Here is a 288,358-nt window from a genome sequence, read left to right as displayed (position 1 = left end):
TACCGGGGCAGCGCCGCTCCCGCCATCCCCGCTCTGCGGCACCGGCGGGCCGGAGCAGGGGCCCGGTTGGGCCCCGGCGGCTGAGGCGCGGGAGCTTCCCCTTGCACGGGGAGCGGCGGTGGCTTGTGGTAAAGCGGCTCTTCTTCGTCTGGAGGAGAAATGGGCTGATCCGCCCCGTTGTGGTGACCTGCTCTAGGGAGCAAACTGAGGCCTTGAAGCCCTTGTCAGTCCCGCTGCTGCCTTTTGAAGAGAAGGTTCTGCTTTAAATTAAACGTAGTCTTGAACTTGGCCTTTCAAACGCGTTAAAAATATGAATGTTGGATCATGCGTGGCAACGGATCTGCGACTCCTCGGTGTGTCCGAGGGGAGGAATTTTCAGAGCAAGTTTCTGTCTTTTAGGAACGTTTAAAATGCTGACCCTAAGGAGATAAAGGTTCGCTTTGCCAGTAATTTTACTGGAGTTACAACTGAAGGCAGGGTGGACCAGCTGGGTCTTTTTTTACCCTGATAGGTGTGTTTATATTTGTTTCTGAAACTGCAAAATTAAATAGGCATAAGCATTTTTTCCCTTTTCTGTTTGATACATGGTGATAATAATGGCTGATAACTGAGCGTCAAGGAGTGTCACATGTTCAAGCAAGTGTGTTTTGCCTGTAGGTATGGTCAAAGCTGGTCTTGCAAATGTCCAGTCACAGGGAACTTACCTTTTTAGACTTGACTTTAAGCTATTACACATATATTGCAAGGTGTGGAATGAATTTTTTTTTCCCCTCATTTGGCCTTTGATTTTAGTGTAGAGACTTATTTTACAAGGCTGAAGAATGCGAAACTCTTCACTGCAAGTATAGTTATAAAGAAATTACAAAGAAAATAAAGTTGTTGCTAGCAAGTTGAAATCTCTGTACACTAATGCTTCCTTTTCTGTTTTTCTTCAATGCATGCAGCTTTTTCAGGTGTTCTCTGAAGGCAGTGGGATTATTTCTGCTGACCTTGATGGACTCTGGTTGTTTCAGGTCACAGCTTCCAAACAGCTGGGAGCCAGTACAAGTTCTTGTACATATGTGTTTTCTCTAGCCAGGTTCTTGTTTTGGGGTTTAGAGGTTCTTCTTATAGGCTTTAAATTTAAGTTCTGAGAAACAAATAATAGAACATGGTTCAAGAAGGTGTTAAAACTGCAATGTGTCTTGTCCATGACTGTTCATTTTCTTCCCCAGGATGCAATGATTGCAATTAAGTCAATGTGCACATGACAAATAGTCTTTGCAAGTAGTATGATTTCCTGTTCAAAATGAGAAGTGTCTCTGCATTTTCATGTTCAGTTACTTATTTCATCTTGTGCTAGCACTTGCTAGGTTACTTTGAAGTCTTGTGTTTGGAAATGACAATCAACCTGTTGATTTAAATAAAATTCAGTCTCAGTGGAAGGACATTTCATAGTCTTGCTTTTGTATTTTATTTTATTAATATTTTTCAATTTAGGTTTAAAGAGTGTGGTGTTAAGTATTCAACAGGGAGATTCTCGGTGTTTGACCAAACAGTAGGCAAATACTTGTACTTCTGTATGTTTACATTGCTGAAATCCGTAATAAAAAATAATTATTTTAATATTACACAAATTTGCTATTTAGTGTGCTCATGTATGGTTATTACCTACTTTCAAACTATTTCAGAGTGGTGATGGAACTGAGCTGACAGCCAAGCCAAAGAGAAGCTTCTACGCAGCAAGAGATTTATACAAGTATCGACACCAATATCCAGTAAGAATATTTTATCATTTAAAATTGCCTTTTTAGAAGAAGACAGCACACAACCCAAACATTCCTAAACCTTTGTGGTGCCTAAAAAATATGAGAAGTTAGAAGAATCAAAAAACTGATGCAGAGGCCCAACGTGCCAATGTGAGAGGAGTGAAGCTAGTGCAACATCCTTTTCATCCCAGGTGTACATGCAAACATGTAAGATGTGTAAGCTTTTGAACAGCTGCAGGAGCCCAGAAAAAGGCTTGTGCCTTGCACATTGAGGAGGGTAGATGATGGAGTTTGGATTTATTATTTTTTGCATCTTGGAAGTTCCTTGAGACCAAAGTCAAGGTGCTGTTATGCTTGCTTCTCTAATCTGTGCCTCAGTAGGAGAAGGTGTCAGCCAGAAGGAACTTTCATATCCTTAAACTGGATCTTTAAGTGCATGTGTAATTCTAAGTGATTTCCAGTTTTCATGAAACTCCAAAATTTTTGTCCTTAAATTATTCAGAGAGCACAGCATCAATTTCAGGATATTCTTGATAGGTTTTGGTAGGCTGATAATGTTTTATTTCCTTTCTTTCAGCAGAACTTTAAAGATCTTCGATATCAAAATGATTTGTGCAATCTCCGATTTTACAAAAATAAAATTCCTTTTAAGCCTGATGGTGAGTAATCTGTGGCAATAATAGTGATAATGAAAGAAAGCTCACTAATAATAGTAACAAAGTGAAACTGTAGTGGTAATTGTGGTGCTGGCAAATTAAAGGTGTATAGTTATGTATCATACAACTTGAACCTCCCATGTTGGAGTAACATGTTGATAACGTGGGAGCAGGTTATGCTTAAAACAGAGTTAGCTTTCGCTCTAGGGAGAGTGAAAATGCATGCTTTTCTCATGCACTTTCAGCATGATGTAGTACAGGGCGTTGTTTGTGTTGCTACTTTACAGTAGTGGCACTGCCTTTTATTAAACAAAGATAAAGTTGCTCCACTGTGCTGCACAAACTCTTGCTGCATGGAGTGACAGGGATATGGGTGTTATCCCTAGTATGTGTAAGGGAAAAAGAATGTGTTGGAACTACCTCATGTGTGACTATTAAAATAACAATAATAAAATAATTTCTCAAAGTCCCTAGTGGTTCTGGTAGTGGGGAGGAACCTCCTATGCAAGGTTCTGCGTAAACACAGGATGAGCTGAAAGATAACAAACTCCACTCTAGAGAGTTTGCAGGCCAAGTATGAGAGACAAGAGGGTAGCAGACAGATGGGGAAGCAGGAGGAGGCAATAAAATAATCTTGGTTAGAATGGTAAACAGGAGCCTTGGCACGTGAGAGCTTAGCCGTTGGCAAAAAAAATGCAGGCCAAAAAATAAGATTTTGAGAGTTTGAAAAGAATGATGAGAAGGTTACATTGAAGGTGTTTGCAGAAAGACCCTCTCAGCATGAGAGCAGCTTGGGAGGAAATAACCGAAGCGCACATTAGAGTACAGAGGAAGTGAGACATGGAGACTGCCATTGAGGCAGGGTCCTGTTGGGGCAGGATCAGTCTCATAGCAACAAATGCATTCTGATAAGGTATGAAAGGACAGGTTGCAAAAGGCTTTGGAAGTGAAGGCTTATAGTTTTTGTCTGATGTTACAGAAAAGGGCTTCGCTATGGAAGAATACAAAGCAAAAAAAAAGAGGCAATGTAAAAAAGCCACAGTCTAGAAATATGGTCTTACCTGCAGCATTCAGGTTAAATATAAGCGTGAGAAGAGGGCTCTTTTCAAGGTCTGGAAAGAGGATGTCGAGATGCAAAACGTCAACGTTCTGAAAGGAAGCTGGATGGGAAGGAATGTTATATAGAAGGATGTAAAATATACATGTAGGAACTTTGAAAATGAGAGCTGTTTCTGGGCAAGATAGTGATAATATCCTAAGCAACAAGAAGAGAAAACAAGTCAGGTTATGTGAAAGAAAGATAAGGCGTTTGTTTTAATCATCTTGAGCCTTATCTCAATATCCACAGGCAGATGCTGAAGACTGTGTTTTTAGCTTGACTGGAAGAAGAGTTAGATCTGTGAATTACCACTACAGAGGTAGCAAATTCAGGAGGCATTACACAGAGAACAGATACAGAAAGAAAGAGAAGGGTACCGTGAACCTGACAAGCATGTGAACCTGAAACTGAAAGCCAGAAAAGGTTGGGAGAGGAGGGGGAAATCCTTTAAAGTGCAAAATGAAGAAGCAATTCAAGAGGATTAGCCAGGAGAAGAGATACTCATGAAAGCTAGAGAAGGGCTTACGTCCTAAAATTTGTAAAGAATAAAATTTCTCTTAATATTTTAGGAGAAAACCACAGTTGGTATTGTCAAAGGTAGGTGATGGGCCATGGAGGCTGAACTGTTGATGGCTGTGAGCTCTGGTTACGTAGGAGTTTTTACTGAGAACGAGAGAGAGTAGCCACCACCTTGACCTAGGTCTATGGATCTGTGAGAGTGTTCAGGGGGAATCTAAGCTACCATGTTAGGGACTGAACTACTGGAGAATGTTGTAAAAAAGACATTTCTAGTGCAGTACTAGATCTGAAGTTTAATTCCATGACCTACAGATTTTGCTTGTGGTTCTGACTCAGAGCTGGACTATATGTCTCTCCATCCTGTAATTAAGCAGCAAGTTTTCCAGTACTTGAAATGTAGGTTGTATACAGTGTGGTGATGGAGGGAGGACCTCTTTGCAAGGTTGTTTTCCAGCTTTGCCTGCACTGGAAACCCCATGTTCTTAGCAGCCCCTTTTGCTGTCTGCTTTCTCAATTTCTTGAAGAAAAGTATCTGATAAGTTCTCCTTTGTCATTGAGACCCAAGTGGAAATTTTCACTGAAGGGGGAAAGACATCTCAAATGTATACAGGGAGACTATGTGGGGCTTTGGGCTTTTGAGGCCACTCGTATGCTATCTGACTTAGGGAGAGGCCATGTGGTAGAACTAGTAAAACTGTTGGTTTCAGAGTAGAAAGAGGCTAACACTGTCATGGAAAGACACTGTGCAGATTTTGGAACAAGGAACATCCTTTTATGTACTTTATGTATTTGTGCAGTGCCTGGAAAAGCACCCTGGCCCATGACCGAATTCCATGAGTGCAGTCTCGGTGCGAAGAATGATTAATTTCCTTTTACATGGACTTCGTCCCCTTTTTCTATCACTGTCATTCCAAGAGGAACTGACTGAACTCTGCAACTGTTTTGAGACAACTAAAAGCTGAAATTTTTTGAGCATGACCTGAGAACCCAAGGTCAAACTGGTAGCAATGGCAGCAAGACTCCTGGCCACAGCTAATTGAGAAAGATTTCCCAATCATCGTGTTACTTGCAGCTGGAGGGATTCCTGGAATGGGAGATGTCTTAAAGGGTCGAGGCTTTGTTCTATTAAGATGAGGTAGAGATATATATATAGTTTGGTCATGTTAAAGCAATGACAGGTGATTCACGATGCAATATTTTATGTTAAGTGGTTTTTTAATTATAGTCAGTGTGGTAAAGGGGTCTAGAACATGAGAACTTTTGGAGAAGTATATTTTACAGAAGTTATTGTCACATACCCTCTGCTGGTAAGTAACTCAGTATAAGTCAGTTGGTTTTGTTTATACTGAAATTTAATAAATCTCTTATTTTTAATTAAGTTTCAGTAACTAAATTAATTTTAAATTAAAATTTGTTTATGGCTGTAATAGACCTTATTTCACATAGTATATGAAAGAGAATTATATGTTCTAGTATTAAAGTATGTATTCTATCATTATGTGAACATGGCATATACTTTATGTGGCTGAAAGCTGTTTTTCATGGCTACCTAACAGTTTTCAAATTATTTTTATGCAGGGGTTTATATCGAAGAAGTCCTAAATAAATGGAAAGGAGACTATGAAAAGCTGGAACATAACCACACTTACATACAGTGGTGGGTCACTTATTACCTATTTCTGTTTCAAAGCATTAATTTGATTAAGTGTTCATATACTGTGAGCTGTAATGCACCTTTTCTTTTAACAGGCTTTTCCCACTGAGGGAGCAAGGTCTGAACTTCTATGCTAAAGAATTAACTACATATGAAATTGAGGTAATACAAATTGAGCTCAATACAAACCATCACATTAATTTTGATACATAACTGCTTTTTATTACATAGAGTTGGTTTATACAATGCAGAGGTACTTGCTTTAGTGCAACTTAGAATTTTGGACGTATTCTTTGTTTATTAGGAATTCAAGAAAACAAAAGAAGCAATTAGAAGATTCCTTTTGGCTTACAAAATGATGTTGGAGTTTTTTGGAATAAAACTAATTGATAAAACTGGAAACGTAGCACGAGCTGCTAACTGGCAAGAAAGATTTCAACATTTGAATGAGTAAGTAATGACATGCACTCCACTCTAGAATTACCATAAAATCTCTTTAGTCTTTTGTTTTCTAGAGAAAGAGAAGATACATTTTCCAAAGATTGCCAGGAAAAAGAGAAAAAGAAATAGTCAATGCCTGGTTTGTGTCTGTATGTGTACGTTCCTCCTTCCCCTTTTTTAGATTGTGCTTCTCATCCATTACCAGTCTAACTGGCATCACTGAATTCCCTGAAAATACAGCTTCAGATGGTGCTGAAGAAGATCACAGTTCCAAATTAATTTGTTTGTCATGCTACTGAACGCATTTTCACCTGATCCCAAAGCGCTGCTTCTCAGTTGGAAAGAATGAGTGGCTTATCTTTGTATTCACATTTCTGTTTGAGAAGAATCAAATTCTCCACACCTGTATGGAAGCTAAATAACAAGATTTCCCACCCTCCTCAAAACATGAAATACTATGTATTTAATACTTTTTAATTGCAATACTTAACTGAAGGGGTTTAGACACACATTAAGTCAAACTTTAGCCCAACTTTTAGCAAATTACATCTGTTGCTTTTCATCAGCATTGTGTGGAGCATAAGTTTGCACTGAATTTTTCCCATGTGGATTAATTGTATCAAAATCTCTTCAGATCTTGTGATCGCTTTCCTAACACCTCTGACGTTAGACCTTAAGATAGTTTTCTTGCAATATTCTGTTCTCCTGTCTAATTGAAAGCTTGTAGGTAGAATTTCTGGTGGGTAATTTTGGGTGAGTAATGGGAATAATTTTTAAATTTTGTTTAAATATTGTATAAGCCAATGTGGGTGTGGAGTCAGGCCATAGATAAAACATGGTTTCAGGAAGCCCAAATGTTACTCACTGCACGTTTTTACCCTGTAATTCCTATATTCTCACCAGTGAGTGGCCGCACCATTTTAAGTCAGGAACTGGGACTCTTTTAACCTAATTTTAGCCATCTAAAATTTATGCATTTAAGTTTTACTGTTTACTTAGGTGTACTTTATGAGGGAAGGAGCTCTTCACAAGGACTTCCAGAAGACCATTTGTTCCATTTATCTTAGACACTTCTTACAACAGTGGGACTTGCTCTCAAGAGGTGCCTGTTTTTCTCCCAGCACTGACTGTATCAGAAGTGCAGGAAGCTAGTCTAGGCTGGAGACCCAGCTTTTAAATAGCTTAAGTGAAGTACAGTGAATCCTGTTCTGTAGCTGCATTACTGCAATACGCTACAGACCCCATAAAGTGACTGGGTTTTCTGCTCAGAAGGAGCACATACAGCAGAAGGAATCAAAATCAGTACACGCTTTGATTTTATTTTTTTCAGCCTGTTGCCTCAGTGCATTTTACAGACACTAATTTTCACTCACAACATCTAGCAAAGGAGGTGCTAGCAAGCTTCAGCAGCTGTGAGAAATTAAAGTACAGGAAGCCTAAAGTACAGGAAGCCTGAAGTACACACCTGGAGTGATAAAAAGGAGTGAGGAATTGCAGTTCCAGTTCTATATCTGTAAGGTGGGTTTTCTTCTGACTCAATGGAATTTTCACCCTTTTCTTCCAAAGGTCTCAACACAACTACTTGAGAATCACTCGAATTCTGAAAAGTCTTGGCGAGCTAGGATATGAGAGTTTCAAATCTCCTCTGGTAAAATTTATTCTCCATGAAGCTCTTGTGGAAGACACCATTCCCAACATTAAGCAAAGTGCTTTAGAATATTTTGTGTATACTATTAGAGACCGAAGAGAAAGGAGGAAACTCCTGAGATTTGCCCAGCAACATTATACACCCTCAGAGCATTTTATCTGGGGACCCACAAGAAAACAGAAGTCAGAAGGAAGCAAAACAAATAAAAAGCCAGCATCTCCAATTTCTGTTCACAATAGTGTTATTTCTAAGCATAAGAAGCCAAAAGAGCCTAAGAATACATCAGCAAGTGGAAGCTCAGCTGGTAAAACAACTGAAGAAAGGAAGGTAGAACTCACAAAAAAGGTGGAAGAAAATGACCAGGATGAACAAGAAATGAACTGTGATGCTGTTAGGCAGAACAACAGTGAAAAGACCGGTGGTACTGATGCTGGTCAGCTTCCAAAATCAGAAGAAATTCATGATACTTCAGACAGAAAGGAGGACGCTTCTTATTCAAAAAAAGGTGATGAAAATCTGAACAGTGACTGTGGAAATCACCCAGGCACTATAGAGAAAGATTTATGTGACACTGAGAATTCTTCAAATAACATGTCAGCAGATCTACAGGATAACCTTGATAAGGATATGCTTTCGGGAGGGACCACCACAAAAAACAAGGATGAACTCAAGTCATGAATCTGAGGTTAACAATCATTATGTTTCATATTGAATAAAGCAGATCATTCATTGCTCCTTCATTTTGGGTGAAGTTTCCATCTAGTGTAGTGTAAAATGTTCATGAGGCTATGCTTGTTGCGAATGCATCAGATTAGGCTTCTGTTAGGTTAATGAATTTTATTTTTTTTCAATCTCAGTTTATCAGCAGTCAGCCAGGTGTGGCTCTTTAAAACAATCATGTATATTCAAAGCTAAGGAATACATTATCTTTTCCAGACAGATTGCATAGAAAAGCTTATCTATTTTTTCCATTAAATTAATCCAGTATATTTTTTTTAAAGAAAAAAAAATACTAGAAAGCCTTGAAACATCGGAATTTTTAAGTTTCTTTTACTATGCTTTAAGTGTTGGTTTCCTTTTATGAAATAACTAGAAACTATTTTGAGAGCATAGTTTTTTTTTCCCTAGTGGATGCTGGTTTTAATAGCTATGTTCATGTTTAACGGCAGTATTTGCACAGCATGGTTTACCCTAGATTAGCATCCTTTTCGGAGACGCTTAGTAACAGATATCAAAATGTCCTATGCAGCTGGCTATCATTGTACATTGAATAAAAGTTTAACTTAAAATTAAACTGTATCCACAGCTTTTGGGTACAAGGGAAGTTGGACTTCAGACTTATTTTAGTCCCCATTCTCTCTTCTCTCAACTCATTTGTTACTGCTACTAATTTGAGGGGAGGGATCTCTTTGATCACTTAGATTTGGTCTCAGTGTACAAGCTCTCTGTTGATCAGCTGTAACAAAACAACTTCCCCAGCTGGGTTCAGCACCTGGAAGACCCCTGGACAACTGAAAAACAGTGTCTTCACCACAAAGCACTGCTTAATCATCAAAGCTGCCAGAGAAGATGTCACTAGGCCTGTCCAGCTGGATCTTAATTGGATTTTTCTTGGCCAGTTTTGGGTAAATTCTGCACAACGCTGAACCCGTGTTGCTGGTCTGGGAGAGGAAGGCAGTCCTGATGCTTCCTTCCAGCTGTCTGTTTCCTCTCTTTGCTCTCTGTCACAGTTCTTTTACAGTTTAATGTTATTTTGATCGTCGGCTGAAACCTGAGGCAGGCCAGTCTGCTGGCCCGGTTGGAACCCAGCAGGTAGGGGCTCCCAGTTGAGATCCTCCCCAGCTTTCCTCACTGAAGGACTGTCTGCTTTCTCTGAGTAGCCTCTTCTGACTTCATGCCATTCGGTCAAACAAGGTAGTAGTACGCAGCAAGTTAATTGTGTAGAATATGAATTTTAAAAATAATGCAGGTAGAACTCATGCTTTCTACGGTCCTAAAATAGTCTAAAACTTCTGTATGTATTTTCTATTTAAAAGTGTATATATTACCCACTGCCTTTAATGTATTTTTGATGAAATGTTATGAGGCAAGTGGCTGACTACAGTTTGAGTGTCAGAGTGTTATAGGATGTTATTCAAGTCTTAAAATGACAGTCTTCAGGGGTTTCAGAACACAGGCAAAATATCTTGTATTTTTCTGTTTCGGTAATTCCCATCATGGTAGTGTGTTATCTGTTGCTTTCCCCAGGTAGCACTGTTCCTTGGGATCAAATAGAGTGGCAGTTAGAGATCTTGGCACCCATGGGCAAAGATTAGGCTCTTTCCATCCTAAAGAGGCAGGGGAGGAGGAAGATCCCTCCTTCTCCTGTGCTGAGTTGTAAGGAAAGGAATGTATATACGTGGATTTCTTTATTTTTTTAAGAGTAACCCAGATGGCTCAAGGAGCTCAAGTCTGAGCAGAAATGCCCCAGAGAATTCCGCCCACTGCCTCTTTAAAGCTGGAAAGGTCCTGAGAAGCCTTTCATAATACCCTGGAGTTGAACTAGGATCCCCTTGCTCATGTTTGCCTCTGACCGTCAGAGTAGAACGGGATGGGAAATGCTGAGGCAAAATTGATCTGTGCAGTTAAGGACTCTGACTCCACGCGTACGTACAGGGAGGACAACTTTATGTTCTGCCTCTGAATTTTTAAATCTTGAGTGCCTAATCATGCCCACTGAATAGCATTGTTCTTACGTAGTTATTTCTTGAGTTGCATAGGGAAAATTTACACCCTGTGTATGAGGAACATAACTATAAGGTAGGTAGTTATAGAGTCTTCAATTTGTGGACTTTATATTAAGGTTAAATACTTAAAAAAATGCATAGTGTTCAGGTGAAATAAGGGTTGCTAGGGGTGTTATTTATACTGTAATTTGGTTGAACATCGATGACCTCAGGAGATCTTTTGTCTACTGAACAGAAGAAAAAGGGAAATCTTGCTCCAATTTTAAACCAGAAAGCTCTTGGGATGTGCACCAAAAGATTTCTCTGCAGTACAGTATTCTGTTGTTGTGGCATGGCTTTCACCTATATGTGCTTGCTGGTTCTCCACTCATAATTAAGTACTTAATATACATTTAATCTGGCAGGGCTGTCTGCATTAAGGGCGCAGCGTATCTGAAAATACAGGCAAGAACCTTGGAACTCGTATCCTTATTAACTCTGCAGTTGTGTTTTGTTGTTTGCTTGCTTGTTTGTTTTTTTTTAAATCTGCAACTCAGTATATTTTTATCAGTTTTCATAGAAGTGAGAAGTGTAGTGGCATACCAATTGCCTACAAAGAGCTATGGGGATTAGGTAAGTGAGGTTTTTTTTTGTCAGGTGGGCTCCTGCACTCTGTAATCTTTGTCTTACGGCTTCATCAACAGAACTACTCCCATGGGACGCTTCAGCTTTAACTAATAAATTCTGCTCTACGTGAAATGTGATGGTTTATCATTCTTTTCATGGAGGAGCTGTTTCTTCTGTTTTTGAAAGTGCTTAAAAGAAGGATTCGTTGCAGGGCAATCATACAGTGTAGCATCCCATAGAAATCTGTGAGGATCAAGTGGGTGCACTGTATGCGTTTCATTACAGAATTGTGGCCTTAGCAACCAGAAGCGCCCCATGCTTGAAGTTTGAGTGTTGGCTTTCAGGTTAACAGTACAATATATGTTGACATGATTGTGTTCTCATAAATGCCAGTACTTAGTTATTTAATCATTACTTCAGAAACTGAGGATGTGCAAAGGAAGTCAGGACGTTTGCTCAGTGTTAAGTTTCTTTTTGTCTCGTTATATATTTAAGTGTTCAGGGATTTCTGTGTACTTACTATAATAATGTAATTTGGCCCAGTGTTTTACTAGGAGTTATTAATTTATTAATTGAACAGAGCCTCCCATACCGAGGTTCTTTTCTAATAAGTACATCTAAGTAGCCTCTGGTACTGTTAAGTGGGAGTAGTGTATATGCACACAGGTGCAAATTTGATTTTAAGTGTCCTATGGTGAGGGGGTACGAATGCGCAACTTGACGAAACGTTACTGAGTAGATGCATGCAAGTGAAGGCAATCATACAAATCATGCAAAAATGCCGCACTTTAAGATTAGTTACAGCTCTGCACCCTACTGTCCTGGACATAACTGTGCCTCGGTACCTGGTATTGTGTTGACATAGAGACCAAAAGCTTGAGTACCTGAGGTGGGTACCACAGACCATTCAGATAAGAAGAGCAGTTACGTGTGTGCACGTATCTAGGAGCAGAACGGAACTCTTGGTGTCCATATTGCTCATATTTAAAGGCGTGATCCTGAAGAATGCTAAAAATATTTGCAGTAAGCCTTCGGGAACTGTTGCTTGGTTTGATCAGCTCCTCAGTTTCCTGCTCTGAGACTGCACCATTCTAATGTATTAGGTGTTTGTACAATCATAGTGAGTATTTCTTGTAACCTACTATAAGCCTCCTTGAATTATTCCAGGATCATTCTGCTAATCCGCAGTTGTATATACCTGTACTATAACTAGAAAGTTTACAGACCTTAGAAGCTTTGTATAATTTTGATGGATGATCCCATAAGGTAAGTCAAGGGAGATTTACTAGTTTTAAATGGGAAACAGCTCTTGTTTGTTTTTAAATAAAATTTATTTATATCTGTTCAATTATTTTTTGCACCTTTCTTTTCCTGACAGTTGTAATGGTACTGATCACAAATTATAGGAAGATATATAGGTTTAAGTGAAAACGTAACTCTTATGCCATACCTGTTTACAGGTAGCATATCATATTGAATTTCCTTGACAAAAGCTGTATTTCTGAATAAAATGCAAGTATGTGAAGTCAGTTTTGCCATTAATAAAAGTGTGACAATATCATGCTAATGATGTACATTGTCCTAAGAGTTACTGGTGTGGATCAGAAGCAAAGGTGTTTCTAGCCTTGTATCCTGCCTCCATCAGTGGCCACCAACAGATGATGTGAAAGAAAGAACAGATAAAGTGACCCCCTTTTTCTCCAGGAATTTTTCCATTTTTGAACTCCTGGTTTCTTTCAGCTTCCACAATCCCTGCGGCTGCAAGTTCCATGTTTTCATTATGTTTTGTGTGGGGAAAAAAGTAATCTCGTGTTTGTCTCAGACCTGTTTATACAAGAATTGCTGGTGCATTAGAACACAGTTACTGAAGTAATGTAAGATGAAGAGTAATCCACTTCAAGTCAGTTTTTAAAAGCCATGGGAGACTCTAATGATAAAATACCTGCTTAGGCAGAAAATGTCCTGTTTCTGTCCTTAGGCAGAAGTTGTCTGCTTAGGCAGAAAACTTGTCCTGTGTTGATGATGGTATTATCTTATTTGTCCCTTCTGAAAAAATTTTTACACATAAATGCTTTTGTATGAAGTATTAAAACCAGATTCCAACTGCAGAACAGAGTTTTTTTTTCCCATTGATGTAAAAGCAAGATCAGTCAAAGGCAAAACCTATTCCTAGGCCACATCTCAGTGAGGTACCTCTGGATTTGGAGACACCAGCATCAATGAGTGTAATGTGATCATGTGGAACATGGAAGTAGTATCTGGGGTTTGCTGAGAACCATGCTCCTCATTCCACATTTTGGTAACTTATTTTAATACATGTCCCCAGTTCCACTTGCCATTTGAGTAACTGCTCTAAAGGTGGTTTTGATGGCTGTCGGAGCCTGAAAATGAAGGATGGGTCAAAAAGGCCTAAGCGTGAGCAACCTGCCCTCTATTCATGTCACGGTCAACACATAGATCTACTACTAACAAGTATTTAGATGCAGTTCTCCAAGGGGAATGAAATTGTATCTCTGTAATATTTCTGTGCTCTGTGTTGCCTATGAACTATTTCTTTTCTTGAAAGCTGTGTTCCTTTTACAGCCCACGTTCTTGAGTGTACTTACTTAAGACCATTGGGGAAAGCAAGGCTTTATTTTAAAGAATATACTTAATACATGCTATACCTAATTGACTCCTAAAATATAGTTCAAAAGCTATAGAGATCAATTAAATAGAGACCTCCAGTGGCTTTACACTTGTAATCACCTTTATATTTATTTTCAAAAGCATTAAGCTGGTTGCTATAAAATAACAAATGTGCAAATTGGCAAATTGTTCTGAAAGAAGTCTCTTACTTTTTAGAAACTCAGCGCTTTAACTCACCACGCTTACTCGTCTAGTGGTGTATTCATCAACTAAAGTTTATTGTGAAATATACTGAATGTATTTACTACTGTGGCTAACTATGTGAAAATTATTGTTTTGCAGTAAAAAAGGTTATGGCACTTATATTTTTTGGGATCTGCTGAAGCATGTTTGCTAATCCTTAGTTGCTCTTTTTTCTGTTTTAACCTATTCCATGGTTGTTTGCCCTGTATGCAGTTTGAGTTCAGCGACAGATGATTAGATGCAGTTTTGCACTGACAAAATCTGGAAATATCACAGACATTTGTTAAAATGTAGTCTAAGAAAAAAAGTGCAGTAAAAAGGAAAAAAACAAAACCCAACAGTTTTTACTTGCAAAATGAAACAGCTACATGTCAGTTTTTACAAATGGTCCTGCTCTCTTCTCTGTATTCCTTTGCAGTGTTTAATTACAGAATGCTGTGCATGTTTGGTAGTACCAATACCATATGTATGTGGTAGGAGTCGTAACCAGTTTCTGGATTTGTAATGCACTATAAAGATATATTTTATAATTCTGTAACTGTATGGCAGTGTTATGCCAAAAAATTGTATAAACATTAAAAGCAATAGTTTATGTTGCTTACTGCTATATTTTAAATTGTTTGTAAAATGAAATACTTGGATTTCCTTTCAGGTAAATATATTTTTAATAACAGCAGCCAAAAACTCTAAACTAATAAAGCTTCTTCATTTAGCAGCATTGTTTTAGCAACATGTACAAATATTGTGTAGCTCTAATGATGTGTAATTGCTATTCGGCGCTTGTTTGTATAGTCTTCTGTAAATGTAATAACACTTAAAAGTAGGGCATTAAAAGGCTCTGGTCCTCCTTTTTTGTTGTCAGTAGCAAAACCACCATGGATAGCAGAGGGATAAGGGAAGGCCCAAAGTGAGCTTTACTTAAAGATGGTGGTTTTTTTTAATTTAAGAAAAACAAATACTATGAGAACACTGTTAACATTAAAGGGTAAAATATCCATTTTGATCATACAGGCACCAACCCTCCAGAGCAGTGCCAGCAGCTGGCTACTCCGGTTTGAACTTAGCAGGGAAACTTTTAACCTGCTGGTTGTATTCGTCCTGTGCTGAAGCTGTAGAATTGGATGGCTTCAGCTCCTCTCCCCGCCCCAGGTTTGTAGTAAGCTGTTATTCGCAGAGTGGGTCTGCAGATTTATGTAGCTCTATAAAGGGCCCAGAAATCTGGAGAGGGTTTCCTATTCTCACACGTTTCTTCTCAAAGTGAGGAGAAGCGGGTTCTCCTTAACACAGAAGGAGGGCTTCATGTGTGGTCCGTGTCTCTGATGAAGCTTGGTGTTACCATGGCTATATTAACTTACTTTCATATTGTCAGGTCACCCAGGGTTGGGGTAGAACTGGTAGGCAATAACATGATGTGTTGGTTTCCCCAGAAAATTCAGTTACAGCTCCGTGAGGCAACTGCCATGGTTCATCTGCTCATTGGCAAAGGCTGGCTGCAAGGCAGTTACCCTCTTCTACCCTTGGAGCATACACTTCACCCCTAAAGGGCCACGGCCTGTATGGAGACACTTAGATATGTTGCTGGCTGTTGTACCAGTGACTCCAGACTTGGAGCATCCTTCCTGTGTGAGCATGGTCCCTCACGGGTGCCAGAGCCACTTCTGAAAAGTTTTCTTGGGGCTCATTACAAGGATAAGAATGTAAACTGGTATCCCAAAGGTAGCTGGGCCCAGTTAAATGGAGACAAAGCAGCTTCTGAAGGGGGTGGAACAAAGGGGTGATGGGCCCAGCACCCCGTGCCTTTTCTGCTGCTTTCCTGGGCCCAAGGTGCAGGCACCTACCTAGGAACGCAGTGACACACTGTCTGTGGGTGCCCTTGGGTCAGTAAAGGAGCTCGCTGCTCTGTCCCCACATCCATGAAAATAGGTTGTTGGATGGAAATCCGTGCCTATCTCACCTGCTTTGCTTTCTTTGCGGGGCTGAAATCTAGGAAATTTTCAGCTGCCCGGGTGACGGGGTGCAGGCAGAGCACGCTCCTGTGCCGGTGGGAAGAGCACACTGCAAGGAAGGGCCAGGATGACAGTGCTCACAGTTTGTGCGAGGAGAGTTGGGAAGTGCTTTTTATTCATAGGGCATGGTGGAGACGGCTGAAATAAATCTAAACTACCTCTCTTCAGGGAGTTAGACTGCAAGGTTTTGTTTTGATTTTGTTGTTTCACTGAAATGTTCTTCTAACAGAGCTGTGCCATAAAATTGGGTTGGGAATATTTTATTTTGATATACACGGATGATCTTGAACAAGGCCTGAAGTGTTTAAAATGATCACGTTAATTGCAAAAATGTGATTCAGCTAACAAAACCTGGGAACACTTTTCTTAAAATTACATTTTAATGGATTTATTTTGCTTTGTTTGTCTGGGCTGGGTAATAAACTGAAAGAGAAAATATTAAATATCTTCACTCCCTGGGGTCAAAAAGGCCAAGTATCATCACTTCAAAGTTAAATCAGTAAGTGTGACTGGAGAGTATCTGCAGTTTAAAAATAATCCTCCAAAGAAGCAGCAGAATTATCTACCAAAGTATTTTGCGACTAAATAAAGACATATAATGACACCGCTTTTTAAATGTTAACTTCACATACCTTCTGAGGTGGATTATATTGTAGTCAAAACTCTAGTGTTTGATTGCCTCATTTGTAGCCAATATGAAAGTCGCACTTCAGTTCCATGAAGCCTGTCTTTGAAGGTGGCGCTCTCCAGCGGGGGCAGGAAGAATAGATGTTTAGAAACACCAGAGTCCCCGGTTTTGTCCCCGTTTTGGAAGGCTGACACTCCTGGCTGGCACAGAGAGCCAGTCCGGTGGAGTCTGGGGTCAGGGTTGTAACGCGGGCCTGCTCCCACCTCTCCAAAGATGCTGTAATCAAACACACTTCATTTCCACAAAAGGAGATGAGCTGAAGATTTGGCCTTCTCGGAGCTGGCCTGGGATCTGCCACTTGTGGCTGGGGTCTGGGGCTGGACAGGGGGTTGCTCTGCCTCACTGCTGGGGTCTCAATTCCTGCAGGCTAAGTTATGCACCTGGTGTGGTTATTGACCTGCCCAAGTGCAATTACTTGCAGCTCAGACCTTTCCTTATGGTTAATCTTGGTCTGCACGTTATGGGGTGAGCTTAAAATTTTTTTTTCCAATAATTCTCCCTATGAAAAGCCAATTTATGAAGGTTTAATTATGCCAAAGTATTTGCCTTATCTGATAAACTCTTGGAATGCTTTTAAAATATTTTTATGCAGTATATGCAATGCATTATACATTTTTTCCAGGCAGTATTCTATAGGCATCGTAATTTCAAGGCTTTCTGAATGTAGGAAGGACATTTAAAATTCAACTGGCTCTTTCTATTTTTATTTAATGTATAAATCTGACATAATTCATGCATAGTTCCTTCCAGGTTTAGACATTTATTAAGCACTATGTATGATTATAAACATTTTGTGGCAGCTGTTTCAAATTTCAGAATAGAAATAGAAAAAAAAAGAAACCTCACATTTTCACTTCTCCAATTTCCTTTGAAAGCTTAAACGAGGAAGCTTCTAATTTTCTGCCTCCAAACTGGCAGCTGAAATTAGGGCCCTGAATTACTTCTGAGAACTAGGAGTTGGAACCTTCAGCCCTACATGGGACCCTCAGTCACTTGGAGGCAAATCCATGGTAATTTGTTAAGTAAAAATGCAGAAATGTAGTAGAATTTTCCAAAACTACAAGGCACTTAATGCTCAAGTAACGAGTGCTCTCAGGAAGTCTATGAAGGGTTTCTCTGCATCTAGAAGAAGCTCAGGAGCAGTCTAGTTCTTCAGTCAGTTTTGAAAAGGTTATCATGAAACCCCACATTTTCACTCTCCACTTCTATGAGTTCTTTCTTTTTCTTTTTCCCCTATTTTTTTCTTTTATGGTAAGGACACAGTGATAATGGCACCTTTTTTACAGTTTAAACTGTAAAACAAACTTTTGCTCTGCTGACATGCATCAACAACACCCCCCATGCTGGTGGTTGCTTCTCACTCATCCTCAGTCACCACCATCGCACGCTCAAAGCCATCTCTGTTTGCAATCGTGCCCAGCACCACGGAGCTGACCCGTGTAACCAGCACTCGTGGCCACAGTCCTTCATGGCCTCAGTCATGTCAGTGGAGGTGATCACACCCAGAAGCTCTTCCATGAGGAATGCTGGATCTGAAGTGGGCATCTGCTTTCTCCTTCCCAACCCAAAATTCAGTCCCTTTAAAAGGTGGTTGAGTTTCAAGGCAATTCCCAGCCCTAGGCCTCCACCCAGGGCTACACGCTGCCCGATCCTGGCAGGGATGTTACTTTTCAGGCTGCAGCACATGCCTCAGCCTGCTGCTGTTTCCTTTGTTGCTCAGCTGCTGCTCCCTTTCCTAAAGCAGAAGCAGTCTTTTCCCAGGTCTCTTCCTTGCACCTTTTCAGTGATGGGTAATGACCAAGCTGTGCATTGCCAGTTGTTCTGGGGACTTTCTTCAACAGGTGCCCATCTTTTCAAGGCCTTCGCTGTTATCCCACCCTTAAACTGTGCAGACTCTTTGTGCCACACTCCGTTCACCCAGTGAGACGATAACAAACCTGTGACCCCCGGTGCCAAGGCAGCGCAGCCTCGCTGACAGTGGGGAGCTGCCAGGAAAGGCCACCATCCCTTGGGAAACAGAGCCCACCTCAGGTCCAGCCTGTGTGGGGAGAACCATTGTGTTTAAGGAAGGACACACGCATAAGTGATCACAATGAGCCTTCCTGCGGCTTTATATGAAATTCCCCAGAAGACTACACTCAGGTATCAGAGTTTGTTTATGGTAATGAAGGCCCATGGCCATAAAGCTAGCAAGAATATGTCCCAATAGTGCTTTTTAGAAGCTTTTCACCACTTTAGATAAAATGCTGCTGACAAAATTTCAATCTTGAAATCTCTTGCAACCATCAGATAATTAAGAAATGTTGCTGAGTCACACCCATGTAGGGTAAATGCCTCCCTGGGGCATGGCTGGGAACACCGATGCCTATTTCAGATGTGTCCCCAAATGCAGCAGATGCGAATGATTAAGTAACGTACCCGGTGGCACATTCTCTGCTGACTCATTTGCTGCACTGCTACTGAGATAATAGGAGTTCTACCAGGTAAATTCAAGGCAGACTATTGCCAGGACTTCACAACGATCTTTTCATAGAGACTCAGGATGATAAATTTATATAATAAGAGTCACATTGCGGTTCAAGGATCTTTGCTGGAGAGAATCCGACTCCTCTGGGACCTATTTGTTGAAATTAGAAGTGGGGCAAAAGCTGTCCCAGAGGCTCTTCCTCCATCGACTCCTGAGTAAATCCCAGCAAGCCTCGCCCATTTTGTCAGGAGAAATTTGGGAGAGTATATAAATTGCAGTCGTTTGGTGTGAGCAGTCTAAGAGCAAAGGTAAAGGTAGGGCTTTCGTGACTGAATCCTTTGGTATGAAATAAAAATATCAAATTAAAAAATCACATACCACATGTGAAGTCTGTCATCCAGATAACTCCAGTGTCTGCCTAACCCTAAATTGTCTTACCTATTAAGTCGTGTTTCCTAGATGCCTAATATCCCACTTCTGGGCAGTTTCTGATGCATCCACTGAAAATCCTGGTGTCAGGAGGCAGATGAGAATTAATGAAATGTTGTGGGAATCTGCAAGGAGGGATGCTCAGAGAAAAGGCACAGAAAGACGTCTGTTGGATCTGAGGGTTTCTGACCCAAGGATACTGTTGAAGCCATGACTTTGAGATGAAAAGAGGAGCTTTCATGCCGTTGTGAGATGGGCTGTGTATAGACTGGGTGTGGATGCTCCCCTCTTTGCCTACTCGCTTCCTCAGTTGGATCTGACTGGATGTCACTGACTTGGAGATAAGTAGAAATGTTTCAGAAGAGGCTTATGTTGCATTCAGAATCCTGATGCATTTATGGATCTGCAAATCTAATTTCATTTTCCTGTAATGTGAGCAAAAAGCTTTGTTAAAAAGTCCTGAGCCTACCCTGAGCAGGATTTCCTCAAGGGCCAGCAACCACTCTTGTAGATCCTCATGGAGCAACTGTCTGTGCTCGAAAATCTTGATTTTTTTTTTTTGTCCAAGTGCAAACCTGTCATCAGAGTCCTGGGTATACCAACAGGCTCTGCGATATCCCACGAGGGGTTTGGCTGCCTGTGTTCAAGGGCAGCCCTGATCCAGTGCAGCCCTGTAACCTAGGATCAGAATGCGGTGAAAAGAGCTGTGGGAGAAAAAAAGCTGTGAGATGCCTCATTGGAGGCTCCTGCTGCTTTGTGGGGGAGCTGGGCTTAAGCTTAGCCCCTGATCCCTGGGCTTTGCCTGAGCTATGTTGCAGCCATGCCGGCACACAACCATGCTCCTCACTGATCCCAACCAGATTACTTCACTAATGGCTTGACTGGACCTGCCTTGTCATTATTGTTATTTTTCAGTGTTGTAATTAGATGAGGGAAATAGTAGATTAAACAAAGTAATTGAATACTCTTTGCTGCAAATGTAATGAGATAGACTCATGGTAAGATACTTCAGTGCCTCCGACTCTTGCCTGGAGGGCCCCTGAGGATCTTCCCTCCTCAAATACCCTCATCCCACCACCACAGCCGTAAACCATGACACGAGCCAGAGCAGCAGCTGTGAGCATCTGCACTGCTGCCGATGCCTACTTGCTTTTGGCACCACAGCCCTAGACCCTGCTGGCTTACAATGTTTCCCCACAGCTGGTGGCTTTTCTTGCCCTTCTGGGTTCAGGCTTTCCCTGCCCCCACTCTTGCTGTCCTGGCTGCAGGCTGGTCCCATCTCCCCTGCCTCCTGCTCATTCTTGTCTGTGTCCCTTTCCATCAAAAAACCTCAGAAGACAGCCAATAGGAGGACCAAACCTAATGGCAGTCACACAATTGTTAATCATATCAACGTTCATGTCTACGTTAATGACAATGCTGCTAGCTATAGCTATGTTGCAGCCTTTCTCCTAACCCTGGTGGTCATTTGGATGGTAACTTCACTGGACTGGAGACTGCCTCCAGCCTGCAGATACCACCCCAGGCTCAAAGAGGCAAAACTCAGAGCAGACACTCAAAGCTAAAACCAGGTAATCATAAGAATGTTTCAGATTTGCACAGCACTATTCTCACAGGTCATGACAGTGTTTCGGTTTCTCCGTTCATTTGGCACTGGCTTCCTCCTGATTTTGCAATGATAGCTACTGGCAAGATTAGAGATCCTTTGCTTCTCTTTTAGCTATAGGTCTCCTATGAAAGAGAATTAGTAAAAATCAGCTGAACCCCTGAAGTGGCCTCTTTTCACAGGTGAAAACTGGGATGCTGTTGAGAGGTTGAGGTTGCTGTTTGAAAAATAATCCTCAGTTTCTGAGGTGAAAGATTCTTTGATTCTCTGCCTCAAATTTGCTTTGCCTCTATATTTCTTATATATCTGCAGTGAAAGTTGAAAATATCTCAGGACGAGTGGGTGATGGGTGGCTTGTAAAGAAATGCAATGAGACCATAGGAAACTGATGAGATGCTTTCTGTGGAAGCCAAGCTGCAGGACAAGAGAGACAATTCACAAGTGGTAGAACAGCTGGCAACTCCAACCCACACCATCTGGATTTGTGTGATTTTATAATATTTATTGTCACTAACTCTGCGAGGAATATGAATAGAGCTGGCTACAAGTGGAAATGAGCTGGCTTTTCAATAGAGCGAATTGTGTTCGGAGCCTTGGCAGGGACACATAGTAGGGTGAGCATCTGATACCAGCCGGCCAGCCATGAATTACCACTTCGTTGGGTCAGGTTGGCTACATGAAACAACAACAGATGATGTTTCAGTCGGGCAAGGGAAGCCCTGCTGAAAAAAATGGCATTTCAAATCTATCATTCAGAGAGGGGAGATAGAAGGCTGCCAGCTCTCCATCTTCAGTCTGAAGCTTGTGAGAGCCACATAATATTTTCCTCAAAACCTTAGCATCAATAGATGTGGGGTTAGTCAAGAATCTTACACTTTTTTTTAAAAAAAAAACTTTTCGGATCTTATGGTTAAGAAAAAACTGAGACCCACCTCTACCTGAAAGCTGCAGAAAATGGAACAACCCCGAGTGCATTTTCTTAAATCTTCTGTTTTGAACCAGTTTGTGGTTTTTGGATTCTGATGTGTGCTTGTGAACACACTGAGTTGTCAGTGTTGAGCCTATGCACTTAGGTAGCATGATTGCTGCCTTATGAAACTGTTCCTTGGAGATGCCTGTTTTGCTCCATGAGCACTGAAGGGAACACTGTTGCTCCTTGCACAGCTGTCCCAGTCAGAAGCTCAAAGTGTGACAGGAAGAGTTTAAGCTTTTATGTTTTTGTTCCTTATCTGTGAAATGGGATAACCTGTTTTCTTTTCCTTCCTGCAGATCAGCCAAATGTTAAATTCCTCTTCTTCTGATACCATGATCTGGTAATTACATGAAAGCTCAACCTGTCTTGCTTTTATTTTAAAATGTTTTTACTTCTCGTGGGACATTAGGAAAGCTTAAAACTTTTAGTCTGAGTTTAGCCAAACCAGACTTACAAAGGAAGACAAATAATGGTATCTACCTTCCCTTCTTCCTTGATCTTACACATTTCAGTCTTATGTGGCTTGGGAACTGACCTGCTTTTGGTCATTGACTGTAGTATTGAAACAACAGAGAAATGCATGCCATAAAATATGAAATAAAAATTAGCATTTTATTCCAGTAGATTACTATATTTTCTAAATTTTTCTTCATCTTTGAAAGTCAGGTGTATGGTTGGTTTTTTTTTGTTGTTTTTTTTTTTTCATGGAAAAATGCTTATTCTCTATTCTGGGATTTATTCCAGAGCTGAAAACACTAGTATTTGTAGTACATCAATTTACAAAACCTGTTAGATAAGCTGAAGAGAAACGTAGCAAAACATTGAATGACAAAGAAGATGAAGTGCCTGGCTAAGAAGTACACAAAAATGCATCTTATGTCCGGCTCACACTGAGTGCAATGCCTCAAAAGAGAGCAACGCTGGCTCTTCTGTCCTTAGCGGGCAGAAATGGGTAATAAAAGCAACAGCAGAGAGGAATGCAAAGATCCAGCACTGGTGTTAGGAAGATAACCCTCTGGAAAAGCCTGCAACGATGACAGAAATATCTTCAACACTGAAGACTACTCTGTAACTAGCATGTCAAGAGAACACTGAGAAAGAGACTAACTTATGTGTATCTATCTCATGTATTGTGGCAAAGATAAATCAGAAGTAAAGAAGGAAGCTCTGCTGTTTCTGTCAGCAGCGTGGTGTGAGCTGGCTGTGCATCTATTGAAAAGTAAGGATGCAGATAGAGAAATGAGAGGGACTATGTGAAACATGCTGATACTCCAAATAGCCCCAGAGCAAAGCAGGCGTGTGCCTGGGATGGCCCCATTCTGCAGTGACCTGTCCCACTCTCCACAAACAAGGTTTGCCTCTGAAAAGCTTCTGTGCAGCTGGGAAGGCAAATGGAGAGAAGTGGATCCTGAGCAAGGTTCAGGCAGGTTCAGCCACTCAAATCAACTGCATGCATGTTAGAAGTTTTGAAAACCATTGTGAGAGTGAAAAGCTCTGTTGAAATGAGTGCTTCATGTAGGTATGTATTCTGTATCTCTTTCTCAAGGTGATGGAAGGGCCCTGACAGAGGAGTGCTGGGAAGGAAACCTTGTAGAGGCAATGAGCTTTTCAAATCTCTCTTCTTCCCTTATCAAATGATATTGCTCTTCTACTTCAAGAGAAAGGGCTGGGAATTTTTCAGCCTGTCATTGACTTAATCCATTTCACTAGTCTTTATGTCCCTGCCTGGTGAGACCTCACTGTAGCCGAAAATAATAGGAGACCTTAAGCACAACCTAAAAAAGTAAATCCCAGCTGCGCTTGCTGGGCTCTGAATGCTCCATGTGTGGCACCAGGATCTGCTCTCCCAGAGGTTTTTCCTGAATAAGGCAGTATAAACTAAAGAAGTTCCCTTATGATGAGTTTTCCAAGGGCATTTTGTACAATTCTCCATCACAAAGCTGTAAATTCATTCACTTTGTATTGCATTTGGTGGCATTAAGATTTGAAGCATTCAGAGGAAAATTCCTATTTTGGAAATGCCAGCATGTGCAGACAGGGGTGAACATAAAGGGGGCACCCAGAGCACCGACTGCCACAGCAGCTCAGACTTCCCCAGGCCCAATTCCTGACTGGTGACAGGCTTCAGAGGATGAACTGGGCAGGCTGGTGGTGGCAGCTGGGTGTGCTGGGCTTCCCAAAGGTCTCCCACTCTTCTGCCTCCGTACTCTGGGCTTAGGGCATACATGCCACGAGCCGCAATGCCACAGGAGACTGTGGTAACAAGACTCAAGTTTAAGTGAGTGGTCTTTATGCATCCTCAGCTCTAAGACAGAGGGTCAGTATGGTCTTGAAACAAAATTCTTCAATTGAAAGTCATTGTTAGAAAACATTCATTCAGGTCCCTAACACTGAAATTCCTATAAACAGACATTTCACAGCCAGATAGTACGTTCTTTATTCCTGAAAGAATAGGAGAGTTGTATCTTTTTTTTTGAAGTGCAACTGTTGAGCAGACAAATGGAAATGGGACCATTATATAGGAGTGTAGTAAAGAGAACAAATTCTTCAGCTCCTTGGCAGCAAAATTGTCTTTAATCATATTCAGCTCTTTTCTCCTTGTCCAGGCATGTCCAGAAAAAATCAATCTTATGATCAACATGCCACAGGAATCTAATTTTTTAATTTAGCTCTCTGAGGGATTATCTTTTGATCCTTCTGATCAGACAAGAACAATTACTGTGCCTCTAAGATCTCCCCTGCCTCCAGTCTCCAATTAGTCCCATCTGATAACATTTTTTCAATGTAAAAATAAGGTCATCTCTTCAACTGCTTATTTCTAAATCAGGAAACACTGTGACAACTCATTCACAAAATAACACCTCATTCTTCCCAGCCAGCCCAGGGCCTTCTGCATCCAGGTTTTCAAAATCATCACCTTTTAAAAACCTTTGTCTGGGCTTTAAGAATGCCACTGATTAAATTTTTGTTTGCTTGAGATACCTCCTGGTGTTTTGAGAAGTACACAGGCTAAGTCAAGCACTTGAGTGCATGTGTTTCAGTTCACTAAACAGACCTTCTGAGATCAGTGGGATACTGACACATCCAAAATTGAGCCTGTGCTTAAGTGCTGCAAGTCTAGAACTTTCTCCTCCACTCTTTTCCAGTTTTCTTCTTTTCAGAACTTTGAACTATGTTGTGGGTTTTTTCTTCAACTGTCCTTTCAATTCTTTCATGGAGAAAGGTCACAGTCTTCACAGTTTGTTGGCTTTCTTGCCTGATTTCAGTCAGGCCTTGAAGGCAGCAGCTTCTCACCTACATTTGTTCAAGATGAAAAGCCATGTTGGGCATGATGGCACTTGAGCGTTTGAAGTATTCCCCCTCCCCATTGGTGTGTCTTTTTCCTTCAGGCAAGTACCAGCAAAACATGCCAACCATTCAAAACAAAATGTTAGTGGGGAAAAAAACCCTCCTTTATATTCAGAAAAGGTCATGAAAAATGAAAGAGGAGGTTAGCAAAAAAAACCCCAACACTTCTCCTCTCATATGGGGCCTGGGTCTTCTTCTGGTGTGGGGCAGGGATGGGGCCAGCCTGGCTGGGGAGCCAAGCCTGAGGCATGTTGCGAGGACATATGCTGCTGGGCTCAGCTTTGAGATCTGGGAACTTCTTCTGGGATCTTAGCGGGACTCCTGGGAGGTCTTTGGAAGTAAAGCTGCAAACAAGTTCATTAGAGGAGGTTTGCTGGGGAAGTTTGTGGGGAGGTTTGCTGCTGCTAGGGGCTTTTAGCTGGGGTGTTGTGGATGGGCTACCAAGGCCTGTCAGCTCTGGGACTGTTCTTCCATGGGGATACCAGTGATGTCGGTGACCTGGAGCATATCAAACATGGCTGCATGGATCCAGGGGTGGTGGCCAAGGGCACGGGGGCCAAAGCGGTGTCTCCTCAGTACTGCCAGTGAGGGGAAGGTCTTGAGGCAGAGTGGATGGATCCTACAGGTCAACAAGGGATTGCACAGCTGGTGTCAGCAACAAAGATTCGTCTTCAAGACCTTGGAAGCCTTTTTGATGATTGAGACCTTCTTAGAAAAGATGTAATCCCTGTGACCCAGCAGGGCAAAAATGTCTTTCCAACATGCTGGCCAACCTGCCGAGAAGTTTTAAACTAGAATAGACGGGGGAGAGAGATGATGACCTATAATCAAGTGAGGAAGTGGTTGGCAAGCAAAAGGTGTGGGGTGATGTGGACAAGAGACCTTATAATCGACACGAGGCAGAAAGGAGAAGAAAGGGGCCTGTCTTAAAGGTACGCACACAAATAAAGGTAAGCCTAAATGATAACATGATGGGGAAGTTCTCATACCTTTTCTGTAAAATCAGCACAACTGGGACGTGACTTTCTATGAGACAGCAGTGTGTATGTATACCTAAAACCAGAAAGGTTTTATATACATAAACCCAAGACAGTGGTGAAGCACCAGGGGACATGGTCTCCTGCGTGGCAGGAAGCATGGACCCCAACATGTCAGAGTCCTCAAACCAGACAGAGTTCTGGGGGAGGATGGCACCATCCCAGCCTCAGGCAGCAGGCAGTGCCCAGTTGCTGCCCCAGGGCTGGAGCAGGGGACAGTGGCGGTGTCCTTGTGGCAGGATATGCGTACTGTGTGACGAGATGTTGGCAGGCGAAGGAGCTGCGGAGGAGCTGAGCAGCTGCACACTGTCAGGGAGGATGAACAAGAGATCAAGAGGCTCTTTGCAGAGGCTGAACAGCACTGAGGTCCCTTCCAAATGGAATTATTCCATGATTTTGTGATATAAGGACAAACAAATGTAAGCAGATCTTCCTTAATAAAAGCATGAAGGAAACTGAGCACAGGCAATTTAGTGATAGCTAGCATGAATAGATTTGTAGATCTTAATAATGCTGAATAGTGCTGAAGCAGTACCATAGAGGTCTTGATAACAGAGGTTTTGTACCTCCTACTTTGAGGAAGGTGTAGAGCTATGAGAATGTTCAAATATGTGCTGGCTTTGGCTGGGATAGAGTTAATTTTCTCCATAGTAGCTGTTGTGGGCTATATTTTGGGTTTGTGCTAGAAACAGTGTTGATAATACAGGGACGTTTTTGCTATTGCTGAGCAGCGCTTACACAGAGTCAAGGCCTTTTGTGCTTCTCACCCCACCCCACCAGTGAGGAGGCTGGGGGTGCACAAGGAGTTGGGAGGGGACACAGGCAGGACAGCTGAGCCCAAATGACCAAAGAGACATCCCATATTATATGACATCATGCTTAGTATATAAAGCTGGGGGAAAAAGAAGGAAGGGGGGGACATTCGGAGTGATGGCGTTTGTCTTCCCAAGTAACTGTTACGTGTGATGGAGCCCTGCTTTCCTGGAGATGGCTGAGCACCTCCCTGCCCATGGGAAGCAGTGAATGAATTCCTTGTTTTGTTTGCTTGTGTGCGCGGCTTTTGCTTTACCTGTTAAACTGTCTCAGCCCATGAGTTTTCTCACTTTTACCCTTCTGACTCTCTCCCCCCTCCCACTCCAGGGGGAGTGAGCAAGCAGCTGTGTGGGGCTTAGTTGCCAGTTGGGGTTAAACCACAACAAGCTGGCTAAAAAAATAAGACCTGCGAAGTAAAATTGAACAGACTCAGCCTGTTCAACCTAAAGAAGAGAAATTGAATGAGAACCATCATAGGAATCTGCAAATGCTTCATAACTATCCTTGGGCAGTTCCTAAGAGAAAAGAAATCACCTAGTCAATGCTTGTGCTGCATATGACAAAAAGACAGTATCCTAAATCGTCCCAGAGTCCTAAAGCACTGGCCTATTGCCTAAAGCCATGTGGATGGCCTATCACATGGAAAACCCCTAAAACCAAGAAAAGAGCTTTTGTTAAGGGTTTTGGCCCACTGAAGCAAAATGAATGAAAATACCATAATCTGCTAAATTTACCTGAGTTCTAGCCCTGGAAAATTGCCTTTTGCTTGTGACAAGAGTCCCCCCGGTTTGCTTGTTTCAACAGATATCTGGAAAACTCTCTCTGTCTTCAGGTTCCCCACCACTTCGATTGCTCCGCCTCAGTACTTTCCAGCTGGGCAGGTGGTTGAGAATCAGAGCACTGCCAGGCTCTGAGTCTCCATCAACAAAATGGTAGGCATGGATAATGTCAGAGAGGGAGGAAATTAATATCTATATATCGACTGCTTCTCTAAACAAGCATGTAGGGAAAGTGAGGCAAAGGATTAATAGATTTAGACAGAACAAAATGCTGTGGGGTTTCTCCCCCTGGGATAAATATCTAGCTGTGTGAAAGATGCTCGATTTTCTTTATATTCCCCTGTGGTGGCTGACCTTGGCCAGCTGCTAGATACCCACCCAGACACCCTCTCATTCCACCTCCTTAGCAGGACAGGGAGAGAAAATAAGATGAAAAACCTTATGGGTTGAGGTAGGGACAGGGAGTTCACTCACCAATTACTGTCACAAGCAAACCAGACTGAACTTGGGGAAGACTAATTTGATTTGTTGCCAGCTAAAATAGAGTTGGATGGTGAGAAACACAGACAAAAATTAAGACATCTCTCCTTTCCCCACTTCCTGACAGGCTCAACTTCACTCCTCCATTCCCAACTCCTCTGCCTCCCCCCCTAAAAGCAGAACAGGGGGATGGGGAAAGGGTGTTGTGGTTAGTCCATAACAGCTCCTCTCTGTCGCTCCTTCCTCCTCACACTCCAGTGCCACCACCGTGGCTGCGGGGCGCAGCCGTGCCCTGGGGTGGGTGGGTTGGAGCCGGCTGGAATTGGCTGTCCCTGACATGGGGCAACCCTGGCTGCTCCTCACAGAGGCCGCCCTGCAGCCCCTGGGATATTTGGCCAGACCCCTGCACGCTGTACATCCCCATATCCTCATATTCTCTTCTCTCAGTAAAATATGTTTGTGTTCTTATGTTATTTAAAAAGCATTATTTGTTTGTTAACTTTGAAAAAAAAAAGTAAGACTTGAACGAGAAGCTTTTTGCTTATGGCGATGCGTGGCTTCTGCTGACGGCTGGCAGAGGGGTTACACAGACACTGAGGTCTTTCACAGCTGGCGTTAAGTGCCTGTGTGCGTGCAAAAGGGCTGTGTCTCAGGGTGCAAGTCACTGATCACCAGTCTCCTCCTTCGGAGCTGAGCCAGGATTCCCGTCCCTTGCTGGGAACGATGGAAGAGTGAGTCAGGGACATAAACCTCAGCCAATGCATTATGTACCCTGCCTCCTTAGCCCAACTCCTTAGACATATTTCCTCCAAAAAAGTGTATTTTAGGAGTCCAGGTTGCAAGTTTTTTGTCTGGTCTGAGCCAACCATTTACCATAACACAGACTTCCATAAAATAACTTATATAGAATCAAAAGAAAAAAGTGTTTTACTGCCATAGGTCAGGAATAACTTTATTATTCAGAAGGTGTGAGGAAAACTGGTGGTTTTGGCTTTCAGAAACATGAGAGTAGTTCAAAGCTGTTGTTGAAGAAGGTTTCCATTCCTCTGCAGTAGCTCCAAGAAGCTGATGATATATATATGCAATCGGCTATAATACGTATAGTATCTAGAATAGAAAACTTTGTAACAGTGGAACACCTAAGTTCCTGTTTCCTTTCTTTTTGCTAGTAAAGAAGTCTATTCCTGTAAAGATTAGGAAGTAGGGTTATTTTTATGACCTGTATCTGTGTTTCTCATTTGTCTTCTGAAATTTCCTTTTAACATACTGGGCAGTTTCATTCATCACTGCACAAAAGCAGCCAGTGACCAACAAACAAAGAACTGGCTAAGCGATAAACTGCACAGACTAATTGTAAATTGGGGATGGGATTCCTGATAGTGCTCAGCATTTTCCCTGGCTGGGCACTATGTGACGTGAAAGTGAATATCGATGCTTCCTGCATTCTTAACTCAAATATTTCCTTGACTATGCCTACAGTATGTAAAAGTGATGTTGTCAAGGTTCTGCACAGGATTTACCTTTCCAATCAGAACATTTTGTATGGGTGGGAAAAGAAGCCTCCAGACAGTAGTCCTGGATTTCCAGAGCTCCAACAGTCACTTAAGTACAGGAGCCTCTCCAATCCTCCACAAATTCCTGATAAACGTCCCTTATGCCTACACAGCTCAGCTCTTAAGTGGGCACACTTGTTGGACAGATGGTCAGTGCTTCCTCAGCAAGCCCATCACTTGGAGGAGGCCTCAGGCTTACTCTGCAAATACTTGTCATTTGAGCAATAGATGATGGCAGGCTGAATACACCCTGGCTGCTGCAGACTCCATGGGCATGTTCATCAACTTCTGGGCCAGGAATATGGCCCAGCTGTAATATAGGTATACACAGTATAAACAGAATTTTCAAAAGCAACTAAATGACAGCACAAGGCCCATATTCAAGAATCACTTACACATTCAAGAGTCTGTTTCATCTAAAATAGGATTTAGACTACATTTTCCTCAAGTGCTTATATTTTTTTGTTTTGTTTCCAGTTTTACAGTGTTTATGGCTGCAGGCTCCCTGAGGTTTGCTACTGGTTTGGCAGGCAGAGAAATATTACTTAATGCCTTTACAAAGTATGTACAAGGTCACATCAAGGTATCATTTTTTAAGTAGCAACCCTACAGAAGACAGCTGAACAATAACTGTACTAATGGCCCTGAATGTGATTGTATCAATATGTTATTTCACTGCATAAAGAAATCAATGTTATTAAAAAAAAAATCATAGCAATCATAAGGACACAGCAAATTTAAGAGTGCTATTTACTGAATAGCTAGTGACCAATTTTCCAGTCTTCCTGTTTAAATTAATGAATATTTAAAGAGGAGACTAATTTGATTTCCCTAAAACCTGCCCAGTTTCATTAACACAGCAGGAGAAAATACAAAATATGTATTTGAATGCTTTGTTCTTCAGGAAAAGCTATTCTACCTCTGAAGTGTGGAAGATTAAAAGAAACCACTGATTAAAATAATATTAACACAGTTTGTATCACTCCTATTATTTCCCAGTCTTCAATGCTGGCAAGTGAAAGATGGTTAAATTCCTATTTTTTAATGAGGCTGTTCAGGAATAATATACATGCTTCATGGGAAAGCTGAAAAATGACTTTTTTTTTTTTTTTTCCACAAAGCAGCAACAACCATTTGGAGGGGAGAGCGACTCCAACATGACAAAAGCTTGGTGCGGTCTAGGATGTCTCCCAAGTACAGTGACACTGTATTAAAGCCATTCTGAATGTAAACAAGCTTCACTGTGCACAAAGATGGTAAATGATACAGTCCCTTATCTGGGTAGAACAAAGACTGTCAGAAAAATCTTTCTAGTTTTTTTTCCTAGATGAATTTCATTTACCTCTCCAACAGATTTTAAATCTTTTGTAAAATACTCCAAGGGGGCATAGCACAGTGTGAGGCTTATAATCAGCCTGAAAAGAGTGACAGAAAGCTGGCTCATTTGGTCTCTCTCAATGCTTTCCTTTATTTTAACCGATCTGTTCACAGCTTAAATCACAGGAACTTTGAGTGTTTAACCCTTACAGTAGGTAGCAGAAAAAAGCACAAAGGAACCTAAGCAAAATATTTGAAGTAAAATCTAGATTCAGAAGCAAATCAGGGGCATGACTTACCTACCTAAACCAATTATTGTACATGCATAACCTTTTTTGTTGTTGATCTACCTGACAAATGAATGCATAACTTTAACAGGAAAAAAATATAATCGTTAGCTTTTCATGCAGGAAGCAAGTAATTGAACAAAAACAAATTTGGAGAAAAATAGAGTGTATATTAGCTGGCTAACAGCAGAAAAAAAAGAATGATCTTGGTGTGGAGCTCTAACAAGAGGTGCTGCAGCGTCTATGGCTATCAGCCTGTTTCTAACAGCGTATACTGGTCAGAGGTGTGCCTCAGCCAGCTTTGGGTCCCTAAGGATGTGTTTGCAAGGAAAAGTAGATACCTCTGGTTTGCATCCTTACATCCTGCCTAAATAAATAGGTACATATATTTTAGGTCTTATCCTCAGCCTCTTGGGATGAGCACCATCGTTATGTGCTGGTACAATAGTTGCTCTGCTCCATGCCTGGGGTTTCTAGGAGAATTAAACTGTATAGGGGAATAGAGAACACCTGAAAAACGTGAAGTCTGGAAATATCTGCAAAGATGAGAATATCTGCCCATATCAGGGCCCTTTGTCTGAGACTGGGACAGCTGCGTTTTGCCTCTCTCGGTTCCACTGGAATTTCAAGCAGATACTTCCCCAGGGATATTTTCTCTGTCACTGCTATTTCTCTGTTGTTTCTTTAAAATAGAAACAGAATTTAATTTTCAAGAAACACATGCTGAAGCCACTGAAAACAGTCATTTTCATACCACTTTATCAATATTAAATATAAATCTTGTGCTCCACAGCTAGAGTACAGAACAAGGGGGGTAAGATATTGTCTCATAACATTATTCAGCATCCCCAAAGATCCACTTATGTAACCTGAAAGTCTCTGTACTCTAAAGTTTCAATATATGACTTGTACTGTATATCACTGTTAGTTGTGAACAGGCTAAGAAAGTACTTACAAACAACTAAGAACTTCAAAATCACTGACATTAATAACTGGCCTAATGAAAGACTAGTCCTCTGTAGGTCTGAACAGGTGTTAATGGAAGTAGAATTAGAACCCAAATTTGACTGGGGAGCAGATGTCCAGCCATGTTACAAACACAGGTTATGCATCTGGTCTTTCATCCAGTTTTGCTCAGCAGGGAAAAATTTTGCTTCTCAGGTCCTCTGGGCTACACCTGCACTGCCAGACACAACCGAACACAAGGGATTGGACACCCTCCGGGGACCATCTCTGTCGTTTAGTTATTAGCATGCTTCATCCAACAGCTTGGGCCCATGTCAAGCAGCACATTCCCAGGCTGATTCCCAATGGGCACCCTGGGTGTATTGGGTTTGTGTGGCAAGGTTTGCTAGAGGGGGGGCTACAGAGGTGATTTCTGTAAAAAGCTGTTAGAAGCTTCCCCCATGTCTGACAGAGCCAGTGCCAGCCGGCTCCAGGATGGACCTGCCGCTGGCCAAGGCAGAGCCCATCAGCGACAGTGTCAGTGCCTCTGGGATAACTTATTTAAGAAGGGGGCGGGGGGAGGGGGAAGAAACCTGTGCAATACCAGCAATTGCAGCCGAAGAGAGGAGTGAGACTATGTGAGAGAAACAACCCTGCAGACACCAAGGTCAGTGAAGAAGGAGGGGGAGGAGGTACTCGAGGTGCCAGAGCAGAGATTCCCCTGCAGCTGTGGTGAAGACCATGGTGAGGCAGGCTGTGCCCCTGCAGCCCATGAAGGTCCATGGTGGAGCAGATATCCACCTGCAGCCCATGGAGGACCCTGTGCCAGAGCAGGTGGATGTGCCTGAAGGAGGCTGTGACCCTGTGGGAAGCCCATGCTGGAGCAGGTTCCCAGCAGGAACTTGTGGCCCCATAGGGAGAGGATCCTATGCTGGAGCAGGTTTTCTGGCAGGACTTGGGATCCCATGGGGGATTCACGCTGAAGCAGTTCATGAAGAACTGCAGCCTGTGGGAAGGACCCATGTTGGAGAAGTTCATGGAGGACTGTCTCCTGTGGGAACGACCCCACGCTGGAGCAGGAAAAGAACGTGAGGAGTCCTCCCTCTGAGGTGGAAGGAGCAGCAGAGACAACGTGTGATGAACTGACCACAACCCCTATTCCTTGTCCCCTTGCACTGCTCGGGTGGAGGAAGTAGAGAAAATTGGGAGTGAAGCTGAGCCCAGGAAGAAGGGAGGGGTGGGAGGAAGGTGTTTTTACAATTTGGTTTTACTTCTCATTATCTTATGCTGATTTTGATCAGCAGTGAATGAAACTAATTTCCCGAAGTCAAGTCTTTTGCTTGTGACGGTAATTGCTGAGTGATCTCCCTGTCCTTATCTTGACCCACAAGATTTTTGTTATATTTTCTCTCCCCTGTCCGGTTGAAGAGGGGAGTGATAGAGCGGCTTTGGTGGGCACCTGGTGTCTGGCCAGGGCCAACCCACCACACTGGGCAAGGTCACCCTACTTTGGGAGGAAAGAGCACTTTTTAGAGAACAGTCCTTTGCTTGTGTAATTTGCTAGCACTGGCATAGCCATGAAGACCAACATCAAACTAGAGCAATTGGTGTCCTGCACAGACATGGACGCGGAATTGCTGGGTAGGTTAAATGGTAGTCAGAAGGGCTGTTTCCACTTATGGCACTCAAAGACTTGGGTGAAAGTAGTGATTTTTTTTACCTACATATCACACCAAAGGTTGTGATTGCTTCCTTCGGCCATTACACTTTTCCCAGGGCACACTGAGCCACTTAGAATCTGTAAGAAATTATGTGTACAAAGAAACTGATCTTTCCCAGCCTAATTAACTTTAAAATAAAATCAGCTAGATTATCCCAAACCAGATTGGTCTGATGTGTGACTAAAAATTGAGGATTTGCACAGGAATGGGTGAGGACTGCTCATAGCCTCCTTCAGCCATCTCTAATGTGGAGGTGGAAGCAGGGAACCGAGGCAGCAGTGGTAGTGCTTGTGGTACTAGGACCTGAAATAATGTCAGCTATTTCCAGGGTCATTTCATGTCTATCCCATTAGACATTTCCACAAAACGCAGCATCTCTTATATTCCCTAAAACTGAACTCAGTGTTAAACTGTGGATTAAACCCTTATAGCTCAGACATCTAGGTATTCATGTCCTCAATTTGGCAGTTTATGTAAACAGTAGTATTTCTGACCCCATTAAAACAGACACAGGGACTACAGACACAGACTCATTTAACTTTTCAGTTAAATTCATTTTCAGTTCAATTCTACAGCAGTAGCTTTCTAATCAACAGCAACACACTCCCCCAGTGGCAAATCTGATTTCAAAACACAAGCTGTTTTCTTAAAAGTGATTCTGTAACATGCTGAAAGGAGCTACTGTCAAGAAGTTATACTACAAAACTGTCCTCTCTCTGGTAAATAAAAATCAGATACATATTGACCTTTCTGTTGCTCTAGCAGAGATGGTTTATCTGAATATTATTAATCTTTCCAGTGAGGAGCAAACTGCTTTTGAAAATCACGTAAAATGCTTCAAGAGTGTTCTTTCAAGCTTTGACAATGTCACCACTGAGCATGGTGATGTTCAGCAAAGATGCCTGAGAATGCTGACTTAAAAATTGGCGTTCCTGCATATTTTTGTTACATTTCTTCCATCAAAGTGAGTTTGGTGTGGTAATGCAGGAGCTTTTTCAGTATTGTCTGTGAAGAGCTACAGTCAGATTAATATTGGTCCTCCACATAATTTAAAGGGAGCCACAGTTCTGCAGGTGAGCTTATTTGTACACAGAGTGTATTTTTAACAGCAGCAGCTTCTAGTGTTTTCTGCTTAAACTGCTGGGATTATGTGAAAGAAGCTGGAGTGATCTTAGCAGCTGCTTAGTCTGGGCAAGACTGTAACATCTGCAATCTTGCTGTACAAAACTTCAGATTAAGAAAAGCCATACTACCATGGTCATCATTCAAAGTGGTCTGAGACTACTGTGTCCCCTTCTCCATCAAATCCTCTTTCAGATTTGTGATAGTGGTCCTCTTTCAAAGTGCTGCGGTTGTATAACACAAGCTTGAAACTCATTTGCGGTATGCTTCTTTCATTCTTCCTCCTCAGCACAAACGCAATACGGGACTTTACACTATTTGCAATGAATGATGAACAGATGTGCTGTTTTATTTTGTAATCTCTGCAAAGCAGGGACATCACTGTGAATTTTATTGACTGCACCCTGGATCCTAGTGTATCATGCATTTCTGAAGCCCATGAAGTGTTGCTAAACATATATGACAATATGAAGGACACAGTGGTAAGAGAGTCTTGATGGAGTTGTCCGATAAACCGATCTTCTTCACGCAGCATGCATTTTAGTAACAACTGAATAAAAATCCCAACACATCCAGAAGCTGGGAGTGCATGGGCCTATTTACAGAATGTGTAAACGTGTGCTGTAAACGTGCCTCTAAAAATTGATTTAGTGCTCATAGCAGAGGAGCAATTGAATATAAGTTCAAGTCGAAAAAGCTACTTCTGTTGATGGGTGTATTACTAGTAGAAGTAAGGAATGAGTGGGAGGCGATAACTTCTCTGATTGATACGTGCATTTGTACAGTTCTGTGGTGCTACACATCTCGCCCAGCATTCACCATTTAAAAGACAGGCATATAGTCTAAACTAGCCGTTCAGACATCCGTGCATTCAAATAGACATCTTCACAGGGCATCCAGCCCTTCCTAGGTGCCTGAGAGGAGAGGGGTGGGATAAATTGCCTCCTGGCGCTGTCTGTCTCTCTTCATTGACTGGACCAAGGGCCACAACTATTATTTTAGACTAGACACCTGTGTTTTAGACAACTAAATTTAGATTATTTGAATTCTAATGTCAAAGTCCATGATTTTTCAAGGATGTTGAAGTGCTGGAGACTATATTAAAAATATTTTGAAGCTACAGGAAAAGCCTACAGGATACTCCTACAGAGCTCAATGAATTTAGTTTATCCAACAGACACTCAAGAGAAGACTTGATTATAGAGTAATTATCTGAGAGAAAAGATGAAGTACTGAAAGATCCTTTGCTGGTGAGAAAGAGAAGACACAAAGAATCAGTAACTGGAACCTAGAGCCAGTCACATTCAGTGACTGAAGGCAGTCAGGGTGAATAATTTGAGAACAACTTTCAGGGAAAGGGTGGCTTCTCCATTTCTTGGTGGTTTTGGGTTGGAACTCAATAATGTCCTGAACTACATCCCACAGCGAAATCTAAGCTACTGGGCTCAAACCAAGGTAAAGTGGATAGGAGCCACCCTGGCAGTCTGAGAACAAAAATGGTAGCATAAAGGCACAAACAGGACCAAGGGAAACAGTTCATTTCCCCAGATTGGGTTAGTGTATTCTCCTGCGATTTAAACAGGTGATGGATCTACCCAGTCTTCTTTTTGGTATCTGCTTATCTGTCCTACTGCCTGATTAAATGTTTACAAGTTGGGAAAATCTTACCACCTCTTTTGATGCTAGAAACAAAACAACGCCTCACATCACAGTATGACCAAGTGATGCTTAGCAACGGGAAATTCAGTGCTATGTGGACTGCTTTGATTTCAGGTTTCACTGATTAGTTTTATTTTAACATCCAAGATATGGAGAAATAGAATTCCAGATGGTACAATGTTGCTCACAATCTCTCTGTAGTATGCTGTAAGACTTCATTCTATAGAGCAATGTATTATTCCAGTTCACTCACTCCTTAAAAGACATAGACGTGATTATTTCTGCTACTTCATAGAAATAATCAGTTTTCTATGTGATATATGAAAGCATAGTACGTACACATGCTCCATAGCTTGTTTACATCATTTCCATTTATCACCTGTCTTCACACTACATCAATTCCCCCCCCCACTCATTGTGCTGTGCTCTTATTTAGATACCCCAAAACATAATTCCTCACATGCACAGAGTGTCTTTTCCTCCTGAATATTCTGTCAGATAAACACAGGTTCTCCTGCAACGTGTGGTGGCACTCAGAAACACCACTCTAAATAGCAAAATAACGTGTCACAGCGTCTTTCCTTCAGTGTCATTAATAAAAGATCAATTGCCCTTGATTCAAAACAGGACAAGCCCTAAGTTACAGACATACCTGTAACAATTCTGGTAGTTGCACCCCCTGTTTAAGGTGCAGGGTTTCTATCATTTGATAATCCCAGTTTGCACACGTCCAGTTCATGAATGACTATTACACTCTTTGCCGTGGCTTTCCTGATAGTAAAGTTATAGAAAAATACTTTGGCTTATCACATGGCCTCTTGCGCATCTTTTGATTGAAGCTACACGCATCACCCTATACTGTCGCCCCTGGTTGAAGGTCATATGTGTATTTCCTTAACAATGACCTTAGGCCACTTCAGTGTTATAGAAGGGTGACAAATGCTGATGATCCTCTTAAAGACTGGAGGAGAGGGTTGTCATGCTGTGCGAGAGGTGCTCTCGACAGGTCATCCCAAAAGACATCTTAATTAACTGGGAAGGGGTAAGATGATCCTGCTTAATTTAGCGTGCTTTCTGCCAGGTACCTAATCCATCATCTTCTCCCAGAACATACTGAAACTGTAGTTTGTCATAGCCTGAGGTGAATTGGGTACATTATTGGAATAATATGAGAAAAAACATTGACCAAAAAATCTTGGAAGTGAAAAAAGAAGCTTGATTTGGGTTCAAGAGCTGAATATGTCTCCTCGATTCACACAATAGGGATTCCTTTAGAGAAGCTGAGTGGCAGCTTTCACAGCATCCGTCAGGAGATACCTAATGAATATTATGAGAAATTCAATAGTTGGGTTAGAAAATTACTGTGGGGACAGGAGGAAAAACAATCTTGCATTAGCCTTGCCAGTTTTTACTCTCTTTGCTAACATCCTCATCTAAACCCCTTTTATCAAGATTTTTCAACAGCCATTTCCAATTATATTGGATTGAAATTTGTCCATCAGGATGAGAATGTTTGAGTGAAATTCTATTTAAGTGACTTTAACCTCTTTCAGTAAGCAGAGGAGGAATGAACAGTTCATTGTACTATGCTTTCAAATTTTTACTTCTTCCACTGTTGTAAGCTCTTCAGAGAGTAATGTGGTACAGTGGCTGGGGGTAGGTCTGGTGAACTCCTGTAGTTTATAGTCCCAATTCTGGCACTTTTTCTTCTTGGGCAAGTCCTTTGACTTTTTTCTATCACCCCCTTCACTCACACAGAATAGTAACTGGAGGACCCAAAGAGGACTTAATGACCTATAGCCACCCCAAAGCATTTCTCTCATGCCATTACACTGCTGTGAACTATTTCTTCCATGCTACACTTTAACCACCCATTTGTTGTCATCACTTCCTATGTTTAGTCTCATTGAATTAATCTCTTAAGTCAGGACCTGTCACCTCTATTTCTCTGTGAAGTTGCATGAATATTTCTGGCATTCTGCAGGTAAAATTAAAATAATAAATAATATTAATGCTGACTATTTTGAGGCAGTTTAAGATTCTGAAAACAAGGCACTCTATCAGCAAAAATACATTCCTTTCTGCTTTTTATTATTATTGTTATCCATTCTGAAGTGGCAGTTTAGTACTTCAAGTGGACTAACAGCATCTTTCAAAATCACAGCTTAATCACAGCATACATCTTTTTCTTTTTTGTTTCCCTTATGAAATCATAACTTTGAATTTGACTAAGGCATGCAAAACTAAAAAATTTTCTGGCCATCTAAATGTCATTTGAGATGGGATTCATCAGTCTGAATTCAGGTGCTTGCAATGTAGGTATCTGCATATAAACAACGCATGTAAGGTCCAATTTACCTGAGACAAATCCTTCTAGATGGTCCTGTTTCTTTCCCTGAACTATGCAGGACTTCTGGACAAGTAGCTCATCTCTATGCTAAAGATACTTAAAGTTGTGAGATTATTATAGTGCTAGTGCTCCCTTCTTCATAATTTTTATGCTCTAACTCCAGTCTCAAGATAACTTTATAGAATCACAGAATCATTAAGATTGGAAAAGACCTCTAAGATCATCAGGTCCAACCATCAGCCCTACACCACCGTGCCTCCTAAACCATGTCCTGAAGTGCCACGTCTACATGTTTTTTGAATACCTCCAGGGATGGTGACTCCACCACCTCTCTGGGCAGCCTGTTCCAATGCCTGACAACCCTTTCAGTAAAGAAATTTTTCCTAACATCCAATCTAAACCTTCCCTAACACAACTTGAGGCCATTTCCTCTTGTCCTGTCACTAGTAACTTGAGAGAAGAGACCAACACCCACTTCACTACAACCTTCTTTCAGATGGTTGTAGAGAGCGATAAGGTCTCCCCTCAGCCTCTTTTTCTCCAGACTAAACAACCCCAGTTCCCTCAGCTGCTCCTCATAAGACTTGTTCTCTAGACCCTTCACCAGCTTTGTTACCCTTCTCTGGACACGGTCCAGCACCTCAATGTCTTTCTTGTAGTGAGGGGCCCAAAACTGAACACAGTATTCGAGGTGAGGCCTCACCAGTGCTGAGTACAGGGGGACAATCACTTCCTCACTTCTGCTGGGCACATTATTCCTGATACAAGCCAGGATGCTGTTGGCCTCCTTAGCCACCTGGGCACACTGGTGGCTCATGTTCCTCCAGCTGTCAACCAGCACCCCCAGCTACTTCTCCACTGGGCAGCTTTCCAGCCACTCTTCCCCAAGCCTGTAAGGTTGCATGGGGTTGTTGTAACCCAAGTGCAGGACCCAGCACTTGGCCTTGTTAAACATCATACATCCTGTCCAGGTCCTTCTGCAGAGCCTTCCTACCCTCAAGCAGATCAACTCTCCCATGCAACTTGGTGCTGTCTGCAAACTTACCGAGGCTGCACTCAATCCCCTTGTCCAGACCATTGATAAAAATGTTAAACAAGACTGGCCCCAACACTGAGCCCTGGGGAACCCGGCTTGTGACCAGCCACCAACTGGATTTGTCTCCATTCACCACAACTCTCTGGGCTCGGCCATCCAGCCAGTTTTTTACCCAGCAAAGAATGCACCCATCGAAGCCATGAGCTGCCAGCTTCTCTAGGAGGATGCTGTGGGAGACAGTGTCAAAGGCTTTGCTAAAGTCCAGGTAGACAATGTCCACAGCCTTTCCCTCATCCACTAGGCAGGTCACCTGGTCATAGAAGGAGATCAGGTTGGTCAGGCAGGACCTGCCTTTCATGAAGCCATGGTGTCTGGACCTGATGCCCTACACATGCCTGGTGAGGTCACTCAAGATGTATCACTCCATAACCTTCCTCAGTACCAAGGTCAGGCTGACAGACCTTAGTTCCCTGGATCCTCCTTCCACCTGTTCCTGTAGATGGGCAGCACAATGGCAAGCCTCCAGTCACGTGGGACCTCCCCTGTTAACCAGGACTGCTGATAAATGATGGATAGTGGCTTGGCAAGCTCCTGTGCCAGCTCCCTCATTACCCTTAGATGGATCCCATCTGGCCCCATAGACTTGTGAGTGTGCAGGTGGCATGTCATAAACTAGTTCCTCCTGGATTATGGGGGGTTTGTTCTGTGTTCTGTCCCTGCCTTCCAGCTCAGAGGGCTGAAGATCCTGGGATGACTGGTCTGGCTGTTAAAGACTGAGGCAAAGAAGGCATTAAGTACCTCAGCCTTCTCCTCATCATTGGTGGTGGTGTTCCCCTCTGAATCCAATAGAGGATGGAGATTCTCCTTGTCTCTCTTTCTGTTTTTAATGTGTTTGTAAAAACATGTTTTGTTATTCCTTGCAACAGTGGCCAGGTTGAATTCTAGCTGGGCTTTTGCTTGTCTAATTTTCTCTCTGCATGACCTAACGAGATCGCTGTACTCTTCTAGAGTTGCATAACCCTCGTCCAAAAGTGTTAAACCCCTTTTTTTCCTGAGTCCCAGAAAAATCTTCCTGTTCAGCCAGGCTAGTCATCTCCCCCACCAGTTCATCTTACAGCACATGGGGACAACCTGCTCCTGCACCTGCAAGACTTCCTTCTTGAAGAAAGCCCACCGTTCCTGGACTCCATTGCCCTTCAGGACTGCCTCCCAAGGGACTCTCCCAACCAGTGCCCTGAACAGGCCAAAGTCAGCCCTCCAAAGTCCATGGTAGTGGTTTTGCTGACCACCCTTCTTACTTTGCCTAGAATCAAGAACTCAGTCATATCATGGTCACTAAACCCAAGAGGCCTCTGACTGCCACATCTCCCACCAGTCCTTCTCTGTTTGTGAACAGGAGGTCAAGTGAGGCACCTCTCCTAGTAGAATCACTTACCACCTGTGTCAGGAAGTTATCTTCCACACACTTCAGGCACCTCCTAGTCTGTTTTCTCTCTGCTGTGTTTTATTTCCAGCAGATGTCCGGTAAGTTGAAGTCCCCCACGAGAACAAGTGGGAGACTTCTGACAGCCGCTTGTAGAACACTTCATCTACCCCTTCATCCTGGTTGGGTGGTCTGTAACAGACCCCCAGCAGAATATCTGTCTGGGGTTGTTGGCATTCCCCCTCATCCTTACCCATAAGCACTTGACCTTATAATCACATTTGCTAAGCTCTGTACAATCAAAATCCTCCTTAACATACAAAGCCACCCCTCTGCCTCTTCTTCCTTGCCTATCCCTTCTAAAGAGCTTATAGCCATCCATTGCAGCACTCCAGTCATAAGAGTCATCCCACTATGTCTCTGTGATGGCATGTAAGTCATAGCTATGTTGCTTAGCAAACAGTAACCAAACCTGCTGCTTACTTTAGAATAACAATTAACACCCTTTACAAACCAATTATAAATTGAATGGGATCTGCAGTGAGTGAACTGTTCTCCTGTCAAGCATCTCCTTCCTCATAAGCATTTGCTTGGACAGTGTGGCAAGAAGGATGGCTGGAGTGCTGCTATTTGAAGTACCCTTGTTATGCGGATAAGATCTGCAGTCTATAGAGCTGTCAATCTGGTGTTTTTTTACCAACAGAAAACTCATTTTAAAGTGAGAGTGGAGGAAAGGGCATCACAAAGAAGTAAATAGTATCCTTCTATATTAGTAGCTTATGCTTATCTAGGGAGTGTTTTTGATCCCAAGGTACTTCAGACAGTGTGTCTGAAACGTTAAGTGAATTAAGATATCACAAGGAACAAACTATTGCTTTATGTCAGCGAGGACTGAAGGTTGCAGAAGCTTACAGGTTGAGTCCTCTCACTGAAAATGTCAACAGCAGCTGAGTCTCAGACTAATTCAATTATTTTCCTTTTACAGTATGATGTCCAAAGGAAGCATTCACAGTGCTTGAATGCCTTCAGCTCCCCTGCACATTTCGGTCTGTCTCTGAGCATGATGCCATTGGATTCAACCCCCAGTCAGCTCCACTGAGCACAGACAGCAGCGCAGCTGCCACAGGAACTGACAGGTGTCACAATTTCCTTTGGTCTTTCTATCTCTCTGGTTTTGAATGAACTTTCAATTTGCCAGTGTCTAGGGTATATGTATTGAGGGCTCCAACTTGTAGGGATTAGAGAGATACAAAATTCCCTATGTTAAGGTTATTAAATTAATCTGCTTCATTGAAGGATGGAGCAGACTGGAGAAAGCAGTGGTTATTGCACAGGCCTTGGGGGCTTAGGGCATCGCGAGAGGAAATGGAATGATTTATTACAGTGTATTTAAGAATACTTTCAAAGTTTGAATCATCTTTGTAATTTGAAATCACTTAGGATCTATCAGAGTTTATCCAAAGATTGACAGAAATTAAAAACAAGTAGATTTTTTAATCTGAAAGTGTTTGAGCATGGTTAGCAGAGATGAGTGAACATGAACTGCTGCATTTGACACACGGACATTACAGAGAAGTAGAGTAAAGATTAGGTTTTGGACCAAAATGTTGGTGCTGTGACTCATCTTACCCTCTTGCTGCTTCCTTGAACATAGCAGGTTTTTGGCCTAATGGTCAAAATGGGTAATGGAAATACCAAAACATTCTCTGGTAGAGCAACAAAGTACCTCAGAAGCCAGGGCACTTTTCTTGAATAGCAAACACACACTCATTCACCACTGCCTTGAGATCTGTCATCACTTAGATCTGCATATAAATATGATATGTGTTTATATTCATTATATAATAAATATAATGTGTCTTCACCAGGAGGGTAATGTTAAGCATCCTTTTTACAAATAAACAAATCCCTGTGTTTGGGTCCATTAATTAAGCTCTCTTCACCATTTTGCTGCCAAGCCTTTAAGCATTTCTTAGCTGCCTTAACAGCATAGGTACATCCACTGCTGCCATCCAGCATGTCATCCTTTCCTTTGTTCCTGTAGTCAGCAAGGGTCCTCCTTCATACTCACTGGACAGACAAGACTTCTTTTTACAAGGCTGATGCTTTATTTCTGCCAGAATAGATCCTGCTCCAGATTGCCAAAGCTCTATGATTACACCTGGTGGAAGAGTTACAACTATGAGACTGCACTGGAGGCACCCTGCCTTGCTGGGTCACTATCTGAAGGAAATCCCATTCACTTGGCTTTCTCAAAAGCAGTTTTCCAGAGTAGCTTTTCAAAATTAATTCCCTAACATGGTCCGGACTTTATCCTAGCACCTAGAGCTATAGCTCTCCTGTTCTCAGAGCAGATTTCCTGTGGTCTATCCCCTCAGTCCTGCCCCAGACCCAGAGTGAGATCCATGTGAAATCTGTATGAGATTTATGGTTGGGAGTCATCCATACAAATCCACAGAGCTTTTGGGAAATTTCCATCCTCAGTTCTCTAAAAATCATGCCTTAATAGATGAATATGATTCACCTGGTTTATTTTCAGGCTATTAGGTATGTGCTACACACCTCAAACAAACATGTAAGGACAGAGATCCTGCCAAGAAGAGCTCAAATCCACATTTGGCATGACACAGTAAGTGATGGTGATTATGAGATAAACGGGTGGAGGAGACAGGAAGGACAAGAGCTGCTGCTAAGACAGTTATTTGGCAGCATGTGGAAAGGGATTTTCCAAAGCAATTTAGAAGACTTGAAAGCACTGACAGGATGGTTTTGGGCAGGAGGACAGACAGTCCTACATAAGTAGAAAGGGAAGACAATAGGAGGCAGTGAGGCTGGCTGATGCTAGTGGAAAGATGAAAAGAGCAGAGGAAACGGTTTTGGAAAACCAGTACTGACATCCAGGTCTGGTCTGTGAATTGAGCCCTACAACTGGTACCTATCTGAGGCAGTAGCAGAAACCACAACATTTTTGCACAGCTGAATGTACAGCTTCAAACTGCTCCCCTGTGCTCCCATTTCTAGCACTTGTACAGACTATTGTCTTCTTTGTTTCTCTTTTTACTAACCACATTTCAAAAGGTGGAGTAGGAATCGAAACAAAAATAGCAGAATTCATAAAACTTTACTGCTTTATTATAAATTACAAATCTTATTCTAAAATTAAATACAAAGAAAGAATCATGAGCAGCCTTCTGCTTTACTTTTAGTATTTAATATCTGCCATTTTTTACTCCTACTATGTGAAAAAAAGCTATTTGTCTCCTTATGGTGTGTATTAAAAGTACAATATCTCTAGGGATGGCTAAAAGGAGATAGAGCCCCATACAAAGAGAGGCACTGCACAAACACAAGGTTAGAAACATTCTCAGTCCCAAAGAAGTCATAAAAAAGAAATTGGGAGGCACATGGCTAAGAGATTTACCCACTGTCATGGTTGGGATGCAGAAGGAAAAGCTTGCTGCCTCCACCATGACCTGGCCACCCAACACAGATTTGGGCAGGGTACATGCAGCAGCTCTGCAGCTGGGCAGCCCCATGCTGCTGTTTAGCAACCCTGGCAGCTCCACTGGCTTGTTTTCTACCCTTTTTCTTCCCATTATACATGGATCATGCAAAGAGATCCAGAACCACATGTGTTTTTTCAACAGCTTCTGCTACTTTCTCTAAGGGGAGCGTGTGGGGTAAGCAAAAAGTCTCGACCAAGCCAGGCATCCTGTTTATTCCTCTCAGAGTAACTCCATGCATTTTGCAGGTTAATCTGCACCATTCAGCTACAAGAAAATGTAGCTGAGGTAAATGCTGGGCAAGCTGATTTGGTATTGTCTACCAGGGACAGAGATGAGAAAGCACCATCTTTCTTCCTTGTTCAGCCAGGGCTTGGCTGAGGCAACAGCAGCAGGATTGACAGCATGCAGCTAAATAATCAATGTTGGAGCAAAGGTATCTCTGGAGAGAAATTTTTTGATCTGAATTATATCTACAGCTTTACAGGAGTAAAACATGGAGTTTCCTTTGGTACAGCCACCTGGGGAAACATACAGGAGGCCTGTGGGCAAGTCCTACAATCCCTTGATGTTGGCCACCAGTCCTGCAATATAGCAAGGACAGGGAGCTCTTTAAATAGTTTGGATTTTTGGGAGACGTTTTTGTACCCCTCTCCCTTGCTGAGCCTGTAATCCTTCCATGGCTGAGATGAAATAGCCTCTGACACAGGAGCAAAGGGATTTCTTTGGGGAAATGTAAATGTGTCCTGTTTTGCTAGTTAGGCTGTGAGAGTCTCAGGCTAGGGAAGGCAAGCGTGTTTGCTAGTTTTGCACAATAAAGCTTGGTTTTAGCTGGGGGGGGTCTCTTACTGTGTCTATCATATAACAACCAGCAATAAACAGCATGATCTTCCCTGGCAGCTGTGTGTTGAGAACTGTAGGAACTTTCTTGGAAGAAAAGAGAAAATGTGTATGAATAGCCCTCAACAGAGGAGGGTATGAAATGCTGGGCAAATCTTGTGCATGGGAACAGGTGCCTCCATACATGTTGGTATGGAGGGAGGAGGTGGGCCGCTCTGCCTCTGCCAGGGCCCGACTTTCTCACTGGGTTCCATGCTTCTCTTCACTCACTGCATCCAAACTGGGATGCAACTACTGCATCCCAGCTGAGGTACCACAGTTGCCAGCATTTAAAGGTGAATTCTAGCCCACACATCTATATAAAAGGGGGTACTGACATCACTACTACTTTTTCTGATGATGCCAAAAAAGCTCCTTGACATGGACACCAATGATCTATTTCCTTCTTGAAATTTATCTTTTATTACAAATACATGGGATACATTTATGGGAGACAATGCAATGTCAGCAAATGTTGAGTAAGGGGGATTTTAAAGGTAATACTATAAAATAGTTGCTCCCTACCTCCCATTACTATTGAGCAATATATTTCCACTCAGTATGCACAGTATTGTAAAGAGAATTGTCCCTAGGAAGTTATGATAGGCTAATAATTTTGCTGCCTTTTTACAGTTATCACTTACATTAAATATCTCACTGGATAACAAGTGATGAGACATGGCTAAACAAATTACATATTCCTGAACAGAACCCACCAAGACACTTTTTTTTTTTTTTCATAAAGAAGCCTCCACTAAGACTATACACTGGACTGCCTTCAAGACATAATTTTAGTTGTCCTAAATAATTGTGTTCTGTTGACATTTGGTTAGTTAGGATGTTATTTTCTGGTGTATGCTGTAACACTAAAGTAAATTGCCCTAGGATCTTAAAATTACATTGGCTACAGCTTTCATCTACAAGAAAAGGTCAAACCTTACTAAGTTGAGCAACTACAAGCAGAAATTGTTACCAAGCTATCGTTGAAACAGAAAGCTCACAAAGCAGCATCTGCACTCTAGAGAGATTAGGGAGGTTTAGGAGCTCATTATGTGGATGGGAAGAACAAACATCAGCTCCTTTCCGTAACACCTCTAGGGTCTTCTCCTCTCATTAAACCCTCTCCAAAGCTGTTTGCTAGGCAAGTTCTCCTTTCAGGGCTCCCTGAATCCTCTAATCCCTAATCTTTTCTTCAACTTTTCTTCAACTATGTCAGTTTCCCTACTAAAAGAGACCTTTCCCTATAAATTGTGCTTTGCTTAGTCACAGGCAGTGGTTGGAAATCCCCGTTTACTTTGCCATTTACATGCAAAGTCATTGGAAGAAAAAGCACAGGGATTAGTTTTAAGAATAAGGCATAATGTGCCTGGGGTATTGTTCACAACTGTTCATCCAGTGACCAGAGCAGCTCTGTAAAAAGGCAAAATTAAAGAACTTAAAATTACTTGAAATAAATCAATTGTACATGAGCTTTGTCAAAATTCTTGTTTTGGTATTTATTGACGTGTTTGATAATGCATGGTTGTATTTTGATATAACTTGATTGGTGCTAGGCCTTCAACAAGGTTAGGAAAGCAACCTGCCATTTGGCCCTAGTGGTAAAAAGTCCTCTTGGACATCTCTCACTGTTAACTGCTTGTCCTGTTTCCACCGTTTTATGTTGCCACCACAAAAAGAGCTGCTACCTATTAAAAATAAAGTATGATATTGTGCTGGTTTTGGCTGAGAAGGGGTTAATTCTCCTCACTGTGGGGGTCGGCTACCTTTCCAGCTTCCCGCGCTCTGCCGCGTGGCGTGGCGGGGGGGCTGGGAGGGGCAGGGCCATGGTGGGGGCGGCTGACCCCGACTGGCCAATGGCAGGTTCATTCCATACCACGTGACACCATGGCCAATATATTGAGGGGGGGCAGTGGCAGCGCGGGGGCGGCACGGCCTCGGGTCGGCGGGCGGTGAGCGGCTGCGGCGCGTGCGGTTTGTTTCGGTGGTTCGTTCCCCCCTCCCCTCCCTTCCCCCCTCCCCCGGGGCTTTGCACCTCTCGTTGTTCTCCTTTACATTGCATTTCTACTGTTGTTTCTTTTAATTTTAATTATTAAACTGTTCTTATCCCAACCCACGAGCGTTACCCTTCTGATTCTCTCCCCCATCTACCGGCGGGGGAGTGAGCGAGCGGCTGCGTGGGGCTGAGCTGCCGCTAAACCACAACAGATATTTTTACCTAAAGAAGGTAGTGAGCGTTGATGCCTCCAAGATTATTCATATGTATAGGCATTAATAAGTGGTTAGAGATCATTGCTTTAAAACTAATGTCAGGAAGAGTAAGCAGTGTGAATTGTCAATTATTTCAATGGCGCATCAATTCAAACTCTTATTATCACAGATAACAAGATGATTAGACTAACAAAGGGGAAAAAGTCTGTATTGGCCCAGATGATGATCCTCTCGTATGGATGATTATCAGCTTGCTTCCCTGCGGAATGGCACAGCAGAAGACAGGTCACCTTGTGAAAATAAATCAGTGGTAAGAGCATACAGTCTCTTATGAAGGTGTGCCAGACCTGCTTTATTTCCCACTCCAGGAGCAGAGATGGGATGCTGCAGCCTCCCAGTGTGACTCCTTTGCTGCCCCTCCAGGATCTATTTTGATTCTTACACCACAACATTTTAGAGCACATTTCTCCTCCCTGCAGCCTTTGGCACATGTAACAGGCTCATCCCAGCTAATCACGTAGTCTCTAAATCCTAATCTTGGTGGTCATTCAAAGACAGTCCCACTTACCAAAAGTCCACCTGATACCTTTTGTTTCCTTTTATAACATCATGAAAAGTGTGATTTAATTACCATTCTCAGCTGTAACTTCAATACTTCCACTTAAGGACAGACAAGCTCTCAATTTGGGGGACCATATGTGAAGACGTATATGATTTCTACCCCAGCTTCTAGCAGCAACCCATGTACTGCACCTTCAGAAACTAAAACCATCAGACATCACTACCTCTCCTGAAAGAAAAGCAGACTGGTATCTCACATTCAGTGACACATCCGATTATCTGCTGCTCTTTATGGTAGTCATTGGCATCTGACTGTTGAGGCAGCATGGGCTTTCTTGTTTCACCAAGTGTCTGTCCATCTGGTTATGGTGGCATGACTCTAGGCTACCCTTCCAGCCTTTTACAGCTGTGCTACAGCCTAGGCCAAAGTGATAGTTTTAGATCCCACTGTGCTTTTTGGGAACTACTCTAATCCCTGAAATATCCATCAGGCAAAGCTGCAAGAGATGCTCTTTTCCTAAGGTCGTGCTCCCTCAGTGTGTGCTGCAGGACAGCCCACAGTCTCACGTGTCCCCCTCTCAGGAGATGCCAGGCTCCACACTGGGCTGTGCATTTCTCTCCTCTATGAAAGTTGTCTACTGGTGTGAACATCTCTACACAGAACGTAGTCAGAGAAATTTTGTTTTTTAAAAGCACATAAAAATGCTAGCCCTTTAAACATAATATAGTGTAGCTTCGGTATCTTTCGGTCTCCTAAAGGTCAGCTGCCTAACATTATTTGAAGTACCTTGACAAGTACGAAAGGATGGCCATACTTGGAACAATTCAGCTTGAAATGCACTAGCAAAATATGCTTACCCTTAGGACCACTGTACAGCCATTTGCCTGTCTCTCTGCCCCAGGTACTGCTTTTCCCACCAGTAAGAATGTGGCTGTGGGATGTCACTTATGCTGGAATCTTTTTATTAAGGATTGGTAAGAAAACTAGGAATCAGCTTTAGTTCTGTTTGTGCAGAAACACACTTCAGTACTGTTTGCTACCATTAATTTTGCTTTCTTTTGTTACTCTGGAACATAATCACTGTTACTGTTGTTCTTTAATATAATTTGAGATGTGATGGTACCCAAAGACTGCAACTGAGAACAATGTTCCATGGAATTGGAAAGACTATGGATACATAGGAAGACATCATCTGTGCCCAAATAGTTTAAAATAGAATTTTAAAAAAGTTGTAAGAATAAAGAACCAGATGGAAGATGAGCACAGTGGTGATGAGATCAAAACCCACAATGCTGTATTACATAAAAGACAGATTTCTGCTTCCAAAGAGTCACTAAGTCTGATTCTCTAAATCTTTAAGTATAATATAAGAAAACCCCAAGAATATCAGCTTCAGTGTTCAGTGTTTCTTGCCTATTAATGGATGACTGATTTCTTGGAGGCTACAGACATAGGCTGCAGAGGCAGTCATGTCTTGAGGAGGGTTTTAAACAGGATCATGGTGTCACTGCAGGGCAAGTGCAGCATGTACAAGGAGCAATATGTGAAGAAGATTAGAGTCTTTTGTGAGCGAGGCAGAGAAGGGAACCTTCAAAGCTGGAGGTATGATAATGAAAGGCAGAAGGGAGCCATATTCTGAGACAAAATCAGAAAAGTAGGACAAGGTGAAACTGTGCAAAGCCTCTGCTATGAGATATAACATCTCAGGTTCAGCAGTGGCAAGGGTGAACTTGTGAAGACTTTCAGCAGGGTGGGAAAGCTGGGCTGCTGGATCAGGAACACATTGGCTTTTCTCTCCTCTTTTGATAGCTTGCAAAGAGTAATACAGGAAAAAAGAGCCAAAAGTGTTACAGTAGGCTTCGCTGCTATGGGAGGTGTGGAGGGTCTGAATGGCAGTATGCAAAGTATCAATGATAATATACTTTAGAAGGCATTTCTGCTGGGTTTAAATGTAGTCTGGGTGTTTGGATAAAGGAGAAGAATAAATGCCATGTAGTGTCCAGGGTGACACAGGGGCAGTGGCAGCAGCAGCAGAGGCTGAGAGACTTTGTGAGAATTTGACAGGGAAGACGAGGAGTTTTGTTTTGCCTCGGTGAAGCCCATGATGAGGTACCCAAGGGGAGATGTCAAAGACTGGCCAAGTTTCAGAGCTCAACAAAAGTTGAAAAGTGAAGAGGCAGTTTTAAGTTGCAGTGAGCTGCAGAGAGGAAAGGCTAAGCTGACTGGCTGGAAAGTCAAAGTTCTGGTTAATCATGGAAAGCTTAAAGGAGCACAGTATTTTAGAAAGAAAATTTAGTTAATTTGCATAGAAAGCATCTACTATAACAGTGATCAAAGTGGAGAGCAAAGATATGAGGATACCAACTTTCCAGGTAGACTAATGGTTTAATAGGTCTTACTAATGCTTAATTACAGCTAGATCTTTATTAAGGAACTCAAGGAGAGTGCTCTGAGATTCTTTACAATGGAACAATATAATTATTGTGAATTGACTCAGCATCTTCATCTTCCTCTCATGTTACAAAGGGACTCGAAAGTTACATAGTTGAAAGGATAAGCTATTGTTCCAGAAAGTGAAGCTAGATAAAATCCAGGACAAGTTTAATGTAAGGCTACAATTAAATGAATAAAAACCTTGTGATATAAAAAGCTTTGATGATGGGAATGAAGGAACCAGAGGTTTGCAAGATTGTAACATGTAATTATTGCTAATAACCTAGTTTTAATGTAGCACTTTTCAATTTAAAGGCTCCCAAAATGTCTGAGAGACTATATTGTAAAGGTATGCTTTTAAGATTTTCATTTTGAGCTTTTTACAGTTGGACAAAGTAGTAACAGTACTTGCAAAATTGCCACCGTGGGCAGAAGGGAAATCAATGGCCATTCAGAGAACAAAGTGCAATTTTGCTCAGCCTTTAATGCAACCCCTCCATCTCATGTCTCTGAATTGCTTCAACTTCACTGCTTTACCTTACACTGTCTGGCTCCCGAGTTGCCACTTACTTCCTTATCCTTCATCGTCGCTCTTTCACTATTTCCCATGTGATTTTTCATGGTCCTTTCCTGTTGTCGTGGTTCAGCCTCAGCTGGCAACTGAACACCACGCAGCCGCTCGCTCACCCCCCCCACCCCTGTGGGATGGGGAAGAGAATCAGACGAGCAAAAGAACTTGTGGGTTGAGATAAGCACAGTTTAATGATTACAATAAAATGATAATGATAAATGATTATGATAATAATGACAACAATGTTAATATAATAAAAGGGAAAAGGAAGGGAAAGGGAAAACGGGAAAAAAAACTTGCAGAAACACGAACGATACAACCGCTTACCACCCGCCGACCGATGCTGCCCGTCCCCGAGCCGCGATTGCCACCTCCCCCCCCCGGCCAGCCCCTCCCAGGTAGCATACTGGGCATGACGTTACATGATATGGAATATCCCTTTGGTCAGTTTGAATCAGCTCTCTTGGCTGTGCCCCCTCCCCTCCCAGCTTCTTGTGCACCCGGCAGAGCATGGGAGGCTGGACTTGTCCTTGACTAGTATAAGCGCTACCCAGCAACAGCCTAAACATCTGTGTGTTATCTCAACAGGTTTTTTTTTTTTCCCATGCTAATTTCAAAGCACAGCACTATACCAGCTAGAGTGAAGAAAATTAACTCTATCCCAGCTGAAACCATGACAGTATCCACCCCTTATTCCATATTATTGACATCATGCTCAGGTCCCATACTATTCAGTACAAATTCAATAATCCCTATCCATCTTCTCATCCTTTAACAATATATATGTATCTATACAGATTTTTCATTTATCATTCCCCTAGTCTATGGACCACCCCTGTAAAATGCCTGTGAAATGTCCATTGAGTTCATTTAGTCCATGACTTCGGATTTCATCTCTTGTAAGGGTCCTTCAGAGAGGCGGTGTGCGTGGGGTCAGGTTGTTGCATGTCAGTCCTTGTTCCATCACCGCTGCACTGGTAGTTCTTGTTCTCTCACTGCTGCACTTTGCCTGGTTCCATTGAAAGTTCATTTGTTATTATTATTAACTGGGAGATTCCCACCATGATAACATTCCATTGATGCAACCATAGTAGTGATGACATACAACATCATATAGCAATTAGCAGCATATTATTCAGTTCATTGGCTGTTTTCACCCAAAATTAAATCCCCCTGAGGTACACACCGGACTCCTCCATCCTCCCGCATCACCCACCAAGTGCACCCAGGTCCTCGAGCAAACGCAATCCCACGAGTGGGTTTGCCTGTGCTGGAAGCAGGAATAACCCAGACTGTCTTGCCCAGCATATTTTTTATGTGCACTACAGGGACCCTATCCCCTTCCACAGTATGTAAGGATTCTGATTGGGCAGGGCCAGCTCGCCTGGCAAATCCCCTCGTGTTGACTAACCACGTGGCTTTTGCTAAATGTGTATCCCAGTGCTTGAATGTCCCACCCCCCATTGCTCTTAGTGTCATCTTTAATAGTCCATTGTATCTTTCGATTTTCCCAGAGGCTGGTGCGTGATAGGGGATGTGATACACCCACTCAATGCCGTGCTCTTTGGCCCAGGTGTCTATGAGGTTATTTCGGAAATGAGTCCCATTGTCTGACTCAATTCTCTCTGGGGTGCCATGTCGCCACAGGACTTGTTTCTCAAGACCCAGGATAGTGTTCCGGGCAGTGGCGTGGGGGACAGGATATGTTTCCAGTCAGCCGGTGGTTGCTTCTACCATGGTGAGAACACGGCGCTTGCCTTGGCGGGTCTGTGGGAGTGTGATATAGTCAATTTGCCAGGCCTCCCCATATTTATATTTCAGCCATCGTCCCCCATACCACAGAGGCTTTACCCGCTTCGCTTGCTTGATTGCAGCGCATGTGTCACATTCGTGGATAACCTGCGCAATAACGTCCGTGGTCAAGTCCACCCCTGGATCACAAGCCCACCTGTATGTTGCATCTCTCCCTTGATGGCCTGAGGTGTCATGGGCCCACCGAGCTAGAAATAGTTCACCCTTATGCTGCCAGTCCAGATCCACCTCAGCCACTTCAATCTTGGCAGCCTGATCTACCTGCTGGTTGTTCCGATGTTCTTCAGTGGCCCGACTCTTGGGGACGTGAGCATCCACATGCCGTACCTTTACAACCAGTTTCTCTACCCGGGCAGCAATATCTTGCCACAATGTGGCAGCCCAGATGGGTTTGTCTCTGCACTGCCAGTTGCTTTGCTTCCACTGCCGTAGCCAGCCCCACAGGGCATTTGCCACCATCCAGGAATCAGTATAGAGATAGAGCACTGGCCACTTTTCCCGTTCAGCGATGTCTAAGGCCAGCTGGATGGCCTTTACCTCTGCAAACTGGCTCGATTCACCTTCTCCTTCAGCAGTTTCTGCTACTTGTCGTGTAGGACTTCATACAGCAGCCTTCCATCTCTGGCACTTTCCCGCAAGGCGACAGGACCCATCAGTGAACAGGGCATACTGCTTCTCCTTTTCTGGCAGTGTGTTATACAGTGGGGCTTCCTCAGCACGTGTCACCTCCTCCTCTGGTGATATCCCAAAGTCTTTGCCTTCTGGCCAGTCCATAATCAATTCCAAGATTCCTGGGCGACTGGGGTTTCCTACTCGAGCCCGCTGGGTGATCAGTGCAACCCATTTACTCCACGTAGCATCAGTTGCATGGTGTGTGGAGGGGACGTTCCCTCTGAACATCCAGCCCAGCACCAGCAGTCGGGGTGCCAGGAGCAACTGTGCTTCAGTACCAACCACTTCTGAAGCAGCTCGGATCCCTTCATATGCTGCCAATATCTCTTTTTCAGTTGGAGTATAGCGGGCTTCGGACCCTCTGTATCCCCGACTCCAAAACCCTAGAGGTCGACCTCGGGTCTCCCCTGGTGCTTTCTGCCAGAGGCTCCAGGTAGGGCCATTCTCCCCGGCTGCAGTGTAGAGCACATTTTTTACATCTTGTCCTGCCCGGACTGGCCCAAGAGCTACTGCATGAACTATTTCTTGTTTAATCTGTTCAAAGGCTTGTCGTTGTTCAGGGCCCCATTTGAAATCATTCTTTTTCCAGGTCACTTGATAGAGAGAGCTCACGATTAGACTGTAATTTGGAATATGCATTCTCCAAAAACCCACCACGCCCAAGAAAGCTTGTGTTTCTTTTTTGCTGGTTGGTGGAGACATGGCTGTTATTTTGTCGATCACATCCATGGGGATCTGACGACGACCATCTTGCCATTTTATTCCCAAGAACTGGATTTCTCGTGCAGGTCCCTTCACCTTACTTTGTTTTATGGCAAAACCAGCTTTCAGGAGGATTTGGACTATTTCCTTTCCTTTCTCGAAGACTTCTTCGGCTGTGTTGCCCCACACAATGATGTCATCAATGTATTGTAGGTGTTCGGGAGCTCCACCTTGTTCCAAAGCATTATGGATCAGTCCATGGCAAATGGTAGGGCTGTGTTTCCACCCCTGGGGCAGTCGATTCCAGGTGTACTGGACGCCCCTCCAAGTAAAAGCAAACTGTGGCCTGCAGTCTGCTGCCAGAGGGATTGAGAAGAATGCATTAGCGATATCAATTGTGGCATACCACTTGGCTGCCTTGGACTCCAGTTCATATTGAAGTTCTAGCACGTCTGGCACAGCAGCACTCAACGGTGGAGTGACTTTGTTCAGGCCACGGTAGTCTACTGTTAGTCTCCACTCTCCATTAGACTTCCGGACTGGCCATATGGGACTGTTAAAGGGTGAGTGGGTTTTACTGATGACTCCTTGGCTCTCCAGTCAACGAATGAGCCCATGGATGGGGATCAGAGAGTCTCTGTTGGTGCGATATTGCCGCCGGTGCACTGTTGTGGTGGCGATCGGCACCTGTTGTTCTTTGACCTTCAGCAACCCCACAACAGAAGGGTCCTTCGAGAGACCGGGCAAGGTAGACAGCTGTTTAATTTCCACCGTCTTCAAGGCGGCTACACCAAAAGCCCACTTGTAACCTTTTGGGTCCTTGAAATACCCTCTCCTGAGATAGTCTATGCCAAGGATGCACGGAGCCTCTGGGCCAGTCACAATAGGGTGCTTTTGCCACTCATTGCCAGTTAGGCTCACTTCGGCCTCCAATACAGTTAGCTCTTGGGATCCCCCTGTCACTCCAGCAATGCTGATGGGTTCTGCCCCTATATAGTTTGATGGCATTAAGGTACACTGTGCACCGGTGTCCACTAAAGCTCTATATTTTGTGGGTCAGATGTGCCAGGCCATCAGATCCACACAGTCCAGTAAACCCGGTTATCCCTTTCCTCCACCTGGCTGGAGGCAGGGCCCCCTCGTCCTGATCATAGTATTCATCACTCACTTCCGGTAAATATGAATCACGGGTGTCTCTGTTAAGATCAGTCAGGCCATCAGCACTTCTGCTCCTCTGTCTGGAGAATTGCTTACGGGAAACTGGAGCAGCAGCTCTCCTAGAGAAACTCCCCTGAGTAATTGTTCTCCCTTGCAGCTCACGTACCCGTGCCTCTAAGGCTGAGGTAGGTTTTCCATCCCACTTCTTCATGTCCTCTCCGTGATCACGCAGGTAAAACCATAGGGTGCCCCGTCATGTGTATCCCTTCTCTTGAGCCAAGGGACGATTACTCCTAATGGCTGAGATACTGGTCCGTACTGGTGGGGAGTAGGACATATCTTCTTTGAGTTGCTGGAACTCTCGGGACAGTTTCTCAACAGCAGAGACGAGCAAGGAAGAGAGATTCGCTTCATATTCCCGGAGTTTGTCAATCAACTCAGCCACCGTTGGTGTCTCGTCATCTTTCCAGGACATCACTGCCAATGAGTTTGCATGCGAAGATGGTGCGCTCCATACAAACTTCCGCCACATGGGTCGTGTGCACTCAGCTTCATCTGGATCTTTGGAGGACCGTTGATCGTCCAGGTCACCATAAACCACCTCAAGCACGGCTAATTCCCTTAGATGCTGAATGCCTTTCTCCATGGTCATCCATCTTCCTAGGCGAAATACAATATCTTCTTTGAAGGGATACCTCTCTCTCACCGCGGACAGGAGCCACCTCCAGAGGCTGAGGGCTTGTGTTCCTTTTCCAATTGCTTTATCAATGCCCCCTTCCCTAGAGAGGGATCCCAGTTGTTTGGCTTCCTTCCCCTCTAATTCCAAACTACTGGCCCCATTATCCCAGCATTGGAGCAGCCAGGTGATAACGTGCTCACCTGAATGACGCCCGAAATCTTTCCGTGTATCCCGCAACTCACTCAAGGATAGAGATCGGGTAGTTTCCATTTCTTGTACACATGCTTCCTCCTCCTCCTCTTCTCGTGATGGCCCTGGTTCCTCGTAATCTCTTCCTAAACGAGTTGACCTTCTCTTCCATGATTTCTTCTTGCGTATAGGGGCGACTGATACTGGCACAGGTTGGTCCTCTGGTTTAGCTGCAATGCTTGGCACTGGGGTTTGAGTAGCTGCAGTGCCTGTCGTGGGGATTTGAGTGGCCGCCGTGCTCGTCACCGGGGTTGGAGTAGCTGCGGTATCTGTCGTGGCGTGTTGGGTGGCCGCAGTGCTTGTCTCTGGGGTTGGAGTAGCTGCAGTATCTGTCGTAGGGGGTTGGGTGGCCACAGTGCTTGTCGCTGGGCTTGGAGTAGCTGCAGTGTCTGTCGTGGGGGTTTGAGTGGCCGCAGTGCTTGTCACGGGGGTTGGAGTAGCTCCCTTCTCTTTCCCTTGGGGGTACTGAATAGTGTTAAATGGGGCTTAATAGGCATAAGCCAGACCCCAGCACATGGCAGTGATTTGTCTCTCTCTGGAATTGCCAGGGTGACAACATACTTCCTCCAGATGTTCTACTAATTTTTCAGGATTCTGCACTTGTTCAGGGGTGAAGTCCCACACCACGGGGGGTGCCCACTGTCTTAGGCATTTGCCCATACTTTCCCACATACCCTGCCACGCATAGCTATCGAGCCTTGGGACAGACCTCTGGATTATATTCTTAACTTGCTTACTAACCTTAGACAGATCTGATACCACCTGCCAAAGCAATATCAACAGATGTATCTTAACTACACAAGGATGTTCAAGATACTGAAAAGTTGTTGTAATGAAAGAGGAGACATTACATAAGATGGTAGCTACGGTGCCATTCTGTATTTCCTCCATAAAAAACTCCTCAGAGGAGGAGGTATAATTGCTAATTGCCTCCATGAGGTGGTAGCTGTAGTACAGTAACGGCTTCCATGCAAAACCTAAATAACCGATAACAGTCAAGGCCAGTGTTTTAATAACAAGTCTCCTAGGCAAAATATCTCTCATCACTGCAGAGCACAGCAAACTGACAAAACCAACAGCAAGTTTTAACATGTACTTTACAATCAGCATGGTAAAGACTGGACAAACTAATACTGCGAGCAGATGAATCAATGCTGTGACCAGCAAGTGTTATTATCTCAAACCCTTCGTGCCCCACGTTGGGCGCCAAAAATAAACTGTCGTGGTTCAGCCTCAGCTGGCAACTGAACACCACGCAGCCGCTCGCTCACCCCCCCCACCCCTGTGGGATGGGGAAGAGAATCGGACGAGCAAAAGAACTTGTGGGTTGAGATAAGCACAGTTTAATGATTACAATAAAATGATAATGATAAATGATTATGATAATAATGACAATAATGTTAATATAATAAAAGGGAAAAGGAAGGGAAAGGGAAAACGGGAAAAAAAACTTGCAGAAACACGAACGATACAACCGCTCACCACCCGCCGACCGATGCTGCCCGTCCCCGAGCCGCGATTGCCACCTCCCCCCCCCGGCCAGCCCCTCCCAGGTAGCATACTGGGCATGACGTTACATGATATGGAATATCCCTTTGGTCAGTTTGAATCAGCTCTCTTGGCTGTGCCCCCTCCCTTCCCAGCTTCTTGTGCACCCAGCAGAGCATGGGAGGCTGGACATGTCCTTGACTAGTATAAGCGCTACCCAGCAACAGCCTAAACATCTGTGTGTTATCTCAACAGGTTTTTTTTTTTTTCCCATGCTAATTTCAAAGCACAGCACTATACCAGCTAGAGTGAAGAAAATTAACTCTATCCCAGCTGAAACCATGACACCTGTCAAAACCCAGGCCTCATACGGATCTAATATGACAATTTCTTCATCATAGAGTTTGTTGCCTTTGTTCATTCCTACATTCAGTGCCACCTTTGCCCAGCAGGTGTGCAAATGCAGGGGGACAAGGCAGCCCGCTGCTCTGTGCTGAGCAAAACCTTGAGATGAGGCAGGCACATCGCTGATTGATACAGAACACACCACAGCACTTGTGATTAACATAGCCTGGCTGCCATAGCAGTAACAAACTCAAAGGAAAATGGAAAATGCATTAAATTAAGAACTGTCTTTATACAAGGGACCTGCTGGAAAGTAATCTCATCCTAATGGAATACAGTCCAGCTCCACACCAACAATTTGTAAAGGTAACATTATTTCAGGACAGAAAGTGAAGAAGAGTAACTTTATTTCCTGATGGCATTACTAAATGCAGAGAAATTGCCCAAGAAGGAATTTGCCCTGGTTTTCTGGCTAACACCTCTCCCTTTAACTTCTCTGCCAGGTCCTGTATACAGCTAATCAGGTCTCACATATCTCATCTGAAAGACAATATTTACAAAAGTGCCGTGTCCCCATCACATTCACAGAGCACTGGTAAGTGGTGGGTTTATGGGAAAACCATAAGAAAAAGCTGTTTTTCTAGTTTTTCCTTGCAAGCACTATACTCTCCTTATGACAAGCACTGCTCAGGAGCCATTTATTATTTATTTCGTACACTAAAAGTGTTCAGGATAATGTTGCATTTCTGTTATGGAGGCTAATGGGGATATATGTTTACAATAATTAAATTTTCCTTTCCTGCTGAGCTACAGGACAGACATATTCTGGTGGATTTTGAGGCATACAGTGCTCTTCAAAAATATCATTATTTGTCAGTGGTATGATGGATCCAAGGCCCAAAGATCAAATTTCTTTTTTCCAGAATGGAAATTGATGTTCCAAGGAAAATCAGCTCAGCATGACACTGCCACCTGAGAAGGTTCTGGACAGGAAAATGCTGCCACATTTGGCAATTTGTGGTCCTGATAAAGCACTATGTATTTTTTTAGTCCAGTTATTAATTCCAGCACTGTAACTTCAATTATCAGGCCTGTTAAATATCCTCTGCAGTTCGTATTTCTACACCACTTTAATAAGATGAGATTCAAGCAAAAAAGCAAGTTCAGAACAAATGAAACAAAACAGATTGTGTATTAATAAAATTATAACAAAACCCCCTCCTTATAGCCTTTTTACAAACCTTTATTTATGTCAGAAAGTTCTAATCTATGAACCTTCACTTCTTGCTAGCATATCCATTTTTATAGCAGCCCATCAAACCCTGTGTCACCTCAGGCTGGCGTCAAAATCAAAATCAAAATGAAAAGAAGATGACAACAAAAATGGAGAAGGACACACTGATGCTGAAGTTCATATAAATTTAAAAATAAATCTTCTCACCAGCTGAGCTCTGTGCAATACTTGAGTGGGGAAGTAAGAACAGAAAAAGGTGTATGGTAGACTGATCTTTTTGGGAATCCGGAGTTTGGGATTACCTGACTGAACCTGGCGTGGACACAATGCGTGACCATGAGTAAATATTTTTAATTTTCCTTCCAATAAAAATCAGCACAATGTCAGGCAGATGGGAAGGTTGGGTGATACTAGCAGTGCATTCCCACATCCTTCAGTAACTGGGAGAAAGTGCAGAAATTACATATGAAAATACAGAGACAGCTATTTGAGGAAAGTGCTCCACAAGTTCAATGCATTTTGACCTTATGCAACCTATGAAGTCGTACTCTAGAATAAATGGATTGAACACATTAATACCTTGGTGGTAAAGCTGCAGAGCTGAGAAAGTTCCCTTTAACCAGTAACAGATTTCCAGAGGTGCAGATGAAGAGGAATAGCACAGTAAGGGTTGTAATGTCTCTATTAGCACTTTCTGGTTTGTTGTAAAATCTTCTGAGTCATCTGATGTGCTTGTATTCGCAGAGCTCCTCCCATTGATTTGGGGGCTGCATCTGGCTCTTCTTTTAATGACACAGGCAAGTGAAGACAGATGATCAGAGCTCTGTGGATGGTGTGAATGGCTGCGGCTGGGGAGGTGTGGAAGAATGACTGTTTGCATAGCTGGAAGATAATGTACTGCTTCACACCATTTATCAGAGAAATCTGAGACCAATGTCGTGGGGAGGAAGAATAAATATGGAGCTCTTGTGCTAGATATGATTTCAACAATATCACTTCAATTATAAAAGCCACGTAAACATCAGGAGAATCACAAGGGCAGCAATAAAAGCAAATGCGTTCACATGAGTCCTGATTTAGCAATTCTGGCATTTTTATAGAGGATGCTTCATCTTTGTCATTGCTATGGGAATAAAGAGAAGGGGAAATAATATGTGCCTCCTGAATTTCCTCTGATTAATCCCCTATATCTTTTCTTGTCTATTAGCAAGAGTTCAAAAATAACTGCTAGACATAACAGTCTGACAACACAAGGGAACGATTGGGGGAATTTTATATCCTCATTAGCCAGTCGCGGAAAATACAATTTCTCTGATACTGCATCCAGATCACTCCTTTTCCCAGGTAGCTTAGACCAGTGACAGTACTGTATATAATTTGAGGCCAGAGAGCATTACATTGTTAGAGGGTGGCCTCCTGTATAACTAGGCTGAACATTTTCTCCCCGATGCCCTTTACAGTAAGCCCAATAGCTCATTTTGAATATAGAGACTTTCCTAAATGCCTTCAGACCTGATGTGAATACAATGAGAGAGACAAAAACCACCACTGCAGATTTTTAGCAATGCCAAGCACAATCATCATTAAGAATCTGTGTCTTGCTTCCCATTTAAATTTGTCTGCCTTGGTTCCTGGCATGGCTTTACCAGAATGGCTGAAGACATAGTCCCCAGTACTTTTTCCTATTAAGGGATGTACACTTTGCAGTTAATTTGCCTCGCAAGCTCCCTTTTGATACACTACACAGACCGACCTTTTGAAGAATTAGGTCAAGCAATGGGAACAGTGACACAAAGCTCAGCGCAGTAACTAGAGTGTAAAAACTCTGAAAATCTCTTCACCAAGAAGCATTTGCTCCCACTCTCAGATAATTTCTGTGAATCTCTTATGCACATTCTCTAATATTTCAGGATTGTTCCAAAACATATTGCTGTTAAAAATATGTGGAACAGTTCTGTACCAGGCTCATCTGTTTCTGGGGTAAAAACAAGCCTTTGCCCCTGCTTGGTGTCCTCTCTTACTACTGACAAGACTTGCATTTTTCTTCACAGTGGCCTCCATTCATCTTTTCACTCTTTCTAATCCCAAATAGTTTTCAGGAGTCAGTGACTTGCCAGTAAATACCCATTCCCTTGGTATGGACTAAAGTTTCTGTTCCTGTATATTAGGATATACTGGCTGTATGAAAATATTTTTCTGAATGAATGGGCTAGCATATTGAATTATTCAGATGTCTCAGAAGACTGTCTAGTCTTCATCAATATTTACCACTTTACCAGTATCATCCAAAGTTTCTGTCAGGAATGATTTTAGGATTATTACCAGACCTTCGCACAACTTTTGGTAGGATTCAAGTCTGCTGGCAACACTGCAGAATGTTTGTCAGTGACTCCCCACAGAAAATTAGTGTTTAAAATTTGACTGCTAGACAACACTGAATCCATTCTAATGTGTAGTTTACTGGTAGGGCACTCCATATATTTTTTATCATAATGGTGTCTCTTACTAAGGGGTCTGGACGCATTACAGTTAGGTGGTTATCTTTATTAACTAAATTTGTAAACTATTCAAAAAAGGAAACTATCTGTGTTTGACTGGATCTATGTTCCATGCTTTGCTGATATTAATTATGCTGCCAACTTTTGCTTCATTAACAAATGAATCTTGTACATCTTTCAGATTGATGTCAGACACAGCCTACATATAATTACCTGGGTCATTCTGCTCACAGTATGAATATTAGCACAATATTAGTGTTCTTCCAATCTGGAGGAATTTTCATGGCGTATCAAGGCAAACACAAGGCAATGGGCCACAAACCTCTGTCGCTAGCTTTCGCTCATTGCAAACCCACAGCTGATTCCAAGTTTGCAGTTTTTGTGGATGTCATTGCTACTCTCTGGGTCACTGAAGGTAGCTATGATTAAATTGCTATAAAATCTTTTCTTTCCAAGCAAGGTGCACTCTGTTTCTGGGTATTAAAGAGTACAATTATCCTATGGCTGACCTGTCATTCTAAAGCCAGGTTACTTTCCTGCAGTGTAACACAGAGAACATCTTCTCTGTCTTCTCTGGGACAAAGAAAGTCTTGCACTGCTATACGAATTTTTTCCCCTCTTTGTAATGGCTGTTTCCTGGAACCAGTTTTGTGGTTTCATTAAATCCCTTAATGCTTTCAGCAAAGTTCCAGGTCAAGGCTTATCAGATGAGCAAGTGGTAGACATACCTGATAATGACTCACATTCAATATGAAAAAAAAAAAAAAAACCAAACAAAAAACCCAACAAAAACCCAACAGAAACCACAGTTAAAATATGTTCCAATTTAATTAGAGACTTTTTTTTTTTTACATGATTTGTGGTATCAGTATTAACTCACCTCCCTTCTTCTCCCTGAAACAGTCTATTGGATATTAGAATAAGAGGGAAGAAGAAATGGAAAAATAAGGGAGCAATCATCAAGATTCTGGTTTTTTTACGAAGAATTAGTGACTGAGACATTTTGGGGATTCTGATGGAAATGCTGTAAAAATAAAATGCCCCCTTCTTTGAGACTTTTAGAAGGTAGTGATCAAATTTGGAAATGTAGCATTTTCACATTTTGATAAACAATGTGCAATATATTTATTTTATGAATTCAAAACTGTCTTGCTGATTTTCAAAAGCCATCAGAGATTATTGTGACCCTCTAGTCTGACTTTCTACAATATATAGAGGACTTCCAAGGATATGTTACTGTTTCTTGTTTCTCTCCATCTGGTATCAGTTGGTAAAGATCAAACTTTTTAGGAAGAATATCCAGTGCTGATCTAAATTCTCTGCGTGGTATTCCAGTTTTAATTATCTTCCCTGATAAAGCTTCCATTTTATTTCTAGTGTGAATTCTTTTTACCTCAACTTTTAGCTGTGTTTTTCTATACTACTCTGAAGAGCCTCCATTAGTAATATTTTCTTCCCTTTGTAGATACTTCTGAACTGAAAACAGACTTTCCCTTAACCTTCTTTTCAATAATCCAAATATATTGACATTTTGAGTGCCTTGCTACAAGGCATATCTTTCTTTAATCATTCTCAAGCCTTTCTTCTATGACTTATGTCCAATTTCTCAGTGTTTCTCTTGAAGTATAGATGCCTAGCAGAAATTGCACTACTGTCAGATACAATTTTTCTCGTTCGGCTTGGTATTCCTTTTTTCTACACCCAAAGTGTGTATTGGTACCACACGTATGCACATGGCCTGCACTCAATTTGCTATCAACCACAATGCATTTTTCAGAACCTATGTGGCTTTCCCATATAAATCTCCCAATCTTACAACTCTTTTATGCTGAAATATCGTTTCTTCTTGCCCATATCAAAACACATATAGGTTACTTTTACTCTCCTTTCTAAGCAATCAAGATCTCTAACTATCATCCTTTTTTATTTTTGTCATGTATCACGACTATATATTGTTGTCATCTGAATGCTTTATAATTAATAAGGGTATATTTCCTTCTAGATCATTGATAAAAAGGTTAAGCTGAACAGGACCAAGACCTGAGTCCTACTAGGTGCTCAGTGAAAAGATACTTTTTTGATGCTAGTTTACTACTTTTAAAAATGAACAAAGATCATTGTTCATTTTGTTCCTGCTGTGTTTAAAAAAATGTCTCTTTTGTGCCCTTCCTTCAACGGGCTACTGATTGACCCACGTTCGGTTTTCCTTTTCTTACCAAATTTTGAGAATTCTTATTTTTTATTTATATCACCTCCTACCTGGTCACCCGCTCTCTGAGCGTGTGCATGTCTGTGTGTCCACAATAATTGTTTGCACCTATGTCTAGGTTAATTTTCTAATACTATACCTTTCTGGTTTTGATGTAGCTTTTTCTGGGACTCAAAAACAATCACAAATACCATTACACATTCTGCTCACAGTCTTTCTTCTAGATAATGATGTGCCTCACAATCACATTGCACAGTCCAACTACAAAGGCAATAAACCCAAAAGGAAAAAAAATAATATCATAGTGGAGGGGAAGGACAGGCTTGAGAAAGGAAAGGAACAGTTCTTCTAAATTGAGGAACAAGACCTGCCATTTACAGTAAAGTGAGCAGCTTGCCACTGAAAAGAGAAAGAGAAGCAGGGAGAGCAGGAGCCAAGAACAGTTGTCACAATGCAGATGACTTGGCAAGGAAAGCTCTAGTCATACCTGGAAATAAACAATAATTTTTTTAAAATCCTATGAACATACCACCCCTTAAAAAGGGAAAAAGGGCTTAGTACCTAAAATGAGACTTAATCAGCTATATGTGTCCAGGACCCCTGAGGCATAGCTGTATGCTCTTCAGACTCTGAGTAACATCAGAATATGGATGTCAACTCACGTTCTAATGGAGGCTCAGTTAGTTGGCAAAATTGGTCTGAAGTAGTTTTAGCCCATCTTATATCATCATAAAGGGCCATAGAAAATTATATATGCAAAAATATACAAGCTAGGGGTTTTTTTTTTTACCAGTACAGAGCTGTGCCTGCCTCAGGAGCATTTGCTGGCATGTATGGCAGCACACCTGCACCAGAAAGGCACTCTGAGCACAGGGCTGGTCAAAATGTCAGCTGGTAGATGCCTTTTCCCTGACATACGGATTTAAGTCAGATGCCTGAAATATGGATTTAGATACCCTGCTTGAGACTGTGCTGGCCGTAAAGCCTGAGATAGACACTTTGCATTCAAAACACATACATTAATATATATCAGTAAATGCTTGAGACAAATTATGAAGAGGTGTAATAAGGATACCAATGAGTGTTGCAAATAGCCAGGAGCCGTGACATGGCTCTGCTTTATTATACTGAAAGAGCTTTCTAATGAGGATGAAGTGGGCATCATTTAATCAGCTCAATTTTTCTTACCAAGCAGATTAGCCCATTGGGACAAACCTGCTTGCACAGTTTAATAAAGCGCATTATAGACAAGAATTATATTCGATGATGTTGCAACCTACAAACTCAAATGGAAAATGAGGTTAAAGTTTGGAGAGAAGATTTGGTAAAACTTCATCATTTACTCCATCTACCATTAAAACCTTAGATATGCTGTTTTAATTAAGCATCATAACTATACCCCAATCCAGCAATCGTAGCTATCATCCAATCCAGCAAGCCATCCTTTGTCTATCTTAAGGTCATGACAGCATCATCAGTGCACAGGGAAAGATACTAAAATAATGTATTATTGTCTTTCTTGCTTATTACAGGGTTAGCAAAATGTCATTAAGAAGAAAAACAACACCCCACACACTCCTGCAAAAAATCCCACAGTGTAAAAAGATAAGGGGAAGGGAACAAAACTTTTCCCATACATAAAGAAAAACTACTCAGAGAATGCATCAGACTCAGAAAACTCTCAGATGAAAATAGTTGGGGACCAAGAGATTACAAAGCCTTCTCTCCTGTCCTCACTCTCCTCTGGCATTCACTTTTAGCTGGAGAAAGGGCACTGGACAAGCAGAGCCCTTGATCTCCGCCATGAACAGCAAATTCTGATTTTCACTAAAGTGCATAAACTCACTGTTTTAAAATTGGAAGACGACTTCTGAAAAAAAAACCCACCTATAAAGTGGTCATTCATTTCCCCTCATTAAGTACTTGATTAGGGATCTTCATATCTGTTTTCCTTTTCCAAGATAGCCAGTCCTTCTTTGATCGTCTATGTCATAATGAACCATTGCACCTGGAGAAAAAAAGAGTCTCTGAAGGAAAAGAAATTTTAAAAATCTTTTTGCAAAGCTTTAGCACAGTTGAGCCCTGGTTTTGACTGGGCGGTGCTTTTACACAAACTGTCATAATCAGCAGGGAAAAAAATAAAGAAAAGAAGCCTCATTTCCTAATCTATTGTGGCTTGGTTGAATTTCAGAGAAAAGTAAAGGATCTGTGCACAAATTGTCACCTGAATCAGCCTTAATACACTACTATCCTTTAATGCACCAGCCAAAGAGATATTTAGCAAAAGGCAGTAGTTCCCAAAGGGTTATTCAATAATAACCAGCACTTCTTTATTCTCTCTTGTCATCTTCAGCAATATAGCACATTTTACCAATCTCCTTTCATTGCCTCAGAGGACTGTAACTTGGGATTTTAGGAGTCCTCTTCAGCGCTCCCTGCCGATGGCCAGCTGTCTACCGTGTAGAAGGCAGCTGCTTCCTAGAGCTTCATTCTGTGCCTAACAGAGTAATGGACAGGTAATTATTATTTTTTGCCTACTTTGGTTAGGAAAATCTGGATTCCAATTACTGCAACAACTTAGAATTAGACAAAATGCACATACTGAAAAAATGCTTTGTCCCTAGAGCTGCGAGACTCAGCTGGGTTTTTCTGAGACCAGAGGTATGAAGTAAAGCACAGAATATATTTCATAAGCTGTTATCCGGAGGTTTGGTGGGATGCAGGTCTCCTTTCCTTGTCCCCACCACACCATTCATGTCCCCTGGCCTACTGGGGAGCATCGGGAGCTGCTGTCAGTGGGATCCAGCCCGTGGCAGCCTCAGGCAGGAGCGATGTGCCAGACAGGAGGAGCAGGAACCGCCTGGGAGCTCAGGGTGCTACTTTTTCACTTGCCTTCAACCTCCCTCTTGCACTGTCCCCCCCCGGCTGTCCGCCAGCCCTGCAGGCAGCAGGGACAGCCAGAGGACAGCAGCAGACTCCCAAATGTACACCTGGGGGGAAAGAAAGATTCTCTTCTTTCCTGTAATGAAACAGCCCCTAATACCTAACAGCTCAGCTGCAACCCACTGAATGCCATACTTGGCTGTGGAAACCTTTGGTTCAACCTCTTAAAATGCACTTATGTGGTTTCAGTCAAAAAGTCCACAATGCAGCAAAACTGGGGACATGATGAAGTAAAAAGAACTTAATATCAAAAATCTGCTTGGCCCCCCGTGTGGCACAAGGAAAGGTGAGAGCTTCTGCCACGCTTTCACACAGCCAGGAAAGGTGCCCTGGCATTGCTATGGGGCTGAGGGGAGCGGGGAGGAAACACAGCCATTGCTACACGCACACACATACGCACGTGTGTGTAGACAGAACATGGCTCTGACCACCTTGTTCTGGGAAGAGTTTTACATTTTCTTGCTCCAAATGTTTATAAATAAAATCCAACTGTCTCGATAGAAACCATACGCCCACTTTGTTTTAAGCAGGTGAGAAAATGTGGCTCATCTTTGCAGGACCTTGTTAAAATGAAGATGCCAGAAACTGGAGGACCATTTGGTGAAGAGCAGGTGCAAGCTGCTATTTTAAGACTCCACTGAGTGCTTGGAAGGACAGCAAGGGTAATTGAGGCCCAGATATTACCTAGCGCTTGGGCAGGGGGAGGTGGTGAATATCCCTGCAATATCCTAGGTGTAAGTGGGAAAAGATAAGACTGAATGGGGACACCACAAGTCACAGCAAAAGAGTACCTTCCACTTTCAGCATCTGTAGAAAATCTCACAGTGTCAGTCAGGATGAGCAAATGGATGACAAGATGGAAACACTGTTTTGAGTCTTACCAAAAACAGGCAGGAAAAGAAGGGAAGCTTGGACAATATTAAAGACTATATTTAAATCTCCCAGGATATCAGAACTGCACAGTCAATATTAATCTATTGAATTGGCCAAAGGAGTAACATTAGTTGATAGAAGCTCTGTCACAGTCTCAACTTCTAAAGAAAATCTTTAGTAAAACATGTAGTAAAAGAGATTTAGTGGTATAATATAGTCTCTGATAAAGTTGCTGTAACTTGGCTCTCCAGTATGTATTACCCTGCTGTAATTATACTTGCTGCAATAGTATTTCCTCAGGGCAAATCCTCCTGCGAATACCATGAGGGGGTTCTGTGTCAATGGCAGAAATTATATTATTTTTACCTCACTGTGGGATTTTCTGAATGTTTCCACCTGTTAAATAGAAATTAATTCTCCTAGGGAGAAAAGTAATACTTGAAGAGAACAGGAAAACTTTTCTGAATCTTTCTATCCTGTTGTTGTTGGGATCATATTGGAGAAGAAAGGCACAGACCTGAGTCACAACCTATAAATTTTGACAATTTGATGATGAAAACTTTTCTATTTTCATGATAAACAAAAACTTAGTTCCTGGAGTTCACCACCAACAATCAATACTTACTACAGAGTGGTAGATCACTGCACAATCACTGCAAATGACAAAAATGATGCCACTTAGGCACTAGTTTGAGAAGACTTCAGTGCATAGCTGCATGTACAGTGTGGGACAACATCGAGATTATTCTGCTCACAGGGTGGTGTTTTTGCAATATATAATGAAAGATTGGAGCCCTCTTCCCTCAGTGAAATACCTCTGTTTTGCAGTTCTGTGCTAATATATTTCGCCCTGAAGGCGCTGAGCACAACCGGGTACACGCATCCTCCAGCACTATCACCTCACTTCTCCACCAGTAACAACATGGCACAGCTGGGACAGACAAGTTTACCGCTCAGCCATACTGACCTATAGGTGCTGTGCGAGCTTCTGAGGACTGTTAACGTCCACTATGGGTTAGAACATCTTCAAGGTCCCTGGTTTCTTGGTGAGGCTGTGACAGAGAAGAGAGCTAAGTTCTGTGCCTGGCCTACGCTGTGCACACAGGTGTAGCTGAGGAATTAGGCTGGCAGTTCAGAGTAGGCAAAGAGAACCCAGAAAAAGCAGAATGTAGGTTGCCTGCAGCTGTCTGAGCCTATGGTTTGATATTTGGAGCTAAAAATGTATATGGGATATGTCAGAGAGAAAACATTACCCCTGGACATGGAAGACACTCTTTTTCTGTATCCTTGAGTAATTCCCCTATCTGTATAGCAGGGATAATACTACTTAATAAACATGGAGCCTGTGAAGGTGAATTCATTAAAAAATGTGAGGTAGCCAGATAGCAATATAATGACCTGCTCTTGAGGTATTTGAGGTGGATAAAGGAAGGTCACAAGTATATTGATGCAGAACCTGGTAAAAATTTGCATAACCTGTTGCTCACTGACACTGAAATGTTTTGAGGTAATAGATCAATTTTTTCAACAATTTTGAAGGAAATCGTAATATTTCAGTTAGCCTTTAGGATATGTTAAATCACAAATAATGATATCAGTATATCCAGTATATTTTGTTCTACCAAAAATAATGAGAGAGTTCAACTGTTTGTCCCAGTGTAAGATGAAAACAAACTTCAGAAATCTCCATGTGTTTCTTAAGGAAGACAGAGGCTATTTATTTTTAGCTTTACCTGGCAGATACAGTGGAGGTTCTGGCTGAGGAAGAACGGTGACTTCTTTGAGATCTAGCCATGCTCAGCTGCAATGAAAGTCATGGCAAAAGCTAAATGTATTATGTTCATGTACCATCCCAAGGGCAGACTCCTTGGGGAATTGGATAATATCTTATGCTCTGTGTGTAGGTATATACAAAAGTCTGTTAATGAAAAGCTCATGAAGAAAAACATCTGCAGCCAAAGCTGTCAAGTGCATGTACCCTTCGTGGAAGCAACACTTCCCCGCACCTATGACTCTGGGTTGCCAGCTTCCAAATATCTAGTGCAAAGCTAGAGGAAAAATGGAGCTATGCGCTTTGCATCACTATGCTGATCATTTCTCAGCATGAAAACAGAAATGCAGAGGAAAAACACTTGGCATTAAACCTTGAAAATGCAATGCCTACTATGGAGCCAAATATGGAAAGTTGTTGATTTGGCTTTATCCAACACCACATGTGAGGAAAGTACACATCTTTTCAGTTTCCTCTCCTACTCGTTCCCTCTTCCTTCTGATGGGTGTCACAGACTCAGTCTCACAGTGAGCACTGTGCTCTTCTCTCTGCCAAGCCAGCACCCGCTTCTGAAACGGAGTGCTGCCTGGCTGGCAGGCTGCAAAAGCACATATTTGTCAGCTGTTGACTGCAGGAGGAACGCTACATCAGGATTTCAGAACAGAAAAAACCCTGCAAGATTATGTTTATGGCTGAGAATGAAGTTGCTTAGCTGAAGTTAAAGGTTTATGTAAATGAGTAGGACATAATTAATCAAATTCTGATTTTATCAGTACATTCCTTCTTCTGCTTAAATATTACAGACTGGAAGGGAGAGAAGAAATCACATTAGATCATAATCTTCTTTTTGTCAACATAGCTTCCTATAGCACACCTATTATGTTTTTCCTACTAACGTTGCAATTGTCCCAAGAAACCCTATCAGCTCTTCCAGGAAAATAATCTCCATCTGAAAGGATTACCCTTTGAAAGAGTAAGCAATAAAAAAGTTTGGATTTTGTTCTCTTTTGGTTTTTAATTTCGAATTCATTAAAAGGCAGATGGAGGTGAAAGAAAGGCCATACTTAACAGAAGGAGGGCACATAACAAATGACACAGTGAAGGCTGATATGTTGATGCCTTTTTATTTCCTTTTTTGGCTCTGGTTCTCACAAATGCAGTTGTTTCCAGAAGCTTATCAACATTAATATTAACATAAAAAGAATTTCAAAACTGACCAAAGGAAACAAGTCTTTTGAATAACAATTCGTCAAATTCAAGCTTTTACATCATGTTGAAATACTCTCCAGACTACCATACTAGGCTGAATATATAGTAAGACTTTATCCAAGAAGCCTTACTAAGAGCTTCTATCTCAGAATTTAAGGCCTGTAATCATTCACTTGCTTAATATTGAATTACTTACTTGGAGTGGATTTACTGAACACCCTCTCTAAGAGACTCAGTAATACTCCCTGACAGACAGTGCGGGGCTGTGCAGTGGCCACTCTCCGCAGAGCTGCAGAGCATGGCATGGGTAGAGCTTGCGGGGGGAGCCCCCAGGGTGTGGGAAAGGAAGAGCTCAGGGTAGAGGAAAGCCAGGCACGCCTCCCTCATCTGCAAGAGCTAAGGCAGTTGCATAGCATCAGAAGCTGTGGTGAGGAAGACAACGGGCAGCCTGGGAGGGTGGGGGCCAATTGCAGAGCCACAGAGAGGGCTGTGTGTCAGGGTGAAATTGGGCCAGAGGAAACCAGCAGAGGCAATCCAAAAAGTATACCTTTGAGAATTCATGAAGTGTAGAAGAAATTTCAGAGGACAAAGAATGACAGACATGGTTTCTATCTTCAGAAAGGAAATAAAGGAAGTCCTTGAGAATTTTTGAGAAGTCAGCACAATTTCAGTACCTGAGAGGATCCTGGAACAAATTTTTGCATGATTGATTTATAAGCACCTACAGAATAATAAGGTGGTAAGAAACAACCGGCATGGATTAGTGAAAAACAAATAATATAAAACCTGTCTGATTTCCTCTCCTGCTGGATAAGAGGAGAACAATCGCTGTGACTTCTGCAGTAGGGCTTTTGACACAGTCCTGTGTAATGTTCTCCAACATTTCATAGCACAGTGGGAGATGGCCTGATTTAAATTACTGTACAATGGATATGTTGCTTGAAAAAACATAGTCAGAATGATTCACATTCTTATCAACACTCTCTATCAAACCTGACAAGCATTTTATATGGGCTCCCACAGGGACTAGGTCTGTTCAATAATTTCTTTAGCAGTTTAAATGTTGGAATCACATATATACTAATTTGCTGATGACACCAAGCTGGGAGGGGTTGCAAGCTCTGTGGAGGTCAAATTTAGAACTTGAAATGATCTTGACAAATCGGAGAAACAGCCTGAAATCAATAAGACGAAATGAAATAAAGACAAGTACAAAGTACTGCACTTAGGAAGGACAAAATCAAATGCACAAATATAAGCCTGGGGATATCGAGAGAGAAGTATCTGGGATTACTCTGCAGAAAAGGATCTGGGCTTACAGTGAACGACCATCTTAACGTGAGTCAAAAGCAGGAAGCTGCTGCTCAAAAAGAAAAATGTCAGGAGGGGCGTTGGCAGGAGGGTCAGGTAAGATATGGGAGTTAATAATTTGACTGTTCTCAGTGCTGCTGGAATACTGTGTCCAGCTTTAGTTCCCTCTTTTGAGAAAGAGAGTTGACAGAAAAAGTCCAAGAGCGCAAAAATTCAGGTACCCTGACTTCTAAGGAAAGGCTCAAATATAGGGTTTGTTTTCTTTAGAAAATGGAAGATACAGGGGATACAAAATGGTCTTAAAATGAAAAAAAAAAAAAAAAGAGGACTTTTAATTGGGCAGTGATTAACTATATTTCTAGTCTATTGAAGACAATAGTTAAATTTACAGTAATGCAAAATTATGTTATATATTAGGAAGCATTTTCCAGTTCTCAGGCTAGTAAGACACTGGAAAAATACTTCTAAGGAAAGGTTTTACATAACCTTCACTGGAGGTGTAAGAAGAGGTTAGACATGTCTCTTAGGCGTGGTGTGAAAACGCTTGGTTCTGCTGGAAGCAGGGGTTTGGCTTAAAAGTTGTCTTGGAGTTTCTTTCATTCTTGCAATTGTATGATTTGGGGTAAGCTTTTCCTGATAGTCTGCCTACATTTTTAAATGTGTACTCTATTGTCTTTCATCCTGAATAATTCTTTTCCAAACAGACACATCATCACCATGTCTCCAACAAAAGATGCCTTGATTTAGGGATCTCACTGAAGTCAGTGTTGGAAATCCTGCTGACTCTAACTGCTGCCCCAAAATGGTTTTTTTCAGGAGACAAGTTCAAAATGTCTTGACTTTAGTAACTGCAAAAAGCTGTGATTTAAGCTCTCTTCAGAATATATATGATGTGATCCCTGCTACCTGGCTCCCACCAGAGAGCTGATGTTGGTATTTGTGTCAAAGCTAGCTCCTGTTAGAACTGCTAACGGTCCAATATATTATTTAGAAAGTGTTACACACTGTTTATCTGGTGCTGTTAACTGCTTATACTTCATTTCCTAATCACATCTAGTAAAAAAAAAAAAGTCTTTTTTTTTTTTCATTACACTAACTCCCTAGGTTAGTTGCTTGCTCTAGGCTAATCCTGTTAGAGCTGCATCTTGGCAGAGGCAAGGTCCAGAGACAGGACAAAACTGTGTTTGCCCTGCCAAGCATGGTCTTGGCTGAGATTACAAGGTTATTAAAAACTGTAGAAGCAGCCAGCAAAGTGCAAATGTCCATTGCACAGTTTTGTAGATAATTGGCTTGCTAGTAATGCCGTTCCTGGCATGGAGAGGACCTGTATTGCGCGCAATATCCAAAACAACAGTAGGATACCCCACAGGAGTCCCACACTGTGACAGAGCATCAAACCTTGTCTAAGGTCATACCTAAAATTCAGAAGATAATGTGGGTGATTCCAGCAAGAAATCCAGGCAGGCTCAGTAATTCACCGGGTACCAACAAACCAGCTTGTAACATATCAGGTAAAACTTAGCTGCAAGGTATGCAAATTCTTCATCTGTATGCATTCAGAAGAATGCAACTTGCCCGCCCTCAAATGCATTTGGGCACAGTGATCTGTGATTTTCTCTGCTGGAAGCTGGCTTGCAGTGACCACCTCTCCTGACACCTCGCTGCCCTCCGGAGATGAGTGCCAACTTTCAGTTGCCCCATCACCGAGCACACCTCGGTGCCAGGCACACAAGGATGTGTGCCTGGGAATTTCCTGGGAGTTGGTAGACTTCTGCCTGCAATTTGCCATAACTGTGTTAATATATTAAGTCCTAAAAGGCTTGCAAACGTTTTTTCATCACTTTCCTTAGGCCACATTGCCCTGGAAGAGCTCTGCACAAACAGCCACTACTTTGCTCTGTTTCAGAGAGGCCTCCAGGCAACCTGAAATCCCATTTCAGTCAAAGGACTTTCGGCTGCGGAACATGCCCCCTCCTTCTCTGCTTTACCAGAAGAGACATGTGATAGTCCTCTGGGCATGTGGCTTAGCCTGTCTTTTCTTGAGGCTGAAGCTGATAACTGAAGGTTTGGGTTTAGTTTTTGTCAACTCACTATATATACGTATGTATATCTCTGTGTGCATCTTGTTTAGAAGATCTTACCCCTTCCCCTGTTTATTTTAACTTGTGAAATAAATAACTCTAGAATTTTTATAAATAAACATTGTAGATCTAAGGTAGTGGTTTGGACAGTGAGGCTGCAGCCAGTTTGAAAGGAGATGGCCGCGCTGTGGTGCCCTGTAGCTCTCAAGACTCTGGGCTCAGGGGTGCCCTGAAAACATGCTTGCATGACCAGCACAAGCATGTTACTGGTTGGGTGTGCTGAAGTCAGGGCTTCAGAAAATCCGAGCTGCCTGTGTTTGTCAATTCAACAGGAATACAATGTTGTACACCCCTTTTTCTTTACATTCATATGTCAGCAATCAGGAAAGCCCACAGCAGCTTTGTGGGTTTGTTGGTTTGTGGGCAGCCCCATGAGGTTCATTGGTGGCGTGACTACACAGGCAGCATGAGACATGAGCCATGAAGAAGTGTGCTTGTGTGTCCAGCTGTTTCTCAAAACGTCAAAGGCCTGCTGTAAAATGTTCAGGAGGACGGATGCATGGTATGAAAGTAGCCTTCCTGCTCATACAGACCTAGCTAAATCCTTGCTCAGAACCCTTTACTTCATTAGCTTTTGAAGATTTATTGACCTTATCAAGTTCTTGTAAATGAATGACTTGCTTTATTTTTTTTAGCAGATGGCTGAGACTATTAGTGAACTGGTTTATGGTGTGTGTTTGACATGTAGGATTAACTTCTCTCTGGGGGCTGAAGCTGTTAAGAAAAATCTTTTTTTTTCCCCTTGATCTAATATTTACTTCTCCTGATGCACAGGCATTCTTACTAATCACTCTAATTATATAATTTAGAGTATCTAAATCCTGCTTTGTTAGCCGCCTACCTGACAGCACATTGTAGGTATTGCCTGGCAAAGAAGCCATCCCTGTGTTACTCTGAGCTCTGCAAGTAGAAAAGAACCATGATTCTTATGGATGACTTAACTATTTTGATTATTTATGATTATCATATGACAGTATATCAGTTTTACAGATTCCAGTATTTGTTTCACAACATTAAATGCGACCTAGTCCAACTCCATGTTTATTTTTATTCTTCCTTTAAAATACAATAAAAGTATAATAATAGCATTTCTTCACCCAGATTTTCTGAATATTTCTCCAGTCATGCCTGGAGTTAAAACCAGATGTGGAGGAACTATTCTGTTCTGGTTTTATAAGAAGCTGAAAAGTTATAAGCACAGAGAATGACTATGTAACCAATCTTCAATTTAAAAAAAAAAAGGTTATAAGCAGAAAAATGTCCATGGGTATGAGTTATATTACCCTGAAAATAGTCTGAATGGGAGTGAATAAGGTGACATCATTTCAGGATGACACAAGATCACAATAGAAAAAACAAAGGCCATGTAGAATTCCCAAAGAATCTAACAGCATTGCCTAAAAGATCACATAATGAAAGATGAAACTGAATGTAAGGCAGATAGTTGCTGTTAAATTAAGTGATAGAAATGCAAGGCAGAAGGCGGCTGCATCTACCTCAGTACTACAGTACTCCAAATCAAATAAATCATAAGAGAGAACACGACGATCACCATGGATATCTCATTGAAAAAGTTTCAAGAGGAAATAAGAAAGCAGATCAAATAAATGTTAAGCTGTATTAATATGACAAAGAATAGTACCAAATCAAAAGACCAAATTCCTCTGCTGCACGTCACTGAAACCCCATTAACTAGCCTGGAAGGAGGCCTCTAGGATGCATAGTTTTAAATATTACAGCCAAAAACATTACAGCTGAAACCAGAAAAAAGGATCTTACCAAAAATAGTCATAGGATGTATTATCTCATATGAGGAGATCTTGTAAAAGTTAGGACAGACAAATGAGCAAGCATATAATGCAGAAAATAGGGTAGCAACTGAAGTCTACCACTGACACCTTCAAAATCAAGGAAAGCAACCACATTTGTAGAAAACCAAAAATCCTTGAAGGCAATACTTTTCCATGCATTACACAACTAACATGTGGAATTCACTGCCATGAACCACTATGGAAACCTTAGCAAGAGTTAGCTACTTCTGTGAGGAATAGAGCAAGTGACCTTTATCGCTCTCTGATGCACTGCCACAGGATGGGGAGAGGCTCTGCTGTTGTACCACAGTCCCTTACACATCACAGCTGCCAGCAGCCTTAATGAGATTAACTTCTGTTGTATTAGCCAGGATGAAAAATGCATGAGGCATATACGCCTTCCTGCTTTCCATGGATTGCCTTGCAATGAAGAACAGAATTCCTGTACACATGCAGCAGTGCCTAACCTCCTTTTTCCAGATACAAAGCTTAAACCAAACATGCTGTACCAAACCAGTTTGCTGCTGGCCATCACTGGAGGCAAACACTGGATACAATTGGTCTGATTGGGTATGGTGCACCTCCTCAGGTTTCTCCAAGCATAGTTGACATTTACTCTTCTGGGAGGAGATGGGGATATATAATCACTCAGTCATTGCATATTCTCTTTGAAATTTTTTTTTTCTAATATTCAGATTGCTGAAGCCTGGTGTGAATTTTAAATTAAGGAACTAGTGGGGAGAATGCATTTCTTTTTGTTAATGGCTTTTCCTTTCAAGCCACATTATTATTCAGTTGCCATGGTTTATCTGATTTTGTAAAGTACCCAGGGAGATATGACAATGATTGGGCACTTAGAAATACACTGATAGATAGACATAGTATACCTGTGAAGGATAGAATATTAACATTTTTCCATGTTGGTGACCACCCACTGCCTTGGTCAGCTAAAATCCAGACCCTTCTTCCCTTATGTGTTGAGTGTATTAGATAATTGACTGCCAAGAAATTTTACTTTCTACAATAAAACTATTCACTGTTAAAATGCCTACTTAACCAGAAGAAAACAGATACCCAGCAGAACTATGTATTTTCTAGAAGCAAACGTGTATTTTTAAAGTAAAGGACAAATTTTGGGTTCAAATGTAAGCTTCCCCGTGCTTGCTCATTTGTGGTGTTCTTGCTTTAAAAGCTGCTCTGTGTTAACTCTCCTGCACTCATTAGGAAAGCATATACGTGGTAAAGCTCTGTGTACTTCATTTCCCACAACTGTCTCCAGAGCCCACTGATCTGCTGCAATCTCAACATCTTATTTACAAGTCCTCTGCTGTGGGGAAAAAAAACCCAAAAGATGATGTTTGTATTTCAACCTGGATATGTCCGTAGTGCCCCAAATCTAGCATGCTTCACCCCGAACAGAGCTTTTGTGGGCTCTGACAAGGGTGCCATGTGCAGAATACAGGTCTTCCTGCACCAAGTTGCAGGCGGGATGCTTTTGGCAACCTTGTCTGCCAGTGTCTTGCATTGGTCTTAGAGGCACCAAGATTTTCAAGACTATCATCAAATGTTATTAAATGCACTACAATAATTCAAACTAGTGCAAATTCAGGCATGTGCCTGGAAGATGTTGTACCAGGCTCTGGCTGGCTGTGCAAGCTGAAAAGCAGCTCATTTAACAAGCTCAGTTCTCCATCTGGCCTTTTGCCTACATATTTTGAAGAATTTTTACCTTCCCAAAACGCTCCTTATGTCAAGTTCTTGACACGTACATTTGTGTCTTTTGCAGCCAACCTGTTCTTTTGCTGGGTGGACTCTTGTCATGACGAATAACATGAGCAATTGTCAAGCAAAAATAGCATCCATCCCTGCACATATCTACTGCCACGTGTGGGAGTGTCACTGCAGAGGGAGCTTGCTCCTTCAAGGGGGTGGGCACCACGTTTCTGGCCTCGCTGCGTACTTGGTCTAGCTTGAAGAACTTAAATTGTGCTTCTGGCTCAAAGGAATAACATGCGTGGTTAAGCCATAAGCTTGTATTTTAGAGCGTTATTGCTCATGGCAGATTGCTCATTGTCTTGCAGGATCAGTTCCACACGGGTGCAGGCTGCGCAGGTGAGCAGAAATGAGTGTAGCAGTGAGGTTATGCTGTGCCCTGGGATTTTGAATGAAAGCATTACTTCAGCCTGCACACAAAGTGGAAAGACTTTTGTTTTGTAAATTATAAAAATCACATCATTCCAAAATATTTATATTAAGTACAAACACTATATACTCGGGTAACCACTATCACACTATCCAATACTGACCTGCTGTGACTTTATAGGAGGCGATGTGTGCCTATAGGTGCATCCGCATGTGTTTATATGAGGATTTTATACCTATTTTCATCCATCCACCCCCATCTGAATAAAAGATTTATAGTAACCAACTGTGGGTGTGGCTTTCATGTTATTCTGTAAAACTATTTCGGATGATCTGGTATTTCTTACTACAATTTTCTTCCTAGAAATTGTAACTGCATTAATGCACTTTTTATATCTTTCAGCTTTAATCACCAAAATTAAACTAAAAGCAAAGGCAAGTAATTATAAATGTAGAAATAAGATGCATTACAATCCAAAGGAGAAAAATGGTTTACAAAACTCTTCAATAATAATATATTTTCTACTTCAAATCTAATTTATTAAAATTCACACTTCTGAATGTAATGTGTTTCTTCCTAGACTCTAATTACTTTTAAGCTCAGTGAGGTATCCAGTTGAGACAAAAACTCTCTCTCAATCCATCTTCTATCAGCAGAAATACAGCCTATAATGCTATACAGGCACAGAGCCCTTGGCTTCAAGGCCCTTGCAGAAGCCCACATTCATCCTTGCAGAAGGAATTACAGAGCTCTTGGCCTCCTTCACTTTCCAAATGGTTCAAGAGAGATTATGAAAGACACAGGCAGTGCTCTTGGTTAGACTTGGAAGGTGATCCAAGCTTTTGCCAATAGAGCAAAAATCTACCTTGTTCTTGATCAGGAAAAACTTTAAAACATAATGTTCTTGTAATCTGTGGTGTATTTCAGGCTCACATCTTTACTCTGCCAAGTCAATTAAAAGTAGGTACTGCTACATTGGAAAGAACTCAAAGAAAGGCAACAAAGACTTAGAATTACAAGGTAGACCCATGGCCTCCAGGGTAAAATAAAATAAACTTAATGCAGGACATACAAAGCCAGCACAGAAAAGCAGCTCCTAAGAGGTATATGATATACCATACAGTACCCAGAAGGTAACATCAAAAAAAAAAAAAAAAAGAGCAGGAATTGTTTTGGGTAGCCAGAGTCAAGCATTTTTAAAAGAACCTGGTTTGTTAAACCCTGGGATTGTTAGGGATGGAGTTATTTAAACAGCTAACAGAGAGGGTGATTTTCTAAGGAACCTTGGTGAAGCACTGGAATAAGGTGCTCCAAGCCCAGTCAGGTAAAACACAAAAGGTAGTACAACATTATAGTAATAGAGGGACACAACATCCTGTAGTACTGGAAGGAGGTTGATCACATGGCTGAAGTTAACAGAGGGTCAGAATGCTTCCCTTAGAAATGGAAGTTAAAAAAGCTAAATAATGGATACTGTAGGGAAGCAAAAAAAGAGCATCTCAGCTGGTTACTGGTTTCTAGGGACATAAACTACCATACAGAGTTTAATTAAGGATATAGGATGGAGTGATGTGCTGAGGCATCAGCTTGAGTTTTTTGCTTCTGCAGGCAACTGCAACAAAACCTCATTAACGGTTGTATCAACATACATCCTTTAAGTACCTAGTTCCCATGTCCCCCCTACATTCTTTGGCGTGATCCAAAAGGACTACACAGAAAGATGATGGCTTGAAAATGCTGATGGGCACATTTGGGCCATGTGCAGGACCAGCAGCACTGTGAGGCTGAAGAGAAGCCTCATAAGGGGCACCTCCACCCATGCACAGCTCCTCAAATGGCAGCTATGGAGCATCACCGAGGTGTGAGGGGAGCTTCTGGGCACCTTATCCAGGGCAGTGAAGCTGCAAGGGCCAGAAAGCTGACAAGAGAGTTGGCCAAAGGGGAAATGGCTGAAGAGAGGAGTGTGTGTGTCTTCGGCTTTGTCACTCTGAGACTTAAGAGTAGTCTCCAGTCTCTATTCACAGCTCAGACTCCTGTGCTGGTTGCCTGAACCAGGCTTTCCAAGCAAGAGGAGCTGAAAGGGGGAGGGAAAATGGCTGTATGAAAGGAGTACCAAGGTGGGAAAAGGCTGAGAGAATGGGAAAGAGGAAATAGGGGAGAAAGAGAGGACATGGGAATCAACACTAATCTGTAGGTTAAGGCGTAGGAAACTTACCTGGAAATACCAGGTTACTGTCCTCACCTAAAAGAGTATTTAGCAGAAAATACATTGCAGCAGGGGCTGGCATTCAGGCAAGTATCCTTGCCACTCCGGTGATACAGAGTTATTGCTGCTCTCAGGAAGTACCTCCTTTTCCTACAAGCATTTCTATGAACACCCAGGAACAGACAACAAGACTCTCCAGGGACTTTGCAGAAGAACATTTACTGCTCACTTCAGTTGCTTAAGCATAAACATCCAGTGGCAGGAGAGTACCTTAAGCTTTTCCTCGCCTGCTCCTTTGGAGGAGTACAGACCTCCCATAAGTCCTGTGGTGCATCTGCTGCCTCTGTATTGATGTCTTGAAGACACCTGTGGGGTCTCAGGCCACCAAATCATGTATTCCACCTCCAGGGACTGCTGGGAGATGACACCAGCCCTCGTGTAGACACCTGCACGCAGGGGCCTCTGTGTAAGTGTATGCAGGTGTCTCTGAAGCTGAATCCCACCCATCACCAGTAAAAAGCATTGGCTACCACTGGCTTTGGGTAGCAGCTGCATGGACAATTTTGGGACATACATTTGACTGGCTACAGGGATAGTTTGTTCTGGCACATCTCTTCCTCTCTGCTGCTATAGACCTAAAGCACTAGACTGTACACATCCCAGGAGAATGCACTATATAGTCCTGGATGGGAGGTAATAGGCAACATTGCCCCAGGGGATGGAACAGGAGTATCTCCTGGTACCACTCTGAGGGTCCTAAAGATGCACTAAAGCTTGTGTTAGACAGGAAAATGGCACATAAGGCTTCCCCCACCTGAAAGGCAAGATTCTCTATAGGGTCGTCTTTATAATAGGGGCAGCCTTTTGTACTGTGAGATGGGAGTGGGAAATCAGTGTTGCACCTAACAACTAATAAGAATCTTTAATATAACCAGGGCAGATAGAAAAAGAAGAAAGCATTTGTAGCAGGTTTCCATATGTGTGAAAGAAAGAAAGTTGTTCCTCAAGCTGACAAACAAACAAACAAAAAAACCCCCTAAAAATGGTGATTGAACTGGGAGTTTAAGCTTCAGTTTCAAGTTTGAAGAGCCAGAGGGACTGTCCTGTCCCCAAAGGCAGGCATCAGTGCCCAACAGTCCCTGTGCTTGTCCATGCAAAAAGGGTGGGCACGGGCACCCAGGAAAAAGCTAAGACTGTGGGATATCTATAAAGGACAACCTTGCACCTCTCAAAAAGCAGACCTTGTAGAGAGGCTTTGCTGTCCCTTACCTTCCCCAGATCCCTGCTAGCCCTGGCTACAGTAATGCCAGAAGAAGGACACGGGAGGAAAGCTGTCTGGTGAGGCTGTTCATGTATTGATGATTGCAGAAGTGTTCATGTAGAGTATGGAAAGCAACAACCCACAGGGTAATGGAAACATAAGGTATAGAAATATAGTAGGGCAGTTGGGCATATACACATGGTATGGAGTATATCCATCAGGGTCCCTTGAGATAGGTTTGCCCACATCTGGCTCTGTGGTTCTCAGCTCAAGAGAGCTCAGGGGCAAATTAATGGGCTGCCCAAACAAGGGTGGCACTTTCTTCTGTAAGCTTCTCCTAAGAAGTGGAAAACAACACAAATTTTTGTTCCTATGACAAAGTTATCCACTAAAAACCACCCCACTGTCAAGACCATCACATTTAATTGAACAGCACTTGGGTTTTTTAATGGTGGTCTTGTCTCTTGGCTGTACCCTGGGGAAGATTCCTGCTACTGTTCACTCTCCAATCCTGAGACTGATCAGAGCAATCACGTAACCCTCCCATTGCCTACATGTTAACTCTCTAACAAATGCTGTATATTATTAAAGTACCATTAGTTACTTTCAAAAATTAGGTCATTGCCAGATCAATGCAGCTATGTTTACTTCATTTCAGGGATTGATTTTGGTGCTTTAGGAGGATAAACTGATCATAGTTGACTCTCTTTGGCATTGCAGCATTGAACAGTTTGCCTATAGCCTGAACTAGTAAATCTCTGCATCTTTTAAATTTCATTTCTAATCAGTCTTAGGGCAAAAATTTTACTCCCAATGTGCAAATGACATTTTGATTCTAGTACTGTTCTTTTATACGCCGAGAACTCCCATTGATACACAGTAAAGACAATATTAGAGTCAGGAACCACGCTGTAGATCTGAGAAATGGTATTGCTCTTATGATGCCCTTACATGCTGTGAAATGTCTCTGTAAGGAAGTGGCACACAGCATTCGGGTTTACCATCATTCAGCAGCTTCAACAAGAGATGTGCTCTGGTGACAAGCAAAAGATGTTGCAACCTGTGAGATCAGGCTGGGCTCTGCGGTTCAAGCTGCCATCTTTCCTTCTCACATGCCACCACTAGTGATAAAGCGCCGTAAGTCATTTCAGTCCTCAGAGTCACTTGTCTACATCTGTTTTCCTGTGGCCCAGATGCAAAAATGTTAGGATTCAGTAAATGACTCCATTGATGATCTTTTACAATGAAAAGCATCCGGCTAATATCCCATCATGGTGCTGGCTGTTCTGGGATAACAGGACCAAAACTGCTTTAAAAAAACCCAAACAAACTAGTTTTACCACTCCAGGAATCACTGATGACCCTAATATACAGGCTGTGTATATGGGAAAGTGTGGTATTATATGCAGTTGATTTTTCAGAGCCGTATAAGGCTAGTGGCCGCCAAGTTGTTATAGCATCTTCCTTGGTTATGGCATGTGCCTGTTATGGATAGTTGCCTTCATCCTGTAGGTCAGCTGTAGGTGAAGCCCCCTGCTGCTGTGTGGAAAGTCTCTGCTGCCCGCAGGGAGCCAGGAAGGCACTGTGGGCTTTGTGTCTGCAGGCCACATCCAGAGCACCCACACACAGAGGCATCCTGCTGCCTTCCTGGTCCAACACGCAGTGCTGAGGCCTCTCCTGCAGACATTTATCCAACAGAAATGAGGCTTTTCATCTGACCTGTCTTTATTATTATTATTGTTTATTTTGCCACACAATACCTGGAGGTGCAAAAGATATTTAGTTGGAAAAAAAATAAGGGTTTATGGCATTCTGAATAGCTTCCCATAAAAAAAAAAAATTTCATTTCCCAGAAGACATAAAAGTCCTGAATCTCTCATAAATCACCCCAAGACACTTTTGTTACAAAGTAATTGAGAATCCAGAGCCTCTTAACCTTCTTTTAGCCCTATTTTTCATCACATCTCCTACAGCTGAAGAAAGTCCTGCTTGTGGTAGGATATCATATTTAATACATTACCCTATATGCCCTTGCTGGACCTCAATGCTCGCTTTCCAGTACTTTCCAAGGTAGTACAATTTATGGTTTCTTTAAATCTCTTCCAGTGCTAGAGGTTTTTTAATAAACCACAGACAGCTTTAGGAAGTCCAACTTTAACAGAAGTGATTCAATAGCTACTCGATTGCCTTGGGCTTCTTCAAACAGTGCTTGAAAGGGAAGATGTGGAGAGACTGATAATGGGATACGATGTCTTTTACTTCCAAGCTGCCAGATTGCAACCACTTGAGGCCACTCTAATTGGAAAAACTATCTGAAATGTGCTTGTAGCCACCTTTGTTTTCTTATGGCCCATTACTTAATGCAAAAAATGCCTGCTACAGCAATGGGTAGAGTTATGCTGCAGCCTGAGCAAGGGGCAGCAGGTGAAGATGAGAAGGGCAATGCTTGCAACCTGTTGTAGGACTTGTGACAGTGTATATGAAAGTACCCTCTGTTTCATGCTCTTTATTATCACAAAATGTGTTGAAAAGCAAACTGAAGACATGGTCCCAGAAAGGAGGAATAGTAAAGAGCTTTTCAAATGTATTGTATTTTCAAAATTTTAATGGTTTGCAAGGCAGTCTTACTATTTTAGGAGACTGTCATTGTTTCTGAAAATTTAAACTTAATATGAGAGGCAAAATGTCTTAAGACCCTTTTCTTTTAAGGATGGTTCCTCTAGCTCAGATGAATGCTGAAAGACATTGGCAAAGCAGCCATAGGTGCTCTGTGAGAACAACATTCATGCTGCTCCCAAAATCCCGAACAAATCAGATGGAATATCTGATACTCTGGGTGTCCTGGGATACCCAACAGGACCTGCACTGTGCCTGCCCGTGAAATGACAAACTACTCCTGTAGCACAAAAAGGATGCAGAGACTTCTTGGATGTTCATAGGTCCAGGTCTATAGGTCCCACCTTTGTGACAAGGCAGAGATTATTTTCCAGCCCTGCCAATTTAACACCTTTGCTGAGCCAATTCGGTGCCACAGATATGAGCCTTCCTAGAGCTGATGTGGAATTTAAGGGAGGCAAGGGGCAAACTGCAACCTCAAGGTATCTACAGGTTAGAAATTTGTCTCATTTAATGCTTTCAATAGAAGAATCATACTTCAACCCACTCTCCTCACCTGGTAATGCTCTTCCCACCTAGCAGCACTACAGATTATTTCCAGGATGGCAGGAATACATGGCAGGAAAATTCTGCACAGCCAAGGAAACTGTGTTGTGTTAGTCCAAAGGGTTTAGCATCAAGTGAACCGACATTAACAGCAATATTCTGCTGCCCCCCAGGGGAAGGAAAGAACATGTATGGATGGGATCTGAGTGACCTGTACCAATTCACCCCCATCTCCGGAGCTGAACTTCTGCTCCTGGACCTGCTTTGTCAGGCCTCTGTGCCTCTGGGAAATGGTGTTTAAAAACTGCACTGTTTAAAGGACCGAACCAGAGGCTGTAAAAGCAGTGGGTGCTGCAAGACTCTTTATTGCCATTTCACACAATGAAATACTGAATGATGATTGCCTACCTGGGTGTGTGGCGAGAAAGGCGAGGTAATGCATATGTATGAGAAATCTAACTGCAGAAACAGCAATACTAATGTCAATAGGCACAGGAATAACTTTCCATTGCCAAATAACACACATTATTTAGCAATAATACATGTACATAAATAAGAAAGTGCATCAGGTATATTTGTGCCTGCTTTCTTTTGCTTCTGAAAAATATTTGTTAGCGGTACAAAATAATGTTGTTCATGAAAATACACAAGGCTAATCTACTACACAATTGCCTATACATTCACATAAAAATATCGTGTTCAAAATAATAGAACCACCCCTCTTAGGATCATGATAAATGGCTTCTGAAGGCCACAGTAGATGTCATGGAAATTGAGGCTTCCATGGCTTTCCAAAAGAAAACTGTTGTCCCACAAATTCCTTCTGTCTCCCCACCTGGGCTTCTCCCGTGTATTTAGGCACATCACATGTTGTCCAGTCCAGTGTTAAATGATTCTGGAAAATAACTTACGTCGGTTTGAGTTACTCCTCAACAATCAGTTTCTTTGCCGTAAGTAGATGCCACCATTTGCATGTACTGTTTGCATTCGTCTGTGTGGATTTATATTGGATCATGTTGTTATTCTGCTGCCAAAGGACTGAGAGCTCAGTTATGAGAATACATGAAGAGTGAGAACACAGTATTGAACCCCTCATGTTCTTTGGTCCTTCCAAGTTAAGAGCTGAAGCAATTGGTAAAGCAAGTCAGGAAAAAAGTACCACCTGACCCTCAGAAGCAATCACAAGAACAAGCACCCATGTTTCATGTGATTACTTTTCCTCCACAGAGAAATAACCACATTAACCCACGTTAGACAGGCTATTTCTCCAGGTTTCCTACTTGAAAAAAGCACCCATAAAAAGTAACAGTAACACAAAACAAACCTGAGTAAATCAGTGCTCACTAAACAATTCCTATGGAAATGTAAGCGATGGAAACTGCATTGTTTTTATTGCAGGTAAGAAATTACACTCAGTATTAAGATTTCAAAGCTAAGCCCTCAAGGTTAGGGAATATATATCCATCAGGGGCTGAATTAAGGCTGCTGGACTATTTTCCAGACTGCAAGTCTCTGCCTGAAAGCATGGAAGAACTTGTCAAGGAACTAGTTAGGATCATTTATTTGCTTTTCTTAGCTTTTACATGAGCTTACTCTTGGAAATTGTTGAAGTATATCAGCTTTTTTAAAAAAGATAAAGTAGAATGGGGCAGACAGCTGGCATGCAAAATATCAAATCCAGCTGATTGCAGGCAGGTAAGATCAGATCCTTTAGTGATCAGAGATGGCCTGGGGTTCCCCTTACTGCAGGATATGCCTTCACTAATTGCCTTTGTGTGTTGACACACAACCGTCTCCTCTGCTCGGATCTGTTTCTGGGGCTGAAGTGAGGTGGCCCCAGGCTGTGGAACTGCCATACAAAGGGCTCCCCACCTCGGCACTGCCTTTGCAGACTCCTGCTGCTAACAGAAGACCCCAAGAACCTCCTCTTGGTACATGAGTTTGCTGAACCTATCAAGTCAATCTAGTCTTTTAAGTCTTTTGTAAACATGTCGTTCGAAAGACCCCATCTGCATAAAAGAGTAGCTGTCTGTCCTACCTCAGCTTGGGAAACACTGTCTTTCTGGTGCCTCAAAATCACTTGTCACTCCCATTAAGACAATCTGTGTCTAGCCTGTCTTTTCCAATGTAGTGTTCTTCAGATCAGAAGGACTTATATTATGTATGCATTGAATTAGAGGTTAAAGCCATGTCTAAGGTGTTGATTATTCATCCTTACCATCTACTTCCAGGAGATGTGCAGGACTGCACAGTCTCAACGCACTTCGATAAGGTTTATTAAAAGCTCTCCTTTATGCTAAGATTTGAAAACTCTGCAGCCTAAGCAAGTAGGCTTCCTGACAAGCTTATTTCATATTATGTATACTTGATTTTATCCTAAACTGGCTGTAATTTGTTAGGATACAGTACACAAAGAAATTAAACCATAAATGTTAAAGCATCCATCAATTTCAATTTGATTTGTTTAAAAAAGCTAAATTATGGGTTAACTCAGAAGGTAATAGAATTCAGAAAGAGAGTACTTGTGATACAAGGAGTCCCTTCATACATTAATTTTCATTTCTGGTGAGATGAAGTTTGAAATTAGGTTCAGATTGCAAATTATAGCTTTGTATGGGCTCCCTATTGCTAGCTCGTGAAATACTTAGATTCCTGAGGATGAAGCAATTTTGCTTCCCATAATAGACTGCAAAAGCCTTATTTCCCACTGGTAGAATAATAGGCCTGCAGCTTGAAGTGAGAGCGAGCCATGCCTTTGCTCCTTGACTTGGTCACCAGCAGGGATACATTAAACTAAAACATATAACTGAAGAAGAAATAGTGTCATAAGGTGGGTTGAATTTTAACACAAAGCTTATATCTGTCCTATCCTTTTCACTTCTCCACTGCAACACTACAGCCTGAATCCTGTGAAGGAGGCTACCCATCACTTAATGCCATACACGTACCTTATTTACCTTTCCCCATACATACATACACTGACTTCTTGCTTTGTACCAGTTTTCAGGCTACACAATGCTCACAGATATAGGGGGAGAAAAGCATTTGTCTCCTTGCATAAACTGATGGACTCATTTAGCAGAAAAGATCCATTACATTTAGGGAAGGCAGAAGGAGTAATGTTTATGGCAACAAAGCAGATGTGTGATGCCCTGTAGCCCTGGAGGTAACATATTAAGTTTGTAAATTTTCTGCCTGCTGTCTCTTAAGCATCCATGGTTGTATTCATCCATTATTATTGCCTTTCTTGGAGCGGCAGGGAGGAAGGCTGTGTGGAACCACACCTCAGCAGGTGCTGGCAAGTGCTAGTCAAGACCAGGTCTTTTGCTGGGCAGAGGTTCATGAGCTGAAATCATGATCTGCCAAAGTTTAAATACCAAATGAAACTGCTCTGCTGTCTCCTGCAGCTTAAAGCAAAATGAATGCTGTGTGGGTACAGAAATTAAATGACACAATCACAGAATCACAGGTTGGAAGGGACCTCAGGGATCATCTAGTCCAACCTTTCTAGGAAGAGCACAGTCTAGACAAGATGGCCCAGCACCCTGGCCAGCTAAATCTTAAAAGTGTCCAACGTGGCCGAGTCAACCACTTCCCTGGGGAGATTATTCCAATGGTTGACTGTCCTCACTGTGAAAAATTTCCCTCTGGTGTCCAATCGGAATCTCCCCAAGACCAACTTGTGTCCATTCCCCCTTGTCCTCTCCATGTGACTCCTTGTGAAAAGGGAGTCTCCATCTTCTTTGTAGCTACCCCTTAAGTACTGGGAAATGGTGATGAGATCCCCTCTGAGCCTCCTTTTCTCAAGGCTGAACAAACCCAGTTCTCCCAGCCTATCCTCATATGGAAGGCTTCCCACTCCTTTGGTCATCTTGGTGGCCCTTCTCTGGACCCCTTCCAGCCTGTCCACATCCTTTTTGTATAGCGGGGACCAGAACTGTACACAGTACTCCAGGTGTGGCCTGACAAGCGCTGAGGAGAGTGGGATGATGACTTCTTTCTCTCTGCTGGCAATGCCCTTTTTGACGCAGCCCAGCATCCTGTTGGACTTCTTGGCCGCAGCACCACTCTGTTCCCTCATTTTGAGCTTTCTGTCCACCAGGACCCCCAGGTCCCTTTCCACAGAGCTGCTCTCCAGCCAGGTGGATCCCAGTCTGTGCTGCACTCCTGGATTATGTTTTCCCAGGTGCAAGACCTTACACTTGTCCTTGTTGAACTTCATAAGGTTCTTGTTAGCCCAATCTTCCAGCCTATCCAGATCTTCCTGCAGAGCAGCTCTCCCTTCTGGAGTGTCTACTTCCCCACTCAACTTGGTGTCATCCACAAACTTCATCAGGCTACACTTGATCCCATTATCCAGATTGCTTGTGAAGATGTTGAAATGAACTAAGAAAATTCCCCAGAAGAGTGGAGCAGATTAAATAAATAAATAAATAAGATAGTGAAATTCTCCAGAAATGTGGAAAATGACTGGAGAAGGTTTGAGTTTGGTGTCTGGTGTAGAAGAATACAGCATTTGGGCTGTAGTTCTGACTTTTGCTGGTTCTGAAATATTTTCTGTTTTTAATAACTTGCAATTAAGTCAGACTGATAATGAAATTGTGTTACTGCATAAAAAATGAATAGTGGTAAAATGAAGCAAGTGTCGGATGTGGTTCCAGAGTACAAAGCAGACTTTACAACTGATCACGTCTTACAATTTTAACAATTCATGTTTCTGAGAAAAGACCATATTGGGACTGGGAACTGGGACAGAAGATTTAGAAGGAAGCTCCAGCAAGACCCAGGATTAATCCTCAACAAATCAGACTTAGATATTTCTAAGTAAAATTGAAATCCAGTCTGGTATGAAGCTTCCAGAATATGACTAGATCTTTGACAGTCAAGAATCAGACATGTTAATAAAAAGGATGTAAAACTTGAAGCTGGATCCTTCAAAAAACAGTATCAGAAACTACATGTCCTTTGGCAAACATCACAAGCTATAAGTAAGTCTGACCTTTGGGAACTAAGGCAAGAATTACAGTGGAGTATATTGCTCAGTGAGAGTTTACAGAGAGCTTCTATAAGGGTAGACAAACTACATGGACAAAAACACACCAGCAATTTCACTGAAAAGCTCTGTATAATAGACAACGTGCAGAGAGATGGAGCCTGAAAGCAAACGGAGGGGGCTTTTGTTTTTAACTGAGCAGAGGTGAATAAACCAACATGGTACTAAAAGCAGTGACGCTAACTCTAAAAGAAGAAATAAGAAGGAACTGAAGGCAAATGACTAAAGTTTAGGATGGAGGGAGAGAAATCTAGCATTTCTGAAGTGGGATGGGAACTGCAGGGGAAAACCCAGTTGGAAAAGGCTTAAAGACATGGGAAATATCTGCATATCTCTGCTGAAACTATGTCCGTCCTTTGGTCTGATTAAAAGCATGCACTCACTTGAGAAGCTGGGAACCAGAGACACAAACAGGTTGTGTGGGAATGTATTCCAGGGGAGAAGAGAGCTGCTAGCAAAGTACAGGATGGAGCTGGAAGGAACATCTGCTCCATGATTCCTATCTTTAAGAATGTTCTTCTCATGTGAGGCCAAAGTAAGAAAAGAGGATGGTTTCATTACTCTGGAGATCTTAGAGCAGAAGAATCAGAAATGTAACACTGAATATAGGTAAAAAGACACAATTCTTCATTGATGCATGGTTTCAGAAGGATTTAAATCAATATGTAAACAAAACATTTCCTCCAGCTATAACACTTAAACAGCTGGAAGAAATGGCTCCTATTTGTCTATGCTTCATGCATCGGGACAGTGGTATTGTCTCACTAGGCATCCTCACTGGACTGGTAGTCAAAACCAATGTGTCTTCAGCATCACTTGGTGCCTATCTGTGGACAAACTGAGCCAAGCGACTAGTAAAAGTGGTCAGTAGAGCCCAGAAAGCAATTTAGCTGACAAAGGGCTAAAACACAAACACTGAGTGAAACCTGAGATGCCTTAGGGCACCTGAACCATCTGCATGAGGCTAGTCAAAATAACACAGGCTTTATGATGACACCTCACCCCAGTGAATTAGCTGCTGCACACCAGGTGGGCTATGCCAGTGGATCCCAAATAACATTTAACACTCTTGTGCAGGCGACTGCACCAAGCCCTTAAATGTCCCACTGAGTACTTAAACATTTACTGTGTCTGTGAAGACATTCACGCAGGCATCTGCCCTTAGATGTTGTAACCTTGAGTTAAATTCTGCCCTTGGCTTCCTACATGTAATTTATATGGGAGAAAAGGAAACACAGTAAGGTGTATGGGTAGCTCATAGGAAGTTTGAGATCCTGTCTAGCAGAACACCTTTACAGGCCAGAGACGGTGCCATGTTTCCTCCGAGTGGTGAAGCAGGTATGGACACCCAGCCTAATTCAGCACCTGGTGATTGCCAGTGTGCAAAGACATGTGCTAGCTCTAATGTGCAGCTTCTAATGAAAAGTGCAAGAAGCTGATGGAAGTGTTCAGAGTTGGAAAGCACAAAAAAGTTGTCCATGGATGCCTCCATGCAGAATATTTGCATGCTCTCTTGCACTTGTGGGGTCAAAACTGAAGGCTCATAGTTTATGTGCTGTGGGTTCTAGCAAAAATAGGATGTTAGCACACTCAAGAAGAGGAGGAGGCCTTGGCTTTGCTCTGTGACTGTAAATTTTCATGTCTTTATTTATGGGAGCCATGCACTCGCTGAAACTGATCATAAACAGTTAGTGCCAGTGCCAAAAAGATCAACACCCGCTCATGTTCTGAGCAAACAGAGATTCGGTTTTTCAGGGCTAAGATATTGGTATCTGTATGTCACCCCATCTCAGAAAGGAAAAATAGAAATTACACAAATATGGGCAGCAATGTACTAAGTGGCTTCTGCAGGAGGAGCAGTTAAATATGCAAGAAGCCTTGGATTCATGAACAGGATTGAGAACTTAAATAGAAAATTATCATTCATAGAATCAGAATAATTTAGGTTGGAAGGGATCTCTGAAGGTCACCTAGTCCAACCCCCTGCTCAAAGCAGGTCCAAAGAGACAAAGTTGCTCAGGGACTTTCCCAGGTAAGTGCTGAAATCTCCAAGGATGGAGATTCCACAACCCCTCTGGGCAACATGCTCCAGTTTGACCACCTTCATGATAAACATCCCATGTTCCAGCTTGTGTCCGTTACCACCTGACTTATTCCCATGAACCCTCAATAAAACTCTGTTTTCTCTACCCTTCCATCAGGCATTTATTCACACTGATACAGCCTCCCTTGAGCCTCCTTTTCTCCAGGCTCAGGAGTCCCAGCTCTCACAGCCTTTCCTCATGTCACAGATGCTCCAATCCCCTAATCATCTTAGCAGCCCTTCGTTGGACTGTCTCCAGTTTTTCCATGGCTCTACTGTACTGGGGAGCCCAGAACCGGACCCAACACTCCAGATTTGGCCTCATCAGTCCTAAGGAGAGGGGAAGGATCACATCCCTTGACCTACTGGCTAACTCTTAGAGCAAGCAAGTTTGCTGCATCCATCATTGCACTCAGCAGAAGAACTAGAGGGTACCATTGAAATGGTCTTGCAGCAGACCATTTAAAACAAGCAGAAGGAAGTTCTTTTTCACAAAGCATACAGCATAGCTGTGGAACTAATCTGTGGGACAGTCTATTTTAGAAGCCAAAAGTGTAAATTCATTTAAGTATAAATTATATAATATAGCTAATATAAAAGTATAAATTCTTTTAAAAAAGGATTAGATAGATTTGTTAACACAGGACTATTGTTGCCTATTAAACATGACAATTCAGACACAAGCTCCAGGTCAGGATGCCGCTAAGCTGCCAGCTGCTGGAAGCTGGGAGGGCATACTAAGGGGAAGCAGCACATCTCCCTTCTTCCTCTTTTGTCTGTAATTGCTATATTTCATTGTCCTCACTGAATTGCTGTGGAAGGATGAGTTAATGTCTAGCCTGAAACCAATAAGATCTCGTTGCATTGGAGAATAATAAACCCCAGGTGTATCAGCAAGGGTCAGAGGTTCAGTGGGAAGTGACAGGAGAGAGCATTGAATGGAGCATGTCTGACAGCACCGCCACCCCTTGGAGGTGCTCAGTGATGCTTTCCTAAAGTCATGAAAATACAGGGGCACAAAAATAGCTCCAGGGTTGACAGGTACAGGTTGTATCTTTTTGCTTCTCTGTATGGCTGACTGCATAGGGCTTTAAAAAGGTGTGAACGCAGATGGGGTGAGGGGAAGGGTGCAGCTTGGTTCTGAAGGCAATGCACTTCAGTACATTGATCTATGTTAAGATGTTCTTCATGTGACTGAAATACATACAGTGAGGGGCCCTCCAAACCACACTGAAAAAATACGCAACCTCCTCGCACACTTTTGCAAATTGTGCTGGCTGGTGGCTGCTCTGGCTTCCTGGGGTAAGCAAATTCATACCCAAATAGAATACAAATTAGCGAGGATTTGGGGGAGGTAAGCACACTTGTAAAGCACTTGACAAGAATGCAATGGAGCAAAGACCCGAGCAAAATTATGTTTACGTCAATCTGATTTAAAAAAAAAAAAAACAACAACCAAAAACCAAAACCTGTCTGGTCCCAGCCAAAACATGGACCACTGATCGCCAGAGCTGTTCCAGGATGAGACTGGAGAGGGTAATTAAGGATCTTAGCAGGTGACTGGGTTGGCATATTCCCAGGCTTTTTATCAATGTAAAGGGAAGCCTTCAAAAGGAGATGGACTTTGGTTTGAAGGCAACAGAAAAGTAAATTTTAAGGTATAATAAAATAATTTTTAAAGGAAAATATGAAAATCTTTATTGCCATGTTTTTTATTGGCCTCAAATGAACAGCAATACAGATGGAGTTGCTTAAGTTTGTTTCATGTGCCAAAGAGAGGAGGTAAGACAAGTATAAAATCTGGACAAGAGACACAGGAAAAAAATCAAGTCCTTTATGCAAAGTACATTTACTTGTGCTTCTGGAAAAAGACAACCTGGTTGTCTGAGAACCGCTTGCCTCTTTTTCTGCTAGGGCTGAGCTAGCTGACAAAGTACTAGCTGCTTGGGCCACTGGTTAGGGACAAAAAGCCCCAATTAATGGCAACTTTTATGTCAATATTAAGAAATCCATGTTATCCCCACTCAAGGGAAAGCAAGAAACAAAACTGGCACTCACTCAGGCTGGGTGCAGGGCCTTTCCCACGGGGTAGCCTCAGGGAAGAAAGCATAGCCAGAACCCAGTGCCTGCTTACAGCTACACTTCAGAGCAGCACCAGGGAAGTGCGAGTCATCCTCTCCTGGTGTTTCAGTCAACAGAAAACTGAAAACATGAATGCCTGCTCATTGGAAACCAATGCCAGATCTGCAAAGAACAGGAAGAAATACAATGCAAAAGGAAAATGTGGGTATGCTGAAAAAGTCTATCCCTTCATCAAATTGAAGCAGTGCAAAGCTGCTGTGGAAATTAGAGATCACAGGCAGCAGCAGCCTCACCGTCACCTATGAGGCTCCTGCCTGAACTGATGCATATTGTAGAGAAATAGCTGATACCTTCTTCAGGCCCCAAAGCGAAATGAATAAGAGTATGAAATTAGACAGTTTGTTACAAATAACTCACAAAACCCCTTCTGGCTAGTACAGACAACAAATATATAATTCAACCCAAGAAAATAACAATACCAATTGCTGCCCTGCTACCACACAGAGGCAAAGTAGAATTTTTAAGCAGGGTTCAGGGAAGATAATAAGATAATTTTGCAGTCCCTCCAAAAGCATGGGAGAAAGCATAATATCGTGTGTTAAAAAATGGAAAAGAGCAAGCCCTAATGAAAGGTGCTCTTGAGGTGTTGTTGGATGTTCTTCCTCCTACTGAAGGGAAACCATGAATATGCAAGCCCTCTTGCTTATTACAGTCTGTTTCACATGGCCTTTTTTTGTTGTTGTTGTTTTGACTGTTCATAAATTACCTCTCTCTGTGTTAATAAGTTTGTCCTGCTTTATTTAGGTATACTATACTTTGCCCCCTCTCATTTCAATATGCTGGTGCTCCTCAGCCTGAAAGGAGGAAGGCACAATTAACCGAGCCGAACTTAAACACACAACCATCTCTCCCTGAGTCTCAGGACTTGTGCTGAGGCATCATGTCTTTGCTCCCAAGCAGGAGCACAATGCAGGTAACCTCCCAGGAGAGAAGATGCCAGGGACACAGAGTCAGAGTTTTCTTCAAGAATAAGAACGGAGATGCTACCCTGAGTCCTGGAAGCATTCCCTCTTGCCCCACTTTAATCTGCATTTCGGCTCCAGGCCAGCTCTTCTTGGTGCCCACAGCAGATATCTATAGAGCTGAAAACCAGATTAAACTGCAGCAGACAGCTTTCAGGAGCCAAGCCTGGTTTTTTTAAGGCTTACTGAAGTATCTCTACATTACAGTGCAAACTGCATTGTAGATACAGTTTAAGTATAACTCGCTTTATTTACACATATCCCTGATCTCTAGAAGAAAAAAGCCAGAAGGCATGCAAGGCAATTCTTCTTGCAGGAATTTTACCAAAGAGCAAATCCCTATTTCCCAAGGGACAATTTTGCTTCAGGGACTGATGCAAATCAGCACCTCCAACAGAAAGCAAACTATTTTGCTGCTCATGCAATTCCCTCTCTCTCTAAGCTGATTCTGCATAAAACCATCACGTAACTTGAAACTCATGGTCTTAACAACAATAACTTGAAGACTGTGTTTAACATAGCAAGTGTGTGATGCCTAAAATAATAATATATTTATTCATGAGCTATCTAATAATTGAGAAAGCATATTTTACCATAATGCTCAGATACAGAAAAACAAACACTCTCTGTAGTTTTGCACTGTTTTGCATGCTTGAGTATATCAGTAGTGCTAATGACCACAGTTGGTGCCTATTTTTGCTTATCACAGAAAATGCCTTCTTTGATAATATTGTGCTGTGACAGAATGATAAGAATTAGGACCATGCACTAGAGAGCTGTCTTCCTCCACAGAGTGACTTTGAACTACCAAGCCAGAGCAGCAGAGAAATGCAGTGTCACTGCCGCCAGCTGTAGCCCCAGAGAGCAGGCAATTGGGCTGTGCAAGTGAAACCAGGAGTAGCTAAAACTGGGGAGAAAGTGACAGCAGATGGTCATAACCAAAACCCACAGGTGACATCGGTTTGGAGTACCTGTGTGCGCGCATGCTGCTCAGGGCAAGAGGAAAACATGATCTGATTGCAGCAATTATGCTAAAAGAAAACCCACCAGTTCTCTTTCTATCACTGTGTGATAACTTGCCCCTTTTGGAATAAGACTCTTACATGCACTGATACCTGTCTGTAAAATTTCGGGGAGGACAACGGACCATTTTTGTTCATTGAAACCCATGTAATGGGCCAGATGTAGTGTGTCATCACCCACAAAATTATCACTAGAGGAAGCTCTACAGTTTATTATGCTTTTAATTTCTACATTGGCAACTTCTTTGCCAGAAATGTTGAGTTTTACCTTAACTTCCCAGGGATCAAAGGCCATTTTGCCAGTACCCTCAATGGGAGCAAGTCCAAAACATTTCAAAATGTCCTAACCTGCTGGAGCAAGCATTCCCCTCATATCAATGTGCATGGCGCACAGAACCTTGCTTTCAGAGCTGCAGGAGAAAAAAATCTGCATGACCTCTTAATACAAGTTGCACTGCAGGAGCAGAGAGACAAGAACGGATTAGACTGGTTTATACAAACACTTTCCCAAAGAGTAAGATAAGTTTTCCTCCATGCTGGCAGTGAATGAGCAGAATTCTCCATTTGCTTTCCCAACAGACAGGAGCACCTGAGGTAAAGGTATATTACCAATATGCCCCCTGGGACAATGATGCTGTGTTTTCTGATGGCCTGTCAGCTTGATACTTTCCCTTGATTTATTTGAGCAGTGGTGTATGTTTATCTACAGGGCACATATTTAGAGAAAGTGAGAGCCTCTACTCAGTTACTACTGATAGACATCCAGGAGCAAGATTTGGCTGCTTGGAGGTACCCTCTCTTTTTACTCCTGAGCATCAGTTTGGATAACAACCTCTCAAAGTCATGGCCCAAAAGAAGTCACAGATGATTCATGAGATTTGAACCTTATCCTTGGTTTCAAGTGCCTGTATGTCTTATTCCATATCTAATTAGCTTTGCAAAATCCGAGTTCGTAAACACTAATTAGAAGCATGCAAGGGTAGGTGTTCATGTAAATCCTCCTCTGCATCTTTGGATGGATCATGTGCTACAGGCAAACAAATCTGACACTGGAAAAATGCCTGGGCAGTTTTGCCCATACACCTTGAAAATTTGAGCCTGTACGTGAAAAGAAAAAGGGTGTTGTGTTAAATCTGGTTTAGAATAGGAGCCAGGAACCGTTACAGACAGGCAGAAAATTGTAGATAGCAAAGGGAGTAAACTGATAGTAAAAACACAATTTGTAGACCTTATAATTAGCAGTGGTAGCATAATACAGAGATAAATTAAATAAAAATTGTTAGTGGAGTGTCTGGCTCAGGGGACTGATAATAAGACTGTATTTTGCGATTAGCGTCTCTTGCCAGTGAGTCACTGATTCTGAAAATGCCAGACTGAAAACCAGCAAAGATCACTACTGCCTGTTGCAAAACTGGTTTGCTGGTTCAGTCTAGTGTTTCGCATCCAACATAGGAACATAGGCCCTGTTGTTTGCTGACTCCAACTGTTTGAAGAGTCCAACAGCTCAATAGGTGGAAAACAAAAACTGCACCTTCCCAGAGAAACACTTTCCTGAACAGGTATGAAATAGACTGCTGAGAATTAGGAGGCAAACTTTCGTGTTTTCTACATATATTAAATGTGATTTTAAATATATGGTTGGCATTCCTAGTGCTGTCAGTCAGAGCTTTTGGACAATTGCTAGCAAAACTAGGGACATAGCAAGAACTTATCACTGGGAAGTAGAAGACACAAAATTTAACCTCATCATAGTTTTAAACATCAGGTTGATGAATTCTAGCACAAAATACCAGGAAAATAACTTGATTCTCCAGTTCTTGATATAGAGGCATAGAGAAGATACCTTCTGAAGGAAATGTTCATCCAAGTTACTGGCTTTATGTTATCAGCTTTCTGCGGGGGTATTTAAGTAATATTACACTGTATTAAAAGGACATCTGCCTATTGGCATAGGCAGACTGTCCTTTAACTGTGAAAAATGCATGATAGTAAGGAAACTTCAGTTCCTAAAGCACCATCTAAGTCAGGAGAGAAAGGGAACATCCTTCAGTTACTACTCATTATGTAGAAATTATTATGCAGAAAATAACCGAAGAACTACCCATGGCAGTGACTTGTTAAAAGCTTGGGGAGGTGAGATAATTTCACATTAGTTTCTGTTAAGAACCAGTCAAAACCCAATTTAATGTGGCCCTCTTTCTTATCACAACTTCAGTCAGGTTCTTCTGTGGCAGATAAAGCCCTAATATCAGACATAAAATTATTCTTTGGTGTTAGTGCCATGCTACCTTCCACGTCACCTGGACTACCCTTTCTGTAAGTTCTGCTCCTCAGTGTTTCTAAGCCCATCATTTTCTTGGCTGTGCTAAGTTTTGGCAATATCAATGATACAGTACCCCTCCTGCAACAGATATGCCTCCAATTCAGCAGTTTTGTTATATATGCTTCCAGCAACATTTATTGTAATAGATACTTCATTTTTCTTTCTCTTACCATTCTCCTCTCTCTATCATTGCCCCTTGCAACCTTTGCCTACAGTCCAGGTCTTTATGGGCCTAATTCTGATACCAGTTTACAGTGGGCAATTTTTCACTAGAAAAGTGACTCCTGATTTACAGTGGGGTAAATAAAACATGGCCTCAGGCCTCTTGTCTCGAGATTTCTATCTTTCTCATTGTTAACACTTAAAAATTCTATTGGGTGGTTTCTGCTGATACATTCAGCGCAGATGCAACACTCCCTTCTCCTACCAGGCCTCCCACATTAAAAAAAAAAAAAAAGAGAAAAATAAAAAAGATTCATTGCCTTATCTTTCTATGATAATACAAGAAGCAGAAGGAGGGGTTTGAGATGCCTTGAGAGCATTAAAAAAGGTGTTTGTCATCTCAAGTGATAGAAAGGACTTAGTCACCATAAAATCTACTAACCATAAACTGCACAAACTTCACACACATTTTGTGTTATTAGTATTACAAAGCATTTATATAGTGCCATACATTTCCACAGCCATTTCTTCTGAGCAGATAAAGCACATTCCCTTCCTCAGAGAGCCTGCAATCCAAATAAGTCAAGACAAATATTGTACGTGATAAAAATAGAGGACAAAAGTTCAGGGGGAATTGATGTGTGGAGACAGCTGATAAGGAGAAGAGTGGAAAGGGAAATGATTAAAGATTGCTGTTTGGGATCCTTTCAAAACTATGGAGAGGCTCAGCACACTACAAAGTCTATGGCAATAAACGCAGTATTGGTAAGACCTCAGTTGCATTTATATTTTGAAATGTATTTTATACAGAAGAAGTGCTGCCCAGCCAAAAAGGTTCCTTCTGGTCTGTCCAGATGAATTATACATAAAGTGAGTCTAGATGAATTATACATCAAGCGGGCATTGGTTTGAATGCAATGTTTGTATATGTGACCAATTTAGGATTTCATAAATGGGCCTGATTTTCAAGAGGGATGTACTATTGCATACAATAGTACTCTCAAGCTGGACACCCAAGACAGAGGTATCTGGTACCAAGGAGAAGGTCATAGTTTACAAGCAGGGTCTCATCGGCTGATGAGAGCTGCTGGCTGCACACATCCAGGAAAGCTGCTGATCCAGGGAAAAGCAGGAAGTTTTTTAAAAAATGTTATTTCAACATCCATGCCCAGCAGATGGGCAGTGGCTGTGGGGCTTCCCACCTCCAGCTCGAGCTAGGGGGTGTATGCGGCCATAGCGTTTGTGGTGTACCCGGTGCCTGTGGGGCACCCAGCTGGGGCACCTGCCTGGAGGTGGTCTGAGCGCTGGCATTCGTGGGAGACTGCTGCTGGGTCCCCCAGGGAAGGCATGCAGCTGAACCCCTTTCTGCCTGCCCTACCAGGCAGCCTGAGCCAGGGCAGGAAGCCACTAATTCACCTTATGGTCTTCCTCTGGAAAGAGATGTGCTGCATGTAACAAACCACCAAGAGGGTAGAGGCAGCTGGGGTAGAGCCAGAGCCCAAACGGCACAGCAGAGCACTGGCCCCAGCACACAGGAGTTGCTGTCTGGGTCACCCCATGCCTCTGCTGTCAAGCAGCCACCAATTTAGTGGCCCATCCAGCTGGCCACTGGCGCTGCCACACTTGCCCCGCCATTGCAGAGAGGACTGCTTGCTCTCAAGAAATTCATCACAGGGCTTCACTGCACAAGCAGGGTCTCACTGAGGTCTGACACTGTGATTTCAAGCTTTGGTTTATTATTAATATTAAGCTGTTTTCTGTGACTTGCTTCAGGCGGCATAAGCAAAAGAACAGCTATTTGGATATGCAACCTCAGGGCATTTACCTAAAGTCATATGGGTTATTCAGAGATTCAGAATAATTACTTAAATGTCTCAGATGAAGAAAAACTGATGAATATCTTTAAAGTTTGTAGGTATAGGCTCATCTGTAAGTCTGTGATCCTTATATCAGTGCATACTTTTAAAAAAGGTTTTGTGGGGCACATAATTTACAATATGGATTGGGAAGCAAAACCAACATAAACACAGGAGAAAAAGGAAACTCGCATTAAGCTGAATTACAGAAACAAACAGGAGAGGAGGATGTAAACAACATCAATACATCCATAATTCAGGAAACATTGTCTGAAGGAGTACATTGCACTTCAAAAAAAGACTTCTAATTATGAAAGTCACTGGGAGGATAATAGGAAAGAGAAGATGTCAAATACTATCATCTGATTAGGCCTGCCTAAGATAAGTGAGGGCTAATATTTAAGTCCAGATCCTCTAAGTGTGTATTTTTTTGCATGTTCTTATTATACACATAGTAAGAATTATGCATAAAATACACAACAGTAACTAACCAGATACTCCAAAATATATCACCTGCCTCCCTCCATAAGCATAGAGGGTTGGGACTTCCAGATTCTTGATGAGCCAAACCAGTCTCTAATTATATGAAGTGCTGATCTTTTCCTAGAAAATGCTGATTACTCTCAGCATGCCACTAGAGAAAGGGTGTTAGTGGAAACTCCAGCTAAAGAAACAAAATGGTCTCCCCTTAAATTGGACAGCATGTTTTCAAAACCACTGGGAAATAACATTCCTCAAAACAGCAGGCATGACAAATGGGAACAAGAGCTGACTTTAATCCATTCACCTCCTTTTAAATAACATGAACAGAACTTGAAAAGAATGAGTCCAGAATGGATTTTTTTCAAAACCGGAGAAACAAATAAATCCCACATTTCTTAAATATGTTGTTTCTTTTGGGAGACAAAGTGGTGGTTTAGTGTGGAAATGTAATAATAACATTTGACAGAGTTGCAGTTCATCACTGTTTTCTACTTTAAAGAAAGACCTCCCTTCAACTCTGGTTGCATGCCAGAAGTAGATATTAGGGGCCCTTCCATTTTCTAAAGCTTTTTGAAATTATTTTCAACAACAAAATGTATTCAATTTTTAATGTGACCTTCTGGTCCATGCTTGCTTCTTTACCTGTCTAACCATACCTGAGAGACAAAATCATGTACATGATGACTGAACCCACTGCAAAAACAGCCAATCATAGTGAGGGAAATGTTTTGAGATGGTATTTACCCAATGCAAATGAACATTACCCACCAAGATGCTGAGCTGCTTCCTGGGTTTCTAACTCATTAGCATGGGGGCATTTCAGGGCAGGGACTGTCTCTTTCTTTGTGTTTCTGGAAGAAATATCTCAAGGGTGTTCTAGTCCTAAAGAGGGACTTTTGGTGCTACTACATGCAAAATTACTGAACAGCAGTCATACCTGAGCTAGTAGGGATTCTTCTCCATGAATAAGACTGGCCTCAGGACTAATCTGAGTCTCAGGACTCAGATGCTGCAGAGCAGGAAAGGAGGTGAGGGACCCATTAGCTGTTCCCTCCTCTTGCAGCCTGAGGTGTTGCCAAAGGGATGCTTGCAATGTTCAGTGAGGGACTGTGTCAGGCATAACCTCTCCCACAAGAAGCTGGGCACTCCTATCCCTTACACACCTACCACCAACCGTGGAACAGCACAAAATGAAGTCACTTATGGTGCAGGCACTATTAGCAGCTCCAGCAGGTCCCACCCCACTGTGCTCATCTTGGAAACTTGTGTATTAGGGGTGTTTTGCTCCTGCATGCTCCCCAGATAAGCTGGATCAGGCTGTTAGTGGGATAGAGCCAAATGGAAATTTGCAGATCCTCTATTTGGGGAACTGGGGATGGATACAGGGAAGGTGTCTACGTGTGAACTAGTCACCCTAGGATCAGTTGATATTACAGTTAAATAGGTGGGGCAGGACAGGTAAAATTTGTTTAGACATATGTTTTAGAATTGGAAGAATCATGTTTCCAGAAGGGCATTTGTGGGATGGCTGGCAGTGTCCCATCTCCCTGCAATGGGCATAGTGGAAGAGTCATCAAAGACCTTACCCCATGGGAACAAGTACAAGACCAAGGACATGCATGAATGGCCCTTATGTGGCATTTGCATGGTTTCAGAGGCAACAGTAAATCACAAAACAGTAACTCACCTGCAATATCCTGGTAGGGGAGGGCTGCCAGTGGCCTCAGTGCTCTTTGGTCCCAACAGTGCGCAGCTGGGACACGATGCCAGGCATGCTCTGACCTGTGGGGCTGCTGTGGCCTTGCTTCGGCACACTGCTATGGAGGCAGCCACCAGAGAGGAATCCCCAAGGAGCACCTGAGCCTCCACAGCTGGGAGAAGTTCCTCAAGGGAAGGTGGGACATAAGAGGGGACAGGAGCTGGGCAGTGGATGGGCTGCAAAAAGCATCAGCAGCCCTATGAGTTCACAGTGTCAGAAGAAAAGACATTTCCAAGGAACTCAGAAGGGACCGTGTGGAGTTTGTTGCAAAGCAGGAAGATCACAAAGTTTTTGGACTGAGAGCAAGCCTTGATGAAGCACAAGGAGGTAGGAGATAATTGCTTGTGTGTCCTTCACTGTAATCCACCTTACTCTGAGTTTCTTGATTTAGGACATTCAGGGTTTTTCGTTTCTGATATGATCTGCCCTGAGACATGTAAAACTCAGCGGTATCACTCCAAAGACACCATGCAGGTAAATTTACCTCCTCGTTCTGGCCAAACGGGGATCCTGTCTCAAGCATGCCCTCAGAAATGGGAAACACAGGTTCAGACTTCTCTTCACTTTGTGAGGCTGCAGACCTGTTTTTCTTACGTCCCCGGTGAGCACTGTCACCATTACACTATCAAGTTGGGAACATTATTTACTTTTCTTATTTGAACTTCTCCAAGTTGCAGAAGATTAATTCAATAACCACAGGCCAAATGATATAACTAATTGAGGGTTGCTGAACAAGAAAATCTGGTTTCAATTCTGTACTAAGAGGTACTTAGACACTTCATTTATACCAGCCACTGGATACAATGCAGAAACTTTTTGTCCTAACAGAGACTGTCCCTGCACTATCTCCTGCTTTCAGCTGAGTGTTGCAACCAGTAGATTGTAGAGTTACGACTTTTTTTCTGGCCTAAATCTTGAACTGTGTTTTGGGAAAATGCAGCAACCTAAACAGTGAGAGATTTTTTGAGCGCACACCATATTTTCAAGGCCTAAGTTCAGACGTGCCTTTGCCTATGCACCTCATTTTAAGTATATGAGTAGTCTCGTGTAGCTGACCCTAGATGAAATGTAATTTGATCACCTGTACATAACTTTTCCTTTATTTTCCCTTCCTATTTGCTTATTCTGGAATTACTTTGGGAAGAAAGCAAGAGATGCCTCAACACCAGGAATGTGGACTATGAAACTATCTGATATAATTTTGTCAAGAAGGATGTTTTCAGCTGCTACATTTCATACAGCTCACTAACGCACCCACTGAATATTCAATAAACTTAAATAAACAGACAAATAAAGGATTAATTATAAATATATATAAAAAAGCAGACATGATGCTGCACTTACTTTGGTCGTGTGCATATCCCATCTTTATTTAGCACAGAAATTATTTAATTGATTTTGCAATATGCCTACACCTATTGAAGGTCCAAATGAGCATTTCCTATCATGCTGTAAAGGCCTAAGAGAAGCAATATAAAAACTGTTCTCACAGACATATTTCTTTTGTCTACTGGAGCAGGGTTCCGCTTCTCTCCCTGCCATACCTTTGGCACTTGCCCAGATGAGAGGTCTCACCTCCACCCCACACCCGACGACTGCAGTGAATGCAGCCAACCAGACCGTTCCAGGTGTTTAGACACCTCAATTCCCTTTGAAATGTGAAAACTCAAGATGTCTTTTCAGAGCACACTACTTTGCAGTCCTTCTTCATGAGAAGCAGCAAGCATTATGATCAGGTCACGGACCAAACAGGCCCTGTGTCCTGAATGAAATGTGACATAGACTTTCACAAAGATGTGAAGAACAGGGCAGTGAAAAGCAATCTATGGCATTGTATACAAAACTCAAGGAGGCATAATACCTAGGGGAATAACACACGGGAAAGAGGAGGTTACTGAGCATCTGGTATTAGCAGTGACCCCTGCGGTTCAGTCTCACCAGTCTTCAGCCAGAGCCACCTTCCACCTACAAACTGCCCAGTAGTGCAATACTCACTGTTTCATTTTCTGCCTTGGCAGGAGATGAAGGCTTCACAAGACGCTCACATCACCTTTCCAGGAGAGGACAGTGAGGAGGCCTCCTGTCTATCTTCTCTCCATCAAATCACTCAGGTTGCCTCCATCCCTAAATGCTGTCCTTGTACTCCTTAGCAGGAGATACCTGAAGCAGTATTTCTTCCACTGGGGTTGCCACAGGCAAAATATTTTTGCAGCAGAATCCTGTATTTTCCCAACAATTACTTCAACTTTGTTTGAGCTTAATCACATGTGAGCCCAGTAATGTTAGAAATCTAGCCAGGCTATTTCTCTCTACTTACAGTGCAGTCTAGTAACCCAAATGTTTTGTTTACAGTTACTTCTAGACAAAATGTAGTATCTTGGTAGCCTTCTGTCAGTTTTGCTGCTGTGGTTCACTTTCTTAATTAACCCCTTATATAGCAATGGGTTTTAGCACTCTTGCTAATCTCAGCTGTGTTAGCCTGGCTCTAACTCACACTCTTCTTATTTAAGCATGCTCCAGCAGTGATTGAGCAGTGTGCAAGTGCTGCCTGCAGGCTAGCAGGGGGGGTGGGGGGTGCTTTGGGATGAAAGGGAGCTTTAAAGTCAGTCCTGCACCACTGCAGTCAGTGGCAAGCCCTCAGTGCCTGCCGTGGTCTGGAGCTTCACCTGCTGCTCCCTGCTTCTCTCCCTTGTGCCTCTGAAGGAGTTAGCCTGGGGTCTCTTAGAGTAAATGTAGAGAGCGAAAAGGCTGCACAGCTATGGCTGTATATTGGTTGTCCACCCTAACACTAAGCCTTGGCTTATTTTGTGTCTGTACCTTCTCTCTCTACCTGCCTTCTTTTTCACACATCTCCATCAGATTCATACTCCTTTTAGCTAACGCTAGATATTTTTGAAGGTGCTGTCACCTATGTTTTTCTGTTGAGGTGAAAGAGAAAAGAGAGGCAATACAGAGCTGAAGGAAGTCATTGGCCCTGCCAAATGACAACGTGACCTTGTAGGCAACTGAAACAAACAGCACATCTTTTACATATGGCAGAAGATTCAAATCGCCTTCCTGTCGATTTATATATAGCCAAATGGATGGATTTATTTCAGAAGTCAGAAGCAGAAAACATTTATAGATGTATAGAAATGACTGATGATGCTGCAAGCACTCTCTCCTGGCGTTGCTCCACTTTTTGGCTAAGAGAATTCTTTTGACAAAGCAGAACTATAGTCTGCGAGTAACTTTCTTCATGGGTGATCAACTTAAGCGAGACATATGTGGACCAGATTATGAAATACAGGGTCATTGCAAAGCTGCCTCCTTGTCCTTTAGAGAAAAGCTTTATTTTGGTAATCAGGTTCTACTCAGGTCATTAATGGTTTATAAGCTGGCTGTGCTATGTACAAGTTGTAAAGTCCCTGTTTATACTGCACCATGCTACTAAGAAAAAAAAACCACAAATATCTAACGTAAACTTCCCTTTCCTGTAAACATAACCAGATCAGATCAAATGCTTTGAAGAAGTATTAAGGAAGGGAAAGCTGTCCAGTTCTCTCTCCTGTTTGCCATTCTGCAGATCACTGCTGTAAGTTGGTAGAAGGTCCCTGGGAACAAACAGTGACAAATCAAAGCTGCCAGCACCCGGTCGCAGAAGTTTGTGCAATTATGATACACCCTTTACAAGACAGGTGGGCCCCTCCTTACGGCTCTTCTGTGTGCAGGTTGCTCTCTGCATCTTTACATCTCCATGAACCGGACTTCACAGAAACACAGTCATGGTTTCTATGTCATTTGAAAGATCTATATGCTGTGAAGTCTCTTAAGATACATGAGGATTCAGTTTTTACATCAGGGATCTTGACTTCCACATACTCATTCCTTACCACAAAACTTTTAAATATCAGAAAAACAGTTGTATTATAATAAGCATATGCTCTTTCATTATCCATATGTTATTGCATATGTTAGTATTTCCCCTTTCCTCTCTCAGCTTTCGTGTGTCCCAATCCAATTAGTCCATGCTTAGTTTGTCTATGTTTTGGAATATCAGAAATATCTTATTAGGAGCCAATATTACAGTATCATATGTTAAAATGTTATTTCTTGTTGCTTAAAAAGTCCAAATAAAAATAGATTTTATAGTTCACTTTGGAGTCTCCATTCCTGGCTGTATCATGTAAGTGATAAATTATTCACCTTTATTTTATGGAACTTCTTGTAACATAATTACATTAAAATCTAAAATTGCATTTATAAGTGATAGGGTGATTAAGATTTTAAATATCTCATTTACATGCTGGTGGTAATCTTTTCATGAATATAAGATAAGAAGTTACTGGTTTATGAATTCTGTCTGAAAGAAGAGTATTCACAAGATTTAAAAAATAGCTATATAGCTACTTTTTCTCCCGTGACTTTTTATCTCCAGATGCACAGAAACAGTTTTGATTCCAGAGCATGCTCTGCATTTAGATAATAATGGAGCGTAAGATAATAATAGAGCACAAGCTCTGGCTGAAGTGTAATTCCAGCTCTTCTCCAGTTCTGGCAGGCACCTGATTTCCATATACGAAACTAATGACTGTAGGAGACATAAAAGAAATTCTTACTGGTACACACTGTTACACTGCTATGACACACAACTCTCCAACTTTAATTCATTTTTCAGACAGGTTAAATTTAGGTCCCTACCTTGCAGTATAGTAGGTGGCAGCCTGTCCACATGTTAGCCCATTCTGCAGTGTTAGTTTCTACATGCAGTACGTGGCCATCACTATCATAGTCTTAGCCATCCAGCGGTGTCTTTGCCAGGTTTTAGAATAAAGTCAGCTTTGCAGAAAAGGACCTGGGGTGCCTGGTGGACACTGAGTTGAACAGCAACGTGTCCTTGCTGCAAAGAAGGCTAATGGCATCCTGGGCTGCTTTAGGAGGAGTATTGCCAGCAGGTTGAGGGAGGTGATCCTTCCCCTCTGCTCAGCACTGGTGAGGGCAACATCTGGAGTGCTGGGTCCAGTTCTGGGGTCCCAGTAGAAGAGAGACATGGGCATGCTGGAGAGAGTCCAACAAAGGGCCACTAAGATGATTAACAGACTGGAGCACCTCTCTTATGGGGAAGGGGTGAGAGAGCTGGGACTACTCAGCCTGGAGAAAAGAAGGCTCAGGGGGGATCTCATCAATGTGTGTAAATACCTGAAGGGAGGGTGAAAAGAGGTCAGAGGCAGGCTCTTTTCAGTAGTCTTCAGTGAGGCAATGGGCACAAACTGAATCACAGGAGATGCTGCCTGAACATCAGGGAACAGTTTTTCGCTGTGAGGGTGACCAATCACTGGCACAGGTTACCCAGGGAGGTTGTGGAGTACCTGTGGAGATACTCCAAATCCATCTGGACACATTCATGGGCAATCAGTTCTAGGTGGCCCTGCTTGAGCAGGGGGCTGGACCAGATGACCTCCAGAGGTCCTTTCCAACTTCAGCGATTCTGTGCTTCTGTGAGTCCAGCAGTGCTTTGAGGCATCCATGAAACATGATATTCTGGAGGCTGGTAATGGTGTGGATCCAGGATACCTGATGCTCATTATTTGTTCACTTTGCACTCTGTTTGTACTTTCATCTTTAGAGCTCTTACTAGTTTTTCAACCAACCTGTTGGCCAGACGTCAGACTGCAGTCTAACTTCATAGACAAAATATTGCCATAGTGTGAGATGGCTTTAATGCAACTTTGTTTCCTCACCAAGACTAAGATAAATTCTGTTTCTCTGAGCTCTAAAGTAATGCAAGGAATGCCCTGTCAATTGATGATCACCCCTGGATGTTTTCTCTTATTTTCCCCAAGATTATTGTGTCAGAGCTTCCCTTGCCAGACCAATACTGTTGTCTTCTCTCTAAACGCCTCTGCTCTTCCTACAGCTTCTTTCAAAGAAACAGAGACAAAATGTACTCAGATAAACACCTCCACCACCGTTTGCTCTGCATACACCTTTAATTTGGATGGCAACATAGATCTGTCTTTAAAGAAGACATTGGTGTTATTTTAGCTACCTTGTCCTTGTTGACATGTCAAACTTCTCTGAAGTGTGGCAGAGTGGTTACATCCCTGCAACTTGATCCAGAGATGTATAAGAGATCTAACCAATCGTGTAGCAAAGTCTGGCATACTGCACATACTAGATCGGTTTGTGTTCTGCAGTGTTGAATTTTTCTATTACCGTGGAAATATAATACTGAATTAAAGTCTTTCCTCGTCCCCTATTTTCTGCTTTGCTTGATTTATGGATTAGAAAAACAGAGCAGAGATATGTCCTGACAGATACCCCTTCTCACGGATTTTATAATTCAGAGTGCTGTCATGCGAGCAATGGGTTTCCTACAGGAAGATTTTATGATGAAATATGGAGGCCATTCTGTTAGGAAAGAGGGGTGCATTTCTCCTCTAGTGATAGTGATGCCAATCAGGACTGCACACCTCCTTTGAAGCTGATAGAATAAAAATGGCTAAAACCAGTGAAAGAGTGAAAACCTGGGAATTATCCCAGATTAATTTTAGGGTGAAAATTTCCCCCTGCTGTACTGAATCTTGCAACCAATACAGGAAAACCCAGCACTTTCTTACCATTGCATATCTCCAACAGTTGATCAGATAAGAGATAAGAGACAATAAACAACAGGTGGTAGGGTTGCAGTAGCCTTTTGGATGAGACTCAGAGGTGGTTTTAATTCCCTCCCAAGCTCAGATACTGTCATGCACCAATAGGCTGAACTGCCCCATGGCACCATGGCTGGGCTGTCCCTGGGCACAGGGCTGGCTGGCCCCATGGCTTGGTCCCCACTAAGGGCTTGACCCTGACCTCACTGGTTCCTCAGCCCTAGATCCCTGCAGCACCACCCATGTCACCAGCAACCCATCAATGGGTGCATTCAGTACCCTGACAGATTATCCCATTTTTAGGATCTTTAGCTCCACCTCTGTTAAAAAATGAGTAACAAAGTCAGTTTTACAACCAGCACTTCTTTTATTTGTCAGGACCCCAAAAGGCTGATGTTATTCACGCACAGAGAAATCTTTGCTGGGATGATTACAGCAGAGTCAGTGACTTGTTTTGGGGTACTATCAAAAAAATAATAAAATGCTCATCCTCTTTTCTCTTTAAGCAACCTTAAGGTCAGGTGAATCTCCCAGCAGTACTGCCCCGGGCCATCAGGTACCAGCTCTCGTTTCCACACAGTCCTTCCTTTTATTTCCCCATCCTCACATTTCCATCACAAGTGGAGCTGAATTCACCCCTGAAAAATGAATTTACCATTTGTCACACAAGAAGCTTACAACGATTACATAAATCAGCACTGCCACAAAGCGACCTGGACAGTTGCATGCAGGAAAGGAAAATTCAATATTATTGTTAATGGCAAATGGTTCATTATCTCATTATTTTAAATGGAATTCAAAGTACAGAAAGTTGGTCTTTCATTTCATCAGTGTTTCTGAGCAAGCATTTCCTAGTGCTTTCTTACCCAAGACATTTAGCCTGTTTTCTGCTTGCAAATAATTCATCAACAAGCTTCATTCTTAAAATATAGTGATTTTGTTGTTCCAGAACAGTTTTACAAATAGATTTCAGTCTCTTGAGTTCTTAATTTAGGATATTTGCTATTCACTTTTCATCCAGAGCCCACCATAATTTCAGTTCCCTGACCAGAGTAGAAATTCAGCCTGTCATCCAATTTCCTATAAAATAAACATATATACTGCTTATTTTTTCATCTTCTTCTGCTTCCCTTTCATATTTTCTTTTCTCATTTCAATTTCAGTGGCTTTTCCCCTACCTTTCTTTTCAAGTGCCTCTTTCACTTTTATCTTTCTCCTTGCCCCTTTTTCATGTCATCCTTGCCCAGTCTCCCAGCCAGCATTTTCTTGAGTCTCACACAAGTTTAGAAAAATGTGTTTTCTACAAGTTTTCCAACAAGTTTTCCAAACTTGCATGAGACTGTTTTCAGAGGAGAGAGGGTTTCCCAAGTCAAGCGCCTTTTCTGCAGAGACTGCCACAAAAGCAGAGACACTAAGAAAATCTAGAAAGCACCAGTTTATAGTTTCAGACCCAGCAGTGTTGCATACAAATGTGCCTTAAAGAATAAAATAAACCTTTATCAGCAGCTGAAATCTGAGGACATATATTTATGTGTTGCCTATGGCGAAATAGATGTGTTTAGTACAAGAAAATTCTTCTAGTTGGAAGAGCTCACTTGAACACACTACTAAGAAAAATACCTTGGCAGTTTTCTGAAAACCAACAGGTCATTGAAGGGAGTTTGTCAGAGAGCAGAGGTCCTGCTGAGAACCTCAGAAAACTCCAGTATGATTTTAATGGTTCTGCTGAACAGTCCTTTCCATCCAGCCAGCTAATGTATCTGAAGTCAATAATGAGTAACATTGCATGGGTTGCAAGCAATAATTTATTAAAACATATATGTCATGGGAAAAGCAAGCAGTGATCAGCTTTACCTTCTGATCAATTAACAACACTCAGACAAGCAGAACCCAAATTATTTTGAAACCCCAGATGAACCAATCTAGTCATTAGGAAGTCTGTGGTGCTACTTCATGGAAGCAGCTGTTCATTTTATCATATTTACTTTTACAAATGACTGTTATCATCCTGCAACCTTAGCTTTATGGCTGTTTGGAAACTACCCAAGGTTTGATTTTTAAGGACTCTATATGCAGCTTAATGTACTTCAAGAGAGAATACTGAAAATTTTGAATGAATTGGAATTCCAGTAGGAAACAACAGCTATTTGCAAGTAATAAAAATACAGTGTAAGCTCCCACAGACAGTCCTTTCCCAGCCATGGATTTTCTAATCAGGGAGTTCAGTCCAACATGGCAGGCAAACGTGTGTGATGAAGAAAGGTCTGACAGCTGCTCCTATTTAAACAGCCTGAGATCCATACCTCAAAATGGCCTGCAGAAACCAGTCCCCAAGGCCAAACAACCTTTCATTGTACTCATTTCCCTTGCCTTCATGCTATCATCATTTGTTTAACCCGCAGTGCCTCTGCTCCCCCCCTTGCTTTCCCAGGAGCCTGAGTTACCCTGCGGCTTCCATTCACCATCAGATGACAATCATCATGAGTGGCAGGAGACAACATGGGATTCGACTTCCCAGAAGAATGGGAGCAGAGCCTTTGGGATGGGATGTGGTGGAAGTGGGAAGGAGGTAATGTATAAAAAACAACCTCCATACTTATTTCAGCAGTGCCTAAAAGCCTGGAAAATGGATCGCGCTGTGCAGCTGGCCAGTGCCATCAGTGTCTTGCCTCAGTGAGTATCCAGCTGGAGAAGCCCAGACCAGTGCTGAACGTGCCAGTGAGCTACAGGATGAGGCAAATGCTACTATCCTTCTAGGATTACTTCTGTTCCTCTTGTTCTCACTTTTATCGTTACTGTGGTTGTTATTTTAAGAACACTAATTGGAAGGGAAGAAGGAAAATGAAAGGAAAGGGCAGGTGGAAAGGGATATAAAAGGCAATTCAAGCAAAGAGGGAAAGAAGAGAACCAGGGCAGAGGGAAGAGCCTGCTAAAACTCTACATGTTGCCTTCCCCTTTGGTAAAATTTAACTTTCAGACACTCCTGGCTCCTTTCTTTCCTTTCCTATGTGCAGGTGGCTTTTCAAGACGGATTTCTTGTCATTCACTGTTTTTTTTTTTTCCCCATACTCTTCATTTGGCAGCACATGCTGCAGCTACTAATGCGTGTAGTCCAGGAAAAACAATTCAGCTGCAGAAAAGTAGCTTGTAACTCTATTATATTGTAGAGAGACCCAAACTTTGGGGGAAAAAAACCTGTACTGCCTGGTGGGTGTTCTGTCATCCCTCAGTGAAGGGGGATCTCAAGTTAAGCTAGAGGCAGTAGTAGTGGCAGGAGGGACTTCACCTGGGCTGCCATGTAACAGCAGTGCACAAGACAGTGCACTTATTTAACTAGATACCTTTTCATCCTGAAAAAAAACCAACATTATTTTTCTCTAGCTAGGCAGCTAAAGCACTCCTGCTCACACATGCTCTACTACGGATGAGGTTAATTCAATATTATCTTTATTTTGTATATGTGAAGCATTGGCTGCTGAAAAAGCAAAAAGCTCTGCGGGTCTGGTGTTACCTTTTGCTGAAATTCTGGATGGAGCTGCACTTTGTTAAAAGAGAGGAATTATCTACCCAAGGGAAGAAGTCCCTGTGTCTGAGCCTGGGAGAGAAATTCAGTCTTTAATATGGATCTTCCCTAAATTATTTATTCTCATTTGGTTAGTATAAGGTTGCCATAGTCACTGGCTGGCTGTGATTTCTAAAGTGCTGCTCGCTTCAGGGATCCTCATTCACTACCTTATTTCCAGTTTTCTTGCTTTTGCTTTGTACGAGGGGATTTAATTGCAGAGAGCTGTTGAGCAAACCTGAGTTTCCATCCTCCCCATGCCCTGCTACAAGGTGCTGCAGCTCTTCCAAACAACTCTGCTCCTGCACATCACCTCCCCAGCCTCCACCCACACAGGACCACACAGTAACTTTGCCTTGCACTCCTATGGATGATCGATTGGTTTAATTTCCCTTAACATTTTTAATACAATATGAAGTTATGCCAAGATTAAAACACACATAGCAGCCCGTTCCTGTTGCTTCTATGCCTCATAGAGATACATATCTCTAACAGAGACCCAAGCTGCAGGCCACTTATAAAAAGCAGGGCAGCACATGTCTAAGACATATATGTAAAAATTTATTTTAATTTTTCTTTTCTCCAGTTATGCAATTAAGACCAGAAAGTTTATTGACAAGAGGACCATTCTTGCTGCCAGGATAAAAGGTTTTAAATTCTGAGTGATGTTTGTATTGCTCCAGATACAGCCCCTGTACACTGTAGCATTACTGCTTCTATGTCTTTATTTACTTCCTCAGCTATTTATGGTCAGTGGTGAATTTGTAGACAGTTAGTAATTATTACTTTGGTAGTTAAATACCAGCAATATGCTTAGTGCTATGCTGGACACCTGAGCTGCTGCCTTCCAAGGCAAAAATCCTCCTCCAAGAAGCACAGCGGCCACCACTCAAGGCTCTGCACTGCAGAGCTCACCCGGGGCTGGGCTCCCCTGAGCACAAACCCTCACACCCAGCAGCTTCTCACTCCCCCTGCAACTGGCTTGGGCTGAAGTTCAAGCCATGTTGGTTGCAAAGTTCTTCCGAAGTAAAGGATTGAGGAGAGGGGCAGGTTGCTTGGGTAGCCAGCAGGAAGAGGAGGGCTGGAGAGGACCCCGCACTGCTCTTCCCTGTCCCCAGGTAAGGGACAGGATGCTCCAGCTCCCTGACACCCACAGCCTATGCCAAACCTCATCAGAAACCTCAGTTTTACACCAAGATAAGTAAAAGGAGGAGAGAGCACTACGGACAACCAAGTAGTGACTCCAAAACGCTTTGTTTTGTTTGTGTACAACCCTTAGGCAGCTTTGGCAAGCCTGTTCATAGGGTTAGGCCAAAAAGTGCCTGGATTAAAAACCTGGCTCCTAGTGCAACAGCTAGCAGAAGACTTCCTGACCTAGGTGGCAAAATGCTGGCACAAATACAACCATACTGGCAACAAACACTGTGACAGAGCCCCTGCTTGGCATCAGTTTTGAGACCTACACTTTGTTCTTATCAAGCCAAAGCCACAAAAAAAGCCGTCGTTCATTAGAAATGAATTTAAAAGACTGCATTTTCAACAGAGAAAAACTCAAAGGTTCTTATATAATCTTGCAAAACTAAAAGGTTTGGGGCAGGACAGTGTGACAAATAAAATTCTGTCTGGATAAAACAGCCTTGCAGATGTGTGTTTTTTCTGTTGGCCATGCAAGAAGAGCCAGTCTCACAGGGCCCACACCTTACTACCTTCTTCATCTCTAAATAGGCTAAAGACCATTTTAAAGGTTGCATCACCTGCATCTCTAATAAAAGGGAATTATTTTCCCAAGGCCACAGGTTCTCCAGACAAGCAATAATACATCTTCCTCGGAAACAAGGGCCTTCACACCACAGTGTTGCTGAAATGGCATTTTCCAGCCACACAAAAAGACCCATGTGGGAGAGACTTGGCCCCTAAAGCTATAATCTAGAAAATGTATTGTCCTTCCAGGGTTTGATAAAAGAGGTGCAAGGACAGATTTGCCTGGACAAATGCTAAGCAATGCGCTGGGCGGGGGGAAGTTCAGACATACATGTGCCTACAATTTTGTAGAACCACCACCATTTCCATTTCCACTTTCAGCTCATGCATCATTCACACAGCACTCACTCTGCTACATTCACATGATGCTCTACTGTAATATCACACAATTGGAAAAGTTTTGAGCCTTGCCAGGAGAAAGTAATAAAAAAAAGTATTATTTTTCAGCTGTTTACCTGGGTTAGCTGATCATTTTTACTCACAAATTCTGCTGGGTCTGGACCTCCTGTGCGATCATGTATAACCATGGCTAGAGAGTGGGCTGAAGAAGGAAAAAGTCATAGAAATTATCTGCTTCCCTGATCAGTCTCTGATTTGTACCAAAGAAGACATTTGCTGTTTCCAGTAATTCATTAACTCTCTATTGTTTCACAGTGCATACAGCCAAATCTTTGTAAAATGTGTTACCGTTAAATCCCTTGCTGCTATTTGTGGCTGTGCTGTTATTCAAAGGGGTTTTTTTCAAGGCTCTGGCTCACATCGTCATGTACTGCTTCTTATAATGGCCGGCACTATGGGAATCAAAGATTCCATTATATCAATAGATGGCACCTGTCACTTTGTAACATGCTTTTTATGGCAGAATATTTATTTTTCAAAGATGTATTCCTCCTGCTGTAATCCTACATGTTCCTCCTTTACGCTTGCAACATGCCAGGCTTTAAAGGAAAGGACAAAGCAGCTGAAAATAGGAGTCTTTCCACCCACCCAGCCCATTTCTTTTCAGATAGTGAGAAATTAAAACACAGGGCTTTGTGGATGAATTGCTGTCAGAGTCATTTGATAACTAGGATCCCAGTAGAAGCTTTTATAACAACATTAATAAAGATGCGCTAGCACTAAGATTCCCACGTGCCGCATACCAATAACAGCAGTTAGAATTATTGCCTTCAGATAATAAATCACACTTTTTTTAGGAGACAAAAAATTATTAAATCTGTCTCCCCTCCACACCTCCCCAGGATTCAATAATGGGAGCGTTTTTTAAAAAAAGCTGCTCAGAAGCACAATCCTGCTGCATGTCTGCCTGCCTGACAGCTGCACCAACCATGTCCTGCAGTGCAGTTATTCATTTAGAAGAGGCTAAAAAACACCCCTTCATGCTTTGACACCTGCTTTCTGCTTCATTAAATAGTGGGGCAGGTTTTGTTAGCCACCAGCAGTGATGCAGGCCGGGGCTGGAGGAAGGAGTGCCTCCCAGCCTGGCTCAGGGGAGCCAGAGCCAGAAGGTGCAGCATCCTTTCTCCTGAACCTATAAGACAGGCAGAAGAAGGGGTGCCTGGAGCACAATGCAACATCACTATTGCTGCACCCGCAAGACATGAGAAGCCAAACATGAATTATGGCAGTCCTGAGGTGGCCCTACCTTGCAGAGGCAAAGTCAAGTATGTTCAGTGCGCGGCAGTCTCTGATTGACCCTTCCTCCTCTGCAGCAGCTCAGAGCTGCTGCAGTTGAGTATTGGGTTAACCAACATTTGAGGTTGCCAGAGGAGCTGACTCTGGGTTGGGTAGGTCCAGCAGTGAGGAGAAGGAGTTTCCAGGTCTGAATCTCACACCTAGCTTCAGAATAATTTTATTGGGCTTGTTCTGGGATGTCTGCTACACCAGGATGCTTCGCACAGCACATGCTCCACAGAAAGCACGCTCGCTGCCTGCAGCATGGGGACAGAGGTGCCAGTCTAACGCAGCACAGGAGGCGGAGTGCTGGGCACTTATCTCAGAGGGATAAACAGCAGCTGGGCTGCGAATAAACGAGATGAAACCAATTTTGCTTCTCCTCCAATTCCCACAGCAAACACAGCTCTAATGAAAGAAGACCAGGATGGCTGTGTTTTAAGCAATTATAACAGCCTGGACCTGGTGTTACAGACCAGCAGCATCAACTCTTCTGGGATATGAGACTATCTATTCCTAGCTTTAAGCAGTGAGAGGAATATAAGACTGGAAAGGAGCTCCTGAGCCTTTAATACCAGTCACTTGCCAAATACCGGTCATACTATTTCGTGAGCTGACAAACTTCATTTTAACAATGACCAAGTTTTACAACTCCACTGTTCTATTCCAGATCTTCAGTACACTGATAATGGAAAACATTTTACGAAATCCTGCCTAAATATATTCCCACTTGTTTCTATATGAATTATATTCTTTGGCTTAAATAGCTTTTCTTCTCCAGTTTCTCCAGAATTTAGTGTCATAATGTGCTTGCAGGGAGCAATTACATCTCTTTTCAGCTTTGGAAAGACTAAATGAGCCAAGCCCCTGCCTTTCCTTCCCACATCCATCCCACAGGCTGTCCTCTGCAGCTCCTCTATCCTTCAGGCATGGGGGTACCACCACAGCGCACAATACTCTAGATAAGGTCTCAGCATGGTCTTCTACAAAACCCACTGAATGCTACTTTCACTCCACTGGAAACATGTCATCAGGGATATCCTCAGCCTGGATTTGCCTTTCTTGGTTGGATCACACTAATGACAATATTTATCCTGACTGACTGAGTGACCCAGTGCTTTCTCCCCATTTCCATTTCCAGCTGATAAGTTCCCAGTTTTTAGTGCAAATTCTCCACATTAGTCTTTAAATGGTCTTGCCCTTTATTCTGCTGAAGTTTATTGCACTGTCTTTTTAGGATAGTAGTTTTTTTCTGCCTGATATCTTAATCTTCTGCCTTATTGGCAACGCCTCCCATCTTCATGCCACCAGCAAATTTCAAAAGCACCCTCTTACTATTAGCTTTAAGGTTCATTAACAAAACTCTATCCCAACTTAATATCTCTATAGTATACTGTGTTTTTCCACGTTAGTTAATAATTTACACAATTAAACAGCACCTATTTTTTAAGAAGAGTGTAGGTACTTCATTGTGTTTTTTGAAGAGTGAGGATTGCTTTATATCTGAGGCTAATTTATTTTTACATCAATATGGCCATTGTTTAGCCTCCCTGTTCTCATCAGTATTAGCACTTTCCTTCTCTGTACTGGCATCCTCTCATTTTCTGTACTTCCATTACAGATTATTATATTGCTGTTTATTTTATTTTTCCCTTTTTTTTACATTAGATCTGCAGGCATGGGGGTTAAAGTCTCTTCTATCCTTCTCCCTTTGTTTCCAAGTTAAAATACTTACCATTGTTTACATCAGCTTCAAGCCAAGAGTAATAGTGCCCCCGCAGACAGACAGCTTTCTATTTTTGCAGTGATACACAAAATCAATCACTCACCATATTTGTGTGAGTGAAAGACATGAAAATGCACCCACATGGTGCACTTTTTTTTTTTAATTCAGGGCACATATCCTAGGAAGACTCTGAAATCTGTACCATTTCCCTGTGTACCACAGTAAACATGACCACAATACAGTGTTTCATTTGCCTACGGATTCAAGCAACTCTCAGTCCTGGAGAGGCTTTTATGTGATAGCATAAAAGGGAGTTTGTGGGGATGCAACAAGAGAGGAGCAGTACGTATAACACCTGTACAATCAAAAGAAGGCTTTGGATTTTCAAGGGAGAGGAGCAAGACCCCTGTGAATCTCTGGGGTTGCCCATCTTCCAGTTGTGGGGCTGGTACAGGCTGCCAGCACCAGCTGAAATGGGGGAGAGCACGGGTGGCAAAGAGAAGGGAGCCAGTCTTGGGTGACAGCATCGAGCCCTGTACACCTGCACGTGCCCAGAACCAAGAAGTCCTGGCCAAACCTGGGAGGTGGGAGCAAACTAGCACCTTTGAATCTGTTATTTGTTGTGAGTAGCTGTCACGCTATCCCATTACTGTGGCTATTAAGAAAAAGAATATGTGAAAAGATCCATAAGCCCCTCATGCTGTGTTACAGACACAACTGCTGTTTGTTTGTATATACAGCCGCTATTACTCCTCAGCTGACAAATTTGATTTGTGGCCCTTAATATCTTCAAAGTAATGCTCTTGCTAATTGTAATCATGCTATTGATTTTCATAGAGATGTTCTACTCTATGTGAATCCATTGCTTTTAAGCCAATTAATCATGCATCGCTAACTTAACTGCAATGGTGGTTTTAATGTGAATATTCAAGTAGTGCACCACTTCAGGGTTTGTCAACAGCTACCATCTGAAGACAATTTCAAAGCCTTAAGAAACTGCTTAATATAGTTATTGGATGCTCACCAGTTCATAAGACCCTGCCCCAGCTGCCTCATATATTTTATGCAGAACAAAATCTTCTAATTAAGTAGATGAAAGAAAAGAATTAACATACCACCTAGGGGACTGAACATACATGATTATTAAGCATTATAAAAAAACGAGAAAGGCATGCCCAGCTCAAAATAGGGATTAAAACCAAGCTAACTGGGGGAGAAAACCTTCATTATACTGCAGCTGGGAAATGAGAAAGAGTTTAGGCAGACCTATTGCTGCGATTGACACTGTGTGTGCTCTTTAAGTTCCTCAGCCTGTTTTTGTTTCCCTTTTTGAGACACCGTTGGGGAGCATTTCTCAAAGAGGTGCTGCACAGCTTGCCATGGAGGCAGTGATCCTCCCCACCCAGCAGACACCACGACCCTGCATCCCACCCCTGCTTCTGGCTGCTGCTGTCCCCATTAGACATGAAGGCCTTGATTTTCCGTCCAGGTTCAATAGGGACACAGGTCAAAGATGTGTTCCCGTCACCTCCCAAAAAGAGTCTCAGCCGCTCTCCTCTCCTGCTCTGTGTCTAAGGACTACTACAGCTTCAGCAGCAATGTTTCCTACTGCATTGAAGGTAGGCAAGTCAACTGCACATTCACACCAACCACATACTCTCCCAGGCCATATGCATAGGCTATATATCTGGGGAGCAGAGAGATGATGGGCACAGCCAGAGAATTGGTAGCATCCAACCACCCCAAACATAGGCACAATTATAAAAGTGCTAGCTGGCAACTGCTTCGGGATGAGGAGCATGGGAAAGAGGTATTTTCATTCCAGGTTTAAGGTGATGAACTTTATGACAGAAATGACAGAGCTACTGTGGTTGGTCCATCCCACCTTCCCTTACCTCAAGCTTTCCTTGCCTGCCTGCAGAAACAGTAAATTTCACCAGGACTTTTTCCAGCTTCCTCTGAAGCAGATGCAAGTCTTTGACTGAATGAAGAGAGGTGTTTGTTCTGTAATTGGCAACAGTCATGTTAGGGATATGCTCTTGCATACAGTAACTCAAACTGAAACACGAGGGAAGCAGCCATTGCCTCAGTATCAGCAGCATGGCCAGAACCAGAGAAACTGGACCATGCTAGACTGGGCTCATACAGTCACAAGTCTGAGAGTGGAGATCTTAAACAAAATTAAGGAAAAGAGTAGAAGACTCGGGTGTGCAGTTCAGAGCATATGGGACCGACTTGATTCATATATGCAGCCTTGGAGTCATTTTTGAAGAAAAACTAATTAAACGTGAAGATGGATGGAAGATTAATGCAACATACCTGTCAGATGGGCCTAGCATATTCCTTGCACACTATAATTGAGATTTTTAACTATTCCTATTATGCATTACTAGGACCAAAATCTCATTTATCTAGGCATCTGTGAAACATCTGCTATATAGCCACACAGGAAATTATTCTGTTTTGAAAAGAGTGAGTACAGGCCATGTAGCATGAGTAAGGATGCCTGAAGGGAAAAAAATCAACTGGGTGGGCTGGAAGGGATGCTATGAGGCTGGAAGAGGATGATGAGCACGGTTTTTCAAGGACTGGCTCTGGTTTAGTATTAGCAATATTAATAGTGCAAAAAGTGGACAAGTGGTAAAAAAATTTGCCAAGTACACCATCCTCAGTGTGGGGGAGACTGGCTGTCACACAGGGAAAGATGGTCCTGAGGACAGAAGCAATCCCAAAGGAGTACCATAGCACACAAGGCCACGCATTTCAGCAATAATAATACTAAATGTGTGCACTGTAACCTGGGAGTTCCTCAGCTGGCAACGAACACTAAAAATAATATGTGGATATATGTGTATGCACGTGTGTACTTATGTAAACTGCTTCAAGCTGCAACAGGGGAGGTTTAGATTGGATATTAAGAAAAATTTTTTCACTGGAAGAGTGGTCAGGCATTGGAACAGGCTGCCCAGAGAGGTGGTGGAGTCACCATCCCTGGAGGTGTTCAAAAGATGTGTAGATGTGGCACTTCAGGACATGGTTTAGGAGGGATTGTGGTGCTGGGTTGATGGTTGGACTTGATGATCCTAGTGGTCTTTTCCAACCTTAATGATTCTGTGATTCTATGATGCTGTGAAATATATATTCTTGTACATATAAACAAGCACTTTTGCGTACTTGCAGATGTCTCCAAGCCTTGCAGCCATGACAAAGGCAAGTGAAACGCTGTGGTGACTCTGACAAAACACAGACTGTCATTGGGGTCTCATACAGTTGTAGTCACTTATGTACAAGAAAGTTGAATTTTAACTGGCCTGGGCATAGGATAGAACTTTTAGGCTGAGCAGAGCTGTTTGTTATATTTAGTAAAGATGAGTAGGACAGCTTGGTTTGCTTAGCTGAGCAAGACCCTCAGGAAGGATGAGGCTCTTCTACATCAGAGAGGTAAACTCGAGGAAGGGAAAAGCTATTTCAGATAAAATACTATAATGGCTCAAGAAAAAAAAGGTATAAACCAGCCAGGAAAAAAATCAGATTGGAAATCAGGAGGTGGTTTCTGACCACTGGAGCCAGCAAAAGCCACAAAGTGAGGCGAAAGCAGTCTCAGATAGGATTTGTGACACAATATGCTGTGGGACCAGAAGATGCAAAAATCCTTTCTGGACTTATACACATAGGAAAGCCAGAGGATGAGCAGCCCAGCGCAGATGATTTAGTGCTGAGACAGCTATAGCTTGTGATGTTTGGGTAAAGGGTGTTTCATTCTGTAATGACGACAAGACCAACTCCAGGTGACCCCCATTCCATTGCAAGCATTTCATGCACCTTCATTATCCATAAATCAGTTATCATATTAAAATACATTACCAGAATAAATCCTTTGCCTAGGGCCTTTAATAAAGCTTTTAAATACACTCTCTTAAGTTTTGTTTCTTCCTATTTGAAATATATAAATACTCAGTACATCAATTGTTCCTATCTAATTTGTAGTCAAAATGCAAAATGTCTCTGTCAAGTACCCTTTTTTATTAATTTCTGGTTTATGTCTAAAAGAGAATTAGATAATTAATAAAAATTATACTTATTATTTAATAATTATATTGAAGAAAAATCTTGAGGCCTCGACAACAAACATTACACAAAAAATCGGAAGAGGTAAAGGAAGCACTCTGCTGCAAGGGACATTAGTCTTCCTCAGCATAAATGGTAAGAAATAAATATGGTAACTTACCCAATTCTCTATCTATGTGGATAACAAGACAACATCCCTGTTGTATTTGAGGCACATTGTGTACATAAACTTGTGGCTATGAGACATAAAAGTTGTGCGCTTACATCCAGTATTGTTCATAGCATTTATCCTGAAACTGAAAGCTCTTCTTTCATACCACCTTTCTTGCACAAAAGGAGGTAAGACACAAGATTTGCATGGAACAGCTAAGAACCATCCATCAACATTGATTGTGTCTAACATTCTTCTTCTTCTGCAGTGAACATGACTGACCTAATTCTGTTAGCAATTATTATTTATTAAAATTTATTGTAAACCTGGAACTATTTCAGCAGGACTGATGAAGATACTCCAGGTTTACATCCAAGAATGAGAACAGAACCAGAATCACTATTTACAATAGAAAATAATTAAATGAAGCCTATTTCCTTCGTATCAGTTATCCATGAATGGATTTAAATGCCATTGTTCTACCTTTATTCAAAATTTTCTAGTGATTTCAGTAGACCTGTTTCAGCCCAAGGAATTCTGACAGACAACAGATGACCATTCACTAGTTACAAAACAAAGACAGTATTATTCTGCAGCCACAGGAGAAGATGGCACCTTTTAAGTGCAGAAGGAGGGTCTTTGAAATCTTTATGCCAATAGAAGCCTAAGCATGCCCTCTCACAACTATTTAACTCTTCTTGGATGTACAAACATTTTTAATGTAGATATTCACAGAAAGCTTATTGAAAGGTTTTTACAAGAGGACATTCTTTTCACTTGAATCAGTAACCACACTTTGTGTGTATTTATATACTCATATAGTCATATTTTTAATCAGTATTTTCTCAGCGTAAGTAGAGATGCTGACTCAATGGAGTCAATTTTTACTGAGAGTAGCTTCTGGCTCCTTTACAGCCAGTAACAATGTTATGCTCTGAAGTGTTATTACAATTACAGCACGGAAGACATGTCATGATAACAAAAGTTAAGATTTTTTGTATGTATTTATGAAATTTTACTTATCTCTGTGGGTAGTAACATATCCTCAGGTACAGAAGAAAATTTCTTCAATGCATTAATATTGATAGTATTATTTGTGTCTTAGCATTATGAATGCAGGATGTAAAAATATCTTAAGTACTAAGAAGTGATATGTTGCTTCAAAGATAATCCTCCAGGGATAAATCCCAAATGTCAGCTTTAAAAAGCTTCATGTAGTGCATAAGCATAAGAACAGGAGGGCTGCAAAGAGAGAGGTAAAGATGTTTCATTGTATCTTTGCAAATGTGACTCTCATCTAAACTTCTGTTGATTTATTTGGACTTTGCATTTTGCATCTTTCAAAGGGTGGAAGAAGTTGACACGAGGATCAGTTCTGCCTGGTTTGGTCTAGGAAATGGGAGACATGAGTGCATGGGAAATATAAGAAGGGACTCAAAAGAGATTGTTTTCCATTTTCACTTTGTCCTTTTTTTTCCTATTTTCCTATTCAGCGCTCTCAGAGCTGGAGAACGCTAAAACCCTATAGCCATAAGGACCTTCTGACATCTGAAAATATCACTATTGCTATTTATTTTTCTCTACACTTCCCTCTTGTACTGTGGGTCAAGCTTTACTGCAAAGCCACCAGAGAGAAGCACCAGAACTGTCTCATTTTGGATCACTTAAAGTTTTTCAGGACAAAAAAAAAAAAAGAGAGACAAACATGCCCTCAAATTCTTGTTTCTTTTTCCATGTCCTGGTCAAACACAAACAGCTGCAAACTGAGAGTCACAGCGCTACCACGCACTATCATACGCTAACTGTAGATGCTGAGATCAGCTCCGGTGTAGCCCCACGGATGCTCACTCAACAGCATCCACTGCACAAGATGCACTGTCACCCTGGCGCCACCGGGAACACTCTGGGTTGCTTTTGGACAGTGACTGAGACCAAAGGGATGAAACCTCTATGAAAGGAGGTAAAAAAAAAGAGTAACATCAAGCTGGAGAGGGTCCAACACAGATGGGAAGGTGGCAGAGGAAGAAAGCATTTCAGGAAAACTGCATGGAAAAAGAAGGAGTCATAAAGGGAGAATGCTGTCTTGAAAACATGGTTAAGTTAAAAAAAAGAAAAATATAAAAAGAGGAAGAGGTGCAGAAATATTAGGTTGAAAATAAAATAAGCATATCTAGAAACATAAAATACTATGATCTAGATAGGAAGTACATCAGTACAAGGGAGCAAGAGAAACTATTGTAACAAATGGCCAGTTTTCTAGGAAGCTACAGGGAGGATCTTAAACTTACATAGTTTTACAGGCCCAGGCCTATATAACCAACCACCAGTAAACTCAGATCTTTGCAGCTGTTTTGCAAGCTCTTCTAACAGAACAAAGCAAAGGTTCATGTCTGTAAAGGTCTTGCTCTGGGGAAGTCACCTGGGATGACCCCAGACCTGGCCAGGAGTGGGCAGGCAGAGCTGCTGCTCAGCTCCCCTTGCCAGCAGCGAGGGGCCTTCCCCAGCGAGGCAGCACGCCAGGGAAATGAGCGTCAGCTAAAGAACCTTCAGCGCTCAGAAACAAGGGCAGTGCTGGCTATGCGCTTGCTCAGCTCCTACAGGGGCAGGGAGCAATGGAAACACAGGAACACCTCCCTAGCTGGGGCGCCCCATGGTCCCATCAGCTAAGTGGCTTTTTGGGACACCCAAAACTGCCTGAGACAGTGATTGCCCAAACAAGGTAGCGTTAATGAGGAAGATGACCAGCCTGATTAAACAATAACCAGGGAATGACAGAGACCGGTAGGAGATGCCTTGGAGCAGGAGGAGGAGCAGTGACCTTGTTGGGGCACTGCCAGGCATCACCCCGCAGCATCCCCAGCAGCCTCCCAGGACAGCGCAGGAGCCGCTGGCACACAGCCAAGGACCCACAGCATGGGGGTGGCATGGGGGGACACCTCTCCTCAGGGTGCACGTGGGACCATGTGACTGACGTGCCCACAGTGGTGCCTTAGCAGGGTGCAGGCAGCTGCAGGGGTGCGTGCACTGCTGGAGCACCGACATCTCCACAGGAGGGTCTGCGCGCGGGGCACCTGCACCCACACACAGAGCATGGGGTATGTAATCCACACTGCCTGGGAGGTGGACTCTTAAATGTTGGGACTATAAAAACATGCTTAGAAATCTGCAGGCATTTATTAACATTTTGCAAGTGTCTAGTACTGTGGTTTATCTGATGTGTTGCTGATTTCAGTCCTGAACATACAGTTCACTGATTGCAGGTTAAATGTGCACTGCTAATAAACCAAAAAATTGCTGTTATCCGAGTTTGATGTAAATCATGTGAGCTGACCAGCTTTTCCTTGCAGTAGGGCTGCATGTGCCAGAGATGCTGTATGAAGCCAGGACTGTGTTCTCCATAGCGGCAGCAACAATTGTGACACTGGGGACACTATCCTCCACAAGCATTTTTAGCATCTAAACCTACCTTCCAGTGTTCTCCTGCTGGTGATCACCAGAGTAAAGCTATGCACTATGCTCTTCGTATTGACGCCCAGGGTAATTCTTTTATAGCTCCAGTTTCAAAGAAACATTTTTATCCCTCTTTCCAGTTGTCTGTAATGGTTGTGCAGTATTGGGTTATTTCAGATAAAAGTTTCAGTAATGAGTAAATGAACTTGTGATTCTTAATGACAGCTGTGAGAGCTCTTGTCTTTGCTACTGTCATTGTGTTCCTAGACCATGACTGAAGAAAAAAACACAATTTGATCAGTTAGAGAAATGCCATGAAATGCAGGGTAACACCAACTATGTGCATATTGAAAAGGTAGCTAAAATAGACCCAAGCCAACCTTCACTCTCTGCTGACTGCTGGACAGTTAAAATTCAGAACCAAATCAGGGCATCTTCTAGATCATAAAATTGTAGTTTTCATACTAAAAAGTATGAATGAACACTGGCCTGTTCCCATTATGCAGCATTATACACTGCTGATGCTGAAGTGCTCCTGGGTAAATGTCAGCATAAGCTCTGCACTGTGGATATATTTCAATGATGTGCTTGAGTATATTACTCAGGGATTTTAGGACAAAGACTACAAAAGAATTTCAGGTCTCAGAATGTTCCATTTCCAGGCAAGTTTCATAAAAAGGACCCAAATCCCAGGAGGTGGTGATAAAAATCTCCATTACAGACCTAGCTAAAATAAATAGGCAAGTACATATGGTCCAGATCAGCAGACGTCTGCCTGGTGGACCATCACAAGTGATCTATATGTAGAAGAAAAATGGTCAGAAGTTTGTATCTCGCTGAAGACCTTATGAATATTTCCACTGCATTAAGAACGAAAGAAAGGAGAAGCTTGCTTTGCTGACTGAATTCTGACAGAGGAAGAGTGATGTATTTCTCAGGTCCACCATGAACTGACTGGAAGCAGTCTACATCCATCAAAAATACGTTTTTACATGGAGTTGAACAGTATGCCACATCTTCTGTTCTACTTCCCAATGTAACAGCGAATTTGCCCTAATTTGTTAATTCTAAACGTAAAACGCACCCTCACATGTTCCACAAACTGGGAGCTGCTCTCTATGAGCAGTGACCCCAGAATATGCCGTATCTCCCGCCGCGGATCGACTCCCTCCTTTGGCCCAGAGGTGCTCCTGGTGGCGCTTTACAGCTCGCCGACCGCAACGGCTGACTTGCTGCTCTACTGAAATAGCGGTTGGGAAATCAATCGTTCTTTGCTGATTAATAACTGATTTTCCACTGACCAAAACCGCAGCCGGCAGCGCACGCCACAGCTCCATTTTTAACCTGCCAGCCCCGAAGACTCCCTTTTTTTTTTTTTCCCCCCCCCCCTTCCTTCTGCAAACTCCTTCCAGCGGCAGCACGGCGGCGGGAAGCGCGCGCAGCCCCCCCCCGCACCCCCCTCCGCCGCTGGCCGCCAGGGGGCGCTGCAGCCCGCCCGTTGGACCCCACCCCACCCCACCCCCCCCCCCCGCACCCCCGCGCATCCGCCGCGCACCCCCCGCACCCCCGGCACATCCCCCTTCTGCTGCGGGCACGGGAGCGAGCTGCGAGTTTCCCCAGGGCCCCGTAGCGCGGGTCTAGTTAAGCCCTTCCTAACGGCCCTGCCGAGCGGCGGGGGCAGCCGTGGCCTCAGTTAGCGCCAGTTAAACTTCTGCTCGAAGAAAACTATTTTAATACATGCGGTTCACGTCCTTGTAACGGGCCCCATAGTTTACTTGCAGGTAAGTTTTTATTCTGGACCATTTTATCTGCGTTCCCACCTGTTTGGTCTCACTGTAGAGGTGAGGAAGGGGCTCCCTGTAACTCTGGGAACGTTTCCCCATCAGGCATCATGGGGAAGTCAAAGACAGAGGATGGTGTGGCAGAAAACACTGAAGACCTCAGATCAGGTGATATGGGCTCTGGTGCCTCACTGCACCGTCTGCAAGGTGGGGACTGATATTTCTTCACAGGAGCACCATGGGTCCTGCAAGGATGCTGGCAAAGTGCTCCGGCATCCCCCGGCTCTGTGAAACCACAGCAGGCCGCTCCTGTGCCAAAAGACTGGAGAGCTCTTCGGTCGGGTAACCCAAAGGAGCTCCCGCATTTTGCAAATCTCTGCGGCAGGATTGTATTAGCATCGCTTTTGGAAGAGCCTACCCCTGCTAGCACAGCCAGGCGCACGCACGCTGAAGGCTGCGTGCACAGCTGCTCCTCTCCCGGCCAGCCTCTGCCTGCATCTTGCCTTCGCCCCCCGTCCCCGCTCCAGGGCAGCTGGCCAAGAGCACGGCCACGATGGACAGCCAGAGCAAATGGTTGACAGGGGTTAAAGCCAAGACTGTCAGACCATCTAATCAAATCTTTATTTAATACAAGCCCTTAAATTTACTCAGGATCTCTCCTCCTGAACCCTTTATATGTACCTTGGTAAAGTATGTCTTTTTGCAGGGTATCCAGCCTGGATAACCAGAAATGGAGAGTTCACCACCCACTTACGCTGTATCAACAGACTATTTGGCTTTGCCATTTCAGACGTTTCGTTTCCCATTTGATTTTGTTCCATTTTTTCCACCTGCCTGTGGTTCTTGTACCTTTCTCCAGTAGTTTAAAGAGCTCTTTAGCACCCAGATTTTTCTTCTCATGAAGGTATTTATAACCGTAACCAAGGCAGCTAGGGGTCTTTCTCATAACCCCATCAGCATGAAGCATTGTCCTCTGCTACAAGGGTATCCCTCTGAGCCTTGCTTCAGCTTTGTGAGGCTTTCTGCACTGCTTACAATTTTGCAGCAAATGACTGTGACCGCCCTTACTTCTTACAGGCAAACAGCGTTTGTGTAACACGTCAAATGGAAACATGCACCACGATGTAAAATCAAAGGTCCTGATTCTCATTGACATTAGAGACCTTATCTAACTCCAGCAAATTACATTTCATTTAGATCCAATGTACGGCTCCCCTAAAATGTTGGTGTTGGAGAGGGGCCAGACTGTAAATAAGGAGTTGACTCTCAATTATTTTTATTGACTTAATACTAAACCACTGACCATACCATTAGGGTTACTGCACTTTTGCTTCTTTTGCGTTATTAGAAGCACACATTGACTAGCACTCACATACCCTGAGTTGGCTGTGCACGTGTCCTAATGTTTTATAGCGGAGTACAAAGATTTAATTCCATCTTTTTTTATTTAGTGAGAGCAGAGGTGCACTTCTTAAGGGGGCTGCTGCTTCGTGAGAGTAGAGATGGGAGACCTGACCAGCTTCTCTCCAACCCTACCTTGGCATAACTTCATTCACTCCTTCAATGGATACACATGCCTGATTTATGTCAGCATTAATAAAATAAGAATCAGGCCTGCTGCTTGTGCCCTAAATTTCCATTACTTTGGACCACCTTGATAAGACGTGCCTGCTTCTGCATTCAGAAATTCCCTGTGTTGCCTTTCAATAACACTGTTAGCAACAGCTAAATAGGGGGGCTGAAAGGCGATAAATACATCTGCATTTCTAAGCATGGCTGATGCTTTATTTCCTTAAAATTACTTACATGTGGCAAATACTTGCCTGAGTCATTAATTCCCCTTTTACAGAGACTGCCTCCATTATTTTCATGCTTTGTCCTTGATGTTTGCTTACATTGTCCCCGTTTTCCATGTCAGAGCGCACAAGGTGCTGTACCCCATTAAGGATGACTAATACATGGACAGAGAGGAAAAAAGAGAGAGATTAAACCAGAAATAAATGCATACTAAAAACATCGCGGAGTACTTAACAGAAAAACCCTGCTGCTCACATGAAAGCAATCTGGGAAAGAAGACTATTAGAAAGCAAATGCACATGACTGAGGTGAAAATACAATTAAACCACCAGAGTAAAATAACAGAAAATGTAGTAGTGAGGTTAATAATAAACTCCAGTCATGAAAGCACAAAGTGTAGAAGGGAAATTACACTGCCAGTCATCATCTCTTTATTAGAGGACTCGTTAAAACCAGAGCAATACACTTCTTCCGATGGAAAATGTGGATGGGCACTAGCGGAACCCAACTGGAAAGAGGCAGCCACGTCCAAGAGAGCTCCGTGTGGGTGCGGAGGACGGACGATCCCGCTGCAGATGCTAATGCAATATTTTCATTAATTGGTTCATGCGTTTACTGTGCATGTACATCACAAACACAGCTTATTGCTTACTACTACTCCCTTGGCTTCCTTTTATCTCATTCTGCCTCGCCTACCTTGCAATTTAAAGCCCTGGATTTCAATTTCATGACAGGACAATCTGTAGCAAAATCTTCGCTCCTCTCTGCTTCAGTCATCCTGCCTCATCTTATTCTTGCTTCGCCAGTACTCAGCTCTCTTCATACTGCCTGTCCTTCCAGCTTCATGCTTTGCACTCCCAAATCCCCTCCTTAAACTCCTTTTTCCCCTTCTCTCCTCCTGCCTCTGCCTTTACTTAGAAGCAAACCCATGGCCCTTGGCTCGTGTGCAGCTGGGACAGGAGGTGGGGATGTAAAAAGACTGGAGAAATCAGGAACCTTGTGGTGGAAAAGAAGGGGACTAGAGATGGGGATGTGCATAAGCATGGCTGCCTGCATAATTTTTGCCCAGGAAAAAAGGACAATAACAGTGAAAGAAAAGCCTTGATGAAAACAACACATTTACAAAAACATTTCAGGTTTAGTTTTTATTGAAAGTGAAAGCTCTGTCAATACAATTTGCTGAGACTCAGAGACCTTTAAATAATTAGAATAACTTTTCTGCATCCAATTTGAAAAGTGCGAGTGTTGCCAAAATAGATGTTGTTTCCTTGTACTCCTTCATGGGTGTATTATAAGCACACACCCAAACTTGCATTTGTATTGGGAGCTTGTAATCCTTAGCTGTAATTTTCCAGCTAGAAAATCTCAAGGTAAGGATACCAGTGCAGAATTTCACAATGAATTTTTTTCTTTTTTTTTTTCTGTTATGAAAATATTTTAAAACAATATAGTTACAGTGCCAAATTACAAGTCATCTTGAAATTGCTTTAAACACAAATGTTAAGCACTCAGGGGGGCTTGAAAAGACAGAGTTGGGGCTGAGTGCACCATTCCCACTGACCTTCAAATCCCTTTTAAAGCCTTGTTCAGTGCTGTGAACTGTGCCCATGTTTTGAGCAAGAGTCTAACTTTCTATGAATTTTCTAGATGTAGAAACCTACAGCCTCCACGTTTATTTACTATACCATTCTGTACTTTTAGATGATAAATACTTCAGAAGAGGTGTCCTATTTATGTAAATATATATATTTCTGTATGAATGGAACACTGCACTCAACATAGAAATGGGTAACTTCAACACATGGGCAGTGGGATTGAGTGCACCCTCAGCAAGCCTGCACATGACACCAAGCTGAGTGGTGCGTTTGATTCACTGCAAGGAAGGGATGCCATCCAGAGACACATGGACAAGCTTGAGAAGTAGGCCCATGTGAACCTTGTGAGCTTCAACTAGGCCAAGTGCAGGGTCCTGCACCTGGGTCGGGGCAATCCCCAGTATCAATATAGAGGCTGGGGGATGAATGGATTGAGAGCAGCCCTGAAAAGAAGGACTTGGGGACACTGGTGGATGAAAAACTGGACATGAGCCAAAAATGTGAGCTCACAGCCCAGAAAGCCAATTGTATCCTGGCCAGCGGGTCAAGGGAGGTGATTCTGCACCTCTACTCTGCTCTCACAAGACCCCACCCGGAGTACTGTGTCCAGCTCTGGAGTCCTCAGTACAGGAAAGACATGGACCTGTTACAGCGGGTCCAGGGCCACAAAAATGATCCAAGGGATGGACTCCTCTCCCCTGAAGAAAGTCTGAGAGAGTTGGGGTTGTTCAGCCTGGAGAAAAGGCAGCTCTGGGGAGACCTTACTGCAGCCTTTCAGTAGTTAAAGGGGGCTTATAAGAAAGATGGAGAGAGACTTTTTACCAAGGACTGCAGTGACAGGACAAGGGCTGATGGTTTTAAACTGAAAGAGGTTATATTTAGATTGGATATAAGGAAGAAATTTTGTACAGTGAGGGTGGTGGGACACTGGAGCAGGTTTCCCAGAGAAGTTGTGGGATGGTTTATCATTAGAATGTTCAAAGTCAATCTGGATGGTGCTTTGAGCAACCTGATCTAGCAGAAGATGTCCGTGCCCATGGCAGGGTGGGTAGGACTAAAGGATCTTTGAAGATCTCTTCCATCCCAAATTGTTCTATGAACACCAGATGTGTTCTCTCCAGTTGCCTCTCCTGCCTTTAAAAGGAAAAGAAAAGCTGAGTATAAGGATGTGGGAAGTCAGCTGAAGCTGTGGACTCCCTCCAGCGCCTGCAGGCCCATCCCTCACCAGGGTGCCCAGGGAGCATGGCCCTGAACACCCCGCTGGCACCCCAGCCCCAGTGCAGCAGGCCTGGGGGGAGGCCACTGAGGGTAAAAGAAACAGGCGGAAGCAAGGGAAAAGTCAGGGAGAGATATTTATGAGAGCAGAACTGGCTAATGTTTCATGGTGTCTTGTCTTCTGTATGGGCAATAGTTCTGAAGGAGGGGTGAGAGTGAGCAGCAGCTTTGTTTCCAAGCACCGCCTTTTGCTCCAGCTGTTTGTTGGACTTGCCACTGGCAGGATTTAGGCTTGCATGCTGTTTTCTCTTTTGATTTTTGCTAGCTCACCACATCCTGGGGGTGCCTTGGAGAGATGCTTCCTTTTCCCCTGCCCTTATTGCTGCTGCTCTCTATTTTCCTGCAGATTTTTTTCTCTGTTGCTGCCATGTGTTTTCACACTTTGAGTTTCTTTCTAAGGTTTCAAGACTGTGATGGCCCCCAGTATGAGGTCCCTGGAAGCAAATGAGTTTGTATCAACCAAACCTAGACAAGAGGAAGTGTAATCAGCACTTAAAGTCATCAACATCCAGCTCATAGCAGTGTGGTGGTAAAGCCAGAATTACAGTCCTGAGATCATCATAGGGTTCTGCTGTGGGGCTGACCTAACTGAGCCCCTTCATAGAGTACATGGATGCCAGCAAGACCGTGGTGGCCCTGGTGCTGGCAGTGGGCCCTGTGGCTGGTGGTGTAGTCACCCCCCTCTTCCGGTGGGCTCATGGCCAGGCTGGCCCCTCAAAAGCCTGGTCAGAGAGGAATGGGCAGGGACACGAAAGGCCATGGTGCAAGAGGATGCCTCCTTCTAGACAGGTTGTGGGCACGTGGGCCGTCTCCCAAGAGAAGCACTAGAACTACTGGTTCATAAACTGAGGGAAAAAATTAAAATGCCTGGAGAAAGCAGGCCCCATATTTAATTTAATATCCTTACAATTAGTGAAAACCTCACTTTTAGAAAGACAGAAACGCAGGGCCAGCACTTCCACAGCCTGGGGGGGCTCTGAGCAATACCTGCTGCCATCCCAGGTGGGAGCACCAGGTGACTTGAAATCCCTTTTTTCTCCCTCTCTGTCCTCCGTCCCTGTGACTCTGCCCTCGCTGCTGTGCATCTGTTGGCATTGCTTCAGTCAGTGTATAGAAATCACAATTTCTTTCTTCCCCTTGTCTCTGGTTTGACTAGTGTATGTCCTCACGGAGAGGACACACTTTTTGAAGGTAACAAATGTGGCTTTATAGAGTCATAGAATCATAGAATTCTTTAGGTTGGAAAATACCTTTAAGATCATAAAGTCCAACCATTAACCTAGCCAAGTCCACCACTAAGTCATACAATACACACAGAATCGTATAGTTGGGAAAAACCTTTAAGATCATCGTGTCCAGCCGTAAACCTAACACTGCCAGTTCACCACCAAACCATGCCCCTAAGCACCACATCTAAACATCTTTTCAACATCTTCAGGGATGGTGACTCAACCACTTCCATGGGCAGCCTGTTCCAATCCCTGACCACCCTTTCAGTGAAGTAATAGTTCCTAATAGCCAGTCTAAGCCTCCCCTGGCACAGCCTGAAGCCATTTCCTCTCATCCTATCACTCACTACTTGGGAGAAGAGACTGACCCCCATCTCACTACAACCTCCTTTCAGGTAGTTGTAGAGACCAATAAGGTCTCCCCTCAGCCTCCTCTTCTCCAGGCTCAACAACCCCAGTTCCCTCAGCTGCCCCTCATAAGACTTGTTCTCCAGACCGTTCACCAGCTTCGTTGCTCTTTTTTGTACACGCTCCAGCAGCTCAGTGCCTTTCTTGTAGTGTGGGACCCAAAACTGATCACAATGTTTGAGGTGCAGCCTCACCAGTGCTGAGTACAGGGGGACAATCACTTCCCTGCTCCTGGTGGCCACACTATTCCTGATACAAGCCAGGATGCTGTTGGCCTTCTTGGCCACCTGGGCACACTGGTGGCTCATGTTCAGCTGACTGTAGACCAACACACCCAGGTCCTTTTCTGCCAGGCAGCTTTCCAGCCACTCTTCCCCAAGTCTATAGCATTGCATGGGTTGTTGTGGCCGAAGTGCTGGACCCAGCACTTGGCCTTGTTAAACCTCATACAACTGGCCTCAGCCCATCAATCCAGTCGTTCCAGTTCCCTCTGCAGAGCCTTCCTACCCTCGAGCACATCAACTCTCCCGTGCAACTTGGTGCTGGCTGTGAACTTACTGAGGGTGCACTTGATCCCCTTGTCTAGAGCATTGATAAAGATATTAAACAGAACCAGCCCCAATACTGAGCCCTGGGGAACACCACTTGTGACCGGCCACCAACTGGATTTAAATCCATTCACCACAACTCTCTGGGTTTGGCCATCCAGCCAGTTTTTTAGCCAGCGAAGAATACACCCCTCCAAGCTGTAAGCAGCCAGTCTTTCCAGGAGAATGCTGTGGGAAATGTTGTCAAAGGCTTTACTAAAGTCTTGGTAGATAACATCTACAGCCTTTCCCTCATCTACTAAGCAGGTCACCTTGTCATAGAAGGAAATCAGGTTAGTTCAGCAGGACCTGCCTTTCCTAAACACATGCTGACTGGGGCTGATCACTTGGTTATCCTGTACGTGCCAGTTGGTGGCACCCAGGATGTCCAGCTCCATAACTTTCCCCATCACTGAGGTCAGGCTGACAGGCCTGTAGTTCCCCAGATCCTCCTTCCAGCCCTCCTTGTAGATGGGCATCAAATTTGCTAATCTCCAGTCAACTGGGACCTCCCCAGTTAGCCGGGGCTGCTGATAAATGATGGAAAGTAGCTTGGTGAGCACTTCTGCCAGTTCCCTCAGTACTCTTGGGTGGATCTCATCCAGCCCCATAGACTTGTGTGTGTCTAAGTGGTAGCAGGTTGCTAATCATTTCCACTTGGATTATGGGGGCTCCATTCTGCTCCCTGTCCCTGTCTTCCAGCTCAGGGGGCTGGGTACCAAAAGAACAATCGGTCTTACTATTAAAGACTGAGGCAAAGAAGGCATTAAGTACCTCAGTCTTTTCCTCATCCTTTGTCACTATGTTTCCTCCCACAACTAATAAAGGCTGGATATTCTCCTTAGCCATCCTTTTGCTGCTAATGTATTTATAGAAGCATTTTTTATTGTCTTTTACAGCAGTAGTCAGGTAAAGCTCTAGCTGGGCTTTGGCCCTTCTAATTTTCTCCCTGCGTAACCTCGCTACTCGTTTGTAGTCCTCCTGACTTGCCTGCCCCTTCTTCCAAAGGTCATAAACTATCCTTTTTTGCCCTGAGTTCCAGCCAAAGCACACTGTTCAGCCAGGTCCATCTTGTTTGCCACTGGCCTGTCTTTCAGCACATGGGGACAGCCTGGTCTTGTTCCTTTAAGGCTTCCTTCTTGAAGAATGCCCAGCCTTCCTGGACTCCTTTGCCCTTCAGGGATGCCTACCAGGGGACTCCAGTCTCCTAAACAAGCTAAAGTCTGCCCTCCGGAAGTCCAAGGGAGCAGTTCTGCTGACCCCCTTCCTTACTTCTCCAAGAACCAAAAACTCTATCATTTTGTGACTGCAATGCCCAAGACAGCCTCCAACCATCACATCACCCACAGGTCCTTCTCTGTTTGCAAACAGCAGGTCCAGCGGGGCACCTTCCCTAGTTGGCTTCCTCGCCAGCTGTGTCAGGAATTTATCTTCCACACTCTCCGGGAACCTCCTAGACTGTTTCCTCTCCACTGTACTGTATTTCCAGCATACATCCAGTAGACTGAAGTCCCCCACGAGGACAAGGGCTAGTGATCATGAGACTTCACCCAGCTGCTTATAGTATAATTCATCTGGTTTAAGCCATCCCAGCTGGATTTGGGCTGAAGGTAATTGCTGAGCTACTCAGTCAAGGAGAGGCCAAGGTAAAACGAGACTGGTGAACACTGGAGTTGACACACAGTGATGCATCCCCAGTTTAGGTGTCTGCAGGATGAAAAGAAAGGTTTGGGGGTGGCATTGGGTCATAAAATTGGGCTTAAGAGAATCAGACCTTTCATAAGCTCTATTCTTAATAGTGGATGGTAAAAGGGGAGGAATCCCTGGTGTGCTTTTCAACTGACTGTATGGTGGTATAGCCTCTACATTTAACTCTCGTTCAGTTAAGCTTAAGCTTGAGAAGAAACACTTGAAAACATATAAACAAGAAGTGACAGAATCCAGACCTTAAACACCTACCCCAATAGCCTAAAAGAAAGCTTTTAACAAAGGGGAAAATAATCCTCTGACAGAAAATAAAACTTAGGAAAAAAACCATAGGCAAAACCTGAATATATGCTGAGATTCAGGGGAGGCAGAAGAAGGTGTTCCTTTGGGATCAGAAGGGGATCCAGAAATCATACTTGAAAAAAAACAACCCTCAAACCTTCTCCCGAAATTGAGCAAGCATTCCGCATCCCTGAATGCCTCCAGCTTCCCCCTCCTGCAGTGGATGAGGTTCTCACGATATGGCCTTCTTCACTATGAAATTTAAATTACTTAACTATAAATTGCTTTCCAAACAGTGGCTGGCACCTTGTATTTTAGTCAAAGTCACTGGTGATGTGACTGGTGAGGATTCCTGGAAATGCATTCAGAAAGACTTCTATCGATTTAGACCTTCACGCGGATCTATTATTCCCAGCAAAATTCTCCAGGGGGTGAAGTTTGTTTTTTCAGACCATGCTCATGCCAAACAATCCTACAGCACCAATCAGACAGGGCGCTTGACAAAAGCAGTTTGGGAAAGATAGAGATATTTCATTTGATAGAGAAAATAATGTAAGAAAATTCTATTATTCTGGATGTTTAATTTGATTTTCTTCCTCCTGGTTTCAACTCACCCCTAGGCCTTATTCTGATGGGAGGCTGGGATGAGTAACTGAGCCTGACTATAGCATACAGTAGAGCTGTGAATTATTTTGACCCCAGCCTTGCAATGAACCTTGTGCAGGTGTAGGAGTCTATCTGCATTGCTGGATTAATGAATCCATGTAATGTTAACCCCTGTGCCAGCTGATGCAGGGAGCCTGTCAGTTACCTCTGAGGATCCTTAGTCACTGGAGGAAAGAGCAGATCTATGAGGAGCTGCAGGGGACAGAAGTCCTACAGAGGAGGGAGCTCTTGGCCAGCCTCTGCTGGAGTTGGAGGAAAAGAAATTGGGCTTACCCAGGACCCATTTCCCTTTTATTTGTAAGACTGGTAGGACTGGTCCTGGTAAGGTACAGATACCTTTTAAATCTGGGGTTAATAAAATCCTATTGTCCCCTTATGCTATGCATTAAACAAGAGCACTGAGCACGATTCTGTTTTGAATAGGTTTGATAATGAGATCTCAGGCAAAGATGGGAAACTGCAAAGGAAAAACCTTCTTGGGAAGGTGTCTCCTAAGCAGGTCTGCATGTCTGAGTGCTCTGCACTCGGACATCACCTCTGGGTCACCACCAGTGACAAACCAAGAGGTAATACAGCAGAACCCAATGCTGCAGCCATGTCTGAAGAGCCCATGTTTGGCCTGGGCTCATTGAAGAAGGCAAGAGACGAGATGCAGGCACAGACCTGCAAAGCTTTGGTTTTTGTCTTTGAATATGTTTTTTTCTGCGACTGGGGAATTGTTGCTTATCAAGGGGACACAGATAAAGCAACTGGGTCTCCTGGGTTTCTGGGCTGGACCTTGAGCCAGTGCTGTTAAGATTATTCAGGGGGCACTAGTTAGGCAATTTAATTCCATGCAAACTTCTGCAAACAGCTATTGTCAGAAAAGTAACATCTCTCCCCACCGTGCTTACTCTACCTAATCTTTATTTTTTTAAATCATTTTTTTAATCATAGAAAAGTTTGGGTTGGAAGGGACCTTTAAAAGGTCATCTAGTCCAACCCCCCTGCAATGAGCAGGACCATCTTCAACTAGACCAGGTTGCTCAGAGCCCTGTCCAACCTGACCTTGAATGTTTCCAGGGATGGGGCATCTACCACCTCTTGGGCAACATGTGCCAATGTTTCACCACCCTCATTGTAAAAAATTTCTTCCTTCTATCTACTCCAAATCTACCCTCTTTTAGTTTAAAACCATTACCCCTTGTCCTATTGCAAGAGGCCCTGCTAAAATGTTTGTCCCCATCTTTTTATAAGCTCCCTTTAACTACTGAAAGGCTGCAGTAAGGTCTCCCCAGAGCCACCTTTTCTCCAGGCTGAACAACCCCAACGCTCTCAGACTTTCTTCAGGGGAGAGGAGTCCATCCCTTGGATCATTTTTGTGGCCCTGGACCCACTGTAACAGGTCCATGTCTTTTCTGTACTGAGGACTCCAGAGCTGGACGCAGTACCCCAGGTGGGGTCTTGTGAGAGCAGAGTAGAGGCGCAGAATCACCTCCCTCAGCCTGCTGGCCACACTTCTTTTGATGCAGCCAAGGATACAGTTGACCTTCTGGGCTATGAGCACACATTGTCAGCTCATGTCCAGTTTGTCATCCACCAGTGTCTCCAAGTCCTTCTTTTCAGGGCTGCTCTCAATCCATTCATCCCCCAGCCTGTATTGATATCAGGGGTTGCCCCAATTCATGTGCAGGACCCTGTACTTGGCCTAGCTGAACCTCATGAGGTTCATATGGGCCTACTTCTCAAGCTTGTCCATGTGTCTCTGGATGACATCCCTTCCTTCAGGTGTGCCAACCACACTACTCAGCTTGGTATTGTCTGCAAACTTGCTGAGGGTGCACTCAATCTTACTGTCTATGCCATTGATTAAGATATTAAAAAGTATTGGTCCCAATATGAACCCCTGACGGATACCACTTGTCACCGATCTCCATCTGGACATTGAACTATTGATGACTACCCTCTGGATGCGGCCAGCCAACCAATTCCTCATCCACTAATCAGTCCATCTATCAAATCCATATCTCTTCAATTTGGAGAGAAGGGTGTCGTGGGGGATTGTGTCAAAGGCCTCACAGAAGTCCAGATAGATGATATCCATACCTCTTCCCTTGTCCACTGATGTAGTCACTCCATTATAAAAGGCCACTAGGTTGTTCAGGCAGGACTTGCCCCTAGTGAAACCATTCTGGCTGTCTCACATCACCTTCCTGTCCTCCATGTGGCTTAGCATAGCTTCTCAGAGGATCTGTTCTATGATCTCACCAGGCACAGAGGTGAGGCTGATAGGTCAGTAGTTTCCCGGGTCCTTCTTTCTAATGTTTTTCAAAATAGGTGCAATGTTTCCCTTTTCCAGTCACCAGGCACTTCACCTGAGTGCCATGACTTTTCAAATATCATGGAGAGTGGCTTGGCAACTACATCAGCCAGTTGTCTCTGGGGAACCCTGGGTATCCCAGGACTCTGTGCTGCATCTTGTCAGGTCCTATAGACTTATATATGTTCAGGTTCCTCAGGTGGTCACAAACCTGATCTTCTCTTACAGTGGGATGGATTTTGCCCCAGTCCCTGTCTTGCAGTCCATCCACTCGGGAGGTGTGGGAAGAGAGATTGCCAGTGAAGACTGAGGCAAAAATGTTGTTGAGTACCTCAGCCTTCTCCTCATCTGTTGTTTCCAGTTTGCCAGTCATGTTCATCAGGGGGGTATGCTTTCTTTGACCTTTCTTTTCTGGCTGACATACCTGTACAAACCCTTATTATTGTTTGCATCCCTTGCCAAGTTCAGCTCCAGCTGCGCCTTGGCCTTCCTGACCCCATCACAGGTAGCCAGGCAGCATCCCTATACTCTTCTCAGGACACCTGTCCCTGCTTCCACTGCCTGTGCAGTTTCCTCTTGCCCTTTAGTTTGACCACGAGGCCTCAACTCAGCCATGCTAGTCTCTTGCCTTCCTTTCCTGATTTCTTACACCTTGGGATTGAGAGCTCTTGCACTCTAAGGAAAGTGTCCTTAAAGATCTGCCAGCTCTGTTCTGTTCCCTTGTCCCTGGGGGCAGTTTCCATGGGGGTCCTATTGACTAACTGCTTGAACAGCTGGAATTTTGCTTTCCTAAAATTCAGGGTCTTGACTTCTACTCTTTCCCTGACCCATATCCCTCAGGAGTGTAAACTCCACAAATGCGTGATCACTGCAGCCCAGGCTGCCTGTGATATTGATGTCACCAATTAGCTGGCTTGCACTGGTGACCATCAAGTCCAGTATTGCATCCCCTCAGGTAGGGCTGTCTGCTACCTGGTTTAAGAAGTTATCCGTAATGCATTCCAGGAGTCTTCTGGATTGCCTACAGCTCGCCATGCTACTTTTCTGGCAGATGTTGGGTGGTTGAAGTCCCCCAACAGGACAAGAACCTGCGAGCATGATGCCTCCTGTAGACGGACTAAGAAGACTTCATCAAGAGGCTCCCCTTGACTGGGCATCCTGCAGTAGACACCAACCACAAAGTTTACTTTGTTGCCTCAGCCTCTAATTCTTACCCATAAGCTTTCAGCCTACTTATGGCTATTCTTCAGAGACAGCTCTTCACATTCTATCCATTTCTTGTTGTAGAGGGCAACACCTCCACCCCTCCTTCCTTGCCTGTCCCCTCTTAACAGCCTGTAGCCATCAACAGCCGCACTCCAGTCACAGGATTCATCCCACCAAGTTTCAGTAATGGCAACTAGGTCATATCTTTCCAGCAGCACGGTGGCTTCCAACTCCTGTTTGTTGCCCATGCTGTGTGCATTGGTGTAGAGGCACCTCAGCGGGGCTGTCGGCCACGTCACCTTCTTAGATGAACATCCCTTAATTCCTTTGAGGTATTTCACTGGTGTTTCCATGTTGGCCTCTATTACCTCAGGAGCCCCTGGCTCATCTCCGTAAGATTTTGGGTGTGCTGCAGTGTAGACAACACATCTCAAAGCAACAGGCTGAGGGCCCTCACTAGCACCCCATCCCTCTGACGTTGGAGTGTCATCCCACAGTTTGTCACGGGCAAGCCTGATATTATCTCTCTCCCCCTTCAAGTCTAGTTTGAAGGTCTGTCAGTGAGCCCCACTAGCTCGGGAGCAAAGACCCTCTTATCCCTTTGAGAAAGGTGAATCCCCATCTGATGCCAGCAAGCCTGTGTTGGGTAAATCTAGGAGACTGAACAACCTTTATTTGTTTGTTCTTATTTAATATTTTACATGTTCCTTACACCACTTCAGTCTCTGCTGCTTTTTTTTCTTATTTTTTTTTCCCAGTTGCAACGTTAAGAAATGAGGCAAGCAAGTTTTATTTTCAGAAAACTATAAGCAGTTGAAGAAAAGGTTTTAACAATGAAAATGCCTGTTTTATTGCATTGCTGGCTAAAGCAGCAATATCTAGAAGGCATAAAAATCACGTAGCTCCCTATTGAGGAGAAAAGGTCTGTTTACCACAAAAAAAACCCTATTTAGCATTGGAGGAAGTATCTTTCTGTAAGACCTTAAAAACTTCTCATGCTTCCTTTCATTTCCTACCTCTGTGCTATAGTCACTTATTGTCTCTGAAATTAGATTATGAATTATTTGTGACTGGAGTTTCTTTATGTGTAACCAGTGCTGTGAGACCTTAATCCTGGTGCATTCTGTGTGATTATCCATTCCCTGCGAAGAGGTAGTATGCAAATGAGGATGAATGCTTTTATTTACCCTGTAGTCGTATCAATTACACAATAGGAACGCTCTACTGAAAGCTTAGGACAGTGGCTGATGGTCCGACCTTGTTAAAGTCAGTGGCAAAGCTACCACCAAGCTACCAAACAGCAAAAATTTTGTTCAGAAATTCTAACCACCCTGAACACCTGACATTATAAATAGGTGAATCTGCATCAGTACAGAGAGCCTGTGTGCAAGTATAAGGAGCACACCCAGGATTTCATGTGATGTTTTGCCTCTATCACAGAAAAACACTCTGGCATGAGAAGGAGGAACCGTGTAAAAAAAAATCTGCATAAAAGAAATGTAGAGGTGTGAATTTGACATCAATCACAGAAAGCTGGAAGAACAAGAGGAATCTGAAAAATTAAGAATGATCATTGATATGTGATGCATCCAAGTACAGATATTAACTAGCTTTCAAAAGTATTTTTATCTTACATTCTGCCTGGGCAAATTTCATTCATGCACACTATAAATACAGGTAGAGGTGAAGGCAATGAATTATGAGGAGAGAAAGAACTAGCAAACCCAGCTCCTAAAATGATGTATAATTTAACACTTAATCCTTTAAAGGATTCAGAGAAAGAGAAATTATTTAGACTTTACAATAAATAGTGATCTATAAAGGACCAATCTTCTCATGGAATGGCTTTGGTGACTGTGACTCCATCTCTATGTTTTAATCTAGCCTGCAACTGTTCTGATAGTGAAGTTAATATTTGCCATATGGAGCTCGGGGTGGAATTAGAAAGCACTGTCCATGGGGGTTTATATATTGCATTGTAGGTGAGGTTTTTTGAAAAGTCTACGCAAATACGCATAGCATTTTAAAAGCAATATGCATGACTGATCTTCCATGAAGTTCCCTTTTTTCCTTCATAAATCAGAAAAAAAATATTTTTTAACCAGATATTTCATGCAATTAACTTCAATGAGAGCACAGGGGCAGAGGATGGACCATCTAGACAGGCTGCCTGTATTCATGTCAGCATGAATGTGAACACGAGGAAGTTTCTCCAAGAGTATTTTAGGACTTACCTGAGCAACCTCTGAACTGCTGTTGATCATTTCTGAGAATTGCATGTGGATGGAGAGTGCTAGAGGACTGGAAAAATGAAAAAAAGAAATCCAAAACCAAAATCTATCTTAAGAGCAAGACTAGGAAGAAATCTATGGGACATACAGTGATAGATGAGTTTAACTTCAGTACCTGGAAATGCTGTCACTGATCAGTCACTTAATAACCACAAAACAGGTAATATAGCATTTTGTTAAGAGCAAATAACATGATACCATTCTAAGAAAATTCCTTAACAAGGTTAGAAGCATAACAAAAGCATGAGGAACCACAGACAGGATTTATATTTGCGCACTCAGAGGTGCGCAACAGAAATAGTAAGAAATGGGACTTCTTGAGAATGGCTGAAAGAATTGAGTGTCTTTTCTAGAAAGAAGACAAGGATGATGTGAGTCTTCACATGTACAAGATATGTAATCTTCCTCCAAAATCAGCAGAAACACAAGTAATCTTGGTTGCTGAGAGCAAAGGTAATTTAGATTAGAGGCTGTCCCTTTTAATCGAAAGGGCAATAGAGCATTGGCTACCGCAGGGACTGCCAGCAACCCCTACACTAAAAGATTTTAAAAGCAGCTGAGGATGGTGTAAATCTCTTCAATTTTGTTTTAGGAATGGGGATAGACTAAATCAGGGCTCTTGTTCTGCTGACCATCTGTAGATTTCCTGGACAATTTGCCCAGCCTGCTGCCAGCCAGAAGCTAGCGTGATCTGGGTGAGATGTATGGGGCAGCCCAGCTCACAGTTTCATAGAAAGCTCTCTCATATTATAGGAACATGTCAGCTTCCCTGACCAGGGGAGGATCAGAGCCAGTTGGGGCGGACAGTGGTTGGGAGCAGGCTGTTGCCAGTTTGTCTGCTCAGGAGTCATTCTCTGCCCAGGTCTGAGGATTACCTTGAAAATGGGGGAGCCAAGTATAGGTTGTGTGAAATACAAGGGTGGCAGCAGTATACACCTGAATCTGCAACAGAAGATGACTGAGCAGCTATTCCTGGACTTGAGCTATCCATACTGAGGTCCTGGGACACCTGGTGGTCATGAGCCTGGGGTTCACTGGTCCATAACTGGCCTATAGAATCATGATGCAGTTATTCCCCATTAAAGATGTGCCAATAAAGCTGGATGGTAGCCTGGGAAATATTTTGAACTTTGGCACTGATCCACTGGTTGAAAATGTGTGGAAATCATTAGATGAAATGATCTCTTGAGGACATTTTCAACCTTACACTGTAGAGATTTCTGTGAAGTAGCAGAATAATTTCACTCCTCTTTGGAATAACAACAGGACTCAAAATGGAAGAACAAAGATAAAAAATGGTATAGTTCCAGTATCCACTACCAATAGAGCAAGTTCATGAGGCTTTTCTCTTTATGTCGTGAAATAATCACTGGAAGTGACTTAGAAATTAAACTTATGTTTTTAGAAAAGGTACAGCATTGAAGAAGCTGTCAGGGTGAAGTGCAGCTGATATGTGAGGAATCCATTCCATGGAAGTTCCCTAGTAACTATAGATGTCGGTAATGCCAGGAGAACTTGGCGTACTGACTCTAAGAGGAGTTGTCCGGAGGGTGGAGCAGTATGGAGGCATCACAGCCAGACTCTGTGACATATGGGAACTCAAGGTACCATGCAGCTGGTATGCTGCATATTTGCCACCCCAGGCCAACAGTCCATCATACTTTTGACAAAATGCTCTCCTTTTGGTGAACTTTGCTTATTATAATATCATCTTAATACCAAAATACACCTTCATCCCAAAAGTTACCCCTCTCCAAGGTGTGACCACCCCTCACTGGGCATGCACTTTGCTTTTAAAAGTGTAGACTAGAAGAAATTCAAAGCGAGGAAATTTTACACCAATCCTAATAAAGGTATGTATGACTAGAGTCACTCAAGCTCTACCTGAAAGATAAAAAATAGTATAAAATGTGTGAAGAGAAAGAGGGTGTTAGAAGATACCATTGCATACCACTCTGACTTCCGGGACCAGTCAACAGGCTGAGCCTCTCTTCCCCCCACTGGGACGCCTTTGGGTAAGATTGGAAACCTCTACTGAGTCACTTTAAATCCCTAAAGTATTAGAGTTGCTTCATATTTGTTTAGCATACTTGTAGCCTAGCAGTGTACTCATATCTTTGGTATTTATGTATGTCTTACAACCAGCAATCTTATCACCGGTAATCCAAAGAACCTGTGCATCTGTTGCTTTAATAAATTGCACTATCCGTTAATCTAGCCATGATCATTCTCATTGAACATGACAGGCCTGGGCATCTGCCAAATTAGTTACTAACAACAAATACTCTGATGAGTGGTTACTTCTACAGTCCTTAGAAAATAAGCCGTTGACGAAGTCTGAGACTAAGACTGGGCTTAGCCGCCCCTAGACTCCTCTTGGAAAGCAAAGGGGTCCTGTCTGAACCTTGTTACTCAATGGTAGGGTCTCACCCTAGCCACTCAGACTCCTCCTCAGACTCCTCAGACTCCTACCATTAATGCAACATATGCTATACATAACAGAACATCAGTGTAGACTTGGAAGAGCTGGTGTGTTAAACTATGCCATTTGAGAATTATACAATATTTCATATTTAGTGCAAACTTCTGGCAAATAGCTAAGCTGTGTTAAACTGGATTACTTGGGAATTACAAATAGTGTAATTTGAGAGGAAGGTTGTGACAGGTACAACCACTTGCCTTGTATTTCCACAAAGGATGAGATGCTTTATTCTTCTCAAATGCCAAAACTGGTCAAGGATTTCTGAAAGATTACTATTCGTTAAAACAATACAATAAGCCCAAATCCTTAAAACTCCACCTGCCAGGGAAGAAAAGAAATTAAAGTTTCTGCATATGGTATCTCACTGATATGTACTGAATTTCAAACTGCAGGGCAAGAAATCTACTGTGGAAAGACCTAATTTTCATGCTTTGGCACTCACATCTGCGAAAGCCATGGTATCATTACACTGGCACATCGGGTTGGATGAGGGCATATTTTTACTTGCGACCTGCTACTTGTGCTTATCAGAGAATTCTCCTGGTATACAAATGCCTGGCACAGCCCCATTCTCTGGAGGAGGGGACTGAGCTGGCTGACAGTATGCCCCAAGCACTGTCTGACGTTACAATCCTACATGCAAGCCTCAGCAAAGCACAGCAGGGGTGGCCCATCCCTAATGCAGCACAGTGCTTCCATCCAGCCCTAATAATATTTAATAATATTAAATCGCAGCATATGCTACCATGTTTCTGTATCCAGCCCTCACCCTTAAAAAGATAAGAAATCAAAGTGTTTGAACACGGTGAATAAGAGTGTAAGCTGTTTACAAAATCACTGTTTACATTCTGTTAGAGGTGACAAAATCATCAAGGAAAAAAGTGTCAGTGTTGATAAAGAGCATATCAGTAAACAGCAGATTAAGCAGGACACAGAGAGCCTTACAGCCCAATTATACGTAATTTGCCATGGACATGGTTTGAGAAAGAAATGCACACAATGGCTTAGAGAAAATTGCTTAGCTTGGCCACATCATTATTAACAAAAAAACGGTGCCGGAGGGCAAATTGTCCTTGAAAAATAACTCCTGGGAATAATAGTGTGTCCTCATCCTTTCCCTTATGATGAAGAAAAGTCCATTCCTCCTATTCCCGATCCCTTCTAAGGTATGAGGCATGTCCCTTCTCCCTTGGAGAACCTGGGTCTACACTGCTAATCTGTTGCAGGCCTTCAAGCAGCTCGTTTTGGGGGGATTTATGCAGTGATTTCCTCCTACCTTACAGCCAGGGTACCACGGATTTGGGAGGCTGCAGTACCTCTCCCATCCCTGGTCTGCTGTTTTATCCAATCACTCCTGCATCCTGCCCAAAGCCTTATTCCCACCTTTTCCTGTAATCATGCATTGACTGCAAGCACAAAGGCAAATCAAATCATTCGAGAAGGAAGACTATAAAGGAAGACTATATAGGAAGACTACAAAGCCCTGGGAAAACAAGTGAAAAATACTGGTGCTCAAGTTATCTTCTCCTCCATATTACCTGTTGGAGAAAAATGGACGACTAGAAACAGGAAAATAATGCAAATCAACTCCTGGTTATATGGCTGGTGTTGATGTGAGGGTTTTGGCTTTCATGACAACGGGACATTCTTCAACAACCATAGGCTGCTAGGGACGGGTGGACTCCACCTGTCTGGAAGGGGCAAGGGAATCTTTGCAGGCTGGCAAACTTGGTGAGGAGGGCTTTAAACTGAGAAATTTGGGGGAGGGTGACAAACTAGCAATGCTAATGCCATCACATACAATGGGGGAATAAGACAGGACAACCTGAGCAGTGATAAAGGTGCTGTGGTGGCCTCATGCGATGGTAGCGAGGAGACCAACCACCTCAAGGGTTTGCATGGCTGTAGTTGGTCCTCGTACACCCCTCTGGGGAAACCTGTGTGCTCAAGCACCTTTCTGAAATGCCTGTACGCCAACGCACACAGGAGGAACCAGATGTCTGTGTGCAGTCGCAGGGCCATGATCTCACTGCAATCACAGAGACATGGTGGGATAGCTCGTATGACTGGAATGTGGTCATGGATGGCTACAGGCTTTTCAGGAAAGACAGACCAGCAAGGTGAGGTGGGGGAGTTGCTCTTTATGTGAGGCAGCAACTGGAATGCATCAAACTCCGCCTTGGAATGGAAGGAGAACAAGTTGAGAGCTTGTGGGTGAAAATTAAGGGACAGCCAAATATGGGTGACACTGTTGTGGGTGTTTGCTACAGGCCACCTGATCAAGAAGAGGAAGTTGATGAAGCCTTCTACACACAGCTGGAAGTACCCTCACAATCGCAGGCCCTGGTCCTCATGGAGGACGTCCTCGACCACCCTGGAAAAGCAACATGGCGAGCCATGCACAATCTAGAAGGTGCCTGCAGTGCATTGTGGACAACTTTTTGATGCAAGTGGTGGAGGAGCCAACGAGGCGAGATGTGCTGCTCGACCTTATCCTAACAAACAAGGAAGGGCTGTTTGAGGATGTGAGAGTTGGGGGTAGCCTTGGCTGCCATGACCATGAGATGGTCGAGTTTAGGATACTGCGAGGTAGAAGCAGGGCTACGAGTTGGGTTACAACCTTGGACTTCAAGAGGGCCAGCTCTGGCCTATTCAAAGACCTGCTAGGAGGAATCCCATGGCTTAGGGCTCTGGAAGGCAGGGTGGTCCAGGAGAGCTGGACAGTATTCAAGGACCACTTCCTCCGAGCTCAATATCGTTGCATCCCTAGGAGGAAGAAGTCAGACAGAGGAGCCAGGAGACCCACATGGATGAGCGAAGAGCTTCTAGAGAAACTGAAATGGAAGAGGGAGGTTCACAGTATGTGGAAGAAGGGACTGGCCACTTGGGAGGAATATAGGACTGTTGTCAGGGTGTGCAGAGATGCGACGAGGAAGGCCAAGGCCCGCTTGGAATTAAATCTGGCAAGGGATGTCAAAGATAACAAGAAGGGCTTCTTTAAATACATCAGCAGTAAAAGGAAGACTGGGGACACAGTGAACCCACTGCTGAACAAGGAGGGGCCCTGGTGATGCGGGATGCAGAGAAGGTGGAGTTACTGAATGCTGCCTTTGCTTCAGTCTTTGCTGCTAAGGCTGGCCCTCAGCCATCTCAGCCCCCAGGGAGAGGGAGAAAAAATCTGGAGAAAGGAAGACTTACCATCGGTTCAGAAGGATTGGCTGAGAGATCACCTATGCAAACTGGATCCTTGCAAATCCATGGGCCCTGATGGGATGCACCCGCGAGTGTTGAGGGAGCTGGCGGATGTTCCTGCTGAGACACTCTCCATCATCTTTGAAAGGTCGTGGAGGACAGGAGAGGTGCCTGAGGACTGGAGGAAAGCAAAGGTCACTCCAATCTTCAAAAGGGGCAAGAAGGAGGACCTGGGGAACTATAGGCCAGTCAGCCTCACCTCCATCCCTGGAACGGTGATGGCGCAGTTCATCCTGGAGGTCATCTCCAGGCATGTAGAGGAAAAGAAGGTTATCAGAAGTAGTCAACATGGATTCACCAAGGGAAGATCATCCTTGACCAACCTGATAGCCTTCTATGATGGCATGACTGGCTTGGTCGATGAAGGGAGAGCAGTGGATTGGTGTCTATCTTGACTTTAGTAAAACATTCAACACTGTCTCCCATAGCATACTCACAGGCAAGCTAAGGAAGTGTGGGTTGGATGAGTGGACAGTGAGGTGGATTGAGAACTGGTTCAACAACAGAACTCAGAGGGTCATGGTCAATGGGGCAGACTCTGGATGGAGGCCTGTCACTAGTGGTGTTCCCCAGGGGTCTGTGCTGGGCCCAGTCCTGTTCAACATATTCATCAATGACCTGGATGATGGGATAGAGTGTAACCTCTGTAAGTTTGCTAATGATACCAAGCTGGGAGGAGTGACTGATACACCAGAAGGCTGTGCTGCCATCCAGTGAGACCTGGACAGGCTGGAGAGCTGGGCCAAGGGGAACTGATGAAATTCAGCAAGAGCAAGTGTAAGGTCCTGCACCTGGGGAGGAACAACCCCATGCACCAGTACAGGCTGGGGGCTGAACTACTGGAAAGAGGGTCCATTGAGAAGGACCTGGGAGTGTTGGTGGACAGCAACAGCAAGGTGACCATGAGCCAGCAATGTGCCCTTGTGGCCAAGAAGGCCAACAATATCCTGGGATGCATTAAACGCAGTGTGGCCAGCAGGTTGAGGGAGGTTATCTTCCCCCTCTAACTCTGCCCTAGTGAGACCACATTTGGAGTACTATGTCCAGTTTTGGGCCCCCCAGTTTAAGAAGGATGTGGAACTGCTTGAGCAAGTGCAGTGGAGAGCTACCAAGATGATCACGGGACTGGAGCATCTCCCTTCTGAGGAAAGGCTGAGAGTCTTGGGTTTGTTCAGCCTGGAGAAGAGAAGACTGAGGGGGGATTTCATAAATACCTTTAAATATCTAAAGGGTGGGTGTCAGGACAATGGGACTAAGGTCTTTTCAGTGGTGCCCAATGACAGGCCGGGGGGCAATGGGCACAAGTCGGAACTTGGGAAGTTCCACCTGAACATGAGAAAAAATTCTTTATTGTGAGGGTGACAGAGCAGTGGAACAGGCTGCCCAGGGAGGCTGTGGAGTCTCCTTCCCTGGAGACATTCAAATCCCGCCTGGATGCATTCCTGGGCCTCCTGCTCTAGGTGTGCCTGCTCAAGTAGGGGGGTTGGACAAGATGATTTCCAGAGGTCCCTTCCTACCCTGACCATTCTGTGATTCTTTGAGAACTGAATGCATGAGCCTACCAGCAGCCTAAGGAAAGTGTCTCTACTGCTCTATTTTATCCCAGCTGTTTGTGAAAAATGTGCTTTTTGTTCCACCACACCTTCAGCAATGATCCTGCGGGGCATTTTGTTGATCATATTTCAGAGTGACAGTCAGCTTACAACAAGCTTTCAAAATCAGAATATGATCAGGAGACAGGTGGTGACTTATTGTCCATTGTTTACATCTAATGAAAGGGGGATTTTAGAAAACTTTTGTAATTCCATTGAACTAATGTGAATACTAAGGACAGACTGTCAAAAATGACAGCCTAAGAAAGACTGAGAGGTGCAATGTCTTTTCTCATGGCTTAATCTTTCCTAAAAAGATTAACTATGATCCACTGCCTGATGGAGTTTAAAATGAATAATGACAGAACAGGCTAGAATAGGATAATAATCTTTTAAGGAATATTTGGGTGAGCTGGAATTACTCCAATTACCATGCCTGTGACAAAATCTCAGAAATCCCTGAGCACTTTGTGAGTTCATGGGGAACAGGCAAAACCCTGAAGAACAGGAACATGAAGAAGAACAAAAACAAGAAGAATCCCAAGAATGATGGCCATCTTGCCATGTTTAGAAAGGAGGGTTTAGGATTATGTACAGAAAACCTGGCTAAGGAACACTACCATAGAAAAGGACCTATAATAGATAAAAAAATGAATGGAACTGTTCCACTTATCATATGGAAGGCATAGGTGGTAAATACTGTCCTTCACATGGCACTGAGATCTTGACCAGAACAATATTTCTTGGATGGAAGGTCACATTTTAGGAAATATACAGATGTAATGAGAAGACTTTATAATGAATTAAAAAAAGAATTTCTAGAAAAAATGCTTTTTGGAGCAAAGGTGAAGAGATGAAGGGGAGGTGTTGGTGCTAGCTGTGTAAAAGGTTGCTATAAACAGAAAAGTGGTCAGTTATTCTCCATTTGCACCAAGACAGGAATCTGTGAACATACAGTAACAAGTAAGGCTTGTGTTAAATATCAGGAGAACTTTCTTACCGCTGGAACAGTTAGGTACTACTACATCAGGAGATGCCTGGATTACCATCATGGGAAGTTTAAAAAAATGCCTCCTGGTGTAAGATCAGTGGTTGGACTACATGACCTTTTGTGGCTGGCATTTCTACAACTTGTTTCTTTCTAGCACATACCTTGATTTTTAAAGCAATTCAGTTTTGTGCCACATTCAAATTCCAGCTGCGAGCTCTTTGTTTTGTTTGCCATATGCTTTTGAACAAAGAGCAGTGTGCTGCGCTTGACAAGCTGTAAGGCTCCAGGGACATCCTGCTGGAACAACACAGAGAAGAAATACTGGGAAGGTGATCGAAGAGGGAAGGAAGAATATATTTGCTCTGTGGCTTGGCAGCAGTGTTACAAATACCACCGCTGTTGAGCCCAACTAATCACAGGCTGAGTTTGCAAGCTCATCACAAGGGTTCTGTGTAACATGTATATTTATGGTATCATGACCGCTGCAAGGGTTTAATGAGAATTTCAGTGTGGGAGGAGACACCATGAACAGATGGAAAGGCAGCAGTAATCCACAGACATATTGACAAGGCATGCAGGCCAACAGGGTGCTGACCAAGCCCAGCTGTCCCTCTCTCTGGTCTAGTCTATTACAGAGGAAAAAAAAAGAGGCAGAGTTTCAAGTAACACTCCCAGTGCACGAGTTTCTGGTTGGTGTTGGTATAGTGTGACCCTTTTTCCACTACCCATCTTGTCCATAACAAAGATGCCATCTTCAATACATTGGAAATACCACCATACACAGCCTGCACCAGGATGCAGCAAACTCCTCTTTCTTTTCGGTAATTGACCTGTACAGGCAAGCCTGTCTTGAGGAGAAAAATGTGAGCCCAGGGAGGAGATGGTTTGAAAAGGTGCCTGCTCTCCCCTAACCGTGATAAATCCTCAGCTGTTCTGGGACTGTAAGGTTATTGCACAGAGACTGCACCTTCATACATGTCTCTTCACACTGCCTGCCTAATGTCTTCCAAAATCTTATACAATTACTGCATACAACACATATAATAGTATATGGTAAGGAAATATCCCCAATTTGGCCAGCTAGTTCCCCAAAGTCCCTGGAGATTTGGGGATGCAGGTGTATGCTCTAAGTCTTTGAAGTGGTCTGCCAGTCTCCAATTGCTCAGACACTACAGTGCCATAAAACACTTGTAAATCATATCAGAGATGCCATAAACCACTCGTCATCTCAGAGATGCACTCTGAACACCAGTTTTCAAAATACATCTTCATAAAAAACAGACCCAGTGTCGGCCAGTTATTTCCATGTAGCAAGGGCTAACCCAGAAGTAAATATTGTATCATGAAACCAAGTCCCCAGCCAAGACCAAGAAACTTTCCTATGTTTCCACTGTTCCTTTCCTTTCCTGCCTTGCAAGACAGTTTGCAAGCCTTGTCATAAAAAACCCCACTTACCATAGTGATTGCCAGCTGTCTCAGCGTCACTGCTGTCAGCCCAGGTGGGGTTATAGCCAGTGAGATAGAGGATAACAGATTCACACAGGGCTGATTTAGTGTTCAGGTAGGGCACAGCATGCTTGCTGAGAAGTTTGCTTGCATTTGGCAATGCTGGTTTAAGTCCACATCTGGTTATGCTAAAACAATTTCTTCTGCCAACGAGGCCTCATGTAGGTCTGAAACATAAAGGTGTGGGAGGTTCCTTTATGATTTCAAGAGAAACTGGAGCAGACTCTTTGACTTCTCAAGGACAAAAAAAAAATCCATCAACTTGAGGCTCTTGCAAAAAGTTACAACATGGTGAAAGAAAACATTTTCTTTATCAGGAATAACTCCAGGGAGTAACCGGAGCTGTTCCTCTTTTGAGGGCATTTCAGTAAGTTGCTGTTTCAGACCTTGTTGTGGTTTAGCCCCAGCCAGCAACAAAGCCCCACTCAGCTGCTTGCTCACTCCTCCTGGAGTGGGATGCGGGAGAGAATCAGAAAAGTAAAAGTGAGAAAACTCATGGATTGAGATAAAGACAGTTTAATAGATAAAGTGAAAGTTGTGCATGCAAGCAAAGCAAAACAGGAGTTCATTCACTACTTTCCATGGGCAGGGAGGTGTTCAGCCATCCCCAGGAAAGCAGGGCTCCATCACACATAACGGTGACTTGGGAAGACAAACATCATCACTCCAAACATCCCCCCCTTCCTTCTTCTTCCCCCAGCTTTATATACTGAGCATGAAGTCATATGGTGTGGGATATGCCTTTGGTCAGTTTGGGTCAGCTGTTCTGGTTGTGTCCCATCCCAGCTTCTTGTGCACCTGGCAGAGCACGGGGAGCTGAAAAAGTCCTTGACGAGTGTAAGCACTACTTAGCAACAATTAAAACACCTCCGCATTATCAACACTGTTTTTAGCACAAATCCAAAGCACAGCCCCATACTAGCTACTACGAAGAAAATTAACTCTATCCCAGCTGAAACCAGGACAGACCTGAAGAAAAGCTTGTATGCCTGAACACTTGTCTGCTTGGATTTGTTTTTAATGTATCATGTAATCTACTAGAAGATACATGTCCTTACAAGCTTGCCTGACATACGCTAGGACGCTGGTACTACAACAACATTACCTCATTAATATAACATTACATTACAAACAAAACATGGAATAAAACATTCAACCCCCTTTGTGTGAAGACCAAGGGTCAAGTAGCCTTTATAAACTATATGGCTTTAAACATTATTTTTTTTCCATAGCTGGGGCCTGCTCAAAATATAAGCAAACTGGCCAGATACCAGGACTCAGGGAATGCTCCAGAGCTTCTGACATGAGTTACAGGAATACAGGGGAAGGGTAGCCAAACAACGTAAGGATGATCCTCTTCATATTACCTGAAAAGCTAGGTTTAAAAGAAGATTGAAAGTGCAAAGGCTGAATCATAAGGCAAATGCTTGAAGAGACCCCTTTAAGCTTCAGCAGGCAATCTTAATTGTAGTTCTTCTAGGTGTGCCTGCTCAAGCAGGGGGGTTGGACAAGATGATTTCCAGAGGTCCCTTCCAACCCCTGCCATTCTGTGATTTTGTGATTCTGTGATTCTGCTTCCTATCTTTGAATACCTTAGTTTGCACTTCTGCTAATATACTTGTAACGTATCGTGCATGCATTTTTCTAGGCTGAAAAGCAAATAAGCGCTTTCCCTTCTGTGCAATTATGTTCCCCCTGCAGGTTATCTCCAGAGATTACATCTTTTGCTCTGCCCCACTGACCTTTGCCCCTTGAGCAAACGCTGGGGTTGTGAGATGTCACCTGGACCGTGGTTTAGCACCTGTGCGACACTCACCAGCACAGGTTTCAGAGGTATGTGCTGGCAGCAGATGCTTGGTGAGAGCGATGATTTCCATCCCTACCTGTGCCTGGAGGACCTCCCCTGAGCAGGTTCTTTGCACATCTGTTTTGCGCCTCTTCCAGTCTTCATCACCACAGCCTGTGGCACAGAGGGATAATTGAATCTTTTCAGCATTGAGGATTCAGCTCTGCGTTTCAAACTTTTTTTACCTTATATATAACACATTTATTTTCACTTAAAATAATGTTTATGTTTGTGATGGCTTCCATCAAGCTATGCATAGCTCTGTTCACTCTGCATGTTCCCCTTACACTGTGTCACACCTGCCTCACCCTGCTGTCCCTACGTGGCATTTCAGAGCTCTGGGAGGTAGGTACGATACCTCACTCGTACCAACTGCCTCTGACCACAGAGGTCCAAATGGGCATTTGCAGCTCTTCTTTCCAGGAATCTGTAGCTGGTTGCTATAGTGATAAACAAGTTGGCTTATTAGGAAAAGGAACAAAGCGCTAGAGAAAATTATTTCAAAATGGCCTATGTGCATACATAAACATGCAATCTCGTTCTTTGTCAGCTTGGGCAGCTGGTTTCTTGTTTCTAGAACAGCACAGACCCCATATACATTATTTTAGCAAGCCCAGCCTGGTCTTCACTGCCTGTCTTTTCTGACACACAGCATCCTGTGTGCAAGCATGGGGTCCTTCACTTCTGCACCGAATGATTAAATTTCTTGGGGGCTTCCACAACTGGATAGCGACAGAAAATGTACTGTCTTGGAGAAAGTGCTAGGTGATCTAATGAGTGAGGCTGAAATGAGTCTAAAGGAGCAGAATAGGACAGGAGAAATTCTGGTTTTGCTGCACCCATGTGCTGCTGCTTCCTTTTTTTTTTTCCTTTCTTCGCCTCCTGCTGACGCCAAGATGCCTCTGTGGAGACACTTAGGGTGGCGGTCTGTGCCTGTCAGATGGTAGCACATTACATTCTCTGTGGGACACCTGGCTTAAGCATCGGTCTTTTGGGCCTTCACTGACATATACTAAACCTGTTCTCATCTAAATCCCTAGATACACTGCCTCCGCTGAGATCAGGCTTGTGCCCTTGAATGTGCAGCAGGCAGTAGATGTTTTTGACACTCCTGTGAGATGCAGCCGCAATGCTCTTTTTTTTTTTGGCGAATAACACATTTTGATTGACTGAGCGATGCCAAAAGGTGTAAATTCAAACACTAGAAACTGCACTGCATATATTTAGCTTTGACAGGCAGGCTAGCCTTTTGCCTGCTAGGATTTGTGTCACCTGGTATCTGGTTTTACCCATTACAGAAACTAGGCTGATGAGCCACCTTTGCAAGCCAGAGCCAATGACCCACCTTTAGTTATCACCAGTCACTGCTGTTGAAAGAAAACCATGCAACAGTCCAAAGAAACGAACCATTCTTGGGTTTAATCTATTCAATTACAGCCATGTGAAATTGGAACTATTTCTCTGCAGTGTTTTATCCACTAGTTAAAAATAATTGCACATTTTTATATGTTTATCCAACTAGTTTTGCTTCTGCTTCCCACAGGACAGTAATAGTTCTATCAGCCACAGAACCTACAAAACAATAAATTTTAATAGCTGTATTTCAAATGCTATCTGTAACTCTGACCGTCTTTCCAATATCTGAAAAAGAACGGTCTGTGATATTGCACCTAGCCTGAGCAAATGCTGGCGTTCAGATACTGAGGGGAAATTCAAACGAAGCACACAAAAGGCTTGGCCAGCTTGTCGTGTGCCCCCCAGCCCTGGCACGTCCAGCTGGGGGGCTGTGTGGGTAGGCTGGGTCGCAGCGGAAGCCTCTAGAGGGAGCTGCCTGATGGGTGGGTGACCCGAGCGGTGAGGGGGAGAAAAGCAAAAAGAAGTGAGTTGTTTTAGAAGAAGTGCAACAGCTAGAGGAACTCTCGTGCCGTGCCTATCCTTTTCTACAGATGTCAGAAAGACTGAAACCAGTGAAAAAGGAACAAACTGGGGCACACGGTTGCTGGCTAGCATTGCAATCCCTTACGACTGTGTCCAGCCAGCACAGGGCGAAAAGTCTGCAGTGTGTTCCAATTTGAAAAAAAAAATCCTCCCTGGGCCAGTAGAGAATGTTCCCAGGGCTGAGATTTCTTTTGCATGTACATGCATATGCACACTTGCACGCATGTGCTGCTTTCTAGCACTGTGTCAAGAATTCTCCTGCCATAGTCAGGCACAGTCCACTGAAGTGGAGGTAGCTTTTTTAAAAACCAAATGAAAAATCGGGTGCCAAGTCCTGACACATCTCTGACAAAAATCTTTGGAGACTGGGGCCAGCAATCAGCAATACCATAATAGATGAGCCAAGCAATAAACTACTGCAAACAAACAATTCTGGACCAGATCCTGAAGAGAAATGCCTGCCCACACGCCCTGATACAACCCAGAATATGCACTGTACTGCATATTGTGCGTGAAACCATAGGAACAGCCTGAGTCACGCAATGATTGGTACCATCCATCACAAGTTAGAAACTCGTCCTTTGTTTCAGAGTTGCACCTGAGGTCTCAAATCAAATGTGACAATTTTTATAATAACCAGTGCTAAGGTGTTTGGCAGAAAAAAACTCTCTGTAGACAGTTTGTCCCCACAAACAGAGCGGTTATTTGACTGGGTTCCTCCAATTTTGAAAGGAAGAACATTTTGCTTTGCTTATCATGAAATAACAGTTTGATAAATAACATTTGGTTTGTACGTAGTGCCTTCATTATCTTTTACCTTTCCATCTAATATAATCTATACGTAAAGCTAACAGAAAATGCTGCTGCATTGTTTGATATCACACCTGATGTACCCAACTTATGATCTCCGAGTCCGTTCTGTGGCACGTAAAAACACATTGCAAGGGTTCTAGGTAAAAATATAGTTATTGTGATTTGTTACCAAACAGCCGAGTGTCTCATCTCATTACGTTACGGATCTTGTGTACAGTTAGAACCAGTAAATACTGCGTTAGCAAGCATACAGAAACACGTAGTTACCAGCTTTCAGGAACAAAATTATACAGACTGAAGAACACCAAATAGCTCATCAGGATACCTCCCTGGTGCTGAGTTAGTGTTTGTGCTCCTTCCTAAACTGCTGCAATTATGTTTAGCTGCTCTTATTGCTGCCTTTATTAAGGTCTTATAGCCATAAACTATCAAGTATTCTCTCTTGGCTAAGCTCTGAATACGACACACAAGTCCACTGAAGATAATATTTTTGGATGAAAAATAACACAAAGATAAAAGTAATGATTTTTAATCTTATAACATTTTTGGCTATAAAGAATGTCAATTAAGCACATCCATTTGTACCCCTTAGCTTCCCAGTTCTGCCCCAATGGCTTTTTAGGCACTGGACGTGGTATAATATCTAGAAGTGATCAGCTTCAAATTAGCTTTTCCAAATGACTACTGACTTCCAAACAAGAACAAGCAAAAGCTTCTTGGTATGTTGCTTTGATACATATGTTTGCATTATTTGAACAAATGGTATCTGTAAATAGGGTTGTACTGTAAATGAGAAAACAATGGTATGTTCAGTCATTGGACAGAGACGGTGTTTAGATGATTGTCCTCTAGATAAACTACATCAGCACAAAACAGGCAACTGCAATTTCATGTCTGAGATGTTTTTTATTTGGATATATTGAACTATTTATGCTCACTGCATTCCTCCATATTATTTCATTAATCACATAACAACACTCCTCCACTGAACATGCTAACTCTAATTAGCTCCCTGCTACACAGATGTTTCCTCGTTCAGATGTTGAGTGCCTGGTCGTGTGTCACCCTCACTTTCACATGGATTTCAGCTTCTGTTACATCGCTTCAGCGTCCTTTCTGTGTGTGAGCCCTCTGGGTTAATATGTCCTTTTGAATAACAAATTGATTGCAGATAGACATGAATGATAGATATACACAGTGCCCACATTATCTGCATTTGTTGTACACATGCAAATGTGAAGGACGCGTATAAAACAGAAGCGAAAGCAGTAGCTTAAGCCAAGGAGGCTGGTGTGAAGACATGACCGATTTCTCTAACCCGCACTGTTCCTACCAGTAAGTCAACGCAGCTGGGATGAATCACTCTATTTCTGATATCACATAGTCCGCAAGTCAGTGGGACCATCATTTGATCCATACAAGGGTACATGTTTTAATCAGAGAATTATGCAGAATTCAGTAATTTGTAAATACTAACACTGGGCTTCTTTGTTTTTACACAACATGAGGTTTTAAAAGCATAATTCAAGCGGTAAGTGTTTAGTTATGACAGCAGGGAGTGTTGAAAAATGCATCGGGAACTTCCCTGGTAGGAAAGGATTCGTAAGAGGTTTTAGATTGTGCATTTCATGTGTGTTGCGGCACCTGATGAACGCCTTTTTCTCAAAATAAAGACAGGTGGATCATGACGAAATTCTCACGAACGCTCGCAAGCCCTTCTGATAACACTGGGAAGCAGCACGGTAGAGAACGGGGGGATAAAAGAGGGGAACCGCACGAAACGGCCGCCTTATTTACAACTTCTTACTTCTGCGGAGCTCGAAGAAATTCCTCCGTTAAAAAAAAACAAGCATAAAAACCGAAGCGAGCGGCAGCTCGCCGCTGCGAGGGATAGGTACTCCGGGACGCACCCCTCCGCGGCGGGGCATGGGGGGTCTCGCCTCCCCGGCCCGGCCCGGGGAAGGCGCTGTCCCGGGGAAGGCGTTCCGGCCGCTGGCCCATGCCGGTGCCCGCCGCGGCGGAGGGAAGAAGCCCCCCGAGGACGCCGGGCGCGAAGCTCCGCCGGCCGCCGCTGCCGCCCGCTCCCCGCGGCGCCCGGGGGGCGGCAGCCGGGGCGGGGCGGGCCGGGGCGGGGCTGGGCGGGAGCCCCCCCCCCCGGCCCCCGGGAGCCTACCTCCCGCCTCCCCGCCCGCCCCGCGCTCCGCCAGAGCCGCCCGGGGAAGCGGAGGAGAAGGAGTCTCTCCCCAGACCCGTCCCCACCCCTGCCGACCCCCGGCCGCGACGGCGCGGCGTCCCCGGGCCCGGCCCCGGCCCGGCGATGCTGAGGGTGAAGGAGGAGGAAGAGGAGGAGGAAGGGCGGCTGCTCGCCGAATAGAGGCGCGGCAGGAGCGGGGCCGGGCACCTGCCCCGCCGGGCTGCCGCAGGGCACCGCAGGGCGCCCCGACCCGACCCGCCCCGGCGGCGGGAGGCAGAGCCACCCTCCCCGGCCGCCGCCGTCCCGCGGAGGAGCGGCGGGCAAAGGGGCATCCCCGCAGCCCCCCGCGGTCATGCACTGAGCGCCGCCGCGCCCGTCCATGGGGCGGCGCTGAGGGGCGGCGCGGCGGGAGGGCGCCGGGGGCAGGATGAAGTCCCTGCTCTTCAGCCGCTTTCTCCTACTGCTGCCCTGGGTGCTCATCGTCATCATCGTGCTGGACATCGACAGCAGCCGGGCGCCGCTGCCCGCCCTGGCCCCCCGCGGGGGCGGCGGGGGTAGCGGGGGGGCCCGGCCGGCGGCGGCCCGGGCGCCCCCGCAGCGGCGGCCCGAGGCGACGCTGCCCACCATCTATGCCATCACGCCCACCTACAGCCGCCCGGTGCAGAAGGCCGAGCTCACCCGCCTGGCCAACACCTTCCGGCAGGTGGCGCGGCTCCACTGGATCCTGGTGGAGGACGCGGCGGCGCGTAGCGAGCTGGTGAGCCGCTTCGTGGCGGGCGCCGGCCTGCCCTGCACGCACCTCCACGTCCCCACGCCGCGACGCTACAAGCGGCCGGGGCTGCCCCGCGCTACCGAGCAGCGCAACGCTGGCCTGGCCTGGCTGCGGCAGCGGCACCAGCACCTGCCGCCCCCACAGCCCGGGGTGCTCTTCTTCGCCGACGACGACAACACCTACAGTCTGGAGCTTTTCCAGGAGGTGCGTGCGGGGTGGGGGTGGGCGAGGCCGCGACGCTACACCGACGGCCTCCCTTCAGGCGCCCGCCGTTTTCCCCTTTCTCCTCCCCTCAGGTGCCCGCCTCGCCTCCCCTCGGGCACCTGCCGTTTCCCGCCTCTCATCGCCTCCTCTCAGGCGCCGCTCTCGCCTCGCCGCCTCTCAGGCGCCCGCCGTTCCCGCCTCTCCTCGCCTCCCCTCAGGCTCCCGCGGCTGCCCGTCCCGCTTCGCCTCGCCTCGCGGGGGCTGTGCCCCTCGGCTCGGTGCCCCTCACTCAAAGCCCGCGCACGGAGGTGTCAAGCCCTCTCCCCGGCGCGGGCACCCTCCAGGGCCCCGTCCCTCAGACGGGCTCCCTAGCGCTGCCTGTGGGTGACCACCCCTCTAAGTTTCTTGTCCCTCAACTCCACGTTTCCCCCAACTTCTTACTTCTGTTTTCTCTCTTTTCTGCGGAGCGAAGCAAGCGTAGGGTTTATATAAGGCATCCTGTGTGTCTGTTAAAACTGGGATGAAAAGCGATCTTTTAATTTATTTTTTTCAAGCTGCGTTCCTCTCCTTCTAGGGCAAACTCACATCAAGAGTCGCCATCCTTCACAGTTTTTTCTTGGCGCAAATGAATTAAGCCAGAGCCGGCTCCTTCACGCGGAGTTGCCCAGTCTGTTTGAAGCCTTTCGCTCTTAAAAGCAGCAAATCGTTTGTGTAATGACTAAACATCCTTTCAGGAGTCTCTTTTGTGAAGGGACCTGTTTTTGTCTTTATTGCAGCCCTTTGGTGAAGGGGTTTTCTCCTTTTTGGTGGGAATTGGCAAGCTCTTGGAGGAGAGGGTATCCAGCTTGCTTTCTGGGATCCCCCTAGCAGGAAGGAGGGGTGTTTAACAAGTGGACATAAAACAGAAGAAGAAAGATCATGTACATCTTCTGTGACAGCTAGAAGAGTAACCTTGGCAGGGAAGTGAGGGAGGAAAACAGAAAAGTGGATTGGCAGCAGATGGGGAACATAGAGGACTTCAGACGGACTGCAGTCTGTGTCTTCCGCTGGCGGACAGCACTGTATTTAGTGGTGTACACCCATATTCTGCAGTTTGGAAGCATTGTGATTCCTCACATGCTTTATAGTCAGTAGGTTAAAATGAACACAATACACAGAAATACGAAGCACGTGAAAGTCCTTAGAGCAAGTTCTTTTAGAAAAGGTTATGTTCGTTTGTGTTCAGATTTGTAATGCATCCCTTTCCGTTTCCAGTATGCAGGCAGATGCAGGGTTTGTGTTCGGCAGGGATGCTCTACTTCCTTTGCCCATTTGGCATGCAGCATGGAAGCTGCTAATTTGAAGACCTTTGCCTGGAGGCTAAACCTTTCTTGTCATTGATTTTCTTAAAATCTCAGGGCTGTGCTTAGAGCATTATAATGCGGAGTAATTACAGGTACCCATCTTTGATGTGATGGGAGTGTCCACCTCTGTTCAGGGATATAAAACTGATCTGATTCAATCTTAGGGAGTCTGTAAATTGATACACTTCACAATAAATAGTGTGGGACAAATGATATTTGGAGAGGAATCTCACCTTGTTTGTCTGGTTTTTTTTAAGTACTGATGTTGGGGACAAGCTAAAGGAACAGTATTGGCAAGCATGTCACTTGAGTGACCCACAGCTGCTGAAAGGGCATCCAGTCAGGTTTCTTCTTTTATAATTTCCTGTGTTATTCTTCTAATTGCTGTGTATGATGAAATAAAAAGGTACAAATTACCTCTCTGATCAGCTAGGAAATGCAGGAAAGCAAGGGGATAAATCTGTCTGAAGGGTTAACCTTGAAAATTGCAAGCACAACAGGCAATCTATGTTTCCTTTTGCTAACAGAAATGCTAACCTCCAGCATGTAGCTCTGTAGTCCGAAGGCTGCTCTTTCACCGGGGTTCAGCTGCTGCGGAAGAGGTGTTCATTCTGAGCCCAGTGTTGGCAGGCAAACATGCGTGTGTGAATGAGTTTTGCCTGTGAAATGTGGTGGTTGGAAAACTGTTACAGGGAGCGGAGAAGGAGCTTTTGCTTCAGTTACCACTGCAAGTTCCCATGGCTGTTTTCTGGGGTCACTAATGAGCTGTATGCCAGGTCTCTGGGATGCTGCTGGTAGTAACATGGGGAATGCCTTGTCAACCTGACTTCTGTTAACTTTGCCCCTTTGCAGGCTTTGCCAATTGGATATGCCTTTATGACAAGTGGGAAGTTGCATTTGGAGAGAGCCAGGAGTCTTGTTTTCAGTCCAGGCACTGCTTGAGGGTTGGGTTTGTGGTTTTTTTTTTTCCCTTGTCAAAAAAAAATTCTCTGACTTTATGAATTCTGGCTTGACAGCGCTGTAGTAAATCCCAATCTCTCCTTCAGGGGTTGATTGATTTATGAGGGTAAACTATGCTCATCTTCTCTGAGCATGAAGAGAACAGCTTTAGAATGCATTGTGTGCATATGAAATCTGGTAGTAATTTCTGTCATGAAAGTGGTGGTAACGATACCTGAGAGGGAGGTTTTTTCAGTTTGTTACCCTGCCAGGAACAATTCTGCAGACCTGCAGTCGCAAAATCCCAAAGGAGTTGTGGTCAACTATAGTCTGCTTGCTGGGGAGGGTAGTGTGGATGTAGAGGGATGAGACAGGAGCTCTGAATTCTGGTCCTACCACCATCCTGTGCTGGCTGAGTGACCTTCAGCGTGTCACTGACTAGCATCTGTCCGCAAGCGGTTATGTACATTTGCTGGCTTATGAAATAGTAGGTCTGTCATCTTTGTAATGGCTTTCTTCTGGGTCAAAGCCGGTTTCAGGAACAGCAGTGAGGGCTTGAGGGGATGGGAACCAAGGCTACTTAGGACCATAAAACCAACATGGGAGAAGCATTGGTGTTGGGGATGCCTCTCGCTCAGAGGTTGACAAAGCATTACTGCGGAGCAGAAGGCGTGCCAGGTAGCTGCATGTCAGTGAAGGATTATGTTTAAGGCAGCTCCTTTGCTGTGGGTTTCCCTAGCGCCCTTATAGAAGATGGAGCCTTTTTAACAAAGCAAAATCAGCAGAGGCTTTACTGTGAGTAGAAGTGTATAAACCAAAAGGAGCATACTTTGACATGAAATCCCATTGGATACTTCTGAGAGCTTTTGATGAGGAAATTCTAATCTCTGTCCGAAGTATTTCTGTCTGGTACTTATAGGAATGAGTACCTTATATTTGATACGGAGTTAGCTGGGCCAAATAGACCTGGGCCAAACGTGTTTCATAGAAATCAGGAAAAAAAAAAACCAAACCCCAACAGCCTCAGCAGTGTTTTGGTGGAAAATGTCACCATCTGTAGTAAATCTGGAGCCCTCTGATGTTGTTTATAATTGTGGTTTCCTAAGACATATGATGGCATGTGGGTATATAGCTTAGTTTTTGACTGGCAAAATTATGTCCTCAAAAGTCCAACAGGGCAGGGTCTGAGCAGGTTTAGTTGTGATTTCTAAAACAAGGCGGAGAGCCTGGTTTGTCTTTCTGCTGCTACAGTGTATTCAGCATTGGCTCAGCTGAGCCTTTTGTTAGGAACACCTTCCCTGGAAAGGCTTTAGGGAAAGGACCAATTGGTTTAGTGATTGTGAAATTCCTTAGAGTACTAAGTGGGGCTGCAGCAATGATGAAGAAATATTTCCAGGAGTGGAGGTGTTGCGTTTAAGTTATTCCCAACTCTGCCTACTTGAGAGTATTATGGTGGTCAGGTGAAAAATCATGCTTTTGCTTTAATGCTGGTGGTTCTGGCATATGGTATTTTGTCACTTATTATTTGGGGATCCAGACCTTGAAAATAATTTATATTTTTTCTGCTCAGGTATGATCTGTTCACCTGGAGGTGTCCATCTGCATCTCTCCCGTCAAAAACAACAGTCTGCTTTCTGAAAATATCTTTTTTTATCAGTTGAACATCAGCCTGCATTCATAACAAAACCACTGAGGCGCCTGAAATCCCAACTGCTGTACTTGATATGCTTTACAGATGTTTCTACATGGATCATCATAACTTCTATTTTTTTACTATAGGCTGTTCTTTTTGGACCGACTCTGTTACAGTTTGTTACATTTGTGCTTCATCTTATTCCTGAAAGCAAGTTATTGTAATGTTGTGACTGAAGTCTAACAACTGCCAATTTCATAGTTTTAGAATTCCAGAAAGAAAACCTTAGATAAAGCTGGCATGCCACCTTCAGAGACTTTAAAAATAAGATTAGCCTAAGCACTGGAAACCAAAGCTAGATATAGCTATGTTCCACTTTCCTTAACTCTTCACATCATTCGTGTGTTTCCATGTCTGAGGCTTTTTCTCTGCCCTTTCCCATATTGCAAGTAGTTAGCCAAAGGCCACTGCTTCCTTGGTCTGTGTATAGGTATGTACGCAAGTTGGAGGAATTAACGCTGGAGGTCCGCTCTGCTCTTGATTGTGCAGACTCCCCTGAAACCTTTGAGGGTGAGGGGTGAGCTGCTTAAGGAGTACAAAGAACAGGAGTAAAGGTCTTCAACATGTGTGAGAAAGTGAACTTGCTGCATTCAGAAATGTGTTGATTTTTAGATATTCCTGTCTAGGTTATATCTGTCACCTTTGCTCATATTTTGCTCAGAAACCTAAACTGAGGCGTCTGTGAAATTAAAATACTCATATCTAAAACTATGGCCTCCCTCGTTTCCACCACTAGCCCTTTGGTCATTGGTGTCTAAAACATCATAGCAAGATTTGCTAGGTGCCCGGAGTGTGCAAGTATGGCATGTACTGCTGTCTTGTCTGAGTGCAAGTTGAGAATCTGCAGACTCGGTCTCCTTAGAAGAACCCACGCTATAAGGTGTGATCTGAATACAGCCTTGCAGCATGGAGTTCAAAGTATATCACAGCATTAACTATCATTTCTAAGGGAAAAAAACCCCAAACACTTATTTAATAGCTTAGCAGTTAGCCCTGTTGCCCACTCTGTTGGGGACCAGAATTCAATTTGCTGTAGTTGTTGCCTGCACAAGAATGCCTTGACTATGATGGTAGAGTTGAAGCTGGAAAGGAGGAGGTAGGAGGAGAGAGAGCTCAACCCCTTCTGAAGCTGAGGTGGTCTTTACAGGTAATTCAAGATTCGCGGAGTCACGGTGAAGGTAAGAATATGATCAGCGAAGAGGACAGTCAGCTGGTTTGTGCTTTGCAGGAGTAACTTAAACATCAGATTAAACAAAAATTCCGTAATATTTTGAAGGTGTGTTATTGCTTCTGTAGTGGCCTGAATTGCCCAGGTAGGATCATCCTCAAATCAGCCAGATGGGAACAAAGATTCATGAAGAACAGAGGGAAAATAGGAAACAATTTTTTTGGCTAATGGGCGTGACCTCCTCATTGAAGGTCAGGGCTGTCCAGCTCTGGTAGTTTTCATAGCGGCACTGTAGAGCAGAGGGCAAATTGTGACAGTGATTCAGACTGAAAACATTTTCCTATGCCCCTGTCCTTCACTCTCCTGAAAGGTATGTATGAAGGCAGCAGATACTCTAATGGCTCTTAACAGTCGGTAGCCCGCAAAAGTAAATCCTTGTTATTAAAAATAGAAATACTTGCAGGCATTGCATTTCACGCAGGCTTCAGTTTTCCCAATGTCATCTTTGTAAAGTATTTTGAGAGCAACTCAAGACAGTCATTACAGAAAAGGTGAATATTTACTATTTATTTCAACTTTGACTAGGGGAGGGTTAGTGCTCTTTCGATAACTTCTACATAACTGTCCTAATCTTTATACACTGTATTAAGCCAACATCTGTCTATTTTAAATGGATATATTTATGCAAAAAGATTTAAAATTAGCATAAGTGAATCTGTTTACCTTTGTAAACATGGAGATCTTTTGTTCTATCTCTTGGAGCTGGTCGGAAGAATCAAATTTTTGCTATAGTCTTAAAAATAACATTCAGTAGCCTAGACAGAATTAAATATTAGTTGGCAGTCATTAGTTATTTTCTTCATAATAAAAAAAGGTCTAAATAGAGTTAGCAGTGCATTAAATACCTTTCTAGTATATAAATGATTTAAGAATACATGACAGGTTTTTAAATGCACACTGACATTCCCCCTGCACATAGGCATGTAATACCTATGCTAAAGAGGCTGGATTAGAAAAGACTGGTAGCAAAACAATGAAATAGCGTAAAACTGAGAGGAAACTGTGACCAAAAAAAAAAGCTATTTGAAACAGATTTATCCCAGTGAGGGACTGTGGGTTACAAAGTGCTGAGCACTGCCTGTTTCTGCACTTCGACAGCAATCATCGTCTTACCTGTGAAACTGATGCTGTTACTATGAAATTAATTTTGAATGCTCAGCAGCTCTTCAGAGGTACAGTGAGCACAACCTTTCAGAGTAACATAAAGTAGGATGAGAGAAAGAACTGTTAAGTAGAAGGGTCAAAAGGAAATATGGATAGCAAATGTTTTGGAAGTCTTCCCAATCCAGAGAAATTGGCTTCTAACCATTTTAGTTAAATTTAGTACAGTTTTCTCCTGTAGGGAAGCAATATTGACATTTGTGCCCAAAGATGCTGTTATAATTTAGAAGCATTAATCATTGTATCTGATATGTATGATGCTGCCTGAGAGAAGAGAGAACTAATCTATCCTTCCTCTGCACTGTAGATTGGACATGAATCAGCAGAGGATGTTTAAAGCAGATGTTTGGAAAAAAGCTTTTGAATACTGAGGATGGTGAAGCACTAAATCAGATCACCTGTGAGGGTGGTGGAGCAGGCTAGATCAATTGACAATTGATTGACAATTGTTTTGATTTGTAGGCGCTTTCTGCAAGTTTTCCCATGGAGACATACCCTTTATGGTCAAGTTTACTGACAAAAAATTTGCTTTCTGAAGTTACTCTCCCTTAAGCATCACAGTCCCTGAACCACAAAAACCACTGGCACAGATTTTCTGTGACTCAGGACTTCCTTTAAAGTAACAGTAAGTAGGGGCAGAAGCTCCATGTAATGGCTAAGTAACAGGGCGCAGCATTGCTGCAGCTGAGCTATCCCTCTGACTCACAGTGCAGTCATGTAAGTTTTGTTGAAGAAGGATTTGGTTTTAAATGACCTGTGAGTAATGCAGGATGCCTGTGTGAAAACTGATACGAACCTGGCTGCGCTTGTGCTTTAACCTGTAACATTTTCCCCTGTGGAAGAGTTGTAGTGAAGGAGCTCTAGATCCTGTCTTTGGTAATAATCAATTGGAATTTTGCATAGAAATCTGGCTGAGTCTCGCTGGGATGGCGGGGGCGAGCCTGGAGAATAACCTGTGGTCTGACCAGTACAGATCAGAAATTATATGGGGGTTGAAGTGGTAGAGAATGGGGCAGGGGGCGGGGGGCGGAAAAGCTTACTCTGCATGGCAGCCAGGTTTGTGTTTGCTGTGAGCTTTGAATACTGAATAGAAATGCATCAACATCGTGCTGCAAGAACACTAGGATGGTTGTTCCAGCCTGGAAGCCTTTTCACTGTAGGAAGTATGGCCGTGTTGTTTTCTGTCTGTCATTTGCCTTCATTCCCCTTGGGCTTTTCTGTTTTGTTACTGGCTTGGTATCTTCCCTATCCATCAGTCTGGTGCATCCCATTAAGCAGCTTTTCTTGATTGACTAATGAGATGCTATTTTTGGCAATGCTTTTATCACTATCTTTTATTGCTCAGCTACATTTTCTGCATTTTCGCTTGTTATTCTTTAGTGGTTCCTCCATTGCTACTCTACTTACTGCCCATCACCTCACTGGGATTTCTTTCATCAGTTGTTACTTCCCTCTCCAGTCATTTCCTTGCCTGCTCCTTCCCAGTTGTGTCCCCTGGCTTCATTCAGGTTTGTTCTGCCATCTTAAAGTCCTTTTCTCATCTTCCCCCATCCAGTACATCACTCTCCTCCTATGCCCAAGCCCCCTTTCAAATAATCAAAAAATATATAGAGGCCAAAAGCATTTTGTCCTACCTTAAGACAGCCGTCTAAGCCAGGCAGGATGAATCATGTCAGTAGGTTCCTATCTCTGTTTATTAACTATAAAACTCTAACTAAGATAGACCAGATGACTAACTTACAGGGAGCTAAGCGTAAGTAAGATTTGTTACATCCATGTAAGCTACTAGGACTTAAAATGCTGACATAATGTGCTACTGCACATTAAAATGACAGGTAGGAGAGTAATTTAGGAAGCTGTTTGTAAGTTACAGGATTTTGGCAGTTGTTTAACCCACAGCAATAAAGCGATTTAGAATTAACATGTTTTTGAATCACCTTTTTGTGTCCCAGTGATTAGCAGCATCAAATTCCAGATGCAAGCTGGCCTTTTAATCCAAATAATAGCTTTCTCCCCATCATACATAAATACAGCCTTAACACATCAGTGTGTTAACTGCAGTAACGCTGTTCTCAGAAGATTAAAAAAAATATTCGTACTTTCATCTGCCTAGCATATCCTGAGGCTGTAAGGTATTTCAGAATTGGCGGAAGTACTGGTCTAGATGTGCTCTTTCAGCTTTTACTTAAAAGGGATTGCTTTATTCTTGACACCTGTTTATTTCATTCTCCAGAAATGTAACCTGTGTGAATAAACGAAAGTAACCCAAGCACAAAATAAAGAGCCCTGTAAAGGATTACTTACTTCCTTCTGATGTGTGGTGGCTTTGGTGACTTAACTCATAGACACCAAGATGGACCCAAGACTGTAATAACTAAAACTTCTTGGGTCATTCCATGCTGGTTTCATGAGGTCAGTGAGATACTTCTTATTGATAAGATTTTCCTACACACTGTGTATGGTAAAGCATTCACCTAAATCAGTCTGGTTCTGCTAGAATAAATGCCGTGGCTGCTGTTGACCAGTTCAGGAGTCTCGTGTGATCTGGCTCGTTTTGTGGTACAGCTGCCCAAATGCTTACTGTGAGAAAAGGCAGGGTATGGCCTTCCCATGCATTAGCTACTCACGTGTAGTTAGAGCGTGCCTGCCCCTGTCGTACAGCACTTTGTTTACCATGGGTACAGGCAGTTGGCACAGGGTAGCTAAAATGCTGTAAATCAGTACACTAGTAATTTCTTTAGGTACCCACACCCTTCAGAAGGTATTAATGACAACACAAAAAAAGTTAGTGGGTCCTGTGGCTAACACTGGTGTAGCACAGTTGGGTGTATGTGGCTTGACCATGCCCTTGGAAACCTATTGGAAATTTGCCTGCGTAGGCAAGCCCAATGGGATGATGTCCTGTGTCTGTAACCTGTAGAGAGATTCCTGGCAGTCTCTCACTGGCAATTAAAGAGTCAATGGTTTGGACAGAATCCTTGTAATGAGAAATCCCTCTATTCCCAATTGTATACGTACCCTGTTCTTATGTAGTAGGGACTGCTGCTACTGAGTGAGATGGTCTGACTTGCTGCAACAGTTATTAGTGTGGAAGTGAGAAAATCTCGCTAAACAAATGTATAGAAACACAAAGAATTGGAGGGAGAGAAGGTGCGTGCCTCTCTTACGTGTGTACGTACATATTTGTGGATTTTTAAATATGCATTTAATGCCTTCCCTATGTGAAAGTTCTCCTACGAATCTGCTAATGTTTCTAGCTTAGAAATGTGATCCTGAGTGATGTGATGTCTTTGCTTTTTCGGGTGCATCTCCTGGGAGTCTAGATGATATGCATGATAAATCTTTCACCTTGGCAGAAAGAGGGGGAAGTGTTTAATATTTAACCAAGGTTGTCTTTTACTTCAGCATCTATTGATAGGGTACTGCAGTTACAAATATGTAAAACTGTTTGTTTTTGCTAAGAGGAGTGCTTGAAAGGAGAAAGGGATAACCTTTCCCTAAGGAATGGCCTCAACTACAACAGTATACAAGAGATGGTTTTAAAAATTGATCAAATTAATCCTACGTTACACTGAAAGAGTTTAATACCTGCTTAAATAGGACCATATTTAAGCACAGTAGTTAAAACAGTGGCGTTTGCATCAGTGTGGTTAAGTTGTGCAAGTTGCTGTGTCTGTGCACTCATCTTCTCAAGTTCTCACGCCAGAGTGTCAGTGATCTGCCTGTGGGGAGCAGCGCGTCAGGGTTCATGTCACGTTACCTCCTGTTTACTGAAGAAAATGGTCTATTAACCAGTGAGCTGAATTCACTGGCTCCCAGTCATGCACACATTTTGCTAAAGAAAGAGTAATTTGTAAGTATCTATAGATTCCTCTAGGTTATATGAGGACCATGTTTCCAGAATTTTATTTAGTTATGTTTACACCACTGGGAGAAACTCCCATTACTGGCAACAAATTAGCAGAAGCACCCTGCCCGACCTGCTTTCTGTCCTTCTCAGGAACTCAGCTGAGCTTTTCAAGAGAAAACGTAGAAGTTAAAAAGGCTTAGCCCAAACTTAAATCTTTTTTTTTGGTGAGCCTTTATTAGGTCTGAGCTGCATCTGTTGTACAAACCTGGTACGTTGCAGGTCGGGAAAGAGTTGTGTGTTGCAATTTCCTGTACTCAGTGTATTTGCTACCAGTCTGAAATTGTACTTGTCTTAATGAAGTGTGTATTTGTTAATCATTATTATAATATTCTCTCTCGCTGGGCTTGTATAATACCTCAGCAATCTATAGAAATAACCCTACTGCAAGAATGCTAGTCTTGCAGATTAAAAAAAAGATCTACTACACCACTGAAAGCCCAAACAAACAAGAAAACGAATGCTGTTTTTTCATGTATTTTAAATTTTTTGTTATTAAAAATAATATTAATAGGATATTTTCAGTAGAATTGAAGTGCTTATGGGCTAGAGAGCTGGAGACTTCACAGACAATGAGTGGGCACATGCAGCTTTCAAATACTTACTCTGTTGGGCTGAAATCTGTAAGCTGGAATTGCATTTAAATACCTAGTCTTGATGATTAATGTGTAGGCTTTCCACCAACGCTTAGAAAAAAGCCTACTAGGAAAATGTGCATGCAGTCAAAATGCCTGCTAGGAAAATGTGCGTGCAGTCACGCTGTGCCTGCCTCTTGCAGATGCGTACAACCCGCAAAGTGTCAGTGTGGCCCGTGGGACTGGTAGGAGGACGACGGTATGAGCGCCCAGTCGTGGAAAACGGCAAAGTTGTTGGCTGGTACACTGGCTGGAGAGCTGACAGGCCCTTTGCTATTGACATGGCAGGTAAGTACCCAGCTTCATGACACGTGAATGTTTCTCATACTATCCTTACATTTCTCAGTGTAAGTGGTTTTTAAAATTTCCGAAGTACAGCCACTCTATGTAGCCCTTTAGCACTAAATACCCTGGAAGTTTTAGCTTGCACATCTGGTCTAATGAAGTTGCTGCTCGGTGGTATCTGAACTTACTTTTACTTCTTTTTTATTTTATGCAGCAACTTGGCTTTTATGTTGTATAAATTGTTTGTCTGAAACAAGTTAATTGTAAATTAATTAATCCAATTAATTTTTGCAATGAGTCCCTGCCTTTCATGATGTCATCAGTCTACACCAGGCAGTGTAAATGTAGACCCTTCTTAGACCTCATGTTGTAAAATGCTACTCTCATGCAATTATTCATTTTTTTTACTGGTTATTTGGAATGATGGTGATAACTGTAGATGGATATAGTTTGAAACACTGAGCTTAGGGGAAAAATAACTGACAGCTATAGCCTAGCAGATGAAGGCAGAAAAGCTTCAAAATGGATCTAATCAATTTTCTGCTGGGAAGTTAGCGTGCCACATAGCTCTGTCTTGCTGTCAGTCCATGCTTAGACAATCTTTTGTATATATTTGCAACTGCCACATGAATCACTGCTGTGCAGAAGTCCGATTTCTGATGTAGCAGCAGCTGGTTTCCCAACAAATGTAATGAAATTTGCACTTAAGCATCTTCTGTATTCAGGAAGGAGAGGGAAGGGGAAAAGTAGCAATACAAGGGCAAGAATGGGGTAGAAATAGCCAGACGTTTTCTATTTCTGTTACCCGTATGTTTTGGGAGATGGAAAAGGACAGTGCTTTCTCATCTCAGCAGAATATTTTTATACGGATTGAAATGTTTGATGAAAAGTATGTATGGTATGTACAGTACAATTGGTTAAAAAGAATAAAGGAGAACTAATAGTAGTTAATACCTCAAAGGAAGAAACAGCAAGTGAATTTTTCTGCACTCTAGAAGCATTTCAAGTGAATGGTGTCATCTGGCATGAAAACAAATATTTGCATGTCCGGGTAGAGGCATTCCTTGGGGGGAAAGTAGGTATGTCCACCCCAAACCTGTGCATCCTATCGAGGGCTGCAGCTGTGCATTTTAAGAGTCTCTGCCTGTGGACTTACATATTGATACTATGCTGTAGAAGTGGTTACTTATGGGCATTGTAAAGATGATGGCATGGTTCATAATTCATTAGCAGCAGGCAAAAAGCCTTTACACAACATTGGCCAAGGGACTCTTAATCCAGAGGTGAAGAGATACACGGAGGGTTCTTAAGTTGTTTACACTTTGCAGTTCCTGGCTGAAACACTGGCATGAGTGGAAAGCAGCTCCATTAGGAGCATTACCTGCTCATACTTTTACTGAAGTAATGGAAAAGGAGGGTTATAGAGAAAAAAGTACAAATGTTGAAAGTATAGGAAGTTATTGCAGATCCACAAACAAGGAGTTACTACTTTGAGAGAACTTTTATTAGTCTTCAAAAATTAACTGAAGAAATTAAGCTACACTTTTAATTTCAGCAAGGAGAGAAATGGATGCTGTGTAGGCTGGTAAAAAATATGTTAAGTTTGTAGCTTCATTCCCCTCAGGAGTATGGTGGAAGGGCACAGACAAACAGAACACAACCTGCAAATCCAGAACTGTCTGAACAGGTACAATCTACAGGATGTATGTTAATGCTCAGTTTTCCATCCTTGCCCCCCTGTCCCAACTCCCCAGCATACCCCTGGGGACTTGGAGGGCTTGCTAAGAAACCAAAGTCCATGCTGTAGCGTACCACTGGAACTCCTCCATCTGCTGGCACCAAGTATACAAGCAACTTAGGTTATACCATATACCATATAAGGAAGATCAAGGATCTCTCTTGAAAATATTACCATGAAAAAAACCGAGGTGCATATATTAAACCACTCAGCTGTCTACAGCTGTTTATGACTAATGTTCTGACTCCCAAGGTGATGGCAGGGAGGCTCTCTCTGGTTTACAGGAATATCTTTTTTGCTGATTTTCACAGGAGTTTGATCATGAGGCTGGGTGTGAAAAGAATGGCCACTTGAAAGGTTTGGGACCCCTGATTTAACTTGTGGCTGTTCAGAGGAGGTGCATCCTTGCTTTTAGGCTTCAAAATAGACTTCAAAATACAGGGTCAAATTCAAATCTACTACAAGTGGAGACAGGGCCTGCTGATTTCTTCGGGATCAGCTCAAAGACCCTAGGCTGGCCAACTTCCCTAGATTCTTTGACATACTCACACATGGCAATCACATTAGATCAGTTCAGTAAACATTGTTTCTTTTCAGAAGTTCATGGTTAACACCGCTATTCTCCAATGCTGAATTGCATTCAGAAAGCAGAGTAGCCGTTTCCTGTGTTGCTTCTTGTCTGGCAACCAATGCACCATATGAATTAGTTCTGGTGTTAATTTTAAGTTCTGCCTCAGTTTTAACTGTAGGTGAGTTCTAGAATTTGACACAGACTTCCTTACCATCAGGGAAGAAAAGCAAGAGAGAACTAGGTGTTGAAAGGAAAAAGTGACATTGATTCTGAGGTAGGCACTTGTGTTGTTTATTATAGAGCTGATTTAAAATCTTCTATATTAAATGATGCTGTTAGTGATTCTGTGATTGTGGCTTGTTCCCAGTGCCAGAGTTTTTCACCACTCATGAGAACAAGTCAGATTGTGATTCTTCTAATGTCAAGATTGTTCAAGGGAAGCAGATGCATGCTTTACATTAGCATTCCAGGAGCTACTTCAGTCATAGCGATTAATCCATGCCTGTGAATCACTGGGCAAGCAGATTTTGGACTTACGGTCCAGAGCTCATCCACTGTGCCAGAAGTCTTCCTGCTAGGGCCTGAGCAACCGCCTGTTTTTTTGGAGGGGGAAGCTACTTCCTTACGGTTCCCTGAGAAAAAAGCTCTTCTATGAATAACATTGCAGCCCATGGCATATTTTGTCTGACTGGAAGAGGCACTGCTGGAAGTCAGAAGTACAAGCTATGGCAGACGCCACACTTGGGACGAGCCCCCAGACCACACCCACACACACCCCCACCTCCCGCCAAACGGTAACAACTAGTTTAAATGTTGAGTTTAAAATCGAGAGCCTCTTCCACGGTGAATTAACTGTCAGCAGATGCCTTTATTATGAACTGCACAAACCCCTGTTTGGGTGCCTCTGCCCTCCTGCAACCCAAACAGTATGTCACAGGGACAAGACAACTTGATGGAAGCGGACCCCAAGCCATGGCATGTTCAACAAGCCAAAGGTAGTGCCTTACACTGACTGGAAACCAGCGTATCCGTTTCAACCTCAGCACTGAGCATTAGCATTTATAGACTCCAGAAATAATAAACGCTTCCAGTCCCCGGGTTGCCTTCAGCTACTGCCCTATCTAGAGCATTCAGGAAGCAAAGGCATTAATCATGGCAGCAAAATCTTTAAAGATCGGCTCAGTCTAATCAGATGAAGAAAAATGGTTCTGTCTTTTAACAGAAGCCGTTGATCTAGCACCAGTCAAGGTGTGAATTAACAGAAACAGCTTCCGTAGAAAGAAGCACAGATGTAATCTTTGCCATGTCTCCCAGGTATCTTGTCCTCCAGCAAATTAATTCTTATCTAGGTGGCTCTTCAGCCAATTTGATTTAATTTACAGCCTTGCATTAAACACAAAAAAATAAATCCCCAAAACACCTCTTCACACCTGGCTATGAAATTGTCCTGTGGCATTTCATATGAACTTAAGCCCAATATGGCCGTGTAGAAATAATGATCAAGTAAAAGAATTGTATGCATGTGGCACTGTTCCCGTTATGCTACACTGGAGACAAAAATCCCAGATTAATTCATGTTTGTTTGGGGATGGAATTCAGAACAACAGTGTCTTTTCATCTACTGCCACAGGATCATCACCTAGTGAGAGAAATAACCAGTGCCAGTCTGGTCAAAACCTGAAGCATCTCCTCTCTTGGGTGCCAAAATGATCAAACTGTGATAAAAAGGTCAACTGAAAGTTTTTTTTCTTCATGGATGACCAGTTTATATCCCAAAAATTAAGTTTAAATATCTTTAAAAAGAAAAAGCAGTTCACACAGCCACTCAGGGTTCCAACACTGCCTCCCTTGCAAAGCAAACAGGGTTTTTTGGTGCCCAAAGTAGCAACCACACTAAAGCCCAGGTGCACCAAAAATTTCTAGTTTGTTCTATTTGGGGGGGAGAAACCCTAATCAAAAATACTGGACTGAACCAGGCCAATTTGTTAATCAGTAATGTCTATGGTCATCTTCCAGGGGGCAGAAAGCCAGCTGTATGCACCACAGCTGTCCCTTGCTGAGGGAGTTTAAACTCTCAACCTCAGCTCTTCACGAACAATTACGCTTGGTTACAAACAGCACCCAGATGGAGCCCACCTTGTGCTCCCTCATAGCCGGGCAGGCAGGCTTGCAGCCTGCTGAAGGCAAACACTGGGAAGAAGAGGCCAAACTGCCTGCCGAAACCCCGCAGCTGCAGCAGAGAACAGCTGGATCCCAGCACCACAGTCTGCAGAGGAGCTGCAGCGCTTAACTGCGCAGCATGAGGACAGGCTACAGCCAGAGTCTCGCACCTCCTGGAAGTCTTTTATTCACTAGCATACTCTGCAAGGTGTGGATAAGCCCTTTCCATCTAGACCCCTGTTCTTTATCTTAGGGAGGATATAAAGTTAAACAAGTTTTCTTCAACTGTGTCTGTCAGTGGGAAACCTCAGTTTACATCCAACCCATAGTCTTTGTGGGCAGGGTCTAATCTTTATTAAAAAAAAAAAAAAAAAATCACTTTCTGATGTTTCCTGAGCTCTGCTACAAGCATGATAGCTAAGACAAAAGTGGTTTCAGTGTGCCGCCTTTACATGTGATGTAGTAATTATTTCCTTAGATTTTCCTCTTTAAAAGGCTCCCATAAAAGCCAAAGATACTTTCAAGGAAAATAGAGCAAGGTAATTCTAGCAAAAAAGGGGATAGATTTAAATTGCATTAGAGACAGTTATACTCGTTTGAAAATGAGGAAATTTTAATACTGGCTTTAGAATTAAATGATCTTGCAGTTTTCCAGAACAGATGTCAAAACTGTTACTACTTCAGTCATAAAGGGACAGCTGGAACCACTCTGAACTGACAGAAAAAGGGTTTCTGTGGTAGGCTTGGCAATTAGACACACGGCGTTACAAATGTAATTTTTCTTTACAAGTGTATCAGTTGAGTTTTGAGTCATACCTAAAAAAGCATACGTGTGACTGAACCTTGCTGAGTGAAAACTGGAGTTCTCTGTCAATAAAGGCAAATTGGAGGTTCATGAGAGCCGCTTCAGAGAGGGCGAGTTTGTAAGGTCCCTTTGAGGGACCCAACGTATGTTAGGAGAGGAACGCCTGGCAAGGAGAGGCACGTGTGCTGACGAAGTTCTTTCAGCTGTGCTGTGCGATGCACAGATCAGCCGCAGACTGTCTTGCAGACCAGCGTTGGTGAAAATGACTCAAGCCCACACTAACTACACGGCCACAAAGGCACAACAATAATATGGCTTGTCTTTCATCAACAATAATTTTAAAACTCTCTAAAGGCTAACAATCTCCAAAGACCACGGTTGTTATAAGTAACATATTTTAACCTTTTTTTTTTTTTTGACTCTCATCTTTAAACCTAGAAGTGTTTGTATAGTATAAATTTCATACATTTTATTTTACTTAAAATTCAGTTTTATTTCTTATTTAGCAGTAGAAAGGAAGCACAGTCCAAGATCTTAACAGTACCTGATTTTCCAGGCAAAAATGCATATATCCCTACATGACGGGAAACTGATTAAACATATTGAAAATATGGGGCAATTAAAAACATCTGATTGCACCTTCAGGGCAAAACAAAACAATGTAGGATGTACAAACCTACCAAATGTTGCCTATCCATATAATCAAACGTACACATTTTTAAAAAGAACATGGGAGATTTCTAGGCTTAAGTGTAACTTGCACAAAAACGTAAAGCCTAAAGGTTTTTCTTAACCTTTTTCCCTACCCCCCTCTCTCCAAGGATTTGCTGTGAGTCTTCAAGTGATTCTGTCGCATCCAAAAGCCGTATTCAAGCGCCGCGGTTCTCAGCCAGGAATGCAAGAATCTGATTTTCTGAAACAGATAACAACGGTGGAGGAACTGGAGCCTAAAGCAAACAACTGCACAAAGGTACCGATTTCCACGCTCCCTAAAAAGCTTCCCTATTGTCGCTCCCGATGACTGTACTAACACAAATGTTGTTTTGCAGGTTCTTGTATGGCACACACGAACAGAAAAAGTAAATCTAGCTAACGAGCCAAAATACCATCTGGACACAGTCAATATTGAGGTATGATGTGGAGACGCAGTTACACAGGAAGTACAGTACGACGGGCGCGTCGGAAGGCGTTCAAATTCAGCCAGTGAAATAGCCTACTTCTGCGCGAGAGCTATTAATAGTCATCTGACGGACTTCTGTGGAAACAAAAGGAAGCTGTCAGATACCCTAATAAGCAAATCAAGTGGGTGTGCTTTGTTCTAACTTGTCTGCATGCTTTTCTGACCTCTCGTCTCAATAATCTGACACTTACCTTTGTTTTAAGGCTGTTTCCACGTAGTAAAAACAATCAAGAGAAACGTGGCCGCAATGGAGTATTTTCAAAATCATTGTTTATGTATATACTTTTTGTATTTATCCAGCTTGATGGTGTAATTATAAACAGATTTTACATCGCCAACTGTCCATCTAAATATTTGCATAAATGGATCCTCCAAATTGAACATGTTTTCCTTCGTTAAAAGTAGAATTCTTGAAGAAATAACGGCCAAATAGGTCATACGCGAATGAAATAAAAACCCACAATTCATTTACGGATTTATCCTTTTAATATAGGGAAATAACATTTTATCATTACGAGGCACCATAAAATGTAAACACAATCACTGTCATAAACCTGGATATCTCTGCAAGGAAAAATACATCTGTTTGCACTGAGTTACCTTGTGTACGTGTTGTGCCGCTAGTTCTCAGCAGTAATACTGTGCGCGTGCCTCGCGAGCCAGGCTGGGTACTTCATCACAGGAAACTCCAATGGATCAAACGCTCATTTTTAAAAGAATAAACTATCGATTTGTAGAACTACAGCAACATCCAGGTTTATCTTTCTTTCAAGAACCACATTCCCTGTTATGCACACCATAGTAACATCACAGTGAAATGTATGATGAAACAAAATTCGTTTGATACACTAGAAAACATTGCTCGGTGATACATTTACATTCTATTTATATATGATTAAACATTTGTTCATACAGTACCTTCTACAGGATTACTGGGTAGTTCTGGGGGGTCAGGGTTCGTATTTTTGGATATTACTAACATGATAGCTACATCCCTTATATGCAAACATTTGATCTAGAATTTTGAGGGGGAAAAAAAAATCAGTATGTGGCTAAGCAGCTTCTCGAATATATGGTCTATGAAATCATATGCACTGTATGAAAACGCTGCCAATGACGTATAAATGTACTCTTGATCTGCTTTTCACTACATCAAATTTAAATCAGTACAGACCACAACACGGTCAGTCAGTTAGACTCTTAATCTGAACAGCTGGGGAAAAAGAAAAAGAATATGTACATGGAAGGAGCCGCGAAAGGAAATGCGCTTGAACAAGGAATGTTAGGTGGCTGTTCTGGACGAGACTCCTAGTGCAACTTTCATTTCCACAGTTGTGTGCTGAGAGTCTGACCAGAGGAGCTTCCAGTCCATCCTGCCGCTGTGCTGGGGGGTTGCCCAAAGCCCATCACACCACTGGAACTGCTGAGATTCATTCCGGCCATTTGCTGATTCATCTGTGAAGCATACACGCGAGCCTAGTTAGCACCGGTGCCAAAACACAACACACTGCTAGCCGGAAAGCGGACGTGCCTCTGGCTAGCAACCCGGCTAAAGTACTTTTCCCTAAAATTGCACTTCTCATTAAAAGCATGGACTCAATAGAAGTTTCTAAGCATTTTTCAAGCTAGCAGCTATTCCGGGACCACTCAATCCCCATTATACATCAGCTGGCGGCTGCAGCACTTGGCGTACTTGACAAGCCTGTGTGAACGCTCCACTAGTGAATTTACAGAGAGTGTGATCACGGAGCCCGCCGCGTCTCAGTCGGTAAGAGCTTGCTCTCAAGGTTTCAAAGCTAACCACCAAAGCTGTGGCAACTGCGATGGAGGAACTCCAAAGCAAGTAATACAGCCTTCACATTGGCAATCCCGGATGGTTTTTGTTCCAGCAATATTTCTTTGGAGACCTCAAAACCTTGGAATACACAAGTTTGTATAGAAATTGTCCATTTAGGTGGCAATCAACAAAGAATGGTGGGTTTATAAACCTGAGTATTACCTAAATCTAACCATTCCTGCTAAAGAATCTACTCAAGTTACCGTCATTTCTTAGAAACAAGTGAAGCCATTCATGTGAAATCGAAGATGACATCTAGTTAAAGGTGGGAAAGAGTTCAAAATTCAGCACGCTCACTTCAGGGATGGTGCAAAAATATTTCTGCTCCCTACAAATATTACCTAGTCACTGTCATTTTTGGTGCTCAACATAAAAACATTCTCCGGGTTACTCTCCCTCGCCTTCCAAATAATGAGCACTTACCGACAAGCCAAAAACCTAGCTGTCTAGAGGGAGTAAAGACATCCCCTCTTGTGAGTTTGAGAGCACAAGAGCAGTGGGAGCCATTAACAAGCAGTGTCAAGGAAGAGGGACATCAGATAAGCAACATCAGATTCAAGTTAGACATGGCATTAGGTAAAAATCAGGGTTCATGTAAACACAAGCTAACAATACTGGGTTGCAAAATGAAACTGAAACACTGGTGGAAAAAACCAAATTAAGTAAATTGCAAGCTAATATTTCAGGGAAAAATTCAGGGCTGTGTGCTGTCACGCCTGTATCCGCAGAAACAAGCCCTCACCGAACAAGGGAATTTCAAAAAAGATGATGAAAACATGCTTTACCCTAGTTGTTAACCTCTTCTGGAGTGGAATTCTTAAGCAGCAGACTACAGAAAGCACGCTATTCTGGTGAGCAAAGCAACCTCTCCCCCTTTCAACTGGAGTCAGAGATTAGATCACGGTTCCCCTACAAACTGCGGAATGTCAGCGTGCCGATAAGGCCTGACGTGCCAGGAGTGCAGAAACACACTAAGAGCTTGTTCTGTGAGCCAACTTTTAATTATATGTTTGCTACGAAGCATGATTTTAATTTCAAAGCTGATACGGGTCTTTTTAAAGTTAGGTACCTAGAAAAAGATTGTTACCACTAAATCCACAGATTTTTTTTTTAGTCTGACATTTTGAAATTCTCACCTTTTAAAAACTACTTTTCAAAGCAGAATGACAGCCTGTATTTTCACATAGGGGCTGTTTTATCTACCTAAGAAATGCTGCTTACTTTCATAAATGTTCACACCACGGGACTGAGCAGAACAGTAAAAATGAATACAATCTGATCTAAATAAGTCAGTATGGTGCACTCCCTGAATCACTAGAGTGAGCAGCATGGAATTATTATATTGTTCTTTTATAATTCAAACAATAGTATGAAAAAAATAGCTGCTATCGTCCAGACTGAACCCCAAGGGCATCATTTAGGTCTGTTCCCTGTCCCCCCTGCCCAGTAACCTCTCAAATACCCGATTTCAAGACGTTTCACTAGATAACGTGCAAATACGGTACTAAGCACACACTCACACTTTGAAAGGACTTTTGAAACGTGTTTAAGAAATTTAAAAAAACAGCACGGAAATGCTACAGATAAAGGAGAGACAAGCCTAAGGAAATTATCTACAGGCAAACTTTAGAGTGTGAAGCACTGCACAATCCACTGCAATTTATCCTGAAGCCTGTAAATGAGAGTATGAATTGTTAATGGCTTTCCTCAAGCAATTAAATTCTGCTTTTAGTTATAAGCTGTGTTGACATGGCAGTATTTTGTAACTATAGCTAAGCCAGCTTTTTACCTGGCTACTTCAGATGCCAGCATGAGAGTAGCTACAGAAGCGGAGAACTGAGTTTGCTCTACCGTGGCAAAATTTATTCCCTGCTTATATATTAGTTATCTTTGAATTATTCACTCATTTTTTTCCCACGTGCCTCTGAGCAGTTCAGAGCCCAGCAGTCTGTACCTCGGCTACACCGCAACCCTCCTCCTACAGCCAAACGTTTTGTCCCTGAAAAGCAGCATCTTTTCTAAAGCCTGGGAACAGCGAGTGTTTACCTGAGAGAGGCTCCACTGAGCTTGTTGGGTTTGCTGCAATCCGTACTTGTTTTGTGGAGTGACCATCTGTCCCACCATTCCACCTTGAGGTCCAATGACATTCTGAGGAAGTCCCATCACACCAGTTTGTGTAGTACCAGTAAATCCATTGGGCATTCCCATTCCTACCATCACGCCTGCGCTCTGTCCCATGACTGGCACCGATTGTCCCATCATGTTTCCCATCATCCCCGTTGCTGCGGGCACAGGAACTCCCATGGCTGGAAAGCCTTGGAAATGAGTTGATGGTTGTGTGGTAAATGGCATAGAAGACGACCCCATGAACATACCTGTGACAGAGAGGGAAGATTTCAGCAAAAGTGTTCTGTGATTTTCTCCCCCACCCCCATAAGTCAGAACTACACCAAAACAATTTTCAAGGATAACTTTGTCCAGTTGCACGTCAGTGCTGTTCATTCCGTATCTGGTAAAAGTAAAAAAAAAAAAAAAAAAAAAAAAACACAAAACTTAAAAAAAAAAAAGGGTCAGGTCAGGGCTCACCACCAGAGGTTAGCTGCCAAAAAGAGTTTGGCAAATCCCTGTAGTGAACCAGAACTTTTAATCGCTCTGGTGGAGGCTCTTGGGTTTCATACGAACATCACTAACGCCAGGACGGGGCAGCTCTGCACTGCGCCGGGCAGCTGGCTGTTTGCCCAGCCAAGACTCGGACCCTGAGCGATGAGTTAGGTGGCAGAAGCCGAATTCACAAATATTTCAGTAAATTGCGTACTTGATAATTTGAACAGCTATAAAGAGATTAAAATCACATCCTATTTTTTTTCTTTAGCTTCTGTATTTCTGTATGACATTTCAGTCATTTTCTCATTTTCATAATTGGCAAAAATAAAAATCTCCATTTGAACACAGGCAGCAGGGTACCCGACCTTAGTGCTGTACTTGTAGGAGATAACACCCGTGCTAGGTAAAACTTAAAACAGGACTGCACAGAAGCCTTTACAAAATTATTTACCTGGAGCATTTTGCTGCTGCATAGTTCCTGTGCCATACAGCGATAAGATGGAGTCTTTGGAGAGTTGTTTCTTTGCCGACTCCTCGGACTTTGTTGTTTGCTCAGTGAATAGATCAAGATCCCCAGATGCCGCAGACAAGGTGGCAGCTGCTGGCTTAGCGGAAGCGCTCTGGGAAATAAAGGTCAAGACAGAATACTGAGTGAAACCCGCAAAAAATGCCATGTTATGTATTTACTGCACATCTTCATTCCTGAACCAAATAAAAACCAGTTCATTTACAGAAAGTAAGTAAATGAGGATTTAAAAAGATGTGGTATGACCAGAGACAAAGACGCAGTACATACGGCACGGCGAGAAGACCAGAAGGAGGCTACAAACATGCAAAACTAAAACCCCAACCAGCCCCAGGGCATACACGTACAGATTAGTCATTCCTGATGCTCTTACGTTTTTCATCAGGGAAAAGCATAAATCATGAGCTGTAGTTAGATTATGAGAAATAATTAGGAAATCAATAAGGAGATTACAATTCACATCTCATTAATCCTCTCATAGGCAGAACAAATTAGAGAAGAGTTAAAAGATTAAGTGCTTTGGAATATACTACAACTAAGGTGAACAGTGTTTTTGGAGAAAAGGCAAAAGTAAAATTTTGGTTGATCTACTTAAAGTAATAACAGTTCTAAAATTCATTGTTTATAACTGGCTTAGAGTTCACTAAGCACGTTTCATGTATTGAGAACGCATAATTGTCTAAAACTCACTGTAGCCTATGACTGAAAATCTAAAATACAAGCAGGCTGTCGGGCCTTTTATTGCTCTTGCACCAAAACATTTTGTAAACAAATTACGTCCTGGTGTCTTTCAGTGCTGCTGTTTTGCTGCTCGCACAGGTTCGGCGCCAGATGGGGGGCTCACTCAGGTAACGAGCCAATGCAACCCATTCTTGTTATAGTTCTTAAAATACACAACTCTGACCTGCTACCAGCAGGAACTTTTAATGCAAATCAAGTCTATATGCTTTGAAAAAGAGCCAGGTCTGCAATGCCTACCTAAATCATGGCCTTATCTTAGTCCACCTAGATGATCCCGAACCGCTTAGCAGACACCTGCCTAATCCCTCATACCCTTTCCTCACTGAGGGGAAATCCTCCTTGCACTACCACAAACAGACTGGAGCTGCAACCAGGTCCCTCGCTTCATTGTCAAGGCACGCCAAAATCTATCAGAGAGACAAGAAGCCACCACAACGCACGCAGATAGGGTACCACACCCTCCTGTATTCTTGCGTAAAGCAACGACCTCCAAACTTTTCCTGGTTTTGCTGGCAGGCTGCTGACTGGGCCCTGAGAAGTCCCCTACGGTCACACGGGATTTGCACAAACACCACAATACAAACATTCAATATGCAGCTTCAGAAAACATGTCTGGCTCCTGAAGTGCTAAAAAGCTCTTGAAAAATGAAAAAGCTCAGTGCTAGGAACTGGAGGGGGAAAAGCCCTGCAAAGCAATTCTGGTACCAAGCAAATTGGCCAGAAACCATCAAGTGAAAGGAGTGCAGATTCACGTCGTTGATGGTGAAAAATCTCCAAAACTGCTTGGAAAGGGAAGAGAAAATGAACAAGAAATGGAAACTCGGTGGCACCAAAAACCCTGCACTTAGACAACAGCTGACTGGGGCCAAGGTCACTAGACCTTGGTAAGCAACAACAGGTAGGGTGATGGCACTGCAAAGGGAACGCAGACAGAACAAGACCAGGAATTGTTCAGCTCCTGTGACACCTCTCTGGTCAATGTATGCTTAAAATATCAACTTCCTTATGTACGTATTATAAAACCTACTGCCTCTTGCTTATTCCTGACAAAAAAATTCCTGATTGCAAAGCAAAATCGAAGTATTTTAACAGTTGGTGGGAAGCCCTCTCCATTTGAGACAACTCTTCAGCACTGTGGCATAACCAGTCCTTGAAAATACCAGAGCCAGGTTTAATAATGCATTCAGGGAAAAGCCCATCCTAAATCGCAGTATTTGGTTTACAATGCACATACCCGGGAGGTCCCATTACTGAATTATTCCATACTGACAGGGTCCCCCTACCATGGCACCCGCCTAAGACAGGCTCTGTTCCACAGCCCTGCTCACCAGAGGGGAGACCTACACGTAAGCAGTCGAAGTGAGTTAATGGAGGTGGCTTCCTCACTGCTGCTTGCGCTGCAGTAAGGAAGGGGTTTTGCTTTCTCTACAAGGGAGAGGAGCAGACACGGCTGGGTTTGTTGGTGGTGGCTTTTTTAAAATAAATAATAGCGTTGGAGAAACTGTTCTTATCTGGGATGAGCCACAGTTTGGACTGTTTCCAGATCTATCAAACGCTGTTAGTATAGTGTTTTAACAAAACAAAGCCAATCGCTGCATGCGTCCACAGAAGAGAAGGGAAAGCTGCAGACGTACAGGACCAATCATTTATTATGTTTACATCACAAGATTAAATGTTCATTTAACATCTCTTAATTCAGTTTGGTTTTGGAAGATTCTGAGAGGAGCCAAAGCACTGAATAAGCTCTCCCTGAAGTGTTCATCAGCTAAATAAAAGGAAGGGTATGCAAAACACATGGCAAGAAAACAGCAGGTGGCATTCAAGTTAAAAAAAAACAAAAACAAAAACAAAACAACAACAACCCAACCAAACAAAAAAACCCATTGACACGATTTTCACATATCTAACATTCTCATGCTACCCAACACCTCTGTAGAAACATGCCCGGCACACATATAACAGATTTCCTTTAAGAAAGGCTACAGGTAGTCCTCTCAAACAGTCATTATACCAAAACCAAATGCTCATCAGGTGGTTAGGGAATATATTGCTGAGCAGTTTCTTGATGTTAGTGTAACAGAATTTTTCAGAACTCCTAGAAGTCATCTCCAATATGCTTCATGTTTAAACATAAATAATTTTTGGCATCAATAGCTTATGTATTACCTGTAAAAGGTCATACCTATCCAAAGGAAGTTTTCACTGTGAAATATTGTGAACATCCCAGCTCTCTCAGCCTTCCTCACAAGAGAGACACTCCAGTCCCTTAATCATCTTAGTGGCCCTTTGTTGGACTCTCTCCAGCATGTCACGTCTCTCTTGCACTGGGGAGCCCAGAACTGGACCCAGCACCCCAGGGATCAAGGTGGGGCTGCCTGGCCTGTGGTTCCCTGAGTCCCTCTTCTGGTCCTTCTTGAAAACAGGAGTGACATTTGCTTTCCTCCAGTCCTCAGGCTCTTCTCCCAGTCACCACGATCATTCATAGATTATCAAGAGTGCCTTCATAAAGACATCAGCCAGTTCCCTCCACACTCATGGGAGCATTCCATCAGCACCATGGTCTACGTCCAGTTTGCTTAAGTATTCCCTGACCTGATCCTTGTCCACCAAGGGTACGTCTTCCTTGCTCCAGCCTCATCTCTGGGGCCTGGGATTCCTGAATGCTGCTCTTGCTAGTAAAGACTGAGGCAATGAACACATTTGGTACCTCACCCCTTTACGTTTATCAGTACTGTTGTCACCAGGGCCCCTGCCCCTTTCAGCAATGGGCCCACAATTTCCCTACTCCTGTCACCTATGTACTTATAAATCCTTCTGTCACCTTTGACATCCCTCACCAGCTTCCACTCCAGTTGGGCTTTGACTTTCCTAACCCCACCCCTGCATGCTTGGACAGTGTCTCTGTACTCCCCCCAGGTTACTTCTCCCTGCTTTCACCCTCTGTATGCTTCCTTTTCGTGTTAGAGTTTGGCAGGAGCTCCTTGTTCATCCACGCAGGCCGCCTGGCATCTTTTGCCTGACTTCCTGCACATTGGGATGGACCACTTTTGAGCTTGGAGGTGGTGATCCTCAAATATCAACCAGCTTTCCTGGACTTCTCTTCCCTCCAGGGCTTTATCCCACAGGACTCTTTCAAGCAGATCCCTGAAAAGGCAAAGTCTGCTCTCCTGAAGTCCAGGCTTGTGGCCTTGCTTTTTGCCCTGCCTCTCAGGATCCTCAGCTCCACCATCTCATGGTCACTGCAGCTAAGGCTGTCTTTGACCTTCACAACCCCCATGAGCCCCTTCTTGTTTGCGAGCATGAGGTCCAGCAAAGCCCCCACTCCTTGTTGGCTCCTCTGTCACCTGGGTCAGGAAGGCACCGACGCTCTCCAGGAACCTCCTGGATTCCTTATGTCCTGCTGTGTTGTCCCTCCAGCAAACACTGAGGTGGCTGGGGTCCCCCATGAGGGCCAGGGCCTGCAAGTGTGAGGCTGTTCCTAGCTGTCTGTAGAAGGTCTCATCCACTTGCTCTTCCTGGTCAGGCAGCCTGTAGCAGACACCCAATACAACGTCACCCATACCTCTCTGCTCTTAAGTCCTTACCCATAAGCTCTCAGCTGGCTCCTCATCCATCCCCAGGCACAGCTCCATGCATTCCAGCTGTTCTCTCACATCAAGGACAACTCCACCTCCTTGTCTTCCTGGGCTGTCCTTCCTAAAGAGCCTGTGTCCCTCCACTGCAGGACTCCAGTCATGGGAGCCAACCCACCACGTGTCTGTGATCCCAGCCAGATCGCAACCCTGCAACACCACACATCTCCAATTTCTCATGTCAATTCCCCATGCTGCGTGCATTAGCACACTTCAGTGTGCCTGTAGAGATGCCTCAGCATGCTGATTTCCCCAGAGGGGTCTGTCTGGTGGCTTTGTCCATAATGGTGTCTTAGAGGCACTTCCTTGCTTACATGCAAATGATTGAGGTGATACCAGTTAAAATCTGTTTCTTTGATTTTGTGTTCCCTTTCCTTCACATCACTGTAGGCCCTTTGCTTGTCGACCCTGCCCATCACTTCCTCACAGGGCTGCTGGTAACTTCCTCACTGCCCCCGGTTTGAAGCCCTCTTTACGAGGTCAGCCATCCTGCTGGCAAAGATACCGTTACCCCGCTTAGCGAGGTAGATCCCATTTCTCCCGAACAGATGCTGATCCTCAAACAGGGTCCCACAGTCAGTTAAACTAAAACCCTCTTACCGTCACCAGCTCTGCAATCAGAGTTTACGTCAAATACATCCAGACACAAAGGGAGTATCAGTGCTCTCCTCCTTACACATTCCCTCAGAAGCACGTGACCTGGGCCCATATGCTGCTCACTACCACCCCCAGAGCTCTGTAAGTCAACTCTTCCCTCAGGGTTGCCCCTGGCAGTGCCTACACAGAAGAACAGCAAGGGGTACTAGAGAGCTGGACAAGCTTCAGTACTCCTTTCACAACATTCCAGATCCAAGGCCCTGGGCAGGCAGCAAACTTCTTCAGACAACAGGTCAAGTCAGCAGATGGGTGGCTCTGCCTCCTGCAGCAGGAAGCTGCCCACTACTATCACTCGCCGCTTCATCCTGGTGCCCTTGCATGGCTCAGCAGTGGTTGCCTCAGATGCTTCACTTGAAAGCACCTCTTCAGCTTTGAGAGCAGTGAACCAGTTCCACAGCTGCAAGTCTTCAGGTGGAGCTGGAGCCACCTTCTGGGTGCCAGAAGTCACCAGCTCCCATTCGTCGCCTTCCCCAGAGTTTGCACTTGCCACTCTGCCAGGAGCGGACTCTGCCGGTCTCTGCACTGCAGTTGGGGTCCGGGGCTCTTGCAGCTGCTGTGTCTTGGAGAAGATCCTGTCTGTCTCTCATCCGCTCTGACGCTGCACAGCCTGCTCGCTCCCTGCCATAACAACTCCACCTGGTGACACAGCCCTTGAAGAACAGTACACCTCTGGTATGGTGATAAGTAACAGCTCCACATAACATTTTCGGTTTCTCCCTGCTGACTGGAAAAGCTACCTGCATTCCAGGGAAGCAGGGAAAATAACAGCCTAGCACATCATTATTCTTACGTAAGCAAGTAAGGCAGTACCCTATTCAGGTATTAAATTCTGTGTACAGTTCTTATCCTTTTTATCTTTATAGTGTCAATGGACTTGCTGGTTATTTCAACTCCTCCTGGTTTTGATTTTGCATATTTTGTTTTTAGGCATCTAGACAGTTCCACTAAAAAACATCAACTGTTATTTCCTGGTAATAACTGATGAGGAAATGAGCACTCAACTGTATTCAGTTCACAGAATCAAAGAAAAACACTGAGAAATCTCATCTGTTCTCTTGCTTTAAGGAATTATCAGCAATCCCTGAAAAAAGTCAGATGAAAATTTCTATCACTGTCTCAGGTAAGACAAGAACATAATTATCCTTACAATAAGACTAAAAAACCAGATTTATTTCCTGGTGTATGTCCAGTGCTCACAGTAAACAATGTAGCCTTGTCTTCGCAATCAACCTTTTCTAGGCTTGAAGACATTTATCTACCCTGTGGGCTCATTTCTAGGTCTTCCTTCAGATTTCTCTTCTCTAGAACTTAAAATATTTTTCCTTTCCTCTAGACGCTGTCCAGCTGGTCCACTCTGGTTTTGAAGTACAATGCCTACTCTTCCACTGTGTTCTACCTAAGGCATTTCAAGCACCAAAGAGAAGATAATCATAGAATCACAGAATATTCTGGGTTGGAAGGGACCTTAAAGATCCTCTAGTCCAACTCCCTGCCATGGGCAGGGACACCTTCCACTAGACCAGGTTGTTCAAAGCCCCATCCAACCTGACCTAGAACACTTCCAGGGAAGGGGCATCCACAGCTGCTCTGGGCAACTTGTTCCAGTGTCCCACCACCCTCATAGTGAATAGTTTCTTCCTTATATCTAACCTAAATCTACCCTCTTTCAGTTTAAAACCATTACCCCTTGTCCTATCACTACACTCTCTGATAAAGAGTCCCTCCCCATCTTTTCTGTAGTCCTCCTACAGGAAACTGGAAGGTCTTCCTACAGGTACTGGAAGAATACTAGAAGGTCTCCCCACAGCCTTCTCTCCATGCTGAACAAACCTAACTCTCTCAGCCTGTCCTCGCAGGAGAGGTGCTCCATCCCTTGGATCATTTTTGTGGCCCTCCTCTGGACCCACTCCAACAGATCCACATCTGTCCTGTGCTGAGGGCTCCAGAGCTGGATGCAGGACTCCAGGTGGGGTCTCACCGGAGCAGAGTAGACGGGTAGAATCACCTCCCTAGACCTGCTCTTTTGATGCAGCCCTGGATAAGGTTGGTGGTCTGGGCTGTGAGCACACATTGCTGGGTCATGTCCAGCTTTTTATCCACCAGTACTTCCACTTCCTTCTCTGCAGGGCTGCTCTCAATCCCTTCATCCCCCAGCCTGTATTGATATCGGGTGTTGCCCCGACCGAGATGAAGGTATTAAACTTTAGCTTTCAAATATCTCAAAATTTAGAGAGAGGTAACATGAAGACAAACAGAAGCTACAAACAATTCAGCTGCTCATATTAGAATAGGACTAAATAGCTCTCCAGTAAGTCCTTGCTTAAGTAACATTCACAGTAAAGGAAAATTCTGAAATAACTAATTTTTTCAATAAAATATGAGGACTTTGACACATTAGCATCACCACAATTTGTTAACAAGTTGATGCTTGTCTGCTGATCTATGGCAACCATGCTAGGTACACATAGCTGCCCCCAGGGGAAAATGAGTATTTAAGAACATCTAGTTATCTAAAACACGCTACTACTCTAGGTGAAAGCTTGTCAGACATGAATCATGAAGAACATATACCATCTCTACAAAAATGTATTTTTGTAGCCACTGAACCAATTTTCAGCTCCCATTACAATTCAAATCAGGCACAGACACACACACACAAAAAAAATCAAAACAGTTTTAGTTGACTAGATTTTAGTATCCTGCCTGGAGAAAGACTTATGTTAACTGTTTCTGTGAATTAATATTTTCAAACTTAATACCTCACAGTTCTCCCCTTCCCCCCCTCCCTACAAGTTTCAGTGAAGAATGAAGATCACTCTTTTGCTGGATGAAATACCCATAAAAAGACTGAAATTAACATCTGGCTAAAACAATTTAGGAAATTGTTTTAAGCATAGCTAAGAATGACAGACCTTTGTTCAGTTCCTATATAATGTTTGGCAACAAAAACCTTTGTTCTAATAGAAATATGCCTACCACTGCCAAATGAGAGACACCCTCAGCTGCTGCCCAGCATCAGTGCCCAGACTAGCCAGTGGTGACATGACAGTTCAGGGACAGTCTTGAAATGCAAGGCCGGCACGGCCTTTTTAATCCTAGAGCAAAACAGAATATTCCCTTCGCCCCAGTTTACCAAGCAACCCATGTAATCAGAATTGGAGACCTATCTTCTGCTACCTACCCATCTCTCATCTGGTTATATTACATTTTCTTTGAGAAATAATTAAGAATGGAAGATAACCAAGAATTAAATCTTGCAAGATGCCACAAGGACCATGTACTTTATAAAAGTTCTGTCTGCTGCTCCTGATTATGGCACTCAGACAAATGCAAAATGTCACTAAGAACCTGGACTGGTTTGGTAACAGCAAGTAAATATATACAAGCTCTCTAGTATGCACACAAGGTGATACTTACCAAATATTGAGAATAATATTATCCTTTCTACTGCTTTTTAGTCCATTCAGTAAGTGTCATACTTGGTCTAGAAACTAGCACAGTAAGACATAAACTACATGTATCGAAACCTTTCTCTCACAGAAGGTCTAGTGACCAATCTTTATCACAGAAAGGCACTTTAAACAATCTATTTTCTTTGATTGCTAATACTTATAAATTCAATATACTTCAGCAGCCACTCCATTATTTAACACATCATCAACTATCACCATCCAAAGAATCACTTTGCTTTTTCTCACACTGGAATATTTATCCTTCTTTTGGATTTCCCGTATTCTACAGCTAAAGCACCGCTAAGCCAGCAGGTCACATCACTCGCTTATGGAATAGAAACAAGAGAAAGCTGAAATTCTGAAAGGCCTCAGAGAAGACTGACTAGTGAATATTAATAAACCTTGCTCTACCTGTAGGTTTATGTTTAAAAAGAAACATGGTTTCACTCTCTAAAACCCTGCCTAGCATGTTGCACGAAGTCAGCCCTCAGCAACAAGTAGGGGAAGGGAGACTGAAGGATAAATAACAATTACAACCACATCTGCTGAACAACATGGATCATTGTGTGACCGCAATGATCAACAGAACATCTGGAAACAAAACTATGATATACCAGTTCAATCAGAATTGAATCATCCCTTCTATTTTATGTATCATGAAAACTACTATATAAGGAGAAATTACTACAGATCACAGGGCCAAAACTGTAAGTTCCAGAATACATACAGTTCTTTTTGGCTTGGCTGAGCGAGACAGAAAGTATTCTGCAAAAATAAGCCTCTAAATTACATTAAGAGGGCCTCAGAGATGAGGTGATTAGCCGACTACTCCTCCAAAGTCTCCCTCTCAGAAGCCAGTGTGGGTAAGGAAGCCTGCACACGTGCTTTCTGATCTGCACCAGCCATGTTCAGCCCCAACGCCTCGCTCTTTGAGGCTGAAAGGAGCTGCAGCTTTAAGCACTTCCTTGGTGCATCCCAAAGCTGCCTTTCTCGGCTACAACAGGCCTGGCAATAGGGTGTCTTCCAAACTATCATGGCTGTAAGAGGGAGCGGGCCATGTGCAGGGGTTATGTTACCCTTCCTTGAAGACAGACACACATTTCCAAGATGAGACAAAACCAGAGCCCAGGAAGCAACATTAGCCCTTCTTGATAACCATGCTTGGTTTTAAGCAGGAAGCTTGAGACCCAGATTTCTAGCAGCTCTTAAGGAAGAAGCATCTGCTGTAGCCTTTCCTAAATACCAGCATCACAAAGCAATAAGACATCCTTAAAAAGTATGACTTAAAGCCCAAATAACCTGAGTACATAAAGTAAAAACACATTCAGCCACACCTATTAAAAAAGAACACGATGAATATAAATGAAAAGAAAGCATGACCACTATCACCATGGTAAGACAGATTCCGATTTAGCTGGATAACCAGGTGGAATAAGAAGGGAAGACCACTCTATCTCCTAATTCTATATCCAAGCAGCACAGAAGCTTGAAGAGGTGAGAAAAATATAGCCATTACAGCTAAAGAGTCTCCAGTCATGAGTGTTGAGAAGTATGCGTTCCTTCTGTGTTAATGAACAATTCCTTGAAGGAGAATATGCATGTGCACGCACATGTTTACACACACATATAACTAAATAAATTTTACCTGAGCAGGAGGTACAGCAGCTGCTGGTAAAGGATTAGAGATCATTGGACCGAAGATATCCAGGTCATCATTCAGTGCTGTGACAGCAGCAGTGCCTCCATTTGTAACAGATGTTTCAGCAGGACCATCTTAAAAAGACAAAAGAATCACACTTAAAGTGAAAACTGTCAATATTTTAACAGCGTGAGAATTAAAGCTGTCCATTCCCTCCTACCCTGCCCCCATCAAAGATGCATCAATTTCAGAGATAAATATTTTTCAGACTATGGTATTGTTCAGATTTTCTAAGGACTTCTTTCCCCAAAAAGATGGTATACTAGCATGCTTCAGGAAAAAATCAACCCCAAACCAAAACACTTAAAGACTTCCCTACAGACAGCCACGTCAATTTATCAGTATACATTATTCATTTTTCAAGTGCCTTTTTCAAGCACACCAATATTTTGAGTGAGAATTTGAGCAGATGTCTTACTGACAAGGCCCCAACTTGGTAGCCATGTATCAGACAAAATACACACATGGGTTCTTGAATTAAAATTTGCATTTTAGAATCAATAAAGTTATTATTGATATGCTAATTTACTCAAGGGTACATAATTAAACTTCGCATTAGGAAAAAAGTCCATCCTTCCCCCTTTTTCAAAAGTACTTTGCACTGACATCATTTTATAGCTCCACATGAACACCCCTGCCAGGCACACTGGGCTAATTATCTCTAAGAACCTCTGGCTCTTGCTCTGTACAGAGTTAACCTTCTACAGCCTTGGTGCTTCTAACTGTTTTAACACATGAATACAGTTAGTGATCTAGGACAAAAGGAGGGCTGAGGAATTACGTTTTTAAGGAGAACTGCAAGAAAATACTTTAAAAGATGTAGGGATAAAAACATCACAAAATGTGCTACAGGAACAGAGCAAGCTTAAGAAAGCTTCTTTAGGAAAAACAGAAAGATAAGTCTCAAAGTATCCAATACTCACTGCAGAAGTCAGACATCTCTGGCAGAACAAACCAGCTGAATTAAGTCAAAACTCTCCCTCCAACTAAAAAATCACCATGACAACTGGCATGGCTGTTCACACATCACAGGAGGATAAATATTCTGAACGCCCTAGATTACAGTACACTGGAAAACCTACTACTAAAAATCTTAACACAATTTCTACTTAACGCTCTAGCGTGTTTACAGAACAAATTTTCTTCTAGATGCATGTGTTGTATCCACTGTTCTCATCATTCATAGTTAGTTTCTGTAACCTAGCATCTTAATTAAATGATTTGAGTTTGTTTGTTTGTTTTTAAGGTCACACAATTACACATAGGTAGCTAACTTCAAATATATCCATCAGAAACTCCTGACACACATTTACAAACTAACATAGGAATACATTCCAATGTAAAACACAACAGAATACACAAATCACCACTTTTAAACTTTAAAATGCATGAAGGACTTAAAAAAATAGTTACTATCCATTTCAGAAAAACAGTCACTTCCTCCTTTTACTAAACTGTAAGAAGTTATTTTCCGATGCCTGCACCCATGACAGTTACCGGCCTGAGTGAAAAGATCCATTTCAAGAGCTAAGGCTGATCATCAGAATATCAGCATCAACATTGAATGATAACACATGAAACATATGTCTTACTACCACAGAGACCCATGTAAGGCTGAAGGCAGATGTGAGGTTTAGGCATATTAAAGTTTCTGCAACTCTAATGAGGACAGAGGTGGTCTGATTAGTGAGAGCACAGTCAAGATGCAATATTTAATTAAAATCAAATGATAGTAAGCTTCCAACACTTATTTGAAAGAATACAATTCCATCTCTCACATAATTGCAACATTCTTTCCCTACTGCAAAAGAAAACTGCAGAATCAGTATTATATTTTTCCAAGAAAAAAGATGTAATAGAACAAAAGATTAAGTTTGTTACGTAAAAGGAAGCTGTCCTTTAGCTCTCCTCTCCTTTTTATTTAAGAATACAAATAACTGGGAGACCATACCAAGATTTGTCTCCCTGCATGTCAAGTATTATAATTTTTCATTGCTTTGTTCTGCCACGTGCAAAATCACTACAGTTGGAGTCTACCCTTCCTGGTAGCCCAGGACATTGACAAGTTGGAACAAAACACCGGAAACAGTAAGAAGCACCAGTCACTTCACCAGCCTGGAAATCACCTGACTGAGGCAGCTATCACATAAGTCCAAAAAGATTTTTGGCTGTTAACTGTCATGAGAAGGCACTGCGTTCTGAAACAATCCTGTCAGATGATCACCACTCAGGGATGCCTTCTCATTTCTGTCTGCCTTCCAACTCCGATGGAAGGTGACCCCCCTTTAGTTGCCTTACATCAAAGTATTTATTTTAAAGATAAAGACTGTCACTGCTGTGTATGTGAAAACTTGATACAAAAGTCATGAACATCAAAACCCAACAATGTGGAACACATCAGAAGTCCATGCATATCCAAATTCGGTCTTACTGCAGAGCCGCTAACCTTTGCGCCTTAGTACATACAGGAAATGTGGTACAGCTATAGCTGCTACAGAAAACACAAGTTTGAACAGACTTCAGCATATGTGAATTCCCCAGCATATGTTTTAACCACTTACTGCACCTTTTTCATACGGGGAATTATGAAACAGCCAAGCAGAAAGGTGCTGGCTTGCAATTCTTTGAGAGCTATACGCTTCCCTTTGTGACTATTTCAGATACACAAATGATTTTATACTCTAATTTAATATCAATGGCAAGCAGGCCCAGTAAAAAGGACCAAAATACCTTGAAGGCAGGGATATGAAAAGGACAGAAGCGAATGGCATTCACAAGAAACTGAACCTCAGCAAATTTATTTATGGGCCAAACTTGTGCAAATTTGCTGTCTGCAACGACTAAGACAGACCCAACTCCACAATGGCAAAATGGAATGAATCCTCCTGGGGGCCATCACAAGTCAACTGAAGCACGTGATTGGGAAAAACCAACATGGCTTCACTAAAGGCAGATCGTGCTTGACAAACCTGGTGGCCTTCTATGACAAAGTGACTTGCCTGGTTGACATGGGGCAGGCAGTGGACATTGTCTACCTGGACTTCTCCAAGGCTTCTGATATGGTTCCCCATAGTCTCCTCCTGGAGAAACTGATGTGTTATGGCCTAGACAAGTGGTCTGTGCAGTGGGTGGGGAATTGGCTGACAGGCCGCACCCAAAGCATAGTGGTAAATAGCTCCTTTTCAAACTGGCAGCCTGTCACAAGTGGGGTCCCCCAGGGATCAATATTGGGCCCAATGTTATTCAACATCTTCATATGTGATCTGGATAACGGGATCGAGTGTAGCCTGATGAAGTTTGCGGATGACACCAAGTTGAGTGGGGAAGTAGACACTCCAGAAGGGAGAGCTGCTCTGCAGGAAGATCTGGATAGGCTGGAAGATTGGGCTAACAAGAACCTTATGAAGTTCAACAAGGACAAGTGTAAGGTCTTGCACCTGGGAAAACATAATCCAGGAGTGCGGCACAGACTGGGACCCACCTGGCTGGAGAGCAGCTCTGTGGAAAGGGACCTGGGGGTCCTGGTGGACAGAAAGCTCAAAATGAGGGAACAGTGTGCTGCTGTGGCCAAGAAGTCCAATAGGATGCTGGGTTGCATCAAAAAGGGCATCGCCAGCAGAGAGAAAGAAGTCATCATCCCACTCTACTCAGCGCTTGTCAGGCCACACCTGGAGTCCTGTGTACAGTTCTGGTCCCCGCTGTACAAAAAGGATGTGGACAGGCTGGAAGGGGTCCAGAGAAGGGCCACCAAGATGATCAGAGGGCTGGCAAGCCTTCCATATGAGGATAGGCTGGGAGAACTGGGTTTGTTCAGCCTTGAGAAAAGGAGGCTCAGAGGGCATCTCATCACCATGTCCCAGTACTTAAGGGGTAGCTACAAAGAAGATGGAGACTCCCTTTTTACAAGGAGTCACATGGAGAGGACAAGGGGGAATGGACACAAGTTGCTCTTGGGGAGATTCCAATTGGACATGAGAGGGAAATTTTTCACACTGAGGACAGTCAACCATTGGAATAATCTCCCCAGGGAAGTGGTTGACTCGGCCACGTTGGACACCTTCAAGAGTCGTCTGGACAGGGTGCTGGGCCATCTTGTTTAGACTCTGCTCTTCCTAGAAAGGTTGGACTAGATGATCCCTGATGTCCCTTCCAACCTGGGATTCTGTGATTCTGTGAAAATGGCCACGGGCGTGGCTTGGCCGTATTAGATCTTCTATGCTAAGCAAACAGTGAGCGGTTTACACAATGACCATAGGAGTGAAGTACTAATGAAATCGGCTGAGGTGGCCATGTTGGGATTTGACTTTGCTGTGAGGATTGCCATTCCAACAATTCTGAAACGCAAAGTTACGAACTCATCTATGATTATGTCAAAGCTACTTACATCTTAGCTACAAAGGTCTTCTCCTTCCCTTATTTCTGTTCTGATGAATGGAAGTCAGTGTGCAGCAAAATGATCACATGTATAATCTGCTCCACCATTCCATCCACACCAGTGCTTTAAGATACGTGCAGATAAATATACTCGCATGTTAAGTAACAAGCTTCTTTTGAGGTTATTCTGTAGACAGGCAGTTCCAAAAACATCTCCCCAAAGGTTCACTGTTTCAGATAAATTTAGGAATGTATGGTGCATAATTTTGATGCAAAAGGATTGTCTGGAATTAATAATTTAGTGTTCTCATTTTCTCAGTGAAGCACATGTATTACAAAAAAAAAAAAAGAAAAAAAATCTCTCATCATATTCCAAAGTGGTTCCGTTTCCCTGAATGTAAAAAAGCTTAACAAATAAGACTGAAAATTTAAATGTAATCATTTACTAAAACAAGCATTTCAAATACTGAGAACATTCATGGGAGAACACATTCACAAGAACACAGTATTTTTCAGGTATTTAATATGCTGCTTATAAATTAATACTATGACAAATATGTATATATATGCAGGCATACACAAACTTGTACTTGAATATAATATTTCACACTTCTTCACAGAGATTACGGATATTCTCAACTTCAGCACACCCGTCCATGCATTAGGATGTACGTCTGTCTTTCCCTCCTCATTTTAAAATATTTCTGTAGTATAAGAAAGATGCTCCAGTGGAGTTCTGAGTTCTAAATTATTCTGTTACTTTTAATTCAACTTTTGCTGCCTACCATTAAAAACTGTTCAAAAGAGGTGGCGTGCATCTGACAGAAGAAAACATGGCTGTAGTTCTTCCAGGGAACAGCTAAAAGTCACACTAAGTTCTATAGGCCTGTCTAATTATTTTGAGATATTTATAGTTTTAACCAACAGAATTCCTGTTATGGAGACCATCACAGAATCCCTTTGAAACAACTAACTTTTAACCAAATCCGTAGCTAGGAATGAAGTATCGGGTGTGGCAGAACCCACTGCAATGACAGCGTAGGCAAGGCAGAGCTTCCACGCTCAGAGGTTTTCACTGTTGCTCCTGGTTGTGGTCTCAAAAATTCTCTTTTTATATTTATGACAATATGACAGATAATATCCGACTGCTGTCTGCCATACTGTGCAACAACAGACATGCTTCTGCTTTCACATTAGGGAGTCTGGTTTAATTTGATAGCAGAAACAAAAGCTATTCACCAGGATAGAGTAAGTGGAGGGTTCCAGTGAAGTTTACCTTTATAGCACTCCTCTGCATATATTTTATTAATCCCTGACATGACAATTCCCTGTTCAGTGCTGCCTTCTGTTATGAAAGCTTTCTCTCACACACAGCATAAATCCTTGGTATATGTATCTGTCATTCTCACCAACAGTGAGAATGACCAACAGAAGAGCATCAAAGGAGCAGCAAGAAAGGGGAACAGCAAGAAAGAAGATCAGCTCTTAAACTTTGCTTATGTTTCCAAAATTCTGGGGCAAAATATCTACAAGAACTTTGTTTCTAAGCTGCCATGTATTTTTGGGTATACAGTCATTTACTACACCCATACTAAGACTTGCAATGGAGGGAGAGAAGATTATTTTGAATGTACATATGATTATTTATTCCACCAAATCATTAGAAAGGCAGCGCTGAGAGAAATAGTTCAATACTTTAAACGGAATCTTGTGCGAATATACAAGGAAGGTTTTTGTGTCCAAAGTACTGTGGAATTATTTACTGCATTACTAAAATTTTATTTGCTGCTAAAACCTTTGCAGAAGCGAAAAAGCATTCACAGGGAGGCTATGTCTGTAGGATAGTTACCAAAATAAATTGTTGAAAGCCAGAAAGGTAACAATGCTGCATGAGTTAAGTGGTTGTAAACGTTTTCATTTTGGGTAGAAACGTTGCTTACTTAAGCATAAACTTAACATTTCTAGTATCGCTGCTCTGTTAACATGTACTTATATATGCATATATGATATTTAGTACTTATAAATATATTTTTATTATTTCTTAAATGCAGCCTTCCAACTTATGACCGACCATGCTGCTTCAGTACTTACTAGACAGCACTGACAAAAGCACATTTCTCAGATACGCAACATTCAGCTACATTTCATACCACGATTAAACCCTCAAAACTTCACAGAATTCCTTCAGATAATATTTCCCCCCCAGCAAGCAGATATACAGCTTTTAGCATATCACACTTCACCTCCAGCCATGCCAGATGAATGCCCCACACATCACATACAGTTAATAACAACATAACAAAATCTCTTTCTCCTGGTCATCCATTATAACTTACTAGAGTGGTTATTCCAGAATGTGCAATTGGCTATTTTATGTAGGGCACATCTAACCACGGTAAATGATGCAGAATATGTAACATGCACTTTCCATCTTTCTGATAATTCTGTAAGGTAATGCAGTTTAAAATTATTTTTTTTTTTTCTGTATGCTGAAATACTTTCTAAGTGACATATCTTGACAGAGTGGTCCAAAATTGCCTGTGTAGGATTCCAAAAAAAGACTCCCACTGTCATACACAGGTATCATACAATTTTTTTACAAGTACTTTAAAAAACTCTCTTTATTTACCTCAGTCTGGCATAAGTGGAGACATCCAACTTGTAAGACAAAACCCCAAAATATCAAGCAGCACAGAACACATGGTTAACACCAGTGGGATGAAAACACAGCACTGCCAATGACTTAAGTGCTGAAGACTTTGGTTTACATGCTATGACTTCCAAACTGAAAAATGTTTCCTGTAATCCCCCTATTAAAAATTAATGTTATAAAATCCCATAATATTGTTTTTAGCATCAATTTTAAGTCCCTACATATTCAATAGGGCACACTTTCGATGTGGACAAGATCCAACTAATTGCAGAGATCATTCAGTTTTAGCCTACAAGAAATAGGCTATATTTTTCGCATCGCTTGAGAAGACAAGGGAAGGAATTTCGGGGTTACACACCAAGAACACTAACACTATTGCTTGTGGAGAATGTAAAAATATTTAGCTTGTAAGTGTCTATTTCCCCACCTTTCTGTGTGTGGAGTTTTGAACTAAAATCTACTCTGAATCAAAAGGCCAAAAGCCACGTATGTTTACGTACCTGGGTCATCGAAACACTGTCTTAATAATAAACCCCCGACCATGAACTCGAGGGAGCTACATGAGTCTATTTAAAAAGGCTCAGAAGAAACGCAAACATCGTAGTACAGTCATTGAGGATATTACGCCTCTTCTGCTATTACAAGATTTAAAGATACAATTTTCCTAGGCATATTATCTCAAGAATTTTTCAATTTATAAATTTATAAAGAAAAATAAAAAACAATTTATTTTTAGAAAATTATCTTGTCTAGCTACAACTGCCACTGAGTAAGTCCTATCTCACAGGATATTTACCTTCTGATGAGGTCACTATTAAAACCCCAATTGAGACAAAAAGAGGAATGACCCAAAGGTTAACCCCATACCCAAAGCTAGCACTGAGGCTTAGTCAAGAAAATACTTTGCAAGAGGCCAGGCTGTTTTGAAAGACAAAATTTTTCTAGCATGAATTGTGAGCCATTAAAATCAGTTAACCTGCTATCACAAGCGATTCTGATCTGCTGCAGTAAAAGCTACTACTATTCTTCATTTGCAGAAATTAAGCCCTAAGAGAATGATTCCTCATTAGAAACATGTCCACTCAGTAAGAAGAATGAGCTATGCCATCATATCCATTTTAATACTGTTTGACAGGACTTACTGAACATTTTAATCAGCAGCTGTGCCACTGCAGCAACAAAGGCAAATGGGATTCTGGGCCACATCCACAGGGGCATTACCAGCAGAGATAGAGGTGTGATCATCCCACTCTCCTCAGTGCTCGTCAGGCCACACCTGGAGTCTGTGCCCAGTTCTGGTCCCCACAATTCCAGAAGGATGCAGACAAACTGGAGGGGGTCTAAAGGAGGGCCACGAAGATGGTCAAAGGGCTGGAGAACCTGCTCTGTGAGAAAAGACTGACGGAGTTCGGTCTTTTCTCCCTGGAGAAGGTTCAGTGGGGACCTCATCACAGTATTCCAGTACTTATAGGGCGGCTACAAAGACGACGGAAGTTCTTGCTTCACAAGGAGCCACACGGAGAAGACAAGGGACAACGGGTACAAGTTGCACTGGGAAAGGTTTCATCTCGACATAAGAAAGACATTTTTTACAGTGAGATCAATCACTAGAACAACCTCACTATGGATCAGGATGCGCTTAAAGAGGATGCTAGATAATCTCATCTAGGCTCCCTCTCTCATACACTGGACCAGATGATCTTTCAAGGTCCCTTCCAACCTGGGCTGTTCTATGGTTCTATGACAAATTGGGTTGAAATGATCTTTTAATACTATCCGAGTAGTCTACTGCAGGCATTTGGAGAGTTATCTATGCAGGTCTGCTCTCATTAATACATAATCTCATTTGCAGCTCAGTGGATTCCAAGTGATACTAGCTTATTACACTGCCTTTCAATTTGTTATTTAAAAGATCTCTAAACATTCCCTCCTCTAAAATTGTTTTGTTAACATACAAATTATAAACTTTGCCCTTTGCATATCTCACTGTGCTTCCTTAGACTGAAGCACAGCTGTTGAACACCAATTATAATACTTTGCTGCATACTACAGCTCAAGTTAGCCTATGCAATCTGAGTTCATTATCACATCATAAAACAGCGTTACCAAGATTCTTTTCAAATCATGACTAAAAGGATACAGAAGACTGACAATCTCAGAAGCACATATTGATTAAATTTTAGTTCTTAATTAGGCTGTTGGTCTGGTAAAGGAAAATAAAGGAGAAACAGCTTTCCATTAAGTCTGAATTACTTTTGTTTTTAATAGGTTCATTTTACATCCATAATCTAACTTCTACTGTGTTAATTAAGATTTGCTTGTCTATGGTAGCAGATTACTTGCGATGAGATATGGATCACAACACATACATAACCAGTACAAAAATAGTATTTTACAGCTACTCTACATCCAGAGGGAAAATAACATGCATTTTGAATGACAGTGTGAATTCTAAAACAGGAAAGACATTTATTGCTTTGCTGCAACATTATTCATACCTTAAAACGAAAAATTAAAAAACAACAACAAAACATCTTCAAATTCAAGTTAGAATAATGTAGATACATCTAAAAGACTTATCAGCCTCCTCCAATATCCGGCAAAAACTGTGTAGAAACTTAAGAATAACCTTTATATTGATATAAATTGAATATTCTAATATCCATCCACAACTCTCTGAAAATTTTCAACAGTGAACAATAAAGGGGATTTAAAACAGTTACTGTAATATTTAATTCATCCGGTTTCATTTTAAGATTCTATCCAATGGAAAAACACACTTAGAGTAACACTAGACAAGTGAAAGACAGTTTTTATGATTACAGCCTTCAAAAAGCAGAGAAAAAGCATAAAACCACAACAGTATAGCCAGTTCAAATTAAATTATTCAGGTCCAAAGCAGTTTATTTACAAGACAAATACACAGCTACCTACCAGTCAGAAAGCAAAAGGTATATTAGATAAAAATGAATGATGGCCAAAGTCAGTACACAACACTGTAACACCCAATTTATTAAGTTTTACAAGATACTAGTCAGCTGCAGCCAAGCAGTTTACTGGTCCTTTACTAATACAGGAATTTTAGGATATAAGGTATTTTACAGATAGACAATTCAGATGACCTCACCATTTTCATTAAGAAGTACACTTGCACCATAAACATTGAAATACCACAATCCAGAAGCCCTTTGAAGATCACTTTGATAACTTCGCCTTCCCACAGGAGCTCATTACTGTCCTTAGCAAAACACAAGTATTGATATACACAGATCCCTATGGCCTTTTCCTTTATAGTTTCAAATTCATACAGACTGAATCTTACGGTTTTCAAATTCAGCTAACTATCAGTAAGCACAGAGAAAATAAAAGTGTATTTATTAAAATATAAAATGACATATCTGTATTTGATTGAAAAACAGGAAATTATGTATTTCTTACCAAGTCCTAAAAGGTCAATGGTGGGTTCTGATGACTTTTTTGGGCTTGCTTTAGCTTCTGGTTGCTGATCTTCTTTCTTCTGTGGCTTGAAAGTGGGAAAAAAACACACAAATAACCTTTCTGAAAAAGATACAGTGCTTAAAAACTTCCCATTAAAGATGCTGCTCCAGTATCAGAAATAAAACCCCTTTTCTATATTTGTTTATCAGAATGAATTTGATTTGTAACGAAATAAGTTGTAAGGAACATGGCACATGACTGTAAAAAATTATCCTTATGCCTTCACTGGTATGTAATAAATTTTTAAATAAATGTAAGCTCCAGGATAGGTTAAAAGAAGCTGAAATCTTAAACAGAATCACTGCATATCATGCACTAGGCAAAAAACTTTCTATAATTTGATTGTTTACTAATTTTAGCATCCAAACATGACAGTTCTGCAGCATTAAAGAGAAAAAACTTGACATTTTTAAAAGCTTAAATTTTAAAATGACAAACTGACTAGCCTCCCTGAAGAGTGTCTGCAGAACATTGACTTTACAGATGCTACATACAGATGGACATAATCTCGTTCACGGTCTTTTACTTTGTAAACCTGAAGACAAATAACAGTAGTTTTCTCCTTTGAAAAGGGAAGTCCTAGTCTTTGCTTGCCTAGAGACTTCGAAATATAAGATTATATTGACATGAAATTGATTATGAAAATTACTTCATAAATCTGTTTATAGTTCTTCTCATACCAATATCAGGCTGATCACCCAAATCCATCAAAATATCAATTTTAAAATTAATACAAACTACGTTATAGTAGTGACATGATAGATGCATTCTCTTGCATGCATTTAATATGCATCTTACCACAAAAACATGAAGTGGCTTGGTTGTTCAATGAGTACAGCCAGTACTAGAGCAGATTACCAAGTAATGGCAGTAGAGCACTGTCAGGCTGGGCATTGGGTTGACACCAACAGAACCTGCTTCACTCCCACCTTTATCACCCCCATAATATGGCTTTGACAGAGTCACTGAGTCTCCTGACATTGCTGAAGTCATTAAATCTTAGTATTTAGTATTAGAACTTTATAGTTCAATAAGTGGATAGAAAGTTCTCCTTGTTTTGGTAATCCTTCACCCTGCAAACTGGGAATAAGGAGTAAGAAGCTTGGTGTCTGTAAAGAGCAATGAGGAAAATCAAGAGTATTCAAAGATGGCCCACATGAACTGAACTTAACATCCTGCTGACACTGCTCTTATATGAACAAGCTCCCACTGAAAACCTCCAGGAAAGAGCTTGCAATGAACGGAACTCCATTTCTGCAGCTACAGGGAACAGGTATCTTCAGACTCAACCTGATCTTCACTAAACTCTCAGTGAAATGCTTGCTCTAGCCAAAAACCCTTATATTTTCACATACCTTGTTCAAGAACAAGTTTGTTTGGGAAACTGCCTGCTGGAAAAATATTCCATGGATTCCCTGATTCTATACTGGATTACAACTTTCATGTTTGAGTATATGATCTGAAGAACAGCACCCTGATTCCACATGCTGCTCAATACTGCAGAGAAAAAACCCGTACCTTTGGCACGAGAAGGAAGAATGGCTTTTTAAAATAAATTTTTGCATATCAACAATTTTTAAAAGTGACCATTCAAAATAAAGTCTTCTACAACTGAAATTATTATGAAGAACGTCAATTAGAATAAACAGTAAGTATTTCAGAAAAGACTTTATAATGAAAAAGTGCAGGTTTGGTTCCTCTCCAACTCTGTAAGGAACACCACGTGTCACAGAAGCTGCAAAAAGAAGCATTTCTGACATGTTATTGATTTCATAAAACTGACTTTTTTTTGCTTGAACAGCTTAGCAATTCTGAATAAAGAAAAACAACTTTAAACTGAAGAGCAAAACTGTTAGAGTTCTCTTAAATGCAAATTTGCAAAGTTTTGATTACTCCAGATTAGGTTTATGATAACTACCTAAAAGCAAGAGTTTGAAACAAATTAAAGCTTGACAGGGTTGGTTTAGAATGCAAACCTTTTCAGAAATGACAATAGCTTTGTATACGTTAAGAACTAAAGAGGTGGAGTTCAAAGAGCCCTCCCTTCTATTTAATACTTACTACTGGAGCAAATTAATCTCACTACCTAAAAATTTAAAAATACAGTAAGAATAATCCACTTAGGTCCTCTGCTTTGTCAAATGAACACTTTCTATAATTATTAAATGCATATTTCTGTTTCATCGCTCTCTAAATAAGACAGGCCATGAAGATACAAAGTACAGAAATACCAATTTCTATAAAATTAAGATCCTTTAAGGTAGCCTTTTCCAGTATCATTACTATATTTCTCGATGAGCAGTTTCTTTCTCATTTTGCTCCCTTGCCAGTATGTAAACAAATAGGTTTTAAAGTTACTTCATAGATAGTTACCTTAAGAAAGACTGCAAAAATTTTTTCAACCTTCTTAATACAGCAAATATTTCTAGACATTAATACCGCATTCATTTCTTTGATGGAGATTTTCTCCTTAAAGCAGTATTCAATTTCCAATTTCTCCTTTACAGCTACACCGTTTCCACCAAAACACGAACCTTCAGTCTGGAAAATGGAGGCGGGGGGAGGGATGAATAAGCTATTTGTCACCCAGCAATTTACCAGTACTTCATCTGCACGACAGTGGTCACACAAAGCAATAATCAGCAGCTATCTGGAACCAAACACCTTCCTCTTACCATTAATTTTACCTCACCATTACATACACCAATTGCTGGAATTTCCTATTCTCCTGTCTGAGATTTGAACCAATTTTAAATTCAGTGTGCCTTTATTTCTGGTTAAGATGATGTTGCATGCCACTATTGAGGGCTTTTGTGCAAATTCAGAAGATGCTCATTTGGTGCCTAAGGTCTGCCATGATTCAGAGGTCTCTGAAGTCAACTACGCTTAGGCATAAATGAAATAAAGTTGGCATTAATGGGCTGAGTTAGAACAAGAAGCCTGCACACACGCAATTATTCTTAATTTAAGAATACCTAAATAAACCCCCTTTACCATACTATTTTTTTAAGATAGCCTTGTTCTCTCTTTGGCCCCATGGATCTTGGACTGCCTGACTCCACTGTGGTCCACCTCAAGACGGTACCATGAAAAGCAGTGCGCTACTGAAGTACTCACTCTGCTTCTATAGCAGATATTGTGGCATATTTCTGGGGTTGGAGCAGATGATGTCCAGAGCTCCCTTCCAACCTAGATAATTCTGGCATAACTGAGGTGTTGAAACTTTCAGGAAAGAACAAAAAGGGAAGTCATATTGGAGCCACTTAAAAAATTTACTCCAAATCATAAAGAGAAATATTATGCTTAATTTCTTTTCAGTAGTTTTGCTCCAGCAGGACTCATACCCGACTAACCTTTATGTAGAGAGAGGTCTTTTGAGACGTTAAAGGTAGATGTTGTATGCAGTGAGCACAGAAATGTGCAACAAACAAAAAACTGCATAACAAGGCAGTGACATTTCTTAAACGTAATGTTTAATTTATTGTTGTGCTTTATCTAAAATTACCGCATTTTGCAGAGGTGCAATATAGCATGACAAATGCTTGGGAATCCTGCTGCACTAAGGTTCATCTCAGTTTCTATTACTAGTCTGCTTGACTCCCACAACAATTATTTTTAAATATTGACACTGGTACTAGATAAACTATTCTTTGTTGAGTCCTTTGAAAAAAAGGCTGCATAAAAAATAGACTAAGCAGCATTAAATGAACTAAAAATAGCACCTAAAATTGGCTATAAAAAAGCCAAATAGAAGGGAACAGGTACAAAATTTTGTGCTTTTTCAAGTGGAGCTTTCAAGGTTAGCAGGGCTTTTCTTTTTTTTTTTACAACATTCAAGATTGGCTTAGCAACATACATGGTTTTATTAAGTGAAGTACCTAGTTATAGCAATTCCTAGATATATTTACTGCGGGTCGTGTATTAACAGCTTCTCATTCAAAATCATCTTTATGGCACTAGTACATTCTTCTGAAACACTCTTCTTGAAAACAGCAGAGCATCAAAACATCTTTGATATACAGGTCCTACATTTCCATTCTCACAGTTGTCACTAATGCCACTACACTATTCGTGAAAGTTGTTCTCAGGCTGGAGTATCTACTGAAACCAAGCAATGTCCTCCACCTTAAAATATTCTGGGATTAGTGAAAAAAGTCTATTTGCAAATATCACTGAAAGTAACTGAGGCCAAAACAAGCTTCTAGGGAATCAATTCTTTCCCATCATCCACATGACCAGTTTATTATCTAGTATAATATTGGAATTTTCTGCCTTAAGAAAAACTGAGCCCGTTTTGAAAAAAGCCACAGTAATTCATTTAAGTTACCCCTTATTCAGCAGGTATTAGGTACATCTGCCAAGTTAAGGAGACAAATAAAGAATTAATCTTGCAACATCTTGTAAATATTTTCACCTACAAAACACATCACTTCATGGAGGAACAGGGACACACTCATTCAGATCCAGTATGGGCATCATAAATTTTTGCAATCATGCAGATGAAGGTAACTGGGATACAGTAATCCTTTGGGGTTTTTTCCCATTGCTGTCCCTCTGACCTTTTACCAAAGTACATTCTTCTGTCATTCCTATCTTCAGGGAACTACGGTCTGGACAACGTCACTTCAGTACCTAGGAAGGTGATCAAACAACTAATCCTGGAAACCATTTCCAAGCACATGAAGGTCAAAGAAGGTGACTGGGAGGAATCAGCGTGGCTTCACCAAGAGGAAGTCATGCTTGACCAACCCAACGTCATGACTGGCTTGGGAGACATGGGGAGAGCAGTGCATATTGTCTACCTTGACTTCAGTAAGACTTTTGACACTGTCTCCCATGAGATCCTCATACAGAAGCTAATGAAGTATGGCCTAGGTGAGCAGACACTAAGGTGGATTGAAAACTGGCTGAATGGCCAGGTACAACAGGAACTGATTAGTCTAATTGGAAGCAAGTCACTAGTGGTGTACCCCGGGGTCAATTCTGGGTCCAGTCCTGCTCAACATCATTAATGAGCTGGATGATGGGGCAGAGTGCACCCTCAGCAAGTTTACAGGTGACACAAAACTGTGAGGAGCGGCCGACACACCAGATGGTTGTGCTGCCGTCCAGAAAGACCTCAATAGGTTGCAGAAATGGGCTGAGAGGAACCTCATGCAGTTCAGCAAGGAGAAGTACAAAGCCCTGCTCCTGGGGAAGAGCAATCCCAGGCACCAGTACATGCTGGAGAACCACTGGATGGAAAGCAGCTTTACAAAAAAAGATCTGGGGGTCCTGGCAGACATGAACCAGTAGTTTACCCTTGTGACCAAGAAGACTAATGGTATCCCCTGGGCTGTAGGTTATCTATTGCCAGCAGGTTAATGGAGGTGATCCTTTCCCTTTATTCAGCACTGGTGAAGCCACAGCTGGACAGCTGTGTCCAGTTGTGGGCTCTGCAGGAGAGAGACATGGACATACTGGAGCAAGTCCAGCGACAGGCCACAAAGATGATTAAGGGACTGGAGCATCTCTCTTATGGGCTGAGAGTTCTGGTACTGTTCAGCCTAGAGAAAAGAAGGCTCGGGGGGGGCGGGGGGGGGGGGTGTTACATATCAATGTATACAGACACGTGAAGGAAGGGTGTACAGAAGCTGGAGCCAGGGTCTTTTCAGTGGAGCTTAGTGACAGGATCGGAGGCAATGACCACGAACTGAGACACAGGAGGTCCTGTCCTGAACATCAGGAAACACTTTTTCACTATGAGGGTGACTGAGCACTGGCACAGCTTGCCCAGGGCAGTTGTCAAATCTCCCTCCTTGGAGATATTCAAAGGCTGTCTGGATGTGGGCCTGGGCAACTTGCTCTAAGCAACGCCTGCTTGAGCAGGGAGCTGGACAAGATCACCTCCACAATACCCTTCCAACCTCAACCATTTTGAGATTCTGTGATTACCTCAAGTAATGGAACACATAAGAACGGTCAGCTATTTTATTGACTCTTAGCAGACATTTTTGCCAAGGCTTAAGGCCTTTCATGCTTTCGGGCACCCTAAACAACCTCATGATGTCTCTGTAGAAGGGGCTACGGCAATCTTCTCTGGAATACTGTGATTTCTCAAGGGCTAATCCATTGTGGCGGGTGTGATGCCTAGCACATAGAAACACTGTTTCAGGATTGGTTTTGTAGCAAAGAGCCCTTTCCTTTAAGAGTAATCATTCCCTCATATGGGATTTTGTCTCATCTGTATCTACCATAGCCTCTTCCTGAAGCTCTCTCTCAAAGATCATTTTAGTAGCAGCTCTTCAGATTGCTTCAGCACTGAAGTGCAAGTATCTTCTGCAGTAATATTATGCAATATACCTACTCCATACATAATAAAAGGAATCTGTGAAAAATAATCAAGTTCTGCAGCAGAGGTAACAGTTGCTAAGAAGTTCCCCTGAGAGGCATGCCATGCTGATAGTATGGGAAGGCGAGTACTTAACAGGAGTCAAGAAATGGACTAAGGTCAAGAGGAGCTTTTTCTTCTATTGTCTGATCAGAATTTCTATTTTTCTGCTTCTAAAAAGACTGTGTGATACATAGGAGACTAAGACAAATGCTACTGCTGAATCAACTATCTGAATTTTTTTTTCTTCTTTAATGGTAGGGGTTGGAAGGGACCTCTGGAGATCATCTTGTCCAACCCCCCTACTTGAGCAGGCACACCTAAAGCAGGGGGCCCAGGAATGCATCCAGGCGGGATTTGAATGTCTCCAGGGAAGGAGACTCCACAGCCTCCCTGGGTAGCCTGTGCCACTGCTCTGTCACCCTCACAATAAAGAATTTTTTCTCGTGTTCAGGTGGAACTTCCCAAGTTCCGACTTGTGCCCATTGCCCCCCGGCCTGTCATTGGGCACCACTGAAAAGACCTTAGTCCCATTGTCCTGACACCCACCCTTCAGATATTTATAGGTATTTATGAAATCCCCCCTCAGTCTTCTCTTCTCCAGGCTGAAACTCTCAGCCTTTCCTCAGAAGGGAGATGCTCCAGTCCCGTGATCATCTTGGTAGCTCTCCACTGCACTTGCTCAAGCAGTTCCACACCCGTCTTAAACTGGGGGGCCCAAAACTGGACATAGTACTCCAAATGTGGTCTCACCAGGGCAGAGTAGAGGGGGAGGATAACCTCCCTCAACCTGCTGGCCACACTGCGTTTAATGCATCCCAGGATATTGTTGGCCTTCTTGGCCACAAGGGCACATTGCTGGCTCAGGGACAGCTTGCTGTTGCTGTCCACCAACACTCCCAGGTCCTTCTCAACGGAGCCGCTTTCTAGTAGTTCAGCCCCCAGCCTGTACTGGTGCATGGGGTTGTTCCTCCCCAAATTTTAATATTTGGAAGGCAGACGAATTGTCAAAATATTAGATAATCACATGGATAACACGTTCCTACGAGCTGTATTGACTACATTTTATTAAAAGTATATAAGACAAACATGTGGCTGTGCACTAAAAATTGACAAAGTTGCTAGCATGGAAACAATTTCTTCTAACTTTTTGCTCTCATTCAATTCTCTATTTAGTGTCCAGTGATGAGTGACTCCCAATTTTATATCCAAATCAAGCCACATCTACATCCTGCCTGCTGTACATCTACAACACAATGAAAACATATACAACAACATGCCACTAAAACCTGACCCATAAGTAGACCTTAGGTAACGAGATAAATCATATTTTGGTATATAAGAGCAGATACCTAAAACTTAGTTAAGCACTTCACAGAACTTAAATATAGCAAAACAAACAGCTGAGAAATTATGTCTATGGTTAAGAAGAATCATCTCTTTTCTATTTAAATAAAATGGTAATACAGAATGAATATTTGGATCTTCACTTAATTTCCACACACTTTCACTAGAAGTCAACTAGCTTGAAATTTGTGGGTAGAATTACATATGCTGGTAATCTGCATATATCTCCACATTGCAACCTAGTCAATTTTAATGTTTTGTGCTAAGAAACCATCACCAACAAAATTTAAAAGCAGACAACTGTAGAGAAGATCAGGCCATCTGCAATTTATTACAATTTGAAAGCAAGCAAGTGCCTTAGCCTGCTTTAATAATTTTAGGTAATGTAATTTTCTTACATTCACACTGTGCTGATGCCTTCATTAGCAGAAGCTGCACCAGTCAGTCTGCTTGCAATTCACAGAGATACTGACTATGATTTAATCAATCTTGTTCATTTTCCTACCATTAGGAAATGGTAGGATAAATCACTTGTCAATCTTGTTCATTTTTCTACCATTTCATCTTTAAAATTCTGAAGTATTTTCTAGTTCATCAGGTTTGGGTGGAAAAATTACAAAAATTTGTATCAAAGTTTTGAGTTTATTTTGCTCAAACTCTGACTACAACCTTACAAGATCAAAAGAACTTAATTGTAGAAAATTTCCCAGTTCACCTAAAATGAGAAAGTTTTCTGTTTCATCATGAAAGAATAACTTGTAATTCAACAACCTACATTTAATGTTGCATTGCTGTTATTCTTTCTTTACTCATTTTGTGCAACAATAAAAGTTATCTAAGGCTTAATTTGAAAAATAGTGTAGGAACACTAGTTTAGGCCACAAAAAAAAAAATTTATTTGTCCCTACTAGGTCTCAATTTAAAAAACAAAGCTCAGTTTTATACAAACCATTATTACATTTTATTGAACTCTCACAATGGATTGCTCTCAATATACCACCTCAATAAAACATCATTCTAGTTCAATCTAATTTATGTGAAACACTTTTGAGTTAGTTGAAACCAAATAAATCAGCAAGTAACACTATTAATTACTCTATTCACACATCACGTTCTAGGGTTGATTTTACAGATTTGTTTCTCTCTTACATGTTCCTCTAAAGCAAATTTTTTAGTAAATAAAGACTTTTTTTGACAAGGACAAGAGAACTGAAATCTGCTTTACACTATACACTTCGCAAACTAATTGCCTGTATGGGTCTGGCTGGGATGGATTAAGATTTTTTTCACAGCAGCCAGTATGGCGCTATTTTTTCAATTTGTGGCTAAAACAGTGTTGGTAACACACACCAGTGTTTTGGCTATTACTGCAGTGCTTGCACAGCATCAAGGCTTGTTCTTTTTTCCCCTGTTCTGTCCCCCACAGTGAGTAGCCTAGGGGTAAGAGGTTGGGAGGGGATATAGTGAGGGCAGTTGATCTGAATTGACCTAAGGAATATTCCATACCATATGACATTGCACTTTCTGAACTCATCCCATGCAATACTGATGTAATACTTCAAATAACCCTATCATTTTAGTTATGCTGGTTTTATGCAATCATGTTTCTATCAGCCTTTGTTCTGCTGGTTAAAACAAGCCAACCTCTAAGCACCTCTTGTTTACTAAATTCAAGCACTATACATACACACACATATAGACAGCAATACTTCACCAGTGTTGGTCCATTTTGTTCATAACCACCTTCTCTTAGAGAAGCTGGTGGCTCATGGCTTGGACAGGTGTACGCTCCACTGGGTAAAAAACTCGCTGGATGGCCAAGCCCAGAGAGCTGTGATGAATGGAGCTAAATCCTGTTGGTGGCCAGTCACGAGCGGGGTTCCCCAGGGCTCAGTTTTGGGGCCAGTCTTGTTTAATATCTTTATCAATGATCTGGATGAAGGGATCAAGTGCACCCTCAATAAGACTGCAGACACACAAAGTTGGGTGGGATCTGGACAGGCTGGATCAATGGGCCAAAGCCAGCTGTATGAGGTTTAACAAGGCCCAGTGCCAGGTCCTGCACTTTAGTCACAACAAACCCATGCAACGCTACAGGCTTGGGGACAAATGGCTGGAAAACTGCCTGGCAGAAAAGGACCTGGGGGTGTTGGTCTACAGTCAGCTGAACATGAGCCAGCTGTGTGCCCAGGTGGCCAAGAAGGCCAACAGCATCCTCCTGGCTTGTATCACGAGTAGTATGGCCACCAGGAGTAGAGAAGTGATTGTCCCCCAGTACTTGGTACTGGTGAGTCCACACCTGGAATACTGTGTTCAGTTTTGGTCCCCTCACTATAAGAACATTGAGGTAGTGGAGCATGTGCAAAGAGCAGCAACAAAGCTGGTTAAGGGTCTGGAGAGCAAGTCTTATGAGAAGCGGCTGAGGAAACTGGGGTGGTTTAGTCTGGAGAAGAGGAGGCTGAAGGGAGACCTTATCGCTCTCTACAGCTACCTGAAAGGAGGTTGTAGTGAATGGGTGTTACGTCTCTTCTCCCAGGTTACTAGTGACACAGCTTCAAGCTGCATCAGAGGAGATTTAGACGTATAGTAGGAAAAATTTCTTCACTCAAAGGGTTGTGAGGGATTGGAACAGGCTGCCCAGAGAGGTGGTGGAGTCACCATCCCTGAAGGTATTTAAAAGATATGTAGACACAGCACTTCAGGGCATGGCTTAGGAAGCATGGTAGTGCTGGGCTGACAGTTGGACTTGATGATCTTAGAGGTCTTTTCCAACCTTAATGGTTCTATGATTCTTCCTTTTCTCTAACATTCTATAGACTTCACCAAGCAGATACAAAGAGCACATTAATCAAGTGAATCAAGCTGCTTATGGAACTCACCCTACAAATCATAGTGATTCCTAAGTTCTGTTCTCCCACTGAAGCTTAGCATACACAAGCCTCAAAGCCCTGAACCTGAGCTTTATAGTTCTGCAGTAGCCTCATCCAAAGTAAATTCCCACTCCCTGGAACAGACAGCTATGTTTTCTCCCAGAGACTTAGGCAGCAAGACTGCAGGAGATGGGACTCTGAAGAACATTAAGTAACACCTGAAGCATACGTTGCACAGTGTAGGAAGTCCAGTTTCTCAGTCAGGCATTTAATCAGATTTTGTTCAGGCAGTTATCTTTGGAGATAACCATTATATGAATAATTCATTCTCCCTCAGAAAAATAATGAAAACATTGCCAAGTCAATCCTCCTCCTTCCTCTGTACAAAGATTACAGTACAGCACATATGATGTTGTCTACAAGGGATATAGTTATCTCATGGGCAAGACAAAAGGGAGGGTCAGTAGCACCCTGACTAACAGTCACGCACCTATTAAATGCACATATATAACAGGATGCTATGAGGTCTATTGCTGGTGTTACCCATGCTCCTTTTCTGGGAAACACCACCTTGTCCATTCCTGACTCTCAGCACTGTACCCATATGCATGTTATACTAGGTGTATAAGATGGATAGAAAGAAGAGGGAAGTGGAAAGCTTTATGCCAGCTTGCATAGTTGACAGGACAGATAACATACATGGGGTCTTCTGATATGTGTTAGACTTTGAAGGAGAAGAAACCAAGAATATTCAGACCCAGTAGCAATTACATTGCTCTTTAGTTATCCTCTTTCTCTTAATTATTCCTTTAAGAAAATGTCCTAGATCAAGTTTATAGCTGTTATCGCTGTTTAGCTATTAATTGGCATGCTCCTGTGCTTGCCATGTGGCTTGCTTGCCCCACTGTATATTACAGTCTAGTGCTTGTTAGTGGCTGCTTTTTGCTTTCTCTGCTTACTCTACTGCTTATCATCTTACTCTGCTGTGCCTGGGAACACTTTGATAACAGCAATGGGCAGGCACCTGGGTTGGCAGATGGCCAGGGCATCACTGCTGCTTCTGTGCTGGACAGGCTGAAACTCCAGTGTGAACTTGAGTCGAAGGGACTGTGACCTGTGGATGAGTCCATGCTGGAGCAGGTACATCGCTGAAGGCATTGTGGCCCATGGAGAAGGCCACACTGGAACAGGTACACCTCAAAGTGGCTGTGGCTAAGTCTATGCCACAGCAGGACACCCTGAGGTGTCTATGGCCATGGATAAGGCTGTGCCCAAGCAGGTACATCTCGAAGCATCTGTGGCCATGGTTATGCCTGTACAGCAGGTATACCTCTGATGGGATTGTGGCCCAAGGGTAAGTCCACAATTGAGAAGGTACATCTCAAAGCATTGGTGGCTATGGATAAGCCCACAATAGAGCAGGTACACCCCTGGAGGAATTGCAGCCATGGGTGTGGCCATGCTGGAGCAGGTTTACTTCTGGAGGGACTGTGGCTGTGGATAAGGCCATGCTGGAGCAGGTACATCGCTGAAGGCATTGTGGCCCATGGAGAAGGCCACACTGGAACAGGTACACCTCAAAGTGACTGTGGCTAAGTCTATGCCACAGCAGGTGTACCCCTGGAGAGCCCACGGCACCTAGGTATGGCTTAGCTTGGATCAGGTACACCTCTAAGGACCTGCAGTCTGTTGGTAAGTCCAAGCCAGGGCAGGGGCAAGGGGAGAAGTTCATTGCAATGTTAAACCCTATGGTCTGCTCCAAAGGGACCATGGGTGGAGACTCCAATGGAAATGCCTTTAAATTTTTGTAGCCCATGATTTGAGTTGCATGTTACAGGAATTACTATAGCAAGAACCGCCTGAACGAATGGAGGACAAGCCTTACAAGAAGCAGTGCAAGTTTGTGAAATGATTAAGGATGCTGCAAGCCTTTCAGAACAGTTTTTAATATGACCATACACTCCAGAGCCTACAGTCAGTCTGAACTCTCTGTTTTCGGGCTACTTTTCTGCACATCCCTATTCACCAGATTACTCTCCTCTGACAGAGGCAGCCGAGGACATTTTGCACTAGAATTTACAACAGTGAAACAAACTTCCTGGTTCAGAAGTGCCAGCAGCAAGCAGTGAAAATACTGTGGTTATTTTTCACTGTAAATAAGTGACTTTGGGAAAAAGGAATCATGTTAGGAAATTCAAGTTTCCATTTTCTGCTTCTGTAACCTTATGTCAATTATCTTCATATGTACAAACTTTAAAGGTTTAACAGTCCTAAAATATGTATGAAAACCAACAGAAATGTAAACCCCCAAAATACTTTAAAAACAAGCAAAACTGTGAATTCACTACTACAAGATAATGTAAATAATCTAGCGGGTTTCAGCATCAGGATTTCGGATTAACATTGACCTTATTCTCATTTACATTATGTTAGAGCATTAGAAGGGGTAGCATACACAGTGCAGGATGTAAGCCACGTGACTAACAGCTCTGAAGTACAGCAGTCATAAGTTATTACTATAAATCTTTCCTACTCTGAAGCAAGATATCAGTCACTGTCAATAAACAGATCCATCAGTTGTCCAGTCCAGTTATCTGCTACTACTTTCATACTTTAATATTACACACAAATTCTCAGCACATTTTCCTCAATTTTCTACTTCAATGAAAAATTCATATAAATCTAGAATTCAGTCTGTTTCAAACACATCTGGCTACCCATGCATTTCTTATTTTCATAACTTAACTACAAGAAGCTTTATGAAAGCTGGACATCCATCAAATAATTTAGTGAAAAGCACTTCTAAATTACTTAAAAGCTATTTCCAGTTTACTCACTAGAGTTCATAGATACTTCTATGGTTACTGAGCAAGTGTCTTCCTCTGCTCTTATTAGGTAGGAATTGTATGCCTTGTGCATAAAGTAATTGGATTCCTTCCCTCTTCATTACCTGCTTGCAATAAAACTTGCAAGACAGCATAAACATTCAAGAATTCCCCTATGAGAAAATAACGTTAGTAATTTACTATAAGCTTGCAATAGGTTTGTAGATATGACTTTTCCTGACAGCTCATACACCCCTTGTATCACATACTCATACTCTATCATAGACTCCTTGTGTTCAACAAACGTGTAGACACGGCACTTCAGGACATGGTTTAGGAGGAATGGTGGTGTTGGGTTGATGGTTGGACTTGATGATCCTAGAGGTCTTCTCAAACCTTAATGATTTTGATTCTACTATACAAGTTAGTTTCACCCCTATCTATTTAAACCATTCTTCACATAGGTATCCTAAAATTTTTAAAAAACATTTTTACAACTTTTGTATCTGACATGTAAATAAGTAAAAACAAATCCTTCCATAATGTCGAATTTAAATCACACTAAAGATTAAATGTGTTGTTCTGTCTACCCTCCTATAAGATACCAGCATTTTTTCAGATTTGCAACTAAATATGAAGAAACTTAGAAATCAGACTAACTCTTCAAAACTTAGGACACACTTAGCAAGTGATGAACTTCTATTTTGCCTAACCAGCAAAAAAACCAGAAAGCAAGTATGCTATATTGAATCACAAGATACACTCCAGTGGTGTCATTATGAAGTTGTGTAGACTACAGCAACTCTGCAAAGAGAAAACTGCATGTCAACCAAAACAAAAAAGCCACCACTCTTTTTTATAAAACTAGAATTACCTCAAACATCTAACCCAGGGGGAAAATATAAGTTTATTTAAGAGGCTATTGTGATTATTCCAGTGAATCGTTCTCAGACACTGAACTACTCATGCTGATGCAGGTAAGCTAATTGAAGGCATTTATACCAAGCAAACCAACAAAACCTAACTGCCTCTTTTTGTTGTTGTTAAATAGGATTCTGTACACATGAAGGTCATTCAGCTGAAACACACTCCTGAAGGAAGACATTTTTAAGTGGTCCTTGATCTACATCTCTACTTTAAAAACGTGGATATATGTATTTCATTAGATTTTCAGAGTTAGGGCAAGGTACTTGTACAAGATTATGTGAAATGTGTTATATATTCAGACATTTGAATTAAAAGCTTCATGACATAACTAACAGACAGCTGCACCATAATCGCATTTCATTAATGTTTTCTGGGTCTAGGCTAATATGTTAATATCATCTATGGAAAGTGGATTAAGACTATTCCTTTATTACTTATTGACCACCCAGTACTACCATTTTATTTTAAATGAATTTAAAATTTTAGCTCAGATCTCATTTACTTTAGTCAATGTATTCCAAGAAGGCTTAAAATCTTTAATGTCATACATATCTGGACTATGGCAAAATATCAAAGATTAAATATTTCTCTTTAAATTCTTATATTTATGTATTAAATCTATATAACCACCACGTTTGAAATACCAGTTGAATGCATTCATTTTCAAATATATTATGTTCTTAAAGTTGACAGTTCAAAATAGGGTCTGAAAAAAGAGGGCAACCTCCTTCTCCTAAATTTGGCACTTTTCTTCAAGTGTCAAAAGATTGCAAGATGATTGCTAGGTAACAGTCACAAAAAGAAGTAGGAACCTAAAGCTGAGCTAGAGATGTCAAGACTGCAGAGAAGGATAGGGACATAGACTGAGTGCAGAGGTATCAAAGTTTTCTAGGGATTCTGAGGACAAGGATTTGGGCAGAGTTTGCTGCAGCTTGATCTTTGAAATTACTGCATTTGAGCCCAGAAGCAAGGACCTGTTCACAAAGACACAAAAGGCAGAGCAAAAAGCTGTTTATCAATCCTTTTCCTATTTTGTATTATCTTGTCATGGATCTTGATTTAGATCAAACCCAAGCATTCTACTTTTAATCCACAAAATCCTATTTTTTAAATCTTTTAGAAGAAATCATTATGAAGTAGAAAATCAAGGTAGATGCATCTTAAAGCTGTAGCTGATCCAGTGTCCCATTATGACATCTATAAATCAGATTAGGGTTGAAATGTTCTAATGTACCTCAGTTTGCAAGCTGTGAAATGCAATAAAAATGGTTTGTATTTTTATAAGCGGTTTTAAATACATTTTTAGTTTTAGAACCGCATATTATGGTTATGTGAACTAGGCTTATATCTTTCTACTCCCATTCTATTGAGGTAATTAGCCTGGGCAAGACTACAATAATGCAGCTATATTAGTTCCGGTTCCTCGTTAAACTATTTTCTTTTATAACTTTCCTTCAAAAAAACCTTTTCAGTCATACATAATATAATATCAGTGTACCCAGTCAGAACTAAGGGGTATATATTTGTAATTCCTTCTTCATACTTCTCCAGACAAGAATGAGCTGTTTCAGGTACAGCAACTGACTGAGCTCATGGGAGGGGGGTGGAAATCAATTGGATACAGACATTGCTTTCTAACACTATTCATGAAGGTATGGTTTGCATTCTTTTCCTTCATTATAACAACAGGGCTTTTTTGCTGAAAAATGCTTTTTGCATGACACTTAAGTTCATCCAGTATCAAGACCCTACACCCTTAGCCAGTCACCAGTTTGGACCTTGGATGTTTCCAGATGCTGGTATCCTACTCACCGGCTAGTCCAGCATGACATTTGCTAGCAGTTACATACGTGTTTGAGCACAACATAGGTGCCCTCCAGTAGCTGGTCTTAGACATGCTGCCTTTGCAATAGTTGGCTTCTAGATGCTGATCTCTCCAGTTGATGACCCCTTAGGTTCCTCAAACCTGCTGTCTCTTTCCAGTGGTTGAAACCGACTTCTTGCCCTTGTCTGGTAGTCCAACTTAGTTTGCTAGTGTTCACGCACAGATATGGAAGAGACAGCACACTCACACACAACATGGTTGCAAATAGAATTTGGCAAGAATACAGGATAGCCTGCTGTGATCAAGTGCAGGGCTCAGACTAGCATACTACCCAGCAACCTGCATATACATGACTGGCCCTTTTTATCCCCTTCCCCCCTGCTTCCTCATGCCTGTTCCACCCCAATTCACCTTGATTCCTCCATTTCCCTGCTTTTGATCTGTCACCTGAACATCCCATAATAAGCTTCATACAATATTCTCTGCCCTATCTCTGAATTCTTTTCTCTCTGCATCCCACAATAAATCTTATAGCCTAGCATGCAATCACCCCTTACTTGCCTGGAGTTCTTGAGAGAGAATCTCCTTCCTTGACCCACCTCACCACTCACCCTCAACAGACCTAGGAGAAGCAGATCACTGTGCTCTGTTTTCACTCATTAGATTACTCTGGTTGCCCTCTCTGTCTTGTTCCTCTGATTCTTGCAGCCTTTATGTTTTAGCCAGATAGTCTTAGAGCATCACATTGAATATGGTTTCATACAAACCGCCTCTGAATTAGGACTTTTCCCAAATAGGGTTCTGCTTCTTAAAAGTGTTGGACTGATACCCTGTATTTGCATCTTTTCTATCATTATGGCAAGCAGTACAATAAAAACGCTTTACGAAGTTTAAGCATACTATGTCTACAGAGATGCATTTTAAAACAGCCTCTCAATTAGTTCCATGGAAATTCAATCCTGCCACTGACCCCTAATCAGACTGAAATAAACCCATGGGTTAATTTTTTGTACTTCTATATCAGCTTGGGGTTTTCTTTTGCTACTATAGAAGCTAGGAGCGAATTGGCAGGTACTTTGTCACCTCATATACAAGTACATAATTCTGTTTCACAAAATGCAGAACTTGGTAAGAGGGAGACATGTTTAATACTTATGCATCATTAGCTGTTCATGCCTATGACAATTAGTTGCATTAGTTTCTTCTGTTCAGTTAGCTTTTTCCCCTCAGTTTTGTTCTCATTTCAAATGTAACCACTTTTAAACTATTATTTTAGAAGCTAATTAACTTTAACCATGGTTTAACCCCAGTTGGCAACCAAGCACCACACAGCCACTCGCTCACCTTCCCCTGCCCCAGTGGGATGGGGGAGAGAATCTGAAGAGCAAAAGCAAGAAAAATGGTGGGTTGAGTGAGTTTAATAACTGAAATCAAATTATGATGGTGAGAACAATAAAAATATTAATTATAAATTTGTAATGAAAAGAAAAAAACAGAGAAAAGAACAAAACCCATGAAAAACAAGTGATGCAGCCGCTCACCACCCACCAACCAATGCCCAGCTGGTCCCCAAGCAGCGATCATTGCCCCCTGGCCAACTCCTCCCAGTTTATATACTGAGTGAGATGTCATATGGTATGGAATATCCCTTTGGCCAGTTTAGGTCAGCTGTTCTTGCTATGCTCCCTCCCAGCTTCTTGTGTACCTCCTCACTGGCAGAGTATGGAAAGCTGAAAAGTCCTTGACTTCGTACAAACACTACTTCTGATAACACACTGTTTTAGTTGTTGCTATTATCCTCATGCTAAATCCAAAACACAGCACTATACCAGCTACTAGGAAGAAGATTAACTCTGTCACAGCCAAAACCAGAACAAATCCCGAAATGGATTTCCCTTTACTTGAATAAACTCAATTTTCTTTCTCTTCACCCTTGTATCACCATAATCCTTAACACCAAGTATCAAGAAGCATCCTAGCCACAGTCCAGTCTAGCAGTCTACATCTAAAATGGAAATGAGTCTAACTTCCTTCTGCTTTTATTCCTCCAGTTAAAATAATGTGAACCTATATAAAATTTCTGGGTTATCTGAAAATGAATATTTAAATCATCCTTACAAAACGTAAGGATGGCTACAACTTGTAGATTGACAGCTTCAAAGATTCTGAAGTTTTACAACTGACCCTTCAAAGTGATATTATAAAGGCTCTGGCTTGCATGTTCAGGCGCCTATTTCAACATTTATGCTAAGATTCAGCCATACCAATTTCTTTTACACCACTAAAATAGTCTATGTTTAAACAAAGGAAAAAGATACATGATATCTATTTACAGTGTAAACTGAAGATTAAGTACCTCAGACAAAAAAAATCTGTATGTCATCTTGAGCAGAAGTTACCGATGTTACTACACAGTTTAAAATACACTATCTGCCTAGCAAACAAGCCTGCAGTACCTTACACTCTTGACATGAAGCACGTTATTCTCAAGTTGAGAGAGACCATCTTTGCTGGGCAGAGGGGGGATAGATTGATTTTTTCAACAGTACGCTGACATGCGTGGGGACCAACCTCAGAACTGGCCCCATCTTCAAGCTGCAGGTCCAATTTTATAAAGGAAAAATTTTAAGTAAAATTGGAAGACAAGCTCATCTGGCTGCAACCCTTTTTTCAGCAGAGGCAGGAGGCAATGGAATGCAGATGGGTTAACAGTGTTGACTGATATAAGGAACTTAGCATTAGAGAGATGCTAGTTATTTGAACAACTAGGTAACTCGTGACTTAATTTTCTGCCATACTTATCTCACAAAATTATCTACAGCAAGAAACTTGTTCATTTCCTTCAAATTGTGTTAAAGATCCTGCTTCTGCCTTATTGTGCTTTTATCTCTACCACCGCTACAGTACTATCTTCCAAATACCTTTGAGTTAATTTTGTGAAGACATAACTATGTAAAAGGATGAATGCCAGAGCCATAAAGTTTTCTGTGCAACTGTTCCAGTGTCATGAGCAGCTATCAAAACATAGTAAATTCAACAGTCCAAATACTCTTATTCCTTTTAGTAAAAAGCCATGCAATCAATACCTATGTCAGCTATGAATTTAACCTGGAAGACACTGAAAATTGCATGACAGTGTAGAAACCTCTCTCAGCTTTTTTTTTTTTGTTAAACAATTTAAAGCTCAGGCTAATGTTGGAGCTTTTAATATTGTCAGTGTCATCTAAAATTATTCTTTATGGAAAACAGAGTTACTATCTATACTCTTAAGTAAGATTTGCACATCTGACAGTGCCTCCCATTACCCCTTGCCCTGCCTTGATGGTCACACACTGGAGTGAGATCTCTCCCGAGAAGTTCAAGCACATTCTATCTTAAGCACAGTAAAATGAAACAGAACACACAAAGACACTTGATTGCTTTGCTCATGCTCTGATACTTGCATTATTTTAGGAAACCAAAAGGAAGCCTATTATTCAAAACAAGATAAGATTATTATTTTGAGTGACATTATTTAAATTAGATGTCTTTTTCTGTTATCAACTTCATATCATCTAATATTTACCCTTCTTTACATTCAGTTCCATTTATCGGCACCACTTCTGTAAAAATGTCATGCTTTTTGTTCTTGCACATTTGATTGATTGTACACAATCTCCTAACTAGTACTATACTTTTTATAAAACTTTTTAGATGAGATTGTATATTTGGAGTTTCAGCCATGAATGCTCCTGTGGTTTCAAATGTCTCAGAAAGAATAAGTCTTGGTCATATAGATGCTTTTACCTAAAGATAGCATCCATCCACAAATAAGGCTGATTTAGTTCACGCTTATTTAAGTGTGCCCACTTTTTTTTTTTGCTTCAATATACATGTAAGTATATGTAGACGGTGCCTTCCTAATTGTCTCGAAGTCACCAGGAAAAAATGTGAAGCTTATCACAAGCAAGCAGAAGAAACCTCAAAATGCCATCTGTTAGTAAGTATTACCAACTGAAAACCCAGGGCAGTTTTAGGTTTTGACCCTGCATGGAGAGAAAAAATATAACTGAGGAACAATTAAAACTAAGCACACTTAATATCTTTCTGTTAAAAATAGTTTGGCAAGTTAAACAAAAGCCAATTTAACCAAAGCAGCCCAAACCCAAGCTTGTTCTCATAGTTTTAAGATTTCCTTTCTATAGCATTAAAAAAAAAGACATTAAAATACAGTTCTGCTGCAGACCAGAGAGGATCAAGCTGATACAGAACATAAAAGCAGCCAAGAAAAAAAAACGATACCTTCCTTCTCCAACACTAAAGAGACAAATACCCTTCTTCCCACCTGATAAAAAGGGGTCTCTTTCAATAGCTTCTACCTGCAATATCCATTTCTTAATTTCTTTGTCTACAACTCCCAATACGTAATAAGAGCCATGACAGATTCATTTCATTAAGTAAGCCTATTTTTCAAGGCAATCTTCAAACATAAGGAGTCCTTTGTTACCCACAAAAGGAATGAATCGCACGGTTTTGGGAAGAATCTAATTTGATTTGCCTTCTTCCAGATTAGCATTAGAAGCAACCAAAGAACCCAAAATCATCTGATCTTTTCCACAAGACTGAAGAGGTATAATTGGAAATGTAAAACCAGGCTGGGACAGGTCCATAAAAGGCAGACTGGGAGAACAAGATGACTTAAAACCCTTCATCCTCTATGGGGGTAGGAGGCAGGGAAACAGGTTGTCCTGTGTCTTATCACATACTCCTAAATGCTTACCTTTAACTTATATCTGCTTAGTCTGAATTTGTGAAAACAAGGACTAAGAGTATAAATAAGACTATGCATTCAACCAGAGGGCAAAACACATTTTTGTTTTTCTGTTCCTGTGATAAACATTTGATTGCTTAAATTTAGATTACATTTATATAAACAAAGAAAAAGCATTTTAAAATGAAATCACTCAAAAAAAACCAAATAATGTTTAGAAGTCAAGAGAAACATTATGAGCTACTATCCAAGTGATTTACCAAATACATTATCGAAATGGTATCAAAATAAAGAAAACATTTAGAATATTTATAATGTAGTTCTGTATTTATATTATCATTCAGGCCAGTGTTTGTGAGTCAACTTATTCCTACAACCTAAAAGTGAACACCTAAATACTTGACTTTCCACCAAACTGTTGTTTAAGAGGACATTTTGCAGGCTTTCATTCTTCCACGCATTCTTACAACACTACACAGATTTGCAGTAGCGAAGAATACTAGAGCACTATTTGCTCCAACTAATTTATCCTTGTACAAAATGATTAGGATGATATTTTGGAATATTTGGGGTAAGTGAAAAACACTAATGGGGACTATCAGTTCCTCTTGTCTCACTTGCCCAAACAGGTTGATTTTTGTGGGAGTTTTAGCTGTCTTAGGGGGGGAAAAAGGAAACAGACAAAACTACTACCTTAAGAAGCTACAGTAAGTTCTTCCTATTTGGTTAAATAAGTATTTGACACAGTGCTTTTGTTATATGAAAGTGAAAAGCTGCTAACATGGTTTGCTCTCACTCTTACTTCAGGGGTTTTCTAGTACTTTTTAAATGCAAATAAACTTATGTCAGTACCTCCATAAAGCGAGCCATCTGGTGCTCGTTGGTACCAGCGGACTGAGAGGCAGCAGTTAACTTTTATTGCTGAATTTAAACTGGCAATTTAGTCTTCAGTTTGGGGAAGAAAAACAGCATTTGTATACTACCATTGAAAGATAACCTCTAACTGACCCATTCCTGTCACTTAACTCTACACACAAAAAAGAGCCAATTTCAAACTCAAAATGCAATACAATCAACTAAACTTACAGTGTCAAATAGTGCTTCAGTTAATCAAGTTTAACTGCTGCAATCCTTCAGAAACATTCATCATCCTGATAGGTTCAGCAGAACAAAAAAAAGTCTTAACTTTGAATGTCAATATTAGTTTGCAAAAGCACTAGTTTGTGAAGAAAAAATAGCTTGTTCTTTACATCCTAACCATTTAACTTTACTGTCCTAATACAACACAATCTGTCTTAAAACAGCTTCCTTTCAATAAATTAGATTTAGTTTCATGATAACTACAGCCTTCAATATGCAGTATTTTACAGTGAAGCCATCACAATGCTTTCGTGAAAGTCTTCAACTGATACAAAATCTCTAAAATAAACACCACAGAAAGCTACACAGTGCTGAACTTGAGCACTGTCAAAGCTTCAGTGCCACAAACTTAGCTGAACTTGAAGTTTTAGATATTGGAAATACTAGTCAATTTTTCTAGGGACAATTTTCCAAAACACTTCTGGCTTAATTCTGGACTGCTAGCACTAAAGCACATCAAGAAAATTAAAGCTATATGAAAAGTTGAACCCCACAAAAATCTGACAGCTTCAGGCATATGAATTCTCTCCCCCTTTACATTTGGAGCATGCCAACGCCTCAAGACGTCATATTTAGTTATGCTTTTTTTAAATTTTAATTTGTACTGCAGATGGATATAAAAAGGTCTAGTTTTAAAAAACTATATTTGTCCTGGTTGCTCTGAAATTCAAGAAGTCTCATTCAGACAACTCAAGTTCTCTGTTCCAAATCGAATACGTGCAATGGAAGTACTCAATGCAACCCACTTTTCTTAGCAGTATTGCCAAATGCATGAAGAGTTTCCTGTCTGTTCCGTGGAGAGCATATCATTTGATCGTCTGCAAGCAGAGTCTTCCTCACTCCATTCTTTGCAGCTCTAATGGCCTCATTTATCTTTGGGGCACCCAAACTCCACAGCTCACACACCGGCCACTCCCCCCATAGTCCTGATCCTTCAGCCCGGATGACCAGACTGCACCTCATCTCCTTCCCTCCTATGCTTCCTTTCAGTGGAAAACAGGTACAAGGTGGATGGAGCGCACCCAGACCCTGCTCCAACACGCTGCATGAAGAAGCAGCATGGAGCTTACATAAAGCCCTCCTCTGCGCTATGAGCAGAAACTCTAACTAAAACAACTGCACAGTTCAAATTTTAGTTCAGAATACTACTACGAGGCTTTGGTAACCCCCGCACACACCAGCAGAATGTGTAGGCTGTGTATTCTTTTTAAAGTCACCACATGACTGTAAATTGAGCATGTTCAGTTACCTAAGGAGACACAAAATTTCTACTCAGTAGACATATTAGAAATAAAGAGTTCAGTGTTTTACTCTGCTCCTGAATGAAGAACCTGTTCAGCCCACTCAGGCAGAAAAGAAAGGAGGAAAGAAATTAAAAAAAGAAAACACAGAAAACCATGACTGATTTGGGAGATTTCACCCAACTTCAGCTGTGCAAAGGAGTAGTTAATAAGAAGGGAAAGCTCTTCAGCAGCTGATGAAAATATGGACAGGATGAAGAAGTTTAAAAAACAGCTATTAAAAGCCTGGCTAGTTTTTCTCATCTACAAAGGAAAAGTTTTCCTGTGTTACCGTCAACAAAACAGATAAGATTGGTGGTCAAACTACCAACTTTCTTCCCTCCCCACTACTGAAATGGGCTCTTAAGTATCAGATTTTTTAGCCAATTTAAAATCTCTTAATCTTAACTGGGCATACAGAACATCTAAGAATTGCTTCCATTGCATGTCATTTTGCTTTGTGATATTATTTTTGCTATTGGCCCATAAGAATTACAAAGTATGCAATTTGCTGTTTGATTATTCTTGCAATTCAACACATTTTAATCTGCTAAAACTGGCATTTCAGTTGTTTACAAACAAGATGGGCTTTGACTGGACATCTCAGCTCCACATAACCTGGCTTCAGTTTTCATGCCATGAAGAACTGTACAATAATTGTTCTTGCAGTTTTCTTTCAATTTTTTTTTCCTCCAAAATAACTGTAAGGATAAGGTTATTTTAAGCATGAGCACTGAGGAAATTTGAGGTCTGCAATTGTGGAAATGGCACAGGGATAGGGGGAGAAAGGGGTAAGTTATGCAAGTTTCTCAACTTCCTTCAATTAGACTGAAAAAACCATTACAACTGCCAGTAGTTTTGCAATGAAATTTCTTTTGTTATTTAAATACACTGCAGATCTGATGTGAAACATTACACTGTTGGCTGCTTCCAATAAAATGCTAATCACCGGACTAGACTGAGTCCGTAGCTGACATAGTAAGATCTTGTTATATTAAAAATTACCTGCTAATTTTGTCACAGAAAGTGGTACAGAAAAAAAAAAAAAAAGAGTCAAACAAGTATCCTTGCTTCTCGCTGACTGCGGTAGATGTCTCTGATCTTTACTCTACATCTGAAATCACTGTCTCCAGCTTGAATGTTCATAAAAAGTGCTTCCCATGAAACCCGCTTTAAGGACATGATGATTCTTACTCAAAAGCAATTTCGGTAAGGAAGCCCATTATTGTTAAATCAGTTAATAGACTATTTTATCCTCTTTTTACTTATAGAAGCATGCTCATCAACAAAGTATCTTTTATGCCACAATTACCTGACACAATGCAATACTGGAATAATGCAGTTCACTAAATCAATGCTACAAGCTTTCAGCAATATTTGAAAACGCAACAGAAGTCACGCTAGACATTCAGCATGCTAAAGGTCAGTTAGTCACCGGAGAAAGGCTCTTATGCAGGTGCAGGAGCAGACTAGTCAGTTCTATGAAGCAGAGATAGAACATGAGAACTGAACATGAACATTAATTTTTTAGGATGCATATTCTTTAAGAGCTAAGAAACTCAATATAAGATACAAAAAAGATGACACTAGGAACTTAGAACTTGTAGGAGTACATGACACTTGTAAAGAGATCTGAAGTTTTGTTCAGTTTAATTTTCAAATTTTTCCTTGTTTAAAGCCTGTCATTTTTTCCATCTTCACTGATTCCTCTACAGGATAGCTAAACACTGCTTGAATTACCTTAACCAAGAGAAGTCTCAAAACTGGTAGAACTGCCAGTTGCTCGGTCACATATTTTTAATTCATTAGCTTCCCAAACCTGGAATATCTAGACTGGAGATATACCTTGCCTGCAATAAAGGTGACCAGTGACTTCACATATGAAGTGTACAAAGAATTTTCGTATTCTGTTTCCTTCTCCAGAAAGCTGAGAACTGGCATAAATAGCCAACTACTACTTGACATGGTTGCTGATAACATGATACTATGGTCAAGATGCTAGCATTTCCCTACTAATTCAACATGGAATTTTAAAAATATCCTGTAGACAGTCTCTAATCAGATGTGGAGTGTATCATTATTAGTCAAACCAAGAATAATGTTTATCAGCTCCCTGAAACAGAATCACACCACAAAAAAGGCAATGTATTATTCCATATGTAAAAATAAAACCTTTTGGTCCTCTATCTCAGCAGTACTTTCCAACAGAAATACAAGCATTTGATATAGGTCTCTTTCCTCTGAATCCTAAAAAGTGACTGTGATTTTAAAAACATGTAAAGTTTACAGGCTGTGTCTAAAAATAGTTTATTTTGAACGATCCTTAAAAGACTTGAAAATCCTGAGCTTAAAGAATCCCTTAAATTAAAAAGATGACAGATGAGTTCTATTTGAGCAATCAGTGCTGACACATTAATAATGAAATAAAATATGCTGCAGTATTTCAAACATTTTGCAGCTGTTACAACAGCACTGTTATCTAACACGGATATATTTACCAAATTCCACATTTTGCAGTACAAGCATTTAAAATCAAAATACTTCCTTTTACTTCCTTAATCATTAGCTGGTTATCTAATGACATTTCAAATGGAAATCTAATCAGTGGCATTTTAATTTGTTTTTATTTCAAGTATTAAGGGTAGTCCTTCAGCTGTAACTGTGCACTGTCTTCTTTTCTCCTCACCTAACCAAGCGTTCCCAGCCATGTAATAAGGTTCAGGCATCCTTGCAAAGGGAAACCTTCTCTTCCTCAGACCAAAACTAGACCTTTGGGTTTTAGAAACTTCAGATTTCCAAACCACAGCAATGTTTTTAGCCTTTATAAGTATATTGTTCTAAGGACCAGAATAAAACATTTGATTTGACTGGATGCTCTTGTAAAACTTCAATAATCAACACTCTTGATGTTTTTATTGTCACCCATATATATGCTTTAACCTCCTACCATGAATCATAATATCCTTTTCCATTAGCTGAGTGAGGCTGCGCAAATTGTCATAACAAAGTTTCCTTCTGCGCTTATTCCAAAATTGCTTTCCAATTTCAGAAAAAAGATACTGGTATTGGGGAGGGGCTTTTTTTCCCCTCCAAATGCGCATATATTTTTGTACCTTGTTTTATTATGCAAAATAAAAAACTTCTATTTGAAAAGTGAACTAGAAATACATCTGCAATCATAATGTATGAATGCACAACATTTTTCATCATTCTAACATAGCACTATTGGGGAATAAACTGACAGATGGAGACTCCAATGCATTCTCTGGACTACACTGCAGATCAGAACGTACTAATGGATTCGCATCATCTGAGAGAGGACATCTGTCTTTGAAGAAATTATTGCATTTAATACTTAAATTACTCATTCCCTTTTTGTTTAATATTAACTTTATACAGAAGCGTATGACTTAATTTTACCTATGGTGCTAAGGCTGCTCATTATGCTTTAATATAGCTGCATAAAGAAGCACCTTAACTAGTTTGTCTACCATGTTTTGTGACATGACTTATTGAATATTTTCAAGTTACCTAGTTATTAATTTTTTAAGTTATATGCTTATATTTAACATTGATCCATTTATGAAAGACAGTATTAAGTGGCCATACAGTGCTCAGTGAAACTGAAAATCTTCTGTGCAGGGGATCTCTGAGAGGGGATCTCATCACCATGTCCCAGTACTTAAGGGGTAGCTACAAAGAAGATGGAGACTCCCTTTTTACAAGGAGTCACATGGAGAGGACAAGGGGGAATGGACACAAGTTGCTCTTGGGGAGATTCCAATTGGACATGAGAGGGAAATTTTTCATACTGAGGACAGTCAACCATTGGAATAATCTCCCCAGGGAAGTGGTTGACTCGGCCACATTGGACACCTTCAAGAGTCGTCTGGACAGGGTGCTGGGCCATCTTGTCTAAACTGTGCTCTTCCTAGAAAGGTTGGGCTAGATGATCCCTGAGGTCCCTTCTAACCTGGGATTCTATGATTCTGTGCAAGAATGGCAACAGTACATCTTAAAAGCCTTAATTATCTGAGCTTAAATCTTATCAAATCTTATCTCATTTCCCTCTTCCCCCAAAACATATTCCTCCTCATATGGTCAGCTAACCTCTGTATGCAAGCAACAGCACAAGTAACCATTCATGTGGATTTACTGGATTACTATTCACACCCACAGATATGTACATATATATACATGCATATACACACATTTAAAATTTCATTTTTCAAATCTTTGTACATGTCTAATACAATGTGTGATTTTTAAGTAACTGGAAAAAATAAACTATTCTTACCTTTTCAACTGCTAACTGTTTTGATGGTTTTTCTGACTCTTTATCTCTCTTTTTCTCTTCTTTCTTTTTTTCTTTTTCCTTCTGCAAAAAGAAAGTATTTTGCTAGTATTCAACAACAATGCATTTGCAAATATACTGAATGTCCACAATCATACAGAATATAAACAAAGGTCTTCAGTTACTCCACTTCAATTCAGAGTTTTTGCTTCTATCTGCTCTGCTCCCAGAAGTGACTCATTTTGCCCATATAGTACTATTAAAAATATTTTAACTCTGAGAATTCAAGAAATTCACTATTGCACTGGCTCATCTGCATTTCTCCTTATAAGCAGAAGGAAAAAAGAACCAGTGTTGCTTCTCCTAAGGTAAGCAGATCTGAAAAGAAAAAAAAAACATCTACAAGTACGCTATTAACTCCGATAACCTCTGTCGTTAGGATATACGCCAGTCTCTTGACCTAAGAACTGTAATGTAATTTGCATGCAGCTTTCTGCAGAGAATTACTAATTTTTAAAAGCTAATATAGAAGTCTTAAAAAAATACTCCAGAATGCAAAAAGTTGACTTGGGCTATAAGACAGATCTGCTGAGACATAAGATATTAAGTTGTTCCAGAAAAAAAAAAAAAAACAAGAGTTCCCTTTACTTTCAATGCATTATAATAACATTACAGAAGTTTTTTTCATTTTAGTTTTGAATGTATAAATGGAGCAATATTATAGACCTAGTCTGGCTGAAGCAAAAAATATTCCTTATGGCATCGTAATATACAGAAGATATGGACTGTTTTTCAGGCCAGCAATTGCTTTAACAGTGTTAGTAGTGATTTTTAGACCTAGCGATCTGCCTGCATTTACCTTGTAAAAATACAGTACAGTACTAGTGAGTATACTTGAACATTAAAATGGATGGAACAAGAGTTTACCATCTCTAATAAAGAAGATGAGACCGTAGCTTCTAAATGTTCCTTCAGCCATTAGACTTGGATCCCTTAGTTCAAAGCTTCAAAACAGCTTTGTTCCACAAGACACTATTTTTTAGCAAGTTTCCCAGTATTAGGAGGAAGTTTGACAGTTTAGGTAACTGTCCATGCAGCTTCAGTATTAAAAATAAAACAGACTACTAAGCTACAAGTTTCTGTCACAAAACTGCAGAAAAGGGCAATTTGGCATGTCTGTTTTGAAGAAAAGAAACAGAGACCAACTTTGATTTTAGTGAACATAAGGAACATAAAAACGAGCACAGCCGTCCAGACCAGAGGCCCAGCCAACACTATCTCACCTGTGGCAGTGCCAGGTGTCCAAGAGAAAGTTTGTATGACTGGGACAAGTATAGAGCAGTATTTTGTTTTGAGGCCATCATAACAACCTAAGACTTGCAGGCTTACTTAACTAAGATTACAAATGCATAGCCATGCCTTTCAAACAAAGCTTAGCCTTTCTTTAGTTACGGTGTCACCAATCCTAGTACCAACCTGCATTCTAAATACTCTCAAAACCCTGTGACCATAATCACATACAGCACACAGATATACCATCAGAACGATAACTTCTCCAGAAGTTATCCATTCCCTATCCCCACTCCAACCTTTCCAAGTTGAATAATGTAAATAAACCAAATCTCTTCTCCTGTGGAAGCTTTTCTACATCTTAAACAACTGTGACTTGTTTGCTCTCCTCCTGGGAAAGGATGTTGTGTCATAACAGTACACTTCAGAAACACAATACCCTAAGTTTACTTAAATACACTGAAGTGAAAGTAGAGTTAAACTTCTTGCATACGATCGTCTTCCAGTCTGACTTCAACATCTTTTAAAAAAATATGGTCTGTCAGAAAAACCTTGCTTCAAGAGGAAAAAGCATATGGAAATTTTTTATTCTTCAGAACTTACAGAACAAGGAGGGCTTGCGGTAAGTTTCATAGAGTAAACACTCCATAAAGGTGACCAAATATAAACAAACACCTCTCATTGCCCTTACCAAACCCCTGACAGCTCCACAGTGAAAATATGAAGACAAAGTAAACTGTTCACCAGTGTTTCTGGCTCCACAACTCACAAAACCTGCACAAACTCTCTTGATTCCCAGTGTCTTATTTTTATTCACTTCATTTTCACTGTGGACTTGAAAACCCATAACTTCATCCTCACACTTCACAATTTCAATACACAAGCTTTCTGCTTCAGCTCCATTAGGTAAAAATTATTTCAGATGCTGTATTCATGCCAGAACTACAACTCAAGTAATACTTTCAAAAGCATTCAAAACGCACTATGAAGATAAAACGAAATTGGCTTTATACTGATCTTAAATTATAAGCAAAAATTATTCATTTTCTCCCCGCAAGATTCATTTCCAACAACATGGCATACTAGTTACACAGAGGAACTTTCAAATTTGAATGCGTCAAGAGAGGCGGGTAACAAAGAAAAGGCAAGTTTCATTCTAAGTGGCCACTGCTATTCCTGGTACAATTTAAAACACATGTCAAATTCGCCAAGGCCTGTAGTCTAGTCCACACTGTATTTTCAATTTTTATTAATGTCTAAATATAGCTGAACTAAAATAATTTATACCATTTGTCCACATTCTATTTAGAAAAAAACAATTTGTTTAGTGCGTAAGTTATTTCATATATGGTATAGTCTCAATTTAGAGCAAATTATCCAAAAGAGCCTAATATTGCGGATTCACATTCTAAAGAAATTTATTTCATTATTGTTGCAAATCATGAAATGTAACAACAGTTAATACAAACAATGCTTCATCTACTACTTCCTGGTGTGGTTTTTCAAAGGCCCTTCTAAACAGTAAATAACATCAGCACATTCACACATATCCCAGCTAGAATGGATATTAAAACCAGTATGAGCTAACAGAAGTGTCACCGAATTAATTCTATATTTATCCCCAAGGAGAATGAACTAAATGGCTAGAACAGTACTGATAGTTTAGATTCTGAAACAAGTAATGTAAAAAAAGATACCAGAAATTATTCCTGAGGAGACATGACAATGTCACTCATGCCCATTAGCTAGGAATAAAATGGTGTTTCCACAGAAACTAAACCAGAGCAGAACTGGAATTTTGACCCATAAACACTAAGAGGTAACAATCGCGCATGGGCTTTGTCCCATTATATCGGTTCTTTTCATTTATCATGTCCAGGAAGCAAGGGGGAGAAAAGTATTTTAAATGCCTGAAGTATTACCAGTAATGCAAATTCTCTAGTTAACTCAGTGAAATTACTCTATAGAAATGTAAACAGGTTACTGCTCTGCACAGATGATGAGAGTTACACCCGAAAACAATATACCTCTGCTTTGCTCTTGTCAGCAGCAGCTTGCAGAGAAGGAGAGGATGCCAAAGGCTGAGCAGCATCAGAAGAGGGTATCTGTACAAAACAGAGGAAAGAAACAAGAAAGAAAATAAGCAAGAACAGCTGGGAAGGGGAGGGGGGAGCAGAGACAGCTGAGAGACAATTTCAATTCTTTTTTTTAATAATTTTGGGGGTGGGGGGTAAAATACAACATAGAAAAAACAAGACGAAGTTGGTTGTTGTTTTTTTTTTTTATCAGGATGATTTTTAAAGGAAATCTGTCAGGTAGGAATGAGTGACTTATAATGAAACTCACTAGAATAGAATATAAGAAAATGAACCTGGATAAGATCCTATCACAGGCCTAAGAAAAATAATTAGGTTTCATCCATTGTTCAATTTTATCCAGTGTGACTACTGAAATATTAATGTCCTGAAGCATGAAGGCACACTGTCCCAGAGGAGGGGGAGAGAAGAGAGTGCCTTTGTTCTTGTTCACTGTAACAGAATATTTTTATTAAGAGGAATGCAAAATAACTCTGAAAGTTATCCATTAATTAAAGTTCTAATTAACTCTTCTCTAAGAGAGCTCCAAATGAGTAAAGAGCTTAACACAAAGCCAGATCCCAGCAGTAGGATGCCAGACCTTCCAGACCGGTGATACTTCTTTTCTAGGAATCAGTATGTAAAATTGCAATTATCACCACTAGACTTCCAGAATTATCCAAAAGGTGTAAGTTATATACGCAACAGATGCAGTTGGCTCAAGAAAATAGGGTTTCTTTACATGCATTTTCATACATCTTCTTATCTTATTTCTTTATGCACAGTTGATCACTTTAATGGAAACATTATCTTTGTATTCCCCTTACTACAAAAACACAACCGAATTACATTTACCAAACATGTAGAAGATCTTCAGAGCTATAAAGCTGACATTTCTACACTGGCTTGTACCACCTCTACTACCTACAAGGAAACTTTAAAAGTAAATGAAGCTATTACAGAGCAGGTCATTACATTGGATCAAAATAACCAATTTAGATGACAGGGTTTTACTTAGTTTAAAAAAAACAAAACACACAAAACCCCACTTGCACTAAAAGGAAACTGAAAGCTGCAAAAACACCCCTACCTCATGTCTAAATACCCCATATTTCTCACAGAAAATCCTACTGGTACCATAACATGTATTTGGAAAATTTATAGAATATATTCAGTATTTTTACAGATTCAAACTATTATTTATTCTGGAAGGTGGTGTAGAGCTTCAGGAAAGATATTTATACGGTCTAATTTTTAAACCACATTCTACCTACAGAAATATGAAACAGAATTCTCATTTTTAAATTTACTGTTTTAAAATCCTTAGGTTATTAGAAGAGTTATGTATACATCTGCTGCAATGAAGCAGTTTCTCAAACTGTAGCATTCTGTTGCTATAGAAACACAGAGATCCTGTTTATTCTGATTACACCACATTGTAACCAAATAAAGATGTCAGAAAAATGATTAGATAATTACATATATTAAACTATGAGCTCTAACACCATGTTCCTTACTAAGATTTCAATTAAATGCAAATATGTGAAATTGTGATAATGGAACATCTTAGGTATATGCTGAAGTTTGTAAAGATAAAGTGGGATTTTGGTTTTGTTTTTTTTTCATTCTGTCATATACTTCAGATTTTGATAGAATTTAAGCTTGATAGCTCTCACAGGTGAACAGCAGGTAACAGCTACTCACCACACAGAACCTGGTAAGCAGAATTTCATTTGGGGGTTGGGGGGAAATCAGCACTATAGACATTTCTGTCACATTTCTATCCTCCCATTATAGTTTTTATCAATCTGCACATCATCTTCATAAATTAAGGGATTATCTAACCTAGGATAAGGTAATCCTATGAAGGTCTGAAAACAATTATTATAGTTTTGCAAATCAAGTAATGGAGAAGCGTCATGCAAGCTATAAGCAAGAGGCGGAGTGAAACGCAGTTGCCGTCTAGCCTGGGATATGGAATGGGATGTACAAGTTGAGAAATGCCCAAGCATAATATTTAAAGATAAACAGGAGCACTACATTCACTTCAGGCTAAAAAACAGCACTTGAAAGCACACTTCACATATGCAAATATCCAACTAAGCAAGAGTACAAAAGGCGTATGACTGAAGCTAATCTTTAGGAGAAGACACATTACAATGTATAAAGAACTGATTAAGTTTATACAATGAAAGCAATAGCATGAGTTTGGGCTGCTGAACAGCCTTATCACTACTGTATCGTGTTAAATTTGTTATCTACCACACTGCCCCAGATAAGGAAATCCGAATGAAAACATCCAGTCAGGTCAAACTGAGCAGCTGGATAAAGCTAAACATAAAAAGGGATTAAAAGAGTGCTGGGTACAGTCTGTTGAGGCAAGTTGTTAAGCCATCAGAGTAACAAGAGCTGATCAGGGTACCAGAGAAGCCTGGAAAAACACTTGCCATTGGGACAAACTGACACGTAAGGGACAACTGACCTGTTAACCCTGTTAAGGTTCCCAGCTGGCACCTAACCAGCTGCCTCCTGACCTCAGAGCAATCCAGCACAGCCCACTCTGGGTGCAGAGAAGCCTCAGCGAGAGGCAGCGCTCTCCAGCTAGAGTCAAGTCCCTGCGATGCCAACTATTCTGCTCCTCATCTGTGAGCAGGTGTCATTGGGTCACGTCCATATACCCGAACTAGCATCAAATAAAACTAAAAACTCTAGTAACACTGCAGTGTAAGGGAATTTTTTTATTATCTTGGGATCTTTTTAGTTAGAAGACTGAATTTTCACTAATATCCAAGTCATTATTACAGATGCTAATACCCTCTTCAAGCACAAAGAGAAACCAAACACCTTAGTCATGAAGTGCTTGGTTTCCAGGAGATTCAAAACATTTGTTTCTAACCCAAACTAACTACGTAAAGTTGCTTGATATTCTGAAACATCAATAAAACCTCACAGGTTTTGTTTTCCCTTGCACTGTCCCCCTACTCTTACTTTGAAAGATTGTGGTATGTTCATATTTTCAAACTGCAGCTAACTTTACAGAAAAAAATGTATAGCAAAAACCTCAATGAACAATCCTTCTCTTTAGAATAAGTCAACCCTAAACAACTTCGACACTACTCTTATGACTTTGTTCTCAAAACCCAGGTTAGACCATTCAAAGGTAGTATTAATACCTTCTGCATCCTGTTTGCAGTGCGGATATACCATCAGCTATGGGGGATACGAGTTACTGAACAGATGAAACACCAGTAAAGAACAGTGGCTGACAACAAGTTCCATGCTGCTGGCTCGTATTTCCAGTAAATCTTTGTTTTCAGAACTACTGCAGTGATAAATCTGCTCACAGATCTGTTCCCGTTTGTAGTCAAAAGAGATTCATTAGCTTGCCAACAAATGGCAAGTGAGGAAGCATCTGCTCAGTGACCTATTTTTACATTTGTGGCCAGTAGTGGGAGCACTGAGGGTAGGCTAACCCCCGGATCAAACCACTCACCCATGACGGGTAAATGCACCCAAGTCTGCCCGGGTAAGTGCTGCACTCAGGCCTGGTGAAACTGCGTTTAATTAGTTGAAAACCACAAATGCACTTTAAATATTTATAGCGGAACCCTGATCACCACTCAGGATTGCCAACCAAGGCTTTAATAATAATTTTAAAACATTTTTTTAGGAGACTGAGATCATTGAAAAGCAGCACTACGTAATCCCACATCGAAGTAACATATGGGTTTTCTCTTTGGTATTTATCAGCTTTTATAAATAATGAGTTATTTCTACAAGCTTGATCAGAAGCACCAGTAAAGATCTACTCCATGCCTGGATCCAAGTTTGAGTACCTGAAAATACTGTTGTTCATAAGCAGACACTCCCCCTCTTTAGTGTAGGGAGAAAAAAAAATCCCACCTAAAAAACCAAAACCCTGGTTGGCAAAAAACCCCACTATTCCACAGCAATAACTCTCTCTGTTATCACTTTTCGCATTTGTCAGTTTTAATCCAATTGTTACATTCCAGTAGGAATAAAGAGAAAAAAGCTAAAGAATCCATTTCTAGAAGAACTGGCCAATACTGACACCAATTATGAAACTGGTAGAGCAGACAGCAGGAAAGGTAGCAAATATCTTTAATTTAGATCCAATGGAAAAAGACATTTGAGCAAGCAAGTACTATGAGTAAGATTTGTCCTCATAACCACCAAAGTCAAGTGACCAAAACCTCCCCCACTTTTGGCCACATCTTCAAATTCATCTGAATTTCTACATCAACATCCAAAAAGCAATTTCCAGCCATCTTCCAGAATTCAAGTAAAGCAGCATGCACCGATCTACTCTGATAACACATGCTAGCACCATGCGCTGGAAAGTTGTCAGCTAAGACATCCTTGATTACCGGTGCTTTAAAGTACCAGACAAAACCAATGGCAACCCCTGCAACCACACATGCTGCTAGAAAAACAATAAAAGTTGATGTAGATGCATGCACTGAGAATATACTGCAAACTGACAACTGGCATCTGAATATACATTTTAGTTTTTAACTTAAGAGCAGTTGGGTCTTTTGATTAAGTAGTGATTTCAGAATTACCTAGGAGAGGGAATGTAGGCAGGGAGCTGTTTCTTAAGTTTCCACATTTATACTCATATGTCCTCAAAATTTAAATTGTTTCATATAAAAACTTGTAGCCATTTCATTTTTAGCAATTCTTGGCTCTTTCCATTGTTCGCGTTTTGGGACTGCTTTTTAGAAATGTGATCAAGTAAAATAACCATTTTGTGTCATGAAATTCAATACTGTCTGTAAAACATCATGCACATTCAGTGCTGATCAAGAAAATACATACACCTGCAATAGCACTATAAGATTTCATTTTCACCTATGCTCAGAGAGACTCTCTTGTTCACAAAAAATTTAAGATCAGAAAAGAAAATGTCTGCAGGTTTACAGCATTACTCCAGTTCCCTGCCCCTCTTACATGGCAATGTGTAACCTGTACCTATTTTGTCCATTAACAAACTTCTGTAGTATTTCTTATTACTTCGTAGTGGCACTATCCAAATATAAGCTATGCCAGTAGTTCACATAAAAGCATGAATACAAACAGTATTTGGCCCCATGGCTCTGATGTAGTCTATGCACCAAACTATGATTTTAAGTGAAAAAAGTAAGCTTAAAGCAGCACTAAATAAAACTATCAGAGAACGTATCATGCAAAATCTAAGAATGATTTTACTTTATTTTAGTTTGTACTAACATATTTCCAATGGTAGATATCAGTCACACAAATACTTATGGTCATTAAGGTCAATCTACTAAAAGTTTTCATCAACTTTTATTTGTAGTTTTTCCAAAATCCTACTCTTGATGTAATGCATGTTATTTAGCCTTTTACTAAAAAAGATTCAAGTTAAAGATCTAGAAAGCTGTATTAATCTTCCATTTAAATATTTAGGGTGCTATCATTCAGAAGATTCAAGATGATAAAAAAATTGAGTGCATTATCAAACTATGTCAATATATTTGGAAAATTAGCAGCTGAACCAAATACAAAGGTGCCCTCGAGTGGCCATTTTATATGCACACAATATACAGGGAAATAACCTAAATGAAGAGGACTACTCCACAATCATTTTACAGGTTTTAAGTTCAGGTACTACACAGGTTTTTCTCATTTCAGCAGACTTTTGAGTTACTATATCTCCTCAATGAATGCTGACACCACTAAAATTAATGTTTTATTTTAAAGCAGTAGCAGTTACAGACTGCTATTAAATGCATATAAACATACAACAAATTGCTTATTTTTTAAAGAGGCCTAATCTCAAAATACTGAAAGGAGTATAAGAATACTAACGTACTATTAATAACACTTATCTATGAATTTCTGCCTAAGTTCTTTAGGCTAACTGGCAGGTTTTTTTTTCAAACTTACTGTCTCCCTCATTCATTGCTCTAACCGTTGGACACTACATAAAAAATGTCGTGTCCCATGTTTCACAAAACACAGCAGTAGCTGGCTTTTCAAAGAGGCTGGTACTGCTCTTCCACCAATATTCTGAATATGCTCACCATTCCCTCATCCCTTCACAGTGCCCGTACCTCATTACAGGAATATGGTGAAGCTTATGCAAAAGCTAGCTGTAGTTCTGCATGCCTGCAGACCTATAAGCATTCATAAAATTTACATCAAGCAGAGATGTAATTACTCAATGTTCTTTCTGGGAAATATATATTTGATAGTATTAGACTTGAGTGCAAAATGTTTTTTCCAACTGACCAAGAGCAACCTACTGTTGCCCACATTATTTTAGATTATTTAGCTTCTCCTTTAGGTAATCACCTCGAGATATTACAGAGAGTCACCAAGGCTTAGCTGAAGGCTGACACAGGATAAACAAAACAGATGCTTTTAACCTCTTACTGGAATGCTCCCCATTTCCCCTGTCCAACCTAACAGATGCTTTCTGTATTTTCAACAGGGAAAACTGTCTTTCATGAGAGCTTCCCAACACTTCAGAACAATACCTTTTATTTTCCCTCTCCTAAGTGGCTTGCCCTGCTGCGTATCAGATCATTCACATTTTCATGATCCATGCTGAACTGGCAACACAGCCACTGCAGGCTTCAGCAGAAGTTTTGTTTACATGGACATCGTAACTCATAGCTAGGCAATCCACCTCTGTAAACTACTGCTCAAATGAAAGTACTTATGGAAGTGGGGAAAACAATAGCTCACACATGCAGGGTCTTAAGAATGCTACTGAAAATCCACACCCTGGCTTCTTTAACTCATTCATTTAACCATCGCTGGGTGAAGTCCAGCTCAAGAGTAGTCGCTAGTGGTATACTCAGGAGTTGATACAGGGACCAGCTATTTAACAACTTCATCTATACCCCACACAATGGGACAAAATGAGAAGGAGTGGTTGACACACTAGATAGCTGTGCTGCCATTCAGAGCTCTATTGACAGGATGGGTCAACAGGAACCACACAAAGTTCAAAGGGAGGTGCTAAGTCCTGCACCTAGGGAGGAATAACCCCATGCACCAGTATAGGCTGGGTGTCAACTGGCTGGAAAGCAGATTTGCAGAAGAGGACCTGTAGACCCTGGCAGGCAGCTGGACATGAGCTAGAAACGTGGCCAGTGCTGGGCTCGAGTAAAAGAGACATGAGCAGACTGGAACAAGTCCAGCATAGAGACACTAAGATGATTAAAGGATTGGAGCACCTTTCTGATAAGGAGAGGCTTAGTGAGTTGAGATTGTTTAGCCTGGAGGAAAGAAAGCTAACGGGAGAGAAAGGAGGGAATAAGTCTTATAAGCGTGCATAAATACCTGGCGGCAGGGAGCAAAGACTGAAGCAGATTGTTGCCTGTGGTATCCATAAACAGGACCAAGAGGCTCTGAATGTAAACTGAAACACAGGAAATTCCACTGAAATAAAAACTTCCCCCCACCCCATGGGGGTGGCTGAATACTGAAACCCCAGAGAGCTGGGGAGTCTCCAGTCCTGGAGATATTCAAAACCCAACTGGACACAGCTGTAAGCAACACATTCTAGTTGACGCCACTTTGAACAGGGGAATTGGATGGTCTCCAAGTGTACCCTCCAGCCTGAGTTATTCTGGATTCTATAATTCAACCCATTCTAACAGCACGATCTTGCAATACAATTTATCCCATTTTCACTATCCCTACCCTTAAGTCATAATTCTTGTATGGTATTTCAGTGCTTACTATTGATGCCTATCTTCATTAGCATATTTCAAAAATATTTCATATCACTTCTTTCAGAAAATCTTCACAGACCAATAAAAACCTACTACAGTTCTTGCAATTTTGGGAGGGATAACTGGTAACCTCTCTTCAACCCTATGATTGAATGCTTCTCAACACTACGTACTATAAACTTACAGTTCACATACACCGTCACACCCCAATTTATCCATCTTAAGGTGCCCACATGACATACTTTAGTGCAGTAAATGCATTATGGATTTAATCTCCTTCAGGATAACCTTCTGGAAAATGTGCCATCACGATCTCTAAATTCACAACACATTTCATCCAGTTGCCTAAGCTCATACTTCTTAAATTATACAAAACATCTTAGGAAAGCATGGAAAATGTAGACCCATTATTCTTCTCCTTCAGTGAACTTAAGAGTTATATGAAACTTCTGCTCTATACATAATTTACACCCTTCCTTAAATATAGAAATTTTGTTTACTATTCTCTAAACATTGTCAGGACATGATAATATATTCACACGCCATGTAGTGGAATAGATTGTGCCAGTTCATAATTTTTGAGACTGAAAGATTCTGGAATTCACTTAGGATGATTCACATCCATCCTGAATAAGGCAATTTCCATATGCATTCTGAGAAGTTGTGCTCTTTCTTCTCTTATGTACTTATTTTTATTAAAAGCTGTAGAGATTGCTTGTGATAAAACCTATCCAGCTAATCTTTATCCACACTCAATACAATGACCTCACTGCTCCTCCTCATCATTTGTATGGCATAAGATGTAAAAATAAACAAAGTTTGTCTTTTTACAGTTTTTACTTTAAATCAAGGAGGAAGTGCTAAGTTTTTAAAAGATTTGGAAAATAGGATTGCTTCAAACTTTATTTCCCAAACCTCTGTGCAATTTTAGTACACTTTTAAACTTAGCAGCGTGTAGGTTACGGTCAAATGAAGTTATTCGGATTGGGTACCAGAAACCCCTTCATTTGTGCAGTCCTGTGTCTCAGAGAATCACTCTAGCAGCTGTTACTCTACAGTGTATTTTACACAGATTTTATTATTTCTGGAACCTCAGTTCTAAAAATCACATATTTCCTTTTGGCTTACTGGTAAACTGTGTAATCATCTATTTCAAAGCTTAATTCCTTTAATCAGTAAGTTTGGGAGATTTTTACTAATTCCTAAAAATGTAAAACAAGCATCATTTGCTATTTCTCTTGGCCACTCCATCTAAGATCATGAGCCTCATTAACAATTGTCCCTCCACCTTACCAGCTGCATAGCTTTGATTACAAGTATTTGGGACTCAATACAGAGATCACCGGTCAAGATACTCTGTTCAGAAATTACTTTCATAAGAACAAACATCCCAAAGTATTTAGAGATGCAGAGCACCAGTCATGGACCCACTGGTCTTGTCATACTTCTGCCTTATTTCCAGAGCAAACAAATGGCTTCTGTTGAAGATAAGCCAAGTCACCCTTTGAGCACTTCACCCTGTCAGGCATAGTCACAATGTTGAATTAGTCTATTTGTAACCAAAAATCAAGCAGCACCTCTCACACAAGCACAGAAACCCAGTCAATGCATTTTTATCAGCTCTGTTTAAACCTGTACAAAGCCATGGGCTCTGTCCTTTCATAATGCTTTCTATTCAACAAGAGTAAATTCTACCCACTATTGTCACCTCAGACATCATTCCAGGTACTGGCGATAAACCTATTAAAGGATGGGCAGAAATTAGACAGGAATATTAAGCAGAGAAGCAGCCTTGGGATAAGCTGAATCCTTCAACAATGATGAGAAAGATGATATATGCATCTTTTCTCTCTTAAAAAACAGGATTTCTGTTCTTTAAAACTTGTACTAATTTTGAAGTGAAGAGCTACCAGCCTGAGCCGTTATACACTTATATTCCTATACAACTAGGAACTGCCTTCATATTAGTTAAGAAACAGACAGGCATCATCTGCTCAAGATGTAAGCATGGAGGTGAAATGATGCAGTCTTGCTCTTCAGGTTTTATTATTACAGTCACTAATATGGGTAAGTCTAATCTCTGAAGAACTTCTTGCAAACTAGAAAGTGATACCTCTGGCAATCTTCCATTTTCAGTTCTGGATTCAACTCCTTTGCCTTAGGATTTGTTAGATAATCAAGGCAAAGCAACAAGGCCAAAAAGTGAACGTGTCAAGTAACTGCTTTGTCATGACAGTCAGGAGTGCAAGTTAACACTTGAAATCTGCCTTCTTTCACTGGAAAGAGGAAATGCCCTCGAGCATTTGTTGTGGTATTCTGAATCCCGCATTCAAACCAAACTGTATATCATCCATTTTCAGTTTCATTCAAGTGTTTCAAAAGAAGAGTTATAATAGTTCAACTAAGATGACAATTAGCCTTGAATACTCTATGATGTCATTTTTTTTAGCCTGTAACAGGCTATTAATGAACTGCAAACATTCCATTTTCAATTCATTGAACAACTCTTACACCTCCTGGTGATGTTAGAGAGTCTACTGTAAACATTGTTTCCCCAATACAGAAAATAAATTTCATGAGAACTGGGAAAAGAACCTGGCCCAAAAGCCAATAACAGCTAGTCCTGCCACAGCTTCCAAGAAAACACCATCACAGGAAATGAAGAAAAAAATCTCCTTGCATAAATGTACAGGCTGTGATATCCACAGGCTGCAGTTAGAAGTCTTACCAATTCAAGTTTCTCTTTTCTGGCTCAGCATCACCGTCTTCATCTAAGGTTTTTCTTAGGAGTGGTAGAAAGGGGTATGAGGAAGTAAGAGAATACCAAGGTATCTGGAAAAATTACCAATACATCCCCCACAAAAAAAATACAGAAACAAAAGAATAACTGTGATTGTGCTAAGTCTGGTGAGAAGAACATAGGAGAAAAGCCTAAACAGGGAAAAAGCGGGGGGGGGGAGGGGGGTAGTGGCAGTGGGCGGGAACCAAAAAAAAAACAAATCAAGACTGAAAAGAGAGTAAGTTAACGCAGACAGCTGCCTAGCCTGTACGGTGTTCTTCCATTTGGGAGTTCCTTTTGTATACCCAGATTTAGAACTATGCAAGTCTTCTCTGCTGTAACAAGGAGTCTCTCTAAAAATAGTACGGCACCTTATTCTTTTTAAAAAAATCACAATAGGTTTATGTTTCATTCTCTTGGAATATACCTTGTGTCTCCAACAAGGCTCTTATTTGCTTCACTTATTTACTGCAACAATTCTGAAAAAGTCCTTCAAGTCATTTATTTAAGCATACAAGTTCAGATTCTTGGGGAAAGGAGTTTGTATAATTGTGAGCTGTGCTCTAAGAGTGCTCTAGGACTCTAGGAGACAGTAAACTAAAGGAGCATAGAGTTTAATGAGACCCCAAAGCAAACAAAAGATTTAATAAGCAACAGTCTTCAGGAGTAAGATTCCTAGAGGAGAAACTGCATTGCATGCTTTACCCTTCAGTTCTAGCATTGTCGTGTACAGAAAACCCCATGATGAATATAAAAGGATTTGCCTATGCTTCAAAGTGATAATCAGGTGCAGGTCTGAAGTGGAATGATATTCCTGAACAGTTTCATGTCAGCACCCACCTGAAGAGGAGAGTTTTAACACATAAAATCACCTCACACCACTTGACCTATGGTAACTGTCTGTAGTTAACTACAGAAGTGATGCAAGCTCTTGATTGCGTTATACAGGCTTTCGGGGATAAATCACGTCAAACAGCACATCATATTGTGTGGCAAATTGCTCATGTTACCATATCTTAGATGTACCACATTTATGAAGACTCTCTACTCATTTCACTGCTGTGAGGTTTGTTTTATTGGATTCTATGCTATACTTTGCATCATTCACAGCTATGTATGCCTAAAAATCGAGAAGGGGGTTGGCAAAAAAATTAATTCTAGGAGGACAATATTATGCTGAGAATATTTAAAATAAGTTGACTTGCTAACAGCTACTGCTGCTCCCAAATAGATCATCCAAAGAGCAAAACCAGTTGCCGCCATTAACAACAGCAAATCATGTGTTATTCACAGGACAAATATATATTCCCAAGTAACACCCTGGCAGCTTCAAGTATTTTTACTTGTATTATTCCTCTTTTTAAAAATGTAAGCATTAATAAAAAGCATAAAACCATGAAGTCCTGAATGTTTCACAATTACATCCTCTGAAAGCAAAACAGGAAGGCAGCTGGCCAGATGAAGAGACATGGCTTTCTTAAGCAGCCAGTCTTTAGGAATCTTGGCAAACCGATGTCTCACCACACACAGTGGGACTATGAAGTAGTTTCTGAGGAAGGAAGTGTTGATCTCTTATACTGGTGTGACTCTTGTTAATGTTGGGAGAGAATTATGATAGGCACTGGCTTGAGAAATACTACTTCTAACTCTGTCATGGGCTACACTGTTGAAATAGAATATAATGTTTAGGAAAATATATCCTTATTCTCAATGTATAAATACCATACAGTTGTCTTCAGTTTTAGTCATAATATCAAACCTTACAACTGTATCTAAGCATCTATAGATCATTTCAACTATAAGTTTTTCACAGAGCTGACATGCATCTGAAGATACTTCCATGGGGTACAAAAAAAAAAAATCAGTTTGCCTCCCTGAGAAGGCTATTTTATTCTGCATAAAACTTAAAAATAAATACTGCTACTGTAACAGTAGCTAAACAAACATTTTCAAAAAAGGCAATATTCCAGTGCTTTGGAAATAAAGTATTTTTACAAATGTATTGTTAGATATTCTTCTAAAACTTTTTCTTCTTGCAACATTATGAAACAGCAAGCACATACATAATAAAGATTTCTCATGATTAGAAAAAGGTTTCTGTTCCAAGGTCTGAGAAAGTATGAAAATTTTAAAAACCCTGAAAGGCACCCACAGAAGTCAGCCACATTAACATATTCCTTAAAATGTCAGATTGATTTTAACTGTATTATCAGTGCTGGTAAAAAAAAAGGTCATTTTCTGCTGATATTTTATTCCCAGGTTTCCCCACCCCAGCTGCATTGCTCCTTCTGAATAGGAGCTCCTGCTTTTTGTTTCACCTGAAGTACACATGAAATTATACCTGCAAGAAGAAGGGACACGCATAGTGTGATCACTTTGATAAATTCCCTACCAACATCTCCTAACCTGACTGGAAGTAGTTTGCCTACCTGGGGTTACCATTCCTGCTACACTGCAGATTTTTCTCAAGGATAAAGCCTAAGAGTGTGGTTAAGAATTAGGCCTAAATGATAGCAGAATGTTTCCCAGTACCAAGCAAAACAAAACTACAGAAAAGAAAACAAAGCAAAGTAAAACAAAAACCCACAAAAAACCAAACCAAACAAAACCAAAGGGGGGGAAAAAACCCTGAACTGTTTAAGGGTATCAGTCTCTCAGGTCCTTCTATAAACAAGTCACAAGCCTGCACTGAGTCCGAGTAAGAAAACAAGAGAACAACTATTTCCTGATAACCCACTTATAACAGCCGAGTAAACTGTACCACTCATTTAGTCCTGAGCACTGATACAGAACCAGAATTTCACGTTTTCCCAATAATGATGGATCAGAAAACTCAGATCTATGCATTTTAAGAAATTTATAATTTTTTAAAGTCAGGCTGCTTTCAGTCAGCGTTAGATTTTTCTAATGTATATTTGATTTCTACTTAAATGCATTATTCTATTTAAAATTTAACTAACCAATAAAACTGCAGATGCTTTTTTTGCCCATAGCTTTACCCTGCATTGCTTTTCAGTGAACTGTAAAAAAATAGTTTAATTTTTCATATTTCCATATTTTTAGTCTGCATGTTTGATGGCACTACTGGTCTCTGCACTAGCTAATTTTGTTGTTATCGCATGTGTGTCTCAAAACCAAATTTAGTAATAGAACAGTCTTGTCAGAAAACAAAACATCACATAATTAACAATTTTAAATGCAAATTTTGTAACAAAAGAAAAGATACATGAATCCTGAGCATCACAGAACCAAGAGCTGAACTTTGACATATAGTTCTGGGCTCCTACAGACAGAATACATTAACATCAGCACAGATGTTATACTGTTTGACAAACCTGAAAAGCTTACCTTCTTGGCAAAATTAAGCTAAAAGAAATACTGTACTGCATGTTTTAGAATAAACTATTCAAAACAAATTTTATGCTACAGGAAGCTTTTACCACAAGCAACTTGTAACAGCAGACCAAATCTGGGAAAGCCTCTTAGATTTTTAAACACCACCTCAATTAAATTATGTGGTTAAGAAAAGCACCCCTTAGGGTACAGCAAACCTGTTTCTGTACTTCTATATTACCTGCTCATACCCAGAAGGGACTCATTTTACCAAACAACAACATACATACACATCTCCAACTTAAATTGGTCCTAATCCAAGCAGAATACATCGCTATTTCAAAGGCGATAACAAGTAGTAAGTGTGCTAAAAGCTCATGTCACCCCCAACAATGCTGTTTTTTATTAAAAGTAGGACACAGGTCCCCTCTACAAAAGTAAGTGGGGTAAAGAAGTTTTCCATTAAAGAGCCTGCCATTACACAGCACAGACACCCCACCTGAACTGTTCACAAGACTATTACTCATACAAGTATTGTGCTAGCAAGTGCTTTGATGCTACCAGAACACTTGGCAGAGGGCTGAAGACTACAAGCAGGAATCTCCCCATTCCTCCCCATCCACCCCTCAGTTCCCAGGGAATTTTAGCTACCACCTGGCAGGGAGGGAAGAGCAAAGGTGTCTCAGATCTCATCAGGACTGCAAAAAGGAAGCTTTAGAACCTGTCACCAGCCCCTGCATGAGGGCACATAAATGCATATCTTGAATACTCTCTTCAGTTTTGGGGCCTCACTACAAGAAGGACACAGAGTTGCTGGTGTGTGTCCAGAGAAGGGCAACGAAGGTGGTGAAGGGTCTGGAGAGCAAGTCTTATGAGGAGTGGCTGGGGGAAATGGGGTTTAGCCTGGAGGAGACTGAGGGGAAACCTTATCACTCTCTACAATTACCTTTAAGGAGGTTGTAGTGAGGTGGGTGTTGGCCTCTTCTCCCAGGTTACTAGTGATAGGATGAGAGGAAATGGCCTCAAGCTGGGTCAGGGGAGGTTTAGGTTGGATAGTAGGAAAAATGTCTTTACTGGAAGAGTGGTCAGGCATTGGAACAGGTTGCTCAGAGAGGTGGTAGAGTCACCATCCCTGGAGGTGTTAAAAAACATGTAGATGTGGCACTTCATGGCATTGTTTAAGAGGCATGGCGGTGTTGGGTTGATGATCCTAGAGGTCTTTTCAAACCTTAATGATTCTATGCCATTTACATTAGTCAATGAAAGAAAGCCCAAGCAGGAAGAAATAAAATGGTGTTCCCTACTCAGCAGCACCATGGATCTCTCCAGCTTGTCTGGATTCTATCCTTGGTGCTCTAACAGGTAAGTGATTGGTAAGCAATTCATATTAGCAAAATCTGAATACTCCTTCAAACATATTAAGGCAGCAGTGGACCACTATGTTAGAACCTAGGTTCTCTGTTTAAAAAGATCTTGAAAGTCTTGAACTTTTTAAAGAAGTATGATTTTAAACAATTCTTCCTATTTTCTACATTGGAATAAAAGTAAAGAAGGATAACTGACAGCGTAATTTAAACCACAGTTGTATTTTACCTCTTAAGTGAAGCAATTTTCCCCTACTTCAACAATGTTTAATGAAATACACTTCTCCAGCTTCCAGGTTTGGGGCTTTTTCCTTCTAGAATGAAGCTATCATTCAAAGATCCATTTTCTCAGATGGCAAGGGCAGCATAAACTCCCAGTCTTTATGCCCACCCTTGCACTCGTTTCCTTGTCAAAGCTCCCTGCCTAGCAAGATGGAGTAGTAAGTTACGTGTTAGGCCATACTTAAATAATGTAGGTACAGAGAAGTGTGTTTAAGCATAAATACACCTATATAAATAAAAATCTATAAACTAGATTGTATGCTCCAGAAATAGCCGTATCCAAAACCCCAAACAAGGCTGTGCACTTCACTAAAGGCTAACATTCTCAAAACTGCTTTGCAAGAAAAGCACTCACCAACTTACTGCAGTGAACAGCTACATGATTAAACAGCCATTTTGCCAAACCGCCCATGTTTGCTATTGCAGTGCACCTTGCTCCAAGCAACTGTCTGGAATTCAGCAGAGCAGTAAGCCCCCGAGAAGAGGGGCCCAAAACACCCTTGAATTTCTCATCAAGGTATTACAGAGAATGAGGGAAAACAAAGGCACAAGAAACAGTAATCCTATCTTATCCCTGTAACACAGGAAAAGATACTCAGAAAGGATTCAAAGTATACTGTCGAAGAACTACCCATCACTGAAAGAGAAGAGTCAGAAACAAGCTAATTGCTGGATCATAATGCTTTGCTCTTACAAATGTAATAGACAATGTAGACTGAACTTATAGAACCTAGGAATAGCTTTCAAGAGATACAAAAGAAAGCATTTAGCTCTGTATCAAAAAGTTTTCAACCAGGAAAGACATTTTCACATAATGTTTTCTACATTTCTCTTCTGTAGCTTTCAAAAATGAAAAGTGACAGAACTGTGAAACTGTTTACTTACATTGAAGGCATTGACTGCATTTTTATCATAATACTTCTTCTTTTCGTACTTATCCCTGATGAAAAATTCAACAGCTCTGGAAGTAGCTAGTTTAAGGAAAATACGCATTCAGATAAATAACAACATTAACCTAAAAAGCTGACAGGTTATTAAAATTAAAGAATTGCACCAGATTCTTATTCCACCTCATTCTGTAGTTTTAGAACAACAGAATGATCTGCTCTACTCAGAACAACTGCTATTGCAGTGTCCAAAAAGAGCTTGTTTTTACTACAAAGAATTAATCAGTTTTGTCTCTTAATGAAACAGTATGAGAAAGATATACTACAATTAACTCAGCATTCCACAGTTAGGACATTTTCACTTGGTATTTATAAACTACAGGGTTGTAGTACTGCAGATACTTGGACAAATGTACTCAAATACAGTAAATAAAGTATAGTTTACCATCATAGCTTGGGAAAAAATACTTTCTCTTCAGATAAAAGGTGAAATGCATGTACCTGTTCTGATTTGCACAAATTGTATCATGCATCAAAAGCTGATCAAACAGTTCTGAGATCAGTAAGTCCTCCATGAGAGTCTCCTATTACAGCAAACATCTCCATAAAAGGGAAAGAACTAAAACACTAGTGAGCAGAAGATATTGAAACAAAGGTGGAAACAGCAGCAAGCATGCTGATGCAGAAGACCAAAGCTGACAACTCACTGGCTCAAACACAAAAAGGACAACACGTTGCTTTCCTCAGTTATCCTCTCAGCTTCATAAAGCAGCTCTTCCAATGCAGTGTGAATACTTTAACTTTAGTGAAGTGTCTCTGGTATCTGTAGAATACATTTTAATTTTAAATTTTAACTAATTTGTTCGGCAATGTGATTATCAATTCAAAAATCAAAATCGCAACTGTGGAAGCTCAAATTCATTGCAACTTAAACACCCATAGCAATTTTTCCTCACTCAATGGAAAGATACTTTAGCTCCACATACTGTCTCTTAAGATTAACAGCGAGCTCAGAGCATTCAGTTCCTTCATTCTGTGCAAATTATATTGTCATTCACATTTAGTTTCAAATTGTATGCAAGCATCATGTGAAGATGCTGCTTCATAAAAGTTGCAAAAAAACCAAAACATTCTTCTCTACCTCTTTCCACATATCTTCATTTTAAAGGGCATCTTGAGACTTTGAACATACAACTATCTAGTACTAAATTTGATTATTTACACCTACCGAAGGACTGTCATTTTGCTCAAAAAAAAAGAATATCAATGGGTATTACCAAATTACTGATGAATGGAAGGTGTGTAATATGCAACTCCCACAACTTTTCATATTTAGCTAAGACTAAACAGGGTTCCCTCCAGAACTTTATTTTCAAGCTGCAGTACAAATTACTGTATTATATAATCTCAGTGGGGGGAGACAATAGAGCAATGGAATTTAATTTTCCATACTTTTGGGCTGTAACTGGCTAACTGTATTAAACTATAGCTAATTTAGAAGTAAACAGAAAAGATTCAAAACTTGATTGTTATAAAATACCTTAGACCAACCTACCCTTTCTTCAAATAAAAAGTCTTAGTTATTTGCCAAAATTGACAAAATAAATGTGCCATCTGAAAATGTTAAGTGTTTTAAGTTTTGGTTGCTCAGATTTTGGTGTTAGATATTTAGTTCTTTAGTACACTTGATATTTCAGACAATTAGTTTTCATTTTAAAATTTTTAACACAGAATCACAAGTATTTAAGTTTCATAGAGTAATTCTTCTGAATACTATTCCATTGGATTATGAAGTTGTGTATTTTGAAAAACATCCACTTTATTCAAGTTAAGCCACTTCAACATTCGTGAATTTTTGGACCACACTGAAGTTTCTTTAGATCAATAACCTACTGTGATCTTGTTAACAGAAGAATTTAAAGCAATCTCAACAGATACCAAAACTGTTTTAAGAAGTGAGTAAAATGGAGACAAAAAATAATTCAATCTACTCTTGGAAAAAAAAACCCTCTTTCAAACAGGAAGCTAAAACTGCCATACAAAAAAAACATCAAGATGATCCTTAAAGTTAGCTTCTATGCCAGAGCATCCCTGCCAGGTACATGGGAAGAAAAAAAAAATCCCAGAAGAGTCAGTCTTGTGATGAAGCAGCAGAAGCAGTGGGGGACCTTTACAGGAGACATGTTTCTCCTGTGTTTCCATTCTACTACCTAAAAAATAGAAATAAGTGTATTCTAGTGCTACAGGAAGCTAAAGACAAATATAGAAGAACATATACAAAAGTGATTGTTACGTGCAAAGTGTTTTTATAGTTCATCCAAAACAATATTCAAAATAGCGAGAGTACTCATAAACAGAATACTGGTGACACACAATTCTGATTTTGTAGCGACAAAGGGCAAAGAGCAAAGACAAAAAAGCCCATAACACAACAGCTTGTCATGAATGCCAAGTAGGTAAGTAGCTGCCAAAGTTATGGTGAGATTGAGAAATCAAACAGAAAATGTTGGCATCTTCTCTCCTGGCACTGTATTTTTAATAAAGCAAACACATACAATGAAATAGATTCAGTTGACCACGTCCACCACTTAGAAACTGACAACCGTTCAAAAGGCTATATAATTATTTCAAGGTATACAGCATCAACAAAATTTCTGAAGTCTAAAAATGAAACTTTTGGTCTGATCTGACATGAAAAACTTAAAGCATTATTGCTTCTCCTGCAATAGCACCAGTGACTTCAAGTTAGCTGCAGTAAGAACAAAATATACATCTTCAAAATCCACTTTTGAGTTTTAGTCAAATATTTCAGCCATAAGACTGAAATACGAAAGTTCTAGAACACTACAGCTGGAATACAACAGCGCTGTCTGGTTCTAGTTAGTTTTTTCTTATGTGTATGTAAGTTTAATTTAAAACGTACTGGAATATGAAAAAATATCTGTTTTGCTCAAGTGCATTATAAAATGAGGAGCCTAATCCTTCAACAAAATCTTATGCGCTTAGCATATCGAGCATAGCATCAAATAAACAGAAGAACCAGACTCACTTTTGGATACACAAGACAACATTCAGAAGATCCAGCTATGACTAAGTCCATTTGTCAGTCTCCATAGCCTGTATCATCATCACACTAAGAGTTGGGGAAAGATTCAGCTCACTTAACAGGAGGTGTTTAGGATCTCACTATAGTTAAAAGTTCCAGTAAGATCAGGTAAAGCAAATCCTACCTGTGGAGTAACTTTACTAAACCAGGAACTAATAAAAATCTAAATTAATGCCATTATACATTACCCTAATGATTCAGTACAGTCAAAAAAGGTATTTTTCTGAGGAAAGCTATTTGTTGTCAGTAGACAATTTTTCTTCCAAACCTCCCCTTCCAGGTACAGGGTGATAACCACACACCAACACAAGTGGTGGCCGTCAGGGAGGTTTGGTTTATTTAGATGTTCCAATGCTAGTCATGTGTGCTCACACACTTCATAGAATGTATATGCTTCCACTCCAAAAAATTACAGAATACTTCATCTAGGGGAAGGAATCCATAATTCACTTGAGTAAGATCCAATGGCTTATTTTACTTTACCATTCAGCTCATTATTTCCTGTACAAATGTTTCTAACTTCAGCTGGCAGTTACTCAAGATAAAGACAGAATATTCAAGAGCTCTCTAGTATCACTCTAACTTCCTAAATGCAGGGAATTTATGAAGTCACCTCTTCTGAAAGCAAAAATGAATGGGCCTTGCCAAATCTCTTTACAAAGTAGATTTGCTATAACTGAAGTAATTTAAACCTTTTCTGAACTGTTCCCAAACTTCCACTGTGATTCCTTATACAACAATATCAATGAAATAAGGTGAGTTATCAAATGTAGCCGTTCCTTGAAACAGTCATGACATCTAAATTGCATTGAAAGTCATTTCAATGTGAAAGCTAAAACAAAAAGGATACTGATCTGTTTGAGGTCTTCGGAAGTTCTCTGGTAGATTAGCTTCATAGAGTAGTCTTGCTTTAGTATTTCCCATTTCCTGCATGCACTAAGGAAGAATAGTAGAGAACAGTTAGTTCATGTCCATCAATACTTTAAATCCTGGAATGGACAGAATGCTATTGGTGTGCTTATGTGACACTGCAAGCTTTTAACTCGGAGAGCTCTCTGCCGCCACATGTCTTGGGAGATGCTCCCATGGCACAGGAGGGCTGCCTGCCAAGACTTGCTGGACAAAAGCTAACAACACAGATGCTGTTTACAGCGTAAACTAACCTATACAGTGAAAAGTAAGCTTTCATCTCTCAGGATGGCTCTTCACACCAGGAGGAACAAGAGTAAGAAAATATGCCTGGCAGCAGAAGGAGGCTTTGGACTGAGGCATACCTGGAAAAGTCAGTACTTGGTACTCCAAAAGAATGTAACGAAGAATCAGACAGATGTGTGAATGATACCTTACTGTCCCTTACCGAAAACAACAATGAGGCTTACAACACATTTTCTACAGATATAACAAAGCAGTAGCTTTCAGAGTCACCCTGACAAGGTACAATACATCTAAAATGACACAAAAAAATAGCTAAATCAACTTCTGAAGCGAGTTTTCAGAACTTAAGCTCATTACCATAGAAATATACACATTAAGAACTACTTTGATAGTAAAACATTTAAGTTAGTGTATCATGATAAACTCAAGTCCGTTCAAAAGGACTCCTGGCATTCCCTCCAAATTGAAAACTTATTTTAAGATATTTTACCTGTATTTGCTCTGGTGTCCATTGGTCCAAGTTGACAGACTTGACCCTTGATATATGAACCCCAAGATTTCGATGTATTCCAGCACATCTGATGCAAATAAAAACACCGGTGTTCCACGAGGCCCATCTTGGTCCTAATGGGAACAGAGAAATAAATCAGTTATTTTCAAAATTCCATATATTGTGAAGATTTTCTTTGACAAATCTATAGTGACAACAGGAATAAACAAGTCTGAAAAAAGGCTCACAGCTGTTTCTCAAGGACATTTATTACTTCTAACAGTCTCCATTGTTAGCAATTTTATTTGCGGCATTCTACTTCTAAGTGATGTCAAATAACATTTGAGTTAGCCACATTAAGCTAGGCAGTCATATGTTGTGTCCACCCCATTCACACACACACACACCCCCCCAAAAAAAAAAACCTAAAGAAACTTTAGAAAGTTGGCTTACTAGTAAGACCAAGATTTTGCTTGCATCTTGAATAATCCTTGCACCTATGCATCAGATGCAAACATCAGCAGAAATCAGTAGAAGCTGCCCCTTTTTCTCCAATTAAAAACTTCTTAAGACATACATCTGTACTTAACTTGAAATTAAGAGCAGGGCAATCTTATATTAATGCAACAAATCCTTTAATACTTCATAGAGCACAGACTTTAGAACAGTAGCATGCAAGCTCTTAGGGAATGATTATACAGAGATTTGCTAAACCAACTGATGAAAATATCCATGACTAAGAATGGTGGAAAACCGAGTACATTCAGTACCCTTGATTCCTAAACTACAATAGGAGTTGCCATTCACAGCCCAATTAATTTTCCTCACAGAATCAGGTTGATTTATGAACTTTACCATTGTTTCTCAGCTGTGTTGGCATGTTGAAACAGAAGTTTCTGTTGAAAACTGAAGTATGCTGGCCTGAACTTCCACAGTGACACTTGGGATGTTTGACTTGAAGTTACCACACAATCTCAAATTAAACATATTTATATTGGTTTTTTCCCAGTTCTGTATACCACCACTGTTAAAGGCACTACTTTGAAGTCTATTAGTCCTGAGCTCTAAGGAGTTCAGAGATTAAATAATTAACAATCAAAAGCAAGACGGCACACCAAAGAGTTGGAAAACATTTCAATTTTTTTCTGCTTTGGTACAACAGATAACAGATGTGCATCTAGACCACTTATGCAGTTACAGAAGTTTGCATTTCAATATTTTGTATGAACACTTTCCTGGGTCCTAGAAAAAAGTTTTATGCCTTCCCCTCCTGATCTTTAGCTTAGGACTGTGTGGGGTTGACCCCAGCCAAACACCCACAGAGCTGCTCACTCACTCTCTTCTCCTGCAGAACATGGAGAAAATAGAAGAAAGGTGAGAAGAATTGCAGGCTGAGGTAACATTTTAAATGTGAAGCAAAAACTGCACACAAAGGAAAACAAAGAATAAATAAAAAAAGGATTTATTCACTACTTCCTATCCACAGGCAGGGTACAGCCACTTCCTAGAAAGCTGGGCCTCAGCACACACACTTGCGTTGGAAGGCAACACCATAACGAAGAATATCCTTTCTTCCTCCTGCTTTCCTTCAGCATTTATTGCTGAGCACATCATCACATGGTATGGAGCAGTCTATTGGAGTCAGCAGCTGTCCCATCTGTGCCTCCTCCCAATTTCTTGCCCACCCACCCCTAGCCTACACATCTGTGGGGAACAGAACAGAAAAAAGAAAAGCCCTAACAGCATGCAAGCACTGTTTAGCAATAGCCAAAACAAGGAAGCAGGAGAAATCCTTTCAGTTAGACTCTGTTCTTTTGAATTGGTGTTCAAGAATCCCAAGACACATTCAGAGCTCCCCAGATTTGTTGCAAGAAGCCTTCCTCTTACTAGTAGAAATATGGGCTATGTTTTGGGTCACCACCTTGCTCTTAATTTGTTTTGTTCAACATCTCAGAAAGTCAGACCACCTGAAGTCCGTTGCTTGATCTTTAAGACCAAAAGACAGGCAGTTTTCAAAATAAGTGCTATCACCATAAAATTGGATTTAAGGGTCAAGAGATCTAACAGTTACTCATTGAAACTAACACATGATTTCCCACATGGCACTTTTACATTAAAACTACTACTTGTCAGGTAAGAACAAACAGTCAAGGTGCTTGCAATGTACATCTTATAGTTCAACAACTAGCAGCCTGTTGACCTGCCTTTTTATTTTCTCCTATAAAACATTACAGACAAAATATTCACCCTGTCCTTACAGTCTGTAGATCTATAGTACAGGAAGATCCCACTTACAATTTATACTACTTTAAGTTTTAGTGCTCCAGGATAGAGTTTTGCAAGCCATTTGCCTCAACATATTAAATCAAGTTTCAGCTAAAGTAGTACACCAGAAGAAACTTAATCAAAAAACCTCCTTAGCCACTCCACTGTAGATAAAGTACCTCAGGTTATGCAATTGCTTAACATAGCCATAGCTGTTTATAAACAAAGAAGTAAGGCAAGGTCCTGTGTACCCAACAGCTTCTCCAGTTTTTCCCCCAAACCATAACCCAGGGATGTGCCGTCTAACAAGGTAAGACAGTTTTGAACAGGTTACTATAGGGACAGGAGATGTTTTCCTGTAGCATCTGTGTGCTGTCCATATTTTTACCTTATGGGGTGTTTACACAGCCACTTATAAAAACTTTTTACAACAACAGAGTTTGTACATCTACACATCACAAGTCTCCTGTTCTTCACAGTCTTCCTCAGCTATGATATCCCAGACAGGCAAGTTTTACGTTAATGAGAAGACTGGAATGAGAGCTTGATATGACTGAAATCTATCTTAATAAATGAAGAGGGTGATCATTAACTTTGTAGTTTAATATTTTAACTTAAAATCTTGTTAACAGAAAGGAAGATCATAACACAAGTTATGAATTAGCTGGTTTTCTCCTGGAAGAGAACAGTTTTTGTATTCCCAGAGGCTCAGATTTCATTAATTCCTACTTATTTCTGAAATAACTTAGGGAAATCAAATATATTTAAACAATAAAGTAAGAAACTAAGCAGTGGAATAAGAGCCAAACCTGAGGCCAGACAAAAACGTTCACGTGTAATCTCAATTTATTTCAGACTAATGACAATATGCAATATTAAACACTTCAAATGAAAAATGTTCTAATTAATACAAATCAATTACAGCCACAGTTAAGCAGTAGGCAAAATAAGTTACAAAATAATGGGTTTTTCCTGTGTGGGCATCAAACCAGCTGTGCTTAACCAGTCAACTAAATCTTACTCTGTAAACATTTTTCACACAGGAAGGTTTAACAGTAATTTGGACTGATTCAATAAACAATTTACAGTTATCTCAAGTCTGTATGAAGTCAGGATCCTTATCTCTGTACACAGGAAATATTTTGCACTTAATAGAAATATTCTCAGGTTTCTTCTCCTTGGCTCCTTAAAGTTTGTTTTTCTTCAGCAAAATTTACAAATTAACCTAGTTTATCTGCTGTATGTATTTTGCTAGCCAATTAAGGCAACAGACATTTGGCTTCAGAAGTGAAGACTGAACATTAAGAAACCTGATTACTGCTATTTTACACTATTTAAAACTACAGACATGTAAAGGAGCAACACTATCTTACCTATCAAGAACTGCATGACAGTGCAACTCAATCAGCAAATAGTAACATTAAATACTGTTTGACACAAGTTTTCATGCGATTTTGTTCTTCTGAAAGCTATTTGAAATCAAGCTTTTTACTAGAAGAGCTGAGCTGCACTTCAGCATCTTGCTGTACCACTCTGATACAAAAATACACTTCAAGTAATTTCTTCAGTCATTTAAGACACGGATAGCTTAACTGCTTAAAAATATTTTCAGCCTCTTTCATCCTTTGCTAGAGTTAATTTAAGGAAAAAAATCCCTAAGAGTTAAGATGTCCTGAAAATGACCAATTTTTATACTAGACTATATACTAGGATACTATTAAGTCCTTGACACACTACCTGGATGAGGAAAAAAACTTCAGCAATCCAAAGACAAGATTGCCACTTCCAAGATGAGAATCTAATTTTTTTTTTTCTTCAGTCTAAACTTCCTTCTTTTCTATATTTGTCTAATGATTAGGCTTAATTTCCTTTTCAGTTCTTAATAGCTAGTTAGTTAAGGTCAGCTGTGAAGGTGTGTGCTATTTTCCAGAGAAATTATCAAGACAGGATTTTGAATGCATTAGGCCATTCTTGTGAATACCTGACAACCTTCCTTAGTATGATATGACATTAATAATTTAAGTAACCCTTAAAATAACTAATCCAGAATAAAAACCCACAAGGTTTATTGTGCATATTTAATCTTACTGGCAACTGTAATTCAGTTACCTTCATAAAAAGCAGTGATTAAATTTTGATTTGAAATTTAAACACAAGTGCAAATTTTTTCTGAGAGATGGATTTCAGCTGTCATATGGCTTCACACAAATTAATCTGGAGTCTTGGCTAGTACACGTTAAATGGAGAATACCAAGCAACATTTCCCACTGCACTGGGCCTGGCTGGGATGCAGTTAACTTTCTTCATAGCAGCCCACATGGAGCTGTAATTTGGATTTGTGACTAAAACAGTGCTGATAACACTAATGCTTCGGCTATGGCTGGACACCACTTGCACAGAGCCAAGGCCTTCCTTCTCACCCCCAGCCAGTATGCAGGGGTGGGCAAAAGGCTGGTAAAAGACACAGCCAGGGACAGCAAACCCCAACTGACCAAAGGGACATCCCAAACCATATGACATCGTGCTTAGCACAAAAGCTAGCGGAAGAAATCATAGGATCATTAAAGTTGGAAAAGACCTCTAGGATCATCAATTCTAACCATCAACACAACACCACCGTGCCTCCTAAACCACACCATGAAGTGCCACGTCTACACATTTTTTGAACACCTCCAGGGATGGTGACCCCACCACCTCTCTGGACAACCTGTTACAATGCCTGACAACTCTTTCAGTAAAGACATTTTTCCTAATATCCAATTTAAACCTCCCCTGATGCAGCTTGAGGCCATTTCCTCTCATCCTGTCTCTAGTAGTTTGGAAGAAGAGACCAACACCCACCCCACTACAACCTCCTTTCAGGTAGTTGTAGAGAGCGATAAGGTCTCCCTTGAGCCTCCTCTTCTCCAGACTAAACACCCCCAGTTCCCTCAGCTACTCCTCATAAGACTTGTTCTCTAGACCCTTCACCAGCTTCGTAGCCCTTCTCTGGACACGCTCCAGCTCCTCGATGTCTGTCTTGTAGTGAGGGGCCCAAAACTGAACACAGTGTTCAAGGTGCGGCCTCAGCAGTGCCGAGCACAGGGGCACCATCACTTCCCTGCTCCTGGTGGCCACACTATTCCTGACACAAGCCAGGATGCTGTTAGCTGCCTTGGCCATCTGGGCACACTGCTGGCTCATGTTCAGCCGGCTGTCAACCAGGAAGGAAGGGTATGGGGGGATGATGACATTTGTGTTTATGGCATTTGCCTTCCCAAACAACTGTTACATGCTGAACCCTGCTTTCCAGGACGTAGCTGGACATCTGCCTGCTGATGAGAAGTTGTGAATTACTTCTCTCACTTCATTGTGCTCGCAGCTTTTGTTTTCCTTATTAAACAGTCATGATATTGAAGCACAAGTCTTTCCACCTTCCTTCTATTTTCTCTCCATTCCATGGTAAGGGGGAGCATGCAAGAAGTAAGGCGGGTGTTTGGCTGCTCACCGGCATCAACTCCCCTACAGCCGCTACTACATTAGCTTGCATTCAGGAATTGTATACCAAGTTTTGAGTGGAAACTAGAATCCAATTAGATGCGCAGAAACAGCACTAATTTTGATATAGAGTATTTAAGGAGTCTTTTATTTAAGACCATCTAGACTCTTAAGAATGAAAGAAGTATGTAGCCAGAAGACACAACATTTCCTGGTGTGTCTTTACATTTTTAGAATTGCTAGATAACTTGTGAATTTAAGAAACAACCTGAAGATATTTTTTTCCAGTTACAGCAGACTTCCATGCCAGTACATTTATAGTACATAACATTCTCCCTACTTGCAGAAATATCTACAGCTACTAAAAAACTGAGAACATTTCAAAAACTGACTTCAGCTGTTTAAAATTTAGGGAATAAAGAGCTTGAAAGTAACTTACATAATTTTAGGCACAAGTGTTCACATAAGTTGATTTCACGTCAATTTTTGAATTGCTGAAAAAAGTTATCCATCTTCATATGACATTCTTTTATTCTAAAATGCACTTCAAAGTGTGAATGTTGTGAAAAAGGCGTAATTTTTACGTATTCTCCAGTGGGGTGAAAGCTTTTCTCCCAACATATTTCAAGAATTTTCCCACTTTTCCCCACATTTTCCCTTCTTCGGGATATCGTTTCTGATATTTCTCCTCCATATTATTTAAACTGGACTAGTACCTTGCACATCCTTAATGTGTGTGCATATACCTCCACATATCCCTTTCTTCCCTATCCCTATAACTCATTCAGTTAGGACCATATGTTCTACTCCATTATATCAGCAAGCTGATTGAAGAAGCCGCAATAAACATTCCCAGCATTGCTGACGCACCCTGCTAATGTAATTATAGCTGATACAACCAAGTTTTTGTGGGTACAGCTGACAGATCTTCGGGCAAGAATAATGACAGGAATGGTAATGCTGAAGCCGGTACAGTATATTTCCACAGGAAACACGAGATGAAGCACTTTAGTTTTCAGAAGTCCAAGGTTTAAGTTTTATTTGAAACTGCTTGAGTTTTATCTTGCATCAGCGGATGCATAGTACTGTATCAGGTACAAAACAAGGCTTCCCGATACTGCTTGTGTAAAATGCTGAGGAAAAAGTACTTTTTATCTGCATTACAAAAACCATGGAAGCCTTATTTATTAACTGTATATGAATCCAAGCAGTCAGTCAATACAGTGTGAAACGTTGCTTTAGCTCTCCACTTGGTTAGTTTGTATAAAAATATTTTAACTGCTTTAAACATCTCACTCAACACTCCATCCTCTACTCAGTTTCTACCTGTGCTAAAAAATTAGTGATAATGGTTATACATGACCAGACAAGACTGGGCAGGAGTAGGAGCATCTGTCACACAAACAAGTTAAAAAAAAAAAAGGCAGTGGAGACCAGAACAAACTAAAAAGAGGCTAAAGGAAATAAAAGTAATGGGATATGACAGAACTGGGAGATGCCTACAAAGAAGCAAGTATAAGATTATTGCAGATATGACTACAAAGTAGGAGAATGATGATGGTTGCCTCCCTTATCACAATAATTCAGAGCTTCCTTCCCTCCATCAGTCCACTACCATCTGTTCAGCTTACTGTAACTGCAGGTTAATAATGAAACACTTTTGCTGCAACACAGGTGCTGCCCACACTTACTAAACATCTTAACTTATAGAGAGCAAACAGAGGCCAGAATTGGGGTAAAAAGAGCAGGCACACAGCCTTTCAATTTTATATTTGCTGTCAAAGGGAAGGGTGACTGTTTTACCTCTCAGCTAACTACTCTGAACCCTTCACACTATGTGCATAAAACCAGTTAGCCAGGAGGATAGTAAGTTTGAAGCAAAGTTTTAAATGAAGAAAGCTTGTCAAGACTAAGTTTAAATAAGGCTTGTATTACAGAGGCATGTAAAAACAGAGTTAGTTTTCACTCTACGTTCTTGCAGTTACCAATTAGCAATCCCACAAGGAAGGAAGCCAAGTGTTACATATAACAGAGCACTGACTGCTCCGTATCTCAATATAGTCTGTAGCAAATTTATCTTCAAAGGCCTCTTTGAAGTCTTCTGACAGACTACAATTCTTCCTTTCACTCAGCTGCACGCGGCCTGTCCTTTGACTATAACTCCCAGTGAAGTTACTTTAATTCTCTTCTGTTTCTCCAAATTCTGCTGCTGGTTGACCAACTTTATTTGTTAAATAGCTGGCTCCACCTTGTGGAATACCGAATTAACTGCAAGAAAATCTACACGCATCTGACTCATGCTGAGTGGCTGCTAGCCAATTCCTTAAAAACTATTGCTTTTTGGCCAAGGACTTACCAAAAAAGCCTCAGTGGTTGCATCACTGCAACACGCCCACGCAGTGCTCCCTCTCTGCATTACTGCCCCACGCAATTCATACTGCACAGGTGTTCTGCTACTCAAGATTTCAACAAGGTTATCAATATTTTCCAGGAATATCTGTAATTTCTCCAAGCTGAGATACAGATAAAGATCACAAACAGAAGACAAGCATTCTTATATACCAGATACAGAGAAAAGAAGGAAAATGAGTAAGCAGCAGTTGTATTTTGTGTAATTCAACACAAGAACAGCTAAGCAAAACAAAACAGCCCTTCCTCCAGTGGGTACCCAGGGCAAAAACAAGAGACGAGGAAGAGCTGTAGTGACTCCTCAGTTTCTCTCCTTGAAACATAACACACTAGAGACAGGCATTAAGTCAACGTGATACTAAAATGCTCAAAAGCAATAAGATTACTATAATTTATTTTCAGTCTAATCCTGCTGCTTCAAAAGACCTTCTCTTACTAACTTCATTGGAGGCTCCTTAGTTCTCCCTCAAAAAGGTAAAAATCACATCCACCATCTCCAACTTTTTTTTTTTTGATTCACAGAGTCTTGGCGGGGGGAAGGTCCAACAAGAAACCGCACGACACACCCCCACCCACCCCCCCAAGAAAAAAGCCTAACTGCAATATTAATCATGCCCACTGAATTAGTTTTAATCTTCAAAAGAGTAGTAAGAAGCCAGGGACAAATATGTCAGACTTTGTGAATTAAAGAACAAATCTTCTTAGAAAGAGTAAAAGATCTTGCAGATCTTGCATAAAGATCTTGAAGCAAAGGAAACTGCAAGAACCACAGTACAAGAATCTTTATTCTCAAATAAAATGTTATCAAGGTCCTTGAACCTTTAGTCTTTGGAGACTACTGATATCGGACTATTTACCTATCACCTGATTCACTGCATTAGTTTCTATTTAGCCTGAAGCAGTCTCGTGTCACATCTACTCCCCCACATTAAGCTAGATTTCTTCTCCTCTACAGTAGAGGAAGCTTCCTTGCTTTACCTCCATATCCAAAGACTAAGAAAACCATGCAAGCTCAGCCTTTATGTGCTTTTCAGATATCAAAGTCTAAGTATGTAGAAAATACTGTTTTATATAAACAAAGACAAAAGGTCATAGTTTAAATATATCTCTAGTCTTTACAAGTCTCTTGTAGCTGGCTTAGTAAGCCTATATTTTGATAGTCAAGGCCAGAATTTGAGACCTTAAAATATGCTACATTAAAAAATGTTAGGGAGAGTTTGGACAAGACAGGCTGTTTTAACAGTTTTAAATAAAATCAAACTCAACAGCATGAATTTTCACTGAAGGTAGACAATCCAAGCAACTAAACATGCTACTCCAGAGCCCAGCTTGATAACTGCTGAGATTTGTGTGGTTCAAGGTATATTGCAAGAACAGTGGGAAGACAAGCCTTCGAAGCATCATTTGGCTATTTTTAGTCAGCATTAAGTAAGTGATATAGAGTTTCAAGGACAAAATTCCCTTAAGCTTGTCTTTTCTATCTGGATAACTTTTTTCATGAAAGTCATCAACAAATCCATTTAGCTCAGTCCTATTCATAACTCCAACGATGCTGTGTAGTAGTACCCTGAATGAAACTCTCCCCCTGCATAGTCTGTCCCACCTCTAGAAGAGAGAGAAATGCAAATCAGATTCAATTATTCCTTCAGCTCACTAATCCATTTGCTTTGATAGCATCAATAATTGCTAAAAGTGTTTCAAAGAAATTAAGACAGCATCCCTATTTCAAGGGCTGTATAAAGCCTTAACTAGAATGGAGATATACAGGTAATGTCAGTTTATTCTTGAGATAAACAGCCTTTTGCTTGTGCTAAATGGTTATTAGACAAGAAACCCTGTAAGGTGACAAAATGAAAGAATTATAGGGTTTTGGCCCTACTAACAAATAGCCAGTTACTAAAAATCTGAGTTTTAATTAAGACTGTGAAGATGATATTTTTTTAAAAAATTTTGGAAATACAAACTTATTTTACCAAACATTAAGTGATGATATGATATAAATGCTAAGTTGTTAAACAAATTACAATATTTTGAGTTCACTATGAAGTTATATACATACAGAGATAATCACTCTTCATGTAAAGTAAGAGAAAAAAGGAGATCAAGAATGACTTTTGAGGATTTGTTCCCCAAAATGTCACCAAGGCCTCCTATTCATCTTACAAATAAGATGACATGATTTAAACAGAACACCTTCCTCACTAAAACACTTATTTGCAGTAAAAATATCAGTTTAACTGTTTTGTACAGAAATTTCCTTTAAAACAATTTTCCAAAGTTTATATTCCTGACTTGGAAGATTTTCACACCACAGATTTCCCCAACCATCCTTAACACTGCTCAGGCAACCAGGATCATAACCATCTACTGAACTGTCAGAAAGCAGATCCTGATCCTTGGCTGGCAATCGTGCTTGCCATGCTTACACCTGCTTACCTCAAACAAAAATACATGTGCAAGTGTGAGGTAGGGAGCACATGCAGAGTGCATGGGACATTGCCACAGCACACCTACCAGCCTTGGGGAATCCTAGCTCACTACAGCACAGCCTTTGGAAAGTGAAGTCAATGCCATAAGAATCAGAAGTGTCAGAGGTGCCAACCCTGGTATATTTAATAAGCCCACAACTTCAGAAATCAAATTTCAATTTGGCTATGGAATAGTGCTCTAATTTTATCCTGCCTATTCACTTGTAAGGAGAAAGGCTGCTTGTTTCAGAGCTCGAGCTGCAAGAATAAGGTGTGCAAGCTGTCATTTCCTGTTAGCAGCATTTGGTACCTTCTATAACAGACAAGGTTATGTACCATATTACAGTATTAGTAGGAAGCTTCCGGAGCTGGTCTTGACTGCTATTTTCCCCTTGTCAGCAAGGAACTGCTAAAAGGCTTACTGTTTTAAGTATACAATTTATATTCCTTTTATATGCAGGAATAAAAGGAAAATGGGGGAACAGTGAGCTCTTACAAAACACTTTCATAAGTTGATAGCTAAGCATCAAGTAAAAGCATCACTGATAAATAAAAGTGTGAATCTATACTACTCTGTTGGGATGTAGCAAGAGCACCCCCTGCATGTCCAGGCACAGGATAAAGGTTAAATAAGCACCTGCTGCAAAAAATCTTCAGCCAGCAATTGATGTTCTTCCTTTAATGACAATGATGAAAACCTCAGAAATAAGATTCATTTGCAGGGCAGGTTTATAATGTAGCTTGTTTGCCATAAACAAGATTGAAAGGTTACCTTTCTCTACTAGAGAGAAATTATCTAGTAATTGCATTAGTCAGCTTCCCTTTACCATTTTTACTCAAATGCAACTCAAGAGACTCTTAAGTAACACTCTCCAAACCCTCAGTGACTCTGGAGATGCTCTCCCTCATACATTCTGTATTACAGAGCTGGTAAATGCACCTCCATGACCTCCCCCACATGAACCTATTCTTCAAAAAGATGCAAAGGGAAACCAGAGATCCAAGTCTGTAGACAAGAAGCAGAATGCCAAACATCAGGCTCTGGACTGTAGAAATAACTGAAACCATCCTTAAAGACTGGCACAATAAACTAACTGGCCAGTCTTCTCTGCTGTAGTGGTTTGTACTTAGATGGAGTTTAGTTTCTTCATAGCAGCCCATATGACACCGTGTGTTGGATTTGACACCAAAACAATGTTGACAACACACCAATGTTTTAGCTGTTGCTGAGCAGCACTTGCACAGCATCAAGGCCTTTTCTGCTTCTCACCCCACCCCACCCGCGAGGAGGCTGGGGGCGCACAAGGAGTTGGGAGGGGACACTGCTGCAATAGCTGACCCCAACTGGCCAAAGGGACATCCCATACCATACAATATTGAGATATTAAGAAGGAAGGGGGGACCTTCGGAGTGATAGCATTTGTCTTCCCAAATAACCATTACATGTTATGGAGCTCTGCTTTCCTGAAGATGGCTGAACACCTGCCTGCCCATGGGAAGTAGCGAATGAATTCCTTGTTTTGCTTTGCTTGTGGCGCGGCTCTTGCTTTACCTGTTAAACTGTCTTTATCTTGACCCAGAAGTTTTCTCGCTCTTACCCTTCCAATTCTCTCCCCCACCAACGGGAAGGGAAAACAAAGCAAGTGGCTGTGTGGGGCTTAGCTGCTTACCAGGATTAACTCACAACAACCACATTCACTGCAGAGACTTATTCACCTACTTTTCTCCCCTACACACCCTCTTCCCTCACTTCCTCTGCAGGTTAAATAGACCAGATGAAGTAGGTTTTTATGCTGCACTATTCACCCCTCTCACAGAGGGGTCCTATCTGCCTACTCCCAAACACTAATATATCGCACTTCTCTGGCACAGGAATGGCCTACCATGCAAATGCAACTCCATTCTTCAATGACCCCTGAGTTTTACAGTAACAATATTATTAATCTTCAGAGCAGTACTCTCTGTGGACCTCAGGGTACTAACTTCACAAAAGACCATGGGAAAGAACAGGATGAAGAGAACAGACAGAATCAAGTCTTTCCCCCGCTTTGACCTCCAGTGGCACAGACAAAACCTTCCCCCAAATCCCCAGGGCTTGCATGCCAGCCCAGCTATACCCCAATACTGTACTCTCCCAAAGTCTCAGCAAATGGCTCAGACATTGGAGTGCTTCAATACACATCCTCAAAATAGAAGGTATGAGTGCCCTCTGAGATGTCCGACACCTGCTCTTTAAGAGATACAGCTACTGTATTTCCACAGTCACTGAATAAAAACTATAGAATTTAGGTGTGAACAGACTTCCTTAGGTCATTTAGGCTTGATGCTCCAAACAGATCTAATTAGACCAGGCTGCTCAGGACTTTGTTCAGTTGTCTTGAACACCTCTAAGGCATGTTCCACTACCTCTGAGGAAAACTTGGTGCAATATTTGACCACTTCATGGTTTAAAGTAAGAAAATATAGCCAATCAGAATGTGTCACGCCGCACAAGGCTGAAATGTGCTTTGCATTTTCTACCAGCATCTTCTCGCTACCTAGAACTATGGTGGTCTCCTCTGAGATGATACTAAATGAAATATAATTTTAATTAACACAGTTAAGCATTCCAGCATGACAATCATCAACACTCAGACATCATACATTATATGAGTCATGTGTGATTGGGAAAAGAAACAAGTTTACTTCACAACTGTTTTAACTAGATTTGTTTAACACAAAAAAACCCCAAACTTACTTTCTTTTGAAAGTTATTCTTCCAAAGTGGTTGCTACCTTCTGTAGTCAGAAGAAGCTGTGGCTGTAAGATATTCTTCCTCAAAATACCGTTCTCTTCAGAAGCCAGGAAGAGAAATTGAATACAGTACTCAGCCGCATTTAGTCTGGAATGCAGAACTGTGAATAAATGTTCAAGGGTGGAATTAAGGTTGCTTGAGAAGTATCAATTCTCAACATATACTCCCAAAACTTTGCAGGGTCCTCTAGCATGTGGTCTTGTATCTGCTGTATTTTTATGAAGTCTAATTTAAGACCAAACACTCGACAGAATCTTTCTGCTGTATAAACATACTTCTGAAATAACCTTTTTAAACAGGAACTCTATGACCACCCAAACTCCATGGAAATTGCAGTGAAGACGACAAGTGCAAAGAGGCATTTAGCATCACTCGTTTTAGAGGCTGCTTGCTACGGGCTGCAGAACAGCCAGAGAAGTGAATCAAGGCTTCACAATCTTTATTAAACAGAATGATAGTTACTTTCTACTTGGAACACACAAGAAACCCTCAGCAGTTGTGGTTGCTTAACTCTGAGTGGCCACCACATGCCCACCAAGGGGGAGAAGATAACATGGAAAAAATTATGGATCAAGATGAAGGTAGTTTAATAAAGAAAAGCAAAGGTCATGCACAGAAGTACAAGAAAATAAAGATCTTTTTTATACTTCATATCAGCAGGCAATGTCCACTTCCTGGGAAGTAGGGCCTCAGTATCGATAGTGGATGTGGCAGAAGACAAACACCTTAACAACAAATGCCTCTCCCCACCACCCCTGTCTCTTAGCTTTTATTGCTGAGCACATCATATGGTGTGGAATACCCCTTTAGTCAGTTCAGGTCAGCAGCTGTGGCTATGTCCTCTCCCAGCCTCTTGCCCACCCCCAGCCTAGTGGCCTTTGGGCAGAGGTTAAAGAGACAGATTTGATGCTGGGCAAGCACTGCTCAGCAGTAGTCGGAATATCGGTGTTTTCAACACCTTTCTAGCTACAAATACAAAGCACAGTACTGGGAGGGCTGCTATGGGGAAAGTTAGAGTTAACTTCATCCCAGCCAGACCAAATACAGCAGTTCACTACATTTAAAGTTGAGAATAACCTACCTAGACATTGCTTGACAATGATAACAAAGACCACAAAGCCTACACTCAACATGTTATTGGTGAGTCTCTTCGCTTAACCACTGCTTAGGAGGGGAACTCAAATGCACAAGTACATTTCTGCTGAAAACATAAAGGGGGAACATTAAGCATGGCATTTGCCATGTTTGGAGAGTGGAACATTTTTGCCATCATCTACACATAACAGGCAACTGAACAAATTTCCCATAGGTGCATGCCCTAATGGGGACATGAGAAAAAAATAAACCCCTGTACTTAAAAGCATTGTTACTTTTTGAACACTGCCTGTTTCTTGAAATTGTTGTGAATTACAAATGTAAACCCAAATGACTTGAGCACATGTTACAATAAGCTTATCTGAAATTATCTCAGTCCCACTTGCCACTCACTGCCACATTTTGAATCTACCTGCAAGTTCAGCTGCATTCAAAAATAGTAGGTTACACACAATGAATCACTTCCATCTTCCTTTGCAGGAATTCCTATAGGACTGCTACTGCCTTTAATCCTACTAATGAAGTCCTGTACTATGAAGCTTCATCCATTTTCATTCAAGCACTTCATTAAAATTGCATTACAGATTCTTGTTCCCTCCTCCTTTTTAAGGAGGAAGTACACAAGAAGGGTATGGCAATCAATAGCCAAACGTGGAATATCACATTCCTTTTCTCATCCACACAGGAGGGACAGTTCCCTATTCCTAGTCAATATATCCATTTTCTTACACAAAATCAGAGCCAGGTATAGCTTTAACAGAACTGCTCTTTTACCAAATCAGAGCTGCAAAGTTAGTTGCTTGACAACATTGCCTTTAAGTATCACTCGTTGCCATCCACAGCTCCACTCTGACAGGGACTGAGCTACAAGCTCTAACTCTCTTCCTCCATGGTCTACAGGACATAAATACCTTTCCTGAAGGGACAGAGGGCAACTGATGGTCTACATTTACTAAATTCGGCAGCAAGTTGACTTGTGCAGTTTTCACTTCCCCCATAAAGCTTGTCACCATCACCGTAAGCCACAGAATTAGTGTTTGCCATAACCACATCTACCACAGACTTGAAGCACCATCATGCTCTCTGAACCTTCAAGTTCTTCCTCATCTGCAGATGGTTACCCCAGAACGCAGAAGCATCCTGCTCCTCTGGGCAGAGGAACAGGCATCCACTCATAAGTATTTTAGATATGCTGGAAACAAAGCAGGAATTCAGGTTCTTTTTATTAGTTTAAGTATCAACACCAAGCAGGAACTCCTTGACAGTATGTATTCAGACACATACATTTATCACCTACTGAAAAGCAACAAGTGATCAAGACGAGAGTGGAAGACAAATAAGAGCTAGCGTGACACCATGTAAATCAATCTACTGTAAACAACTATGAATATGAAATAGGTATCCATTCAAATCTAAGTTTGCCAAGTTTTCACAAAAAAAAAGTGAAGCCATTTTGTGAGTGGCTTTTTGTGAAGCCATCAAGAGAAAAACATAAAGAGAGCAATATTGCTTAAGCTCTCGGCAGACATTAATCAGATAACAGGCCAGAATGTGAGAACAGGAATCTGTAGTAGTTTTGCCCCAGTCTTTCAGGCGACAGCTTTTAGTCATATGACAGACCAGCAGTTTTAAGATCCAGGAGATTTCTGACACAAGACACTCCAGTTCTAAGCAAGTTCCTATCAGCTTTAAGAGGCAGTTTAAGTCATCAAGGTATTCTAGCTAGATTTCAGTCAAATGAAAGACACTGGTAACCTTTCTACATAGCCCCTCAATTCCCACCTGCTTCAAACGGCTGGAGTTGGTCCTTTTTACCCCTGGAGGCAAACCACAGCAAGATTTTTGCATCAGCTATTTCAAGCAAAGTCAAGACTCTACTACTGCCTGTATTTACTACTGTTCAGTCACTTCCCTTTCTCATAAAGTACTTGAACTTTAAACAAAGAATCTACTTTTAATCTATGTAGCCAGATGCTTGCACGGGGCAGGGAGCAAGAAGAGACTTACATGGTATCAGCAGTGGGACTCCATACCAGCTTATCAGTGATGCAACAGCTGAATTGGATCTAAAGTAGCTGAGATTGAAAGTGACCCCTGGAAATCACCTAGTGCAACCACCCCTGCTCAGATCAGGGCAAACTACAGCAGGTTGCTTAGGACTGTTCCCAGTCAAGTTTTGAGTATCTCCAGGGATGGAAACTCCACAGCCTCTCTGGGTAACCTGCTCCAATATTCAACCTCTCCTAGAGTAAAAAAAAAGTTTATTCATACATTTCAGTGGAATTTCCTGTGTTTAAGTGTGTTAATTGCCTCTTGGTCCCATCACTGGATACCGCAGACAAGTCTGCCTCCATCATCTTTGCTCCGTCACCAGGTATTTCTACACAATTGATAAGGTATCCCAAATAGCCTTCTCTCCTCCAGGCTAAACAATCCCAGCTCTCTCAGCATCTCCTTGTGCATCAGATACACTGACCTCTTCATCTTAGTGCCCCTCAGCCAGACTTGCTCCAGTCTGTGTTTCTCTTGTAATGTGGGGCCCAGAACTGGACTCAGCACTACAGATATTGCTAGGGAAAAGAGAAAGATCACTTCGCTCCAGTCACTCACAATGCTCTTACTGAAATTCAGTCTAAGATGTTGTTGGCCTTCTTTGAGGCAAGGGTGCATCACTGGCACATGACCAATTTGTCATCCACAGGGTCCCCAGGATCTCTTCTGCATCCTCAGCACCTCTTCCCTAGGGGTAGGGCTTTACATTTCTCTTTGTTGAACTTCACATGGTTCCTGTTGACCCCTTTCTTCAGCCTGTCGAAATTTCTGCTCTGATTAGCAGCAGATCCATCTGGTTTATCAACCATTCCTCCCAGTTTTGTATCCCCTCAAGCTTGCTGAGGGTGCAATCTGTCCTATCACACAGGTCATCAATGAAGATGTTAAACAGTGCTGGCCTCAGTATCAAGCCCTGAGCTATGCCAATGTTGTAGAATAAGCTTGACTAACTGTATTCTTCTCTGAACAGTATCATTTAGCATTAGTAGCTTAGCTCTAGTAGCTAAAGTAGTTGAAGCCTTAGTCCACAAGAGCTGACCAAGAATAAACTTTTTGATAAAACTAATGCTGCTAATGCAGACCTAGCTGAATCCGACAGATGCGAGTGGAATGAGGAAGATAAAGACCAAGGAAACAATTCCAAGAGAATGTGGTAACTTCAGAAGGCGGCCAACCTAGCAACAGTGGAAACCAATAAGAAACCAAGATACCACGGACCAGAATTAAGTGATCGGACTTGAGTATCCGGTGGTGCGTGGTACAGGTATGATTAGAACTTGTGATCTGGGGTAGGGGTCCCTCTCCAGAGGTACCCAGCTCAAACTGTAACCCAAGAACGGATAAAAGAGGAATTGGAAACCTTCACTCAGACCTTGCATTAATCAGTGGGATCCTAGGGTCAGACCCTGTTACGGTGGCCAGTGTACATAAATCCATAACAGCCTCCAGCTCAACTTTAAGCTGCTGATCACAACTCAGCCTGGCATTTCAATTCACCTCATTGACTCTTTGTCCAGACTGCACTTCAGGTTATCAATGAGGAATTTACATGACTGTTTCAAAAGCATCACTAAAATCAAGGGGAAAAAAAAAATACCCATTGTTCTCCTCATCTCACAAGCCAGTCATCTGACTTGGTCATTGTAGAAGGCTATCAGGTTGGTCAGGCATGATACCCACTTTGTTAATCCACACTGACTATTCCCCATCATTTTTTTTTTCATATATTTTCAGGATTATTTGCTCTGTCACCTTCCCAAGGACTGACACAAAGCTGACTGGTCTGTGGTTCCCCAGATGCTCCTTCTTGACCTTTTCAGAGAGAAGAATGGCATTTGCTTTCTTCCAGTCCTCAAGACCCTCCCCTAGTCACCATGACCTTACATTTATTGTGATTGGCCTCAAAATGACATTGTCCAGCTTTGTCTGCACTCATGGGTTTACCCCATTAGAGCCCACAGAGTTGTGCACATCCAGTTTCTGTAAGCACTCCCAAACCTGATCCTCTGCTACCACTGAGAGTAAGCCTTCCTTGCCTGGAATTCCTGAAGGTAAATCTTACTAGTAAAGAGCAAGGTAAAGGAGGCATGGAATGTCTCAGCCTTTTCCACATCCCTTACGATGAGGTACCCTGCCCCATTCAGCAACAGGCCCACATTTTCTCCAGTCTTCTTTTTGCTGCCAATTATCTGTAAAAGCCCTTTTTGCTGCCATTCACATACCCCTTACCAGATTCAACTCCACATGGACATTGGCTTTCCTACCTAAACACATCCTCATACGCAGACTGTGTCTCCATGCTCCCTGCAGGTCACTTGCCTCTGCTTCCACCTCCTATATACTTCCTTTTTGTCTGAGTTTTGTCAGGAGCTCCTTGTTCATTTAAGCAGGACCCCTACTGCCTTCATGCAATTTCCTACTCATCAGGATGTGCCACACCAGAGCTTAAAGAAATAGTCATCCAGCTCTCCTGGATCTTTCTATTCTGCAGAACCATCTCCCAGATGATTCTTCCAAGCAGATCCCTGAATAGAACAAAGTCTTCTCTCCTGATGATCATGGTTGTGATCCCATTCTTTGCTTTGTTAGCTCTTCTTCAGATCCTGAACTCTTCCATCTCATGGTCACTGCAGCCAAGACTGCTCCCAACCTTCACGTCCCCAACCTGTCCTTCACTGTTTGTAACAGGTCTATCTGAGAATCTTCCTTTGTCCTTAGCCACTTGTGCTGAGAAGTGGGCACCAATGCTCACCAGAAGCCTCCAAGATTACTTGTTCCCTACTGTGCTGTCCCTCCAGCAAGTATCAGGGTGGTTCAAGTCCCCCATGAGCACCAAGACCTGTGGATGTTAGGCTTGAGGTGTCTGAGGAAGGCCTCATTACTACTACTTTCCTGATCAGGTGACCTGAAGCAGACACCCACATCACCACCCATGATGATCTGCCCCCTAATCCTGACCACCCATAAACTCTTAGCTGGCTCATTAGCCATCTCTAGGCAAAGCTGCATGCAGCCTCGCTGCTCTCACAGAATATGGCAGCCCCTCCTTATCACCATCCCAGCCTGCCCTTCCTAAAGTGCCTGTATCTATCCATTGCAGTCCTCCAGCTGTGCAAGCTATCTGCCTCTGTGATGCCCATAAAGTCATAGCTCACTCTTAACTCATATTTACTCTTCCATAATATCTGATAATAAATTGTCTTTGACAGTACAGTGAAGATGGATCCAACTAGTCATGGGTTCAACCATGTTACTGTTCAAGAACCTCAACATGAGAATAAGTTATCATTGAACAACTTTAACTGTTCACAAGGCAAAGTCTTTCAGTCTCAGGGAATTTAGACATGGCCACAAGAGAACAATACAAAGCATTGTGATGTAAATACAAAGTTTGTGATGTAAAGCTAAATCATGCTTAAATGAACCTTAGTGAACCAGCCCAGGACAATGTGACACTTGAGCTAAATTAACTGCTGACTACCCCCTGAGTAATGGTTGATAACTGACTCTTCCTATAGGAAGCATGGATTAAAGAGGGAGCCACCCCTCCAGGAAGAGATACCTCCCCAAAAGTCTACTTATCACACACATATCTAATTGCTTCCTCTGTATTGTTGACATGGTTGTCTTAAAGCTGCAGCACAGCTGCTCTTTGTAGCATTCAGACCAAAGAGGGCAGATTCACATGACAGTGTCAGTTTCAGTTCCATAAAAGGAGATTTAGGAACAAAGCAAAAATCAACAGCTGGTATGGACCGCATCCTGCGGTGGCATCTTTTTCGTGTCACTAAGGGGTGGCAGAACCACAGCTTAGGTACCATTAGGAGACACACACCAGTAGCCCCTGACCAGAAGAACTAGGGTGTCTTGCACTTCAAAAGGTAAGAACATGGTTTCATCAATACTAATAGTCACTTTTCAGGAACTGTCCCACCTTTATGGTCCACACAAAGGAAACTGCTTAGATGGCCAAGGCCTATACTTCTGAATGTAGGGCAGCAAACTAAGGACATAAGGATTTCCGCACATGTATAATCCACCTCAGAGAACCTAAGAAGTTACAACACAATAAAAATAACCAAGTCCCACATAAATTTTTATTAGTAGTCAAAGAAAAATGCAGGTTGAAAGGGACCTCCGGAGGTCACCTAGCCCAGCCTCCTATCAAAGCAATGATAACATCAAAGCTACATGACAACACTTCAGGTCTCATCCAGTCATGTTCAGTTAAGTCCAGAAGAACAGAGATTGCACCCAAATATACCATTTTAAGGTCTTTTGTAAAAAGCCTTTAGGCTGTGCATACAATACAGCAGGAACCTGTATTTGCAAACAACTCTGTTCTATTACAAGCTAAACAGATTTCCTGTGACTTACCTCAGAATTTTTTTCTGCACTGTAAGTCTCAGGAGATGGAAACAAATCCCTTCCTTACAGGCAGAAAAGACCCACTAGTCACCCAATACTGCAACACCCCACCTACCTACAAGTTTTAAGATAAAGCTGCCACACTCCTCCTTCTGAAGAGCTCTTTTCTCTCGTGAGACAACTGCAGCTCTCAGAGCTGCAACAGCAACTAATTCCTAACAAAGTTTCCATCTCATACAACCAGTGTCAGCAACAGGTAAAAAGTGTACAGAACACACACAGAGCATTGGGATAGTTTTATTTAGTAACAGGAAATCCAGAAAAAAACTCCTGGTGATAAAGTGTCAGGAGAGACTGAAGGGAGTTTCTGGTCCCTTAAGGTCTTTGAAGGCTCTACCTTTCACAAAGATGCCAGAAAAATGACAGTGTAAGTACCAGATGATCACTAGGATTTCCAGTGATATAGTTTCTTACTATTATTAGAGGTCAAGATATATCATTCCAGTCGCTAAGCTTAAGCAAGACTCACCTTGAATCAAAGCAGTTTGCCTTCATTATTCCTGTGGAAGGATATTGCAAAGCCTCACTGGTCAGCTAGAAGCCTCCGGTTGTTTTATCTGTCAATTCATATTCTAGTCTGTTGCACTCATATGATCTTTGCCAATCTATCTCCCAGCAGCAATATCAGCCTTGCAACAGAATCACACAGAGAAGTACCAGCAATTTCTTGATCCAAGTAACCTGAAGTCACATCTGATATTTGCAACTATATTCACTGGTATAAGATATCCACAGAGCTCCTGGTTAGTTACTTCAGTGTGTTTGAACTTCAGTATAGGGCTAGAAGTTGCACTTGAGCTGATGTCTGGAACTGACCTCCAACATAACGCAACTATGTTCCGCTTCCCCTGGTGTCCCACTTCAGTAGTTTCTCCACTTCAGGAGGACATGGAAGGTCTCTACCAGAGGAGGTACAGCAGCCACTGCCTTGTCCTAGAGCAAGCTAATACTGCTGATAAGCTCACGCAAAGCATTCTTACACTGACAGTCAGAGGCAAAAGCTGAAGCCTTGCACAGGCTGAACGCAGAGCGCTATAAGAATTATCCCTTTGCTGTAGGTTAATTCCTGAGGCAGATGTATGCTATTTATTAAAGCATGCAGGCAAGATTAACAGTGAGAAGACCAGCCATCAAAAGAAGTAAACAGCAAAAGCAGCTTCCCAAGAAGTGAGGTTCATACACATATAAGTTGATCTTCCAGCCACAGAATAGATCATATGCAAGACTTAACTGCCTACAAAAAGAAACCTGAGTCTGAACAGCTATGAATGAATCTAGAATATTCCAGATTTGTTTTCATAGCTAGTTTGCCCATTTCAATTTAAACTAGATTTTTTCCTCCCTACCTGCTAAGAGACTTTGTGTTGGAGACTGATAAGTAGTTAGGGAAGTTAAAGTTAGGTTTACTTGAAACCAAAATTGTAATAATTGGTTCTGGCTGCACAAACGCAGTCCTGCAATCTTTCCTGTTCAGTCTCTCCTCAAAGTCCTAAGAGCCTGTACCTGCCACTCCTCAGACAGAAAAGACCAAGTCTTCAGTCATATATAGATATCCAAGGATTGTACAGTACAACTACAAATATTGAAAACTATTTCATTGTAATATTAAAAGTAAAGCAATTTTAAGCTGCTTGAACAAGCAACAGTGTCAACGTGACTCTCTCTACTAGGATTCTGGTAAAAGATCATTTAACCAGCCTTCAAGCACTACCAGGCATGAAGTAAGTAAACACTAAAAAACCCACCCCAAAAAAAACACAGAACATCTCCTCTGACACAGAAATATTTTCACCTTTGCGGATGTCTTAGGCCTTCAGAAATTGTCTATACAAAGGTCTGCAAGCTTCCAATTATGTTATTTTAACTTTATTACAGTTAGAAAAATTCTGAAGCAGCTGACAACTCAGCTAATTGCCTTCTTGACAGAGGTGAATTTACAAGCAGACTTCAGTAGTCAATCCATTTGCACTAAAGCCAACATCCAAACAGAAGCATAACAAACAGAAAAGGCATGTTAGAAAATTCACACTGGTTTCAAACATACCTCTTTTGTTCAAACATTGTTAGGAACAGTAATTGGAATCTTATGGCCTACATTTGCGCAGGTGGTCACACTAGACCAAGGTTGATTGCCTTCAATTTACTTTAGGGGCCTACTTAGACAGCTAGTCCTTTGATACTGCTGAATATCTTGTCCCCTTCTAAGAAAAAGCATCTCTTTTTACACTTCATCACACCCTTCAGCTTCCAAGTATTTGATTCAGTATTGTTTAATATCAGCACCCAAATAATATCAGCCTTGCTGCCAAGCAATAACACAAGCTTAGGAGACTTCCAGCACATTATAACTAGGTACTAAGTACATAGAAGTAGCAAACTATACCCCCTACAGTCAAAGGGTTCCTGGCTGAAGTTAAGAGTTTTTGATTTTGGCTCCATCTGACAGATCTCTAACAGATATTATTGCTTAAGAGATTCAAATATCAGCACTGAAACAATAAAAATGCATTTAGTCTCCCTCTATAGTAAAAAGGAAAAAAAAATCAGGTGCTTTACAAAAGCTTTCAGCATAGTCTACGCACAGGACGGACGGACAGATCTATAGCTATTTCATTCTCCTATAGCCTTCCAATTCCTGCTAGCTTTACCTAGTTATACACAAAAGAGGAGCACAAAGGAATTTCAGTTGGTTATCTCTGAAAAATTCAGGATGACTTAAGTTACTGCCAACACACCTTACTATTTTCTACAAATATTAGAAACAGTAGTATAAATACTTCCCAGTAGTACAACACTGGGAAGATATCTACTGCCTTATGTAGATGGCTGTTCAGATAGGGATGTAAAGAACAGTCAGTACAGAAACAAGCATTGCCTTGTCAGATGTCATCCCAACCTCCTCACTCTTCCAAAGAACTCAGTGATTGCAAAGACAGTTCCAGAACCTTTGATTTTCAGGCTTGTTCCCCACAGAGGCGTCATCTAGTCTTGCCAGCAGCGGTAAGACTTACAGTTTGAAGGTGACATATGGCAACTACAGTATGGTCCTACAGCAGGTAGTTTCCAACACATTTTAGCAGGGACAGTCAGATTCATAGCAGCTATTTCAACAGCTAAAGGCGAATACAGAGCGAATAGCACTTCCAGAAACTGTTGGCCAGAGTCAGCAATCCTAATTACTGCTTAATGCTTACTCTGGCAGATGTGTCCTCAGCTGTATTCTCCACCTTCCAGAAGACTTGCAGAACAAAGCTAATGTATCTACATACCTTGTATCTGAAAAGTAGACCAGAAACCAAAGGATGGGTTTGTTCTTGATACAAGATCACTACTAATGACAGCAAGATTATTTTGAGGAAGATCAAGAGGTAGCTTTTTTTTTTTTTTTAAATTCTTACACAAAGCAAGCATGCGATAACATAGGAAAGGTGCATGCCTGAAACTTCCTCACAAGCAATGCAGATGGTGGTCCTACAGCTAATTCAGTAATTCAGGAGTGAATCAGCAGTAAGACAGTAGTAAGTTCCGACTGTCTTCCTGAAGTGAGAAGTAAAAGCCAGCAGAGAAGCCTTAATGACATGAAGGAAGAGGTCAACAGTGGTATTACAGTAAATATAATCAAAGCAGTGAGTGATAAATACACAAATAGGTCATTAAATTTTTAGGGTCAAAAGAGTATTTATAAGATTTGAAATGATGTCTAGCTACCTAAGAATTCCCAGAGCCTCAAAGAATAGCAGTTAAAATAGATATACAAGTAGTCTGCAAGATTTCAATGTCCCTTGGGTGTGACTATCTGAACAGAAGCCTAGGGCAAATAAGATTTAAGAGAGGCTATAACACCTTCAGTGAGAGGAAGGAATTAGTGATGACAGCCTCTTAGCTTCAGTCAAAAACCCATGCTGAATTGCCAGCTACCTGAAAGACCATACTGAAAACAATGATTTAAGTATTTAAGTATGGAATAAGACCCAAGATACAACTGCAACGCAGTTAACACAAATAGAGTTAATCACAAAGATAACACTACCCAACAATTAGGTGAACAGGAAGAAAGCAAAAAGCAGAACTCTGGGGATCCTACCTGAACAACAGAAAGGAGGATGACAGACAAAAGAGCCAAGCTAATGCAAAGCAGAAAATAACAGAAACTGAGGCGACAGTATTTCAAAGAAAAAAAAGAATCATTTACATCAACAAAAGGAAAACCACATGTTATGAGCTCAGACTGACACTGGAGAAGTCCTCAATATTCTGTCATGAATGGTTTCATGTTCATGCCTGCAGAAATCAGGATGAAGAGAATCTCTAGCGGAACTGCCAATAGGGCACTCCAGACTGTAGTGCCAAACTCATCCAGAGATGAAAGGGATGCTGTTAATGATGCAAGAGGTGAAGAAGAGTGTCACAGTCTGGGGAAAGCCATGCAGACCGCTCACAGACACTGGTTAGCTAATAAGGCCATGTTAAAATTTGCTGCCTCAGACATCACTGCATACAGAGACTAGGAAAACTACAACTTTGCCAGGCACCAGCAAGCCATTAGCACTCAGCCACCATGCAACATATTAGGAAAACACAGCTGGCTGCAACTTGAAGAAATATCCTTCACTTTTCCTCTTCTTTTGGTCAGCAAGAAGTTTCAAAGACTGATATAACAAGAGTTCAACAGCAGCATTACATGTTCATGGCAAACTTGATTTTCAACTAAACAACTGATCATGGTTTTTCTTCTGAGACACACATCTTCTGGAAGTATACAGAAATCTAGACTTCAGGGTATAGCAGAGGCACCTCAACACTGTTCACACAACTCTCCTTCCTAGAAGGACACCTCCTAAACTTACAGAAAGAAATCTACACAGAGTGTCCATATACGACCACCTCAGTCAAGTGCCTCTAGAACAGCTGAAACTAAAATAAGTTTATCATTCCACACACTACCCTCCAACTATAAGAAAACCATACACTTAACTACCGGAGTACTGGCAAAGGCAGATGGCACTCTGAAGCTAACGTGATATAAGACTTAAAATAAGAACTGCCAAAACAGGATAAGGCAAGTACAAATTACAGTTGAAAGAAGAAAAAACAAAAGAACAACAACGAAAAAACCACCAACAATTCCTTCAATATTGTAAGCTCACATTGCATCACACAGTATTTTCATGTCAGCTTTCCCAGGGCACAGGGTGAAAGCAAGCCATGCCTCTGGCATACAAGAGACAGCAAGGGAGAAGTGAGGTTGAGCAAGAGAGAAAAGACAGAAGCCTTCAGAAATGCAGTCAGATTTTAGTAAGGTAGCCAAGTAAAATGATTTACTAGAAATATGGAAACTGGATTACAGGTACCAGCAGAAGGCAGCCTGGTCAAGAGATGGGTAGGTCCTCCAGAACCTGAAGAGAAACAACCCAAACTCAAGATACATCAAAGCTTGAACTTCAGAAAGCAAGCTCTTGTGACAGAAGAGAGGTATGGAAGTATCAAAGAAAAGAACAGCAAATAAAGATACTCGATAATACAAATACAAGGAGGAGGAAGCTGAAAGTGTCAGCACTTCTGAACTGAACTGGCAAAAGGTACCAAGGACTATGGAGACTTAACAAACAATACTTTGACCAGGTGATGATGAGAAAGAGGGAACTTGGAAGATGGGACAAAAATTAAGTTGGAGAATTCCAGACTCTGATCTTGAGCAGCCCAGCTCCGAGGCCTACACTATGGAACAACACACATATGGAATTCCATCAGCAAGCAACTCAGAGCAGCATTCATCATGGAAATATCAAGTGCCAATAATGCACAAAACATACAAGCATGATTTCTCCAGAAAACTACTGGTTATGGTGAGTCTTTTACACAGTAACCAGAAGTCTAGGAGCAAAAATAGCTGTGCTAGAAAACAAGTAAGAGTAACTTGCAAAATACAAAGATCCATTATCTTTGGTGTAATCCACATGATAGACTTCTTATGGTTATACACTAGGAAAACAAAGTCTTATTTCTGTGCTTCTGACACATCAAACAGCATCATCACTGCGCTATTTACATCCATGGTGAAAAAAGCAGCATGCGCGGAAAGGGGAATTACAAACTAGTGCCTTTTCTGGTTGCTCGGGCTAGCTCACCATACTTAACCCCGAGCTGAGGTGGGGAAGGGCTGAACAAGGCTGTTCTGGAGCTAATCATACACTGCAGACACCTGGTTGTTATTCAGGAAGTATTATAGTTAAAACAATAACTTCCTGTGCAATCATCTTATTTAGGGTAACATCTGAATGAGTCGACTCTAGATGAAAGACGGACGTGCCACCTTTTTCCATTTCAAAGCCACAGAACCCAAGGTAAATATGAAGCCAAATATCTATTTTTGTGCAGAATAAAGCTATTAGACAGAAGATAGATGTAAAATTTGACAGCGACACCATCTTTCAAATTTCATTCATCGCCAAAGCTCGATCTGTGGCACACTTAACCAGGCACGGACACCCGGGCTCCAAGAGCCCGGCGGTTTGGTGACCGAGTCAACATGAGAGGGCATCGCTTTGGGCGCTCGGCACCCAACTCACGCGGGCTCTGTCCCCGCCGTGGGCCGGCGGCTCCCCGAGGCCCACCGACACGGCCCACGCCTGACCAGCACCTGGCGATGCATGAAGAGGCGGCGGCGGTGAAACTTCATGGAAGGGCTGGGCCACTCGCTGAATAAAGCCACGGCCGGGGGGTCCCTCGCTTAAGGACAACGTAGCTACAGCCCGGCTGGACAGAGAAGCCGGAATGGGTTCGCAACGAGATTAAAGGTTATGTGGCCTTCGTCACGGCTCTCCCCAGGCCGCGCAGGCTCCCGCTGCCGCCCCTCCGGGCCCTGTTTCGGGAGGGGGACGCTCGCCGCCGCCGGCAGCAGCAGGAGGAGCAGGGCGGCCCCCGCCCCTGCGGACGTGGAGCGGGGCGGGTTGGGGTGGGGTGGCAGGGCCCCTCCCCGGGCCTCCCACCGCCCCCCCGCCTCACCTTACCCGGCCCAGCCCTGCCCGGCCGGCCGCACCCCCCCCCCCCCGCCCGCCCGCCCGCCCGCCCGCCCCACCGTACCCTTGGCCTCGCAGTCCGCGCAGTACTTGTTGTCCTCCTCCCGCAGCAGCTTGGCCAGAATGGCCTGGTGCTGCTCGTTCTGCTTCTGCGCCTTCTCTCGGCAGGAGCGGGTGGCCATTGCGGCGGCGGCAGTGGGCGGGCGGAGGAGCGGCGGCGGGGCCGGTGCGGGCCGGGCACCGCCGAGGACGCGGCGCTCCTGCCCAGGCGCGGCCGCGGGAACCGGCTGCCGCCAGCACCGACTTCCTCGACCGGAACTACTTTTGGCCGCACACGCATCCGCCTCCCTCCCTGCTTGTTCGGTCTCCCTCCCGTGAGGTAGTCCCGCTCCAGCATGAAAAATAGTCCCCCGTTTCGTAACGCCGCGTCGACACGTCACCCGCCTTTGCGGGGTTTTCCAGGGACCAGCACCGGCGCGGAGCCCGGACACGGCTTGAGAAGGGCGTAGCGGGATGCCTGGGAGCCAGGGTCCTCTTGGGGTATTGAATGTATCCATCCGCCGGGGGGTGACCCCGCCCTCCCGGTAGAGCCCGCCTGAGGGGAGGGCGGGGCTCGGTGGGAGCCGCCGCACCTGTGCGGGCGGGGCGGGGTGGGGTGTGAGGTAGGAGCCCGGACGCTGCACTCGTGAGTCCGGACCCGTCTGCCCAGGGCAGTGCCGGGTTCCGGGCGTGGAGCCCATGTGGGGCTTTGCTCCCAAGTTGTTCCTGCCCCGCCCCGGGGCGCGCAGGGGGTCCCGGGTCCGGGTCCCGGGACTCGCCGTGAGGGCCGGTAGCACAGCCCATGTTCAGCCTGCCGTGCTGCGCCCCCCGGGCTTGCCGGGGTTGGGATCCCCACAGTATGGCGCCTGTCCCTCTGTGGCTGCTGTGGCCCACCTGCCCCCTCGGTGCAGCTGGCCTATGCTCAGCGCTTCATCTGTGGCAAGGTGAATATGGGCCTTCTGCCATGTAAAGCAGTTATTTTACCCTTTAGACTATGAGGTATCTGGTGGCCTGTGGCTTTCCAGGTGGTGACCCACAGGTCACCAGTGAGTACCCCAAAACACACGGCCAAGTGACCCATCAGTGATGGTGGTATCACATAGTCCTGTGTTCTTGGGGCAGGCGTCCCTCTCCAGGCCAGTGCCTGGGAGAAGAAAGCTCTTAGAGCCTCTTGGTTGAACGGGCATTGCCATTGCATTAATTTGCCCTCCAGACTTACTCCAAGAGTACGTGTTTCTGTCTGTAAGAAAGCATTATGGGCAGCAGAGACCTTGCAATGAGGAGGCCGATGCTTTTTCACACCCACTGAGGTGGCATGAGGCTCAGAGGAAGGCAGTGTTCCATCGGGGCTCTCTGTGAGTTGGACCCAACGTACCTGCAGAAAGCATAGCCCAGGCTGGAGTTCTGTGACCAAGGCTACGTACCGCTATGCTTCCCCCACCTTAAGGACTGTTTCCAGCCTCCCCTTTCTCCGTTTTGTATGAGGTCCCTTTGCCTCCACTGAATACTCTTGAGCCTGTTCATCAGTAACATCCTTTTTCACCAGCTCGTTCCTTACTTGCTTTATTTTTTCCCCTCTAATCTAGCCCTTCTGGAAAGAGCTGAAGCCTATATATAGCCTGTAAAATACTTAAGTGAGGCAGATGGAAATTCAGGTCTTTTCTCTCTCAGCCATTAAATTACTGAATCATGCTCTGTATCTTTCTTTTTCTCAGATCCAGTGGTTAACCAATTATCCCCTAAGTTTGGAAGAGTTACAACAGAAAGAACTGAGAATACTGCACATGAGGTTAATTAGTTAAGCTAGCACCTAGTATGGGAGAATGTGTTTAGATCTCCTTCAAATAAAGTAGGGAGTTATGGTCTGCTCACATGCTGGGATATTGTCCTGGCCAGTGAGATATTGGGTAAGAGGCTGCAAAATGAGTACACGGTACTTATGCATAATGCCAAGAGATGGTTTAGCATCCTAGCTGGAAGCAGGCATTAAGGGTTAAAACCAATAATACAGAGTGGCACAACAAAGTTGAGCTCCAGCTGCCTTACTGCTGTGCCTAAATCCAAAGACTTACTGCACCAGGAGGAGTGTAAAACAAACATTAATGTAGCCTGGTATTAGATATACTTGGCTAGGGACCCAATTATCAGGGTGCAATAGTCCTGGATACTTAAACATGACATTAAACAGGACTGACTTCTAGCTGAATACTTTACCTGCAAGTATTAATGTCATTAACACCTTGACCATGGTATGTTCTTGCTGATGCTGTTTCTATCAGATGGTCTGGTGGAAGAAGTTCTCAGCTCTTTTGGAAATCCTTGTCCTAGGGTAGATGGTGCCTACAGTGAATAAGTTGAGGCTCAGATCTGATTTAAATGCAGTCTGTCTTGCAGATACAATTGTTTTCCTTTTCTAGCCCAAAGTGTCTGTAATTATTGGATCTTTCATAGGGAGAACCAGCTTCAGCTAGAAGGGTAGTGAATACCTCTGCTCCTTGCTGTCATCCCAAGGCTCTGAGGAACAGAATTCTTTTCAAAAAGTCAAGAGCTGTGGGTAGGAGTTCCCTGAGAGGGAAAAGGAGATTAACTTGTCCCTCATATGCTGGGAAAGCTATTCCTGGGTTCTCGTATCAAAGGACTGTAACAGCAGCACTACCATTTTAGAAGAAAATAGGAGTTGCTTTTGTATGTTGTGACAGACTTGACCTGTAAATTACATATTGTCTGAAACACTCTACCATAGTGCCAGGAGGTATTAAATAGCTTTTAGCAATCGGTTTAATTTAAGGTGCATCAGTTTCTCTGACACTAAAATGTATATTATGATACTTGCCATGAAAAGTGGCTATTGATTCAGTTCCTGTGCTTGAAAATGCCCACACAAGTGCAGATTAAGTGAATTGTTTGGTGTGTGCTTTGGCCCTTCGTGCCTTAAAACCAGATGTCCTGATTGCGTATTTCCTGGGTCTATCTCCTGCTTTGTGTGCATGCTTGGGTGCATTGATGTGGGATACCCTCTTCTAACTGTCAAGCATGAAGATGTGCTTGTTGTGTTCTGCTCTGAAAATTATCCTTTCCTTCAAAGTACTTATCCACACTTCTGTAAAGCAGCAGAAATATGAAATCACCTGCTTCACTATAGGGCTGAGATGAATAGATTATTAATATTTTAATAGATAGTGCTTTGAAAACAGCATGCTGTAAATGCATTAGTAGGTATTTCCCTGAGAGCTCAAATGAATCTAAGGAAGACAAA

General features: G+C 42.0%; 3 protein-coding genes across 5 annotated transcripts in view; 2 read left to right on the top strand and 1 right to left on the bottom strand.

Moving 5' to 3' along the window:
- The window catches only part of OGFRL1 (opioid growth factor receptor like 1), a 9,053-nt gene extending 548 nt beyond the window's left edge, over nucleotides 1–8,505 (top strand). Inside the window, exons 2-7 of one of the 2 annotated variants that reach the window (XM_075087071.1) lie at nucleotides 1,671–1,757; nucleotides 2,329–2,407; nucleotides 5,601–5,679; nucleotides 5,772–5,838; nucleotides 5,981–6,126; nucleotides 7,684–8,505. In XM_075087071.1, the coding sequence (XP_074943172.1) occupies nucleotides 1,671–1,757; nucleotides 2,329–2,407; nucleotides 5,601–5,679; nucleotides 5,772–5,838; nucleotides 5,981–6,126; nucleotides 7,684–8,443 (1,218 nt within the window). In that variant the 3' untranslated portion in view covers nucleotides 8,444–8,505. Of the gene's footprint in view, nucleotides 1–1,670; nucleotides 1,758–2,325; nucleotides 2,408–5,600; nucleotides 5,680–5,771; nucleotides 5,839–5,980; nucleotides 6,127–7,683 lie in introns of both variants that reach the window. The other variant, XM_075087070.1, reaches the window with a different exon arrangement.
- A 152,517-nt stretch (nucleotides 8,506–161,022) lies between these two features.
- Nucleotides 161,023–179,675, top strand: B3GAT2 (beta-1,3-glucuronyltransferase 2). The gene is made up of 4 exons (XM_075087068.1): nucleotides 161,023–161,622; nucleotides 172,672–172,816; nucleotides 178,909–179,057; nucleotides 179,137–179,675. Exons 1-4 carry the CDS (start codon nucleotides 161,074–161,076, stop codon nucleotides 179,221–179,223), a joined length of 930 nt encoding a protein of 309 aa, XP_074943169.1. The 5' UTR covers nucleotides 161,023–161,073; the 3' UTR covers nucleotides 179,224–179,675.
- A 59-nt stretch (nucleotides 179,676–179,734) lies between these two features.
- SMAP1 (small ArfGAP 1) lies at nucleotides 179,735–285,620 on the bottom strand. Of its 2 annotated transcripts, XM_075087066.1 has the most exons (11): nucleotides 285,128–285,620; nucleotides 257,057–257,190; nucleotides 256,262–256,347; nucleotides 252,304–252,379; nucleotides 235,886–235,963; nucleotides 232,572–232,652; nucleotides 204,881–204,965; nucleotides 194,362–194,489; nucleotides 184,160–184,328; nucleotides 183,151–183,479; nucleotides 179,735–180,722 (listed from the first exon to the last, which is right to left on the bottom strand). In XM_075087066.1, exons 1-11 carry the CDS (start codon nucleotides 285,618–285,620, stop codon nucleotides 180,588–180,590), a joined length of 1,794 nt encoding a protein of 597 aa, XP_074943167.1. In that variant the 3' UTR covers nucleotides 179,735–180,587. The 2 variants fall into 2 exon arrangements, with proteins under 2 accessions (XP_074943167.1, XP_074943168.1); XM_075087067.1 differs by lacking the exon at nucleotides 235,886–235,963.
- Nucleotides 285,621–288,358: the final 2,738 nt, after the last annotated feature.

The sequence above is a fragment of the Phalacrocorax aristotelis genome, chromosome 3 (assembly GCF_949628215.1).
Source record: "Phalacrocorax aristotelis chromosome 3, bGulAri2.1, whole genome shotgun sequence".
NCBI lineage: Eukaryota > Metazoa > Chordata > Aves > Suliformes > Phalacrocoracidae > Phalacrocorax > Phalacrocorax aristotelis.
This window is presented reverse-complemented; position numbering and strand designations above follow the sequence as displayed.

Coding starts and splice junctions, on each gene's coding strand:
- B3GAT2 (XM_075087068.1), top strand. CDS start 161,074: ATGAAGTCCCTGCTCTTCAGCCGCTTTCTCCTACTGCTGCCCTGGGTG. Junction 172,817..178,908: donor CTTTGCTATTGACATGGCAG/GTAAGTACCCAG, acceptor CCTCTCTCCAAG/GATTTGCTGTGAGTCTTCAA. Junction 179,058..179,136: donor AAGCAAACAACTGCACAAAG/GTACCGATTTCC, acceptor GTTGTTTTGCAG/GTTCTTGTATGGCACACACG.
- SMAP1 (XM_075087066.1), bottom strand. CDS start 285,620: ATGGATACATTCAATACCCCAAGAGGACCCTGGCTCCCAGGCATCCCG. Junction 257,191..285,127: donor CGCGGACTGCGAGGCCAAGG/GTACGGTGGGGC, acceptor TGTTCCCATTAG/GACCAAGATGGGCCTCGTGG. Junction 184,329..194,361: donor CTGCTGTACCTCCTGCTCAG/GTAAAATTTATT, acceptor TTTATTTCCCAG/AGCGCTTCCGCTAAGCCAGC.